General features: G+C 42.3%; 5 protein-coding genes across 15 annotated transcripts; 3 read left to right on the top strand and 2 right to left on the bottom strand.

The window, feature by feature from the left end:
- Positions 1–64904: 64904 nt before the first annotated feature.
- Positions 64905–69919, bottom strand: LOC106566924 (transmembrane protein 26). The gene is made up of 3 exons (XM_014135528.3): positions 69726–69919; positions 66289–66436; positions 64905–65840 (listed from the first exon to the last, which is right to left on the bottom strand). The coding sequence occupies exons 1-3, from the start codon at positions 69917–69919 to the stop codon at positions 64905–64907; spliced, it is 1278 nt and encodes a 425-aa protein (XP_013991003.2).
- A 1654-nt stretch (positions 69920–71573) lies between these two features.
- gabrd (gamma-aminobutyric acid type A receptor subunit delta) lies at positions 71574–94357 on the bottom strand. Of its 3 annotated transcripts, XM_014135418.3 has the most exons (9): positions 89853–90239; positions 82172–82287; positions 80601–80668; positions 79850–80070; positions 79357–79439; positions 77423–77560; positions 76783–76938; positions 75678–75889; positions 71574–75381 (listed from the first exon to the last, which is right to left on the bottom strand). In XM_014135418.3, the coding sequence occupies exons 1-9, from the start codon at positions 89918–89920 to the stop codon at positions 75055–75057; spliced, it is 1389 nt and encodes a 462-aa protein (XP_013990893.2). In that variant the 5' UTR covers positions 89921–90239; the 3' UTR covers positions 71574–75054. The 3 variants fall into 3 exon arrangements, with proteins under 3 accessions (XP_013990893.2, XP_013990895.2, XP_013990897.2); XM_014135420.3 differs by lacking the exons at positions 82172–82287; positions 89853–90239 and adding an exon at positions 94246–94357; XM_014135422.3 differs by lacking the exon at positions 82172–82287 and having other exon boundaries at positions 89853–90238.
- Positions 93855–143708, top strand: cfap74 (cilia and flagella associated protein 74). 4 transcript variants are annotated; one of them, XM_014135416.3, is made up of 39 exons: positions 93855–94008; positions 94231–94338; positions 94632–94797; positions 95135–95284; positions 96139–96237; positions 96571–96675; positions 97144–97317; positions 97917–98027; positions 98278–98380; positions 98911–99068; positions 99200–99422; positions 99709–99855; positions 100984–101148; positions 101270–101388; positions 106758–106824; positions 106921–107010; positions 107259–107456; positions 107687–107822; positions 108130–108284; positions 113521–113643; positions 115771–115892; positions 123839–123967; positions 129085–129172; positions 132820–132993; positions 133423–133556; positions 133666–133942; positions 134177–134332; positions 134678–134838; positions 135912–136046; positions 136251–136363; positions 136673–136728; positions 137677–137796; positions 137891–138046; positions 138271–138412; positions 138656–138810; positions 139945–140077; positions 141409–141539; positions 142177–142311; positions 143259–143708. In XM_014135416.3, the coding sequence occupies exons 2-39, from the start codon at positions 94236–94238 to the stop codon at positions 143379–143381; spliced, it is 5232 nt and encodes a 1743-aa protein (XP_013990891.2). In that variant the 5' UTR covers positions 93855–94008; positions 94231–94235; the 3' UTR covers positions 143382–143708. The 4 variants fall into 4 exon arrangements, with proteins under 4 accessions (XP_013990891.2, XP_013990890.2, XP_013990889.2 ...); XM_014135415.3 differs by having other exon boundaries at positions 99706–99855; positions 136254–136363; XM_014135414.3 differs by having other exon boundaries at positions 99706–99855.
- A 15749-nt stretch (positions 143709–159457) lies between these two features.
- On the top strand, positions 159458–230704 carry LOC106566880 (guanine nucleotide-binding protein G(I)/G(S)/G(T) subunit beta-1). 2 transcript variants are annotated; one of them, XM_014135411.3, is made up of 11 exons: positions 159458–159853; positions 201841–201947; positions 206205–206243; positions 206715–206821; positions 211440–211503; positions 212061–212223; positions 216232–216298; positions 216496–216697; positions 217250–217466; positions 218509–218624; positions 228810–230704. In XM_014135411.3, the coding sequence occupies exons 2-10, from the start codon at positions 201891–201893 to the stop codon at positions 218613–218615; spliced, it is 1023 nt and encodes a 340-aa protein (XP_013990886.1). In that variant the 5' UTR covers positions 159458–159853; positions 201841–201890; the 3' UTR covers positions 218616–218624; positions 228810–230704. The 2 variants fall into 2 exon arrangements, with proteins under 2 accessions (XP_013990886.1, XP_013990887.1); XM_014135412.3 differs by lacking the exon at positions 159458–159853 and adding an exon at positions 200856–200983 and having other exon boundaries at positions 228810–229158.
- A 19007-nt stretch (positions 230705–249711) lies between these two features.
- Positions 249712–287126, top strand: nadka (NAD kinase a). 5 transcript variants are annotated; one of them, XM_014135409.3, is made up of 12 exons: positions 249712–249940; positions 260838–260999; positions 267789–267872; positions 277568–277697; positions 277989–278094; positions 278655–278740; positions 278909–279011; positions 279174–279298; positions 279926–280025; positions 280536–280693; positions 283891–283973; positions 284344–287126. In XM_014135409.3, exons 2-12 carry the CDS (start codon positions 260851–260853, stop codon positions 284489–284491), a joined length of 1272 nt encoding a protein of 423 aa, XP_013990884.1. In that variant the 5' UTR covers positions 249712–249940; positions 260838–260850; the 3' UTR covers positions 284492–287126. The 5 variants fall into 5 exon arrangements, with proteins under 5 accessions (XP_013990884.1, XP_013990883.1, XP_045549096.1 ...); XM_014135408.3 differs by having other exon boundaries at positions 277986–278094; XM_045693140.2 differs by lacking the exons at positions 249712–249940; positions 260838–260999 and adding an exon at positions 262634–262802 and having other exon boundaries at positions 277986–278094.
- The last annotated feature ends 1232 nt before the right edge of the window (positions 287127–288358 follow it).

Raw genomic sequence — 288358 nt, 5'->3', positions numbered from 1 at the left:
ACAAAGGCGATGTTTCACTTTTTCTAATGTTGGGGTCACTCTAGGAAAGTCATCAAATTTCAAGTTTAAAAAGTATCATTTAGGGGGCTTTCTCTGCTGTTAAACATAGTGGCGGGTCATTTTTTACCCTTAAGACAACAGACAGCATCAGATAGATACGCTACACATACTGAGACAAAGGGGCACTGTTTCGTTTGCTCAGATGATTTCTCTGGTGAGATACATTCAGCCTCTTGGGAATTGAAGGAAACATTTGAAACACAGAGAGTCGAAAGGTTGCTGGTTCGAATCCCTGAACCAACTATGTGCCCTTGATGTGCCCTTGAGCAAGGCACTTAACCCTAATTTCTCTTGTAAGTCACTCTGGATAAGAGCATCTTCTAAATGAATAAATGCAATAATAATAATAATTAATACACACTGAAATAAGGAAGAAATCTACCTTTTTTGTATATTAGTGGTGTTAGAATTTTTTTATACAATGCGGGTGTCACGCCCTGACCTTAGAGAGACTTTTTTATTCTCTATTTTGTTAGGTCAGGGTGTGACTTGGGTGGGCATATCTATGTTTCTATTTCTTTGTTGGCCTAGTATGGTTCCCAATCAGAGGCAGCTGTGTATCGTTGTCTCTGATTGGGGATCATACTTAGGCAGCCCTTTTTCCCCACCTGTGATTGTTGGATCTTGTTTGTGTGTAGTTGCTTTCTGCACTGCATGTAGCTTTACGTTCGTTTTCGTATTTTGTTGTTTTTCCCGGTGTCATTGTTAAATAAAAGAAAATGTACGCCTACCACGCTGCACCTTGGTCTCATTCCAACAACGGACGTAACAGCGGGACATGATTGTTTGGTTGCGAGAAGTGGGACAAAGGGCAAATATGCGGGACTGTCCCGCACAATCCGGGACATGTGGTCACCCTAATGCTGCGTGACAGCTGTAATTGTGTTTCTTTATAAATGCCTCGAGGATATTAACCTCGCCTATTAATGGCTAACCTGTGCTTAGTGAGGCTAGTTTCCAAGGGTCAGTTTCATTGAATCATCTGGTAGAACCCTTCAAATTCTCTCTGTTTAATATGGAAATGTATTCAGCCCACTTCAATTATCATAAGTGTAGTCTCTGGAAATGTTTTTTGTTTTCTTCCCTTTGTCCTCAGAGGACAGTTATGTTTCTAAATAGAGCAATGAGCCGCAGTTTATTTGCATTATTAAATAATGAATTAAATAGTTCAATTAAATTGCACAAATATGCTGTTCCAAGGAAAACAATGTTACAGTGGTTTAAAAGATGATTCAATTTACAGATACTTGAAAATACTTGAATGTTGTTTCCAGAGATTCCAGAAATAGGACTTCTGGAATCACTGTCCCAATTAGTTGTCTATAACTTTTACTAAGAGAACGAAAGCTCACTTAATGATAAGTATTTTTATTATTGTGCATAGTAGTGGTTCTAGTAATCGTAGTAGAATGAGTGGCCTACTTAGCATTATAATTTCATGCCTGAAGGCTAGTCACAAAGTGCTCTTCTTCATTGTCTAGCTGTAAGAACCACAATCATTGAATTGTTAATGTTCGACCCTCTTTCTGCCATTGCACATTTACTCATTTTCTTCTCTAGATTTGATAACTATCTTCAAAAAGAAGCCACCCAAAATGAACTCTACTGTTTGGCTGCCTATCTGCAGACAGACAGCATATGGACTCAAATGTTCCTGAATATGATCACTGAACCTGCAAAGAGAATCTCTTAGACGTGTTGCTGTCTAGTCAGGAGGAAATACGAATGGGAGTAGTAGTATGTGATCCTTTTCAGGCAAATTAATGCTGCAGATTTAGGTAAGGGTGACGTAAAGGTGAAAGCCTCCCAGACGGATTGTACTTTCTGGATTTATCACAGTAATGTAAAATTATCCATCCGTTTCTCACTGCGACCATTAGGACTTAAAAAGCAATTCTGAATGTCTCAGACAAAGAGTAAAACTTTGAATGTCTTAGACAAAGACTAAAGCCATTCACCCTTGAATTTGCAGGAGTCATCCCCTTCTTCCCTTCCAGTGGCGACCCGTCATTCAGAGCAGGTGGGGCACAGCCTGTTTTGAGCCCCACCTGTTTTGAGCCCCATGTTTTGCATGTTATTTTGAAAATAATACGTGTCACATATCAGTTTCCAAACCATGTAAAAATATATAATTTTATTTATTTAACTAGGCAAGTCAGTTAAGAACAAATTCTTATTTACAATGAAGGCCTAGGAACAGTGGGTTAACTGCCTTGTTCAGGGGCAGAACGACAGATATATACCTTGTCAGCTCGGGGATTTGATCTAGCAACCTTTCAGTTACTGGCCCTGCGTTCTAACCACTAGGCTACCTGCCTCCCCATGATTAATAATCATTGAGTTAATAAGCCGCATACATAGTTGGTCTCTTTTGCTTTCTTGAGTAAGGCAGCTCCAAAGTACAGTTGTTTCAGCCTAGCTCAGTGCTGTGGTGGTGGGGCAGCCAGTGTAAAATACGGAGCGTAGGGGTTGGTAATGTTCTCCAGTTGCGCCATGATTAGGTAATGTTCTCCGCCGTGATTGGCTCAGTGTTCTGTCACTCACGGGGACACTATGTCACCACTAAATCTAAGTGTAGAGCTCAAAAATTCAAGCCCCTTGGGTGCTGCCATAGAGTTACAAGGCTCAAGGTCATTGGCCACAGATAAAATTACGTCAAATCACATTATATCTACAGAAGCTTTGATTTGGATGATCATGTCAACATCATACTTTAAAAATCTTAGCTAGCAAGCTACCAGTCATCATCATGAATCAAGTCGACAATCTACCGGCAAATGCTTTTTAGTCCTTGTCATATGGAGATAAATAATGATTAGAAATTATAGATAAAACGTTTTGGTGCTCATCGGCCATTGGTGGCTAACTGCAAGCATTGCAACGCAATCACTAGCCTGCTTTATAGTGGAGTGGGTGTGTGGTTCCAAGTCTGGGTTTATGTGTCTCTTTTCCAAGCTTTAAAGGATAAACATTCAACATTGGCCATGCTGTCAATCCAGCATGACTTCTGCTGCGCTCAAAACAACTGGAAACTCAGAACTGGGAAATCTGACTTTAGTGAGTTCAAGACAACTGGGAACTCTGAAAAAAAATGAGCTCTGACTGGGAAAATATGTTTTGAACGGTCATCCAACTTGGAATTGCAAGTCGGGGAACTCAGGCCTCTTTCTAAAGCTCCGGCCTGAAGATTACTGACATCATCCTGATTCAACCTTGTTTTTTTCCAAGTTCCCAATTGTCTTAAAAGCACCATAAATCCAGAGAATGACAGACTTTGATGACAAAGCTTGATGACAAAATTTGTCCACGAAGGACCGCCCAGCCACCTTCCTGTTCAAGTGAGCACAGCACAACAAGGTGAGTCCAAAAATGTCTTGTATGACGCTGCATAAAAGATGTAATATGCCAGGGAGATATTTTTACTGTAGCTAAGAAAGTAATACTAAGTGTATGTTGTGTAGTAAGCTGTTAGTAGCCCATGTGCCTCACCCTAATAATTTGGTCCCTTTTCCCCCTCTTAATTTTGCCTACTGTTCTGACTTGGTGGTGCACATGTAGCCTATAGCCTGTTTTAGAGAAATGTAATCATCAAATACAGTAAGACCTTTCATTGTCTGCTTATATGCCCCCTTTATTTACCCTACGGTTCTGATATTGTGTACAGGGAGAATACTGTAAGAACGGCCCATGTTCTGAATTCTGTTGCTGTACATTTCAAAAGTGCTGAACAAATTGTTATATTGACTACATCCATCCTAGCTCGCTCATTAATGTCTTAATCGAAATTAAGGATTGCATCTTATGCCATAGTTTGTACATCTCAATATTCAGTAGAAATCACATTTGTTTAAGAAAGTCAGCCATATCAGCTATGTTTTTTTTAAAGGCAGTAAATGAGGCTGAAGAACTGTTTCGCTGCCAGACAAGGCTCAGCTGATAGCCAGGTGTAGCAAGGTAAGGTGTTGGGACTGCTGTTGGGTCTCTGCTGTTGGGACAATTTATGTAGGCCCTAACAGTTTCTGGGCACCATTTGCCATTGTTATAGTGTGATTAATGTAGTGTTTAGTGTTGTGTTGTATAGTGGCTTTGCTGGTATGCATAACATTTTTTTTTAAATTGCCTCACCAAGATAGTCACCCGAGCTAGCTTACTGCCTCTATCATGGGTGGACTGGCAACACAAATCGGCCCGGGCATTTCTAACACACTGACCCATTTTTTTCCTTGAAATCCCATTATTAGCCAAATAATGGTCATTCTGCATTCTGCATTATGTGACCGACTGACTCGATTCGGTCTTATGTAGCAACATGTATAATGGTGTTTTTTACATTGGATAAAAGTAGAGACTCAGAGCTAGAAAATGGTATATCATACACTACACTGCTTTGAAAGTTGATCAGCTTGGAACCTCACTGTTGAGAAAATGGCCCTTGAATGTTTTGGTAAACCTACTTGAGAGCTCTTCTTTGTCTACACCCATTCAACATTGTTCACACACTCTTAAGCCTTTGCCCTACCCATCTTAAGGATTCACGTGAGGCCATGTACTAAACAACGAAATATTTCAAGACTAAAGGCTGGTTTATACTACGTCTATCGACAGTTATCGCAGTGGCATCATGAACACTCTATTGTCGTCCGACATCAAACTTGTCGTTGTCGTTATGAAAGAGTATAAACACAAAAACTATCAGGAGCCAAAAGTGCATAACTAGTGTATTTTAACACCAATAAACCCACCCGTTAAAAAAATGAATTTAGTATATGTCAATCTAGCAAACCAGGAAACTAAAAGCAACATTCTAAACAATGTTTTGGTTCGTTTATAGCTTGTTAGCTAGCTAGCTAATGTTAAGTTAGCTGGCCTGCCAGTTCAAATAATGACCATATCATATAGCTGACATCTTCACTTTAGCTCATTTGTCTTCATTATTAAAGGGAAATCAACTCACAAGATCATTATTCAAAAGTTAATGGCGAGCCAATTACAGAAAATAGCTTACGGTTGTGAGTATGAAAAAAATATTTTACTGGAGAATTTTAGAACTTGGACACTGACTCGGTGGCCTAACGTTACATCCTAATTTGACTTTGTTGCAAATCATGTTCTTCACATTACCGTCTCTGGTAAACACATACTATATCAAATAAAATCAATGTTTATTTATTACATGCACTGGATACAGAAGGTGTAGTGAAATGGTTACTTGCATAGTGGAGTATTTTGTTTAGTCATGTAGCTAGCTAAACAATGAACCATAATCCCAACTCATAACGTTACTACCTAGCTTACATTAGGCTATAACTAACAATGCAAATGGCTCTGAGATACGAATAATATTTCTACACAGATCATACACATAACGTTAGCTAGCGAGCCAGCCAGCTAACGTTAGCTGGCTAACAGTATGCTTTAGCTTGAAATGAAAATGACTTTCTGACAAAATTAGAACGTATAATATCTGAAAATGTGGCCAGCTAGACTATCTTACCCGTTTACATGGATGGATACTTCTCTCTCTCTGTCACGGATGCCATGACTGCCCATAGTTTGAAGATGTAATCCGGAGACAGGTGTTTCATACAACAGCCTGTTCTCTTTTCGACTCCCTCTGCATATTGGCAATCAAACACCTGAATTTTCTTCATCTCCTTAGCTATCATACTTTACAGTAATTCCACCAGGCATTCCACTGATTTCAAAACTCGGTCCTCCAGAAAGTGGAGAGCGACACTTTTGCAGTTCTACTATGTACAGTTCTACTGCAGTACTACTAAGGATTATCTACACATACTGACCAGCTCATGTTATATATTTGAGTACAAAAACTATTTAGACAGGCCCACTTCGCTAAAGATGGACCAGGCCATCAGATATTTGCTAGAACTGCCCTATGTCCATTCCGTCCTTCTCTATTGTAATTTCACATTTATTAGAAATTCTCGGGGGACATAAAACAATTATGCCTACTTCACATGTTTTTTCACAATATCAAAAAAAGTTGACATAAACCCACACCAATGGCTTTCTCATTTCCCTAGTTTCATTCTGGTTGCCAGGGAGAGACCCAAATGTAACACTGTGGAGGATTCTCATCTTCTCATTTCCTGGATTTGTTGGAACTGACAAAATCCATGGGAATAACAAAGGGATAACAGAGAAAGATAATTTACACTCAATACTTTCATGTGACCTGTATGTTTATAAATCTCTCTGGATTAGAGTTAATGTTTGTTCCAAATTTGATGTATTATACTGAACAAAAATCAAACGCAACATGCAACAATTGCGAAGAACTTACTGAGTTACAGTTCATATAAGGAAATCAGTCAATTGAAAAAAATTAGGCCCTAATCTATGGATTTCACATGACTGGGAATAAAGATATGCATCTGTTGGTCATAGATGCCTTTTAAAAAAAGGTAGGGATGTGAATCAGAGAAATGCTTACTAAAAGGGATGTAAACAAATGTGTGCACGAAATGCGAGAGAAATAAGCTTTCTGTGTGTGTGGACCATTTCTGGGGTCATTTATTTCAGCTCATGATACATGGGACCAGCACTTTACATGTTGCGTTTATATTTTTGTTCAGTGTATATAGTATGGAAATGCATTTGCAGGCTTTTTGGTGGATTTTTTCTTTAGTGGCTGTATTCTCTCTGCTGATTTGCAGAATGAATCAATACTATGTTATCATAGTTATAGCTTATTAGTGGATTTCACTGCACTCAACTGGTGTGTTCTTTGTTCCTTCTTATTAACTCCCTTCCCAAAACTCAGACCCACAGAGATCATGACTACGGGATTATTCAGTGTAGTTCATTAATTGCAACATTGCATAGAAATGTAATTTATCGAGCAACGAGATTTCAAGTTTGTTCTACACAATTCATTTCTATCTGTCCATTATGCAATGTTGCCCCCCTGAATTAGCCTCCTCAGAGAATACCTACCTAAACCAGACAGAGCACAGACAGATGCAGTTTGAATAACTAAGGAGCACTACACAATTAATGCACTGCATGTCAGTGTTTCCCAAAATGGTGGTTTGGGACCCATTGGTAGTTTGTGGACAAATTATAATAGGTGACATTTTAAGAATGGCCTATGAGCTACAAACTTCATCTTTCTCTGGGGTCAAAATGTATTCTGGAGGGATTATGCCGTGGTTTCACCATAGCTGCAAAGTAACAAGGAATCTCAGACAGCAAAGGCATGCAAGATGGCATGTTGGCTCCTAGCCTATCCAGCATCGCTTCTAATTTGCATACATTTGGGACTTTCTGCTCAAATAGTCGACAACAGTTAACTTGTTGATTATCTCTTTTTGTGTTTTCCTTTCATTGAAAGTGACTGATCTCAGGTAGTTTGATCACTAGAGGAAATGCCTGGGCCGTTAGATGGGTCATGCCCCCAAAAAGTTTGCGAACCACTACATTTCGTTACCCAATCATCCCTACCAGCCACCAGTGTAGACAGGTAGTGTCTGGGCTCCATTTGGGCTGTGCGTTCTGGGCCCTATATCCTCAGTGAGCACAGTGAGTGGGAGGGTGGGAATTAAACAAGGGAATAAATAACAGCAGTGCCAGCAGATAACAGGTTATATCTGCTTCTCACCCTCCAGCTAAAACCCAAACAGAACAGGAGTAGCTTTCCAGCATCTCTTGCGCTAAAGCCTTCCGACGAGGTGTTCTCTATCCCCTCGAGTGACTAGTGACTGATCGTGCTTTCACATGGGCTTTACATATTAATAAAGACGTTCTGAATAGGACATGGTTTTTCCATCTGAGCAGATGGATTCATCACAAGGTTTCATTCAGGGCTGCTGATTGTGTTTTTCTTCTCCTTTTTTGTTTTTCTCCCCTCCGTGAACAGCAAAGTTAGCTCCAACAGAATTACCCACTTGCATGTCTTTGGAAAAGGTTTTGAAATATTAACAGTGAGTGGTAAGGTTGGTGGAGAGATCATCTTGAGAATCATTGTCCTGTCAAGATGACATCATGACCACTAAACTGGTCTCTCTTGAAAAAGAGATTTAATCTCAATGAGAAGAACCTGCATAAATAAAGGTTGAATAAACAAATGAGTCGGCCAGGCAGGCCATGTTAGGTCTCAGTACAAGTATAAAAACGCAAATAATTAAACATTTTAGGGGGACATGGGACTGTTCTAATCTTACTGAAGTTGCACTGCTGTTATTACAAGGGATCTCTAGGAACTGCTACAGTCAATGATAAAATACCTCTATCAGCTGTTGTAGAGGAGAATAGACCGATGTGCTGTTGTAAAGGAGCATACAGGAGCCATACGTTTCTGGAGGAGACCTCTATGTGCTCTTAGAGGAAACCATTATGTTCTGAGATGGTATAGAGGAGAATGAGCTATATAATAAATGCGAACAAGCCACAATAAGTGAACAGTGGTGCTACATGAGAGTAAACTGTGATGGGGAAGGATGGCACCACCAGGGCCCATCCAGCCTCCAGTCACATGCACCACAGAGGAGGGATGGCACTCAAGAAAAAAGCAATTTATTTGTTGAACACACCCTCTGGATTATTTATGACTGTTGTTCATGGGACCCATCCGGCAGAATTTCAATATCCCCTCAGCTGCCTGCACAACTCAGGTAAATCAAAGTGACTGTTTCAGGGAATGAGGTATGTAAAACCATTAGGGCAAATTGCAGAAGCCGTTGGAGATAACATTTCTAGCCTTCTGGAGAGCAGAACTTTGAGAGTGAACGCTGTGTATCACGAGAGAGGCATAACTACTTGAAAGGGTGTTTTGTGCCATTGAGGTCGCTTGTCAAAAGAAGGCAACAGTGTGTGAAAGTGGATTCACGTACAGAATGTGAATATTTCTCTGTCAACCAAGGAGACAAATGGATGTATTTGGAATTATATGCACAGTCACATGTTCTGTACCTCAATGTGACCTTTCCTGCCTCGTAGAACCATGCGTCTCTCCTAACCCCTTTTATCAGACATGGTGATTAGATGACATTAAAGAGTGCTGCACTTAGCCTCTCATACTGCTGATGCACAATTAGTCATTGTCATTTATTTTTTTAACTCTAGTTACATTTTTCTGCTTTTAGTTGATTCTAGTTAAGGTCTTTGTTTTTGTATTTTTTTGCTGTTGATGATTTAGCCATCAAAGTAGTTATCAAATTAGTCTCTGAATGTTACAGACACGTATTTGGTAGGTACCACTGTGTATAAGAAACCCACTGGGCACAAACTGGTTGAATCTAAGATGTTTCAACGTAATTTGTCAATGTATTGTGATGTGGATTCTATGTGGATATGAAAAAAGTCATCAACTTGTTTTGCGGGTAAAATTTCTACCACAGGATTATGTCATCAGGGTAACCAAATTTCAACATAGACAAACCTTGTATAAAATATTCGGAAAAAAATATAAATGCAACATGCAACAATTTCAAAGATTTTGCTGAGTTACAGTTCATATAAGGAAATCAGTCAATTTAAATAAATAAATTAGGCCCTAATCTATCGATTTCACATGACTGGGCAGAGGCACAGCCATGGGTGGGCCTAGGAGGGCATCGGCCCACCCACTTGGGAGCCAGGCCCAGGCAATCAGAATTTTTATTTTTCCCCACAAAAGGGCTTTATTACAGACATAAATACTCCTCAGCAACCTGCCCTCCACCCTCTGACGGTCCCGCAGGTGAAGAAGCTCGATGTGGAGGTTCAGGGCTGGCGTGGTTACACGTGGTCTGCTATTGTGAGGCAGATTGGACGTACTGCCAAATTCTCTAAAACAACGTTGGAGGCAGCTTATGGTAGAGAAATTAACATACAATTATCTGGAAACAGCTCTGGTGGACAGACCTGCAGTCAGCATGCCAATTGCAGCTCCCTCAAAACTTGAGACATTTGTGGCATTGTGTTGCATGACAAAACTGCACATTTTAAAGTGGCCTTTTATTATCCCCAGCACAAGGTGCACCTGTGTAATGATCATGCTGTTTAATCAGATTTTTGCTATGCCACACCTTTCAGGTGAATGGATTATCTTGACAAAGAATAAAATGTTCAAATTTGTGCACAAAATTTGAGAGAAATATACATTTTCTGCATATGGAACATTTCTGGGATCTTTTATTTCAGCTCATGAAATATGGGACCAACACTTTGCATGTTGTGTTTATATATTTTTTTGAATTTGTAGCTTTTAAACAACATCAGATCTTCAATGTTATATCCACTATCAGAAAAAATATATATAGGCTGGGCAGCACCTCCTACTGGAGAATGGATCTACCCTTTGGTCTATCCTTTGGTTTCCCATCCAAGCCCATTTAACCAAGCCTAGCCCTGCATAGCTATGATATTTGTCACTTACAAATGTGCTATCGTGAGAATGATTGTTGAGAGAGCTCCACTTAAAAACAAAATATATTCACTGTTACTATCGAAGTCATTCCAAAGTGAAATAATAGGACTAAATCAAATCAAACTTTATTTAAAGTGCATTTGAAGTTTGATTTCATTTGATTTAATATTTTTCTTTAACTTGGATTTTTGGTTGAGATGGAAACGGGAATCCAACATATTAATTATTAATTTGTAGAAGAACTGGAATTAAAGCCAGACTAAGTCAGTGGCACAGATGGAACTATCCAAAAAGAAGATAAATCCCCTTTAAATACAATAAATAGCCTATTATCTTGTCGACAAGTTAACAAATGGTATGTTGGATTCATATCTCCAACTCAACCAGTTAAAGAATGGGATTAAGCCAGTTGCTCAGACAGAACTATCAAAGCAGTAGATACATCTACTTTAAATGTTTATATTTGGTTGCGTTCAATATTACATTTGTAATACAGTAAATAGCCTAAAGTTAACAAATGGTATGTTGGATTCATATCTCCAACTCAACCAGTTAAAGAATGGGATTAAGCCAGTTAGATACATCTACTTTAAATGTTTATATTTGGTTGCGTTCAATATTACAAACTAATGTAACATTCAACCTTAAAATTATTAACACATTAATGGTCACATTCTGAGGTGACTGTAACTATACAAGAGTACATGTTTAAGATAGCCTTCATTGGTCGTCACAAGTCTGTGGAGATCTTCACAATTGGTGTAATAATTTGTGAAAAATCTTGAACGGCAATGATCACTTGCACCATGTACTTTTAATGCAAATCAGGTCATTTGGTTCTGCGGTTAGATGAAGCACAGTGATATAAAACATTAATCTGCTGTATAAATAAACAAAACATCTGACATTGTATTCCTGTTTGAACTTTGCTGTGCTTTTAAATGGTTGAAAGCACAGTGATAGACATTTGGGTGACAACTTTACCAAAAATCATACATTGTTTTTCCATTGGAATTTGGTTGTGCTTTTAGATGGTTGAAAGCATAGTGATAACACATTGGAAATTCAACTAACTTTTGACTGTCTTTCTGAGTGGGTGAATATAGATTGTAATCTCATTGACCAATGTCTTAACCAAATATTATCCAATTATCCATGTTGAAATGATGTGGTGTGCTCAATGGAAAGGGACTCTTCTTTATGTCTGTTTTGTGAAACAGAAAAACCTTGTTTTCGTGGACCTTTCCCCTGAGAATCATGCTTGCTTTCCACAACTTTCCTCTACAGTGGCGGGAACCCAAGATGAAATAACTTGGTATTCAACAACATTGTTGGCAAAGATTTGATTATGTTGGAGGTCTTTGGCTATAGCCACAGTCCAGGCACTTGCACCGGTGCCCCCCTACAGGTGCCCTCCTTCACATGGGTAATTTTTATGTTTTTTAGTTTTGATATATAGCCTATATGTTGTTTGGTGTGCTCTCCCCCGACCATACGCTCATTTTATTTCAAAACAAGTTCAGTCTGCTTTGCTTGGTTGCCATTTACAACAATTCTCCTGTTCGGGGTCACATTTTCTCTCTCTTAATTAATTAAAACCAAAATGTGTAGCAATTGCCCTAAACAGGATTAGTAGGTCAATAAAGGAACCAGGACAATAACGTATCTTTGGTAATATTTAATATGCAGTATCCCTCATACCCTTTTTGGACCCGCTTGCTGTGACACTCAAAAACAAACCTGTTTCTCCTTCATCAAAGATTAATGCCTCTAATATCCTCGAATAGCATTTTCTTTCAACTCATTTAATTTATTTTCCATCATCTTGTGATGTGACTTTGAAGGTTAAGCTTAACAGCAATAAATAAGACACATCAAACCCTTTGCTACTCCTTTCTTTCCGGTTGGTTATTTTCCAATTGTGATCCCGTGTCGAATGAAAAAAGCTATCAGTGACACTGGTATTCGTGTCCGTAATTTCAGTGCTGTGTCCATTTTGCGTTTTCCATGGCTGCCTGTCACATCCACTTAGTGTGAGGAGAGATTGGGCACTTTTTGAGCCGGAGTGCTCTTCAGTCCGCTTGGACAAATGCACCCTGGGAATAAAAACAAAACCACAGGATTCCACTCCATGAAACACTTCCCCCTCCTCCTCCTCCTCCGCCTCCTCATCAGAGATCTGCAGATGAAGAACCAACCTATCGAACTTTAAAAACCAAATGGACCGATACAAAAGACCACGTCCCGGTATTATTGTGTTTACTCTGGGTGATAAAGGAATGCACGTCCTCATTGTTTATGTGGTTTCGCTCATGTACTGTATTGTATTGTAGTGCACTGTCCAGGGGGAAAGTAAAGGAAGCTGCTGACAGCTGATGAGAGTAGGAGAAGTAGGCTATAGACTTTTGGCCACTGAGGAGTGTTCAATCCACTCAAGCTTACACATACTATATGCTTTAACAGTAGACTTGGGATATATGCAATGGCTTGGGACTGTTTTGAATGACTGTGTATTCGCAACACAAAAACTGTATTTCAATTTGGGTTGGTGGTGAACTGCACTGTACTCAAATAGTTGGAACTTATTCATTGTGCACTTACCAGACTTGCCTTTAACATGGCTTAACTTCAAATGAATGGAAAATCACCAATGTTCGCTAACTGTATCGTGTGCAGGCAGCAAACCATCACACAGTGTACCTTTCCCGGACTGACGAAGACCTCGCAATTCCACCCACAAGTCAATTAACAAGCAGATCTGAACCATTGAAGAACTCCCACGCATCTCAGATCAGTCAACTCAGTCTAATGGATGCGTACAAATTACCCGTGATATGGGCTGAGCGAGCGGTGGGTCTGTGAGAGAGAAGCAGCGTGGCGTGTTGACAGTGAAGCCCCTGACTCGGTGTAAGTGGATGGGCCAATCCATGCTGAGCTATGGATGTCTCTCCTTCGTGCTGCAGTGTCTCCAATGGCTTAATGAGGCGTTATTTATTCAGATCAGGGTGAATGATTACCTCATCATTTCCATTCTCCTGAGCTCCCTTCCCTGCTCATCCACTCTCTCTGTACTCTGCCAAGTACATTTACCGTATGGTAATAATCAACATCTCACAGTGTGAGACCAGTTAATATTCTGGTAGAAGAAATCTGGAAAGGAATGGTAAAAGTATTAGGGCCAGGAGTTTATAAGAACAAGTCATACATGACTCTGTTCAAATCGACCGTCGTATAGTAGTCGTTGAGAGACCTGATTAAATTACTAGTATCAGTTTTCTTTATTTTCTTTCATTTCTGTATCATCTGTTCTCCTTTGGTTGGGCTGTACTACTCCCACCAGCAGATCTCCAACAACAAAAAGAACACAGCCTAGTGTCTCTCTCCCCCTCTGTGCAAAGACTAGTTGCCTAGCAATGAAGTCTGATTTTGTGGTTTGTGAGGCTTACATCCAGAACAAAAAGACAAAACCCATCAGGATTAGATGGGGATAGTGTAGCACCTAGGCACTCTCTACTCTTGGATGTGTGCATGAAGTTCCTGTATATCAGGCTATCATGGTATAGAAAATGATGACAGGAAGAGGAAAGCAAACAGTGCAGCACAGCTAATCCAGATTAATAATCCTAGGCAGAAGATGACACATCACTCTATGATCTAACTGTAAGTCATGTATTATTACTATCTTATCCAATTTGATGAAATAATGTACAAAGTTACATCCCGAACACATCACAAGGTATTATGCATTTCAGTTACATAACACTAGGCATGCATGAGAAGATCCTTCACATTATGCTTATTGAAAAGTTACCATACATGTTTTTACGTTTGAATTAAATATTGCATTGAGCACCCTAATTAGTTTTACAAATATGGACAAGTATAATTTTTTATTCGTTGGAAAAGTATATGGCACTTTAGTTCCAGGTGTGTTGTCATCTTCATCTGCTCCCTTGCTCCATTCACCTGCTCCCTTGCTCAATTCATTTTCTCCCTTGCCCATTCAACTTCTCCCTTGCTCCATCAACACAATTGTGCATGTGCTCAACCCATGTAAGAACAAATTGCCCTAAAAATGACTGCAGTGGAGAAATCGGAGGAGAAAAAAAACATTTTTATGTTACGTACCAGAAGAGAGCGTGAGAGTGGTCTCGCTCTGAGGGAAGTGTGTGCTGATGTTCTTCTGCATTTTTAATTAACTTTATCCTTACACTTCTCCCAGTAGCCAAAGCTCTTTAGCTAGAGAACACAAGGGAGAACTAAGAAAGGCTCCGCTTCACATGGCATCTCAAAAGGCTGGTGGATGACAGAGCCCATTTTAACGTGTGTGTGTGTGTGTGTGTGTGTGTGTGTGTGTGTGTGTGTGTGTGTGTGTGTGTGTGTGTGTGTGGCTTGCATGCATGTGCGCATGTGTATTTGTGTGTGTGTGAGCGAGAAAGGCTAGAGAAAACATGCATCTTCATCCAGTCTCCATCTCCAAGCACATCATCAACTCAAGGAGGGAGCTCATATCCTTTCCGCCAAAAGGCTGGGGGTGAATTGACACGCCGAGCTAGCAGCCTGGGCAAAATTGACAATGAAAGTTACTCAATTCAGATCAAAGTCAATACAGCCGTTCTCAAGCAGTCAATAGTTTCAGTGCATTAGAGGTTACATAACGGGTTGAAGAACTTGCTACCATCTCTCCTTCACTCATTCTATTGATGCTTTCTTTCTCTCTTGACCTCCCATATATGCCCTTGGTTCCTTCTCTCATTTTCTCTCATCAGAAACTCCTTGCGTTCTCCTGTTTGCTCCTCTTTTCATTGCTTCTCTCTCCCATTTGCTCAAGTTCTTCTTGTTTATCGTGCCATCAGCGGTGTCTGTCCTTCATAGTGAGGGTTCATTGAAGGTTCACCTTTTCATTCCATCCCTCATCATGATATTCTTCTCCTCTCACAGTTACCTATCATTCCCACAATGTCCTTCAGCAAAATAATCAATTGAATAGACGGAATACAGTCTAAATGAAACAACATTACAAAACAAAACCAAACAGGTATCTGCAGAATAACCACTGTAATTTGAGATAAATTGAGTATTTAAAAAAAACAGTTGACTCTTTTGTTGTATAAAGTGTTGAGAGGTAGATTTTTGGTGTAAATGTTTGAGTAGACAAAGATAGATGATCAAGACTGACAAAAGTTATGATAGATGATATCAAGATCTTCAGTTCTTATGTCTGCAAGTTCTCCTTTTAAAGTAGACCTATAGCTTTTTCAAAAACCACAAAGTCTTGAACTTTGATTAAAAACAATATTTTGAAAAGGGTACCTTATTTAAGCTTTTGACACATGTGGAGGTAATGTGTTTTAAGAAGTACACAAAGCCAGTCGTCAGCTGAGTTAATTGTATAAATTACTGTCAAGACTTTCTGATATTCACATTGTATTTTTATTTATTTAATGTATTAAAATATTAGATCCCTCTGCTAATGTGCAATTCCATGGTAACGGAATTATGCTGAATATCAGATTTGTCACTTAAAATGTATACCAAAACAAAAAAACAAGACTAATAAAAGAAACTCCACTGGAGATGTTACTAAAATATTTTTACAGGAAGAACTGTGCAGATACAATGTTTGGTACCAAACTGCATCTGCACAGTTTTCCAGTACAATTATTTATTTATTTTACTATGTAAATCATTCAAAGTAGTCATTGTGCATAGAGTTGTATGGTTTGATAAAGTTAGAAAGCAATGGTTTTTGTTTGGCATCTCAGCGTAATTCCATTATCATGGAATTGCCCACAAATACAGCAAACTTTTGATGCAGAAAAGGAAATAAATGATTTAACACTCAGAAATATTTCAAACAATCCACCAAGCAGTAATACAAATATATGAGGTCTATGTAACAGCAGTTTTGATGGGGCTGTATATAAATGTTTTATTGCAATGGACTGAAATCACTTAGGAAAATGACATCAATGTTGTAAAAATTCATGATTGCCTGAAAACCCAAGAGGAGAGAATATTTTTATAAAGTGTAGTTCTCTGAAAAACCAAAATGGCATGTTCAACTCAATACACCACGCTAAATGTGTCCCGTGTGAATTAAGTCATAATATATTTAAAGCACACCATGGTCCTCCTAGACTACTGAGGATTTCTACAGTTAGAAGCATTTCTCCCTCATCCTGTAGACTACATCCATGTTTCTTCTTGTCTATGAATAAGGCTACCAGAGCACTGAAAATGCTGGCCAGCTATAGTTTGATTTCCTTATTCCGGTATTCCTTATTCAGCATGAGAATGGAAATGTAGGATTTGTTTCAGCCAGCGAAACCATAGCCACTCAACCTATTGGTAAAGCAACATCCTATCATTTGAATTTCAGGCCAAAATAAAAAATATTTCCACAAAAACAATGATTTCCAGACAAAAATGGTTCTTCCACATTTTGGGTAAACTCAGAGGATTGATGTTCTGATTCAAAATATGACTATTCTCTACAGTGGGCTTTTAATGCTTTGCTGCAGATGCGTCAATTAAGACTACGCATGAGCGCTTCCCCATAATTGCGGGAAAATGTTTTGTCTAACGACAATATTCTAAACACCAGGAAATCTAAACTGTGTTCAGATGACTAATTAGGTAAAAAAAAAAAAAAAAAAGGAAGCCTCTCACTCATACCAGCATGTTGACAAAACAAACTTAATGAGGTTTGACTCTAGATAACCTCCAGAAAGGTTTTCTCAAAAGCGCTTTTTAACGCTCAAATAGCTTTGATGTCAATCAACAGCACAGAAAGATTACTCGATAAACACATGCCAATCCTGTTAGAAATGGACACCATTTATGCGTAACCAACCAGATAAAAAAAAAACACAGCTTCATTAGATGCCATGGCTTTGTTTTCAACTGTCCGAAAAGAAGCAGATTGATTAATGGCATTTTATTTTTCACAGCAGTGTGGTAAACACTGAAGTCTTTTTTTTCTTTATTAGCAGCCACTCTTATCCAGAGCAACTTACAGTAGTGAATGCATACATTTCATACCATGCATTTTTTTTGTATTGGCCCCCTGTGGGAATCGAACCCACAACTCTGGCATTGCACACACCATGCTGGCGTTGCAAACAGCATGCTCTACCAACTGAGCCGCAGGGAAGACTAACAGAAAGGTGAGGTCATGTGGGAAATATATAATTTACCAGACAAACTGTATTTTCTTGTCATTGTTAAGCATCTTCATTATGCTTCATTCTTTAGCTTGAGGACTCCTGTTATCTCTAGGAGTGGTAAGTATAATTTTGGTCTTCATCTGTTGTTGTCTAGTACTGTCTTTTTGCTAGTAAGGGCCATCTACTTTAAGTGCTGCCTGTTTCCCCAGGAGCCTACTTGATATGTGAACTGCTGACTGCTCATAACTTGCAGATGATTGTTGACAAAACCAGGATTAAGGGGCAGTGTAATTTGTGACTGTTGTTGTTTTGATAATCAGTGGCTGTATTGGAGGGGGAGTGGTTTCTGCTCCTCTAGGCAATCAGCAATTAGTACCAGGAGGTGTGCTGTTCAGCTCTGCAAGGTAATTGGCAATTAATATTAGTATATTTATTTGTCTTTTTTAAGGATCCCCAATATCTTGTTGGGGTCCAGCAACATTAAGGCAGTTATATACACAATGAAACATATTACATGACATTACATTTCATAACACTTTACCCAATACATTTAGTGTGTTACAGCATCCATGTGTACTTATGTATAGAGTGTGTGTCTTATCATGTGTATGTGTGTCTGTGCCTGTGTGTGTGTCTCTTCACAGACCCCGCTGTTCCATAAGGTGTATTTTTTTATCTGTTTTTGAATCTGATTCTACTGCTTGCATCATTTACCTGATGTGGAATAGAGTTCGATATAGCCATGGCTCTATGTAGTACTGTGCGGCTCCCATAGTCTGTTCTTGACTTGGGGATTGTGAAGAGCCCTTTGGTGACATGTCTTGTGGGGTATGCGTGGGTGTCCAAGCTGGGTGCGAATAGTTTAAACAGACAGCTCAGTGCATTTAGCATGTCAATACTTCGTACAAAAACAAGTAGTGATGAAGTCAATCTCTCCTCCACTTTGAGCCATGAGAGATTTACATGCATATTATTCATGTTACCTCTTCATGTACATTTAAGGGACAGTCATGCTGCCATGTTCTGAGCTAATTGTACATTTTTCAAGGTCCCTCTTTGTGGCACCTGACCACATGACTGAACAGTAGCCCAGGTGCAACAAAACTAGAGCCTGTAGGACCTGTCTTGTTGATAGTGTTGTTAAAATGGCAGAGCAGCGCTTTACTATGGACAGACTCCTCCCCATCTTAGCTACTGTTATATCAACATGTTTTGACTATGACAGTTTACAATTCAGGATTACTCCAAGCAGCTTAGTCACCTCAACTTGCTGAATTTCCACATGTATTACAAGATTTATTTGTCCCAAATCAAATGCTTTTAGTTTTTGAAATATTTAGGACTAACTTATTCCTTGCCACACATTTTGAAACTAACTGCTGCTCTTTGTTTAGTGTTGCAGTGATTTCACTCGCTGTAGTACCTGACGTGTATAGTGTTGAGACATCCGCATACATAGACACATTGGCTTTGCTCAAGGGCAGTGGCATGTCATTAGTAAAGATTGAAAAAAGTAAGGGGCCTAGACAGCTGCCCTGGGGAATTCCTGATTCTACCTGGATTATGTTGGAGATACTTCCATTAAAAAGCACCATATGTGTTCTGTTTGACGGGTAACTCTTTATCCTCAATATAGCAGGGGGTGTAAAGCCATAACACATATGTTTTTCCATCAGCAGACTATGATTGATAATGTCAAAAGTGCACTGAAGTCTAACAAAACAGCTCCCACAATCTTTTTATCATCAATTTCTCTCAGCCAATCATCGTTTTTTTGTGTAAGTGCTGTGCTTGTTGAATGTCATTCCCTATACGCGTGATGAAAGTCTGTTGTCAATTTGTTTACTGTAACATAGCATTGTATCTAAGGGTTGGTAACATGCTGATTGGTCAGCTATTTGAGCCAGTAAAGGGAGCTTTACTATTCTTCGGTAGTGGAATTAGGGCACACACCTTCTGCTAGGCTTAGATTGAAGATATGACAAATAGGAGTTGCGATACCATCCATTATCATCCTCAGTAAATGTCCATCCGAGTTGTCAGACCCTGGTGGTTTGTCATTGTTGATAGACAACAAGAATTTGTTAATTTCTTCCAAACTCACTAGACGGAATTCAAAATTATAATGCTTGTCTTTCATAATTTGATCAGATATACTTGGACATGTAGTGTCAGTATTTGTTGCTGGCATGTCATGCCTACGTTTGCTAATCTTGCCAATGAAAAAATAATTAAAGTAATTGGCAATATCAGTGGTTTTTGTGATGAATGAGCAATCTGATTCAATGAATGATGAAGCTGAGTTTGTCTTTTTGCCCAAAATTTCATTTAAGGTGCTCGAACGCTTTTTACTATCATTCTTTATGTCATTTATCTTTGTTTCATAGCATTGTTTCTTCTTCTTTTTATTCAGTTTAGCCACATCATTTCTCAATTTGCAGTATGTTTGCCAATTGGTTGTGCAGAAAGACTTACTTGCCATTCCCTTTGCCTCATCCCTCTCAACCATACAATTTTTAAATTCCTCATCAATCCATGAGGATTTAACAGTTTTTACAGAAATTTTTTTAATGGGTGTATGCTTATTAGTAACTGGAATAATCAATTTCATAAATGTGTGAAGTGCAGCGTCTGGTTGCTCCTCAATTCACACCACAGACCAACAAATATTCTTTAAATCAACAACATAGGAATCACTACAAAACTTATACATTATATTAAGCCCAGCCTTTGGAACTTTGGTTTTCCTAGATGTGGCTAATATATTGTGATCACTACATCTGATGGATTTTGATACTGCTTTAAAGCAAATTTCTGCAGCAAATGAAGCATCATTACCCATCGCTCCACAAAAGCCACGGCCCTTGCAGAGCAAGGGGAACAACTACTTCAAGGTCTCAGAGCGAGTGACGTCACCAATTGAAACGCTATTAGCGCGCACCACCAACTAGCTAGCCATTTCACATCGGTTACACTCACCCCCCTTTTGACCTCCTCCTTTTCCGCAGCAACCAGTGATCCGGGTCACGGCACTAATGTAACAGTATAGCTTCCGTCCCTCTCCTCGCACCTACCTGGGCTCGAACCAGGGACCCTCTGCACACATCAACAACTGACACCCACAAAGCATCGTTACCCATCGCTCCACAAAAGCCACGGCCCTTGCAGAGCAAGGGGAACAACTACTTCAAGGAATCAGAGCAAGTGACGTCACCGATTGAAACGCTATTAGCGCGCACCACCGCTAACTAGCTAGCCATTTCACATCGGTTACACTAGTCAATATTTAAATCACCCAGAAAATATACCTCTCTGTTGATATCACATACGTTATCTATCATTTCACACATGTTATCTAGATACTGACTGTTAGCACTTGGTGGTCTATAGCAGCTTCCCACCAGAATGGGCTTTAGGTGAGGCAGATGAACCTGTAGCCATATTACTTCAACAGTATTCTCTCTAAGCTTGAATGTGGTTCTAAATATGAATGGCAACACCTCCACCTTTGGCATTTATGTATATTCTGTAGATGTTATAACCATGTATTGCTACCACTGTATCATCAAAGGTATTATCTAAGTGAGTTTCAGAGATTGTCAGAATATGTATGTCATCTGTTACTAGCAAATTATTGATTTCATGAACCTTGTTTCTTCAGCTACATATGTTAACGTGGGCTATATTTATCACTTTTCTGGAATGCTTGATTGTTTTCATTGCTTTACTGGGAAGCCTAGCAGAAGTAGACATGCTCATCTTATTTAGGTTAGTGCAGGGTGAGCTGCATATAGTGGACTTCCTACTAGGACACACCGCCTTAGTGCTAACAGTATAACTCATTGGTACATGATTACTGCACACAATAGCTGTAGGATCAGCAGAGGCATTCAGGGAATTTAGAGGGACATAAATTAGGCTATTTACATTGTGTATTCCAACGCCCAACGCCCCTGGGATAATGTACATTTGCTGAAGCATAATGACAATTTAGCGACACAATGGTAGGGATTAACTAAGCTAGGCTTGGGTCATTGATAAGTCATTGTCTCAATGCAGCATTATAATGCTGTGAAAGGATCCAGGAACCCAAATGATTTTGGTGGATCCCATCCTCCTTATAAAACAAGCTTTGTTTCCAGAAGGTATCAAAATTGTCAATAAATGTTACACCCACAGAGCTGTAATAGTCTCGTAGCCAGTTATGTAGGGCTAAAAGTCTGCTGAAATGTTCAATGCCACGATTTAGAGAGGGCACAGGGCCAGATATTATGGGGTGTTTGTTGGTATCAAGCAGAGACCCAATCAGTTCTTTAAAATCCATCTTCAGCTGTTCTGAGCTGCCCTTCATAATGTCCTTGAATTCCACAAGAACTATGATAGACTCAATTTCCTGATGCAGGTTTAAAATGTTTAGCAGCAGCTTATTGATGTCCTGTACCCGTGCTCCTGGATAGCACACCCAAAAGTATTCGTTACATTTTAAATGCTTAGCAGGTCAGGAAAATAGTCAAATTCACGCACTTATCAACCGAACATCCCGGGTCATCCCTACTGCCTCTGATCTGACAGACTCACTAAACACACATGCTTCGTTTGTAAATTATGTCTGAATGTTGGAGTGTGCCCGTGGCTTTCCGTAAATAAAAAAAATGGTACCATCTGGTTTGCTTAATATAAGGAATTTGAAATGATTTATACTTTTACTTTTGATACTTAAGTATATTTTAAACCAAATACTTTTAGACTTTTACTGAAGTAGAAATTTACTGGGTGACTTTTACTTTAGTAATTTTCTATTAAAGTATCTTTAATACAACACCCCTCCTCGCAGCCCTTCCTCAACCCGACCACTCCCCCCACCCCCCCCAAAATGCACCAAAAAATGTAAATCAAATTAAAATGATTATTGTGAACTAACACTCCCCTTTACTAACTCTGACTTTGCTGATAGCTACTTTATTGTGGTAAAATGTATTTACTATGACTGTGATATGTGGTTGTCCCATCTAGCTATCTTAAGATGAATGCACTAACTGTAAGTCGCTCTGGAAAAGAGCGTCTGCTAAATGACAACAATGTAACTGTGAAAAATGTGCGTAATTTGTCATCTACAGTCTCAGTTGATTGAGATTGATCCGCCTGTGACACTTCTGCCAGCTGATGAAATCAAATGGGTCGGATGGTAATTGGCTGTGATCAATTGTGCACACTCAAGCACCATTTGGTAGGGACACACAGGTTGGTGTTGAATTATTTATTCTTGCGGGATCTATTTTAAAAAATGATCTTATTTTGACTTGAGTGTGTAAAATTAACAAACTTAAATCTGTACAAACTCAAATCTTCAGAATACAGCCCAAAGTGTCAGAATACAGCCCAAAGTGAAAAAGTCATTGATAGAGGTACATTTGAAAGGACAGCGAGCTACAGTATAGCTGCAGGAGGACTTTTTTATATTAACTATTCTGTGTCTATAAGTAGCCTCCAATGTTATTGTGACAACACAAAAACAAAACTGTCTAGACACCTCTGACAAATGCTAGCCCAGGGATGGGCAACTTTGATAGGGTTGGGGGCCACAAAAAAATGTAAATTAGCAAAATATTTCAGTGGCCCCCCTCTTGATTGGGGAGAGAAAAATGTGAAGTTGTACAGTTATTTTCCTGCTATTCTACACATTATGCCGTTGGGCGTAGAGAAAATGTTCTAGTTTTAAAGCAAGTTTGCTGCAATTCTACACATTCTACCATGGGGCGGAGAGAAGATTTTGTAATTTTATGACCAATTTCATGCAATTCTACACATTTTGCCATGGGGCGGAGAGCAAAATTAGCAGTTTTACAGCTAATTTCCTGCAATTCTACAAATTATTCCATAGGGTGGAGAGAAATGTTTTCAGTTTTTTATATGATATTTGAGTGAGAGTGACTAACAAAATCAGTGGGGCCCCCCCAGTCAGTAATTCAACCATTATTTTTTTTTTTTTAAATTTTAACCTTTATTTAACTAGGCAAGTCAGTTAAGAACAAATTCTTATTTACAATGACAGCCTAGGAACAGTGGGTTTACTGCCTTGTTCAGGGGCAGAACAATAGATTTTCACCTTGTCAGCTCAAGGATTCGATCTAGCAACCTTTCAGTTACTGGCCCAACGCTCTAATCACTGGCCTACCTGCCGCCCCACTACAAGTTTAGATAGCTGGCCACTAGACTTTACCTATCAAAAAAATTATATTGACGGCCTAATTGAGTGGCTGACATAAGAGAAAAACTGCTAATGCAGAACCACATTTCAAAATTGCACCTTGTGTATTATACTATTTTAACTCTCAACTGTAAGTTGAGACCCCGACTGAATTCCAAAACTAAAAATAATGTTTTTTATTGATCCATGGGCCTACAAAAGGCACGCGCTAGACCATCTAAGGAGCATGATGCAAGCATCTGTAAACTGCATCTGTCCAGCAGTATAAAGAACAGAGTCAAACAAAGTAATATAAAAGTAGCTCTAATGTACCTATATTTAATTACAGCTTTCAATTCATAGCCAATTTACTTTTTTTACAGCTGAAGTTTCTGTCTGTGAATGTGATCTAAGACTGGTTCCTAACTGACCCAAGGGTAAGCTACAATGACTTGAGAAATTGGATACTATTCCCACTTTCCAATAGCTAAAGCTGCCCCTAATACCTGTGTATTCATGTGTTAAAATACTGTAATTACAAGTACTGCATAGTAACAGTATATGTACACAACTAAACATGTTTGCGGTATGCACAATTTCAAGGATTTGCAAAGAAGCTCACATATTAGAAAACTGATTGATCAGAATTATAATATATGGCTGAGAGGGGATTAAGTCATAGTAAGTCATAGTTAAGCCTAGTGCATATAATACCGTGTCATAACTTGTTTGTGGCAAATACACTTCTCTGATAAGCCATTTTCATACTATGAATTCCCTAGTGAAGCAGAGAGAATAGATAAGATGCTGTAACAAATTACAAATGAATTTCAATAGATCAATGTCCGTACAAACAGATGATGGTAATAATGATAATCTATCATTCAAGGTCACAAAGCAGTGAAAAAAGACTAACTCAAACAAATACAGGTGTAAAGCTGACTCAAAATTTACCCTATTTATCCTTTTCAGCTGAGACAATTGTTGTTTCTGGGGCTTTACCGAGAACAAAATGAATTTAAATTTGCTCCCCAAGTTAAACACCTCCTTGTAAAATCAGTTTATATGGTTATATAAACAGTGCACTGCGAATAATAGCACAAATTGAACATGTGGAACTAAGCACTACAACACTTACATTTTGGTTTCCCAGAGAAGATGCATTTATCCAGCTGGGGAAAGCAGCCATACTTCCGTTACCTATTATGAGCCTCTGGTCAGAGAGTCTATGGCTGTGTTCAAGAGCATCAATTGTGCTCACTCACTGATTGATCTACAACTAATAACGAGTAGTTATTTACGATGCACAGCAATATACTTTGTTTGAGTTATGTATATGTTACATATACAGTAAGGACCATAATTAGTGGCACCCTTGATAAATATGAGCAGAAAATACTGTATAAAATAAAAATACAAATACTGAGCTACAGTGCATTTGGAAAGTATTCAGACCCCTTTACTTTTTCAAAATGTATTCTAAAATGGATAAAATAATGTTTTTCCTTATTTATCTACACACAACACCCCACAAATGACAAAGCGAAAACAGATTATTAGAAATACCTTATTTACATAAGTATTCAGACCCTTTGCTATGAGACTCAAAATTGAGCTCAGGTGCATCCTGTTTCCATTGATCATCCTTGAGATGTTTCTACAACTTGATTGGAGTCCACCTGTGGTAAATTCAATTGATTGGACATGATTTGGAAAGGCATACACCTGTCTATATAAGGTCCCACAGTTGACAGTGCATGTCAGAGCAAAAACCAAGGCATACTGAGGAGTGGCTTCGGTCTGGCCACTCTACCATAAAGGCCTGATTGGTGGAGTGCTGCAGAGATGGTTATCCTTCTGGAAGGTTCTCCCATCTCCTCAGAGGAACTCTAGAGCTCTCTCAGAGTGACCATCGGGTTCTTGGTCACCTCCCTGACCAAGGCCCTTCTCCCCTGATTGTTCAGTTTTGCCGGGCGGCCAGCTATAGGAAGAGTCTTAGTTGTTCCAAACTTCTTCCATTTAAAAAGTATGGATGCCACTGTGTTCCTGGGGACCTTCAATGCTGCAGACATTTTTTGGTACCCTTCCCAAGATCTGTGCCTCGACCCTTCCCAAGAGCTGTGCCTCGGAGCTCAACGGACAATTCCTTCGACTTCATGGCTTGGTTTTTGCTCTGACATGCACTGTCAACTGTATGACCTTATATAGACAGGTGTGTGACTTTCCAAATCATGTCCAATCAATTGAATTTACCACAGGTGGACTCCAAACAAGTTGTAGAAACATCTCAAGTACGATCAATGGAAACAGGATGCACCTGAGCTCAATTTCGAGTCTCATAGCAAAGGGTCTGAATACTTATGTAAATAAGGTATTTCTGTTTTTTATTTGTAAAAAAAAAAGAATAATTCTATAAACCTCTTTTCACTTTGTCATTATGGGGTATTGTGTGTAGATTGATGAGGATTTTATTTTTATTTAATCCATTTTAGAATAAGGCTGTAACGTAACAAAATGTGGAAAAGGGGAAGGGGTCTGAATACTTTCCGAATGCACTGTATATGGCTGGTGTGTGAGAGTGAGGGGTCAATAGTGACTTCAATGAACTGACAGGCTTAGCTGAGCAAAATGCTCATCGGTTTATTGACACTGGTTCTGAAGAAAAGACTGAGGAATGTATAGAGGGGTGGGGTACCTCAAGGTAAAAGTGTCTGAGTATAGTATATCGAATGGGCACACTGTAATCGGTTTTGATTAACTGAGCTGGCCAGACAATGACACAAGTGGTAGAAAAGTGACCGATACAAGCATCCCAGTTGATGAAGACATGGTCCATACTCATTATTGACGTATGCATACTACACAATGAATAGGAGGACGGGTTGTTAAACTGGGCTATTTTTCTGGATTTCTGTCAGCTGACTCCAATCTAGTAATGGCACTTGATAGGAAGTGTTAAAACTAGTGAGCTGTGCGACATCTATATGAACATGGTATAAAAGCGTCTACGAAGGAAATAATAATGATGGTTTTCAATATGCTGATGAATGAGAGTAAAATGTAAAAGAAAATGTGCCAGTTTCTCTGTTTCGTCTTAAAGGAATTGTTCGAGATTTTGGCAATAAGGCCCTTTATCTACTACTCCAAAGTCAGAGGATATTGTGGATACTATTTTTATGTCTCTGTGTCTAGTTTGAAGGAAGTTAGAGGTAGTTTCGCAAGCCAATGCTAACTAGTGTTAGCACAATGACTGCTATTAGATACCCATAGACTTCCAGTCATTGTGCTAAAAATGGTATCAAATAGTTCATCTGACTCTGGGGAAGAAGATAAAGGGCCTCATTCCCATAATCCCGAAGTATCCCTTTAAATAAGGATTTGATTTGGATCTCTTTTAGTCCCAATTTGGACTAATCTTCCAAGAGTCCTTAAACATTAAAATACAATTTATAATACAAACACATTTTCACATATAACATACTATTTCAAACATACATAATCACCCAATAAATACTCAATCTAAAAAAAAATATTGATTCTTCATCTACTATAGTCCCACAACATTTCTATGTATTATATTTAAATTGTTTTAAAATAATGTTTAAATTTATATATTGAAAGGTTTCTGGTTTGCTCAGTTAATTTATTCCATTTCTTTATTGCTCTAAATTGAAATGTTCTTGCTTCATCTTACTTTCTTGGAAGAGAAAATGACTACTGAGCAACTCATGTAATGTCTCGATAGAACATTGGACTGTTTGAGATATTATAAATATTGAGTTATCAAATTGGTTTTGCTACCGGTGATGAAACATTTATTTTTCTGTTTTGATAAGATAAGAGAAAAAACATTATGTTCAGGAAGTGAAGGAACATTATCAATTAATCAGATACAATCAAATTTCACCAAGCACATTTGCCCCTAAGAAATATTTTTGAAACAAAACTTGCATCTCCAGTCACTTTTACATCCCTACATTTCAGCAAAATGATCTTTCATTTCAAGAATAAGACGCAAAGTATTACCACTGAATCCTTACATTTCCACAGCAAATAACACCAACAGCATCCTCGCCATACACTTAATCTCATTTGTCAACTATCAATTGTATGTGGTGTGCAGGAATTTTTTAGCTTTTGCTTTACATAATTACATTATGTAGGACACAGGCAGCCAGAAGCAATTTTTCTCTCTGGAACACTTGAGAGAGTGAATGGAGCAGATCTATTTAAAGAAGTGGGTTAATGGTGAGGGGAAGAAGCTTGATTCAGATAATAAACACATTTTTTACACATTAGGATGTTGGTTATTTCGCCATGATGCCCCCAGAGTCTCTGTTTAGTAGATTGCTGGAGCATCCCTACTATGAGGCATACAGTACATCAACATAAAGGGCCTTTCCACTTCACAGAAATGTCTCAATGTAATAATATGAATGCATAGAGTATATGCGTATCTTTCTATATAATGAAAGGGTGCAGGGAAACTTCTGTTGCTTGTAGAAGTTTTTTTTGCCCATAAGGTTACAATTGTGTTTTTCCTCGGTGCTCAGTCCAATTTGTAAAATTTTTCCAGTTCTGACTCTGATCTTGGGATATCAATAACTGTTTTGCACAAAGATTCACCATCAAAGAGCTATTCTAAAGTTCGACAAAAAATGTTAAACTTCAAGCTAATTTGCCTAACCAAACCCAGCAACCATCAAAGCCATTAACACTAGTCTCAATAGTGCTGCAAGAAAGTTTGGAATATACTCATCAAAACAAACCGTACAGTCTGAAACAAAAATAAACTGTGCTGCATATTGACATTCAACCATGCTTTCTCGCTCTGGTGCAATAATATTATTTTAAATTGTCCCTGAAACCTAGATACTGCTTTTGATTGAATGCAGCCTACTTTTACACACCTCTCAAAGCACTTCCATGCAAGTATTTACTGTAGGAGCTGATTTCCATTTCTATTGGCAGATAAGAGAAAATCTCAAATAAACCAAAATGACAAGCTAACGGTTGTGCAGACTCAAGTGCTCTTTGTACCGATTTCTTAGCATGACATGAAAGTGGTTGAATACGGTTTACTTTTAACCAGTTGAGGTACTGCTGCACAGGTTAAGGCAAATTAGTATATGCTCCCAAATTATAATTGATAGATTCACTTTGAAGTACCTTGGCACAGGTATGTGGCACAAAAGAAATCCTTTGAAGACAGATTCTCCAACATTCCCCCTGTGTGAGCTTGCCAGAAATGGAAGGCAGAAAAAGGAAGGAACTGTGAGAGGTAATGATACAGTAGTTCCAAGTTTTCCAAGACGTACATGTAGATACAGGATACACATGGTATACACCTTCCAACAAAATGCTTACTTGCAGGTTCCTTCTCGACAATGCAACAACAATAAGAAATAATAAAAGATAAGAACAGGAACATAAACTAAATGGCTCAGTAGAATAGAATAAACATTTTAGCATACTGTAAGTATAATAGAGGAAGGCACAATTTATAGTCCAATATTTACTTGTGTTTTTGGTTAGGGTTTATTGAGGGGCAAGGGTTTAAATTGTGCAGTATTTAAATCAAATCAAATTGTATTGGTCACATACACATATTTAGCAGATGTTATTGAGGCTGTAGCGAAATGTTTGTGTTCCTAGCTCCAACAGTGCAGTAGTATCTAACAATTCACAACAATACACACAAATCTCAAAGTAAAATAATGGAATTAAGAAATATATAAATATTAGGACGAGCAATGTCGGAGTAGAATACATTATATACAGTCCCATAGAAAAGTATTCAGACCCCTTTACTTTTTCCACATTTTGTTAGGTTACAGCCTTATTCTAAAATTGGAAATATCATATGTACATACGTATTTACATACGTTTTCAGACCCTTTACTCAGTACTTTGCTGAAGCACCTTTGGCAGTGATTACAGCCTCGAGTCTTCTTGGGTATGACGCTACAAGCTTGGCACACCTGTATTTGGGGAGTTTTTCCCATTCTTCTCTGCAAATTCTCTCAAGCTCTGTCAGGTTGGATGCAGAGCGTTGCTGGACAGCTATTTTCAGGTCTCTTCAGAGATGTTCTATCGGGTTCAAGTCCGGGCTCTGGCTGGGCCACTCAAGGACATTCAGAGACATGTCCCGAAGCCACACCTGCATTGTCTTGGCTGTGTGCTTAGGGTCGCTGTCCTGTTGGATGGTGACCCTTCGCCCCAGTCTGAGGTCCTGAGCGCTCTGGAGCAGGTTTTCATCAAGGATCTCTCTGTACTTTGCTCCGTTCACCTTTGCCTCAATCCCGACTAGTGCCCCAGTCCCTGCCACTGAAAAACTTCCCCAGAGCATGATGCTGCCACCACCATGCTTCACTGTAGGGATGGTGCCAGGTTTCCTCCAGACGTGACGTTTGGCATTCAGGCCAAAGAGTTCCATTTTCATTTCATCAGACCAGAGAATCTTGTTTCTCATGGTCTGAGAGTCTTTAGGTGCCTTTTGGTAAACTCCAAGTGGGCTGTCATGTGCCTTTTACTGAGGAGTATCTTCAGTCCGGCCACTTTAACATAAAGGCCTGATTGGTGGAGTGCTGCAGAGATGATTGTCCTTCTGGAAGGTTCTCTCATCTCCACATATTTCACCTTTATTTAAGTTCTCATTTACAACTGCGACCTGGCCAAGATAAAGCAAAGCAGTGCGACAAAAACAACAACACAGAGTTACACATGGGATAAAGAAACGTACAGTCAATAACACAATAGAAAAAGTCTATGTACAGTGTGTGCAAATGTAGTAAGATTAGGGAGGTAAGGCAATAAATAGGCCATAGAGGCGAAATAATTGCAATTTAGCATTAACACTGGAGTGATAGATGTGCAGATGATGATGTGCAAGTAGAGATACTGGGGAGCAAAAGAGCAACAACAACAAAAAATAACAATATGGGGATGAGGAAGTTGGGTGTGCTATTTACAGATGGGCTGTGTGATCGGTAAGCTGCTCTGACAGCTGATGCTTAACGTTAGAGAGGGAGATAATAGTCTCCAGCTTCAGTGATTTTTGCAATTTGTTCCAGTCATTGGCAGCAAGGAACTGGAAGGGAAGGCGACCAAAGGAGGTGTTGGCTTTGGGGATCACCAGTGAAATATACTTGCCCGAGCGCATGCTACTGGTTGGTTTGTTGCTATGGTGACCAGTGAGCTGAGATAAGGCGGGGCTTTACCTAGCAAAGACGTATAGATGACCTGGAGCCAGTGGATTTGGTGACGAATATGTAGCGAGGGCCAGCCAACGAGAGCATACAGGTCGCAGTGGTGGGTAGTATATGGGGCTTTGGTGACAAAACGGATGGCTCCGTGATAGACTACATCCAATTTCCTGAGTAGAATGTTGGAGGCAATTTTGTAAATGACATCGCCAAAGTCAAGGATCGGAAGGATAGTCAGTTTTACGAGGGTATGTTTGGCAGCATGAGTTAAGGAGGCTTGTTGCAAAATAGGAAGCCGATTCTAGATTTAATTTTGGATTGGATATGCTTAATTTGAGTCTGGAAGGAGAGTTTACAGTCTAACCAGACACCTAGGTATTTGTAGTTGTCCACATATTCTAAGTCAGAACCGTCCAGAGTAGTGATGCTGGTCGGGTGGGCGGGTGCGGGCAGCGATCAGTTGAAGAGCAAGCATTTAATGTTACTAGCATTTAAAGCAGTTGGAAGCCACGGAAGGAGTGTTGTATGGCATTGAAGCTCGTTTGAAGGTTTGTTAACACAGTGTCCAAAGAAGGGCCAGATGTATACAGAATGGTGTTGTCTGCGTAAAGGTGGATCAGAGAATCACCAGCAGCAAGAGTGACATCATTGAAATATACAGAGAAAAGAGTCAGCCCGAGAATTGAACCCTGTGGCACCCCCATAGTGACTGCCAGAGGTCCGGACAACAGGCCCTCCGATTTGACACACTGAACTATCTGAGAAGTAGTTGGTGAACCAGCCGAGGCAGTCATTTGAGAAACCAAGGCTATTGAGTCTGCCGATTACAATGCAGTGATTGACAGAGTCGAAACCTTGGCCAGGTTGATGAAGACGGCTGCACAGTACTGTCTTTTATCGATGGCGGTTATGATATCGTTTAGGACCTTGAGCATGGCTGAGGTGCACCCATGACCAGCTCGGAAACCAGATTGCATAGTGGAGAAGGTACAGTGGGATTCAAAATGGTCGTTGATCTATTTGTTAACTTGGCTTTCGAAGATTTTAGAAAGGCAGGGCAGGATGGATATAGGTCTATAACAGTTTGGGTTTAGAGTGTCTCAACCTTTGAAGAGGGGGATGACCGTGGCAGCTTTCCAATCTTTGGGGATCTCAGATGATACGAACAAGAGGTTGAGCAGGCTAGTAATAGGTGTTGCAACAATTTCGTCTGATAATTTTAGAAAGCGAGGGTCCAGATTGTCTAGCCCAGCTGATTTGTAGGGATCCAGATTTTGCAGCTCTTTCATAACATCAGCTGTCTGGATTTGGGTGAAGAAGAAGCAGGGGGGGCTTGGGCAAGTTTCTGCGGGGGGTGCAGAGCTGTTGGCCGAGGTAGGGGTAGCCAGGTGGAAAGCATGGCCAGCTGTAGAAAAAGGCTTATTGAAATTATCTAATTAGCGCTACAGGATGCAAATTTCTGTTTGAAAAAGCTAGCCTTAGCTTTCCTAACTGACTGTGTATATTGGTTCCTGACTTCTCTGAAAAGTTGCATATCGCAGGGGCTATTCGATGCTAATGCAGTACGCCACAGGATGTTTTTGTGCTGGTCAAGGGCAGTCAAGTCTGGGGTGAACCAAGGGCTATATCTGTTCTTAGTTGAAAGGGACATGCTTATTTAAGATGGTGAGGAAAGCACTTTTAAAGAGCAACCAGGCATCCTCTACTGACGGGATGGGGTCAATATCCTTCCAGGATACCCGGGCCAGGTTGATTAGAAAGGCCTGCTCGCTGAAGTGTTTAAGGGAGCGTTTGACAGTGATGAGGGGTGGCCGTTTGACCTATGAGGGTGCCGATGGTTACGGATTTAGGGTTGTACCTAGTAGGTTCCTTGATCATTTTTGTGAGATTCAGGGCATCTAGCTTAGATTGTAGGACGACTGGGGTGTTAAGCATATCCCAGTTTAGGTCACCTAACAGTACGAGCTTTGAAGATAGATGGGGGGCAATCAATTCACATATGGTGTCCAGGGCACAGCTGGGGGCTGAGGGGGGGTCTATAACAAGCGGCAACAGTGAGAGACTTATTTCTGAAAAGGTGGATTTTTAAAAGTAGAAGCTCGAATTGTTTGGGCACAGACCTGGATAGTATGACAGAACTCTGCAGGCTATCTCTGCAGTAGATTGCAACTCCGCCCCCTTTGGCAGTTCTATCTTGTCGGAAAATGTTGTAGTTCGGGATGGAAATTTCAGAATTTTTGGTGGCCTTCCTAAGCCAGGATTCAGACATGGCTAGGACATCAGGGTTGGCGGAGTCTGCTAAAGCAGTGAATAAAACAAACTTAGGGAGGAGGCTTCTGATGTTAACATGCATGAAACCAAGGCTTTCACGGTTACAGAAGTAAACAAATGAGAGCACCTTGGAAATAGGTGTGGTGCTGGGGGCAAAAGGGCCTGGGTTAACCTCTACATCACCAGAGGAACAGAGGAGGATAAGGACAAGGGTACGGCTAAAGGCTATAAGAACTGGTCGTCTGGTGCGTTGGGAACAGAGAATAAAAGGAGCAGATTTCTGGGCGTGGTAGAATAGATTCAGGGCATAATGTACACACAAGGGTATTTTAGGATGTGAGTACAGTAGAGTAATCCTAGGCATTGCATGATGATGAGAGTGGTTGTGTCTCTGGAGACACCAGTTCAGCCAGGTGAGGTCTCCGCATGTGTGGAGGGTAGTGAAAAAAAACAATAATAACTAACCTAAACAGCAGTAGACACGGCATATTGACATTAGGGAGAGGCATGAGTAGCCGGATGATCATAGGGTCCAATGAGCCGCAATAGGTGAGTCTTGGGGCTGTTTGGTAGTTGCTACTACGCTAGGCGAGCTGGATACACGGCGACTCAGAAAGCTAACAGGCCATGGCCAGCAGATGGATCTTTGGCGACATCGCAATGGAAAAGCCTGTTGAAACCACCTCGGATGATTACGTCGACAGACCAGTCGTGATGGATCGGCGGGGCTCCGTGTCGACAATAATGAGTCCAGGCCTATTGGCAAAAGAGGTATTGTAGCCCAAGAATTAGCTGGTGGACCTCTTCGGCTAGCCAGGAGATGGACCTAGCTCGAGGCTAGCTCAAGGCTACCTGGTGCTTGCTTTGCAACAGAGACGTTAGCCAGGAGTAGCCACTCGGATTGCAGCTAGCTAGCTGCGATGATCCGATGTAAAGGTCCAGAGTTTATAGGTCGGAATCCGGAGATGTGGTAGAGAAAAAGCAGTCCGATATGCTCTGGGTTCATATCGCGCTGCGCAGACTGGCAGGTATTGACCGAGCTGAGGCTGGCTGGTTACCGAGTTAACGGTGAAGACCGCTAGCAGTGGCTGACTGACTACGAGCTAGTAGCTAGTTAGCTGGCTAGCTTCTGATGGGGGTTCCGGTTCTAAAGATCTAAAGTATAAAAATAGCAGATCTGTACTACATTGGGTGTAGTGGGTTGCAGGAGAGTATATTCAGTCCGTAGATGGAAAGTGAGATTAAAATATATACGAAATATGTATGAGGAAAGCGATTATTTACACGGGACAAGACGGGACAAGACAGAACACATGTCCGACTCCTACGCCTTCTCCCCGGACTGCTCAGTTTGACCGGGCGGACTGCTCAGTTTGGCCGGGCAGCCAGGTCTAAGAAGAGTCTTAGTGGTTCCAAACTTCTTCCAATTAAGAAGGATGGAGGCCATTGTGTTCTTGGGGATCTTCAGTGCTGCAGACAGTTTTTGGTACCCTTCCCCAGATCTGTGCCTTGACACAATCCTGTCTCGGAGCTCAACGGACAATTCCTTCAACCTCATGGCTTGGTTTTTGCTCTGACATGCACTGTCAACTGTGGGACCTTATATAGACAGGTGTGTGCCTTTCCAAATCATGTCCAATCAATTGAATTTACCACAGGTGGACTCCAATCAAGCTGTAGAAACATCTCAAGGATTCTCACCTGAGCTCAATTTCGAGTCTCATAGCAAAGGGTCTGAATACTTATGTAAATAAGGTATTTTATTTTTTTATTTTTAATACATTTGCAAAAATGTCTAAGAAACTGTTTTTGCCTTGTCATTATGAGGTATTTTGTGTAGATTGAAAAAAACAATTTAATCCATTTCAAAATAAGGCTGCAACCTAATAAAATGTGGAAAAACTCAAGGGGTCTGAATACTTTCCGATGGCACTGTACATATGAAATTAATAAAACAGTATGTAAACATTATTAAAGTGACCAGTGATTCCCATGTCTATGTACATAGGTCGGCAGCCTCTAAGGTGCAGGGTTGAGTAATCGGGTGGTAGCTGTCTAGTGACAGTGACTAAGTTCAGGGCAGGGTACTGGGTGGAGGCCAGCTAATGATGGCTATTTAACAGTCTGATGGCCTTGAGATAGAAGCTGTTTTTCAGTCTCTCGGTCCCAGCTTTGATGCACCTGTACTGACCTCGCCTTCACCGGGGTGAACAGGCTGTGGCTCAAGTGGTTGATGTCCTTGATGATATTTTTGGCCTTCCTGTGACATCGGGTGTTGTAGGTGTCCTGAAGAACAGGCAGTGTGCCCCCAGTGATGCGTTGGGCACCTTCCAGGGGGCCCTGCTGTTGTGGGCGGTGCAGTTGCCATACCAGGTGGCAATACAGCCCGATAGGATGCTCTCAATGGTGCATCTGTAAATGTTTGTTAGGGTCTTGGGGCCAAGCCAAATTTCTTCAGTCTCCTGAGGTTGAAGAGTTGCTGTTGCGCCTTCTTCACCACACTGTCTGTGTGGTTGGACCATTTCAGATTATCAGTGATATGTATGCCGAGGAACTTGAAACTTTTCATCTTCTCCACTGCAGTCTCATCGATGTGGATGGGGGCGTGCTCCCTCTGGTGTCTCCTGAAGTCCACGATCAGCTCCTTCGTTTTGTTGACGTTGAGCAATATGTATGCAGTATGCCATGCAGAAGGGTCCATCCCCTCTTAAGCCCTCAGCTGATCCTGGTTCAGCTTCCATCTGTCACTGTCAGCACTGGCCCAGGGGAATCCAATATGGACACTAACCCCAGGGACAGTCAATGCACTTTGCTCAAGCACTTTGAGTTGCATCATGGCCCCGTTTGTTGTACATTTCTGTCCACACATTTTAGTACAGTTTAGAAGTGTACATGCATATATTCATAGGGATATTTAGATGAGAATATAGTTGTATAGCAGGGCCATGATCTAATGAAATACTTGTGTTTGACTACACATGCACATATTTCCTTGTAGGAGGTGATAACTGACATAATGCTTTATCAATAACAGGATCATTTTTGCTGATCTTTTGTTTTGAACAAATAATAGTTTTTTTCTGCTCACGCCTTAGGGATAGAGGGAGAAGAGAAGATGGAAAAGGAGGGAAACATTAATACAAATGCAGAACAAACTGATAAAGCAATATCATTGGGGGTGTTTGTTTTGGCTCACTTAGATGTTCAATCAATAGTCACCACGGAAGGAAAGGAAAAAGGAGTTCATCAAGATTAACAGTAGCAGTCCAGTTAATTGAATCTGTTTTTAACAGAAGAAAATAGGAAAAACCACTGCTGAACTATCAGTAACAAGCAGCTATAGAATTGAATGTATAGAGTATAATGTAATGTGTACACAGTGCATAAGTCTTCACACAGGGAGTTTTGTCATTCATTTGATGTAAAGGCATCAAACTTCAGACACAAACATGATGTTACAGGTAATTCCATGACAAAGTGAGTGATTGGACCAAGAGTTTTGGCGGGTTTCAAGACAGCATTACGGTGCCACACAAGGTACCGTGCAGGAAACTGGGTTAGTTATGGTTGATTATACAATTTATTATTATCCCACTGGGCACAGACGTCATTTCAACGTCTTGTTTTGATTTACATTTGATTGAGTTGTCAAATAACTTTAATTCAATGTGAAATCAACAGCAAAATATTCACCATGTCATTGGATTTAGGATAAACATTGGATGAAAAGAATACAAAATTCCCTTACATTGATGACTTTTTGCAAATCCAATCTATTTTCCACGTTGATTCAACGCCATCACATGAATTGTTTTTGTGGAAATTACGTGGAAACAATGTTGATTCAGCCAGATTTTTCCAGTGGGATGTAATGCTGTGCGTTATTCATGTTACACCTTTAAAATGAAAAGGCATCCTAGACCTCTACTGTCACTGAGGAAATGGCATATAATGAAGCGATGAACACCACTTCAGAAACATCATACATTTAGAGGTGATTGCCACGTGTAGGGAAGCTTTTGAGGCCCGGTTTGGAGAGGCAGGATTTGTTGAGCGAGGAGAGACATCAATGTTTGATGAGAGATTTGTTTCCAACATGCTTTTCACATCACCTAGTTTCTTGTCGCTCCAGTGAGCTCGTCTGCTCCCTTGGTATCCGATCCACTGAAACGTGTGGAAGTCGGCCACTGGTTTTATAACCACATTCATCATTGTCCTTTCCTCCTGTCGAAGTATACTCTTCTCTGCCCACTTTTAGGAGGAGCTGGTGGTTCCTCTTGTCAATGAGTGCATTTGAGACGAGGCCACGGGCATGTCCCCATTCTATTGAATGACTTCCTTTCCTCGTCTCCTTTCCTTCATCTCCACCAATGTGAATGGAAGTGATTTGTTGTCACAATATTGTAAATCATCCTTTCCTCGATTTAAAATCCTCAAAAGATCAGTGCTAATGAAGGAAAGGGAAGTTAAGGAAGTAATCTTATATGCTGACCAGACCGGACGCGTCGCGTGTGCGAGCGTTGCAAAATAAATGTACACATACATGTTATTCAATCATTGCACCCACACTGCTCGCGCGCGTCAGCGAGCGTCTGCGTAGCCAGGTGCTAAAACAGAACTTGTGGACTTATGGACTTGTGACGCATGACGCACTGCAAGTCCTTCCTCTTCCATCTCCTCATTGGTTTTAGGAGCATATACCAACGTGGGTGATTGAAAGATGAACTTGAGGTCCACACTCCAGTCAGCTGTGGTAATATACCTAAAAGTATATTAAAGTCATATAAAGTCCAAAGAAGAAGAAGAAGCCTGATGGAAGGAGGAGGGATGACTAGAAACGAATTCGGTTTACCGTTTTATCTGTGGATTAATTGTAGGAGTAGAGGACCTTTCAGGTAAAATAACAACCCAATGTTTAGATCCCAGGACAAATTAGCTAGCAACAGCAAGCTAGCTAGCTAAATTGCCATAAATGTTCAATGCTTTTCGACCTGCGTGTCCTGATCGTGTCTGGTGTGGGGGGTGATAGTGCACGCAGACGCACGCGTGCATGCTATCTGGTCAGAATGTTAGACTACTAGGAAAAACACTCATCCTCAGGGAGTTTCCTGTAAGTCCTTACACTCTCGTGGACATCTCTTTCCTGGAACCCTTTTCCCAGAGGAGTTGTACGTTCCACAGACTCTGGAAGAGATAGCTGTGTCTCCATGCAGACAGCCCTGGAGGAGAGGGGGAGGGGGAAAGAGAGTAAAGACCAGAGTTCAATGGCAATGGCTCTGACAGGCCTGAGAGTGCAGCACACTGATAACACTTTTCTCTTCCTCTCTCTTTCTTTCTTTTTGACTCTCTCTCACTATCTCATTCTGTCTTGTTCTTTTTCCCTCTCGCTCTCTCTCTCTCTCCTTTTCTTTCTCTGTCGGAGCAGAACCAGAGACACCCCGCGTGGGACAACCCAAAGTGGATCTGTTGTCGCTCCTACAACGCAAAGAGTGAAGTGAATCCCAGAACCACGACAAGACAGCTTTTCTCTCGCAAGACACACCGAGATAGGAGACAGAGGGATGTGTCTGCTGCTGGAGCTCTGACTGCCATCGTCCTGACTGACACCTCATTTATTCTGCCTATTAAGGGGAGGTGGCTCCTGGGGAACGGGGAGCGAGAGCCGCTCTGATATGGATCCAATGTGACATGGCTGCCTCATTCCTCACTCTGCAGTGTTGTTAGAGGCTGCCAGTCCCCCAGCTTTGTGAACCGCCCAGAGATGATCTTGAAATGAAGGGGAATTAAGTCAATCAAAAGTTACCGCTGCGTTCTAGTTGGACAGAGTTCCTTATTCAAGAAATTCGCTCTGCCCTTCTTTTGTTGTGGGTGCTAAGCTCCTTTAAACTGGGTCAAATAGTGGGCTAAATTAAGCAAATTTATTGGGACGTCAAGTTTGCAAAGGCAGGGTAGTCAAAATGTTAAAACGCTTGCTATCTAGAGTGAAATGTACTTCACGGCCCAGTTTCAATTATGATAAGGCTCTGTGGCGCATTTTATCAGTCCCAGTCAGTTAGAGCCAATTATATGCATGTCCAATGACTGATTTGATACACAAAACCAACAGGTTAATATTGATGTATGATGGAATCCACCAACCCTATAGCAACAACACTTCACTAACATTTTTGCATGATTACTTTGCAAATCATTGTCTCAAGAGAATGCACTTATCACATTGTCCAATCAACCAGACCATTTAAATGCACACCTGGGAGAATCCATGCTAAGTAAAGAGAGCTTGATTTGATTTACAAAACAAAACCAATCACATCCACACCAGTCACAAACATTAATTCATATGCTGGCTAATAGTATGGAGAGAAAGTCACCCTTCAGAAGAGTGACTTTCAAAACGAGTAATAAAGAAAGAGTACAAAAAGTTCAAAACATGAATACAAACAAATACAGTACAACATGCCTGAAAAAAGAGAGGATAATGTAGTGAAATGACATGGGAGGCTTATAGTAACGTAGTTCCTTTGTGGATGAAAATGGGAAGTCTCAATATTGCCATTATATTGGAAAACTCAACCCGGATATGAAGCACACAGACTGTCTCCTACAACCAAGTAACTGTTACCAATTAGAGAGAAACTTATCACTGGGCAAAGACTGGTTGAATCATCTTTGTTTCCATGTCATTTCAACCCAAAATATTTATGTGATGAAGTAATCAACGTAAGGGCATTTAGTCTTTTTTTCACCCAACTTGACGCATACACTGCTGTAGAACTACCTGCTGTAGAGCTAAACAGCTGCTATGAAACATCCACACACACACACACACACACACACACACACACACACACACACACACACACACACACACACACACACACACACACACACACACACACACACACACACACACACACACACACACACACACACACACACACACACACACACACACACACACACACACTGGACTACACACACAGGGCAGGCTCTCTCTCTCTCGCTCTCTCGTAGGAGGGAGAAAAGGTCCGACTGCAGTCCCAATCGCTCACTCAGGGATCCCACCTTGTAGCTGATGAAATCCGGAAGTCCCCGGCGTCTACGTCCCCGAGAGGATCCGACATTACCCGAGTCCCTCAAAGAGCCTCCGGAGACTGCCGATTCACCTCTTCCCGAGCCGATGCAGCTCGGCAGGGCTAGGATGTCTAGCCGAAAACGTACGCAGGCTTGAGACCCAGAGCTGTCTGTATTACAGTATTGCCGGTCATTTTGTGTCTACCTGTCCCTTCAAGAGAGCTAGCTCAATTGTTGGAGTGAGTACACTGGTGGGTCTGAAAGCTAATTGTTCTTCTTCCTTTACTCGCCCCCCTCTCCATGCCACCAGGCTGTGGGGCGACCAGTCCAAGCCTCCAGGTACTCATCGACTCAGGGGCCGATGTGAGTCTCATGGACGTTAACCTGGCATCCGAGCTGGGCATCCCCACGCAACACCCTCCATTCCCATTGGTGTTAGAGCGCTGGACGTGCGCTCTATAGGCTGGGTCACCCACCAGACCACCCCTGTCAAACTACGAGTGTTGGGGAACCACAGTGAGACTATCCAATTCCTGCTGGTTGAGTCTCCAGCGACACAATCCCTCCATTGACTGGGCTACTGGTGCCATCGTGGGCTGGAGCCCGTCCTACCACACTCATTGCCTGAAGTCAGCTCTGCCTGCCCCGGGACATCTTCCTGGGGCTTGGAAATTGCCCTGGACCTCTCCGCCAGCTCCACAGAGTACCAGGACCTCCGGGAGGGGTTCAGTAAGGCCCGGGCCACTTCACTTCCGCAGCACCGACCGGTATCCAAGAAGGTTAAGCCTGAGGCACTGGCACGTAGCTATAGGGCTGCGGCTACACCCCCGGAAGCCGAGACCTGTCACCCCCGCTCCAAGATCATCTGCTGTTCATCCTCTGTTGCCTCATACCCTCTGTATTTTTCCTACCTTTAGTCAAAACCATGTCTGACTGCCCCTTTTCTTCTGTTTCTAGGGCCATACCTCTCCCCGTGTCATCGATGGCCAGCCAGTATACACAGTGAGACCTCCTGAGGGTTCAACCACAGGGTAGGGGTTTCCAGTATCTGGTTGACTGGGAGGGTTATGGCACAGAGGAGAGGTGCTGGGTTCCCGCTAAAGATATCTTGGACCCGGCCCTCATCGCCGACTTTCACCGTCTGCACCCCAGTCTCCCAGGTATCCGTCCAGGTGGAGTCCCTAGAGGGGGTGGGGGGTACTGTCACGCCCTGATCTGTTTCAGCTGTCCTTGTGCTTGTCTCCAACCCCCTCCAGGCGTCGCCCATCTTCCGAATTATCCCTGTGTATTTATACCTGTTTTCTCTGTCTGTTTGTTGCCAGTTCGTCTTGTTTGTTCAAGCTTACCAGCGTTTTTCCTTTCAGCTCCTATCTTTTCCCAGCCTCTCTTTCTCGTCCTTCTTGTTTTTGACCTTTGCCTGTCCTGATCCTGTACCCACCCACCTGACCTCTCTGCCTGTCCCTGAGCCTGCCTGCCATCCTGTACCTTTGCTCCACCTCAGGATTACTGTACTCTGCCTGTCTCTGACCATGAGTCTGCCTGCAGTCCTGTATCGTTGCCTTACCCTGGATTATCGACCCCTGCCTGCCTTGACCTGTCTTTGCCTGCCCGTTGTTACAATAAACATTGTTACTTTGACAGTCTGCATCTGGGTCTTACCTTGATTTCTGATAGCGCAGAATACAACAGGTGTAGATCTTACAGTAAAATGCTTACTTACAAGCCCTTAAGTTACGGCTAGACATTCCGCTAGCCGACAACATCCGGTGAAATTGCAGAGCAAAATTCAAATTAAATTATTAGAAATATTTAACTTTCATAAAATCACAAGTGCAATACACCAAAATAAAGCTTAACTTCTTGTTAATCCAGCCACCATGTCAGATTTCAAAAAGGCTTTACGGCGAAAGCAAACCATGCAATTATCTGAGGACAGCACCCCATCATACAAACACATGAAAATCATATTTCAACCAAGCAGGTGTGACACAAAAGTCAGAAATAACGATATAATTCATGCCTTACCTTTGAAGATCTTCTTCTGTTGGCACTCCAATATGTCCCAGAAAAATCACAAATGGTCCTTTTGTTCGATAAACTCCTTCTTTATATCCCCAAAAATGTAAATTTATTTGGAGCATTTGATACAGAAAAACACCGGTTCCAACTCGCCCAACATCACTACAAATTATCTAATAAGTTACTTGTAAACTTGGTCCAAACATTTCAAACAACTTTCCTAATCCAACTTTAGGTATCCTAAAACGTAAATAATCGATAAAATTTAAGACGGAATATACTGTGTTCAATAGCGGATCAAATCAAAGTGGAGCGAGTTACAGGTCGTGCGCACCAAACAAGAGTCCACTTGACTTGACACTCATACTGAATAGCCGTACTTCTTCATTTCTCAAAGGAAAACCATCAACCAATTTCTAAAGACTGTTGACATCTAGTGGAAGCCATAGGAACTGCAACCAGGTGCCTCATAAATCTAGTTTCCCATAGAAAACCAATAGAAAACACAGTGAACCCTTAGGGTTTTGCCTGCCAAATAAGACATTATTTTACAGTTTTAGAAACTTTAGAGTGTTTCCGATCCAAATCGAACAATTATATGCGTATCCTAGGTTCTGGGCCTGAGTAGCAGGCCGTTTACTTTGGGAACGCTTTTCATCCGGACGTGAAAATATTGCCCTATTGGTTTTAAGAAAATACCCCAAAAAGATAAGAGCTAAGAATAAAAAATAATTAAAGAGCAGCAGTAAATAACAATAGCGGGGCTATATACAGGGGGTACCGGTGTCGAGGTAATTGAAGTAATACGTACATGTAGTTAGAGTTATTAAAGTCACAATGCATAGATAATAACCTAGAGTAGCAGCAGGATAGAAGGGGGCAGTGCAAATAGTCTGGGTAGCCATTTGATTAGCTGTTCAGGAGTCTTATGGCTTCGGGGTAGAAGCTGTTTAGAAGCCTCTTGGACCTAGACTTGGCGCTCCGGTACTGCTGGCTGGAGTCTTCAACAATTTTTAGGGCTTTCCCCTGACACCGCCTGGTATAGAGGTCCTGGATGGCAGGAAGCTTGGCCCGTTAATGTACTGGGCCGTACGCATTACCCTCTGTAGTGCCTTGCGGTCAGAGGCCGAGCAGTTGCCATACCAGGCAGTGATGCAACCCGTCAGAATGCTCTCGATGGTGCAGCTTTAAAACCTTTTGAGGACCTGAGGACCCATGCCAAATCTTTTCAGTCTCCTGAGGGGGAATAGGTTTTGTCGTGCCCTCTTCACGACTGTCTTGGTGTGCTTGGACCATGCTAGTTTGTTGGTGTTGTGGACACCAAGGAACTTGAAGCTCTCATCCTGCTCCACTACAGCCCCGTCGATGAGAATACATGCTCAGTCCTCCTTTTCCTGTAGTCCACAATCATTTCCTTTGAGGGAGAGGTTGTTGTCATGCACCCCACGGTCAGGTCTCTGACCTCCTCCATATAGGCTGTCTCATCGTTGTTGGTGATCAGGCCTACCACTGTTGTGTCATCAGCTAACTTAATGATGGTGTTGGAGTCGTGCCTGGCCGTGCAGTCATGAGTGAACAGGGAGTACAAGAGGGGACTGAGCACGCAACCCTGAAGGTTGAGAAATTGAGGATCAGCGTGGCGGATGTATTGTTACCTACCTTTAACACCTGGGGGCGGCCCGTCAGCTAGTTCAGGATCCAGTTGCAGAGGGAGGTGTTTAGTCCCAGGGTCCTAAGCTTAGTGATGAGCTTTGAGGGCACTATGGAACACTGAGCTGTAGTCAATGAATAGCATTCTCACATAGGTGTTCCTTTTGTCCACTGTTCAAAAGTTTGGGTTCACTTAGAAATGTCCTTGTTTTTTAAAGAAAAGCTACTTTTTTTCCATTAAAATAACATCAAATTGATCAGAAATACAGTGTAGACATTGTTAATGTTGTAAATGACTATTGTAGCTAGAAACGTCAGATTTTTAATGGGCTTACAGAGGCCCATTATCAGCAACCATCACTCCTGTGTTCCAATGGCACATTGTGTTAGCTAATCCAAGTTTATCACTTTGAAATACTAATTGATCATTAGAAAACACGTCTGCAGTTATGTTAGCACAGCTGAAAACTGCTGATTAAAGAAGCAACAAAAGTGGCCTTCTTTAGACTATCTGGAGTATCTGGAGCATCAGCATTTGTGGGTTTGATTACAGGCTCAAAATGGCCAGAACGTTCTTCTAAAACTTGTCAGTCTATTCTTGTTCTAAGAAATGAAGGCTATTCCATGCGAGAAATTGCCAGGAAACTGAAGATCTTGTACAACGCTGTGTACTACTCCCTTCACAAAACAGCGCAAACTGGCTCTAACCAGAATATAAAGAGGAGTGGGAGGCCCCGGTGCACAACTGAGCAACAGGACAAGTACATTAGAGTTTCTAGTTTGAGAAACAGTCCTCAACTGGCAGCTTCATTAAATAGTACCTGCAAAACACGTCTCAACGACAACAATGAAGAGGCGACTCCGGGATGCTGGCCTTCTGTAGTTTAGCATCTGCTTCATCTGACCACTCTTTTATTGACCGAGTCACTAGTGCTTCCTCCTTTAACTTTTGCTTGTAAGGAGGAATCAGGAGGATAGAGATATGGTCAGATTTGCCAAATGGAGGGTGAGGGAGAGCCTTGTACGCGTCTCTGTGTGTGGATTAAAGGTGGTCTAGAATGTTTTTTCCTCTGGTTGCACATTTAACATGCTGATAGAAATTAGGTAAAACTGATTTAAGTTTCTCTGTATTAAAGTCCCAGGCCACTAGGAGCTCCACCTCTGGATGAATGTTTTCCTGTTTGCTTATAGGAATACAGCTCATTAAGTGCCAGCCTCGGTCTGTAGTGGTATGTAGACAGCTATGAAAAGTACAGATAAACTCTCTAGGTAGATAGTTATCATGAGATACTCAAGCAGGCAAAACCTTGAGACTTCCTTAGATATCGTGCACCAGCTATTGTTTATAAATATGCATAGGCCCCTGCCCCGTGTCTTACAAGAGGCTGCTGTTCTGTCCTGCCGATAGAGTGTATAACCCGCCAGTTGTATGTTCTTAATGTTGTCGTTCAGCCACTACTCTGTGAAATATTAGATATTACAGCTTTTAATGTCCTGTTGGTAGGATATACGTGCTTTCAGTTCGTCCCATTTATTTTCCAGTGATTGAACGTTAGCGAGCAGGATGGAAGGCAAGGGCAGATTTGCCACTTGTCCTGATCCTCACAAGGCACCCTGATCTCTTTCCGCGAAACCATTTCCTTTTCCAGCGAAGCACAGAGATCTGGGCCTGGTCGGGTGTCTGTAGTAGTATATCCCTCCCATCCGACTCATTGAAGAAGAACTCTTCGTCCAGTTTGAGGTGAGTAATCTCAGTTCTGATGTCCAGAAGCTCTTTTCGGTCATAAGAGATGGTAGCAGCAACATTATGTACAAAACAAGTTACGAACAACGCAAAAAAACAAACAAAACAGCATGGTTGGTTGAGAGCCGATAAAAAGGCAGACCTCCCCTCCGGCGCCATGTTAAAATGAACAGGGAGTTTATGGGAGTTTATCATATTTGGATTTGTTTTCTTTATGGGTCTGTGTAATCTGAGGGAAATATGTGTCTCTATGGTCATACATTTTGCAGGAGGTTAGGAAGTGCAGCTCAGTCTCCACCTCATTTTGTGGGCAGTGTACACATAGCCTGTCTTCTCTTGAAAGCCAGGTCTGCCTTCGGCGTCCTTTCTCAATAGCAAGGCTATGATTACTGAGTCTATACATAGTCAAATATTTCTTTCATTTTGGGTCAGTCACAGTGGTCAGGTATTCTGCCACTGTGTACTCTCTGTTATGAGGCCAAATAGCAATCTAGTTTTCTCAGTTTTTTTGTAAATTCTTTCCAATGTGTCAAGTAATTATCTTTTTGTTTTCTCATGATTTGTTTGGGTCTAACTGGGTTGCTGTCCTGGGGCTCTGTGGGGTCTGTTTGGGTTTGTGAACAGAGCCCCAAGGACCAGCTTGCTTAGGTGGCTCTTCTCCATGTTAATTTCTCTGTAGGTGATGTGTTTGTTATGGAAGGTTTAAGGAATCGTTTCCTTTTAGGTGGTTGTAGAATTTATCGTCTATTTTCTGGATTTTGATAATTAGCGGGTATCGGCCTAATTCTGCTCTTGGTGTTTTACGTTGTACATTGAGGATATTTTTGAATAATTCTGCATGCATAGTCTTAATTTGGTGTTTATCCCATTTAGTGAATTCTTGGTTGGTGAGCGGACCCCAGACCTCACAACCATAAAGGGCAATGGGTTCTATAACTGATTCAAGTATTTTTAGCCAGATCCTAATTGGTATGTCAAATTTTATGTTCCTTTTGATAGCATAGAAGCCCCTTCTTGCCTTGTCTCTCAGATTGTTTTCTGCTTTGTGGAAGTTACCTATAGTGCTGATGTTTTGTCCGAGGAATGTACAGTTTTTTTGTGTGCTCTAGGGCAACGGTGACTAGATGGAATTTGTATTCGTGGTCCTGGCAACTGGACCTTTTTTGGAAAACCATATTTTTTGGCTTACTGAGATTGACTGTCAGGGTCCAGGGCTGACATAATCTGTGCAGAAGATCTAGGTGCTGCTGTAGGTACTCCTTGGTTGGGGACAGAAGCGCCAGATCATCAGCATACAGTAGACATTTGACTTCAGATTCTAGTAGGGTGAGGCCGGGTGCTGCAGACTGTTCTAGTGCCCTCGCCAATTCGTTGATATATATGTTGAGGAGGGTGGGGCTTAAGCTGCATCCCTGTCTCACCCCCCGGCTCTGTGGAAAGAAATGTATATATATTGTGCCCGAGAGCACAATACAGAGCTCAGAAGTTCATCAGAATTGATGTTAAGTCAGCAAGTTCACAACTTCTCCCATACTCGTGATTCATCCCTTTACATTAGACTACAATCCGAAGTCACTCCCATATTATTTGGTAGCCTAGAGGTTAAGAGCAATGTGCCAGTAACCCACGAGCTGACTAGATGAAAAATCTGTTGATGTGCCCTAGAGCAAGGCACTTAACCCTAATTGCTCCTGTAATTCGCTCTGGATAAGAACATCTGCTACTAAAATGTAAACAATTTGTTGCGTCACAAATGGTACCCTATTCCTAATATAGTGCGCTACTTTTGACCAGAGGCATATAGGAAATAGGGTGCCATCTGGGTTGCAGCTATAGTCTCTCAGTGAAACTGCATTACCTATAGTGTGGTAAACACCTGACACCTCCACTGATGACTTTCATTGAGTGACGTTCAATTGAAGTCTTTTCCAGGCATGTTTCATCCTTTGAGCGCTGAAGCATGCTCAATTTGTCATCAAGAGGGTTAGAGAGTCCCTTTCAAGCATTGCAATGTTCCATTATGTTTTTTAGTGAAGTAGAGTTGAATGGATGCAGAACTGTAAAACAAAAATCGAAAAATTTAAAAACTGTATGTGCCGAAGCTGAATGCAAAACAGTGGCACGACATGCAGTGGCACTCGGAATGTATTCCATTGAAGTGATAAGCACAATGTGGCTTCATATAGGCAACTTCTAAATACCAATAGCCAGCAGATAAACTGTCTATAGCCTGTGAAGTGCAAACATGCTATTTGCTTTACAGGTTGGTTGGTGCCTGAGGTGCTTCTGTTTCTAAAGCTGGTTCATGCGATCAGTGATTTGAGAAGTGCTACAGTTAGGTGTGTTTTTTTACTATTTAAGAGTTAAAAAGCTTTCTGAGGGTTCATGGTTTGTGTTCAAATTACTTCCCCCTTTCATCCTCTCTGTGTAATTTCAATTTGGTGGGTTTCTTGCTCGCATGGTGCACAAACACACAATTTATGTATTTATTCACTTCCTCCACAGCTTGTTCAAAGCATTTCAAGCATCACCCTTTCTGACGAGTGAAGCTGAGGTATTTAATTATTAATTGTGGCATATCTAAAGGATATTTTTTTTATCACTTTTATGTTTCCAACCCTGCACTCTACTCAGAGTACAGCCTGAGTAAAAATAAGGGAAGTATTAGTTTATGTAGTTATATTTGAGCGATCAAATGACACCAGAGCTGTGACATCATATTTGGGCGTAATGGTTGCTGATCCGTGATCACAGAAACTCTTTCCGTAATAAAGCCGTATTAACATGGGAGAAAATCACTCTCTCGCTACCATACAAACCTCGACAGGATGAAATTTCCTAATCTGCTAAAGCTTTGATTGGTTTGTGTGTGACTTGTGTGTGATGTTTGTTTTACACAAGACCTGGCAAGCTCCGTTACTAGCCTTGTTTGAGAGATACCTTTCATTGCCAAATTAGAATATGCAAAGAAGACATAGTTCAAAACAAACAAGTTCCAGTGATCAAGTCATGGCAGTCATGTTCTAGTCTAGTTCACCCAGGTAACACAGAATGTTGTAATAACGTTCCTCACATGTTATTCTTTGGTCATTTGACATGATAACTTTCCCAGAATGTTCTGGGAACCAACATTTGTTAGCTGGGCAGTGTTTTTCCATTCTGGTTCTGGAGAGCCAAAAGGTACTAACACACCTACAGTCAGGTCCATAATTATTGGCACCCTTGATAAAGAGCAAAAAAGACTGTATAAAATAAATAATACAAATGCTGATCTATATTACATTTACATTTACGTAATTTAGGAGACGCTCTTATCCAGAGCGACTTACAAATCGGTGCATTCACCTTATGATATCCAGTGGAACAACCACTTTACAATAGTACATCTATATCTTTTTTTGGGGGGGGGGGGGGGGGGATGGGGGGGTTAGAAGGATTACGTTATCCTATCCCAGGTATTCCTTAAAGAGGTGGGGTTTCAGGTGTCTCCGGAAGGTGGTGATTGACTCCGCTGTCCTGGCGTTGTGAGCTTGTTCCACCATTGGGGTGCCAGAGCAGCGAACAGTTTTGACTGTTTTGTATGCTCAAAAGATTTTGGAAATTATATTAATTTATACTAATACAATTGCTCAGAGAGAGAGATTTTGTTTAACAAGTAATACAAAAATTTGAAAAAAGATTACAGTATTGTCACCCCTGCACCCTCCCATTGCAAGAATAATGACACTGAGCCTGTTTCTAAATTGTTTTATGAGATTGGAGAACACGTTGGAGACCATTCCTCTGTACAGAATGTTTCCAGATCATTGATATCCTTTGTCTGCTCTTATGGACTGCCCTCTTCAAGTTAAACCATGTTTAAAATGGGGTTCAAGCCCCCGACTGATTTTGTGGTCAATTTACAATTTACAATTTCTTTGTGGATTTTGATGAGTGCTTGAGGATAATGTCTTGTTGGAAGATCCACTTGCAGCCAAGTGTCAGCCCCCTGGCAGAGACAACCAGGTTTTTGGCTTAAATGTCCTGGTACTTTGGTAAAGTTTGTGATGCCATTGACCTTAACAATCGCCAAAGGACCAGTGGAAGCAAAATAGCCCCATAACATCAAAGATGCACCACCATATTCTACCATAGATGTGAGGTACTTTTCTGCATATGCTTCCGTTTTTCGACGCAAAACTGGTGTGTGTGGCCAAAGAGCTCTATTTTTATGTCATCTGACCATAGCACCGCCTGGAGTTTGATAAATGGCATTGGCATTTGGATTGGAAGCGGTGCTATATGTACTGTAAACATTTATGTACACCCCCCTCATAACATTTACTCAAAAATCATTTTTACCACCATCAATAACAATAACTATAGCAAACCTGTGTTTATAAACGTGGATATCGACTTTACCACTTCAGCATGGTTTTGTAGCACAGTCAATGCCACACAGGTCTAATTGGCCAGAAGGTTGAGGGTTCGCCGATCACCACTGACGAGCTCACTCTCCCTGCCTGTCTCATTACACCACTATCAGAGCCGGCTGGAGACAATGATCAGATAGGGGGAAATCAGATTTTCAACATTTTGATGCTATATTTATAATTGTATAAAATATGTGCAACAGATTTTCCACCAACACAATTCTGTGCCAATGCACAACACACAACCAATAAGCAATGCATAACTGCATACCGAATACTGACTTTGAGCACTTATCATCATGGTTTGCATTTTCAACACCACGATCAAGTGAACTATGACAATCGCGAAAAACCTTTTATTTTTTATTTTATTTTTTACTTCAGCTTTTAGTAAATACTTTATTACCATTTTTTTCTTAAAACTACATTGTTGGTTAAGGGCTTGTAAGTAACCATTTCACTGTAAGGTCTACACTTGTTGTTTTCGGCGCATGTGACAAATACAATTCGATTTGATTTGATTATGATTTGGTTTGACAATCTCCGAATATCATTAAACTTTTGGCCATTGTGCCACTTCTTTCAATTTATTTTGTGTGACAGACTGAATTCAAAATGGTTTAAATAGATGTTTTTCTTCACCCATCTACATAGATTACCCTATAAAGACAAAGTGAAACATGTTTTTAGAATTCTTTGCAAATGTATTGAAAATTAAATACAGAAATATCTCATTTATAAAAGTATTCATACCCCTGAGTTAATACTTTGTAGAAGCACCTTTGGCAGAAATTACAGCTGTGAGTCTTTCTGAGTAAATCTCTAAGAGCTTTCCACACTTGTATTTTGCAACATTTGCCCATTATTCTTTTCAAGAATTCTTCAAGCTCTGTCAAATTGGTTGTTGATCATTGCTAGACAACCATTTTCAGGTCTTGCCATAGATCTTCACGTAGATTTAAGTCAAATCTGTAACTCGGCCACTCAGGAACATTCACTGTCTTCTTGGTAAGCAAATACAATGTAGATTTGTCCTTGAGTTTTAGGTTATTGTCCTACTGAAAGGTAAATTAATCTCCCAGTGTCTGTTGGAAAGCAGACTGAACAAGGTTTTCCTCTAGGATTTTGCCTGTGCTTAGCGCCATTCTGTTTCTTTGTGATCCTGAAAATGATTACAAGCATACCCATAACATGATGCAGCCGCCACTATGCTTGAAAATATGGAGAGTGGTACTCAGTAATGTGTTCTATTGGATTTGCCTCAAACTTAACACTTTGTATTCAGGACAAAAGGTGAATTGCTTTGCCACATTTTTTAAAGTATTATTTAGTGCCTTGTTGCATAAAGGGATGTTTATTTTGGAATATTTGTATTCTGTACAGGCTTCCTTCTTTTCACTCTGTCAATTAGCTTAGTATTGTGTAGTAACTACAATATTGTTGATCCACCCTCAGTTTTCTCCAATCACAGCCATTAAACTTTGTAACCATTTTAAAGTCACCATTGGCCTCATGGTAAAATCCATGAGCGGTTTTCTTCTTCTACGGCAACTGAGTTAGGAATGACACCTGTATCTTTGTAGTGACTGGGTGTATTGATACACCATCCAAAATGTAATTAATAACTTCACCATGCTCAAAGGGATATTCAATTATTTTTACCCATCTATCAATAGCTACCCTTCTTTGGTCTTTGTGGTTGAATCTGTGTTTGAAATTCACTGCTCGACTGAGGGACCTTATAGATCATTTTACGTGTGGGGTACAGAGATGAGGTCATTCAAAAATCGTGTTAAACACTATTATTGCACACAGAGAGAGTCCATTAAACTTATTATGGGACTTGTTAAGCAAATTTTTACTCCTGAACTTATTTAGCCTTGTCATAACAACGGGGTTGAATACTTATTGACTCAAAAAATGTCAGCTTTTAATTTTTAATCGATTTGTTGAACGAGAACACAATTCCACTTAAAAAATATGGGGTAGGCCATTGAACTTTTTTTAATCAATTTTAAATTCACGCTGTAAAACAACAAAATGTGGAAAAGGTCAAGGGGTGTGAATACTTTCTGTAGGATAATTTTATTGTCCCTAAACAAAATCAATAGGGGAGCTTTTTGAGCTGCATGTCTTCAGTGTCCTTTCATGCCTTGGTAACCAAACAAACAGACTTGCTAGTTTAGCTAACCAAACCATGAGTCTTAGCTTGCTATTATGAAAATGTAATTCAACAATGCCCATAATGTTTTGAAAAGCACCTCAAACATAGAACATGTAAGAATGAACTAAAGCCGATGAATTCTAGCTTGCTGATATACTGTGCATTATAGGGAAATAATGCACACTCTAGAATGCCCTTCAATCCAATCAGAAATGAGTATTCAACAATGCCATTGTATAAGAGGTAATACAGTGAATCAGAGTGTTAGTGCTACAAGGGTTGAATAACACTGGTTTATCTTGACTTATTAAGTCAGTGCATGCTCTGGTCTAGTCTGTGGGTACGATAGTAAATGCCATGGACAACTGAATCATTGAATTAGCAATTATTACTGTACATTTTATGTTAATGAGGTTTAATTACTATATAACCATTATCACTAAATGATGAGAATCCTTATTAGTGAAACATGAATATGTTAGATGTCGTTACTCCTTTTGTTAGCCATAGTGAACCCATTGTTATGTATACAATATAATTAATGTATTTATTAATGTATTCTTAAGCCTGTCTATAGCCAATGCTCAGTGACTGCATAAAGGAGTATTACATATTTCATAACAAATGTCTGGATTTTGACCCATGTTATTCATCTTAATAACGTTGATAATCCTTTGGGCCCACGCATGTAGAACACACAACCGCTATGACTCAGCCTTGGGCACGTGTACACAGGGAGGTGTCAGCGGTGCCCTAGAGTGCCGCCAACCCAATTTATTTTTCTATTAAAAAGCTGTGCTTTCTACCTCTTATTTCACAATTATAAGACAATTAATTCTAAGTTATATTTTTCACAAATAAATATGCATATTGATTTAAATGACCATTCAACAACAAGGAAGCACAGGGCACAATTCAGGTGGTTAGGGCAAAAGTCCCAAAGTGGGCACAAGACAAGGTCTCACGAGAACTACCGTTAAAGCAGAAAACGTCATAGGTTCATCGCAAGTGATTGAGCTTTATACTGTATTTGTTTTGCATGTTAAAATTGTAAAATGGTTGGGGGTGGAAATTTGACCTTCCCAGTTCCAATCTCAATGTCTATGTACGGCCCTGCACTGGGTGAAGTTGCCACTAGACACTGATTTTGGGTCAGTTTTGTATTTTCCCCACTAATGGTTAAGGTTAGGATTAGAGGAGGGGAAGCTGATCCTAGATCTGTACCTTCGGGAAACTTCACCCCGGAACCCTCACAAATCAAATGTATTTATATAGCCCTTCGTACATCAGCTGATATCTCAAAGTGCTGTACAGTCCTCTCTTGTTCTCTTCAACATAATTTTCCTTGCCGAGGTAGGTAACCAGCATGCTGGAGGACAAGCTGACATCCTCAATCGACCACCAATAAAATGTAGCTAATTATCCTGCCAACTCGAGTGGATGATGCTGCAGTAAAAGTATGCCAGCAGGCAGAAGTTCTCAAGTTCATTTGAAGTTTGCCATCATTCTCTCCTCTCCTTCCTGGAGATGGAATGTTTAGCTATAGGGTTTCCAACTGATTATTATGCACACGGTTGCATGTTTGCCCCTTCATGATTCTTTGAGACGAGAGAGGAAATCTCAGCAAGTGATGTTTTAGCACCTGTTTTGTTTGAGGGAGTATGTGTGTGTGTGTGTGCGCGTGCTCGTGTGCCTGCGTGTGTGCATGTGTGTGCGTGCGAATCTCCGTCTGTCTCTGTCTGTCTGTGGTTGTTCATGTGAAGAAAAAGCCCTTGGTTTGAGAGATAGAGGGCTGATTTCATTTTCCCATGCACGCTGGCTTGCAGTTGTCTCTTTTCTCCTCACTCTCTCTATCTATCTAGGGCAGCCCATGGTTTAACGAACAGCGATCAGCTGGCAGTCCCATCCTCCCATGTGCCCACACAATCTTGTTAAAGCATGCAGCTAATCTGTGGAGGAAATGGACTCTTCTCAGGCAAGCAGGTCTTTCATCATGCCATTGTCTGCCTCGATCACGCTCCCTCTCATACAAATACATATAGGTGCATAAGAAGAATCCAGTTAGACTTAAAGAAGTTCATCGCACATTAGCTTGTCACCTGATTCTTTTGACAGTCTAGAGAGTGGGTTGACATATTGGCCAATCTGTATCTGACATTTAAGTGAGAGCTGCATTTGAGCAGAGCTGACTTCTCTGTACGTTTTGTTCTTTATTTGTACAGGCATATCTTAATTTGATCATCCAGTTGTTGCAGGAATTTTCCTGCACAGCAAGAAATGCAACCTTGTAGTGTATTCAAGGTTTAAAAAGGCATCTTAAGTTTGTAATTTACACTTAAAAATGTCAGACTTGATTTGCCCTAATGAAAAATGTATCAACCCCTATAAAAAATGTCAGTTATAATCCATCATAGATATTCACATTTCCTGTTGCTGCAGGATTATTTTCCTGCTGTGTGAAATTGGCTCAAATTAAGATACAGTAACTATATCTCTCAAGTGAAAATTTGTCCTCCATGGATAATTGAAACCAATGTGACATAAAGTAGAAACACAGAGAATTACAGCTCTCTAACTGTTCCTCTAGAGGCGATCTGGTTTCCACTCCATCTCTCCCTCTCTCCCTCCCTCCCACTGGGCACACCACATCATTTCAATGTGGATAATTGGGTTGATCAAGCGTTGATCAATGAGATTACAACCTATATTTACCCACTCAAAAAGACAGCCAAAAGTTAGTTGAATTTCCAATGTGTTATCACTATTCTTTCAACCATCTAAAAGCATAAGCAAATTCTAATAGAACACAATGTCAGAAATGTTGTCAGATATTTTTTTATCACTGTGCTTCATCTAATAGCAGAACCAAATGACCTGGATGGAAGTTGAGAATACATTAAAAGTGCAAGGTGCAAATGAGCAATGCCGTTCTAAATTCTGCACAGATTATTAGAGCAATTGTGAAGATCTCCACAGACCTGCGATGACCTATGTATGCTATCTTGAACATGCACGCTTTTTATGATTACATAAGAAGAAATGTATAGTTTCAGTAACCTCAAAATGTGGCCATGGATGTGTTACTAATTTTAAGGTTGAATGTTGCATTAGTTAACTTTAGGCTATTTACTGTGAATTAATATTGAATTGTGTTTGGTTGACAACGCATCCAAATATCAACATTTGAATGAGCTTTATCTTCTACTTGGATAGTTCCACTGACTTACTCTGGCTTTAATTCCATTTTGTCTACAAATGAATAATTCATATGTTGGATTCACGTCTCCATCTCAACCAAAAATCTAAGTTAAATAGATCATAAAATAAAACTTGCAATGCACCTGAAATATAGTTTGATTTGATTTAGTCTTATTCTTTAACATAGATTTTTGGTTGAGGTGAAGACGTGAATCCTAGATATCAATTATTAATTTGTTGTAAAGCATCTGTGTGCAGCTAGTGAGATGAGTCAGGCGCAGGACAGCAGATAAGAGTAAAGAAAGCAATTTTACTCAAAATATATCACAATACACGTCGTAAATACAGGGCCACACAATACGGACATAAACAATTACTCACAAACAAACATGGGGGAACAGAGGGTTAAATAATGAACAAGTAATTGGGGGATTGAAACCAGGTGTGTAAGACAAAGACAAAACAAATGAAAAATTAAAAGTGGATCGGCGATGGCTAGAAGGCCGGTGACGTCGACCGCTGAATGCCGCCCGAACAAGGAGAGGAGCCGACTTCGGCGGAAGTCGTGACATTTCTAGACAAACTGGAATTGTGTTCGGTTGCGTTGACTACCAAACACAATTCAATATTAATAAATATTGTTACATTTGAAATCAACCAGAGCTTAAACCCCTTGGCCTATTGTATTGTCTAGTTTTAGTTGAATTCTGGGTTATATTGAAACAATATACAGTGAGGGGGAAAAAAGTATTTGATCCCCTACTGATTTTGTACGTTTGACCACTGACAAAGAAATGATCAGTCTATAATATTAATGGTAGGTTTATTTGAACAGTGAGAGACAGAATAACAACAAAAAAATCCAGAAAAACGCATGTCAAAAATGTTATAAAATTATTTGCATTTTAATGAGGGAAATAAGTATTTGACCCCTCTGCAAAACATGACTTAGTACTTGGTGGCAAAACCCTTGTTGGCAATCACAGAGGTCAGACATTTCTTGTAGTTGGCCACCAGGTTTGCACACATCTCAGGAGGGATTTTGTCCCACTCTTCTTTGCAGATCTTCCCCAAGTCATTAAGGTTTCGAGGCTGACGTTTGGCAACTCGAACCTTCAGCTCCCTCCACAGATTTTCTATGGGATTAAGGTCTGGAGACTGGCTAGGCCACTCCAGGACCTTAATGTGCTTCTTCTTGAGCCACTCCTTTGTTGCCTTGGCCGTGTGTTTTGGGTCATTGTCATGCTGGAATATACATCCACGACCCATTTTCAATGCCCTGGCTGAGGGAAGGAGGTTCTCACCCAAGATTTGACGGTACATGGCCACGTCCATCGTCCCTTTGATGCGGTGAAGTTGTCCTGTCCCCTTAGCAGAAAAACACCCCCAAAGCATAATGTTTCCACCTCCATGTTTGACGTTGGCGATGGTTTCTGGGGGTCATAGGCAGCGTTCCTCCTCCTCCAAAAACGGCGAGTTGAGTTGACTATGGTCCCAGCTGCCTTGAGATCATTGATAAGATCCTCCCGTGTAGTTCTGGGCTGATTCCTCACCGTTCTCATGATCATTGCAATTCCACGAGGTGAGATCTTGCATGGAGCCCCAGGCCAAGGGAGATTGACAGTTCTTTTGTGTTTCTTCCATTTGCAAATAATCACACCAACTGTTGTCACCTTCTCACCAAGCTGCTTGGCGATGGTCTTGTAGCCTATTCCAGCCTTGTGTAGGTCTACAATCTTGTCCCTGACATCCTTGGAGAGCTCTTTGGTCTTGGCCATGGTGGAGAGTTTGGAATCTGATTGAGTGATTGATTGCTTCTGTGGACAGGTGTCTTTTATGCAGGTAACAAGCTGAGATTAGGAGCACTCCCTTTAAGAGTGTGCTCCTAATCTTAGCTCGTTACCTGTATAAAAGACACCTGGGAGCCAGAAATCATTCTGATTGAGAGGGGGTCAAATACTTATTTCCCTCATTAAAATGCAAATCAATTTATATCATTTTTGACATGCGTTTTTCTGATTTTTTGTTGTTGTTATTCTGTCTCTCACTGTTCAAATAAACCTACCATTAAAATTATAGACTGATAATTTCTTTGTCAGTTGGCAAACGTACAAAATCAGCAGGGGATCAAATACTTTTTTCCCTTACTGTAGCTCTTGATGACTTTGCAAATGCTATATAGGCCTAAATAAAGTAGCATCATTGATGATATATGAGAGGTAAAGTATGGTCATATTTAATTTGCTCTGTTAAACCTAACCTTTGGAATGCCTTCAATAGGTACAGTGAATGTATTTCATTTTTAAGTGGAGATCTCTCAACAATCATTCTCACGATAGCACGTTGCTAATAGTCAGTGACAAATATCATAGCTAAGCAGCGCTGGGGTTGGTTAATACCCTGGATGTGTGACCAAAGGGCAGCTGTAGATAGATCAATTCTCCAGTAGGAGTAGCTGCCTAGCGTTGGGCCAGTAACAAAGAAGTCTCTGGTTTGAATACCTGAGCCCCAAAAAATCTGTCGGTGTGCCCTTGGGCAAGGCACTTAACCTCAATTTGGTCCATGGGTGCTGTACTGCTATGTCTGGCCCTGTTAAACAACACATTTCACTGCACCTATCTGGTGAATGTGGCCATCTCTCGGTCTCTCTCTCCTTACCCCTCTCACTGTCTGCCTCTCTCTCTATCTTTTTATCTTTCCACCGATTCAGGCAGCTTACTGGAACCAAAACACTGTCTTCTAGTGCAGGCAGAGGCTGTCGCTCTCCTCAGCTGTACTTGACGGCCAACAGACACAGAGGGCTGTAATAGGAGTGAATTTAACTCAAATCCCTTGTCTAGAACACCTGCTGCTCGTCTCCTGCCACTGTTTTACAGCACTTTAAGATTTAAACATGAGAAAGGGCTTTAAGGGGCTACATATATTTGGTCACCAATTTAAACCGTGTCAGTATAAGCAACCTGACCACATTTAACAGACATAGGCTTTGGAAAGTATTAAATTAAGATTTTTTTGTCACTGGCCTACACACACTACCCAATAGCGTCAAATTAATAGAAAATGAAAAGCTGAAATGTCTTGAGTCAATCAGTATTCAACCCCTTTGTTATGGCATGCCTAAAGTGAAAACATGTTTTTAGAAATGTTTGTAAATATATTGAAAATTAAATACAGAAATATTTTGCTGCACAGATATTTTCAGGTCTCTCCAGAGATGTTCGAAAAGGTTCAAGTCCGGGCTCTGGCTGGGCCAGTCAAGGACATTCAGAGACTTTCCTCCACACGTGAAGCTTGGCATTTAGGCCAAAGAGTCTTTGCTGTGTGCTTAGCGTCGTTGTCCTATTGGATGGTGAACCTTCACCCCAGTCTGAGGTCCTGAGAACTCTGGAGCAGGTTTTCATCAAGGATCTGTACTTTGCTCTGTTCATCTTTCCCTCAATCCTAACTAGTCTCCCAGTCCCTGCTGCTGAAAAACATCCCCACAGCATGATGCTGCCACCACCCTGCTTCACCGTAGGGATGGTGCCAGGTTTCCTCCAGACGTGACGCTTGGCATTCTGGCCAAATAGTTCAATCTTGGTTTCATCAGACCAGATAATCTTGTTTCTCATGGTCTGAGAGTCTTTAGGTGCCTTTTGGCAAACTCCAACTGGGCTGACCTGTGCCTTTATTGAGGAGTGGCTTCCGCCTGGGCGCACTACCATAAAGGTCTGATTGGTGGAGGGCTGCAGAGATGGTTGTCCTTCTGGAAGGTTCTCCCATCTCCACAGAGGAACTCTAGAGCTCTGTCAGAGTGACCATCGGATTCTTGGTCACCTCCCTGTCCAAGGCCCTTCTCCCTGATTGCTCAGGTTGGCCAGGGGGGCAGCTCTAAGAAGAGTCTTGGTGGTTCCAAACTTCTTCCATTTAAGAATGAAGGAGGCCACTGTGTTCTTGGGGAACTTCAATACTGCAGACATTTTTTGATACCCTTCCCCAGATCTGTGCCTCGACACAATCCTGTCTCAGAGCTCTACGGACAATTCCTTTGACCTCATGGCTTGGTTTTTGCTCTGACATGCACTGTCAACTGTGGGACCTTATCTGGACAGGTGTGTGCCTTTCCAAATCATGTCCAATCAATTGAATTTACCACAGGTGGATTCCAATCAAGTTGTAGAAACATCTCAAGGATGATCAATGGAAACAGGATGCACCTGAGCTTAATTTCGAGTCACATAGCAAAGGGTCTGAATACTTATGTAAATAAGGTATATCTGTTTTTTATTTGCAAAAATGTCTAAAAACCTGTTTTCGCTTTGTAGAATAAGGCTGTAACGTAACAAAATGTGGAAAAAGTCAAGGGGTCTGAATACTTTCGGAAGGCACTGTACATTGACTTCAATACAATACAATATCACCCCTTCCATAAACTTACACAGTAGTTATGACAACTTCCGGAGGACGTCCTCCAACCTATCAGAGCTCTTGCAGCATGATCTGACTTGTTGTCCACCCAATCAAAGGATCAGAAAATTAATCTAGTACTGAAAGCATAAGCTACAGCTAGCTAGATACTGCAATTCATAAAATGTGGTGAGTAGTTCACTCAAAGAGAGAGAAAGACAATAGTTGAACAGTTTTGAACAAATTCATTTCTTCCTAAATGAAGGACAAGCAAGAGAGATTGAGAGTCATTTTTTCACTTTCAGTTTCACTTACTTAGCTAGCAAATGCAGCTAGCTAGTTTAGCCTACTCAAACACCCTGCTAAAACAGAGGGAGGCTATGTTAGCTAGCTGGCTATGACTATCCAACATAACACTGGAACTCTTCCAAGTCAAGGTAAGCTTTTGGTTTTACAAATGTATTGCCACCAGGGGCCGCCAGTGTTAGTGCTAAACTGCTTACTGACTGTACACTGTAACGTTACTGCATGATTGTAGCGGGTTTACTAATGCATACGCGTTAGTTCTATTAGTTATGTTGACTATGGAGTTACTTTATCTAATATAGTAACAACGATATTGGCTGTGTGTAGCACACACATGATATGGTTTGGCTTGGAAAGTTTGTTTTGCCTGTTCACATACAGCTGATGTGTTGTGCATTGAAGTCCACAAGCAAATGGAAAAGGTGAGAGGAGGAGAGCGCATTGATGCGAGAAGGAATACAACGTGGCTGCTATGAAAGTGAACTGTGTTTATGCGTGATCATTGGTGTATTCATTCCGTCAATTCTGTTGAAAAACGTTTCTTAAACAGAAGCAAATGGAACGAAACGGGGATAAACATACCTGAATTTGTCCCATAGAAACTCTCCTTTACAACTGGTGGATTAATGAATACACCCTAGATCAGCTAGATGCAGGCAAGAGTGTGCAAGGCAGTATTGAATGTGTCACTGTCTGTACATGTGTCACTATCTGTCACCTCAAAATTTCCCTCTCCACCTGGGTGCACCTACGTTGTAACTCACTGGTTGGGAGCCTCATGGGGGGGGGGCATGTAGTAGCCTAAACCTATCGCTGTTACAGTGAACTGTGTAAATGGAAAATGAATGACAGTCATCCAATATGCTGTAATAGAAATAAGGCCATGCTCATTAAAACATAAACGTCCTCCCTCATCTTAAATGGCACTGACCGCCACTGCTATGGTGTTCTGCTACTATACGTCCTCCAATTCATATGATATTGTACGACTGCTATTCCATTTGTAACGTAACATAACATATTATACTAAACGGAGGGAAAGAAATGTACATCCTAAATTGTACAAATTGCCCTGAGGCTAGGTTGATAAGGAGTTAGATTTGGTGTCAATGTAAAGGCTTGGTTCTCATAGAATGAGAAAGACATTTAGGAGTTTCAAGGATTGCCATACAAGTTGTTTTACATCGTTTTTGCTGGGTTTCATTTTGTTTCCTTTTATGAGAACGATTCATCATTCCTTGAGAGCAGAGAGACCGTTGACAGTTGAGACTGTGTGAATTGAGCCCAGCAGAGCGAAGTGGGCTGCCGCCTGCAAGATCCTCACCCAAGCCCCAGGAATAGCGACATCCCAAATATTTTGTTGTTTTCCTTTGAGTACTGTTGTTGGATTATTTCAGTCTATGTACACAGCAGTTCAGCATTTAGCTATGTACGTGTAAATCAAAATAATTATTATAATAATATCACTTTCACGAGTTCGGCATCGGAGATGGCAACTGGCCTCCCGGCAGGGTGAGCCCCCAGTTGTGAACTGTGGTTGTGCTGAGCCTGCTGGCAGGGCCAACCCCCGGCCGTCAATGGCTTAGCACAAACTTGCAGTACGGCCTGTTAAGCACATTTTGTTTGTGCATGCCGCCACCTACTGCGCGGTAGTGTGTCGTCAATCACGTTACATTTATGATACCAAAAAAAATCTAATAATAATCATTTAAAAAAACTTCCAACTAACCCTACACATTAAAAACCCACTACTCCATTCCACTACTTTGACCCTCTGCTCCTGTACCATGCCAACGACCTATTAGGACGGGACACCACCACTCAACACGCCCTGTAACTCTTCTGATGTCAAAACTCATATACCCAAATACTTCTCTGCAGCTGCCACCACAACATCTATTTTATGTGATTACGTTCCATTTCTGCAGTAAAGTTGATAACTATTGCTAAGTATGAATGCTAAGAATCAAACCTTGCTGAAGGATATATATCACTCGTTGGCCAATCACTCTGCTGGTTCAGATCTACTATTCACAGGGATCCTCTCCAGATCACTCACCTTTGACACATCCTCCTCTACTTTCTTCACTGCCTCAGCATACTGTACAACACCCTCTGCAGTACCCTGACTCTGGCCACCTCAACCTGTCTTCAGAGCAACATGGGCACCACTACAGTTAACACATCATTTTATCTACCGAAACTACACAATCCTCTGTCCCATGCCCTCCTGCACACTTCCCACATCTTGGCATCTCCCTCCTACACACTGCTGCAACATGTCCATAAACGTTGCACCTGAAACAGCACAGTGGATTCGGTACAAAAACTCGAACAGGATAACTGATATATCCTACCATGATTTTGTCGGGTAAAAACTCAAAAGGACTGAAAGTGACTCCTCTGTTTCACCTCACTCACCACTGGGCCTGCGTCGAACCAAACAGCGGGCGTCTCAAACACTAGGAATTTTCAACTTCAAGTGCTCCACCTCCACACTTAACGCTTCCCCAGAAATTACTCCTTTCAATCGTGCCCTATTCCTAAGAGCAAAGCAAGAAACAGATCTTGACCCAAGTTGCATGACACGGAGCGCCTGCTCCCTCTGGGCACAAGAAACACAAACAAATATCACAAGTCCACTAAAGGTTACTTTCACTGATTCAACAGCACCCAACTGCTATCTCACCCACCCTGAAACCACAAATGGATTCACCAAAAGGAAAGGATCCACTTTCCCCAAAAATGTCACTCCTACTGGACCAGCCTCTTCTTTATCATGTCCATCGATGTCAGGCTCGGGCTCCGAAGTCTTCACCACACCTTCCACCTCACTTAACTTGCCCCCGTTCAATTCCATTTCACCTCCAGAACTCGGTCTGGTGCACGGCTCACTCTGTTTGCACTTGACATCAATCTTCTTTGACACTATCTCCATTTTTTTTGCCATCTTCCTCAAATTCAACTCCACCCTCTGGTTTCCTCATTCTCTTCAACCTCTTCTTACACTTCCATTCCTCCTCAGAAATCCACATTTCTGTGTACCTGTCCCAATATTCCTCTTCTTGTTGTCCACCATCTTCCTTCCTCTTTCCTATCCCAACGCTGTACAAAGGAGTGAAGATGGATGCCGTTTAAATACTATGAGGGTGATTGATTGAGCAAGGGTATTCAGGTGAGTGAGGAAGGTTTGTGGCTAATGAAGATTGGATGCGGGTGAGCAGATTGGCATGGTCACGGCTCTATGTCCATATGGAGTTCCTTGCTAATAAGTCACATTCCAAGATGGGTGTCTGGGACCATATATAGAGTTCCTGCTCTAAGGCTGCATTCCAATACAGAAGACAGTGCCCATATATGGAAGTTCATGCTGTGGATTAAATGTGTCCTCTGAAACTTAAAGCTCTCTTCCTGAAACTGTGTTATAAACTACACATATCCGCAGATGAATCCAAAAGCTGTAACGTCTGACAATGGCCCCAAGTTGATCCTACTGTAAAAGTAACAATATAATATGCACATCACCAAATCCAATATATCAGAGGGGGGGGTCAAGCAAACTATTAACGGCATTAGCATTTGAATTGCTTAATGACACGGTCCAATCTCATCATAAGATCTGTGGAAGGGAGAGCATGTCAAATAATGGAAATGGTCAAGTACAAACCGTATACCACCACTGTGAATATTGTTAATGTTGTGAATCGTGTTGCTTTGAAGGGAACGTTGTGCTTGGAATGCTCTGTCTCGTTGGTATGTATCTTTTAATTTGATAAACAGCTGAGTTGTGGTTTGTTTGACTTGGTAACACTGCCATCACATGGTAGAAAATGAAAGGACAACCAACCAAGAGCTTTTTTTTATGTATTTCTCAATACAGAAAGCTTAAAAGCATTTTCTGAAACAATGTCGATTTTAAAAACAGACACAGATCTCTCAAATCATTACCATCACCACAATCATCATCATCATCATCATTATGATCCAAACCAAAAGTTGACACTAAGCTATGTCTCAATGTATAATGTTACAAAATGATAACATTTCCAAATAAGACATACAAAATCAGATGTTTCCTAAGAATACATAAAAATAAAACATTGCTACTGACTGATCTGGTGTTAGCTAAGTAATGCACGTTACTTTAGGGGTTCCCAAACTCGGTCCTGGGGTCCCCCTGGGTGCACATTTTATTTTCTGCCCTAACACTACACAGCTGATTCAAATAATCAACTCATAATCAAGCTTTGATTATTTGAATCAGCTGTGTAGTGCTAGGGCAGAAAACAAAATGTGCACCCAGCGGGGACCCCAGGACCGAGTTTGAGAAACCCTGCATTAGTTAGTTACCTATAATACACATAGCATTTTGTACTATATAAAGACAGTCACAGAGAGATTCACAGATGTGACTGGGTTGTAGTCATCTTGGTGGACTGATGTTGTATGTCATGTGATAGTGTTCATAGAAAGTACATCTCTCTCCCGCTCTTATCATAGATTTATCATGGGAATTACATAATATATATGATAACATTTTCAGGGACTCCACTTGCTCAGTGGTCTACTACCCTACTCCTTGGCCTCCAGAGACCAGAGTCTCTTCATGATACACTTTTTAACTGGAGGTTATAGAGTTGGCAGGCTCTTGGTGTGTGAAGGAGATTCTGCCTAAGGGTCGAGTCATGCATCATGGCATCATAGGCTCTACACCTGGCAACCCCTCTGATCTGATTCTTTGTCTCTCCCCCTCCACCTCCACCTCTGTCTGGCAGCTCTGTTCTCCACTTTCCTTTCCTCCCTCCTCCTCATCCTCCTCCCCTTCCCCGCTACCCTCCCGCTTCCCCTCTTCCTCTTCCTCCCCCTCCCTCTCCCCATCCCCCTCCACCACCTCCCCCCCCTCCTCTGTCTGGCAGTTCTGTTCTCCACTCTCCTGTCCTCTTCCCTCCCCCTCCACCTCCTCCTCCTGGGCTCGTTGGCACCAGGGCATTGCACACCTCTCCAGCCCCCCTAGGCAGCCCTCACCCTGCTGCTCACACTGCACCACAAAGATCCTGTAGAACTCCAGCAAGACGACAAGGATGTTCTTACAGGTGAAGAAGATCATTAGCTGGTTCAGAACGTTCTCCCGGATCATGAGGTAGAGGCGGTAGATGAGGAACGGCCCGTCCTGGAGCCCCACAGTCAACAGCAGACTCCACACTTCACTGGAGCAGCACGGTGTATAGCAGGAGGGGGGAGCTCCAGGCAGTCCCTCCACTACAGCCACGCTTCCCTCCTGAGAGAGGCCTCGCTGGGGGCAGCCGGGCTGGGACAAACAGGGCTGGAGATGGGCCTTGGGGGGGCTGGTCTGGGTCAGAACCAAGGGGAACTGCATGAGGGCCCAGGAAAAGAGGGCAAGGCCCATAATGATGACGGCCCGGTTGGTCTTGACCTCGGGCTCCTTGAAGGTGTCAAAGATGTCCAGGATGTCAGCGCCCAGGCCCACGTAGACCATGAGGAGCTGGGAGAGCTGGTCGCGGGACATGTCTCCTTTGGGCATAAGCCAGCGGCCCAGCACCAGTACGATGAGCATGGTCTGCTCCAGCCCTGCCGCCCAGTTCTCTGGGTCCAGCTGCAAGATGTCCTGCGTCAGTCAACACAACACACAATGAAATGAGATGATACTTTATTGTCTTCTAAGAAAGTTACTATGTATCTTAAAAAATGCTCCTTAACCAGAAGATAAAATGTACACATTAGAGCCTTGAAGAGGGAATTTATCCTGACTCAATTGTCATTATCTTGGTCTCCAAGATTCAAATCAATTCCGTCCCCAAACTTCAAAAGTAGCCATGAGGCAAAAAATTCCACAAAAAAATCCCATAAGAAAGAAATAGCCCCAAAATCACCCATCACAGAAATATCTGAGAGTATCTTCAAGTGAGTCTAATCCGGACTTCATCTCAATCAATGTGTCAATTACATTTCCCTCGTCCTCCCTTATAATGTATTATTCCCTAGAGATTCACATCTTATCTGTGATCAGGTATCAGTTAATTGTTGCTGGGGGGGGGTTGTAGTGTGATACCTACCGCTGAGATGGGGATGTGAGCCAGCAGCTCTTCTAGCTCGGGGCCAGAGGAGATGTTGACAGGGAGCTTGTACTGCAGCAGGCTAAGCTCCAGGAACCAAATGGAGGGGATGACGGTACTGAGGTAGAGGAAAACCATGGGGGAGAACCTAAAAGCAAAGCGACGAGGAGGGAAGGGGGAAGCTATTTTTAGCAACACACACACACATTTTTTTGGCCAGTCAGTATAAGAAGTAAGCCTTACAGAAGTGTCCCATTTCAGACGGCCAATTATTCTCATCATGTATGCAAATCCCACTTGACAGTGCAAAGCCTTCTCCACGAGGAAAGAACTTCAAAGTGAGAGGGAGAGAGGGGCCTGGAGTAAGTTTCCGTCTCAGCATGCCCCTCCGCACATGGAGGAAATATGAAGGCTGGCTTCTGCAGCATCATTAGGATCGATGGAGGAATCATTCCCCTGTTGCGTTAGAATCGGCAATGACATAATTTCCTGTCATCCCTTTGAAGGGTGTGGAACAGAGGTCATCTAGTGTTTATGTTCATTCAGTTCAGGGCCCTGAGCCATGCAGGCCATGCAGGAGACGATGGTTAGAAAAGGAGTAAGAGTCGCATAAATAGACTGGCTTTTCATGGAAAATGACAGTTAATCCAGCAAACGAGATAGTCAGAGTGTTGTTGAAGGACATATCATATTTTTAGGGAGATATACTGTAAACATAGAGATGGAGAGCTATACATAGAGAGAGAGAGAGAGAGAGAGAGAGAGAGAGAGAGAGAGAGAGAGAGAGAGAGAGAGAGAGAGAGAGAGAGAGATTTTGGATGCATACAATAAGTGGCTCACTATAACTGCCGCTCACCACCTCGTAAAAGAGTTCCACCAGTACAGTGGTGAGGTCAATATCCCTATAGAAAAAGGTTTATGTGGAGACAACTACAACCCTTCAATCCCAATTCCACCCCTGTAAAAAAACAACAGGCAGAGCTGTGTAGACTGTGAAGACAGCCAGGCCAACGGGGTTATTTGCTAATGTCTTTCTTTCTAACATTTCCATTTATCGCAACATGAACAGGAGAGGAATTTTTTTCCTTGCATGAAATTAATGAGTTCATTTGTGTGGTTAATCATTATTACAATTGCTGTGTAACCCTGGGGCTGTTTGATTGTTTTTCATTAGGTTTTCCACTTGGGCTACGCCACCCGAGACAGGAATAGATAATAAAGATTGTGCAAAAATGGAGGTGCCACTGTAAATCTTACATTGTGTATTGTGTGAGCACTGTGAAAATTGTACATTTAAGTAGACGCTCTCATCCAGAGCGACTTACAGTAGTGAATGCATACATTTTACACACATTTTTTTTTCTTTCTCTGTACTGGAATCGAACCCACAACCCTGGCGTTGCAAACACCATGCTCTACCGACTGAGCCACACGATGGAGAATAGATTGTGAGGAGGACACTTTATCGAGGTCATGCACTATAATGGAGCAGAGGGCTTCTAAATGAGTTGAGAATGTGAGTGTGTATATGAATTGGAAGTAAGTGTAGTATGAGTGGCTGATGTTAGAGGGACAAGTTACTGCCTTGTGGCTGTATACAGTGAGGGAAAAAAGTATTTGATCCCCTGCTGATTTTGTACATTTGCCCACTGACAAAGAAATGATCAGTCTATAATTTTAATGGTAGGTTTATTTGAACAGTGAGAGACAGAATAATCACAAAAAAAATCCAGAAAAACGCATGTCAAAAATGTTATAAATTGATTTGCATTTTAATGAGGGAAATAAGTATTTGACCCCTTCTCAATCAGAAAGATTTCTGGCTCCCAGGTGTCTTTTATACAGGTAATGAGCTGAGATTACGAGCACACTCTTAAAGGGAGTGCTCCTTATCTCAGTTTGTTACCTGTATAAAAGACACCTGTCCACAGAAGCAATCAATCACTCAATCAGATTCCAAACTCTCCACCATGGCCAACACCAAAAAGCTCTCCAAGGATGTCAGGGACAAGATTGTAGACCTACACAAGGCTGGAATGGGCTACAAGACCATCGCCAAGCAGCTTGGTAAGAAGGTGACAACAGTTGGTGTCGATTATTCGCAAATGGAAGAAACACAAAATAACTGTCAATATCGCTTGGCCTGGGGCTCCATGCAAGATCTCACCTCGTGGAGTTGCAATGATCATGAGAACGGTGAGGAATCAGCCCAGAACTACACGGGAGGATCTTACCAATGATCTCAAGGCAGCTGGGACCATAGTCACCAAGAAAACAATTGGTAACACACTACGCCGTGAAGGACTGAAATCCTGCAGCGACCGCAAGGACCCCAGCTCAAGAAAGCACATATACATGCCCGTCTGAAGTTTGCCAATGAACATCTGAATGATTCAGAGGACAACTGGGTGAAAGTGTTGTGGTCAGATGAGACCAAAATGGAGCTCTTTGGCATCAACTCAACTCGCCGTGTTTGGAGGAGGAGGAATGCTGCCTATGATCCCAAGAAAACCATCCCCAACGTCAAACATGGAGGTGGAAACATTATGCTTTGGGGGTGTTTTTCTGCTAAGGGGACAGGACAACTTCACCGCATCAAAGGGACGATGGACGGGGCCATGTACCATCAAATCTTGGGTGAGAACCTCCTTCCCTCAGCCAGGGCATTGAAAATGGGTCGTGGATGGGTATTCCAGCATGACAATGACCCAAAACACATGGCCAAGGCAACAAAGGAGTGGCTCAAGAAGAAGCACATTAAGGTCCTGGAGTGGCCTAGCCAGTCTCCAGACCTTAATCCCACAGAAAATCTGTGGAGGGAGCTGAAGGTTCGAGTTGCCAAACGTCAGCCTCAAAACTTTAATGACTTGGAGAAGATCTGCAAAGAGGAGTGGGACAAAATCCCTCCTGAGATGTGTGCAAACCTGGTGGCCAACTACAAGAAACGTCTGACCTCTGTGATTGCTAAGAAGGGTTTTGCCACCAAGTACTAAGTCATGTTTTGCAGAGGGGTAAAATACTTATTTCCCTCATTAAAATGCAAATCATTTTATAACATTTTTGACATGCGTTTTTCTGGATTTTTTGGTTGTTATTCTGTCTCTCACTGTTCAAATAAACCTACCATTAAAATTATAGACTGATCATTTCTTTGTCAGTGGGCAAATGTACAAAATCAGCAGGGGATCAAATACTTTTTTCCCCCACTGTACAGGGCAAAAGGAGGAAGCACTGGCATATTCATATGTGTTCATTCTTACAACATAACATTGCTACCAGAACCAGTTTGAATAATACTTTTCTTTGCCAACAGGTATAATACATTTTAATGCAGTCATAAGACTTAATTGTGTATGATAGCTAATGATTATCATTATTAGCTTTGTGTCATTGCTGTAGAAGGCACTGTAAGGCTATAGATGTTATATAGACGTTACCATTTCCACTCGGCATTGCGGGTACACTTGATGGTGACTGCCATCTCCACCACCAGCAGAGCCACGCCCATCAGCAGCAGCCAATAGAGGGGCTCCCCTTTGACGGCGACCACACGCCACACGGTCACCACCCCGTGCACAGCAAACAGGAAACGGCTCAGCAGAGCCAGCAGGAAGTTGATGATGCGACACATCCTGTCTGAGAGAGGAGTCCCACAAGCCCCAGTTGAGGAGGATAAAGTGTCCGTTAAGACACTGACCTAAGGTCAGTTTGGCCCTAATGGTTAAGTTTAGGATCAAATGAGGTGTCCGGTCCCAGATCTGCTTCAGTCAACTCCTTAGATTATCATTGTCATGTCATACATGAATAGTCAGAGGAGTTGGCTAAAACACAAACAGATGGAGCCAGACAATGAAGGAGGTAAGCTCATCCTAGAGCTGTTCTATCTGGAACCTCACCAGTGCTCTACTACAGTATGTGTGGTATCACCCAGGAGTGTCAGTGGCAGATATGATAAAAAATATTTTTACTAACACATTTTTGCCACGAACTGAGTCTACTGAGTCACTTTGCTAAAAGCCTCTTATATTTGAGTCATCATCGCACTTTAACCAAATAAAAGTCTAAATTCTGAAAATTTGAACACTTAGGCTCGGACTGACTCTTGATGAACTAGGTTACCATACCATACTGTATGGCTAATAGCTTTATCAACCCATACATTCAGTATTAGCCCATCTGTGACCAAACCAAACAGTTGAATTGGCATTAGACAATGAGTAGCCTCCATAGCTGATCTAGGTCAGCCAGATACTAGTCTGTAGGATGAAACAAGCCATCACTGATTAAGAACTGTGCGAGGAGCCAAAGTGTGACTTTGAGAGTGATTAGTGAGTGTGTATTACAAAACTGTCAACTGATGTCTGCCAGTCAACTTCAAAGAACTGTATGGAGACATTTAAAAAAAATCATGTTTTAAGGTGAATCATTTTATATTGGATCCTTTAGGATCATCTGCTGTGTGATCATGATGACTAGGAGTGGTCCCTGGCCAATGCACTGTCCATGTTTGTCACATCTACTGTTGGTTACAATTTCAGCTGGTTAAAACCTCTTAAGCTGACAGTCCCCGAAATCGGCACTAGAATTACTTAAAAAATATATGTATATGTTTACATAACTTATTTTATTGACATCCCACCATTTTATAAGTCAGAAGACAGCCATTCAGACCTTCCTAGGACCATGTCAACATCCTCTGTCAAATAAACATGTATTTGCCTCTCTCTTGGTGGCCGGCTGCATCATTTCATCCATTTATATCACTTCACAGCAACTTTATGTCAAAGGCGCGGTCCTTAGAAAAACATTTATCCAGCTCGACTGCTTCATGGCACAGACATGCCAAAACAATCGCTGAATTTGTCTCAAGCAGGCGGATCTAAATATATAACTTTCATAGCTCTACGATAAAGAAATGTGATCTACACACTTCCTTAAACATAAAAGAAGTAAAGTAATTTTGTGTATAAGTCAAACATTTGTTTTATGTCAGAGGAAGACACATTACATATGCTAAGAACTACAAAATCAAGCCCTTTACATAGTCCTTCTCCCCTTGTCTATAGGAGAGACACACACTGTTTAAATGGCCCAAATGTTGATTTAGACATTCACAAATTAGTTTGACTATCACTAATGTCATGATATGTTTGGTAGAGTAATAAAGAAGGTGAAATACTTGGGGTAGATGTTCCTAAAACAGATTATAACTATATATGGACATAGTGTATTATAAAGCATGAAAAGGCTTATTCATTCATAAAAACATTTTTATCATACCATCATATTTGTATATGTTTTATTATACTTTTACTGTGTACTAGATCATATGGGTTGACAAGTGTTTTTTTTCCTCAGACATAAATAAACAATTCCAGGTGATAGCCAAAGGTCAAAGCTTTCTAAGGGGGGAGGGAACACTACTACATTAATAAAATATTGTCCTCTTGCTAGATTGATGAGTAAAGTCATTGCGAAACAGTGCAAACGGCTGTTAGCTCAACTGGTTAAATCAAATTGAGAATGTCAGTTTCGTCACTGAATATCAATGCAAGTCAATTAGAAATATGTAATTATATATGTGAGTTGCATCTTTTGAGTACTAAAGCAACTATAATACTTAGAATACTTAAATAACTAACTAACTAAACTATAAGTAGCTAACTAACTAAACTTCTAACTTTTGTACAAAAAGTACAAAATTATTATTGTGATGATCAAAATGTGTTGTCAGTCTAATTTCTTCATACAATATACATGTATACACTATATGGTCATACTTACAGAGTGAAAAGTCCAGATGAAATTAAATCTTTCTTGAGAGTGGTTTAAATGTAGCTCCAATATTTCTTCATGTTTGAGAGGCTTTTGTTTTTGTGAGTAGATACACCCCTGTAATGTGCAGTCCCTCACTTCTATATGATATGGCTAAGTAGTGCCACTGTGTCTGCTTTTTAAACACCTCCCACCCTAAAGACACACACCACCGCCACCCCTGGCTCCCAACACAGACCATGTCTGACAGAGGTGGCCCCACTGGATGAGTAGGCACAGAAGATAAGAGATCACTAAATCTCTGGGTAACATTTGACTTCAAAGCGGCATTCATAACATCTTTAAGGCATTCTTAACATCTTTATAAAACCAGTCACAGCACCTTCATGAGTGTTGCAGTATCATTCATAACACATTCATCCAACATTATTAGACATTTCATCTCTCTTGATATCTCAATTTGGCAGAATGCCACTGGGTAAACAGCTCTTGGAATTGTCTTATGGAATAACTTTTCATTGACAACATCTGGGAGAAGGTGGATCTGCAGTTCACCATGAGTTCTGGCCTGGAGCACCAATCGTAAATATTATGTAAGGCCTACAGTGTGTGTGTGTGTGTGTGTGTGTGTGTGTGTGTGTGTGTGTGTGTGTGTGTGGGGGGGGGGCCGCTAGGTGGCATTGTTAGTGAAGGGCAGCAGATAACACTTCCCATCTCTGCGCCGACATCTTCATTGCCATCCTTCATGATGTCATCTCTCTGAGCCCAGAACAAAGTTATCTATCCTGGAGGAGACAGCCTGCCATGGGCACCCAGCCCTGCCCTTTCCCACCCAGGGGTGGCCCCTGGTCGGTTCAGCACTGCTGGGCCTGATAACAGCCTTACTCATGCCCCCCAGCCAGCCTCCACACAGAGAAAACGTGGACCAACAACAGACTCCCAAGATATCAGAGCCTGGTTCGTCTCTAGGTTTCTTCCTAGGCTCCTGCCTTTCTAGGGAGTTTTTCCTAGCCACCGTGCTTCTACATCGGCATTGCTTGTGGTTTAGGTTTATAGGCTGGGTTTGTGTATAAGCACTTTATGACATCTGCTGATGTAAAAAGGGCTTTATAAATAAATGTAATTTGATTTGATCAATAAGGGAATATAGCTAGGAGGTTACAATAGTTTGTATGGTACTTCCTAACCATACAGACAACAACCAGTAGAAGTACTAGTAAGCAGTAATAACAGGTAATAAGCAGTAATAACCGTACTGCAAATAAACCACTATCTTATTCCTGGTTAGAGATGCAACTTAGTATTTACTTCATCATGCATGTACATCATGCACACCTGATTCTGCAATGACTTCTAGGGGACCACAGTGTTCATTATTTTATAAGCAGTATGTTATACCCCCATGAGGTTCCAGTTCTACTATTACATACACAAAGGGACATGCTGCATGAGATCATCTGAATTATAAATACTGCACATATTTCAAAGTGCATAATCTGGATATTGGATTAAATTATTCACCATGCCTCAAATTAGTCTATTCCTCAAACTTGAGTTGATTTCAGAAAGGGGGATCACTGAATATGAAATGTATTGTAGCTAAAAAAAAAAGATGTGGAAGCTTCTTGATGCTCTTAGTGTATCCATAACGCCTGCAATGAGGCTAAACATTTGGATTTTCGAGGAAAAGGCAGATATTCTAGAGACAATCATGTGAAACAATTGTTCCAAAACTTTAAGCCGAGGCATTAAAACTCCAAAGTGAACATTTCCAGTGTGGAGATACACAGGTAGTGGAGGAAGTCCTTTAATAATAATTATCAGGAAACAGGAAGACCTGGCAGGAGGAGATAAGATGCTCTGCAGCCCAAATCAAACTGGAGTGGAAAAACGGGTGGAGGAATTATAGAAGGAGAAAAAAGAGGAGTGGGGGAAGGTGGTGGGATGGTGGAGGGGAGGAGGGGCGGTGGGATGGTGGAGGGGAGGAGGAAGTATGGTGGGATGGTGGAGGGGAGGAGGGGCAGTGGGATGGTGGAGGGGAGGAGGAAGTATGGTGGGATGGTGGAGGGGAGGAGGGGCAGTGGGATGGTGGAGGGGAGGTGGGATGGTGGAGGGGAGGTGGGATGGTGGAGGGGAGGAGGGGCAGAGGGATGGTGGAGGGGAGGTGGGATGGTGGAGGGGAGGTGGGATGGTGGAGGGGAGGAGGGGCAGAAGGATGGTGGAGGGGAGGTGGGATGGTGGAGGGGAGGTGGGATGGTGGAGGGGAGGAGGGGCAGAAGGATGGTGGAGGGGAGGTGGGATGGTGGAGGAGAGGAGGGGCGGTGGAGGGGAGGAGGGGCGGTGGGGAGAATAAGCCCTGCAGCAAAATAGACTACACCTCATCTTATCATCATGAAGTTTGGACAGTTTCTTGTTTTCAACAGTTAGTCCATCACATGAGATGTGTTTGTGAGTTAAGCGAACAGCAATTGTTGTGCACATTAGTTTTCAGCAATGATACATTAGTGTGCTGTGTATGTTGCTGGTGTGAGCAGAGTTCATACATGTACAGTAAAAGGACATAGCTGAACGTCAGTCCATTGCTATGGCTTAGTGGGCAGCAATCAGTATCTAAGGGGACTGCAGCAGTAGAGTTTGGGTGGCTAGTGGAGGTTTTTGGAGATAAAAGTCAGCAGCTGGGCTATCATACAGTGAGCCTCACTGAGGATAAGACATCGACTACCCCTCAAGGCTCCATTGTACATAACTTGTACTTCAGAACCTGATCCATATACCTGATCTGATTTTGTTTGTCCATCTACTGTACTTTATCTGCTATTTAACAGGTCCTTACTTCACCATATTATACATAAATCCAGTTCTTCTTAAGGAAGCCTTGTTTACATCGGTGCCCCTATATAAGTCCCAGAATTCAAAGCGGCATGATTTTCCTCTATGTACAGTACTCCCGTCCTTGGTGGTGCCAGCCTGTCCATCCTTAGTCCTCCCAACTCACATGGTGTACGCCACCCAGTAGATCACATTGACGATGGCGAAGGTGGCGGGGAACACGGCCCTGGCGTAGACATCTATGGTGTCAGCTTGGAGGGGCTTGCAAGCGCAACAGCACTTGGAACAACAACTACAGCACTTCTTATCCTCTTCTCTCTCCTCTGACGCTGTGGTCCCCCGCCCCCTCCTAGGCTCCACGTCCTCCTCCTCTGCGGTCTCGGCGCCGGAGCGCTGCGGACGGCGACTGGACACCATCAGGCCCTGGTTCATTCCAGCCACGGACAGGGAGAAGAGCACCATGGCCTGTTTCCCATTCTTTACGACTGACTGGAGAAGCAGAGAGAGAGATATGTCAATAGAGAAAGGCTACAACAGTCAATTCCTTTGTGAAGTATCTTTACCTCACACCAAAGGAACCCAAAGGAAATTCTGCATGTTCAAAATGCAAGTGCTTGTAGGTTCCTACTCACATTGTTTGCACCTATTGTGTCAACCCAATATCCCTTGAACACTATGTGAACATTGAATGAATGTTGTGGTATAAATGGGTCAAATGAGGAATGGGCCTACCACTAAACCTTGGGGAAAACCACAGTTGGGCAAGTGTTGTCCTCCCTTCTTACCTCGGAGCTCATCTTGTTGGCCTTGCTCTTAGCCTTCTCTTTGAGCCTGTAGTCGGCGTTGTAGTGAGCGAAGGCATACTCGATGAGCGCGGCGAACACAAACACGTAGCAGATCCAGAAGTAGACATCCAGCGCTTTGATGGCCGAGGCTCGAGGGAGAGATGAGCGGGCACTCACCATCAGAGTCGTCATGGTGAGCACAGTGGTGATCCCTTTACCAAAATATATATGGAAATTACATATTTGTTTTGAATAGAAAAGAGGAAGGTCCACACTCAATCGTTGATGTGAAATAAAGTTAAATAAAAAAGTGAAAGTGAAATAAATTAAAAGTGAATGTGAAACAAATGCCATCTTGTTTAAAGCAGCAATCAGCAGTAGAAATAATAATCGTAATCCCCTCCCAATTTCAGTAAAAAGCTGAGGGACAGGCCTGGAAAAATGACATAGACAGAGCTATGGATGCAAGGACTGACCATCTATGATATCAAAAGTATAGTTTTAACCATGTTTTGAGGCCATATAGTGTTTGTTTACATTTACATTGTTCACAAACATTGGCGTAAAACAAACTTTTTATTTTGGGTTCTGATGGGGTACGACAGTTGAACTAAGCTCATGAGGCATTTATAAGTTATATTATTCAATTGGTACATATTATTAATTTATAAGTCCAAAAGCTGATGTAGCAACTGCTGATTGCACCTTCAAGATGGAAAACATTTTCTTCCTCTATTTTATATTTATTAAGGATCGTTTTTGGTTTACACAACACAAACAACCTAAGATAAGAATCTACAACTTGAACTGTGATGAGGATTTCACCTTTTTCATTAGTCAATTATAATTTGTCATCATGCATATCACATAACTATGAATATACTTCTCAATGATAATGCACTTTATTTTCTTCAAATTCTAGGTCAACATACAAGTAGACACATTCAGTTCACTTTGAATTCTTGCTGTCTCATTGAATCTGTGTTTTCCCTGTCATTTCTCTACTAACATACCCACAGCAAGCTAATAGCCACATTCCAGGTCGACTAGATTGCAGACTACGCCCCCAATATCACTAACAGAATACTCTTAACATGATACTAACCCAAGGATACCCGAGCCGGGACTGCTGTTTGGCTGATCCAGAAGGACACCCAGGACATGGCGACCAATAGGATGGAGGGCATGTAAGACTGGATGATGTAGACACCTCGGTTACGTCTCAGCTGGAAGCGAAGGCTGAGCCGCGGGAAACGTCCGGCTTGGAGTGAAAAAGTAGACCAGCATTAGCTTTTCAATCAGTCAATCAATCAAAATGATTTATAAAGCCCTTTTTATATTAACAATTGTCACAAAGTCCTACAGTAGCCCGACCAAGACCCCAAAGAGCAAATTACAAGGAAAATGTCCCAAGAAGGAATACATCTTTAGAGGAACCCGACTCAGAGTAGGGGGCACATCCTCTCTGAATAACATAAGCCATTCTGTCTGTGCATAGAACATACCCACAGAGGTGTCTGCGTTCAAAACAGATTATTTAAAAAGTCCTAGGGTCTCTCTTACACAAGAGGCATGGTAAGACAATGTTCAAAAGCATGAATCAAAACAGAGAGTTGTGTACAGTGAAAGAGGCATATTTGATGTGCTCTGTATAGAAATGAAGAGAAATTTCACGGACATCCCACTGGCTGTTAAGTACAGTAACCATGGTGATAGCGAAACGAGGACAAGTGGGGGAAGCTCACCGGATTTGAAGTTCATCGTCTCCGTGACAAATTTGTAGTCGATGATGGTGAACTGGGAGAGCTCCAGTTTGTCCAGTCCGTGGATGTGTATCTGACTCTCAGACCAGTGGTACACAATGTCCTCTGAGGAGTAGCCATCTGGAACAGTCAAACAAACAAGCAGTCAACAAACAAGCAGTCAACAAACAAGCAGTCAACAAACAAGCAGTCAACCAATATTCGTCCCAACAACAATGGAGCATCATTGGAATATTAAATGTATGTGTAAGGCATTGACCCTAGCCTTGCTTCTGGTACTCGTGGTACACAATTTCCCTTTATATTATGGCCTACATGCAGCTCTACAGACACTGGGAGTAGTCTAAAGTGTTTTCCTGTCCTCTTCTGTATTCTCAGTAGAGCAGGCAGGTTGATCCCTTAGGTTTAATAAGAGACTGTTTCAGGTGTGGGATTTATCTGTCCAATCAATGACATGAATTGATCAATGAACTACTGTACCAGGAAGAAAATAAAACCACCTTTACTTCGAATTGGGAAATCAATAGTCATGCTGTGTAAAGCAGGGGAACTCATTTTGACCCGGGGGCCGCAATCGTCCTTCTGGAGGGCCGTACTGAAAATGGGTTATATTTCCTCGGCGTCAAACAAAAGTCCTCTATCCATTGTTTTGGGAATTTACAATGCTCCCTGGCTGTCTAGCTTTATTTTGGTGATTATTAGCGAGCTGGACAGTCAAGAAACTGTATGAATGTAGGCCATTATCATATCTACACTGTTTCGATTTGAGTCTCCCACCCCCCGCCCAAAATAAAACAATTTTAACAAAAAATTCTAAAAAAGGGAAAAACTCCAACCACCCACGGCCTGGATTAGACCCCCTCGCGGGATGATTTGTATGATTGACACCCCTGCTGTAGACTATTGAGAGCCATCCATTAACCTTTTCACTTGTGAGTTCCAAATATCTCTAAAGGTCGCCCCAGCCTGAGTTTTTTTATGCGTGTGATGTCAGAATGCACTCACAGGACAGTTAACCCACGCTGCACTCAAACCAAGGCATGCTGCCTGCTAATTATCTATAGGCTATGTTTCAACTTGTTTTATTTCCTAACAACTTTTAAGACAACAGGGAACTTGTAAAAATACGAGGCCAAATCATGACGTCATCCCTGTTTAGCTTTCGCGCTACGGTTAGGCTAGGCAGTAGGCTTGTATTTGGGGTGATAACATTTTATTTGCTTTGTGATCTGTCAAAAACAGTAAACAACTTGTCAAATCATGTGCTGCGGTTATTGTATACACTGTAACAAGTACATCAAATATTTGTAATATGCTTAAAAGTGGCCAAAATAAGTTCATATTTTTCAGGCAATGGGCTCAGCCATCTTTGACTTTGTTTATTTGCGTTCTATAGTGAATGGCATTCTAGGATTAGGGAGTTAACATAAACAAACATGGCTGCCATCATAAAGAATTTAGCTGCTGTTAGCTTAGCTGACACGCATCTCTTTTCTAAACAATATCACATTTATCCCTTGTGCTCACCAGAGATGTGGTACATTGTAAACAAGTCTGGCTGTTATGGAATGAGTTTAGCGATGGATGTGTTCCGTGTGATGTTTGGATGAGGAAGTTTGCATTTATCTTTTACAGGAGGAATAAAGTTGTGTAGACCTTTATTTCCAATCAGTACAACACATTGTTTAGATGCTTTTCAGACAACAATGCTGTTTAGACGCATTTGTTGCATCATACGTTCTGATGCTACTGTTCCAATCACATATTTGCAATGGTACGCTGCAGGGACCACTCAACAATGATCACAAATATGTGATCGTAATGTCAATTAAGAGTGGTAGGGAACATGACAGACTACCGGTATTGAGATCATATAAATAGATACAAGTCTATATAAGTAATATAAGTCAACCCACAGCTTTCTAGGTCCAGCATACACTCCTGCTCATCCATGGGGTATTTGGTCAGGTCCATGTCACACGCCACAGTCGAGGTGATCCTGAGAGGAGAACAAGTAATTTAGTAAACACCCACTTCAACCACAATAGTAACTTGACCCGTAACGGTAGGCCCTAGTCATTCTCAGCTTTGCAGCGCCATCCGGCGCTACGTGGGCATCTCCCCGGGCGGCGGCCCCCGGGGATCGCCCCCCCTGGCGGCACCCTGCCACCCTGAGCCGGGGGCGTCTCCACGACTTCACGGCGCCACCGGCCACGGCAATCAATCGTTAAAGGGCCTCTCCAGCCCACACCATTTTCTTCTCTCCCTCCTCCCATCTCTCCTACCCCTTTCATCCTTCTCCTCCTTCTTCCCTACTCGATCTATGCTCCTACTCCTCACACATTATCTCCACCTCTCTCCTCCCCATTCCCCTCATTCCTCTCCCCTCCCCACTCTCCCCCTCCTCACCGGCTGCTGTAAAGGATGACCCCATCAGGCTGCAGGCGAATCAGCTTGTTCTCCACGGTGACGTCATGGAACCAGGCGGACTTGGCGTTGACAATGAAGGTGTCGGGCAGCCAGAGTTTATCCACGAAGCGGCTATCCAGCCCCAGGGTCTTGTTGGTGTGGTTGTAGGACAGGCGGTCGTCCCGCCAGCTCTGACGCAGGAAAATGGTCATGGTGTACTCCTGCCAAGCAGTCACACACGGTAACAACAAGAGCAGGCATACACATACGCGCAGACACATGCACACACAGACAGACAGACACACAGGCACATACACACACAGGGACAAAGCTGAGCCAAGGGCATTGCCAACTCTGGTACGAGACTGAGTGGTGGATCACATTGAGACTTAGGGCAGTACTGTAGCTAGGAGAATAGGAGATGGATAAAGGGCCAGTTTCAATACTTTTCAAATGTCTCCTTTAATACTTTCCCTAGGGTAATCACTGATCTGAACAGTATTAGTTAAGAGAAATAAAGGTTACAAGACTATTGCTTTTCACCAATCCAACCTGGTTGAATCTGTTGAATACCTCAAGGGAGGAAGGAAGGATACCTTTCATAAGATGCATGCTCTGACTGAATCCCTATTGGCTGATGTGGATGACACATAAGTGGTAGTTTCACATTTAGTTTTACTGCAACAGTACAGTAGCAGTGAAATATGGCAACCATTTTGTATAAAGGCCTGCAGGTGAATTTATACATTACCATGTTGGCTTCAGAGATGTGGTCAATACTGGCTACTTCAATAGCCATGGCAACATTCACGGGTGGGCCTGTGGAAAAAGAAGTGAGAAAAGAAAACAATCGCTCGCTCGCTCGCTCCCTCCCTCCCTCCCTCCCTCCCTCCCTCCCTCCCTCCCTCCCTCCCTCCTTCCCAAAGACACCCCTAGATAAGGATCAATGGCCACCCCACTTAACATTTCTCTACTGGAAGTGACATAGCACTATGTACATTCATAAACATGACATTGGGGGTCTCATGGGCTTCTGCAGTGGTGTTGTATTTAGAAGCGCATACATAGCTAGCATTCTTTTGTAGTTTGCTCGATGATAAGCATGATTTGTGCTGCTGATAATGTGGACACTTGGAGGAAATCTAAAGGGAGGGAGATCAGGATCACCGAAGCAGAACTGAAAGGCTATTTATTCCAAACATTAAGGAATCATACATTACCATTCTCCACCATTCAGCACTTATCCCGTAACCATTTATGTCAAATTGTATTCTATAGCCATTATCCTACCCGCCATAGAGATAGCAGTCATCAGCATTGACAAGTGGGAGGACAGTCAAAGTCAATGAAACTCATTTTGGAGGATTTTAAAACTAATTGCAATCCATAATCCCTTAGCCTGTCACTAAAACCTAGCTCATTTTGACTAGTGACCCTTTCGGAGAGGCTCAGTGTTACACTTCTTTGTTTAGATTCTAGACACATATCAAAGCACCACTTTCCTTCTAATTTGAAATGGTGAAGGGATGTGAATTGAATAGACAGAGTAAGACCACACCAACTGATGTGCATGATTCTTCAATGGCCTTAGATAGCCCATCAGTAGGGCTTCATGGTAGCTGTCTTAGCACTTAAATAATATATGAGGGAGATGTTATCTTGTCTTATTTATGAGAGGAAGTAAGGCGGGAGTGGGACTATTGATCATTGTTGAGCATAATGTTGAGCTATAGGTGTGTAAAGTGTTGGCTGTAGTAGCCTTGTTGCTGGTTCACAAGGCCTGACATTGTGGTGGTGGTGGTGGTGGTGGTTCTTATATCGACAATGCTTTTTCACCTCTGCTTAGCTGAGTTAAGCTGTGAGGTTGAGAAATCTAATGCTGTGGACATTGGATGTTTCACATTTGGCAGGCATTCTTAGCAAATGCAATCTCCAGCAATGCTCCTTTCTTTTCTTTCGCAACACTACGCACGTCTTCCATTTCCAAAGCATCATTTAAATAATCCCTTCTGCAAACTAATTCCAATGCTTAATTGCTTTTGTTTGTAATCTTTTGCGTCACGTTCAAACACAAATGCTTTTAATAGATTCAAACCTCTTATTTACATAGGGGTAAATATTTATTTCAAATAGGATCTAAAAATGACAAAATGGGGGCAGGGGAATTTAATATGATGAATTTGAGAGGAGTCAAAATCATTTGAGAGTGATTTTCAAAATGCTTAGGTCCTATATACCTGGTTCTTACTATGCTAAGAATGACTGTAAATGTGAGGGGGTGAAATGCAATCCAATGCCACGAGCAGTAGATCTCATACTCACCTCCTATCCCAGGGCGAAAATTTCGCGCATAGCCCTTCATTAACTCATCCAGATTAGGCAACCAGGAAATTTGTATGTCTGAACCTATATAGTCCCCAATGTCACTCAGCATGGCCCTATAGGGAACAAACACAGCACACTTGAGCACTCTGCGTCCTCAGCACTAGAGAAGCCCTGAAGGAAGAAAGCTAGAGAGGCAAAGACAGTATTAGCATTTTCATGTTGAACATAGATTTGCGATCAAGATCGGTGGGCATGCAATTATCCTTGGAGGATATGAAAGAGAAGAGCAAACTTATTACAATAATACATTATTACAAAGTGCCTATTATCCATTAGGGATTTTGGAATAATGGACAAAGCTATCTCACTTGAGAGCTTCATATTCCACACATTTCTGGGCTAAGTTGCAGTTCATAAACCCTTGACTTGTGTTCTCAGCTTCAAGACACATACTCATGAAGCGTCTCAGAGTAGTAGTGCAGATCTAGGATCATTCCCTATCTATGTAATCTTGTCTGGTCTATGAAATATTATTAATTGTAATATAAAATGCTAAACTGATAATAGATCAGCACTCCTGACCCCAATCTTATATGTGCTGCTTCTGACTGGACACAGTGCACACAGAAATGGACCACCAGAAGGCAGTGTTAGCTACTATGAGGGCTCACTCTGTGGACTCTTGGATGAGACAAAGGGCCAAATGTCTTACTCTGACTCTGATCTAACTTACTATGTGTTGTATTTAGTGATGTAAAATGTTCAAAACGCTGCCGATAGAAATTCCTTATTCTACCTGACATAGTGAGTTCTAAATGCATGTCTAGTTGAATAAAGTTTAGTAACATTGCACCCTCCTGAACAGACCACTGGTTTCAAAAGAGACAAGAGAGAGTATTGTAAGAGGACAGACAGCACTCAGGACATGCAGAGGTGCTTCCCCGAACAACATTCAAACGAATAAAGCCCTTTTGACATGTTACTTTGTTCATAGTCATTGCATAGTAGCTAAAACATACTCCTAAAATTTACCAGCCATTTTTTTATTTTGTCTTTTAAAACCATGGAATGTTTTTTTGTGCTTGTATTTTGGGGTTTTAATCACGTCCTATGACATAAATAGATGAAAACATTGACTGAATTAATACATCAAATGAACCGTCTCCATGTGATCGACAGCTGTAGTCTATCACTAGCCTAATTAGCGGCTTCTATATTCAGAGGTAGCTGTTGGGTGGTTCCATATGATTTCAATCCATTTCTGACAGCACCCCTTTTGATTTGAACAAAACCTTCCATACATATTTGCCAATGATGGAAGTGGTCAGAAAGTAACTTTTTGGACCTGAATGCCAAAACATTCAGATAGAGGTGCTCAAAGTTCACCAATTTTGCATATTTTTTTAGCAAATTCTTTTGTGCAATTTTTCACAAATGCTGTAGCTATTTTACATCATCTGAGGTGTTTGTGTTGTGCCCGTCATCGGTTGTGACACAGTTGAGACACAGCATACTCTTGAATAATTTACATTAAAGCTTAAAAAATGACATACCGTAAATTCCGGACTATAAGCCGCAACTTTTTTCCCAGGCTTTGAACATCACGGCTTAAACAATGACGCGGCTAATATATGGATTTTTCCCGCTTTCAATTTTTTTTTCTCCAAAAAAACACATTCTGTGACGTGCTCAGTTTTTTGCCGGCATGAAGCTTTCATTAGACCAATGAAATTGCCGAACAGGGTAAGGTGAAACAACTTTTTTGTTTACTGTTTAGATTAAATCGAGCGCTCTCAAACTTCCCATCATTCTGATTACGGTAGTCATTTTGTCACCCTCATCATGGCAAAGACACGGAGAAATGCATATGATGCAGCTTTCAAGTTGAAGGCGATTGATCTGGCTGTTGGAAAGGGAAATAGAGCTGCTGCACGGGAGCTTGGTCTTAATGAGTCGATGATAAGACGTTGGAAACAGCAGAGTGAGGAATTGACTCAGTGCAAAAAGACAACTAAAGCTTACTGCTAACTTTTTATTTTGTGTTACAAGCCGTGTTTCGTTAAAGCCTATTTATTTTTGTTACAAGCCGTGTTTTGTTAAAGCCTGTGTAAAGTTAATTTGTTTCAATGTACCGGTAGGCACCTGCGGCTTATAGACATGTGCGGCTTATTTATGTTCAAAATAATAGTTTTTTTAAAGTTCAGTGGGTGCGGCTTATATTCAGGTGCGCTTAATAGTCCGGAAATTACGGTAATTCTTTGACAACCCTGTTTGTAAGCTTTCACATTATATCAAACTCAACCGTTGATCATTTTCAGTGATGAACACATGGATGTCTCATGGTAGAGTGGGGGACGCAAAATGGGTCAACTCTGAGCACTTCTATCTCCGGAATGTTTTGGCATTCAGGTCCAAAAATGCACATTCTGACCACTTCTACCGTGGGCAAACATGTATGGAAGGTTTCGTTCAAATCAAAAAGGGTTGCAGTTAGAAAGTGATTGAAATCATATCTTCAGAAACTCACAATGTGCTGAACCTGTGAGGTCAAATAGAAATGTGACTGTGCAGAACATATGCCACCTAAACAAAATCCAAAGAGTTTAACAAAGTTTGTTACAATACTCTGGATTTTGGTTTTGTTGGTCCTGTAAAGATATAGGCAAATGAGCAAAAATAAAAACAGGCTGACTAAGTTCCAATATCCACAGTAGCATACCACTTATTTAGAGTGCATGCCCAATACATTTCTTCATTCTTACTGGTATGCTATAGATATTGGAATATCCCATAGGTGCCTCCATTTGTGGCCTTCCTCTTCGACAACTAGGTGTTCTAACTTAATAACCTAACTGACAAAGTGATGGGACCTGTTTAAAGCGGTAGTGTCTTGGCTAATGGCTACATACTGACTTGCTCTTGTAGGTCTACCTATAGTAACTCCAGTGCAGTGTATAGCACCACACCACAGGCTACACATTATGCCCTCAGCAAAGGAAATGTGATGTCATGAAATGCTAATGGGACTGAGCATTTGATTAGTCTCGAGGGGGTTTCTGTAAACGTGTGAGGCCCGCACTCTCACCCCTCCACTCTCTGTTCAAACAGTTCAAAGTCAATTTCCCGTCGATGTTGTTCCTCTGTCTTTAATTTCAGTTCATTAGCAGGATCTCCCGAGGCCCTGCTTCGCTAACCATCTGTTTACCAGCTATAACAAACTGGGTATGTCCGAAATGGCAGCCTATTCCCTATAATATAGTGCACCACTTTTTGACATTGTTAGTGCACAATAAAGTGAATAGGGTGCCATTTCAGATACAGCCACTGAGAGCTAAACACAAAAGAAGCAGACTTTCTTGCCTCGGATAGAAATATAAAAGCCTTGTAATGTAGCCCCAGCAGTAACAAGCTTAATTTGCTTCATACATTGACATCAATTTGTACCTGAGAACAGAGAGAGAGAATCGCACTAGTCATCCTTGCATTTTTTGTTTATGTTGTAAATCCTGAATGTTGACAGCACGTAAAGCTGGCTAATTGAATCTGCAGCCTTTTTAAATGCCAATCAGTAGAGAAACTGTACAGACATCAAATGGTGGCATTGCATAGATATGGCACATTCAAGCTCTGTCATTTCCAACCTTGATTAGCCAAATTAATTCTATAGCTTCTCTAAGCTTAAAGCTCTCTCTACACACTGTGGCCTTTCCACCACAAACCCAATGTAGTGTAACTGTGCTTTGTTCCACTGCTGATCCTGCAGCCATTTGGCTAGAGCATATCTGGACCCCTCAGCGATAGCATCTGCCTGATTTGCACATATGGAGCATCCATTAAGGACATCTAACCTATGGGGCCACCATGTCTTCCAGTAGGGCATAAGAGACTGCCAAGACAAGGCAAAAGGTCACTAACTATGCCACTGCTACCCCAGTAAGCCAACAAGAATGAATTCATTCTCACATTTGAATATTTGTGATGTTTTTCTTTGAACTGCTTTCAACTTTGCATTTCTGGACTACTTCCTGTAGTACTGCAACAACCACCCGTTTTCCTTTAAATGCAGATATTTAATAATGGGGCAGCAGGTAGTCTAGTGGTTAGAGCGTTGGGCCAGTAGCTGAAAGGTTGCTTGATTGAATCCCCGAGCTGACAAGGTAAAAATCTGTCGTTCTGCCCCTGAACAAGGCAGTTAACCCACTGTTCCTAGGCCATCATTGTAAATAATAATTTGTTCTTAACTGACTTGCCTAGTTAAATAAAAGGTTAAATAAAATACAAAAATAAAATAAAAGGCCTAACTTTGTCACGCTCTGACCTGAGAGATCCGTTTTTCTCTGTTTGGTTAGGTCAGGGTGTGATGTGGGGTGGGCATTCTATGCTATCTATTTCTTTGTTTTGGCCGAGTATGGTTTCCAATCAGAGGCAGCTGTCTATCATTGTCTCTGATTGGGAATCATACTTTGGCAGCCTTTTTCCCACCTGTGTTTGTGGGTAGTTGTTTTCTGTTTTGTATTCGTTACCTGACAGAACTGTTGGCTTTTCGTTTTGTTATTTTTGTTTGAGTGTTTTGATAATAAAGATCATGAACACGTACCACGCTGCGCTTTGGTCCACTCCTTCTGACGAAGCCCGTTACAGAACTACCAACCAAAAACGGACCAAGCAGCATGGGCAGGAGAGGTGGACATGGGAGGACATACTGGACGGAAAGGGATCCTGGACATGGGAGGAGATCCAGGCCGGATGGGATCGCCTCCCATGGGAACAGGTGGAAGCAGCGAGAGAGGAACAGCGACGAGACCGGGAGTCACGGCAACGACACTGGTGGCCAGATGCGCTGCGCCGGCGCACTTCTCCCTGGCTGCCGGCTAACTCTCGCCTGGCAACGCTGCAGAGACCTTATTGACCGCACCGGACTGTGCACGCGTATGGGCGACACAGTGCGTATCTCCGCATAACAAGGTGCTTGCTTGATCCGTCGCTCCCCATAATAAGCGCGGGGAGTTGGCTCAGGTCTCCATCCTGACTCTGCCCAACTCCCTGTGTGCCCCCGTGTGCCCTCCCCAAAAAACATTTTTGGGGGATGCCTCTCGGCCTCATCTAGCTCCCTTAGTTTCCTCTCCCAGAAACGTCGTTCTGCCTCCCACGTCCATCCTTCTCTTCGGTGCTCCAATCCCCGCTGCTTGGTCCTTGTTTGGTGCTCCAATCCCCACTGCTTGGTCCTTGTTTGGTGGGTGGTTCTGTCATGGGTATTGTAAGGATTGGACCAAAACGCAGCGGGTAAAGTGCTCATATTTTTTTCTTTATGAAAGAAAACACTTAAACAAAATAAACTGACGACGAAAACAGTCCAGTAAGGTGCACAGACTATACTGGAAACAACCACCCACAAAACACAAGAGAAAACAAACCCAACTAAATATGGCCTCCAATTAGAGACAACGACAACCAGCTGCCTCTAATTGGAGGTCATTGCCAAAAACCCAACATAAAAATAGATAACATAAAACATACACTGAAACACACAAAACACACACCCCCTGCCACGCCCTGACCAAACTACAATAACAAATAACCCCTTTTACTGGTCAGGACGTGACATATAACATTTCTTTGTTTTGGCCGAGTATGGTTTCCAATCAGAGGCAGCTGTCTATCGTTGTCTCTGATTGGGAATCATACTTAGGCAGCCTTTTTCCCACCTATGTTTGTGGGTAGTTGTTTTCTGTTTTGTATTCGTTACCTGATGGAACTGTTGGCATTTCGTTTTGTTATTTTTGTTTGAGTGTTTTGATAATAAAGATCATGAACACGTACCACGCTGCGCTTTGGTCCACTCCTTCCGACGAAGCCCGTTACAAACTTTTTTACTAGGCCTAGGCCTTGTGAGTAAAATAAACTGCACTACAGGACACACTATTTGAAAAATTAATCCTAAATGTTAAATATTTTAAAATGACAAAAATGTGACAAATGTGAGATCACATTGCAGTGAAAACTGTCTGCCATTTAAACATTTGCCCTCAATAGGCTGTGTTTACATAGGTAGCCTATTCCAATCTTTTTCCTCTAATTGGTCTTTAGACAATAATTGGGCAAAAGATCAGAATTGAGCTGCCTGTGTAAATGCAGCCTTACATTGAAGAGGATTTATCCAGAAGAGGGGTAACTTCTAAGGATTATCACAACCAAGGGTATGGTGCATGTCACCTGAATCCATTTAAGGACCGCTGTGACTGACACCAAAGGTAGCGAAATATTTTGCCAGACCCGATTATGGCTTTAACTTATTTCTTTTTTTAAACACATCGTCAAGTAGCAATGTAGAAGAAAATGTTTTGAATTTTGTTTCTAAAAGGTTTGGAAATGAGAGATGAGGCACTGTCAGACTGCTACTCCAAAACACTCACAAATGAAAATGTGGGGGATCGTATAGTGGCAAAAGAAATGCTAATGCATCAAGTTCACGAAGCGGTGATAATATATCTTCAAATTGACAATTTGACACACATGTGAGAAAAACCTGCCAAAGATCACATTCTAATAACAATTACACCCTCTGCTGGTATGTGTTGTCAGGAGTGGCAGGACGTTACCAGGATTCACAACCTTGTACAACCTTCTGAACTGGGACAGTTTGCAACACTTGTGTAACTAAACATACCTCAACAGTTTACAGTTTAGAGACTGTTGCAATGACACAACCAGGATGGATGTGTGTCACTCTGATGTCAAGAGGCAACTGGCAAAAATGGATGGATACGGACTATTACAATAACCTTGTGGAGGTAGTAATCGCATAGTATTTGCATTGTCACTGCATAGTTATTATGGGGTAGACTGTTTTTTGTAAGTACAAGAGTGTATATAGAAATTGTTCCTCATTCCACTTGCGTTATAACAAAGACCACTCAATTTCATTACAATGCTATGAAAAATCTATTATAAAATGACTATGTAACAACATGCTGTTATTATAATCATCCCATTACTATTAACTCATTTTAAGTTATGGTGTGACATTGTACACAAATATGTCACACATGATAGAATGTAACATTATTTACCACATCCACTTTCGATTGCCTCCATCTCGTTATCTTTACTATGAACGTATGATCAGCATGTGTCTATGTTGATGATGGGCCCCACAGCACTTAAGCTGTAACTAACTGTTCAAAGGCTACATACAGTACGTGGGCATTGAGTAGGCTATTCCTCTGCTATTGCAGAGAAGTCATCAGGTTTTAGAATTAATTTGTAATCAGCTCATTTTACGCAAATTGGACAAATCAAAAAAAGGTAGGTTAGGAATTAGTTTCCATCAAAACATTATCTAGGCTACATCAGAAGCATATGTTATAGTCTCAATGTGCTTATTGTGTTGTAAATAGAATTCAAAATCTGAAAACACTCGCAGAAATTGACTAAAAGCTTTGAGACTCATCTAAACGGTCAGTAGTCTATATGTTAGGATAAATCAGAACATAGCAACAGCTGACATACAAAATAAGAGCAAAGTAGGCTATTATTTAATCCCCCAAAAATCCCTAATTTAATAATATAGGCTATTCCAAAATAACAAAATTCTATTAAATCCTTAGTGAAGCTTCTGGGAAGGTCTCCTCCGTAACCCTAGCCAAAAGAGCCGTAGCCTGTAATAGGGTCATCTTACCTGGTGAAAATGTTGTCCCTGATATTCAGGAGGGCAAGGCTCGCCAACATGAAAGTTATCATGTCCATTTCAACAACTGGCCAAAGTTTCCCACAACAAGAAACGATCAAATAACCGAAGGGGATCACACAAACTGTGTTCCTACGGTCCCATAATGTGGAGGAAGATCATGATTAAGTAAACTGTTGTGATGACTCATGATCTGCTCACACACGCGCGCCTCGCCTTGTCCCTGTCCCAGCCCAGCGTACAGAACGCACGGAGTCAACTCTTTGCTCAGACGACAACAGCAGCCTAGTTTACTAGAGCGCACTCCTGCACTCCCCTTTCGCAGCACTGGCTCGAGAGAGAGGACCACACTAATCTGTCTCTCACTGCGTTGCCTGCTCGCTGAGCAACGTCAGATTAAATCGTCCACGCATGAAAACGCGTCTCCATTGTAAACTCGAGGCAAGAAAAAATACAACAGATAATTATATAATCGCTTTTATAAAAACTTTCAGTATTATTGTCATCTGCACAAGCCTATTCGTTTTGTTCAATCAAAACTAACAATAGATTCATTAATATTACGCATCCAACAATAGTCACGTTTATGATATGTAAATAATCTATTTTTTTTAATTTTACCCCTATTTTGGCCTAGAAAATTACCCTTCAGAAATCTGTTTTTATTATGTGGTAAGAACCAGGTATAACTACAAGTTCACTCCAATCTATTCAAAATAGACCTTTATGATGTAGGCTAAAACATTTGTATGTAGTAGGTAATTTATGGAGTAAATAAACAATTACATTTTCAGTTATCAAATTTCACCCATTTTGTGATGAAAGTATTTTCATAACAATGCACCTGCCCTGGTTTCATTTGCTCCACCCAAGGGAAGGAGGAAGTGATTCAGAAATAAAAACACTGTTTGCTTCCCTGAAGATTTTCAACATGGATTGTTGCAACACTTAATATTAAGCTATAGGCCTACATACAGTATGCTACACAATACAGTAGATTGGATGGGGCTCTCTCCTCTCCTGGTGGCACTAATCCACTCTTGTAAGGGGCGGTTATCGGCTTTGCCCCTCTAAGGTCACATGCCTTGCCTTTTCCCTCATGTGTCAGCTAATCTGCTTCTTTTGTGCCTTTGTGCATAGTGACATAGATTAGGATCAAAATCAGGAGTTATTGCATTTTAGAAATTGTTTGTATGCCTATACGGACTAAAAATGGCTTTCTGCATAGGCTACCAAATTTACATAAACCCCAAGATGTTATCTTTCTTTTTCTTCCAGCTTGCACTTCAAACCCTGAACAAAAATTCTGCTGAGCTGGTGTTGATTTTTATCAGTCCAGAAGAAGTACATGTAAGATGTTCATTATAATCTTTCAACAGTAACATAAATTCTTCAGTGAGTGAACATTTACATCAGAATTTAAGGGCTCAGCCTCCCTTTTTGTTTTTGTCACGGTCCTATGACACAGAAGGCAATCTTTTAACTAACACGTTTAGTCAGTTAAACTTAGATAATCAATGCATTTCAAAACAAAATGGGCGAAGAGTCTCACACCAATGACTCACAGTCCATTAAACCTAAAGATGAAATTCAAATAATGATCTTGCATAAGCGGCTCAGAGCTGCCCAAATAAGTCATGATTGAGGTGGATTGTATGTAGGTCAAAATGATATAAGTTGATTTTATGACTCAGGCTATACTTTCCCTCAAGTTAACTCTTAACTGCGGGGGTGTAGTACATTTTTGTAGGCAGGCATTTGGATGTCAATGTCAAGACACCCATGAAATTGTTGACAATACACTCACATAATATGCTCATAAGCATCCTAGCTAATATACATGTATGTTCGCCTACTTATTTTAATACAAGTCCCAAGTACAGCCTACTTGAATTATGCAGTTGTATTATTACAATGGAAACATAAACAGCATATGTTTCAATAACATGAATTTCATGATTCATTTTTTTTAACAAAGATACACAGAGAAAATTCGAAATCCTAGTAATGCACCTCTCCGTAGAGGGGAGGTAACTTGGAATTAGGATATTCATTCAAAGGTAGACTCGCCATATGACGTAGATGCAGAAAATAAACAGCATAGTGGCTTAATTTCCACAGCTACTAAGATCATTGAAGTGCGAGGCTCAACTTCTCTGCTGTTTTGGTACTCTGGCTACCATGCTGTGAACAGTGTGAAGCAAACCCATGCACATGCGTAGATACTGTGTGTGACTGTGTGAGAGCGAAGTCTTGCATGTTGCTTATCTCAATATCTGCGGTGCTGCTCGTTGCAAAGTCATTTAGCTGAGTCTACCTTTAAAGGGTACAGTAGCAAATTGAATAAATATTGTTCAATATTATCAATACTAACTTTGTAAAATATTGTAATATATTGTGTATATTTATACCCCAGACCATTGGTTTCCAAATAAACTTTACTATTCTGCCTTTTTTACCATAAATAATTGCTGTTCCAATTAAGCCCAGTATGCTCCTATTAAGCCCAATTTGCATTGAAACACATGGGGATTGTTTGTTGATATCCATAATATTCAATAGATCTGAGCATACATGTTTTTCTTTCTTCAGATTTAAGTTGATTAAAATACTCAAAAGCTACAGCTATGCATATTATGCATCTGTCCATGGTGCCTTTACCAAGATTAAAAACAATTAGGAACAATTAAAAGCCTTTGTACTCTCTCCAAGACTTTTGGAGTGGACAGGTAGTCATTGATGCAAAGAGAGGAGAATAAGATCAGGGTTGAAGGAATAAAAGACCCACAAGTATTAAACAAATAAGGGACAAGAAGATGACTATTGGACAATTCTCGTACAGTTAGGGCCGGGCAATTGTCATAATGTTGTGCCGCATTCATCCAGGTGTTTCTATTTTTTTTCACCACATGTACCTTTGTAATACAGTAGAGAGGGAGATTTGAAACAGTCCTCAGACAGGCTTTAGGAAGACACGTTTAACTAATTAACAAGAATAGGAGTACAGCAAATGTGAACCAGCTTTCAGATAATTAATTAAAAGTTGTTTATGTATGGCATCTTATCCACCAAAGGCTGATCCGGGTGCAGGTTTGTGTTCTAACCAAGCAGTAACACATCTGCTTCAACTAATCAAGTCTTGATTGAAGTTTATTGTTAGTTGATTAGTTGAATCAGGTGTGTACTGGTTGGCAAGAACAAAAGCCTGGGCCCAAATTGATCTCTGTGGATACGATTAGACACCCCCTTTTATGAATGCTACTTACATGATGAATAGTAATGATACATTTACTTTGAATAACTTTAGGGGAGATTATTATAATTTAAGTTTACATAAGAAATGTCAGATTGTAAGTTTTTACATATGGAAATGAATTAAAGTTGATTATTTAAGAGGTGGGCTTATTTGGAACACCCATGGGCTTAAAGGGAACATTTGGTACCCATTAAGCCCAGTCCAGACTTTTCACATATTTTATCAAATATTTTTATCTCACATAAAAAAATGGTGCAAGTTAAGTCATACAACTTCACATGAGATATCAATCTTTAATTTTATCTCCACTTATGAAAATTAGGGCTGTATATGTTGGAAATATCTAAACTTAGATTGGTCGGCTTAATAGGTACACTTACCCAACTTTGTATTCTTCATTTACTCAAGTGTTTCCTTTATTTTGGCAGTTATCTGTATTTATAACTAATGGATCTGCTGATTTACAGAAAAATGCCATTGTTTAATGTCTCAGAAGCCTTTCTTCTGGTTGTCTCTGTCACTCACCCACTGATCTACTGTAGTGTTGCTCTCCCACTCTCCTGAAGGAAGATGAGGGGAGAAGAGAAGAGGGAGAGAGAGAGAATACCAGATAGAGGATGTGGGCAGTCTAACACACTAGCTACTGTACCTTTCCTCTGATGAAAGCAAATTCATATTGCATCATATGCGCCTGAAAAAAGGAAAGTGGGGAGAAGAACCCACACACACATCTCACGTTAAAGCTTCCGCCCCTCTCTGGTGTCCATGGAAACACTAACACACATGGTTTAGCAGCTGGCTTCAGTGGCTTGACGTTTCAAACAAGAGAAGACAGTAGCTAGCCTGCAAGTTACACATTTAGCGACTTCGAAGTTGCAGAAAGACCTCCAGGTACACAGTAAATCAAGATAAGATAACATTTTAAAGTAGTCACATGCACACTACTTGTTCAACTCAGGTTAGCTCGCTAGCTAGCAAGTTAGTTTGTACAATGCTAGCTAGCGGGGTTGGCTGTTGTAAACGCCCGAGTCTATCTATCTGAACATGTTTCATAGGTCTGTGAGCTCTTTGTCATTTCAAGTTATTTCTGTTGACCAATGTTGTTCAATTTAGGTCTTATGGACGTACCTGCCAGGGATAGTCCTTCAGAGGAAGTCTCCATCTCATCTTTTCATTCTGAATATCCTCCAGTCAACACTCGGAAAGATGAGGAAACAGGAGGTAGCTAACTCTAGGTCTAACATTTGTTTTGGAGGCGAAAGAAACGCACACCTGATAGGCGAGTTGCTGGCTAGCGGAGTAGAACACTTAAATTAAAGGAGAGCCGCACACTCTAGGAGCTCAGATGCAATACTTGAATAACCTAATATCCAACGTTTCGACAGACAAGCTGTCTTCATCAGTGTCTAACATTTGTTCTGTATGCGTCTTGTAGGGCCTTAGTCACAAATAAATGCAAACATATGGTAGCCTAGCTAGTTAGCCATTATAAAGTTGTATTCCCACAAATTCAGATGAAGGCACAAGAGAGGACACCTTCAGAGAGGACACCTTCAGAGAGGACACCTTCAGAGAGGACACCTTCAGAGAGGACACCTTCAGAGAGGACACCTTCAGAGAGGACCCAGCACAACCAACGGATGTAACAGAGTTGTGTTTAGAGTTAGATGCTACTAACTGGTGGGTGTCTGCTGCTTTGAGGACAGATGATAATTGAAAAATCTGTTTTAATTTGGCTGTAAATATACAACATAATTCCGCTTTATTATACAACATACCAATTTTGGCTTTTGGCTTATAATTAACTTTTTACTTATAATAATATTTTGTCTAGAATTATCTAACCTCATTCCAAGACTATTGCGCAAGTGCCTGGGAATGAGATGAAGGATTATCAAGTAATTATTTGACATGAATAGTAGTGTGTTTTATATTGTTAGATTACTACATGTTATTAATAATGATCAATTCTTGACCATTCACCAAACCTTAGTCAATGTCTCTTTAATCTGCAAAGTGAGGATAATGATGACGACCTTGGGGAGGATGGCGGACATAGCGGAAAGAAGAGTTATGCTGAGACAGCACGGATGTTCAAGCTGAGAAGAAACCTGGACCAGCTGGACTGCTTCCACCGACAGAAGGAGCACAACGTGCTGAAAGCCAGGTCTGTTTGCATCCAAAATACTTTTGTAGTGCACTATAAAGGAAATAGAGTTTAATTTGGGACGTGGCCTGTGTTTGGCAAGGATCAGACCTTTGTATGCCACCTTAACACAAATCTAAGATTTGTTCTGCCCAAAGACATTCCAATGCCCCCTTTTTAGTCCTGCCCTAAACCAAGGGACCGTTTCTGTAATTCAGTGATTTGACAATTAAAAGAAAAATAATTTCAGCCGAAGAGGAAGCATTTCTGATAAATGTGTCCACATTTGTTGTTGTTTTGTGTTACAGAAAACCATTAAGCACCCAATGAGCTGCGATGCAGACCTTTAGCACAAACATAAATGGTGGTCATTCGCTGCTGACACAAAACACCACACTGCAGTAGATTGTGTGGGGCAATCTTTTTTTGTGGCCAGGGCCATATTGGAATAGCTGCATATAAACACTTCTAAGCTCTTGGCTTTTAGCCAATATACAAATGGCCTGAAGCAAAATGATCCATCATTATTTGCTTCAGCTCTTTAGCCCAGTCACAGATTGTTATGTTGCACTTCATTAGATTGCAAAGAGAACATTGGGCCATTCAAAGCTGTTGGGTGCGTTAAAATCTCACAGCTGTCCCTGCTTCAGCACACCTTCATTACTTCTTTGTCAGCACAACAAATATCACCTTTCTTTATGGAACCACCTTCAGTCACATAATGGCCATGAATTCATTTTTACATCCACATCCAACATATTACCTTGCTAACAGTCTCTGAATGTTCTTGTGACTGTCATAATGAGAGCTTTTCACATTGTAGTTTGTTGTTGTAGATTTAGTGCAGTGTTTTGCCTTTACTTCTTGGTTTCCAGAGAGGAGCTCAAAGTTTGCCGTCTGCATATTTCTGAGCTGGAGAGGCAGAGAGCTCGAGTGGAGGAGGAGATAGAGCAACAGAAAGAGGACGACAACAGGTAGGCACAAACAAAGCAAACCCAGATATAGCCAGGTCAGGGGGCATATGTACTGTATCAAGTGACTAAGAGTAGGAGTGATGATCTAGGATCAGATCCCCCCCTGTCCATGTAATCTTATTAATTGTGATCTAAAAGGCAAAACTGGTCCTAAGCCAGCACTTCTACTCTGAGACGCTTGATATTTATGGCCCCAGGTGATGACCTCTTTATCCCCATGTTAATGGGATTGTTTTTGATTTGATCAAAACAATTAGATGATACTGATTTTCTTTTATACAACACTTAGGTAAGAAATGCAATGTCTCTTAGCACCCATTTGTTTTCATGCAGTGTGGCCGTGTTTCGCCTCCGAGCCCAGCACAAGCGCCTGTGTCAGGATTTACAGCGAGAGGAGGAGCTGGAGTCACACGTGGCCACCACTCTGAGGGAACATGAGTGAGTCTGCACTACTGCAGCAGCATTGTTTAGGCCCCATTACAAGGCTTCAAAGTGACTGCCAAGTTTATCTATCTTAAAGAGATATTCACCCTTTGAGTGCTATTCCAGTTGGGCAAATAGCTACAATACTTCTGCTACTTGCAATTATAATTCTTTCTTTAAACATCCAAGATGCTTTTTCAAGAGCAATTTGATTCAAACGCCACAAGCTCCCATTAGAACAAACCATTTTCCTTGCAGACTTGAGTTCGTCGGTTCCCAGCTAAAATTTCATAGTGCTGCACATTGACTACTAGCTTTAGCACCGCTCTCATCCTTGACCTTCCCTGCCCCCCCGCTTTCTCGCTCTCCGCTCTCCTCTCCCTCCCTCCCCATTACCCCTTTCTCTCCTTTCTCCCCTCCTCTCCCTCCCCACTCCCCCTTTCTCTTTCTCCCTCCATCCAACCACTCCCCCTTTCTCTGCAGACTGGAAATGTGTCAGGTGGAGGTGGAAATGGGTCGTTTTTCCCTCCTCCGTGTGGAGGTGCAGGAGGAGGAGCAGGCCTACCAGGCGCTGCAGGCCCAGAGAGGGGAGGCCAGGCTGCAGAAGGAATACACCTCCACCCAGAGCCTGCAGCTCCGGACACAGTGCCTCAAAGCGTAAAGCAGCTCACTCCTTTTGATTTGTTAGTTTTTTTGTGAGCAACATAACTTTATTGCACACAAACTAGACAATACTACTGTCACATACAAAGTAATCTCGACACCCAGAAACTTTGTACACACAGGTACAAACACACACATACAAACACACATAACATACACACTATACACACACGTACACCTGGATTGTGTGTTGTACTAGAGTAGTGGCCAGAGGGCACACAGTTAATGTATGTTGAAATATGTTATCAAATGTATTTATTGCATACATTTTTTTATTATAATATATATCTCTGCCTTCATTTTTGATGGACCCCAGTAAGAGTAGCTGCTAATGGAGATCCATAATAAATACCAATACAAGATATCACGTTTACATTTTAATCGTTATGTCTGTCATGAAAGACTACATACAGAGTGCCATACATGGTAGTTATAACATTTTCCATAACATTGTCATGACCCAGGTTAATCTGACTGTATAGACATACAAAAAAATGCTACACAGTAGCCTAGTCTAATGTTACTGAGATAATTGATTTGTCATTAGTAAAGATTCCTTCCGTTTGAACGTGATGTTGTTTGTCTGTTAACAGGAGGCAGGCGGCCACACAGAAGGAAGAGGAGACTCACTGTCAGAGGACCACAGAGCTGGCCCAGGCTAGCCGCCAGAAAGCAGCGCTGTATCTAAAAGAGACTATCAACAGGTAACCGCTGTGTTCAACCTATTAACAGGTAACCGTTGTGTTCAACCTATCAACAGGTAACCGTTGTGTTCAACCTATCAACAGGTAACACATATAAAATGAGCATATAGAATGTATTGAACTTAGCTATGAACTCGTGAGAGAGTTGATAACCAGATATCCCGTAGCAGTTTATAATTAACATCATATCAAATTAATGTATGCACCCTCCTTCACTCTTGAGTGATCGCTACGTCCCTTTTGTGTCCAGGATGCATCGGGAAGAGGCAGAGAACGAGCAGCAGAGTCGAAGGCTGAGGCAGAAAAGGATGCAGGCAGTCCTGTCATTGAAGGCCAACATTGCAGCCACCAAAGTAAGCAGTGGACATTTTTTTGAGGGTGAACATGAAATGCCACGACCCAAGGCTATTGTTTAAGCATTGAGTAGAGTTAAGATAAGAGCGCTGGTCCTCAGCTCCTAGCTTGTGTTTCTGAGGGTCCAGCATAATGGAAAATAGCAATGGGCATCGTCACATTGTCATGAACACAAGGTGACACAATTACTTCTGCCTTCCAATGGAGGGATTTAGACCTCTTGGAGTTCCTCAATGGAGTTCTGATTTAGACCTCTTTGTACGATTTAGTAGTTTAATCACCTTGACCAATTGCTACTGTATTAGTGGAGTGAACACAGTGTGATGGAATCCCTCATTGCACGATTTAATTTCTAATTGATTACTACAATCATTGCATCATTGTGTTCAAATCACACAGTATATTCCCTGCTTAAAGAAGCGTCAGTATTATTCTTACTGAAAGCCTAGTTTCTGTTTTGTCTTCAGGGACGAAGGGGAAGTGTCATCCCTCCTTGACCTTGTTCACTCTACATTTGTGTTGTTTCCAGGAGAGCCTGCGAGCCCAACAGACGAGGGCCAGAGCCCAGGCTCGGAGACAAGAGGAGGAGGAGAGACAGCTGAGAGAGTCCCTACAGACACAGGATATCAACAGCACCAAGTACATCTACCAACAGAAAAAGCTCCAGGAATTCCACCGAAAGAAAGAGTGTGTTCTTCTGATCAATCTACTTCTCTCTCCCACTCAATGAGTGGGTGTTTTCTTCTCACAATAACGCGCCAAGGAGAAATATGATCCTATTTTGCTCACAATGGCTTGTTGTTGTGGTCGTTTTTCAGAGAATTTCAGGAGAAGCAGAAATCCAAACGGGTGGAAATTGTCTCCAAGTTACTGCTGGAAGAGGAGTTGTTAGAGAGACGTAAGAGGCACCATGCTCTGCTGTTCCCTCCCACCCAAGTCAGCCTTGTGGAGAGGTTGGCAGGGCAGGAGAGATCTCCAGAGAAGCTCCTTCAGAGCCTTGATCCACAGCCGGCAGAAACAAAGGAAGAGAAAAGAAAACGAGTGAGTGGAAATATCACAGACGAAAATGAAGAATTCAGACTGCTGAAACGAGTCTAATAAAACAAATTGGTACACATGACATGAAAACTCCATAAATAGTTGGCTATTTTTCACAGCAGTTAGAGGGTACCTAATACCCTCTCGTCATGTGTGTATGCGTGTATGTATGTATATATGTATGTGGGCAGAGTGTTGCACATCTCACTCTGAAGGCACGTTGTGACAGCTTGATGTGTCTGTTTTCGACCATGAGCATCCACACATCCCCTCACGTCCTTCCCAGCAGAACACAGTGTTTAGTGACAGCAGCTCTTCATCAGAGCTGTCTGACCAGGAGGAGAGCAGGGACCTGGAGGAGGACCAGGGCCTCACTGACAGCCTGGCGCAGCCTGAGTTCACTGGCCTCTGGGACCAGACACGTCAAGTTCACCAGGTACCATTTTAATGACACACATCATCATCAACTCACAAATACAATCATATTGAGATTAGACATGATGCTCAACTCTATTTCCTTTTTGTGTTCCATCTCAAAATAAATGTATATCCATAAGTATAGTAAACATAAGTAATTTGTTCTATAGTGTAATCAATCAAGCCTTATAGGCTTGTGGTAAATCTGAAAACACAATTGACCATTGAGAACTATGAAATAGTAAGTGAGAAATAAATGTTAAACTCGGACTGGTACCACTAGGTCATATTGTATAGAACAGGAGAAAGGATAGCTTTAGAACTGCTCTACTACTCCCCAGCCAGCAGCAGTGGGTTGCCTCTACTGCCTCTCTCCCACTCTTGAGATCCATGGCGACAGACATCACTTTTCATTTGCTGGTGCCTTGGAAGCCTCCAACGGAACATGACAGTCATTCAGGCCAGATAGTCCTGTGTGCGAGAAGTCATGCGGAAAGGTTTTTACTTTTCACATGCACTTCTGCAAATGATGTCCTCATAACATCACGACACATGAGGATTGGGTTGGGAGCTGAGTTGTAATGAGAAAAGGACCATAGGCCAAAATTACTCAGCTCCTTAACTCTTGAGGGTGAGACTGAAATCACTGCAATTTTCCTAAATGCATATCACATTAGCGCTCTCCCTCAAAGGCTGATGTCTTGTTTATGTCTGGATGCATCCTTGCCTGCCTTGATTAACTGAGCAGGACATGAATGGCCTGTCTATGAGAATTCAGAATGGTCTACACTGGTAGACATTAACTACAGGCCAGTCTCTACAGTACGCTACATATTATGCAACTACTGTGTACAATCATACACTATTAATGTTTTGTTTGTAGAGTTTATCTTCTGTAGTGTACTTGTGAATTTAGTGCTGCTGCCTCTAAATAATTGTTAACATATTGTTTATTTCATTTGTTCCATGGCATGGTGTTGGTTGCATTGGCCATGCCCTCTTGTGCCAATATGGCTTTGAAAGAAACATAAGCCAAAATGTTATATCTGTTTGTCTAAAATTCAAGCTGTAGTATTTCAATATATAGATATTTTTCAACTTTGAAATATGACCTGAATTGGTGTTCATTTCCCCCCTGATTTTCCAGAGCACTCCAAATAAAGATGCTAAATCATTACAGTCGCGAGCAGAGAGACAGGATATGTCTTTGCTGCCGGTGGGGAAACCTCCAGTGGCTGGTAAAAGAGTTATACAGGGGAAGGAATTTAAAGGCTCACTTTTCATCAGTAAGCCAGAAATCATCTTCTTCAAGGTACATTGTTCTGCATTGTGTAACTATTTATTGTATTGCAGAACATGCAGTTATTTCATACTGTGCAGTCATTTCAGACAAAATGACAAACGGTATTTCACAAATCCAAATACTGTTGCAGGATTTTGATGTGGGACAGACGTACAAGAAGAAGGTCATCCTGACTAATGTCAGCTACACAACCAATTATTGCAAGTTACTTGGTGTCACCATGGAACTGATGGATTTCATTTCTATAAGGTGAGCGTTATAGCCTAAGTTCCATGGTAGGTTGAATTGGAACAGAAGTGGAAAACAACTGTCTTGCTAAGCGATCAAAACCTGTTACTCATTTCTCGTAGGCTCAGAAAAACAGGGAATAGTTCATGTATGGGTCTAGGGTCAAATTGTTTTACAATCCTTCAAATGGTCAAATTAACAATTTAAGGTCGGGTAATCTGATCCTAGATGTTTGGTTGGGTCCGCACAACTTCTCCCTCGAGCATCCACCCCCTCGCAAAGCCTACACACTAGCTCAGTCTTGGTAATGTGTTTCTCTGTCCCGAGCCTCCCACCCACAAACAAAGGAGGATGAGTGTTACACATAGGTCCCACACCACTCACTCTATCCCTTTCCAGAGAGATAGTGAGATAACTCTGACTTTATGCAGTTATGTGGGCCTCTGCTCTTTCTGCCTGCGTGAGTGAACTAAGTCCTCGTCCTCCCAGGCTGCTGCTTGCTCACAGAGCCCAGTCAGAGTGTCTCGTGGTTGGGTTGGTTGGAGCCTTGGCAGGGCCTGTCTGCACACATCGACTCCACAACACAGACACACACACTCTACTTCTCAGTGAGCTGTTCAGCTCAGCTCACCCATTACTCTGGGGTGCCAGTGCCACAGCCTATCATCCACCAGTACTGTGACCCAGAGGAGGAGGAGGATCCTTCATTGGGTCTATAGTACGCTGTAGTATCACTTTTGAAAAGGTAGATTTGAATGCCTTAATGGAATGTTGTTTTAAATCCCCGAAAAATCTGTACCCAATAGATTTTCTGGTGAAAATGGGGATGGATTGCTATAATGTACTATAATGCAAGTAATATGGTTGTTGTGATTGAAAAAAATAAATTGGGGACTGTTATATAATCTGTAATGTGGATTTTAGTATTTTGTTTTGGAGGATTATTCTTTTAAAATGTTATTTAAAAGGCCTTAAATGACCACTATGTTCAGGGCTTAAGTATCTGAAATCAACATTTGCTCAGCGGTAGACAAACGTTAACCAAGAACATGCTCTGATTTTTACACGCCGCCCGTCCATCGTTCTTTCGACGCCCCCTGAAATTCTAAAAATGGCTCCCCATCTCTCTTCCCCCCCAGCGTAGCTGTGTGTGCGCCAGGGCTGATTCTCTCTGCCATGTCTGAGCCTTACTGCTGGGACTCTGCTAGGTGGACTGCCCAGGCTCTGCCAAACGTTACTAAGGCGTTATACACATTAAAATGCAGCACTTTTACAGCTTAAACATTTTTTTAATAAACAATTTGGCTTACTTACATCCTTCAGTGCTTTTAATGCTACTGCCTAAGACTGAGCCAGAGCCTGAGATCGTTCCAAAATGGACACCTGACTTGTCGTATGGCTCCTCTCTTCTGGTTAATGTGACAGGACTCATGTTTTGGCACAGCACCATATGTAGCCATCAGGCATGTTTGGGTGTTAGCACTAGGTAGTTCATCAACATTGTTAATTGATTTGTTATGGGATCAGTGTCACCCAGGAGGGTTTGATAATGTATATGCCAGGCAGTCATACTGCACCTATTGGCTCCTGCCAGATATTTTTAGTCTAACTGTAAATATGGCCTGATTTACTGTACTGTTCACCACACGTCTTCAGCATGCTCTCACTCAACACTCAATCCCTAGTGAACTGTTCTCTTTTTTCTTTGAAAACGTTTATTTTGAACCTAGAAAGACTGCCTCCCTCGATTTTTCCTTGAGTGGATGGTCGGGGGAGGAACATAGTTATAAATAATTTGTACACTGCAAATTGACCGCAGTAATCCCGAACAGATATAGTATTTGACAGAAAATTGAATCATTTCAAACCTTGATTACATTGGGATACGATCACATATGCCTCTCTATTTACAGGTGGGAATACTTGGGAACAGATTTCCTAAATTATCACTTTGCGCTGATTTCCTAGTGATTTTACAGTCTTTTATGTCCAACATCAACAACAACAAAAAATTTATATCCCCCAAAATAAATCACTCCCGGCCAAATTTGGCCCGCAGGCCTCCTATTGGGGAACCCTGGTATAGGTAGATACAGTAGATAGTATATACTTTGTTAAAGTGTGACTCCTCTTATTGAGACAACAGATGTTGGTTGTGTTCTGTGATCCTGCCTGTGAGCGTGCCTATTTTGGCCGCTTTCATTCATTTCCAGGGCACAGAAGGCTACTGTCGACTGTCTTTGACTTTCAGTAGTTCCAATATGATCATGTAAGTATGTAAATAAAGGCATAGTATATATATATATATATATATATATATATATATATATATATATATATATATATATATATATATATACATATATACACACACACACACACACACACACACACACACACACACACATGCCCAAAATCTGAAGAAAAAAACAATATATATATATAATTTTGAGTTGATTTCCTGGTGATGTTAGTCTTTTATGTCCAACAACAACATAAATAATAATAATAATACAAATATATTTCTCAGAAAACTTGGGCGGCCAAATAAAATCCCCAGAGGGGCACCTATCATTAAGCCATAATCACACAATAGTTTGATACTGATTCTCAGCTTGTGCTCTACAGTCTTCTTTACTGTTGTGCTTATGGTTGTTTTTTCCAACTCATTGTTTATCTATTGAATTTTGAGAAATTCTCCTGCGGCCTTTTCGCTCCACCGTATCGATTGGGTAGCCTTTTATATCTTTTGGAGGCTGGAACATTTGGAGTGCTCCAGGGCAATCGCTTGGCTCTGTCTGGCATGTGTCAACAGATACACATGTTGCAATTGAATATTTGGGATACTGGCTTTTGCCTCGAGATCATTTTTTAAAACGTGGTCATCAGTATGCGCTAGTAGGATATACAATATCAGACATATGTGATGTTTCCTAATTGATTAGGAATTTCTGAATACGGTTTCTTACATCAGTAGCTTTAAGAATTGAATGCTAACCTTTGCTCCTGTTATGTTGTGCCGATCATATATCTGAATAACAGCTTAATGTCAACTTTTGACCCCCCCTGTTTTCAATTATATTCCTTTTCTTTTCCCTGCAGACACAACATCCTTTAGTATTGAAATAGTTCTGGATGCTTTTTTTGTAGAATGTTGCTGTTATATTCATTTTGAACTTGTCTTACTTGTTTGCTTTTTACACAGAACTTAGCACGTGAAACTTAGCACGTGGAACTTAGCACGTGGAACTTAGCACGTGGAACTTAGCACGTGGAACTTAGCACGTGGAACTTAGCAATTAGTTCACGCACACACACACACACACACACACACACACACACACACACACACACACACACACACACACACACACACACACACACACACACGTTTCCATTTCAATCTGCCTCAAATGCATCCATAACGTTTAACATGATCTGGCCAAATCTTCACAACCGTTGTGTAAATGGATCTGCAATATAATTCCACTGAGTATGGAGAATATCATGCTGTGTTGTCTCAATGGCTTTGAAATGTCTGTCTGCAGTATGAATGGCTGGTGCAGATCATAAAATGTTTTCATGTAAACTGCTCTTTTACAGTGCATTCGGAAAGTATTCAGACCCCTTGACTTTTTCCACATTTTGTTACATTTCAGCCTTATTCTAAAATTCATTAAATAGTTTTTTTCCCTCATCAGTTTACAAGGCCTTATTTAAAAGATAGTGAATACAGGTTTTTAGAAATGTTAACAAATTTATTACAAATAAAAAAACTATTGTATTGATGTATTGAAGTATTGAGACCCTTTGCTATGAGACTCAAAATTGACATCAGGTGCATCCTGTTTCCATTGATCGTCCTTAAGATATTTCTACAACTTGATTGGTAAATTAAATTGATTGGACATGATTTGGAAAGGCACACATCTGTCTATACAAGGTCCCACAGTTGACAGTGCATGTCAGGGCAAAAACCAAGCCATGAGGTCGAAGGAATTGTCCGTAGAGCTCCGAGACAGGATTGTGTCGAGGCACAGATTTTTATTTAACCTTTATTTAACTAGGCAAGTCAATAAAGAACAAATTGTTATTTACAATGACGGCCTAGGAGCAGTGGGTTAACTGCCTTGTTCAGGGGCTGAACGACAGATTTTTACCTTGTCAGCTCGGGGATTCGATCTAGCAACCTTTCGGTTACTGGCCCAACGCTTTAACCACTGGTCTACCTGCCACCCTTCTGGGGAAGGGTACCAAAAAATGTCTGCAGCATTGAAGGTCCCCATGAACACCGTGGTCTCCATCATTCTTAAATGGAAGAAGTTTGGAACCACCAAGACTCTTCCTAGAGCTGGCCGCCCAGCCAAACTGAGCAATCGTGGGAGAAGGGGAGGTGACCATGAACCCAATGGTCACTCTGACAGAGCTCCAAAGTTACTCCGTGGAGATGGGAGAACCTTCCAGAAGGACGACCATCTCGCCACACTCCACCAAACAGGCTTTTATGGTGGAGTGGCCAGACGGAAGCCATTTACTCAGTAAAAGGCACATGAAAGCCCGCTTGGAGTTTACCAAAAGGCACCTAAAAGACTCTCAGACCATGAAAAACAAGATTCTCTGGTCTGATGAAACCAAGATTGAACTATTTGGAGGAAATCTGGCACCATCCCTACGGTGAAGCATGGTAGTGGCAGCATCATGCTGTGGGGATGTTTTTCAGCGGCAGGGACTGGGAGACTAGTCAGGATCGAGGGAAAGATTAACAGAGCAAAGTACAGAGAGATCCTTGATGAAAACCTGCTCCAGAGTTCTCAGGACCTCAGACTGGGGTGAAGGTTCACCTTCCAACAGGACAACGACCCTAAGCACACAGCAAAGACAACGCAGGAGTGGCTTCGGGACAAGTCTCTGAATGTCCTTGAGATGCCCAGCCAGAACCCGGACTTGAACCTGATCAAACATATCTGGAGAGACCTGAAAATAGCTGTGCAGTGACATTCCCCATCCAACCTGACATAGTTCGAAAGGATCTGCAGAGAAGAATGGGAGAAACTCCCCCAAATACATGTGTGCCAAGCTTGTAGCGTCATACCCAAGAAAACTTGAGGCTGTAATCACTGCCAAAGGTGCTTCAACAAAGTACTTAGTAAAAGGTCTGAATACTTATGTAAACGTGATGTTTCACTGTCTAAAACCTGTTTTTGATTTGTCATTATGGGGTATTATGTGTAGATTGATGAGGGGAAAAAACAATATAATCAATTTTAGAATAAGGCTGTAACGAAACAATGTGGAAAAAGCCAAGGGGTCTGAATACTTTCCGAATGCACTGTATATCCCACTGTGTGTGAGATGCATTCGTTTGAATTGGGTTGAATCTTCTGTTTCAGCTTTGAGCCTCCTGGTCCAATATCAGCTGGGATGGCCTGTGACATGCAGGTCATTTTTCAACCAATGGTGAGTCAGTCAGACAAACAGACAGACAAGCATACCCATCTGTCTCCAAGAGTTATTTACCCCCCTAACATATTATCACCAATGATGTCCTTCTAGATGAATAAGGATTTGAAGGGAGAGGTCCAGTTTGTGTCAGCAGCTGGCCCCTTCTCTGTGCCCATCAGATGTACCATTAAGAAATGTGATGTGAGTACTAAGAAGGACCTCGTCTGAAGAGTGCCCATTTATCTTGGTATCCTACTACCTGCTGCCATCGGCATATTTCCTGAAATGGCTGCACACGGCCCTCAATTCTTCTATTCCTTATGTATAGTATTGCATTTACAATGTTGTGATATTCATCTCTATAAATGTACCCTCTCAAATACTGTGTACCTCATCCATGTCCTTTCTTAGTACTTATGCACCTTTTCATTGTGTCTCATGACTCCTAGCCGTCTGTGGACATCGACCTCATTGTCTTTGGTACCCACGTGGTGGGCCAGACCATTTCCCGGGCTATCACCCTGACCAACAGGGGGGCCCTGGGGACATGCTTCACCCTGGTGTCCTCCCCCTGCCCTAGCCTAGCGCAGTCCCAGCTCCAAGCCCAGGCTCATGCCTTGTCTGAGACCTCCTCCGCCAGCACCGAGGTGAGAACCTGACCCTTGATCCCAGTCACATGCATGTCCCTGTGTCATATCAGGTTTATAGAAACATTACAGTAATATATACTTTTTTACCATGAGCAATTGATTCCTATGTCCGGCTGTCTTGTTAGCGGCGTGCACTGTAATTTGAATATATCCAATAGACACTGCTCTGGCCAGTGCTGGACAGTGGTATAGGGGTTTTGTAAGTGTGTGTGTGTGTGTGTGTGTAGCTTTCACAGGAAAGGAGCACTTCAATAGCAGCAGCCTCTGACAGCCAGGAGAGCCCTGCATCACGGGACTCAGGAGAACTCAAATCAGAGAGGAAGAGTCAGGAACCCTTGCTAGTCTCAGACTCCAAACAGTCAGGTAAATGAAGCACACATGTCTCTGATGTGTAAAAATGAAATAGTTAAACTCTCTACTCAGCATGTTTTTTTAAACCTGATTAATAGATGCTTTGATAATTATATCAAAGCTCATGTTATCAGTCGTCAGTAAAGTTTGTCAGATCAGTGATCACCTCCGGGAAAGGAGGAAGGAAAGTTTCCCTTGCAAATATTGGAGAGTGGGTGTGTGTGGATGCATGCTTGTATGTACGTGTCCTTGTGTGTGTGTGTGTGTGTGTGTGTGTGTGTGTGTGTGTGTGTGTGTGTGTGTGTGTGTGTGGTATTAGGGGCCCAGACACCTGCTGTGTCAGAGACCCTGGGGGGTGTGGAGGCTGCCTCAGGAAGACGCAGCCTGGCCTCAGAGCAGCAGGAGGGAGGCCCGGCCCTCAAGACCAGCACGGAAGAGCCCTCAGACAGCAGCAGTGACATCACCATCGGAGAGGTACAGCACCTTTGAGTAACTGCTATAGTGTTGCTATATCAACACTGGAAAATAATTACTACGGTACAACATCAGTTCTTTGTAGAAGAGACTGGAATGTTGAATGAAGAACAAAAGTTTAGTCCAATTTTTAGTCCATACATTTGAAGTCGGAAGTTTACATACACTTAGGTTGGAGTCATTAAAACTCGTTTTTCAGCCATTCAGTTTACAGTTTACATAACTAAGTTGACTGTGCCTATAAACAGCTTGGAAAATTCCAGAAAATGATGTCATGGCTTTAAAAGCTTCTGATAGGCTAATTTACATAATTTGAGTCAATTGGAGGTGTACCTGTGGATGTATTTCAAGGCCTACCTTCAAACTTAGTGCATCTTTGCTTGACATCATGGGAAAGTCTAAATAAATCAGCCAAGACCTCAGAAAAATAATTGTAGACCTCCACAAGTCTGGTTCATTTTTGGGAGCAATTTCCAAATGCCTGAAGGTCCCACGTTCATCTGTACAAACAATAGTACGCAAGTATAAACACCATGGGACCACGCAGCTGTCATACCGCTCAGGAAGGAGACGTGTTCTGTCTCCTAGAGATGAACGTACTTTGGTGTGAATAGTGCAAATCAATCCCAGAACAACAACAAAGGACCTTGTGAAGATACTGGAGGAAACGGGTACAAAAGTATCTATATCCACAGTAAAACGAGTCCTATATCGACATAACCTGAAAGGCCGCTCAGCAAGGAAGCTGCTCTGACAGCTGGTGCTTAAAGCTAGTGAAGGAGATAAGTGTTTCCAGTTTCAGAGATTTTTGTAGTTCGTCCCAGTCATTGGCAGCAGAGAACTGGAAGGAGAGGCGGCCGAAGGAGGAATTGGCTTTGGGGGTGACCAGAGATATACCTGCTGGAGCGCGTGCTACAGGTGGGTGCTGCTATGGTGACCAGCGAGCTGAGATAAGGGGGGACTTTACCTAGCAGGGTCTTGTAGATGACCTGGAGCTAGTGGGTTTGGCGACGAATATGAAGCGAGGGCCAGCCAACGAGAGCGTACAGGTCGCAGTGGTGGGTAGTATATGGGGCTTTGGTGACAAAACGGATGGCACTGTGATAGACTGCATCCAATTTATTGAGTAGGGTATTGGAGGCTATTTTGTAAATGACATCGCCGAAGTCGAGGATCGGTAGGATGGTCAGTTTTACAAGGGTATGTTTGGCAGCATGAGTGAAGGATGCTTTGTTGCGAAATAGGAAGCCAATTCTAGATTTAACTTTGGATTGGAGATATTTGATGTGAGTCTGGAAGGAGAGTTTACAGTCTAACCAGACACCTAGGTATTTGTAGTTGTCCACATATTCTAAGTCAGAACCGTCCAGAGTAGTGATGCTGGACGGGCGGGCAGGTGCAGGCAGCGATCGGTTGAAGAGCATGCATTTCATTTTACTTGTATTTAAGAGCAGTTGGAGGCCACGGAAGGAGAGTTGTATGGCATTGAAGCTCGTCGGGAGGGTTGTTAACACAGTGTCCAAAGAAGGGCCAGAAGTATACAGAATGGTGTCGTCTGCGTAGAGCTGGATCAGAGACTCACCAGCAGCAAGAGCGACATCATTGATGTATACAGAGAAAAGAGTCGGCCCAAGAATTGAACCCTGTGGCACCTCCATAGACTGCCAGAGGTCCGGACAACAGGCCCTCCGATTTGACACACTGAACTCTATCAGAGAAGTAGTTGGTGAACCAGGCGAGGCAATCATTTGAGAAACCAAGGCTATTGAGTCTGCCGATGAGGATGTGGGGATTGACAGAGTCGAAAGCCTTGACCAGGTCAATGAATACGGCTGCACAGTATTGTTTCTTATCGATGGCGGTTAAAATATCGTTTAGGACCTTGAGTGTGGCTGAGGTGCACCCATGACCAGCTCTGAAACCAGATTGCAAAGCGGAGAAGGTGCGGTGGGATTCGAAATGGTCGGTAATCTGTTTGTTGCTTTGGCTTTCGAAGACCTTAGAAAGGCAGGGTAGGATAGATATAGGTCTGTAGCAGTTTGGGTCAAGAGTGCCCCCCCCCCCCCCCCCCTTTGAAGAGGGGGATGACCGCAGCTGCTTTCCAATCTTTGGGAATCTCAGACGACACGAAAGAGAGGTTGAACAGGCTAGTAATAGGGGTTGCAACAATTTCGGCAGATCATTTTGAAAGAAAGGGTCCAGATTGTCTAGCCCGGCTGATTTGTAGGGGTCCAGATTTTGCAGCTCTTTCAGAACATCAACTGACTGGATTTGGGAGAATGAGAAATGGGGAAGGCTTGGGCGAGTTGCTGTGGGGGGGTGCAGTGCTGTTGAATGGGGTAGGGGTAGCCAGGTGGAAAGCATGGCCAGCCGTAGAAAAATGCTTATTGAAATTCTAAATTATAGTGGATTTATCAGTGGTGACAGAGTTTCCTATCCTCAGTGCAGTGGGCAGCTGGGAGGAGGTGCTCTTATTCTCCATGGACTTTACAGTGTCCCAGAACTTTTTTGAGTTTGTGTTGCAAGAAGCAAATTTCTGCTTTAAAAAGCTAGCCTTGGCTTTTCTAACTGCCTGTGTATATCGGTTTCTAACTTCCCTGAAAAGTTGCATATCACGGGGGCTGTTCAATGCTAATGCAGAACGCCACAGGATGTTTTTGTGTTGGTTAAGGGCAGTCAGGTCTGGAGAGAACCAAGGGCTATATCTGTTCCTGGTTCAAAATTTCTTGAATGGGGCATGCTTATTTAAGATGGTGAGGAAGGCATTTAAAAAAATAACCAGGCATCCTCTACTGATGGGACGAGGTCAATTTCCTTCCAGAATACCCGGGCCAGGTCGATTAGAAAGGCCTGCTCGCTGAAGTGTTTCAGGGAGCGTTTGACAGTGATGAGTGGAGGTTGTTTGACCGCTGACCCATTACAGATGCAGGCAATGAGGCAGTGATCGCTGAGATCTTGGTTGAAAACAGCAGAGGTGTATTTAGAGGGCAAGTTGGTTAGGATGATATCTATGAGGGTGCCCGTGTTTACGGCTTTGGGGTGGTACCTGGTAGGTTCATTGATAATTTGTGTGAGATTGAGGGCATCAAGCTTAGATTGTAGGATGGCTGGGGTGTTAAGCATGTCCCAGTTTAGGTCACCTAGCAGCACGAGCTCTGAAGATAGATGGGGGGCAATCAGTTCACATATGGTGTCCAGAGCACAGCTGGGGGCAGAGGGTGGTCTATAGCAGGCGGCAACGGTGAGAGACTTGTTTTTAGAGAGGTGGATTTTTAAAAGTAGAAGTTCAAATTGTTTGGGTACAGACCTGGATAGTAGGACAGAACTCTGCAGGCTATCTCTGCATTAGATTGCAACACCGCCCCCTTTGGCCGTTCTATCTTGTCTGAAAATGTCATAGTTAGGGATGGAGATTTCAGAGTTTTTGGTGGTCTTCCTAAGCCAGGATTCAGACACGGCTAGGACATCCGGGTTGGCAGAGTGTGCTAAAGCAGTGAATAAAACAAACTTAGGGAGGAGGCTTCTAATGTTAACATGCATGAAACCAAGGCTATTACGGTTACAGAAGTCATCAAAAGAGAGCGCCTGGGGAATAGGAGTGGAGCTAGGCACTGCAGGGCCTGGATTCACCTCTACATTGCCAGAGGAACAGAGGGGGAGTAGGATAAGGGTATGACTAAAAGCTATGACGTCCGGAACAGAGAGTAAAAGGAGCAGGTTTCTGGGTGTGATAAAATAGCTTCAAGCTATAATGTACAGACAAAGGTATGGTAGGATGAGAATACAGTGGAGGTAAACCTAGGCATTGAGTGATGATGAGAGAGATATTGTCTCTAGAAACATCATTGAAACCAGGTGATGTCATCGCATGTGTGGGTGGTGGAACTGAAAGGTTGTATAAGGTATAATGAGCATGGCTAGAGGCTCTACAGTGAAATAAGCCAATAAACACTAACCAGAACAGCAATGGACAAGGCATATTGACATTAAGGAGAGGCATGCTTAGCCGAGTGATCATAAGGGTCCAGTGAGTAGTGAGGTTGGTTGGGGTCACGGCGATTCAGACAGCTAGCCAGGCCATGGGTAGCAAGTTGGCAGAAGATGGACTGTTTTTAGCCACCTCGTGCGTTTCCATCGGTAGATTAGTGGGGTTCCGTGTGGTAGAGGGGACCAATCCAATTGGCAAAATAGTTATAGTGGCCCAAGAAAATTGTCCAATAGACCTATTCAGATAGCAGCCGATAAGACAGCTAACAATTAGCGGGCCGCAGATGGGCGTTCAGGTTACGGCGCGACGGAGGGGCCAGTTGGATAACTCCCTCGGGCAGATAATGTCGGTAGTCCAGTCGTGAAGGCCCGGTGAGGCTCCGCATCGGCAGTAAAACGGGTCCGGATAGGTGATTGTAGCCCAGGAGTGGCTGATGCAACTCTTCAGCTGGCTAGCTCCGGAATAATTGATGTTTGCTCCGGGACCGACGTTAGCCAATAGACACTCGGATATCAGCTAGCTAGCTGCAAGATCCAGGTGTAAATGTCCAGAGCTTGTGGTAGAAATCCAGGGATATGGAGAGAAAATAGGTCCGGTATGCTCTGGTCTGAGTCGCGTTGTACAAAACTGGCGATAGCTTTTCAAGCTAAAAGATAGCTGATGACCGCCAACAGTGGTTAGCTGAATACTAATGTTAGCCAGTGAACTGGCTAACTTCTGGCTAGCTTCTGTTGTGGATTTCAGATTTGAGGTGAATAATACTTTAAAAAAAAAAAAATGGTAAGGCCCGTTGCAGGAGAGTGTTTTGAAGTTGAGTTTTTAGAAGAAAAAATATGCGAAGAAAAGATGTAAATATATACACATGGGACACGACAAGACGAGGACAAAGGACGTCTGACTGCTATGCCGTCTTGGATGACACCCAGCATTGACTAAAGTTAAAGTTTAAATATGACTTTGAAGTTTCACATCTGTATGACTATCATGAGATGTAGGGTACTATATTAAAACCAGCCCTAAAAAGATTTCACCTGGAGTGTATTCACTAGGAACCAAATAGAAGCAAATGGGCCAAAATGGGGAGGGACCTACCTGAATTTGTCCAATATGAAACTAGTTTTCATTGCAAAATGTTTTCCGTTGCAGAATGTTTTGCTACGCTGTGCACTAATGAATACCCCTGATCCTGCACTTGATGATGTGACTGTTGTTGTGACATGTTCCCTCAAGACTTCCTCCCATGCCTAGGTCAGAGAGGGGGAGGTGGGCCCGTTTGAAAGTGTCAAGTTGGAGATCGTATTCACACCCACCGTACCAGGGGAGGCTAAGTTGGACTTCCACATCAAGTTCTCCGACCCAACCTGTGAACCAGTAAGATTTTCCTCATGATGTCATCATCATTACCTGAGTGAACTAAAACTACAGCAAAAGTCTATTCAGCCGAAGCTAATAGCCAAGCGTTAACTTATGTATGACAAAAACAGCTTTCCTCTCATGAGAATGTGTGATAGGAGTGATGTAGTCAATAAAATTATATTTACAATATACTATATAATTAAGCAATAAGGCCCGAGAGGGTGTGGTATATGGCCAATATACCACGGCTAAGGACTGTTCTTGTGCGCAACGCGGAGTGCTAGGACACAGCCCTTAGGCGTGGTACAGTGGGGGAAAAAAGTATTTGATCCCCTGCTGATTTTGTACGTTTGCCCACTTACAAAGAACTGATCAGTCCATAATTTTAATAGTAGGTTTATTTGAACAGTGAGAGACAGAATAACAACAACAAAATCCAGAAAAACACATGTCAAAAATGTTATAAAATGATTTGTATTTTAATGAGGGAAATAAGTATTTGACCCCTCTGCAAAACATGACTTAGTGCTTGGTGGCAAAACCCTTGTTGGCAATCAGAGGTCAGACATTTCTTGTAGTTGGCCACCAGGTTTGCACACATCTCAGGAGGGATTTTGTCCCACTCCTCTTTGCAGATCTTCTCCAAGTCATTAAGGTTTCGAGGCTGACGTTTGGCAACTCGAACCTTCAGCTCCCTCCACAGATTTTCTATGGGATTAAGGTCTGGAGACTGGCTAGGCCACTCCAGGACCTTAATGTGCTTCTTCTTGAGCCACTCCTTTGTTGCCTTGGCCGTGTGTTTTGGGTCATTGTCATGCTGGAATACCCATCCACGACCCATTTTCAATGCCCTGGCTGAGGGAAGGAGGTTCTCACCCAAGATTTGACGGTACATGGCCCCGTCCCTTTGATGCAGTGAAGTTGTCCTGTCCCCTTAGCAGAAAAACACCCCCAAAGCATAATGTTTCCACCTCCATGTTTGACGGCGGAGATGGTGTTCTTGGGGTCATAGGCAGCATTCCTCCTCCTCCAAACACGGCGAGTTGAGTTGATGTCAAATAGCTCCATTTTGGTCTCATCTGACCACAACACTTTCACCAGTTGTCCTCTGAGTCATTCAGATGTTCATTGGCAAACTTCAGACAGGCATGTATATGTATTCTTGAGCAGGGGGACCTTGCGGGCGCTGCAGGATTTCAGTCCTTCACGGCGTAGTGTGTTACCAATTGTTTTCTTGGTGACTATGGTCCCAGCTTCCTTGAGATCATTGACAAGATCCTCCCGTGTAGTTCTGGGCTGATTCCTCACCGTTCTCATGATCATTGCAACTCCACGAGGTAAGATCTTGCATGGAGCCCCAGGCCGAGGGATATTGACAGTTCTTTTGTGTTTCTTCCATTTGCGAATAATCGCACCAACTGTTGTCACCTTCTCACCAAGCATCTTGGCAATGGTCTTGTAGCCCATTCCAGCCTTGTGTAGGTCTACAATCTTGTCCCTGACATCCTTGGAGAGCTCTTTGGTCTTGGCCATGGTGGAGAGTTTGGAATCTGATTGATTGATTGCTTCTTGTGGACAGGTGTCTTTTTTACAGGTAACAAACTGCGGTTAGGAGCACTCCCTTTAATTAAGAGTGTGCTCCTAATCTCAGCTCGTTACCTGTATAAAAGACACCTGGGAGCCAGAAATCTTTCTGATTGAGAGGGGGTCAAATACTTATTTCCCTCATTAAAATGCAAATCAATTTATAACATTTCTGACATGCGTTTTTCTGGATATTTTTGCTGTTATTCTGTCTCTCACTGTTCAAATAAACCTACCATTAAAATTATAGACTGATCCTTTCTTTGTCAGTGGGCAAACGTACAAAATCAGCAGGGGATCACCAACCCCTGAGGTGCCTTATTGCTATTTTAATCTGGAAGCCAACGTAATTAAAGCTGTAAAAATATAAGTTTTGTCATACCCATGGTATATGGTCTGATATATCACGACTTTCAGCCAATCACCATTCAGGGCTCGAACCACCCAGTTTATAATAATATATAATGTGTGAAGGCTAATGAGATGAATGTCCTTCTGGCTTATCCCGGAAACATCCAGGCACTAGTTTTGATTTACGGGTGCCTTGTCTATTCACAGATATCCATTGGGGTCCGAGGGATGGCTGTGTGCGTGCCCGTGTGGGTGGCCCAGCCAAGCATTGTCCTGAAGATCTGCATGTTCGATCGCCTCTATCAAGACAATATCGTGGTCCAAAGCAGGCGAGTCCGTCAATTGAGTTGAGAAGGTCATTAATTTACATTATGTACAGTAGACCTTGGCCTGGGTCGGAGTCTGATCTAGTGGACGTGCTGCCAACTGGGTTACAAATCCCACCTCTGCCCTTCCTCTCTGTCTCCCTCCATACCTGTATCCCCCTCTAGAAGACAACACATTCTTAAAAAACGAATGCAGTGTAATAGCACTTTTCTTGCTGTTTATACTTGACACATTTATATAACTTGTTTCTAGCTGCTGTTGCACATTCTGAGTGCTAGTCTAACACCGTCCCATTCAGCATGTGCTAAATTCTGTTTTTACAGAAAAACTGCTCACGAAAATCCCTTGCAATCACATGGACAGCTTACTCAAGCTTTTCTGAGATATAACTCAGCAAATGGGGACAATTTAGAATATACAGTTCATAATATTTAATAACGTGACCAAAAGCAGGGAAATGTATTAGGCTTCACTTACACCCACCTAACCCTGGGACTACTGTATCGGATGGGGTCCAAGGACCCCGGATAAGGTGCCATTTAAGATCTCAATCCCCTCTTTAGGTGGAATTGAGCAATAGCAAATCCTTTTTGATTATGAATGTTATACATTATGCCGAGGAGTTAAGAAAGCACTGCAGGACATAACGTTTATAAGGCATGTCTCTCCACACGTACGTCTTTGTGTCACACGTCACAGTGCGAGGAGGGATTTGTGGCAGCTGCCATCTGGAAGCTGGAGCGCACAAATGCATGTTACAATGACCGCAACAGTGACGCCGAGAACGCCAGCTTTTTAAACCCCCCCCCAAAAGTCCCCAAAAATAGACACCAACTAGCATCATACAATATGTTACGTTTGCTCTTTTACCAATGGTATAAAATAATATACTCTGGTGTACATAGAACTGCTTTATAGTTATGGTTGTGTAAAGCAGTTGACATATTTTGGGGGAACAGCGAGAGCAACACCAACCAGCATCACACAAAATGTCAACTTGGCTTTTGAGTCAATGATTTATCCACTTTTAGCATATTTCAGGTGACTGCAAGTTTCATCGCAAACACCAAATCAAATCGAAGCCATACATTTAAACCCATTTCCACTGACACCTGCTGGGGAGTCAAAGAAGATGACAAAGCAGACGACAATCTGCTTTTCCTAAAACCACCTCCTGCCCTCTTTCTTCCCTCACTTATTTATAACAATACCTCCTGTACGCACAACCATCCTCCTCTCACCCCGAGGAATGAGGCTGAGTTGATTAATGTATTTTGTTTCTGACGCAGCTCCTCTTCCTACAGAAACAATAGTTGTTCTCTCCATCGCCTCGCTTTTGAATGAAAGATTCCTAAAAATAGAGCATAAAGGAATGAGTGCCTAGGCATTTCTCCAGTGGCCCTCTCCTGAGTTGGTTAATTTAGGGTTTATCTTTTGATGTTGCCAGGAGAGGGGAGACATCACTGTAGTGCTGGTAGTGGTGGGGTAATTACTCAGACTCCCTGTGAGGTGTTGAGTATCCCATCAGGCCTTGGGCCACGTGGGTTTTCACCAAGTGTGCCATCTGGACGTGCAGGGGATGGAAAGTGGCACTGCTACAGTATAGCCATGGGCACCTTGACTAGTGACGTATGTTAGTAGAGGCCTTAGCCTTAACAAGTCATGAATGTTAAGAATTATTATTGTTATGGGCTAGCCTTGTCCCAGGCTATATGTTTGGCATGACAAGGAGTGGCATAATGGCACAAACAGACTGATACCCAGTCTATCCATGAGCAACTCTAGCACTAAACCACAGTTTCTAAACCCAGAGGCGCAACATCGCAAGACTTCCAGGAACACTTGCGAAACAGACCAAGCAGACCAGGCTGCGGTTTGGGGTTTGAGAAGTCAATGAAAATGTCTTCCTTAGTTGTTAATTTGATCAAAATCTAAAGGCACGACATAGATTCGAGCCAATGTCTTAAGTAGTTGAAAATGCAATTACTCAAACCTCGTGAAAGTGACAAACTGAGATGTTTTCATTTTTGTCAAAAACTACTTTATATCAAAGGAGCGGTTTAATTTGATGGCCTGCACATGCACAATTCGGCGCGAGACGACATTTAGATCAATAACTTGTTCTGTGAATGTGCTTAGCTAGCCAACGCCTACAGGTGTGATCAGAGATTCCTATTGGAGAAGCAGTTTTAGCCCATCTTCTAACTGTACTGTCTTTGACTAAACCTTCCCCACTCATGGGCACTAGCATGCAATTGGTGTGAGCGCGCTAGTCAATCAGCTTTACCTAAACCAGATGACAGTGTAAGGAAGTCCATCAGCTCCACAGCTATAAGCCTCCTGGATATATGGGGCTTAGGACTTTAACTAGTATAACTGAAAGCATTAAACCTCCACCAGCCATGGGCCTTATCACTAAACCCTATCTGGTCGAGCGTATTAGAATCTAATACCCGTGTAATACCCTTTTGATAATCATTAGATCACGCTCTTATCCAGTCATGAACGATGGGTGTCAGTTCAAAACCATAACCGGTGGAAAGCATTGGCACTGCAGGAGAACATATAATCATGACGTATGACTCATAGAATGAACGTTAGAGAGCTACAATGTTAGTTCTATGGAGAGTCTTTCGTCATGATTAGAGAACATACAGTAAGTAACCAGTGATCTTTTTACCCAGAGTCATAGTCCTGAACAAAAATATAAATGCAACATGTAAAGTGTTGCTCCCATGTTTCATGAGCTGAAATGAAATATCCCAGAATTCTTCCATACGCACAAAAGCATATTTCTCTCAAATTGTGTGCTCAAATTTGTTTACATCCCTGTTAGTGAAAATGTTTCCTTTTGCCAGGATAATCCATCCACCTGACAGGTGTGGCATATCAAGAAGTTGATTAAACAGCATGATCATTACACAGGTGCACCTTGTGCTAGGGACTATAAAAGGCCACTCTAAAATGTGCAGTTTTGGGACATCTGTGGCATTGTGTGACACGTTTTGAGGGAGCTTGCAATTGGCATGCAGGAATGTTCACCAGAACTGTTGCCAGAGAATTGAATGTTCATTTCTATAACATAAGCCGCCTTCAACATTGTTTTAGAGAATTTGGCAGTACGTCCAACTGGCCTCACACGTGTATGCATGCCAGCCCAGGACCTCCACATCTGGCTTCTTAACCTGCAGGATCATCTTAAGACCAGCCACCCAGACAACTAATGAAGTTGAGGAAAATTTCTGTCTGTAATAAAGCCCTTTTGTGGCCTGGCTCCCCAGTGGGTGCCCTCCCAGACCCACACATGGCTGCACCCCTGCCCAGTCATGTGAAATACATAGATTAGGGCCTAATTTATGTATTTCAATTGACTGATTTCCTTATACGAACTGTAACGCAGTTAAATCATTGAAGTTGTTGCATGTGCGTTTATATTTTTGTTCAGTATACAGTGCATTCGGAAAGTATTCAGACCCCTTCACTTTTTTCACATTTTCTTACGTTACAGCCTTATTCTAAAAGAGATATAGTTTTTTTCCCCTCATCAATCTACACATAATACCCCATAATGACAAATCAAAAACAGGTTTTTAGACAGTGAAAAATCACATTTACTTAAGTATTCAGACCCTTTACTCAGTACTTTGTTGAAGCACCTTTGGCAACGATTACAACCTCGAGTCTTCTTGGATATGAAACTACGAGCTTGGCACACCTGAATTTGGGGAGCTTCTCCCATTCTTCGCTGAAGATCCTCTTAAGCTCTGTCAGGTTGGATGGTGAGGGTCACTGCACAGCTATTTTCAGGTCTCTTTAGAGATGTTTGATCGGGTTCAAGTCCGGGCTCTTGCTGGGCACTCAAGGATATTCAGAGACTTGTGCCAAAGCCACTCCTGCGAGGTCCTGAGTGCTCTGGAGCAGGTTTCCATCAAGATCTCTCTGTACTTTGCTCCGTTCATCTTTCCCTCGATCCTGACTAGTCTCCCAGTCCCTGTCACTGAAAAACATCCCCACAGCATGATGCTGCCACCACCATGCTTCACCGTAGGGATGATATTGGCCAGGTGATGAGCGATGCCTGGTTTCCTCCAGATGTGACGTTTGGCTTCCAGAGAATCTTGTTTCTCATGGTCTGAGAGTCCTTTAGGTGCCTTTTGGAAAACTCCAAGCGGGCTGTCATGCGCTTTTTACTGAGGAGTGGCTTCCATCTGGCCATTCCACCATAAAGGCCTGATTGGTGGAGTGCTGCAGAGATGGTTGTCCTTCTGGAAGGTTCTCCCATCTCCACAGAGGAACTCTAGAGCTCTGTCAGAGTGACCATTGGGTTCTTGGTCACCTCCCTGACCAAGGCCCTTCTCCCTCGATTGCTTAGTTTGTCTGGGCGGCCAGCTCTAGTCAGTGTCTTGGTGGTTCCAAACTTCTTCCATTTAAGAATGATGGAGGCCACTGTGTTCTTGGGGACCTTCAATACTGCAGAAATTCTTTGGTACCCTTCCCCAGATCTGTGCCTCGACACAATCCTGTCTCGGAGCTCCACGGACAATTTCTTCGACTTCATGGCTTTGTTTTTGCTGTGACTGTCAACTGTGGGATCTTATATAAACAGATGTGTGCCTTTTCAAATCATGTCCAATCAATTGAATTTATCACAGGTGGACTCCAATGAAGTTGTAGAAACATCTCAAGGATGGTCAATGGAAACAGGATGCACCAGCGCTCAATTTTGAGTCTCATAGCAAAGGGTCTGAATACTTACGTTTTTTTTGCCAAATTTGCCAAAAAATCTAAAAACCTGTTTTCGCTTTGTCATTATGGGGTATTGTGTGTCGATTGATGAGGAAAACAATTAATTTAATAAATAATAATAAACAAAATGTGGAAAAAGTGAAGGGGTCTGAACACTTTCCGGATGCACTGTACATGCAGTGCCTTCAGAAAGTATTTATTCCACATGTTGTTGTGTTAGAGCCTGAATTCAATATATATTTTTTTCTCACCCATCTACACACAATAGCCCATAATGACAAAGTGATTTTAGAAATTGTTGCAAATGTATTGCAACAATTTCAGAAATATCTCATTTACATAAGTACTCACACCCCTGAGTCAATACTTTGTAGAAACACCTTTGACAGTGATTACAGCTGTGATTCTTTCTGGGTAAGTCTCTAAGAACTTTGCATACCTGGATTGTACAATATTTGAACATTATTCTTTTTTAATTTTTCAAGCTCTGTCAAGTCGGTTGTTGATCATTGCTAGACAGCCATTTAAGTCTTGCCATAGATTTTCAAGCCGATTTCAGTCAAAACTGTAACTAGGCCACTCAGGAACATTCAGTGTCGTGTTGTTAAGCAACTCCAGTGTATATTTGGCCTTGTGTTTTAGGTTATTGTCCTGCTGTAAAGTGAATTTGTCTCCCAGTGTTTGTTGGAAAGCAGACTGAACCAGGTTTTCCTTTAGGATTTTTCCTCTGCTTAGCTCTATTCTGTTTATTTTTATCCAAAAAAAAACTCCTTAGTCCATGCCGATGACAAGCATACCCATAACATGATGCAGCCACCACCATGCTTCAAATATTAGAGTGGTACTCAGTTATGTGTTGTTTTGGATTTACCCCAAACATAACACTTTGTATTCAGGACATCTTTGCCAAATTTCTTTGCAGTTTTACTTGAATGCCTTTTTGCAAACAGGATGCATGTTTTGGAATATTTTTATTCTGTACAGGCTTCCTTCTTTTCACTCTGTCATTTAGGTTAGTATTGTAGATTAACTCCAATGTTGTTTGATCCATCCTCAGTTTTCTCCTATCACAGCCATTAAACTCTGTAACTGTTTTAAAGTCACCATTGGCCTCATGGTGAAATCCATGAGCGGTTTCCTTCCTCTCCAGCAACTGAGTTAGGAATGACACCTCTATCTTTGTAGTGACTGGATGTATTAATACACCACCCAAAGTGTAATTAATAACTTAACCATGCACAAGGGCATATTCAATGTCTGCTTTTTTTGTTCCACCAATAGGTGCCCTTCTTTGCAAGGCATTGGAAAACCTCCCTGGTCTTTGTGGTTAAATCTGTGTTTGAAATTCACTGCTCGACTGAGGGAGCTTACAGATTGATAATTGTATGTGTGGGGTACAGTTAAATCATGTTAAACACTATTATTGCACACAGAGTGAGTCCATGCAATTTATTATGTGACTTGTTAAGCACATGTATACTCCTGAACTTATTTAGGCATGCCATAAAGGGGTTGAATACTTATTGACTCAAGACTTTTTTGATTTTGAATTAATTTGTAAAACAATTCAAAAAACATAATTCCACTTTAACATTATGGGGTATTGTATGTAGGCCACTGAACAAAACATCTAAATGTAATACATTTTAAATTCAGGCTGTAACACAACAAAATGCGGAAAAAGTAAAGGGGTGTGAATACTTTCTGTAGGATCATTTTATTGTCCCTAAACAAAATCAATAGGGGAGCTTTTTGAGCTGCGTGTCTTCACTGTTCTTTCATGCACAATGACACACATGGCTTCTCTGCTGCCTATCAGCTAATCCTCTATCTTGTGGATTTATATTGAACATTTGTGTAAATTTGAAATATTTGTGTTGGTAAGAAAATAACACGTGGAAAAAGTCAAGGGATGTGAATACTTTCTGAAGGCGCTGTTGAGATCTCTTCATATGTCTCTGCTTTTACCTGCAAAATGAGGAGTTCACTAGACTGCTCTATCCAATTAATATCCAACAAATGGCCTTAATTGATTATATGTCTCTGAATTCCTGGGGCAGCAGTTTAAAAAGGTTGTCGTTTTGCTCAGGTAAAGACGGCCACTCCTGAATGTCCTTGCCTCCGGGAGAAGAGCCATCTGTTTGACCCCCTATTCAAAGTAGATCACTTCATTTAGGCATCGGAAAAAGGAATGAACGCACCCATTCGGCACCTCTATCGAATCAATTTCTTTGGGGGTTCAACACTTCCACCATTCAGTGGTCTCACTTCTGTATACTGGACGTGATGGAAAAAACTGACTGCACAGCGCTTCCACCGAGCGTGAGTCATTGAGTGTAGCTGTTGAGAGGGGAGCTCGTGTTGAGAGGGGAGCTCGTGGTGTGTGTGTGTGTGTGTGTGTGTGGGTCTGAATACTTGTGTAAATAAGGTATCTGTTTTTTATATTTGCTAACATGCCTAAAAACCTGTTTTAGCTTTGTCATTATGGGGTATTGTGTGTAGATTGAGGAAATTGTTTTATTTAATCCATTTTAGAATAAGGCTGTAATGTAACAAAATGTGGAAAAAGTCAAGGGATCTGAATACTCTCCGAATGCACTGTATATACCTATAGACAACAATACATATGGAGGAACTTGGTGGAGTTTAGTGTGTGTGTGTGTGTGTGTGTGTGTGTGTGTGTCGTTGGCCGTGCGTGGAGAATTCCCTGGGTAGTGATCCATTTATATCACCACAGCTACAGAGGGAGGCTTCTCACCACCGACACAACCATCTGTTGGATGCCCCTGAAATTGGGTCACCTAAATTATCGGCTGGGAGACGAGGACATGAGTACATTGCAGCAGTACCTACCAGACCATTTGTGTTCATGTCCCTCACACACTCACGATCCCCTCTCCGACTTCCTCGTCAAATATCTACATTGTAACAAGGGGACATCCTGGGAGTCTGTTGTGTAAAGTACACTCACCTTTAAAATTTGCTTCGTGAGGGTCCTCTTAATTTAGTATCGACGCATGTAAAATGTATGCAACAAATCACAAACTGATGGATGCCGTCTTGCGCAGTAGCTTGGTGAAACCTGTTGTGTCATAGACATAACACCGCCCTAACTTACTAAATAGGCTCTCCTTTGAGTTAGCAGCCCTAACTAACTAGTACAGGGCCTAACCAAACAGCGCTGTTGTCTGTTGTATTGCAGAGCGAGCACAGCTCTTCAGCTGACATTCAAGGTGTGTCCGGAGCTGAGGAACCACATGGAGATCCTGCCTAAGACCGGCTACATCCAGGCCAGGTCCAGCTTCAACGCTAAGCTTAAGTTCCTGCCCAGGTAACCACACAGATACTAACACCAGAGTCATATTCATTAGTACACACAGTAGCAAAATCTAGCAAAATGCTTTGCAACGAAAAACAGAAACAAGCATTTCTTACTGGACAATTTCAGGTCGTCCCTCCCTGTTTGTCTGTTTTCTTCTGTTTGGTGCCTAGGTAATACAATGATAATGGATTTAGATCATGGGTAATTGATTGTCATACACCATGCTGAAAGTGTTATACATATATAAAATCTTCCCATACAGTATGTTCAGAATGCTTTACTCTAAATTCATGGTGTGAATATTTCAGACCAGATTCAATTTAACCTGCCTTATCTTTGTTTTACTGCCCGTTCATCTCTTATTCTGAAACTGGAGGCAGTTTACCTGGTCATTTTAAGTGGTGGACCGGTTTCTTTAAGTAATGGAATTGAACTTCAGTTTAATGGAAACACTAATGACAAAAAAATCTTGCTACTGCCAGCAGTTACAATTATGAAACATGTCCTCCATCATCTTCACCAATTAAACAGCGCACTGCGAAGTGCAAATTGCTCCCAACACAGAAATGGAGTGCCGTGAAGGCTTCTGGTAATGTTTTTTAATGACTTTGAAGGACATGGTAATTTCTGGAAGGATGGGTGGGCTATTTTTAAGATGGTGAGGCTGAGTTGAGCTGCAGTTTGAGCACCAGGGGAACAGGGAAGACGATCTTCAGATGAGAGGAGTAGAGAACGCTGCGGAGATGGGGCGAGAGTTCCCTCTCACGCCTACCTTGTTTTTTTGGCATATTCATAGCTAAGAAGATTTTAGGTCTACTGATGGCAGTGGAAGATGAGGGAGGTTTTACATGACAAAAGTTAATGGCATATCGGATGGCTCGACTCCGGAGGGCTGGAGGGGAAGTGGGAAATGACAATAATCTGCCTTAGTGAATCAGAGAGAGGTTTAAAACCAGGATTAAGGGGAGAGAGCATTACTGCTGCCATGCTGTGGCGGGAGGCATGCCCCTCCTCTCCTTCTGTCTCTCAACATCTCTCTCTTATCACTCACTCTCCCCCCTATTTTCTCTGTTTCTCTCTCTCTCACTTTCTCTCTCTCTCTGTCCTTATCCCTCCATCCACCCATCCAGCAGTAGAAGACCTGCTTGCGTATCCAGTACAGTGCTTAGTTACATAACGGTCTGGGCCGACGCACAAAGCCCCATTCTGAGGTCTCTTGGAGAACACTGTAATCCTTAACATGCTCTAAGCTGCTAAAGAGAGCCTCAGCAGACAGGAAGTCCAGCCGGATACAAAAAGTTTGGAAAATATCACATGATCTCTGGTGTTAACAAAAACATACCTTCTGTCAAGCACATACACTAGCTAGGCTGTCACGACTAGCACAGCAACGGTCTGCAACTGGTGGGTGGGGGTTGTATGATGCATCAGCTCCAATTTTGATTCGCGGTAGTATTTCTAGATTCTATGTGTCTGTGTGTGTGTGTTTCTTTTGTTTTAAGCCGTTCGTGACTATGCGACATCTAAACTGGCAGCTCTGGTACTGCTAGATCCATGGCAGTAAGTTCCGTGTGAGAAGATTCCGTAGGTTAACCTCACCACACACAAAGGCAGGAAGGCAGGCAGGGCTGTTTCATCTTACTGCTAGCTAGATAAGTCATTTGTTATATATTCTTCAGACGGCCGTTTATTTCTGCCTCTTCTCCAATAGATTCTGACTGTGAGTGTAAATGTAGTGTACACTCCTGAACCACAGATGGATCACCCTCAGGCTACAGAGGGTTCGGAATCCTCCACAGTCCTAGAACTTTCTCTTTCTCGCTTTCTGTCTGTCTCGTTCTCTCTCTATTTCTTTGTCTCTCTCTCTATCATCTCTCTTTGTCTTTACAGTACATATCCAGGCCATAATATACATAGCAGTAGATAATCTCTTATAGCAGTTCATTGTGGGGATAAATAGCCATTTTTTTTTATAGTATTAGGGCAGATATTGATTACTTCATCCAGTTTTTTATATACTCAATATAATACGATCGGTTTTGCCTTTTAGCTAGATAATGAATATTATCATATTAACAGGGGGGACCTGATCCTAGATCAGCACAACTACTGTGAGGAGCTTTGTGAATACGGGCCATGGTCAGCGGACTTGATTGAACAGGGACCTGTTCTGGATCATAAATGGTTTAGGTGTAATCTGTGGGATATGTTGCCCAGCTCTTCCGGTCAACTAGTCAGCTCAGGCTGGTAAAAGGGAGATTACTCTTGATTTACCCAGATTGACTCAGATTACAATTAACAGAGCTGCTGCCTTCACCAAGCAGTGTGTCATTTACTGGTCTACATCACTAACGCACATAAATGTTACTGTACGTGAGTTACAGGGAAGGAAAAATATATATTTTCAATCATATTTTTTTGGGGGGGGGTGTGAGTTGTCAAGGGTGTTTTTCCTCCTTTTCCCAAATGTGATGATGAGAAATTCCCTAATCTTCTTTAATCAGTTTTGTAATCCTTGTTCATAATCACTGTTTTAATGTGAAAGTGAAAGCCAAGCAGGAGCCCATATAGAATAGGGATATATTTTTTAAAACATACTCTGCTGCCTTTTCTCACATAGCCTAAAGTTTAAACCACTGAATAGCACGAACGTTGTCCCAAAGTTAGACAATATTCCGCTGACAGAGACTGATGGATCTCTGACTCCCTCTCTCTCGCTCACACTCTCACTCTCTGTCAGTCTGCTGAGCCTTCCACTGTCAGGATTATAGGTGGTCCACAGATTATTGCGTTTTAGACTTTCCAAGTTTTAAGCAGTGACACAAAATGACTCCAACAGGATCTTTCTGCCACTTGTGTTGTGACTCAGGCAGATGCCGATGAAATGTTTGCTGAAATGCCACCTTGATCTTTGACTGCTTATGTGAGGATAATATAATGAATGTCATTGCTTTATACACAAGCATTGCTTTCTAAGCACCACAGGTACAACTATTCAGTTTAGATCTACAGGTAACTGCCAAAATAAAGGAAACACTTGAGTAAATGAGGGATACAAAGTATATTGAAAGCAGGTGCTTCCACACAGATGTGGTTCCTTAGTTAATTAAGCAATTAACATCCCATCATGCTTAGGGTCATGTATAAAAATCCCAGTTGCCCATTATTTTGGCTACTATGGCTAGAAGAAGAGATCAGTGACTTTGAAAGAGGGGTCTCAAAGGAGTATATGGGTTTTAAGGGTGTGTGTGTGTGTGTGTGTGTGTGTGTGTGTGTGTGTGTGTGTGTGTGTGTGTGTGTGTGTGTGTGTGCACCAGATCTCAACCCAATTGAACACTTATGGGAGATTCTGGAGTGGCGCCTGAGACAGCGTTTTCCACCACCATCAACAAAACACCAAATGATGGAATGTTTTGTGGAAGAATGGTGTCACATCCCTCCGAGTTCCAGACACTTGTAGAATTTATGCCGAGGTGCATTGAAGCTGTCCTGGTGGCTCGCGGTGGCCCAACGCGCTATTAAGACACTTTATGTTGGTGTTTCCTTTATTTTAGAAGTTACCTTTAAGTTCTCTTATAATTCATTACCTTGTTGAAGACTGTACATGTGCATAGTGTTATTTGGGTAAGATTTGGAGGAGAGAAATAGTGGATAAACTGGTTGCCGAGTGCAGCATGAGGTAAAATTGCGGGATGCCAAACACTTGAAAACCTCATCCAACCGCACATTTCCCCTCAGCAGCATATGGGTCTGGCGACATCCCGCCAGGCTTTTTCACTCTACCCTGCCAAGCTAGTTCAAGAGTGACTCTCCAGCAGAGATTCTATTAGCAAAGAACACAAGGGCTTCCTAACAACTCCCAATAATAATTCCCCCTTCTGTTATTGTGGGATTGAGATACAATTGAGACATGTTTGCTTTTCTGTTTTGTTGTAAATGTCATACAGTACAGATGAAGGATCTTAATTTGATCGCCCTTTTGTTGCAGGAAATGTCTTGCACAGCAGGAAATGCAAAGGTGTAGTGTATTCAAGGTTTAAAAAGTCTTCTAAAGTTTGTAATTTCCACTTTAAAATGTCAGACTTGATTTCCCCTAACAAAAAATGTGTTTTAACCCCTAAGAAAGTGTACATTAATTAGAATTCACATTTCCTGTTGCTGCAGGATTATTTTCCTGCTGTGAGAAACTGGTAAATTTAAGATACAACATCTGTACATCCGAGCTGGTTGAAATACAACACTGATTTGCTGTAAGATCGTAATTATGAAACACGCCGTTTCCCTAGGCTCTGACAGATTTGTTGGAAGCATTGGGCGTCACTTCCAGAGCTTTGTATTCATTTGGAAAACCTCTGACATCTGGAAATCCCTCTTAAATTGCTTTAAACCCTCTGACACTGGCAGCATTAGCTCTCATGCCTTCATAGAGCCAGCATTACCAAACAGGGAGGGAGAGAGAGAGAGAGGAGTCAGGAGTGGGCTGCGTTTGTGCTGCTCACTGTGGATACACTGTGGATTGGCATCTGACTGTTGTTTTCATGCTAATCAAGTATTGGCTGCGTAGTAGTAGAGAGATGGCAGTTCTCACAAGAGCAGCTCTCCACCTAGGGTATTGATTGAGCTAGTGCTTTACATAAGCTCTGTGTATGACTGCAAGCCCTCTTTGATGTGTACTTATGCCCAACATCACCATGGCTACAGCCCACAGTAGTGTGGAGGCGTGCTCTCTTGCCTTCCCTGGTGGTTCTACAGATCTAAACAGGGGATAGTCGTGTTGGTTTACAGTGAAACGCTGAAGGTTTTCCTCCATGGGCTCTCTCTATCCCTCGCACTGAGCATTTTCCCAGTTGTTGAGGGCTGGGACATATTTGCTGATGTAATGTTTCAAGGTAAACTCTGAAATTTGACATACACGGTGGGGCGACTTACAGAAGTCAACAACAAAATTCTAATCTAACAAGACTGCTAGCATTGGCTCTTCCCAATAGTGGCAGCCTTGACAGATTGTGGTTGTTCATGAGCAGGAAGTTGCCGCGCTGTGCATGATGGTGTCATATTGCTGAGTTAATGTACAGTATAATGATTTCCTGTATTCGTATACCCACTACCCTGTTCTTCCTCCCTAGACGTTCCTTGTTCGAGGATGCAAAGACGTTTTTTGACAGCGAAACAGGAGTGCTGGAAGTCCCCTTGACAGTGCAAGTGGCTGATCAGGTTTGTTGCACTGTTAAGCTCTAAACTTACAGGCAAGAATTCAATTGTGTTATTTCAAAGTGCACAAAAAGTAAACAATCTGTATCAGTCAACTACCACTGATACTATCAGTTGAGAATGTCCACAAAAGGGACACAGCCAGGGATGCAGAAGGAAGCAATTTGGGAGATGAGTTTTCCTCAAATACTGCACAAACAGCCTTCGAGAGATACAATTGTGGAAAATGTCTATGCGATGATTGAATTCTGGACGCAGTCTACAGTATGAAGTATCATACAATACAACAGCCCCTCTCAATCCACACGGAAGCGTTGAGTACTTATTCATAAGTAGCAAACCTTCTGCAGGTCCCCATGAAGGGCAGAAGCACTGAAGGTTGTAAATTAACCCATTTTAATAGTAGCAAGCTAAAATTATCCACCACCCCAAGGCCTGCACTGTTCCATGAGTGCTAATGAGCCAAGCATAAAGGTTATTCCACGTTGTTTTACTGGAAAGGTCTCCATAATATCATTTGGATTATTTGTTTTTCGTGTGGTTTCCACTCTATTTGAGCTCTTTTAAATAGATTCAAAAGATTCTCACAGAATGATATTATTTCTATTCAGCTTTCAGTTGTGAAACGGTTACATTCAGGGTGTTTGGCACGTAAACTGCTGATCAGATAATACAACTGGAAAGGGATTATCTTCCATTTTCAGGCACTGATTCGTGATGCTCCAAGGATTATTCTGGATATCCCACCACCTATTGATTTATGTCAAAAGTTTTATCAATGTATAGTTATCCAAGTTAAGTATTAAGTAAGTACATCAGGGATTGTTAAATTCATTTTGACATGCACACACACACACACACACACACACACACACACACACAACAGCAGGGGTAACAGCACACTCAAATCCAACACACAAAACAGGCTCCGACCCAACACTCGTGCCGCATTTGTGCTGTGTTACCCAGTCAAATCCCCCAAACTGGCCAGCAGTCACACTCCTTCAGCCAAATCATCACCTTACCCACCCTGCCCCACCCCATGCCCCTTCGCCCACCTCCTAAACCCACACCCTTATACTGGGGAGGAGCGTAGAGGATTTGGAGGCAGTAGGTTTTCATGGAGCCAAAAGCAGGCCAGCAGGATGTTCCTGCAGAGACCCAAAGCTGTGCCCCCGGCCTTGAACCCTTAACCCTGGCTCCCCTCCAGGCCTCCCTCTCTGGCCACCAGGCCCTCTCTGGCCGGTGCTGAAAGCGTGAACGGGTAAACAAGGTAAGCTGCCGCACCCAGATACGGCTGAGGAGGACATTAATACATAGGTAGGAACGCTGCTCTCAGGACATCAAATTGTATTTGTCACATGCGCCGAATACAACAGGTGTAGACCTTACAGTGAAATGCTTATTTACAAGCCCTTAACCAACAATGCAGTTTTAAGAAAAATACGTGTTAAGTAAAAAAAAATAGATAAGTAAAAAAATAACAAATAATTAAAGAGCAGCAGTAAAATAACAGTAGCGAGGCTACATACCTGTACAGAGTCAATGTGTGGTGGCACCGGTTAGTCGAGGTAATTGAGATAACATGTACATGTAGGTAGAGTTAAAGTGATTATGCATAGATAATAAACAGAGAGTAGCAGCAGTGTAAAAGGGGTGGGGGGACGACGATAATGAAAATAGTCTGAGTAACCATTTGATAAGCTATTCAGGAGTCTTATGGCTTGGGAGTAGAAGCTGTTAAGTAGCCTTTTGGACCTAGACTTGGCGTTCCGGTACCGCTTGCCGTGCGGTAGCAGAGAGAACAGTCTATGACTAGGGTGGCTAGAGTCTGACCATTTTTAGGGCCTTCCTCTGACACCGCCTGGTATAGAGGTCCTGGTTGGCAGGAAGCTTGGCCCCAGTGATGTACTGGGCCGTACGCACTACCTTTGTAGTGCCTTGCGGTCGGAGGCCGACCAGTTTCCATACCAGGCGGTGATGCAACCAGTCAGGATGCTCTCGATGGTGCAGCTGTAGAACTTTTTGAGGATCTGAGGACCCATGCCAAATATTTTCAGTCTCCTGAGGGGGAGGAATAGACTTTGTTGTGCCCTCTTCACGACTGTCTTGGTGTGTTTGGACCATGATAGTTTGTTGGTGATGTGGACACCAAGAAACTTGAAGCTCTCAACCTGCTCCACTACAGCCCCATCGACAAGAATGGGGGCATGCTCGGTCCTCCTTTTCCTGTAGTCCACACACATCTCCTTTGTCTTGACAACAGATTGTTCCACCTGGGTCAAAAATGTATTTTCTTTCATTCTATTACTTTAGGTGCACTTGATTTAGCTTTCCCCGTGGGCTTTGCGGGCAGGGTTTTCACTTTTCGGACTATTTAGTTGTTTTAATTGTGCCAGGCGAGCTAAATCAAGTGCACCTATTGGGATTGAAACATATACAGTACTAGTCAAAAGTTTGGACACCAACTCATTCCTGTGTTTTTCTTTATTTTTACTATTTTCTACATTGTAGAGTAATAAATCACTGACATTGTCACCAGCAAAGCACCACCTCTTCCATGCTTCACGGTGGGAACCACACATGCAGAGATCATCCATTCACCTACTCTGCTTTTCACAAAGACACGGTGGTTGGAACCAAAAATCTCAAATTTGGACTCATCAGACCAAAGGACAGATTTCCTCCGGTCTAATGTCCATTGCTCGTGTTTCTTTTCATTGGTGTCCTTTAGTAGTGGTCTCTTTGAAGACATTTTACCATAAGGGCCTGATTCACGCAGTCTCCTCTGAACAGTTGATGTTGAGATGTGTCTGTTGAACTCTGAAGCATTTATTTGGGCTGTAATTTCTGCGGCTGGTAACTCTTATGAACTTATTCTCTGCAGCAGAGGTAACTCTGGGTCTTCCTTTCCTGTGACGGTCCTCATGAGAACCAGTTTCATCATAGCGCTTGATGGTTTTTCGCAACTGCACTTGAAGAAACTTTCAAAGTTCTTGAACTTTTCCGGATTGACTGACCTTCATGTCTTAAAGTAATGATGGGCTGTTGTTTCTCTTTGCTTATTTGAACTGTTCTTGCCATAATATGGACTTCGTCTTTTACCAAATAGGGCTATCTTCTGTATACCATCCCTACCTTGTCACAACACAACTGATTGGCTCAAACGCATTAAGAAGGAAAGACATTCCACAAATGAACTTAACAAGGCACACCTGTTATTTAAAATGCATTCCAGGTGACTACCTCATGAAGCTGGTTGAGAGAATGCCAAAAGTGTGCAAAGGGTGGCTACTTTCAATCATCTAAAATATATTTATTTGTTTAACACCTTTTTGGTTACTACATGATTCCATACGTGTTATTTTATCGTTTTGATGTCGTCACTATTATTCTGCAATGTAGAAAAACCCTTTTGACTGGTGTTGTACATATATACACCCATATAATTATATTTATAGGTCCCATGACTGCTTAAATGAATAAGCATCATAAAGAACCTCTAGATAGAAGTTGAAGTTCCAAATGTGAGTTATGCAGAGTTTTTGCGTACATCAAGAGTTGTTTTGCAAATAAAAGACATTGACCGCATTGGATATTACAAAACAGAACAGAAATAAGGCAGAAATACTCTTTCACTGGGCTTTCAGGTCCGGCCTGTTCCCTTCACGGTCCATGCCGTCATCACCTCCTCTGACCTGTGCTTTGACCGGACAGAGGTGGACTTTGGCCACTGCTCCATCTACGAATCAGTGAAGACCAGCGTGCGCCTCACAAACCTAACCCTCCTGCCCCAGGACTTTGGCTTTCTGAGCATACCTCAGGTATGGCCTCCATCTGCCTGATGGACTGCATCCCTATGGACTGACCTTTGACCTAATTTCCTGCTGTTTGCATCTCTATAGTCCACAATTCCACCTTGGCTAAATAAAATCATCATAAAACATCAGTAATAAACACTTCTGTTTATTAATTTGGACTCTACTGGTTTTGCTCTGATATGCCAATTTGGCCTATGCTATACTCTCCAGCAGGAGATATCTGACAATTGAATTAGAATTCATTATATTTCTATGTATTTGACTCTGTGTCTGGCGTTATATCTGTGGCTTTAGACCTTTATGATCTCACCTAAACCTGTCCTGAATAGCTAATCCGGCCCTATGGAGATGTTCTGCTTTCAGTCAGTCAGGACTAAGGACAAAACCGTGTTTGGATGGCCTGAGCACTGAGCAGTGTTTTTCTCCTCCTAGTTTGTGGAGGTCCAGCCCAACGACGGCTTCGGCACTCTCCTCCCATTGGAAACCTTGGAGGTGGATTTGATCTTTAGCGCCAAGAAGGCAGGAGAGTACAGCTTTCAGCTCAACTGCAAATCCGGAATTAACAGGTATCAAGGTTTTGTTCCTTCCTACACCTTGTCCTGTCACAAAATAGAGCGCTATCAAGTATATTTCACTGCATTACTTTTATTGTGTTTTCCCCAATGATTGCTATAGAGACTTCCCCTTGTCATGTCGTGCAGTCGGGGTGCACCCTCCGCTAGAGCTGTCTCACTCTCTGGTCCAGTTCGGAGCCACAGCGGTCGGTGACTGTTCCACAGCCGTGCTGCATGTGGTCAATGCACACACCAGCCTCAACGAGTTCACACACCCCGTGCCCCGCATTGGCCGGGACCCTGTTGCCCCGGTGGGCCCCCGGCTGTTCGCCTTCACTCCCCCCGAAAACTCAGAGATTAGCCTCACCCCCAGGACAGGCCGGGTCTTACCTGGACAGGTACTCTACCAACAAGCAGTGTGCTTCCACTTTACTTGAACACTTTGTGATGAGGCCTAGCATATTATGTAGTTTCTCTATTCTATTCCATTCCAGTGTATACTCTGTTCTGATGACTGCATTGTTTATTTATGTTACCTTTTATTTAACCATTGAAAACACGTTTTCTTTTGCAATAACAACCTGACTGGTCACGTCATTAAGTCATTGACTGGTTCTTTACTGTGTTCCCAGAGGTGCCTGGTGCAGGTGACATTCAGGCCCAGGCTGTGTGACCAGGCCATAAGGGAAGAGACGGTGCGGCTGCTGTGTCGCTCCGAGGAGCTGTGCCTCCACGAGCTGGACAGGGTTACCAAGGCCGAGGGGAAGGGAGGGGAGGAGGAGGGGCCGGTAAGCTTCAGTCCCTGGAGTCACTCCATCCTCCTAATAAAAGTTGAATGAGTCTGCATTGTCAGTATTGTATGCTTAGCACAAAGACTGGAAGTCATTTCGCTAACGTTAGATAGCAACTTCCTTAAAACTGCACGCAAAGACATAAAAATGGTGTCCACGAGTTAATCTGACCCTGGGGAAGTAGGTAAAAGGCCTCATTACCAAAAAATCCCAAACTATCCTTTTAATGTTGTCTTGCTGCCATACAATGTGTTTGACTTTGACCCTGTGTGTGTGTTCGTATGTGCACGCGCATGTGTGCACATTATTGTTCCTGTGTACTGTATGTGTGTGCTGACTCAGTGTAAAAGGGAGGCCCCTACGGCCCCCCAGAAAGGCAAGAAGCCGCCCCCCGCCCGGCTCCAGGCGAAGCAGACCCTGAAGGAGAAGATCAGCAAAGTGTCCATCAGCCCCAAAACAGACAGCCCCTTCAGAGCCCCCAACCCAGCCGACATACAGTCAGGGTACGGCTCATCTACACCACCACAACTATCACTTAGATACCGTGCATACATACATTTTTATACCATGGCATCATTGTTGAATACTTTTTTCTGATTGGCTTGAAGGACATTCTAGAGCGTACATTATTATTTTCCATAGAACGCATAGCGCCTCGTTGATTATCCCTTACATATTTCAGTGACAAATCAAAAATGTACCGTAAATGTTTACTTAATTCTGAGGTAAACTGCCTCCTAAAAGCTTTATGTTAAAACGTAAGTAACTTAGGCAGAGGTTAATTGCAAGCAACACACTACTGACATCATTACATTTAACCATCTGCTTCACACCTTGCACTGTGTTTAGTGCGTTTACTTTTTAGCGTTTAGTGAGTAATGCATTTTGTCTTCTCTATGAAATAATGACTGTTAAAGGCATTGGGCGGAATCCTAAGCTACGCACATTCGAAGACAACTTATTTTTGCACAAATTATGCATTTATGTCAATGGGATTTGTCAGGAAATATGTAATCAAGATATGTTTATTTTTGTATTATTTTATTTTTTAACCCCCCTTTTTCTCCCCAGTTTTTGTGGTATCCAATTGGTAGTTAGTCTTGTGTCATCGCTGCAACTCCTGTACGGACTCGGGAGTGGCGAAGGTCGAGAGCCGTGCATCCTCCGAAACACAACCCAACCAAGCCGCACTGCTTCTTGACACAATGCCCACTTAACCCGGAAGCCAGCCGCACCAATGTGTTGGAGGAAACACCGTACACCTGGCGACCGTGTCAGCGTGCACTGCGCCCGGCCCGCGACAGGGGTCACTAGTGCGCGATGGGACAAGGACATCCCTGTCGGTCAAACCTTCCCCTAACCCGGACAACGCTGGGCCAATTGTGCACCGCCCCATGGCTCTCCCGGTCGTGGCCGGCTGTGACAGAGCCTGGACTCGAACCCAGAATCTCTAGTGGCACAGCTAGCACTGCGATGCAGTGCCTTAGACCACTGCGCCACTCGGGAGGCAATCAAGATATGTTTAGGTTTAGGATTGGGTCAATAGTTAGTGATGTTTGTGTTGTTTGGTTCGCAGATCAGAGGAGTACGCTGCAGGCAGGGCCTCCCTCCTGCACGCCTTCCCTGAGCACTACAGTCGATACGTCATCCCTTGCTTCGTGTCCGACGGAGATCCACCCCAGAGTGACCCCCAGGCCCAGCCATCCTGCAGGTAGTATACTAAACACATTACAACTCCCATGTAGATCCTATTTACAATACCAACCTTATATTAATTTGTATGTGCCCCCCATTATCATTTACGTTAATCAATTACACACATTCATTTAGTTGGGATAATGTGGAGAGAACAGGTTGAAGTGTTTCTCCCACTGCCTCTGTTGTTGTAACGCTGACGAGCTGTCCTCTGTCCCAGCAGCCCCCTCAACACGCTGTACCTGGAGCTGCATTGCCCAGCCGTTAGGCCCCCCCTGGTGGTCGCGTCCAGTAACGGCCAGACCACCATCAACTACCACCAGGTGGCTGTGGGTCAGTCCATTCAAATGTATTCTTCTGACCAGAGCTGCAATCAAATACTATTTGAAATCTTTTGAATACTTTGAGTGTTTGCTTAAGTTTGCATGGAGTGCCAAATGGACAGAGTTTGTGGTTTTGGGACAATTTCATTGGTTCATTAATATTTTGATTTCAATCAAGGACAGATAAAGTATTTTAAATTATTTCAAATAGTATTTGAACCCAGGTCTGATTCTGACATTGGAAGTTTTTTCCCTATTTTCCCTTGCCTGTGAATATATTGCTACTTGTGTCAATTCTGTGTTTCTTTTGTTCACTTAGGACAGAAAGTGGTCAAAAAGCTCACTGTTCAGAATATTTCTCAGGAAGCCTTGGAGGTATCCTTTTCTTGGTCACAACATGCACAAACGACCTAGATCGCCAGAGTGTGATGATCTGTGGTTATGTGAGAAAAGTCAGTGGGGTTTATTCATGAATCTTTACCTCTGCAGAATTTCTACCACCTGTTTTTCTAAGACAAAAAACTCCATGGTGCTCAGAATGAAAAACTATTTCAGTTGTAATAACATGTTGACATTCTGAGTATGATGCATGCATCAATCCACTTGATTCATTATTTAATTGGTTTTCAACAATAAAGTGGTTGATTTAAATTTTTAAAAAAGCTGTTATGAATAAGCCTCAGGCTTTCTCTATGTGCTGGTTGAAAGGTACTGATGTAGCCTATATTTAAAAAAATATAACATCGCATGGCCCATTTGTGTCATTGATACACACATTGTATATAGCTAGTATTGTATGATATAGCTTTAAGGCTAATCTGGACACATCAGACCTAGAAACCAGAGGTTATTCAGTGAGGTGAAACGGATAAAAAGGTTATGAATAGAACTGACATGATTCCAAGTTCTACATGCTGACAATCATATCTGCTCCACATATCAACTGGTTGAAAACTAGCATAATTGCACGTTTGATTGTCTTCTAACTTTGCAAGACAATTGAGTGACTTGAACATTTACATTTTATTAATTTAGCTGATGCTCTTATCCAGCGTGATTTACAGTTAGTGCATTCATCTTAAGGTAGCTACGACAACCACATATGACAGTCATAGTAAGTCAAACTATTACTTTTTTTAAATTGGCTTTGGGGATGATGCAAAAAAATCTGTTTTACACTTGATCTGAGAAAACACTTGCAGAACAGTGGACCCACACAAGCGTATCTGTACACAATACATTTCACCCTCCTGAACAGGTCCCTTTGAAGGTAGGATTGAAATATTGCTGTTGCCTGACTACTCTTCCTTAACCCTTGCCAAGCTGAGGTCCTCAGTGTTGGACCTGAGTGGTCCGTTCTCCCTCCTAAATGCTCTGAGACGGCTGGGTCCTGGAGCCACACACACATTGTTACTGGCCTTCACACCTGCACAGGGAAAAAGGGTGGGTCAATCACACTTAATGTGAAAAGGGGTGGGTCAATCACACACACATGTTGCCGTCTTCCCTATAGCTGATGCTGTGGCTCCTTTCACAGTACCGTGAGACTGTGGAGATCCACAGCCCAAACATGACCCTGGAGATCATGCTGTGCGGGGTGGGAGTGGATCCCCTTCTCACCTCCTCCCACCAGGGTGGCCTCATGGACTTTGGCTACATGTTGGAGAAGGAGAGAGCCTCCCAGGTCTTTAAGGTCAGTTAGCCAGCATCAACTAGTATCTTGTACAGGGGGTGTACTTCTAGATCAAGCTGCCTCAAGCTACAGAAACAGGAGAGAGCATCTTGTCCTATGGGTCATTCTGGTTCAGACTAAGCTTACTATGTGTACTTCTACAGCAGCAGGCTACTTAGCCTGTACTGCACTCGATACCATGTCAATGAAGTTGTGATATTTAAAGCTGTGTCCTCTGTCTTCAGCTGCAGAACATGTCATCTCTGGCGGTGCGCTTCTCTGTGCTGCTGCACAGCCTGACGCTGGGGTGTAAAGCCCAGAGTGGAGCAGACTCTTTCCCTGCCCTCCTCAGCCCAGGCCCAGAGGAACAGACACACCCCACTGTGGGTAAGACCAGTTCATCCCACCTAGGTCCACATCTCTCACTCAGAACTAAGGGCTAATGCCATGAGCTGTTGCATTCTCTGTAGTTAGTGTTAGCTACCATTTGTTGGATTAAAAAAAAAATTGAGCGTTTTCTGATGCAGCATTATATTAAATCGAATTATGTTAAATTATTTCTGATGCTAACATTGTTGTTAAATGAATTAATAATCTGGGTTTCTTTCTCTCCCACCTCCCCGTGGCCAGGGACCCAGAACTACAGTGGTCAGAGTGTGTTTAATGTGACGCCCATAGAGGGCACCATCGCCCCAGGAAAGAGCCAGGACATCACCGTGACCTTCCTGCCAGACCACGAGAGCCTCCACTACTCGGACATACTGAAGGTGGAGCTCATGAACAAGGTACCACAGAATCATCCAACTCTCATGACATAGTGGCTGCATCTGAAATGGCACCCTTCTGCCTCTATATTCCATACATAGTGCTACTACAAAAGTAGTGCACTATAGCTAATGCACATGATTCTCTACTTAACGCAGTCTCTACTCTACTCGTTCGACTGCCCAGACAACTGGCTACTCTGGCAAATTTAATTGATGAATAAATGGTACTCCTTTAAATGAAACAAAACACACCACCTAATTTCTTATAAGATTTTAGGATGATTGTGCAAATGGTCACATTTTTCTCTCCTGTTGCAAAAACTCAACGCGCACCACTAGGCAAAATATGTGCTTTGAATGAAACAAAACAAAGGTATGCTACAGTTTGTTAACACCATATGTTCTAAAATGAAATTCACTGTACATAATTCAAAACAACAATGTAGTCTACTTCGAAACAACACTTTACAACTCAAGAAGATCTAAATGCATATTCTCATTAAACTGATTGAGATCAAATGGTTGTTATGCAGATGCTGCATGGACGTTTCACCGGTAAAACTTGAATAATTCACGATTGACAGTGAGAAATGTGAAGGGAGGGTGACCACAAAAATGTGTGCATAAAGTAGAGGTAAAGAAACGCATGCGTGATTCGGAACTTCAGTTCTGGGGAAGAGGCTTCCAGGGGGGCGGGATGGAGTAGTTACTTTCGGATCCACAGCCTCTGCCTATTTTTTTATGTTTAGTTAGCGGTGTTCAAATGAAACACCACCACCACCCAGTGGCAGTCCTAAGTCAGTGTGAATGTGAGAGTGAGGCCTAAAAAAGAAATCAAACTTTACTAAGCCATTCATCACACACACGTGAAAACACACACACACACACGTACACACACAGCTGAATATAGAGCAATGTATGAACCAGTTTCCTGATAAAAGCTGTTATATTAGGTTGGCACTGAGTGGGAAGTTGAGTGGGAAGGTGTCTATTGCAGGAGTTCAGTGGAGCTCTAGATAGATTTACTGACGCAGGATGTTTCCGATTTTAATCACTATCTCGGACTGTAAAGATAAACTGACCACTATTATGTCACTGGATTGTATGTAGAGGGCATAAGCTGCTCTAACACCCTGCCGCTCCTTCCCTTAGAGCACAGTGTGTGTCATGGTGCTGAAGGGTGCAGCTCGCTCTCACATCATGTACCTGTGTGGAGGAGACCCGCTGGCAGTGCCCACTGATGCCGTTCACCCTCTGCCAGCCTCTGGGGACTCTGAGCACAAAGGTATCCCTCTCTCGCGCTTTCTCTCTCGCACTCTCTCTCTTTCTCCATCAGTCACCAGCTTCATTAATAAGTGCGTCAATGACGTCGTCCTCACAGTGACCGTATGGACATACCCCAACCAGAAGCCATGGATTACAAGCAACATCCGCACTGAGCTAAAGGCTAGAGCTGCAGCTTTCAAGGAGCGGGACAATAATCCAGACGCATATAAGGAATCCTACTATGCCCTCCGACGAGCCATCAAAAAGGCAAAGCGTCAATACAGGACTAAGATCGAATCCTACTATGCCGGCTCTGGCGCTCGATGGATGTGGCAGGGCTTGCAAACTATCACAGATTACAAAGAGAAACCCAGCCACGAGCTGCCCAGCGATGCAAGCCTACTAGACGAGCTAAATGCCTTCTATGCTTGCTTCTAGGCAAGCAACACTAAACCATGCATGAGAACACCAGCTGTTCCGGACTACTGTGTGATCCCGCTCTCCGTAACCAATGTGAGTAAGACCAGACGGAATACAAGGACACATACTTGGTGCATGCGCTGACCAGCTGGCCAGTGTTGTCACTGACATTTTCAACCTATCCCTGACCTGGTCTGTAACACCAACTTGTTTCAAGCAGACCACTATAGTCCCCGTGCCCAAGGACACCAAGGTAACCTGCCTAAATGACTATCTCCCCGTAGCACTCACATCAATAGCCATGAAATGCTACCACACGGTCTTGAACGAACAGGACCCTGAACATCTTCTACCCCCAAGCCATAAGACTGCTAAACAAGACTAATAAATAGTTAATCAAATGGCTACCCAGACTACCTGCATTGACCCTTTTTTGCACTAACTCTCTTGCACTGACTCTATGCACACATAATGGACTCTACCCACACACTCAGACTACATATGCCCACGCACACATATGCACACACACACACACACACACACACACACACACACACACACACACTCCCCCCCCCCCCCCCGCTACCTGTCTATTATCTATCCTGTTGCCCAGTCACTTTACCCCTAAGTACATGTACATATTACCTCAATTACCTCAAGTACCTCATACCCCTGCAGATCGACTCGGTATTGGTACTCCTTGTATATAGCCATATTATTTTTACATGTTATTGTTATTTGTTATTCACTGGTATTTATTCCTTGTGTCACTAATCTTTAACTCTGCATTGTTGGAAAGGAACCTGTAAGTAAGCATTTCACTGTTAGTCTACAGTCTGTTGTTTACGACGCATGTGACAAATACAAATGTATTCAATTTTTGATTTGGGACTGTAAGCCTGTTTTGCTTGTTCTCTTCTCCTTGTGTAGTAGACTGTGAGGAGCCCCCTCTCCCTGTGCTGCTCACCCTTAGAGGGGTCTACAGAGAGGGGGCCATGAGCCCAGCGGTCAGAGAGCTGGAGGTGGGCTGCATCTGCTCCACACAGCCTATGGCCAAGAAGGTAGGCTAATACTTATACTATTGTTGTTGATTACAATTAAAAAACAAGGGGTTAGACTTCTTCTGGAGACTATTGGTTACAACATCCAATCTTTAAATAAAGTAAACACGCACATGACCACGACCAGGGTCACTGCTAGCTCACTGGTTGCAGCAGCCTTACAAACAGGTTGAAAGAACGTCATTACAAACAGGTACAAATGTGGTTGAAATAATGTCATCACAAGCAGGTTGGAATCTTGTTGAAATTACATCATTACAAAACAGGTTGACATCTGGTTGAAATAACATCATTAAAACAGCTTGAAAGCTAGTTGAAATAACATCATTAGGATGAGTTCAGATTCCTTTGGAGATCCTAACATTGGCTGCGGTGTACCACTCCCCCTTATTCACTCTCTCTCATGGATTCAAAAGCAGTGGATTAGTGTAAGCATGGGCAAGGGAGTTAGTTTCCACCATATTTCTGACAAAGATCCCATGCTGTTTATTCCATGAGATGGAGTGAGCAACTGCACACTTAGGGGAGAAGAGTAGACAATCGGACCGCATGACCACAACACATGACTTCCCCTCCCTCTCCTCCTGTGTTGACCTTACCTATGTTGTGAACTTTGCCCTCTCCTGTCCATGTGCAGAACGTGGAGTTCAGCTGGGAGGGCCTTCAGGCGCTGCAACAGAGGGGCTTCAGCGTGGAGCCGACCAGGGGCACGGTGGACGCTGGCCACAGACGCACCATCACTGTGATCTGGACTCCTCCTTGTGGCCTTAAGGTGCGACTGCCGTCTAAAAGCCTCAATGTGAATGCACCGTACACATGGGGTTGGGCTTTGGGGTCAATTTAGTTCAATTCATCTATTGAAAATAATCTCATGAGGAAAACGTGGCTGAAAGTTTTTCAGTTCATGAATTGAATTGCCATTCACTTCTCCTGAATGGACAGATCTAGAATGGTATGTAACCATACCATGACCTGTACTTTAAGACCGTGTTTCTCAAGGTGGCCACATTTTTGTTCTAGCCCAGCAGCAATACCACACCAGATTCAATTTATGAACTAATCACCAAGCCCTTGATTAGTTGAATCAGGTGTGTTAGCTCTGGGTTGTAACAAAAATGTGCACACTCTAGTGGTCCCCATAGAAACACTGCTCTGTTGTGCACTATGGTGTAACGTTCGCCACCCATTCAGATAAATTATCAATCAGGGTAGTTACAACCCAAGCTAATTATTAGAATCAGGTGTGCTAGGTTAGGGTTGGAGTGAAAACATGCAGTAGAGTAGCTCTCCACATCCAGGGTGGAGAGCCCTGTACTAGACACAGCAAGCTGTCAAGGTATTTGTCCCAGGTGGTTCCACGTGGAGGGAAAACTGTATAATATAGTTTTAGTTATTTCACTCCCTTAGATCTGCATAGGATGGTAGTTTTTGTTTTGACATACTTCAGTTACCAAAGAAAATGTGCAAATCAAGTTAAGTCATAATTGCATACAAAAAGAGTCCATATGTATTTCAAAGTCTCAGTGTGAAGAGAACGTACAAACTACACTTCCTGTTCCTTCATGTGGCTTTCTACATTACTAAATGTATATTTGCCTCTTATTGTATTTGCACATGTACTGTATATCCTCCACTGATTGTTGATTTAAATCTGATTGTGTGTGTCGGTGTGTGCGTGCATGCGTGCATGCGTGTGTGTGTCTGTATGTGTGATTTTAGCCGAATGAGGTGGTGCAGGTGTGTGCGCCCCTCACCCTGAGAGGAGACGAGACAGAGGTATACAGTGTCACCCTGCTGGCCTTGGCATCCAGAGCTAGTCAAGACCCTTCACACACACACTAACCAATATGCAAACATATAGAACACTTCACACACTAACCAATATCCAAAGAACACTTCAGATGGGACTGGAGGAAGACAAACTTAACTCATTGTTATATGTTTAAATATTGTTTAAATACTTTAGTGTAATATGAGCGTGGACAAAATGTCCCTTTGTTGTCATGGTACTTATTGGAAATAATATTCAATGTTTTAAAGCATAATTTTTAAGGCACTTTGTGGACAAGTTAGATGAATATGGGTTATTTTATAAGCAAGAAAATTGTGGAAAAAATATTAAACATTGACAACAATGTATTTCAATAAAGACCTATGGGCATAATCACATAGTCAGCCTTTTATCATTATTGGGGCTGTCAAACTCAAATTAGACTATAGCCCCTGTTCTAGGCTGGTTTCACCACCAGGGGGCAGAATACAACAATTTACTGAGATACAGTGCATGTACTTGCTACCTACAGTATGTGTTAGTGTATAGCAACAGTACATAGAGCATTCGATTTTGAAAATGTATGCAGTAAGCTACAGTTGAAGTCGGAAGTTTACATACACTTAGTTTGGAGTCATTAAAACGTATTTTTCAACCACTCCACAATTTTTTTGATAACAAACTATAGTTTTGGCAAGTCAGTTAGGACATCTACTTTGTGCATGACACAAGTAATTTTTCCAACAATTGTTTACAGACAGATTATTTCACTTATAATTCACTGTATCACAATTCCAGTGGGTCAGAAGTTTACATACACTAAGTTGACTATCTTTAAACAGCTTGGAAAATTCCAGAAAATGATGTCATGGCTTTAGAAGCTTCTGATAGGTTGGCATCATTGGAGGTGTACCTGTGGATGTATTTCAAGGCCTACCTTCAAACTCAGTGCCTCTTTGCTTGACATCATGGGAAAATCAAAAGAAATCAGCCAAGACCTCAGTCTGGTTCATCCTTGGGAGTAATTTCCAAATGCCTGAAGGTACCATGTTCATCTGTACAAACAATAGTTCGCAAGTATAAACACCATGGGACCACGCAGTCGTCAGGAAGGAGACGCGTTCTGTCTCCTAGAGATGAACGTACTTTGGTGCGAAAAAGTCCAAATCAATCCCAGAACAACAGCAAAGGACCTTGTGAAGATGCTGGAGGAAACCGGTACAAAAGTATCTATATCCACAGTAAAACGAGTCCTATATCGACATAACCTGAAAGGCCGCTCAGCAAGGAAGAAGCTGCTGCTCCAAAACCGCCATAAAAAAGCCAGACTACGGTTTGCAACTACACATGGTGATAAACATTTTTGGAGAAATGTCCTCAGGTCTGATGAAACAAAAATAGAACTGTTTGGCCATAATGACCATTGTTATGTTTGGAGGAAAAAGGGGGAGGCTTGCAAGCCGAAGAACATCATCCCAACCTTGAAGCACGGGGGTGGCAGCATCATGTTGTGGGGGTGCTTTGCTGCAGGAGGGACTGGTGCACTTCACAAAATAGATGGCATCATGAGGTAGGAAAATTATGTGGATATATTGAAGCAACATCTCAAGACATCAGTCAGGAAGTTAAAGCTTGGTCGCAAATGGGTCTTCCAAATGAACAATGACCCTAAGCATACTTCCAAAGTTGTGGCAAAATGGCTTAAGGATAACAAAGTCAAGGTATTGGAGTGGCTATCACAAAGCCCTGACCTCAATCCCAGAGAAAATTGTGGGCAGAACTGAAGCAAAGAGGCCTACAAACCTGACTCAGTTACACCAGCTCTGTCAGGAGGAATGGGCCAAAATTCACCCAACTTATTGTGGGAAGCTTGTGGAAGGCTACCCAAAACGTTAAACAATTTAAAGGCAATGCTACCAAACACTAATTGAGTGTATGTGAACTTCTGACCCACTGGGAATGTGATGAAAGAAATAAAAGCTGAAATAAATCACTCTATTATTCTAACATTTCACATTCTTAAAATAAAGTGGTGATCCTAACTGACCTAAGAAAGGGAATTTTTACTAGGATTAAATGTCAGGAATTGTGAAAATCTGAGTTTAAATGTATTTGGCTAAGGTGTATGTAAACTTCCGACTTCAACTGTAGGTGTCAAAAAGTGCATGGGGTATAACTTATTTGTAGAATAAGTCCAGACCACTGCAAGTTCACATCCCTCCCTGCCTGTCACATACTGTAGTGTTGTCAATGTATGCCTACTCTCTGATCAGTTCCATCACTGTTGCAAGATCCAGTATATATACTCAATTAGAATAGTGTATACACTGAGTATACCAAACATTAGGAACACCTTCTTAATATTGAGTTGAACCCCCTTTTGCCCTCAGAACAGCCTCAATTGGTCAGGGCATGAACTATACAAGGTGTCGAAAGCATTCCACAGGGATGCTGGCCCATATTGACTCCAATGCTTCCCACAGTTGTCAAGTTGGCTGGATGTCCTTCGGGTGGTGGACCATTCTTGATACACACGGGAAACTGTTGAGTGTAAAAAACCCAGCAGTGTTGCGCCTGGCACCTACTACCATACCCCATTCAAAGGCACTTCAATATTTTGTCTTGTCCATTCACCCTCTGAATGGCACACACACAATCCATGTCTCAAGGCTTAAAAATCCTTCTTTAACCTGTCTCCTCCCCTTCACCTACACAGATTTAAGTGGATTTAACAAGTGACATCAATAAGGGATCATAGCTTTCACCTGGTCACTCTCATGGAAAGAGCAACTGTTCCTAATGTTTTGTATACTCAGTGTATCTCTGATAATAATTCCATGTCAATTGTAATATAAGAATTAAAAAATGTGCTAAGATACTTATAACAAGTCTTTGACAACGTAATGAGCAGGATATATTCCTATTCATGAATTCACAATTGAACATGCATTTCTGTCGTTACATCCTGGACTGCGCAGCTACAAAACAAGGAGAATGAGAACGAGGTGCTCAGTTTAAACGTGGTGAAGCTCTTTATATGAACAGCAGATGCTATGGATGGGCCAATAGGAACCATCCGTTCAGAGAGATGCATGTGGTAAGCATTTATCAGAGATTGAAGCAGATTACACTAGATCAGATTAGTTCATCCCAACCTGGCTATAAAAAGCAAGGTCATTATGAGCTTAGTTTAATGTAATGTCACCCATTTTATTAAATGTATGAGATCATATTTGTGTTGCCATTTTGCCTTTTTCTAATCTGATTTGTTGTCTGATCTCCACTAATACCATATGATACTGCTACTATTTGTTTTCTCTGGTCCGTGGAGTTGTGAGAGTTCGTGTATTTGTGTGGTGGTGGTTTGTTGGTGTGGACATGTTGAATTATTCTTGTGGGGAACAGAAGTCCCCACAAGAATAGTAAACAAACCAACTAGGGACATTTTGTTAGTCCCGACAAGGTCAAATGCTATTTCTAGGGGGTTTAGGTTAGAATTATGTTAAGGGTTAGGAGCTAGGGTTAGGTTTTTTGGTTAAGAGTACGAGTTAGGGAAAATAAGATTTTGAATGGGACTGAATTGTATGTCCCCACAAGGTTAGCTGTGCAAGACTGTGTGTGAGAGAGAGAGATGAAATTGGCATCCATTTTTCTGAAATGTGCTGATTAAAGAAGCAATAAAACTGTCCTTCTTTAGACTAGTTGAGTATCTGGAGCATCAGCATTTGTGGGTTCAATTACAGGCTCAAAAGGGCAAGAAACAAAGAACTTTCTTCTGAAACTCGTCAGTCTATTCTTGTTCTGAGAATTGAAGGCTATTCCATCCTCAACTGGCAGCTTCATTAAATAGTACCCACAAAACACCAGTCTCAACGTCAACAGTGAAGAGGCGACTCCTGGATGCTGGCCTTCTAGGCAGAGTTCCTCTGTCCAGTGTCTGTTATTTTGCCCATCTTAATCTTTTCTTTTTATTGGCCTGAGATATGGCTTTTTCTTTGCAACTCTGCCTAGAAGGACAGCATCCTGGAGTCGCCTCTTCACTGTTGATGTTGAGACTGGTGTTTTGCGGGTACTATTTAATGAAGCTCCCAGTTGAGGACTTGAAAGGCATCTGTTTCTCAAACTAGGCACTCTAATGTACTTGTCCTCTTGCTCAGTTGTGCACCGGGGCCTCCCACTCCTCTTTCTTTTTTGGTTAGAGCCAGTTTGCACGGTTCTGTGAAGGGAGTAGTACACAGCGTTGTATGAGCTCTTCAGTTTCTTGGCAATTTCTCACATGGAATATCCTTAATTTCTCAGAACAAGAATAGATTGACGTTTCAGAATAAAGTTGTTTCTGGCCATTTTGAGCCTGTAATCGAACCCACAAATGCTGATGCTCCAGATACTCAACTAGTCTGAAGGCCAGTTTTATTGCTTCTTTAATTAGCATAACAGTTTTCAGCTGTGCTAGCATAATTGCAAAAGGGTTTTCTAATGATCAATTAGCCTTTTAAAATGATAAACTTGGATTAGCTAACACAACGTACCATTGGAACACAGGAGTGATAGTTGCTGATAATGGGCCTCTGTACGCCTATGTAGATATTCCATTAAAAATCTGCCGTTTCCAGCTTCAATAGTCTTTTACAACATTAACAATGTCTACACTGTATTTCTGATCAATTTGACATTATTTTAATGGACAACATTTTTAGGTTTTCTTTCAAAAACAAGAACATTTCTAAGTGACCCTAAACTTTTGAACGGTAGTGTACATTGAAGATGTGAAGGTCCAGGATACCAAGACTGCCAATGAATAGAAACAGTTACTGTCTTGCACCACTGGGTGGAAACAATTCCCAAGTGCAGAGTCCACTAACATTTTACAGTAGGCCTATTATAAACATGACACAGTTGGGATTAGTGACTTAATGAAGGGAATTTCTAAACTGACGCTTCTGGTTGTAAAAGGTCTGTTTGCAGCTAAAAAAAAAGATATCTGCATGATATTACGTTCTTGTGATTAGAAAACAATATTTGTTTCATTTTCTATAAACATCTTTCCTAAACAATGGATAGATAGTACACTGGGGCTTTCTCTTACAGCCTATTGTCTGACTTGCACCTGTCTTTAACAATCTTGGAAAAGGTTCCCTGGGGCACATGGCATTAGCTTCACAACACATGAATGCAGACATAGTGTATCCAAGACAACTAAATCTCACCAGCGCTCAGGTCTAGCTGAAATGGGGCTGGGCTGTGCAGATGGGTCCCTATGAAACCAGCCACCAACTTAACTCAGAGGTGTTGGCTTTATAGATAGCAGTCTCTACACCAGGGTTAGGCAACCCTGATCCTGGAGTGCCACAGGCACTTCATGTTTTTGATTTAACCGACCTGGAAGACCAGGTGTGTAAAATTTTGGCAATCACTGAACTGATCAATTAGCTCAGTTGGTCGGGTGTGGTGTGGTGGGTGACTAGTTGGAACAAAATCCTGCAGTACAGGACTTCAGGAACAGGGTTGCCTACCTCTGCTCTACACACACTCCACAAGGTGTATTTGTTTACAGGAATATCCATTCAAATGTCTGCAATACATACACATGCGCACACACACAGATTTTTGTAAATCCAAAGATTGACTAATACAATAATATGTGTATATCATAGAGGCATTATTGTTGCCGATCTATCATTGCAAAATGCACATATTGTAGTTTTCCAAGCATGAGGAATGCAGCTCATTGAGTGATATTTTGTATCATGACCAAAAGTTAATAGTTTTGCAGATGTTAAAGCACAGGGCTCTCCAACCCTGTTCCTAGAGAGCTATCCTCCTGTAGGTTTTCACTCCAACCCCCAGTTGTAACTAACCTGGTTCAGCTTATCAACCAACTAATTACTAGTATCAGGTGTGCTAGATTAGGGTTGGAGTGAAAACCTACAGGAAGATAGCTCTCCAGGAACAGGGTTGGAGAGCCTTGTTAAGCACTTTTTTGCACCCAACTTATGTTACTTGTTCCTAACAATGCAGTATAATGTCAAACCAGTACCCCCCAAAAAATGACAAATGATCAACAACAAATGTCGGAACAAATCCAATTAACAACCCAAATAGCACTGTAACAGTAACCCAAATGCAATCTACACGTATATACACCAGATGAATTTACACAAGATATACTAAAAATGATATGTACAGCAGTATATTACAGTGAGCTATGTCAAAAATCCAATATAAATACACAGTACAAAACCCCATGGCAAAATGGATAGAATTGCAGGACAGTTGCTTGCGGACTAGAGTCCGGAATATAAATATACAGTACCAGTCAAAAGTTTGGATGCCTACTCATTCCAGGCTTTTTCTTTATTTTTACAATTTTTTACATTGTAGAATAATAGTGAAGACATCAAAACTATGAAATGACATATATGGAATCATGTAGTAACCAAAGAAGTGTTAAACAAATCAAAATATATTTATATTTGAGATTCTTCAATGTAGCCACCCTTTGCCTTGATGACAGCTTTGCACACTTTTGGCATTCTCTCAACCAGCTTCATGAGGTAGTCACCTGGAATGCATTTTAATTAACAGGAATGCCTTGTTAAAAGTTCATTTGTGGAATTTCTTTTCTTAATTTTTTTGAGCCAATCAGTTGTGTTGTGACAAGGAAGGGGTGGTATACAGAAGATAGCCCTATTTGGTAAAAGACCAAGTCCATATTATGGCAAGACCTCAAATAAGCACAGAGAAACGACAGTCCATCATTACTTTAAGACATGAAGGTCAGACATACGGAACATTTAAAGAACTTTGAAAGTTTCTACAAGTGCAGTTGCAAAAACCATCAAGCACTATAATGAAACTGGCTCTCATGAGGACCGCCACAGGAAAGGAAGACCCAGAGTTACTTCTGCTGCAGAGGATAAGTTCATTAGAGTTAACTGCACCTCAGATTGCAGCCCAAATAAATGCTTCACAGAGTTCAAGTAACAGACACATCTCAACATCAACTGTTCAGAGGAGACTGCATGAATCAGGCCTTCATGGTTGAATTGCTGCAAAGAAACCACTACTAAAGGACACCAATAAGAAGAAGACACTTGCCTGGGCCAAGAAACATGAACAATGGACATTAGACCGGCGGAAATCTGTTTTTTGGTCTGATTGAGTCCAAATTTGAGATTTTTGGTTCCAACTGCCGTGTCTTTGTGAGACGCAGAGTATGTGAAAGGATGATCTCCACATGTGCGGTTCCCACCGTGAAGCATGGAGGAGGATGTGTGATGGTGCTTTGCTGGTTACACTGTCTGGGATTTATTTAAAATTCAAGGCACACTTAACCGCATGGCTACCACAGCATTCTGCAGCAATATGCCATCCCATCTGATTTTCACTTAGTGGGACTATCATTTGTTTTTCAACAGGACAATCCCCCAAAACACACCTCCAGGCTGTGTAAGGGCTACTTGACCAAGAAGGAGAGTGGTGGAGTGCTGCATCAGATAACCTGGCTTCCAAAATCACCCGACCTCAACCCAATTGAGATGGTTTGGGATGAGTTTGACAGCAGAGTGAAGGAAAAGCAGCCAAAAGGTGCTCAGCATATGTGGGAACTCCTTCAAGACTGTTGGAAAAGCATTCTTCATGAAGCTGGTTGAGAGAATGCCAAGAGTGTGCAAATCTGTCATCAAGGCAAAGAAAGGGTGGCTACTTTGAAGAATCTCAAATATAAAATATATTGTGATTTGTTTAACACTTTTTTTTGGTTACTACATGATTCCATATGTGTTATTTCATAGTTTTGATGTCTCACTATTATTCTACAATGTAGAAAATAGTACAAATGAAGAAAAACCCTGAGTAGGTGTGTCCAACCTTTTTGACTAGTACTGTATTTATGAATGGTGTGTATAGACAGTATGGGCAGTATGTGAATAGAAAAGGTGTGTATAGCAGTAGTTGTATAGGATAAGCCATGACTAGAATACAGTATATACATATAAAGTGGGTAAAACAGTATGTAAACATTATAAAAGTGACCCTTGTTCAATGGCTCTATGTACATATGGCAGCAGACTCTAAGGTGCAGGGTAGAGTATCGAATGGTGGACGGCTATTGACAGTGTCTGAACTTTAGGGCAAGGTACTGGGCGGATTCCGGCTAGTCGTGACTGTTTAACAGTCTGATGGCTTGTAGATAGAAGATGTTATTCAGTCTCACAGTCCCAGCTTTGATGCACCTGTACTGTCTCTACCTTGTAGATGGTAGTGGGGTGAACAGGCCGTGGATCCGGGGGCCAAGCCGAATTTCAGCCTCCTGAGGTTGAAGAGGCGCTGTTGTGCCTTCTTCACCACGCTGTCAGTGCAATGGGACCATTTCAGGTCCTCCTCAGTGATGTACACCCTGACGAACTTGAATCTTTTGACAGCTCTCCACTGCATCCCTGTCAATGTGGATGGGGGCGTGCTCTCTCTGCTGTCTCCTATAGGCCATGATCAGCTCCTTAGTTTTGTTGACGTTGAGGGAGAGGTTATTTTCCTGGCATCACTCCGCCAGGGCCCTCACCTCCTCCCTGTAGGCTGTCTCGTCGTTGTTGGGAATCAGGCCTACCACTGTTGTCGTCAGCAAACTTGATGATTGAGTTGGAGACGTGTGTGGCCACGTAGTCATGGGTGAACAGGGAGTACAGTAGGAGACTGAGCACGCACCCCTGTGGGCCCCCTGTGTTGAGGATCAGCGTGGCGGAGATGTTGTTGCCTACCTTCATCACTTGGGGTCAGCCTGTCAGGAAGTCTAGGACCCAGTTGTATAGGGAGGGATTCAGACACAGGGCCCTGAGCTTAGTGATGAGTTTGGAGGGCACTGGTGTTAAAGGCTGAGCTGTAGTCGATGAACAGCATTCTTACATAGGTATTTCTCGTCTCCAGGTGGGATAGGGCAGTGTGCAATGCAATGGCGATTGCGTCGTCTGTGGATCTTTTGGGGCGGTATGCAAATTGTAGTGGATCTAGGGTGTTGGGTCAGGTGGAGGTGATATGATCCTTAACTAGCCTCTCAAAGCGCTTCATGATGACAGAAGAGCATGCTACGGGTTGATAGTCATTTAGTTCAGTTATCTTTGCTTTCATGGGTACAGGAACAATTGTGGACATTTTGAAGCAAGTGGGGACAATAGACTGATTGAGAGATTGAATATGTCCGTAAATACCACTAGTGGCCCCTGTGATAGTAGATAGGTCAGTGTGCAGGTGTCATTGTGCTATTTTGTGTTTTTTCTTTTCTTCATATCACCAAAAAGAGGTTCTGAACATCAGAACAACAGCTGATGTGCGAAGTTTCAAGGCTCTGCTCGCCTGTGTTAGAATACCTCATGATAAGCTGTAGACCATATTATTTACCAAGAGAGTTTTCATCTATATTTTTCGAAGCTGTCTATTTACCACGACAAAACGATGCTGGCACTAAGACCACACTCAAAAAGCTGTATAGGGCCAGAAGCAAACAAGAAATTATTCACCCAGATTCGGCACTCCTAGTGGGGGTGATTTTAATGCAGCAGAACTGAAATCCGTTTTACCTCATTTCTACCAGTAGGTCACCTATGCAACTAGGAAAAAAACCTCTAGAGGCGATGGATTACAGGCAACATCCGCACTGAGCTAAAGGCTAGAGCTGCCACTTTCAAGGAGCAGGAAACTAATCCGGACGCTTATAAGAAATCCCGCTATGCCCTCCGACGAACCATCAAACAGGCAAAGCATCAATACAGGACTAAGATCGAATCCTACTACACCGGCTCTGACCTTTGTCGGATGTGGCAGGGCTTACAAACTATCCCGGATTAGAACCAGAAACCCAGCCACAAGCTACCCAGTGACCCAAGCCTACCAGATGAGGTAAATACCTTCTATTCTCTCTTTGAGGCTTGCAAAACAGAACCATGCATGAGATTACTAGCTGTTCTGGACAGCTGTATAATCACGCTCTCCATAGCCGATGTGAGTAAGATCTTTAAACAGGTTAACATTCAGACGGATTACTCGGATGCAGACTCAGAGCATGCGCTGAACAGCTGGAAAGTGTCTTCACTGACATTTTCAATCTCTCCCTGACCCAGTCTGTAATACCTACATGTTTCAAGCAGACCACAATAGTCCCTGTGCCAAAGAACACCAATGTAACCTGTCTAAATGACTATCCCCGTAGCACTCACATCTGTATCAAAGAAATGCTTTGAAAGAACGGTCATGGCTCACATCAACACCATCATCCCAGACACCCTGGACCCTCTCCAATTCTCATACCGCCCCAACAGATCCACAAATTATGCAACCACACTGCCCCAACTGGACATAAGGAACACCTACATGAGAATGCTGTTCATTGACTATAGTTCAACACCATAGTGCCCTCCAAGCTCATCATTAAGCTAAGGACCCTGGGACTGAACACCTCCCTCTGCAACTGGATCCTGGACTTCCTGACGGGGAGCCCCCAGCTGGTGAGGGTAGGCAAGATCTTGACATCTGCCACGCTGACCCTCAGCAAGGGGGCCCTTCAGGGGTGTGTGCTTAGTCCCCTCCTGTATTCCCTGTTCACCCACGACTGTGTGGCTGCGCATGACTCCAACACCTTCATTAAGTTTGCAGAAGACAAGAAGGGGGTAGGCCTGATCACTGATGAAGATGAGACAGCCTATAGGGAGGAGATCAGAGACCTGTCAGTGTGGTGCCAGGACAACAAACTCTCCCTCAACATCAGCAAGATAAAGGAGTTGATCGTGGACTAAAGAAAACGGAGGGTCGAGCAGGCCCCCATTCACATCGACAGGGCTGTAGTGGAGCGGGTCGAGAGCTTCCTCGGTGTCCACATCACTAAGGACCTATCATGGTCCAAACACACTAATACAGTCGTGAAGAGGGCATGACAATGCCTCTTCCCCTCAGGAGGCTGAAAAGATGTAGCATTGGCCCTCAGATCCTCAAAAGGTTCTACAGCTGCACCATTGAGAAGATCTTGATTGGCTGCATCACTGCTTGGTGTGGCAACTGCTTGGCATCCGACCGTAAGGCACTACAGAGGGTAGTGTGTACGGCCCATTACATCACTGGGGCCGAGCTCCCTGCCATCCATGACCTCTATATTAGGCGCTGTCAGAGGAAGGCCCTAAAAATTGCCAAATATTCCAGCCACCCAAGTCATAGACTGTTCTCTCTGCTATTGCACGGCAAGAGGTACCGGAGCGCCAAGTCTAGGACCAAAAGGCTACTGAACAGCTTCTACCCCCGAGCCGTAAGACTGCTGAACAGTTAATCAAATAGCTGCCCTGACTATTTGCATTGACCCCGCTATTTATTCATTTTTTACTGACTCTCTTGCACCGGCTCAATGCACACTCACTGGGCTCTACTCACACATACTTACACTGACACACATACACACATGCATATTGACGTCACACATTCACACACAGACACGCTTTCACACTCTTCACATACACTGTTGTTACTCTGTATATGTTACTCTGTATATTATCTATCCTGATTGCCTATTCATTACCCCTACGTACATGTACATATTACCTCAATTTCCTCAACTACCTTGTACCCCTGCACATTGACTCAGTACCGGTACTCCTTGTATATTGTATATTCTCGTTATTTTGTGTTACTATTTCCTTTTTTTATTTTGAGCAAATGTATATTACTTTTTAGCTCTGAATTGTTGGGAAAGGGCTCATAAGTAAGCATTTCACGGAAAAGTCTACACCTGTTTTATTTGCCGCATGTGACAAATAACATTTGATTTGACCTGGTAGAAGGTCTGTGCTTGACAATGTAACACACACACACACACACACACACACACACACACACACAATCCTCACCTGTAACAGGACTCTAAAGAATTCTGATGCATGGGTAGGATGACATTTTAAATTCTCAGAACAGAGTTAGTATAGCTGTACATGATTATAATTGCTCTGTCTCGGGCTACTAGCAAACATTGTTTTATTTTATTTACTAGAATGAAGCATTTGCAAATGAAATTCTCCTGTCTGCAATGCATAGCAGACATACCCCAGAGATCAGGTAGGGTAGTAGACAATGCCTGGTTATACAGAATTATTGTTGATCTTAATGAACTTGAGCTCCTGGAGAGGGATTTGTTGATGCTCCTGTCCCCGCCGGGGGGTCACACTGTGGGAGGGCAGAGGCTCTCTCTCTTTCTCCCCTGGGTAATGGACGAGGGGATATTGTGTTCCAGGTCTCTAAGTAACGTCTTAACCCACTGAGCATCAGCCCTTCCTCTGAGCGCTATCACACACACAAGCTGCTGCCTGCTGGTGATAATGAGTAGATGGATATTTTCCCCTACAGACAGAGCTGGGATAGCTAGGTCCCCTGACAATTTTTGTTTTCACTGGTACTTCTGTTTTCTCGATTAAAGTTGACAAGGTAAATTTAGAGGACTTTTGTGTGTTTATCATGAACCGTGAACATATGAATTTGCCTACGTCATGATGACCAACACCTGTAGAGCTACTTTGGATAACAAATGTGGAGGTGGTGAGCCTCCACTAATCTAGACCATATCAAATAACAGCTGTCCGACCCAACACAAATCAAATGTTATTTGTCACATGCGCCAAGTGTAGACTCTACCGTGAAATGCTAACTTACGAGCCCTTTCCCAACAATGTAGAGTTAAAAAGTAAGGAAATAGTAACACAATAAAATAACAATAATGAGGCTATATACAATTAGTACAGAGTCAATGTGCAGGGGTACGAGGTAATACAATGAGCTCCAAAAGTATTGAGACAATGACAAATGTTTTGTTGTTTTGGCTCCAGCACTTTGGGTGATACAATGACTATGTGGTTAAAGTGCAGACTGTCAGCTTTAATTTTAGGGTATTTCCATCGATATCGGGTGAACTGTTAAGAAATTACAGCACTTTAGGTACATAGTCTCGCAATTTTAAGGGACCAAAAGTATTGGGACAAATTCGCTTACAGTGCATTTGGATGGTATTCAGCCCCCTGACTTTTTCCACATTTTGTTACGTTACAGCCTTATTCTGAAAGTGAAAACAATGTTTTAATCCATCTACAAATAATGACAAAGCAAATTTTTTGCAAATTTATATTTTTTAACTGAAATATCACATTTTACATAAGTATTCAGACCCTTTACTCAGTACTTTGTTGAAGAACCTTTGGCAGCGATTACAGCCTTGAGTATTATTGGGTATGACGCTACAAGCTTGGCACACCTGTATCTGCGGAGTGTCTCCCATTCTTCTCTGCAGATCCTCTCAAGCTCTGTCAGGTTGAATGGGGAGTGTCGCTAGACAGCTATTTTCAGGTCTCTCCAGAGATGTTCGATTGGGTTCATGTCCGGACTCTGGCTGGGCCACTCAAGGACATTCAGAAACTTGTCCCGAAGCCATTCCTGCATTGTCTTGGCTGTGTGCTTAGGGTCGGTGTCCTGTTGGAAGGTGAACCTTCACCCCAGTCTGAGGTCCTGAGAGCTCTGTAGCAGGTTTTCATCAAGGATCTCTCTGTACTTTGCTCTGTTCATCCTTCCCTCGATTCTGACTAGTCTCCCAGTCCCTGCTGCGGAGAAACATCCCACAGCATGATGCTGCCACCACCATGCTTCACCGTAGGGATGGTGCCAGGTTTCCTCCAGATTTGACGCTTGGCATTCAGGCCAAAGACTTCAATCTTGGTTTCATCAGACCAGAGAATCTTGTTTCTCATGGTCTGAGACTCCTATAGGTGCCTTTTGGCAAACTCCAAGCGGGCTGTCATGTGCCTTTCACTGAGGAGTGGATTCTGTCTGGCCACTCTACCATAAAGGCATGATTGGTGTAGTTCTGCAGAGATGGTTGTCCTTCTGGAAGGTTCTCAATCTCGACAGAGGAGCTCTGTCAGATTGACCATAGGGTTCTTGGTCACCTCCCTGACCAAGGCCCTTCTCCCCCGATTGCTACGTTTGGGCAGGCGGACAGCTCTAGGCAGAGTCTTGGTGGTTCCAAACTTCTTCCTTTTAAGAATGATGGAGGCCACTGTGTTCTTGGGGACCTTCAATGCTGCAGAAATGTTTTGGTACCCTTCCCATGATCTGTGCCTCAACACAATCCTGTCTCGGAGCTCTACGGACAATTCCTTCGACCTCATGGCTTGGTTTTTGCTCTGACATGCACTGTCAACTGTGGGACCTTCTATAGACGGGTGTGTGCCTTTCCAAATCATGTCCAATCAATTGAATTTACCACAGGGGGACTCCAATCAAGTTGTAGAAACATCTCAAGGATAACAGGATGCACCTGAGCTTAATTTTGAGTCTCATAGCAAAAGGTCTGAATACTTATGAAAGTAAGGTATCCCTTTTTTATTTTTCTAAATTTGCAAAAATGTCTAAACCTGTTTTCGCTTTGTTATTATGGGGTATTGTGTGTAGATTGAGGATTTTTTTGGTGATTTAAAAATTTTTGTGATGCATTTGCTGTTTGTTTTGGTTGTGTTTCAGATTATTTTGTGTCCACTAGAAATGAATGGTAAATAATGTATTGTGTCATTTTGGAGTCACTTTTATTGTAAATAAGAATGTTTCTAAACACTTCTACATTAATTTGAAAGCTACTCTATTTATGCTTCTAACTTTCTCATTCAATGTGGCGGTGTTGAAAGCTGCGCTGTAGTCAATGAACAACATTCTCACGTAGGTGTTCCTTTTGTCCAGGCGGGAAATTGCAGTGTGAAAGAGATTGCGTCATCTGTGAATCTGTTGGGGCATTATGCGAATTGGAGTGGGTCTGGGATGATGGTGTTGATGTGAGCCATGACCAGCCTTTCCAAGCATTTCATGGCTACAGATGTGAGTGCTATGGGGCAATAGTCATTTAGACAGGTTACCTTGGCATTCTTGGGAACAGGGACTATGGTGGTCTTCCTGAAACATGTAGGTATTACAGACTGGGTCAGGAAGAGAGTGAAAATATCAGTGAAGAAGACTTGCTCGCTGGTCAGCGCATGCTCGGATTACGCGTCCTGATAAGCCGTCTGACCCTGCGGCCTTGTGAATGTTAACCTGTTTAAAGGTCATACTAACATCGGCTACAGAGAGCGAGATCACACAGTCATCCGAAACAGCTGGTGCTCTCGTGCATGGTTCAGTGTTGCTTGCATCGAAGCAAGCATAGAAGGTATTTAGCTTGTCTGGTAGGCTTACATCACTGGACAGCTCACAGCTGGGTTTCCTTTGTAATCCATGATAGTTTGCAAAACGTGCCTCAGCAGACAAGCACCAGAGCTGGTGCAGTAGGATTCGATCTTGGTCCTGTATTGACCCTCTGCCTGTTTGAAGGTTCGTCGGGCGGCGTAGCAGGATTTCTTATAAGTGTCTGGATTAGTGTCCCGCTCGTTGAAAGCGTCAGCTCAGTGCGGATGTTGCCTGTAATCCATGGGATATAAATGTATGGTCACTGTGGGGATGATGTTGTCGATGCACTTGGTAATGAAGCTGGTGACTGATGTGGTAAATTCCTCAATGCCATCAGATGAATCCCGGAACATATTCCAGTCTGTGCTAGCGAAACAGTCCTGTATCTTAGCATCCGCTTCATCAGACCACTTCCGTATTGAGCTTGTCACTGGTACTTCCTGTTTTAGTTTTTGCGGGTAAACAGGAATCAAGATAGAGTTATGGTCAGATTTGCCAAATGGAGAGCTCTGTATGCACAACTATATAGCTGAAATCAGAATACTAGAACATTTAGAATGCCACCAAATCATGAAAACACAATTTGTTGTCCAGACTGCCTAACCAGCCAGAGCCTTTATTGACTACTTCCCTAAATTGCCCAGCTGTACGGTGTTACTTTAAACTAGAGTAGACTGGTGGTTGTCTAGTAGTAGCCTATCTTGTTTGTTTGTTTTATCACAAAAATCCTATAAGGTTCATGAATGGAATTTCAAGGGAGTACAAACTAAAATGTGAAAATACAATATTTCGAAGCGGGATAGTTTTCTAGTATTAAGCTACATTAATTTTGTATCAAATCCACCAAATGATCAGATTTTTGAATCGACGACGACCCTTTGTCGTGCGCTATGACGTAGCCGTAACGTGGGGTTTCCCAGAGCTGAGAGCAGGGTTACCGCGCCCATCTCTGCTGTTTGATGGCCGGGGGAAGCGTTTGAGATACTGGTGGTGTGAAGAGAGAACAGGGGAACGACGGTGGGAAAGACAAGAAGGATAGTTAGAAGATTGGAACGAGACTGTTGTGACTCACAAGAGCACTCCTAGACTCTCAAACGCAGTGTTTTTCCACAAAGCGTTGGTTCAGTAGGGTGAACATTTCCTCAGCTCTGTGCCGGTGTGTCTCCTCTTGGCGGATCGAAACCTCTGTTCGGGGAGTGCCACTCCTCGATAGCTTGCTAGATCTAGTCTGTGTGCTAGCTAGGTGGAGAGGAGTAGATCTTCGCTGTTTCCAGTCAATGCGATATAAACAACGGATACCCTCGACTGAAAACGGGTAAGTAAGTTATGAATTGGAACGCATTAATGGCAACTTATTTTTCTAAAGACATAGCTAACTTCTGTAGCTAACATTGTCTGAGGTGACTAGCTAGGAAGCTAGGCGGAAGGGGTTAAATTGGGTTGAGTGACTCGCTGGTTGAAGCTAACGGGGTGTGGGTGGGTAGGTAGGTAGTTGGTAATGCACAATACACACTTTAAATTATTCGATGTTGTACTTATTTGAGTTGTGGTTGTAGGTAGTCACAATATAACTAACTTTATGCAAAGTTTTTGTTATATGGTGTGGCTTAGTTATTTGCCATGGCTTAGGTTTTGCAATACCATTGAGTGGGCTAGCTAGCTGGCAGCTAAATGTAAGCCTCAAAGCTAGTGGAACTTAGCTTCTTTCGTAAGCTCACTAGCTAAAGCTAGTTAACAAAACTGTCAACGTCTGAATTTGAGTTGCACTGTTTGTCACGCATCTAACAAAATGGCAAACGTAGCTAGTTAACTAATATGGTGTGTGTGGATTCAGTCTAATTGGATTTTGTAAATCAAGATGAATGTGTTCGAAGTTGGCTGACATTCCTAGATAACGAGCAAGCTAGGTAGTTAGCAAATTAGCTATATCAACCATCTTAAATACTAATTTAGTTAAGTTATACCAAATGTCATAGATGGTGATGCATAACGTTTTAATGCATCTGACATTGTACCAAGGATTAAGTGGGCATATAATGCATAGAGGATTTGTGCTTTATAATACAACTGTAGCAAGTAATGTTAGGTGGTAATAGACAAAAAATGGCTACTTCAACATCACTGGAGCCGAGAGCTAGCTAGTTAGCTATCAGTGCACCCCCACACACACTTTTTCGTAGTCCATAACACAGAGGGAGACGGTATAGAAAGCCATACTACTGCCTACGTTTGCAATTAGCAAGAAGCTTGACATGTTTCCGATTGGGCGTGTGAGCCTGCCAACAGTAGCCAACCAAGTGGGAGCTAGCTGCTGTTAATGTTAGGCTGGACATATTCGAAACCTATCGCCTAGTTTTCTAGCTATCTGTTTACGTTGTCATTTGCTGAACAGCCATTATATCAGCCAGCCACCAAATTATCTTGCTTTACAGTTAGCTATCATATCTGGCGTGACAACTATGGTGGCACTAGATTATGGCCTTAATACACACCTAAAATCAGCAACAATCTTGTCTATTAATGTATGAAGAGCTAGCTATTGCATAAATCCGCCACCTAACGTTATTGCTAACTAGTAAGCTTAAGGCAGCATATGATTGGCCTTAATTTGAGCCTCTGAATGTAATGATACACAGAGGAAGTAAATTAACGTTAATTGGATTTCTACAATCTGTTCAACCTGGCCATAGGTTTTACTGTACAAGTGGTTACACCTAATAGCCATGCCGCTCCAGTGTGAATGGTCTTTCATGGAGTAGACTAGAGGAAATGGGTAACGAGGAAGCAGCTAATCCTGTTAGTTTCTAGAACTGAAAAGAAAGTGTAGGGAGGGGATTTTTGTATGTCAACATTACAAGCGGCAAACATTCTAAACGGGGCTTTTAGTTATATCGAACCATAAATTGTCATAATGTTGAGAACGAGTAACAACAATGTTGCCATTATCGATCGCTGGTTGAAAGAACTCGCAGATTTGTTAAATTGAGACAATATAGGACGCCAGCAGGTTCGATTTTCCAATATAGTTATTTGATGTTCCATAATATCTTTGTCACGTTAAACATTTTCCGTTTTTCAAAAGGGCTATTTGTAATTGCTGGTTCACAAAGATGAATTAATCTTGCTAGTTCGCTTCCCTCCTTGAATGAATGGGTTCCTGTATTCAGGGCCCAAGCAGCTGCAACGTACAAGATGGCGTTCAAAGCCCTTTTCCACACCGCTTTATTTTCTTCAGCCCAGCTTCGGCTGGATTCAGGGGTACCATAATATATATCGATAATTGTAGTTAATAAACATACTTGTTAGTAAATATACTAGTTTCTGAATCATGTATAAATGATACAAATTATATAAAAGTGAAAACGGTATTTTTCTAGTGTGGGATGTGGGACAACATTTAGGTGGAAGGGTGTAGTACATCTCGAATATTAGCCAGTGAGCAGCTAAATTCAGGAATCTACAAATATGTTATTTTGCTTGGTACACAAAAGCACTCGCACTTTAGCTGTTTATTTATTTCAAGGTTGAACATAATTTTTTTTCATTAGTATTATTCCAATACAAATGTACGTTTCATTTTGATGTACAGTATTAAGGTAGTACAAGTATATGGCAGCTTATATTTAAGTGTATCAAGGTAACAATTTAAGATATAAAGATTTAATATATTTTTGTACTGATCAGTGAACTTGTAGTTCAGGAACCTTATTTTATCTTGTATTTGATTTTTAAAATATTATCCAAATGGAACCATAATACTTGTGGTTTCTGTGTACTTTAAATGTCAGTGTACTGGGGCTGGTCCTTTACCATTGTCACATTTTGATTAAAGGCTACCCTACATCATGTATTTTTTTTACTTAAAGAACTTAATGTGACTTGGAGCAAAACCTGTAGAGTTGGCACTTGCCGTGGATGAAAAGGGCGTTGTAAGGATTTGTGTACACTGATTGTAAAATATCCTATTACTTTCAATAGAGCGATTGGCCCAATTGCCCACTCCATAACTAACCCTTTTTTTAGCAGTCAGGAGTGCCTGTCTCTCAAAGTTGTAGGATATTATTTGCTGAACGTAGATGCGTTTTTCATTTGTTTTGATGCACTTGAACATACATTTGTGAATCCTCCCCACATGTCTACACCTCTACACAGTACTGGCCATCCAGCACATTGAAGAATGTATTCACTTTTATGGCTGTGCCAGGAGATTAAGTGATTTAACTGTAGTCCTGGAATAGTCGTCACCTAATTTCTCAGTCTTACTCACAGGAATCTGAGCTCCACTGTGGTTTCTCTCATCATGCAAGTGTGATTGAGTCTAATCAGTGACTACAGTATTCAGGCCTGCAGGCTCTCATCTCATAGCTCTCATCCCATTGCTTGCTTACAGGTCAGAACACCACACAACACACCGGCAGTAGAACATGAGAAGATGCTTTGCACACATCTACACACTACTGCCCCCTATTCAGTGTCAGTCTCAAGTAAGCTGTTGCCAAAAATACTTTCACTCATGTCAATGTGCACATTTCATTTTGACTGCGACCCCACTGTAACCTTATATGATCCGCTGCCTCGTGTTGACATCTGGCAGGAACTGGGCCACTCTGTAACACATGACATCTCACAATGTCCAAGAGGGTGAACAGGGAGTATGTCTATACATATAGTGCCATACATGGAGACTTCAGTCAGTGTCTCTCAGACTAGCGGAGTTGACACTTCAGATGACTGTCATACTCACTAACATTCGCCTTGACAGTCAGGTTCCAGAAGCAAAATCAGAATGTGTCTGAGTGGCATTTGGCCCCCTGGCCTAACTTGTGCAACTGAGAGATGACACTAGGATGAGCATCACTATCAGGGGATGAGCTGAATTATCTGTCCTTTGTGAAGCAGGAGGGATATTTTGTTTTGTTTTATACAGATTTTCATCCCACTGGATTTCTGTGAGCGCATAGTATGAATGGGATTAAAATCCGAGATTTTGGATTTCAGCTTTTAGGATTATGGGGCTTGGTCAGTGATAGTGCTGATTTTCCTCTTTTCCTATGATCCTGCTTTTAGCCATATGGAATTTCTTACTATTACAATAACATGCCTGCCCTGTTATGACTGGGGCTGCCACGGCCAGACTAGATGGGATCATCTGTCAATTGTTGGTTTTTTACTTACCTACACCCTTCATTTGACCATACAGTTGTTGATTTAGGATAACTGCTTCGCATAGCTATATTGTGAGTTGTCATAGCATTTGTGTTCTTTGTGTTTTATAACAATGATGACACTCATCAAATTAAAATATAAACATACAAATCTTGGTATGATTTGTTTACATTAAAGGTAGGCTCGGCGATATGACGAACTTTATATGCCGAAAGTAAACAGCATAGTGGGTCAATTTCTGCAACAGCTAAGAGCATTGAAGCGCAAGGCTCAACTTCTCCACTGTTTTGGTCCCGTGGCCGCCACGCTGTAACAGCGTGAAGCGAACCCGTGCACATGCGCAGATACTGTGTGTGACTTTGAGAGTGAAGTCTCATCTCGCTCGTCTCAATATCTGCGGTGCTGCTCATGGCAATGTTATTTAGCTGAGTCGACCTTTAAGAATATGTTCTTACTGGGGCAATATTTAAGGATCCAGTGCAGTACCTTTTTTCTTCCTGTGTTTTAGATATATTTCCACACTGAGGTTGGAAAAATTCTGTGAATTTTTGAAAATGATAATGCCCTTTTAGTGTAAACTGTTTGAAAAGACATCTTTCAATTTCTGCATGTTGCAGTAGGATGGAGTTTTAGCCTGCCTGGTGACATCACCAGGCGGTAAATTAGTTAATAGACCAATAAGAAAGTTCCAAACCCCTCTGTCAATAACAGCCAGTTTTCCGTTTTCCCCAGACCGCCCCCACACTGTCCTAGCAAAAATCTTGCTTGAGAAATGTATCTTTGCTAAGAAGCTATTTTTGTTTGTTTTTCACAATTTTAATTGAAACAATCACATTCAAGTACTTAATTGTTACCCAGAAATGATTTTATATTAAGATAAAAAAAATGACTCCATTGGACCTTTAACTTAGCAGCCCAGTACTTGGGGTTGAGAAACTCCAACAGACATCAACATCCCTCGGTAGGCGGAACACCGCTCATGAGCAGAGGTTTCCTGTCAAACTAGACTATTCTCTCCTGCTGTGTCTTTCTGTCTTCTATGTTCCTCACTCCATCATTTTAGCACAGTCAGACAAGATCACCCAGGACAGGCAGCAGCTGTTTGACTGCTAATATTGGGCTCACTTACTTCAGCGGCCAAACAGCCAGAACCATGTAATTCCAATAGATTTCCCAGACAAATCCTTTTCCTTGCTTGTGGCCTTACCCCCTCCTCAACCCCACCTGCAGTGCAGGTTGACGGCCCGTCTTTACTTTAGGGTTCAAAGGTGAGCTGCCTGTCCTGTTTGACCAAATCTGATCCATTTCCACCGGTGCTAGTGATTCTGAGATTCTATGCAGTTGAATATCTCAAGTACCACCCACTCTTTTGCACTCACTCCCTAAATCCATCTCCTCCCTCCATTCCCCAAAGGGTCACAACACGGCCAACCTAACGTAGCAGGCGTAAAATAAACTAACTCCGCTCGGTCGTTTTTCTTTCTGTTCCTGACTAGAGGGGAAAAAACTGTCGGGAGGTTTTCTTCACTCTTCAACCAAGCTCTTGCTCTCTCCTCTTTTCTTTCTCTCTCCTGCCTCTCCTCTCTGCTGTATGACAAGGCCAGTTCTGTGGGGTGTGCCCAGAGAGAAGTACTCCCTGGTTATTCTGGGCAACCCAGGTGTCTTGTTGTTACAACTGATTTATGGAATGTCCAGTGACTGAAAACTGATGTAGATTGACTAGTGTGACTACTACCATGTGTTATATAATGTTAGCTGTCAGCTACATAATCTGCATTTCTGTCCTATGTTTTGCCTGAGGACAAACATGTCCTTTGTCTATGTTTTCTCTTCTATTTGTATTGCTAGTGCTCCCAATGTGTGTGATAACCCTTAGTAAATCCAAGCCACATAGTTTCGGTTAGCCGTACACCAGTAGAACTGTTGTGGTAACTGTTCCGCTCACAAGCTTGTTTGGTTGAAGGTCCACGCTGTATGGCCCCGGCTTATCAGGGATGACTGCATGGCTGAGGGCCACTATGTTTTGAATAGTCAAAGTGAGTGGCGACAGGACTGTTAGTGACCCCTCTACTCCTATGTCGTTGGTCGTTCCACTGCTATGGAGTCCTGTCAACCTGAAAGAGCACTTTGCATGGGGAACCTCAGAGCTCTGCTTCTTTGAATAAATGCCCCTTGCTTTCTATTTACATTCCGCCCCATAGATTTGACTGCCGGGGGGAAATGTCACCAAACCAGAATTCTGAGCCTCTGACAGGAAGGCAGGCAGGGAGTGAGTTTTTATATGACAAAGAGACACAGTAAGTCACTGGAATAAAAAGGACTGGCTGGCTGTCATGTGACTCTTCACACATACTCTTGTTCCTCTCTTTTTGGAATCGGGGAGAGAGCGGGAGGAGGGGTAAATGTATTCATGCAATCAAAGGAGTGTATTTTTATTTTTAAACAGTCATGCTTTTGGCTTTGGGCAAGCTTGACCTGTTTATTTTTTGTTTTTTCTGATATGGAAAAGCAAGTTGGGCAAATGTCACAAGCACAAACTATACCTTTTTGTTTATGTATGTTTGGATGTAAAAAGTGGTTGAGCTGTTGTTTTTTTTGTCTTTATCAGACCGGTCTTGCTGTTACCATGAGCTTTGACTGTTTTCCCCTAATCCTCTCTTAATGACTGCCTTCACGCCGTGGCATTTGGAGTATGTCTGCCAGCACGGGCGCTATCCTGTGGAACCTGTTTGACTCCAGCCTCATGCTCAGGGACGATGCTGCAAGGTGGGGGGAGGGCCGGGAGGCCAAGGATGGGCCTGCCAGGCTGCAGAGGTGAGGGGTGCCTGAGAATTTAGGTGCTAGAGGGCAGGTGAAGGGTTACGTACACTCCCAACAGCTCCATTTCTCGTAAAGGAAAGGTTCACTTATTTTGTATGTTTTTCTTTGCTTCTCTGAGCGTTGTTATATTATTTCCCAGGGTTATTTAATGTTTTCTTGTGTATTTTAACTATTTGCTGTTCAAGCAGGCAGAAATGCAACCGGTATGAAACTCGTCATACTGTATGTTCACTGTATATACAAAAGTATGTGGACACCCCTTCAAATAGTGGGTTAGGCTATTTCAGCCACACCCGTTGCTGACAGGTGTAGAAAATCGAGCACACCGCCATCTCCATAGACAAACATTGTCAGTAGAATGGCCTTTACTGAAGAGCTCAGTGACTTTCAACGTGGCATCGTCATAGGATTCCACCTTTCCAACAAGTATGTTTGTCAAATTTCTGCGCTGCCCCAGTCAACTGTAAATGCTTTTATTGTGAAGTGGAAATGTCTAGGAGCAACAACGGCTCAGCCGCGAAGTGGTAGGCCACACAAGCTCACAGAACGGGGCCACCGAGTGCTGAAGTGCGGTGCGCGTAAAAATTGCCTGTCCTCGGTTGCAACACTCACTACCGAGTTCCAAACTGCCTCTGGAAGCAACGTCAGCACAAGCACTATTTGTCGGGGGCTAAATGAAATGGGTTTCCATGGCCGAGCAGCCGCACACAAGCCTAAGATCACCATGCGCAATGCCAAACGTCAGCTGGAGTGGTGTAAAGCCCGCTGCCATTGGACTCTGGAGCTTTACCATCTGGGTTTGACGGATGCCAGGAGAACGCTGCCTGCTCCAATGCATAGTGCCAACTGTAAAGTTAGGTGGAGGAGGAGTAATGGTCTGGGGCTGTTTTCTCGTGGTTCGGGCTAGGCCCCTTAGTTCCAGTGAAGGGAATTCTTAACCCTACAGCATACAATGACGTTCTAGACAATTCTGTGCTTCCAACTTTGTGGCAACAGTTTGGGGAAGGCCCTTTCCTGTTTCAGCATGACAATGTCACTGTGCACAAACCGAGGTCCATACACAAATGGTTTGTTGAGATCGGTGTGGAAGAACTTGACTGGCCTGCACAGAGCCCTGACCTCAACCCAATCGAACACCTTTGGGATGAATTGGAACGCTGACTGCGAGCCAGGCCCAATCGCTCATCAGTGCTCAACCTCACTAATGCTCTTGTGGCTGAATGGAGTGGAAAGGCTTCCCAGAGGAGTGGAGGCTGTTGTAGCAGCAAAGGGGGGACCAACTCCATATTAATGCCCATGATTTTAGAATAAGATGTTTGACGTGCAGGTGTCCACATACTTTTGGTCATGTAGTGTATACAGTGGCTTGCGAAAGTGTTCATCCCCCTTGGCATTTTTCCTATTTTGTTGCCTTACAACCAGGAATTAAAATATTTTTTGGGTGGGGTTTGTGTCATTTGATTTACACAACATGTCTACCACTGAAGATGCAAAATATTTTTTCTTTTGAAACAAGAAAAACAGAACTTGAGCGTGCATAACTATTCACCCCCCCAAAATCAATACTTTGTAGAGACACCTTTTGCAGCAATTACAGCTGCAAGTCTCTTGGGGTATGTCTATCAGCTTTGCACATCTAGCCACTGGGATTTTTGCCCATTCTTCAAGGCAAAACTGCTCCAGCTCCAAGTTGGATGGGTTCCGCTGATGTACAGCAATCTTTAAGTCATACCACAGATTCTCAATTGGATTGTGGCCTAAGCCATTCCAAACACTTAAATGCTTCCCCTTAAACCACCCGAATGTTGCTTTAGCAGTATGCTTAGGGTTGTTGTCCTGCTAGGTGAGCTGTCCCAGTCAAATCTCTGGAAGACTGTAACAGGTTTCCCTCAAGAATTTCCCTGTATTTAGCACCATCCATCATTCCTTAAATTCTGACCAGTTTCCCAGTCCCTGCCGATGGAGAAAAACATCCCCACAGCATGATGCTGCCACCACCATGCTTCACTATGGGGATTGTGTTCTCGGGGTGATGAGAGGTGTTGGGTTTGCGCCAGACCTGGCATTTTCCTCGATGGCCAAAAAGCTCAATGTTAGTCTCATCTGACCAGAGTACCTTCTTCCATATGTTTGGAGTCTCCCACATGCCTTTTGGTGAACTCCAAACATGTTTGCTTATTTTTTTTCATTAAGCAATGGTTATTTTCTGTCCACTCTTCCGTAAGCCCAGCTCTGTGGAGTGTACGGCTTAAAGTGGTCCTATGGACAGATACTCCAATATCCGCTGTAGAGCTTTGCAGCTCCTTCAGGGTTGTCTTTGGTCTCTTTGTTGCCTCTCTGATTAATGCAGTCCTTGCCTGGTCCGTGAGTTTTGGTGGGCGGCCCTCTCTTGGCAGGTTTGTTGTGGTGAAATATTCTTTCTATTTTTAAAAATAATGGATTTAATTGGTGCTCCGTGGGATATTCAAAGATTCAGGTATTTTTTTATAACCCAACCCTTATCTGTACTTCACAACTTTGTCCCTGACCTGTTTGGAGAGCTCCTTGGTCTTCAAGGTGCTGCTTGCTTGGTGGGGCCCCTTGCTTAGTGGTGTTGCAGACTCTGGGGCCTTTCAGAACAGATATATATATATATATACTGAGATCATGTGACACTTAGACTGAACACAGGTGGACTTTATTTAATTATGTGACTTCTGAAGGTAATTGGTTGCACCAGATCTTATTTAGGGGCTTCATAGCAAAGGGGTTGAATACATATGCACGCACCACTTTTCCGTTTTGTTTATTTTTTATTTATGTTTTGAAACAAGTATTTATGTTTTGAAACAAGTAATTTTTCACTTCACCAATTTGGACTATTATCTGAATAAAAATCAATTTAAATTACAGATTGTAATAAAACAAAATAGGAAAAACGGCAATGGGGATGAATACTTTTGCAAGGCACTGTATCTGCATGCTTGAATGGCAATAGCACAACTACCATTTCCACCTGCCCCAGCCTCCCTTCCTAGAAACTTGTGGCATCATGGTATGTTTCACAAATCAATCAATTAAACTGTACTGCCACTCCCATCAATGTGGTGTCTATCTTCAGGCGTTCTCCACAGAAAGCAGAGGTTTGCATTGATAACTAAAAACATAATTGTATACCATTGCTTTTATGCATTTAGGCAATTTCAAAAGCCATTAGTATTTTTAGGTCTAATGGAAATAATGCCAACCTTCTAGTTAACTGACTGAGGATGGACAGTTTTTCTATGCATGTGCATCATATAACAAACGTGTGCTTAAATATACAGTATGTGTGCTGTCATATGTTGGACCGCCTAATGCTTTAATTGAATTGCACCAGTGCGTTATCTTCCCCAGATCTGTTCTGAAGTCAGCCCCACGGTTCGACAGCAGAGGATGCTTGTTTATCAAAGCCACATTTCTAACTGTAGTGGGGGTCGTCGACCCAGTTGTCAGGGAATTTGCAAGAGCATGAGTTGCCGTACAGGTGTAGCTGCTGAGGTGGAAATGCTTTTGTGTAGACTATGGAGTCCTGATGCTACTGTTCCCTGTGAGTGGGACCTTTTATGATGGCCAACCCATCCCCTCCTCTCTCAATCAGCCCTGAGGTCCTGACTTACTGACTTCAATGGGACTCATGTCACTTTATTATTATTATTATATGTTGAATGGATACTTGTGCTGGGCCCTTGTGTCAACGTGTACACAAGTAAAAGTATTGTGTGACCATCTTTAATGTTCTCAATTGTACCGAGACTCTCAGTCAATTAATTATTAAGTGAATGAGTAAAGTTATATTTGGGGCAAACGGTCACAAATCTGATTTACCATTAGTGAGTCTACCAGCATTGGTAGAAGTGCTGATACTGTAGTCTAGGCCTGCTATATATTGCAGAGGCAGGCAGCAAGACTGATTAACAATAATACACTACAACTCTGAATATATAGATTTATACAAGCAACTCCCAAAAAAGAGGAACCCTGTCCCATAAATGTATACATTTAGATACAGCAATATTATTTTGGACGCTATATCGATATTGAGTCAAAGTATTGGTTAAAAAAAATAACTAAATAAATACTACCAGTCACAAGTTTGGACACACCTACTCATTTAAGGGTTTTTTCTTTATTTTTACTATTTTATACATTGTAGAATAATAGTTTGTCTTCACTATGAAATAACACATATGGAATCATGTAGTAACCAAAAAAGTGTATTTTATATTTGACATTCTTCAAAGTAGCAACCCTTTGCCTTGATGACAGCTTTGCACTCTCTTGGCATTCTCTCAACAAGCTTCATGAGGTAGTCACCTGGAATGCATATCAATTAACAGGTGTGCCTTGTTAAATGAATTTGTGGAATTTCTTTCCATGTTAATGCATTTGAGCCAATCAGTTGTTGTGACAACGTAGGATTGGTATACAGAAGATGGCCGTATTTGGTAAAAGACCAAGTCCATATTATGGCAAGAACAGCTCAGACACATCTCAACATTAACTGTTCAGAGGAGACTGTGTGAATCAGGCCTTCGTGGTTGAATTGCTGCAAAGGAACCACTACTAAAGGACACCAATAAGAATATAGTTGCTTGGGCCAAGAAACATGAGCAATGGACATTAGACCGGTGGAAATCTGTCCTTTGGTCTGATGCAGAGTAGGTGAACGGATGATCTCCGCATGTGTGGTTCCCACCAGAAGGCATTGAGGAGGTGGTGTGGGGTGCTTTGCTGTTGCCGATTTATTTAGAATTCAAGGCACACTTAACCAGCATGGATACCACAGCATTCTGCAGCGATGCTCCATCCCATCTGGGTTGCGCTTAGTGGAACTATAATTTGTTTTTCAACAGGACAATGACCCAAAACACACCTCCAGGCCGTGTAAGGGCTATTTGACCAAGAAAGAGAGTGATGAAGTGCTGCATCCGATGACCTGGCCTCCACAATCAACCGACCTCAACCCAATTGACATGGTTTGGGATGATTTAGACCGCAGAGTGAAGGAAAAGCAAGTGCTCAGCATGTGTGAGAACTCCTTCAATACTGTTGGAAAAGCATTCCTTATGAAGCTGGTTGAGAGAATATCAAGAGTGTGCAAAGCTGTCAAGGCAAAGGGTGTCTACTTTGAATAATCTAAAATATTAAACATATTTTGATTTAACACTTTTGGTTACTACATGATTCCATATGTGTTATTTCATAGCTTTAATGTCTTCAGTATTCTACAATGTCGACAATAGGTACGTTTTTTTTTAGGGGATTTTTACAGCTAACTAGCTACTAGGATGCACCGATATGACATTTTTGGCGGATACCAATATCAAATATTGTCCTTGCCAAAAAAACAGATTACGATATTTAACATTTTAGCTGCCTTTTAAGCATTCTAGTACAGTTAAATAGTTCACACACACGGACGCAGCGGTCGAAGGCACTGCATCTCAGTGCAGGACGCATCACTACAGTCCCTGGTTGGAATCCAGGCTGTATCACATCTGGCCGTGATTGGAAGTCCCATAGGGCAGCGAATAATTGGCCCAGCGTTGTCCGGGGTAGGCCGTCATTGTAAATAAGAATTTCTTAACTGATTTGCCTGTTAAATAAAGGTTACATACCACACCGACCAAAAAGTTATTCGTTGGCATTTAAGTATGTCCCCATTACCAGTAAAACATAATCAAAATGTTTCTTTCACTTTCTTGTTTCGTTGTTCATTTGTTCAGTCTTTTCATTCTTAACCAGGATTTCATCGTACATGTCAAGCAGTGAAGTTTCAGCTCTGTCTGTTCGTGGTCTCGCTTCCTCAGTGCGCACTCACTGTCCATTTCAGTCTTGTCCAGCTGTATATGTAACATTTCACGTAAACCTTGTTTCTTGTCTGCATCAAAGTAGCTGTCCTTGTACCGAGCATGATGGCGACACAGTAAAGAGGCTCAGAGAGAATGCCACCCACTCGCTTGTTCACAACCTCGAGTACTTTTGTACGTTTTAACCCCATGGTTTGTGTCTGCAGTTTTGTTGAGCAGACGTTTCAATGCCATGACAGAGGGTTTCACAGACGTAGTTGATCAGCTTATTTCTCGAGTCAGTTGTTGGCGCTAGGAGTATGTTAATGTTTCAAACATGTTTTCAAATGCCATTGAAATGGCAGCAGTGGTATGAGAACCAGCACATTCTTGAGCATGCAATACGGCTTTCCCCAGTATGAAATCATCGTCGGCCCACTGTGCTGTCAGACTCAGCATGCTCATGGGGCTGACGTCGCTGGTCCAAATGTCAGTCGTGAAGCTAATAGCATAGCAAGTAGCTCATGGATGTGTTTCAACAATACTGTGTACCTCCAGTAGGGCAACATCTGAAAAATAGCGCCTACTTGGTAGTGCTTATACCGGTGCTCGACCAGTCGGCGACAGCCAACATCCACGACAGAGAACGGTTGATTGTCAAGGGCAATGAATTCCATTATCTTGGCGTTGCGTTGTCTCGCTGAAATTGTCTTTAAAATGACTGCTCGACTTCAACTTATTTAGTGGTTGGAAGTGTGCGCTTAGTATTTTTCTGCTTTTGTTCTGTGTAGCGCTGTATTTTTCGTGGCGTTATTACGTCATCTACCTACGTTATATAGGTATGCACGTCAGCGTTGACATCGGTTTTGCACATCGGCGTTAAACTATGGGCCGATTTTGGCATATTTAGCTAATATTGTCAGATTTCGATATGCTCAACGATATATCGTGCATCCCTACTAGCTACGTCACATGCTAATATTTTCTTTGGTATTAGTGTGTAGCTACATTTGCTTGCTAGCCAGCCTGTAGAGAGAGAGCATTGAGGATTTTGTAGTCCACCTGAGTTAACAGATTTCCACAACGATGTTGCTACCAACCTTATTATAATGCCAAAATGAAACATTTGTTCACAAAAAATATAGTTTTCTGTTATTTAACAATGTAAATTACAGGAATAGGTGGATTTTTCCTTTAACGTAGGTGGCTGACGGCTATGGCTGAGGGTCTCTGCTGCTGTCTTTTTTCACCATGCAATCATCCAGGATGGTTCTTCAAGTTATTGAATAAATGTGTTGTCGCCACAACTCTGAGGCACTTTTAACAAACCACTTGCATTTGGTTGACATTGTTGTGATGTTGCTGAAATACTGCCATACCACCGAAGATGTACCCTTCGGCACCAAATCGAAATTCTTGTTAGCACTTGCAGAATTCATTTTTCTGACACTGAAGCCCTTAATCTCGCCAGCATTTAACTGCAAGTTCTAAGCGGGGACGATTGCGATTGGCCAGTATGCCATGCAGAGAGTGAGAGCCCGCTTGTGATTGGTCAGCATCCTCTGTGCATTCATAGCGCGAATGAATGGCGTCCAGAGCATCTCATTGGAGGAGCTACTGTAGACTCGTTTTTGTTGTTAGAGAAAGAAAATCGCAGCCTCTTGCGATTACATGTCAATATCGCAATATAGATCTGAATTCGATAAATCATGCAGCCCTCTACCACCCCACTAGTTATCATTACTCATTGTGTATTTGTTCCTTGTTGTTTTTCTATTTCTCTTTCTCTGCATTGTTGGGAAGGGCCCGTAAGCATTTCACTGTTAGTCTACACCTGTTTACAAAGCATGTGACCAATAACATTTTGATTTGACTACTGCTATCAGATTGGGGGGAGGGGCAATGTAGGCTGTTTTTTTGTCCACCCACTTTGGTTCTGAAATCATTACCCACTAATTAACTTGTCGTTTTTGCAGATTATGTGTTTGAGCTAGTAATGTATCAATATTTATCGTTTACAAATGTGCTATGACATAGCCAATTAATATATAGCTGTGCAAGATCAGGAACAGGCTACCTCGCGTTGGCCAGTCCTGAAGATGGGCGCAGTTTGACTGCTACTGATATTCCCTGGGTTTGTTTGGCATGCTGAATGACTTGAAGATCAGTGACTGTCAGCAATTACGTGCATAGTTCGACGCTGGAGGAGAGGATGCATCAGTTGTCACAAGGTATTTTCAGGAAGGTAGAAAAAGTAATATGAGCAAAAACAATTGTGAATCGGCTCTTCGTAACGTTTGAATGGATTTCTCTGACTGATTTATACTACATTTGGATCGGTTTGGGGTCTTCGGACCGACGCAATCGTATCTTAAACATTTGATTTGTGGACCGGTGAATCCTTATATCCCTAGTTGGCGCTAGTCAGCTGTACCTGTGCAAAAACACCAGTGTTTTTCATCCTATAGCTTGTTCTCAGTCTTTGTAATTAGTGACCCAAGATGCTTTTAGCACTTATTTCCATGACTGATCAAAACCCATTTTCTCATGTTCTCTCGTCTCTCTGCAGCAGACATATAGTGAGCAATATGTTTGGAACATCAAATGGTAAAAAATCGAAATACATATAGAATCGTGAGAATTGCAATACATATCCTATTGACACCTAAGTATCGTGATATCATATCGAGAGGTTCCTGATCAAAAATTGTCATGTTATGTATTCTAGCCCCAGGATTTTGGTTTTAAGTCTGCCTTGCTCTAGTTTCGATGGGGGGGATAGGATAGTGGCTACTCATTTCAGTATAGTGATTCTTTCCTATAGAATTTGGAGTTCACCCCTTCCTCTGACATGTTGTAGCCAATTGGTCTCTTCCCAGTCCAGTCCCACAGCTCAAAATGGTGAATGGGTTGTCTCACATGTAAGCATGCTAATGACTATATGTAGTTTAGGTTCAGGCTGTAGTGCGTGTGTGCTGTATTCCGAGTGAGTGTCAGCAACAATCATGCATGTCAGTTTCATTTTCCTTTGCAAAGAAAGAAGAAATGTAGCCTCTATAGCCTACCCATAATTTTTTACCAACAATGAGTGATTTAATATTAGCTTAAATTATGACTATCCAATAATCACATTCGGAATAGTAGGCCATCTTACATAAGTCTGCAAATGTGAGGATGCATGGAAAATTTGCTTCCCAAACTTGAAACCCACACGTCGCCTATGTTATAATAAATACCCACATTAACTTTTCCTCAGCCAACAAGACAAGTAATGCAGAGCTAAATCACTAGCCTGTCAATCTACTATCCCACATAGTAGAAAAGTTGACCTATTCTATTGGTCAGCTTGTCGTTCTGTGCGAGAAATAGCCTATTCCAAACAGACTGTTGGACAGTTGTGGGACGATCAATCCCAAATTCATACAACCAGTAGGCCAAGGCTAAAGCAATGAGGCTCATGCAATAGATTAGAACGTTTAGCATAAAATGTTGATAACCTATTATTTCTTCACATTATATGCGCACAAGGCAGTAGGCTACGCCCAATTGTTCATCCATAATGCAATTAGCGGGAAAACATCCTTAAGCGGTTTCATGTGACCAATTTTTTTTTTTATCGGCTACACATTTTTCAATTGATTATATGACTAAGTGCCTTTACCCGGTAGCAATGAAAGAAAGTTGATTTGAAAACCAATAGAACATGAGAGAGAGAGAGAGAGGCTACTGGTTTCAGTTGCATATGGAAGTCTTCATAAAATAATTTCCTGCACGTTTGGTTGGATTTTGGCTAGGCTACTTAGAATGAAGGTAGCCCGAGACATGCCTCATATGTAGTAGAAAAATCAAGTTTCAAACAATTAAGTAAACTCAGCAAAAATAAGCGTCCCTTTTTCAGGACCCTGTCTTTGAAAGATAATTTGTGAAAATCCAAATAACTTAACATATCTTCATTGTAAAGGGTTTAAACTGTTTCCCATGCTTGTTCAATGAACCATAAACAATTAATGAACATGCACCTGTGGAATGGTCATTAAGACACTAACAGCTTACAGACGGTAGGCAATTAAGGTCACAGTTATGAAAACTTAGGACACTAAAGAGGGCTTTCTACTGACTCTGGAAAAACACCAAAAGAAAGATGCCCAGGGTCCCTGCTCATCTGCGTGAACATGCTGCAAGGAGGCATGGGGACTGCAGATGAGGCCAGGGCAATAAATTGCAATGTCCGTACGGTGAGATGCCTAAGACAGCGCTACAGGGAGACAGGACGGACAGCTGATCATCTTTGCAGTGGCAGACCACGTGTAACACCTGCACAGGATCGGTACATCCGAACATCACACCTGCGGGACAGGTACAGGATGGCAACAACAACTGCCCGAGTTACACCAGGAACGCACACTAGTGCTCATCAGCACACATCAGTGCTCAGACTGTCCGCAATAGGCTGAGAGAGGCTGGACTGAGGGCTTGTAGGCCTGTTGTAAGGCAGGTCCTCACCAGACATCGCCGACAACAACACACAAACCCACCGTCGCTGGACCAGACAGGACTGGCAAAAAGGGCTCTTCACTGACGTGTCACAGCATCATCGGACTGCGCTTGTCATCGCAGGCAATCTCAACGCTGTGTATTACAGGGAAGACGACATCCTCCCTCATGTGGCACCCTTCCTGCAGGCTCATCCTGACATGACCCTCCAGCATGACAATGCCACCAGCCATACTGCTCGTTCTGTTTGTGATTTCCTGCAAGACAGGAATGTCAGGGTTCTGCCATGGCCAGCGAAGAGCCCGGATCTCAATCCCATTAAGCACGTCTGGGACCTGTTGGATCGGAGGGTGAGGGCTAGGGCAATTCCCCCCAGAAATGTCCGGGAACTTGCAGGTGCCTTGGTGGAAGAGTGGGGTAACATCTCACAGCAAGAACTGGCAAATCTGGTCCAGTCCATGAGGAGATGCACTGCAGTACTTAATGCAGCTGGTGGCCACACCAGATATTTACTGACTTTTGATTTTGACCCCCCCCCCCCCATTTCTGTTAATCACGTCTGTGGAAGTTGTTCAGTTTGTCTCGGTTGTTGAATCTTATGTTCATACAAATATTTACACGTTAAGTTTGCTGAAAATAAACGCAGTTGACAGTGAGAGGACGTTTCTTTTTTTGCTGAGTTTATAACAGAGAACAGGGACCGATCATCTTGCACAAGCCAGCCATGGTAAAACACTGGAGTTTTGCTTTCAGACCGGTCAGATAGTAGTCTAGTCACCTGTGAGACTCTTTGGAGGATGCGCTGTCGCCACTTCCGCTGGATGTTTCAACAAGGAGAGCCAAGTGCACCCTTTGAGAGGAAACGCCTGTTTTAGAAACTCAACACCGCACTTCCTGGGGTAGAGGCAGTGTGCTGACATGCAACGAATCAGTGGCTGAAGCACTGACATGTAGAAGCATTGACTATCTGGCTGTGGAACACCTTGGAAGGAATATCCGTCCACTTCTCTCGCTTTAAAGGAGCAAATCTGTTCATGAGGTAAATAGTGCCCAGGGAATAGTGTATGCATGGCTAAATCAGGAGGAGAAGAAAGCTCACTAAACTTCCAACCGGTCAAAACCATTCGAACTTTGAGATGGAGGTGAAATCCAAAGTTGTGCTATACACTGAGTGTACAGAACATTACATGAGACTGACCAAATGAATGCTATGATCCCTTTGTCACTTGTTAGTCAGTGTAGATGAAAAGGAGGAGATGGGTTAAAGAAGGATTTTTAAGCCTTGAGACATGGATTGTGTATGAGCAAGACAAATTAGGTGCCATTGAACAGGGTATGGTAGTACAGTGTAGAGGTTGACCCCCCCCCCCCCATGCCGATACCAAATAAGCTGCTACCGATTATTCGGCCGAATGAATTTAATTTATTTTTTTACTTATATTTTTACTTGTAATACTGAATGAACACTTATTTTAACTTAATATAATACATTAATACAATCAATTTAGCCTCAAATAAATAATGAAACATGTTCAATTTGGTTTAAATAATGCAAAAACAAAGTGTTGGAGAAGAAAGTAAAAGTGCAGTATGTGCCATGTAAAAAAGCTAATGTTTAAGTTCCTTGCTCAGAACATGAGAACATATGAAAGCTGGTGGTTCCTTTTAACATGAGTCTTCAATATTCCCAGGTAAGATGTTTTAGGTTGTAGTTATTATAGGACTATTTCTCTCTATACGATTTGTATTTCATATACCTTTGACTATTGGATGTTCTTATAGGCACTTTAGTATTGCCAGTGTAGCAATATAGCTTCCGTCCCTCTCCTCGCTCCTACCTGGGCTCGAACCAGGAACACAGCGACAACAGCCACCCTCGAAGCAGCGTTACCCATGTAGAGGAAGGGAAAAAACTACTCCAAGTCTCAGAGCGAGTGACGTTTGAAACGCTATTAGCGCGCACCCGGCCATTTCATATCGGTTACACCAGCCTAATCTTGGGAGTTGACAGGCTTGAAGTCATAAACAGCGCAATGCATTGCGAAGGGCTGCTGGCAAAACGCACGAAAGTGCTATTTTGAATGAATGCTTACGAGCCTGCTGGTGCCTACCATCGCTCAGTCAAACTGCTCTATCAAATCATAGACTTAATTATAACACACAAACACGAGCATTAGGTCATTAATATGGTTGAATCTGGAAACTACTAACGAAACGTTATTCCTGTTACATTGCACAACCTTCAGTGTTATGTCATAATTACGTAAAATTCTGGCAAATTAGTTCGCAACGAGCCAGGCAGCCCAAACTGTTGCATATACCCTGACTGCGTGCAATGAACGCAAAATGACACAATTTCACCTGGTTAATATTGCCTGCTAACCTGGATTTTTTTTTTAGCTAAATATGCCGGTTTAAAAATGTATACTTCTGTGTTGATTTTAAGAAAGGCGTTGATGTTTATGGTTAGGTACAGTCGTGCAACGATTGTGCTTTTTTTTGCAAATGCGCTTTTGTTAAATCATCCCCGTTTCGCAAAGTCGGCTGTCTTTGTTAGGAAGAAATAGTCTTCACGGTTCGCAACGAGCCAGGCGGCCCAAACTGCTGCATATACCCTGATTCTGTTGCAAGAGAAGTGACACATTTTCCCTAGTTAATATTGCCTGCTAACATGAATTTCTTTTAACTAAATATGCAGGTTTAAAAATATATACTTGTGTATTGATTTTAAGAAAGGCATTGATGTTTATGGTTGGAGCAACGTGTACCTAAGCGATTATATGCAACGCAGGACAGGCTAGATAAACTAGTGATTATGATTGATTGCTTTTTATAACATAAGTTTAATGCTAGCTAGCAACTTACCGTAACTTCTTACTGCATTCGCGTAACCTCGTGGAGTGCAATGTAAAGCAGGTGGTTAGAGCGTTGGACTAGTTAACCGTAAGGTTGCAAGATTGAATCCCTGAGCTGACAAGGTAAAAATCTGTCGTTCTGCCCCTGAACAAGGCAGTTAACCCACCGTTCCTAGGCCGTCATTGAAAATAAGAATGTGTTTAACTGACTTGCCTAGTTAAATAAAGGTCTTAAAAAAAGAATAAAAAAAAAATAATAATAATAATCGGCCAAATCGTCATCCAAAAATACAGATTTCTGATTGTTATGAAAACGTGAACTCGGCTTTAATTAATCGGCCATTCCGATTAATCGGTCGACCTCTAGTACAGTGCCTTGCAAAAGTATTCATCCCTGTTGGTGTTTTCCTTTTTTGTTGCCTTACAACCTGTAATTTAAATTTATTTTTATTTGGATTTCATGTAATGGACATGCACAAAATGGTCCAAATCAGCTAAAAAAAAAAAAACATCTACAATATAAAGGTTGCTATGAAGCCCCTAAATAAGATCTGGTGCAACCAATTACCTTCAGAAGTCACATAATTAGTTAGATTCCACACAGGTGGACTTTAAGTGTCACATGATCTGTGTGTGTGTGTGTGTGTGTGTGTGTGTGTGTGTGTGTGTGTGTGTGTGTGTGTGTGTGTGTGTGTGTGTGTATAAATATATACAGTCGTAGCCAAAAGTTTTGAATGACACACACATTAATATCCCCAGTTTGCTGGTTCAGGGTCTATAGATATTTTTGTCAGATGTTACTATGGAATACTGAAGTATAATTACAAGCATTTCATAAGTGTCAAAGGCTTTTATTGACAGTTACATGAAGTTGATGTAGAGTCAATATTTGCAGTGTTGACCCTTCTTTTTCAAGACCTCTGCAATCCGCCCTGGCATGCTGTCAATTAACTTCTGGGCCACATCCTGACTGATGGCAGCCCATTCTTGCATATTCAATGCTTGGAGTTTGTCAGAATTTGTGGGTTTTTGTTTGGCTACTCGCCTCTTGAGGATTCACCACAAGTTCTCAATGGGATTAAGGTCTGGAGTTTCCTGGCCATGGACCCAAAATATCAATGTTTTGTTCGCCAAGCCACTTAGTTATCACTTTTGCCTTATGGCAAGGTGCTCCATCATGCTGGAAAAGGCATTGTTCGTCACCAAACTGTTCATGGATGATTGGGAGAAGTTTCTCTCGGAGGATGTGTTGCTGTCATTCTTTATTCATGGCTGTGTTCTTAGGCAAAATTGTGAGTGAGTCCACTCCCTTGGCTGAGAAGCAACCCCACACATGAATGGTCTCAGGTTGCTTTACTGTTGGCATGACACAGGACTGATGGTAGCGCTCACCTTGTCTTCTCCGGACAAGCTTTTTTTTCCGGATGCCCCAAACAATCGGAAAGGGGATTCTCTCCAAACAGGCCAGGGACAAAGTTGTGAAGTACAGATAAGGGTTGGGTTATACTTTTTTTAATCAGAATCTTTGAACATCCCACGGAGCACCATTTAAATCCATTATTTTAACAAATTTGGCACCACAACAAACCTGCCAAGAGAGGGCCACCCACCAAAACTCACAGATCAGGCAAGGAGGGCATTAATCAGAGAGGCAACAAAGAGACCAAAGATAATCCTGAAGAAGCTTCAAAGCTCCACAGCGGAGATTGGAGTATCTGTCCATAGAACCACTTTAAGCTGTACACTCCACAGAGCTGGGCTTTACAGAAGAGTGGCCCGAAAAAAAGCCATTGCTTAAATAAAAAAAAATAAGCAAACACATTTGGTGTTTGCCAAAAGGCATGTGGGAGACTCCAAGCATATGGAAGAAGGTACTCTGGTCAGATGAGACTAACATTGAGCTTTTTGGCCATCGAGGAAAATGACATGTCTGGCGCAAACCCAACACCTCTCATCACCCCGAGAACACCATCAACAAGGTGAAGAATGGTGGTGGCAGCATCATGCTGTGGGTATGTTTTTCATTTGCAGGAACTGGGAAACTGGTCAGAATTTAAGGAATGATGGATGGTGCTAAATACAGGGAAATTCTTGAGGGAAACCAGTTTGTCTTCCAGAGATTTGACTGGGACGGAGGTTCACCTTCTAGCAGGACAATGACCCGAAGCATACTGCTAAAGCAACACTTGGGTGCTTTAAGGGGAAACATTTAAATGTTTGGAATGGCCCAGGCCACAATCCAATTGAGAATCTGTGGTATGACTTAAAGATTGCTGTACACCAGCGGAACCCATCCAACTTGGAGCTGGAGCAGTTTTGCCTTGAAGAATGGGCAATAATCCCGGTGGCTAGATGTGCCAAGCTTATAGAGACATACCTCAAGACTTGCAACTGTAATTACTGCAAAAGGTGGCTCTACAAAGTATTGACTTTGGGGGGGTGAATAGTTATGCACACTCAAGTTCAGTTTTTTAGTCTTATTTCTTGTTTCACAATGAAACATATTTTGCATCTTCAAAGTGGTTGGCATGTTGTGTAAATTAAATGATACAAACCCCCAAACATCTGTTTAATTCCAGGTTGTAAGGCAACAAAATAGGAAAAATTCTAAGGGGGTGAATACCTTCGCAGGCCCCTGTAGTTGCCAGGCGCACAGGTTTGTTTCAAGAACTGCAACGCTGCTGGGTTTTTCACGCTCAACCATTTCCCGTCTGTATCAAGAATGGTCCACCACCCAAAGGACATCCAGCCAACTTGACAGAACTGTAGGAGTCAACATTTGCCAGCATCCCTGTGGAACGCTTTTGACATTTTGTAGAGTCCATGCCCGATGAATTGAGGCTGTTCTGAGGGCATAAGGGGGTGCAAATCAATATTAGGAAGTAGGTGTGTCAACGTTTAAACGAAGTTGTGATCCTTAACATTCAGAAAATCCCTAACCACATTTTTTTTCTCGCCACTTAATTAAAATCCCAATTCAGTTATCACAAAACATATTTTCTGTGTTATAGCCGATAGGCTGTAAAGGCTTGGGGAAGATGTGTAGTTCAAATAAAACCAGAAAGTAAGAGGCAAACTTTAGGTTACTTGGTGAATTTGCAAGACTTGGCAAGATGCAGATTACCAAAACATATGAGCACGCTTCTGCCCCTCTCTCCCGAACGCTAGCCTGCCTGCTCTGTCTCTTTGTTAATGATAAGTGTGTGTTTGGTCTGTTGCGTCTAGAATATCCTATCTATTCATGACACTGTCTTGCGAGCACGGGGTAGCCTACTCTTTGTTTTTGCCTCATGAAATGATTACAGTAGGCTTCAGGTAGCCTCTATCGATTACGCTTTTCAGACATAATGTAATGTGGCCCCTTGAAACTAAAGTCTAGTTCTGGTTGCCTAGTAATATCAATCCAATGATCTCGAGCTTCTGCGCGCAGACCATTCTCTCCTAAAAAAATACTTTAAAGTTTATTATACTGTGACATTCCAGACAATTAATAGAAATAAAACAGTACCATTCAAATGTAAAACAGTACCATTCAAATATATATATACCACAACACGTCAATCGCAACTTTTGTTGACAGGGGAAAAATACAGAACATTTTACGCCTGAGCAGAATTCTGTCAAATGGTAAAAACCTGATGTTGCACTTTGTTTAATTGTCTGAAATGTTATGTATTGTCGCTGTTGTCATGTTACTGTACCTGCGTTGTATGTCAAAGGATTCTGGTACACTACCGTCTGGCCATGGAGTGCCACAGAGATGGTTGTCCTTCTGGAAGGTTCTCCCATCTGAGTGACCATCAGGTTCTTGGTCAACCTCCCTGACCAAGGCCCTTCTCCTCAGATTGCTCAGTTTGGCCAGGCGGCCAGTTCTAGTAAGAGTCTTGGTGGTTCCAAACTTCTTCCTTTTAAGAATGATGGAGGCCACTGTGTTCTTGGGCACCTTCAATGCTGCAGAATTGTTTTGGTACCCTTTCCCAGTTGAACCTCTATGGACGTTTTGGCTGGGTTTTTGCTCTGACATGCACTGTCAACTGTTGGACCTGATAGACAAGTGTCCCTTTCCAAATCATGTCCAATCAATTGAATTTACCACAGGTGGACTCCAATCAAGTTGTAGAAACATCTCAATGGAAACAGGATACATCTGAGCTCAATTTTGAGTCTCATAGCAAATGGTCTGAATACTTACGTAAATAAGGTATTTTCTTTTATTTGTAATACATTTGCAAACATTTCTAAAAACCTGTTTTCACTTTATGATTATGGGGAATTGTGTGTAGATTGAGGAAATTACAAATGTAATCCATTTTAGAATAAGGCTGTAATGTAACAAAATGTGAAGGGGTCTGAATTATTTCCGAATGCACTGTATAGCTGGCAAACAGTAGTGAATTTATTTCAAACAAGTGTAACTTGATTAGCTCACATAAAAACGATTTGGGATCGGTGTCCCTTCCACGGGACGGTTGAGCACGCGTAGGCTAATGCGATTAGCATGAGGTAGTAAGTAACAAGAATTTCCCAGGACATAGACATCTGATATTGGCAGAAAGCTTAAACTCTTGTTAATCGAACTGCACTGTCCAATTTTCAGTAGCGATTACAGTGAAATAATACCATGCTATTGTTTGAGGAGAGTGCACAATTTTGAACATGAAAAGTTAAGAATAAATTCTTACCTACAATGATGGCCTACCAAAAGGCAAGAGGCCTCCTGCAGGGATAGTGACCGGGATGAAAAATAAATAAAAATGTAGGACAAAATACACGTCACGATGAGAGACAACACTACATAAAGAGAGACCGAACACTACAACATAGCATGGCAGCAATACATGACAACATGGCAGCAGCACAATATGGTACAAACATTTTTGGGCACAGACAACAGCACAAAGGGCAAGAAGGTAGACAATACATCATGCAAAGCAGCCACAACTGTCAGTAAGAGTGTCCATGATTGAGTTTGAATGAAGAGATTGAGAGAGAACTGTCCAGTTTGAGTGTTTGTTGCAGCTCGTTACAGTTGCTAGCTGCAGCGAACTGAAAAGACGAGCGACCCAGGGATGTGTGTGTTTGAGGACCTTTAACCTCTCTGGGGTATGTGGAATAGCAGAGCGCCAAATTCAAAACAACAAATCTCATAAATCAAATTTCTCACACATACAAGTATTATACACCATTTTAAAGCTTTACTTCTTTTGCCTTCTTTAATCCAGCCACAGTGTCTGATTTCAAAAAGGCTTTACGCCGAAAGCAAACCATATGATTGTTAGGTCAGCGCCTACACACAAAAAAAACACAGCCATTTTCCAGCCAAAGAGAGGAGTCACAAAAAGCAGAAATAGAGATGAAAATTAATCACTAACCTTTGATCTTCATCAGATGACACTCATATGACTTCATGTTACACAATACATGTATGTTTTGTTCGATAAAGTTCATATTTATATCCCAAAATCTCAGTTTACATTGGCGCGTTATGTTCAGTAATCTTTTGCCTCCAAAACAACCGGTGATTTTGCAGAGAGCCACATCAATTTACAGAAATACTCATCATAAATGTTGATGAAAATACAGTTGTTATACATGGAACTTTAGATAAACTTCTCCTTAATGCAACCGCTGTGTCAGATTTCAAAAAAGCTTTACCGAAAAAGCAATAATCTGAGTACGGCGCTCAGACACAAAAACATGCCATACATTATATCCGCCATGTTGGAGTCAACAATAGTCAGAAATAGCATTATAAATATTCACTTACCTTTGATCTTCATCAGAATGCACTCCCAGGAATCCCAGTTCAACAATAAATGTTTGTTTTGTTGGATAAAGTCCATCCTTTATGTCCAAATACTTACTTTTTGTTTGCGCCTTCAGTTCACAAATCCAAATTCACGACGCGGAGGTCAGACAAACTCCAAAAATCCCATTAAAGTTCGTAGAAACATGTCAAACGATGTATAGAATCAATCTTTAGGATGTTTTTTATCGTAAATCTGCAATAAAGTTTCAACTGGAGAAATCCTTTGTCTTCAGAAATGCAATGGAACTGAGCTACCTCTCATGTGAGCGCGCATGGCTGAGCCTCATGCCCTGCTGGCAGTGTTCTGTCTCCAGGAGCTCTTATTCATCCTCACTTCACAGTAGAAGCCTCAAACAAGGCTCTAGAGGAAGCCTTAGGAAGTGCAAAATGACCCCATAGACACTGTAGTTTGGATAGGCAATCACTTGAAAAACTACAAACCACTTCCTGTTTGGATTTTTTCTCAGGTTTTTGCCTGCCATATGAGTTCTGTTATACTCAGACATCATTCAAACAGTTTTAGAAACTTCAGTGTTTTCTATCCAAATCTACTAGTAATATGCATATCTTAGTTTCTGGGAGTGAGTAGCAGGCAGTTTACTCTGGGCACGTCAGTCATCCAAGCTACTCAATACTGCCACCATCCATAAGAAGTTAACAGAATGTGACTGGAAGAATGGGTGTTGTATGTGGAGGATGGGGGCTGCAGTAGATATCTCAGATGGGGGGAGTGGGGCCTAAGAGGGTTTTATAAATAAGCATCAACGAGTGCATCTTGCTACAGGTATACAGAGATGATCAGTTTACAGAGGAGTATAGAGGGCAGTGATGTGTCCTATAAGGAGCATTGGTGGCAAATCTGATGGCCGAATTGTAAAGAACATCAAGCCGCTCGAGAGCACCCTTACCTGCCGATCTATAAATTACGTCTCCGTAATCTAGCATGGGTAGGATGGTCATCTGAATCAGTGTTAGTTTGGCAGCTGGGGTGAAAGAGGAGCGACTACGACAGAGGAAACCAAGTCTAGATTTAACTTCAGCCTGCAGCTGAATATGTGCTGAGAGAAGGACAGTGTACCGTCTAACCATACTCCCAAGTACTTGTATGAGGTGACCACCTCAAGCGCTAAACACTCATAGGTAGTAATCACACCTGTGGGGAGAATGGCATTCTTCTTACCAACCACATGCCCTTGGTTTTGGAGGTGTTGAGAACAAGGTTAAGGGTAGAGAAAGCTTTGTTGTAGAGCGTTTATCACAAATTCAGAGAAGGGGCCAGCTGAGTATAAGACTATCTGCATATAAATGGATGAGAGAGTGTCCTACTGCCTGAGCTATGTTGTTGATGTAAATTGAGAAGAACGTGGGGCCTAGGATCGAGCATTGGGGGTACACTCTTGGTGACAGGCAGTGGCTGAGACGGCAGATATTCTGACATTATACGCTGCATTTTTTGAGAGATAGTTAGCAAACCAGGCCAAAGACCCCTCGGACACCAATACTCCTTAGCCGGCCCACGAGAATGGAATGGTCTACCGTATCAAAAACTTTGGCCAAGTCAATAAAAATAGCAGCAAAACATTGCTTAGAATCAAGGGCAATGGTGACATCATTGAGGTCCTTTAAGGTTGCAGTGACACATCCATAACCTGAGCGGAAACCAGATTGCATACCAGAGCGAATACTATAGACATCAAGAAAGCCAGTCAGTTGATTATTGATACGTTTTTCCAACACTTTTGATACAGGCAAAATAGAAATAGGATCAGCTTGATCTCCCCCTTTAAATAAAGGACGAATCGTGGTTGCCTTCCAAGCAATGGGAACCTCCCCAGGGAGAAGAGACAGGCTTGGCAATGATAGGGGCAGCAACCTTAAAGAAGAAAGGGTCTAAACTCATCTGACTCAGATGTTTTTTTGGGGGGGTCAAGTTTAAGCAGCTTCTTTAGCACCTCGGACTCAGTGACCGCTTGCAGGGAGGAACTTTGTAGTGGGGCAGGGTAAAAAGAGGGAGGAGCATTTGGGGCCTGTCGCGTTAGAAGGGGTGGGAGATAAGGAAATGTTGGACAGGTTAGGAGGCATGGAAGAGTCAAATAGGAATCCTGACTTAAACTCTTACATCTAGACTTTCCGCTAGCGGAACACCTGCTCCAATATCCAATGATAGGCGTGGCGCGAATTACAAATTCCTCAAAAATACAAAAACTTCAATTTTTCAAACATATGACTATTTCACAGCATTTTAAAGATAAGACTCTCCTTTATCTAACCACACTGTCCGATTTCAAAAAGGCTTTACAACGAAAGCAAAACATTAGATTATGTCAGCAGAGTACCAAGCCAGAAATAATCAGACACCCATTTTTCAAGCTAGCATATAATGTCACAAAAACCCAGAAAACGGCTAAATGCAGCACTAACCTTTGATCTTCATCAGATGACAACCCTAGGACATTGTTATACAATACATGCATGTTTTGTTCAATCAAGTTCATATTTATATAAAAAAACAGCTTTTTACATTAGCATGTGACGTTCAGAACTAGCATACCCCCCGCAAACTTCCGGCAAATTCACTAAGAATTCACTAAATTACTCACGATAAACGTTCACAAAAAGCATAACAATTATTTTAAGAATTATAGATACAGAACTCCTCTATGCACTCGATATGTCCGATTTTAAAATAGCTTTTTGGTGAAAGCACATTTTGCAATATTCTAAGTACATAGCCCAGCCATCACGGGCTAGCTATTTAGACACCCGGCAAGTTTAGCCTTCACCAAAATCAGATTTACTATTATAAAAGTTTGATTACCTTTTGTTGTCTTCGTCAGAATGCACTCCCAGGACTGCTACTTCAATAACAAATGTTGGTTTGGTCCAAAATAATCCATCGTTATATCCGAATAGCGGCGTTTTGTTCGCGCGTCCCAGACACTATCCGAAATGGTAAAGAAGTGTCGCGCGCATGGCGCAATTCGTGACAATAAAATTCTAAATATTCCATTACCGTACTTCGAAGCATGTCAACCGCTGTTTAAAATCTATTTTTATGCCATTTTTCTCGTAAAAAAGCGATAATATTCCGACCGGGAATCTCCTTTTAGCTAAACAGAGGAAAGTAAACAAAGCTTTCGGTCGACGCGGGCACGAGCCTGAGTCTCACAGTACTGTAACCAGCCACTACCCAAACGCGCTACTTTTTTTCAGCCAGAGCCTGCAAAGCCACGATTCAGCTTTTTACCGCCTTCTGAGACTCTATGGCAGCCGTAGGAAGTGTCACGGGACAGCTAAGATCCTCACTCTTCAATAAACAGAGACAAGAAGAACGACACCTTGTCAGACAGGCCACTTCCTGCCTGAAACCTTGTCAGGTTTTTGCCTGCCAAATGAGTTCTGTTATACTCACAGACACCATTCAAACAGTTTTAGAAACTTTAGGGTGTTTTCTATCCATATGTAATAAGTATATGCATATTCTAGTTACTGGGTAGGAGTGGTAACCAGATTAAATCGGGTACGTTTTTTATCCAGCCGTGAAAATACTGCCCCCTAGCCATAACAGGTTAATGAAGTGGTGATTTAAAAACCACAGCCATGTTCTTATGAGTAACAACCACATCCACATCAACATTAAGGGACATGGGCAGCTGTGAGCAGGGTTTGTTCTCCATGTCTTTAACTGTTTTCTAGAACATCTGGGGTTAGACCCACAGAGGGAGAACTGCTCCTTAAAGTAACTAACTTTGGCCTTCCGGATAGCCGGGGTGCACTAATTTCTCATTTGCTTGAACTAGAGGCAGTCAGTCTGAGTGTGTGTGCCGAGCACTTCGCCAAATGCAACCCTTGAGCTGGAGTAACTCTGCAAGATCACGGTCGAACCAGGGGCTAAACCTGTTTTTAATTATCATTTTCTTTGAGGCCGTGTTGGTTAACAATATGACTGAAAATATAAAAAAAGAAGGTCCAAGTGTCTTCAACAGAGGGGATCAAGCTGATTCTTTACCAATTTACAGAGGCCAGGTCATGAAGGCTTGCTCATTAAAGTTTTTTAGCAAGCGTCTGACAAATCAGTACAGGTCGTTTCACTGAGCAGCCATTACGAACACAGGCTGTAAAACAGTGATCACTAAGGTCATTACAGAAAACACCAGACAGACCTTCCAGAATTATTTGTGAGGATAACATCGAGGAGTTAGCCTTTTCTAGGTGTTTGGAGTCGAACCTTGTGGGATTGGTAATAATCTGAGAAATATTTAGGGAATCCCATTGCTTTAGGACTTGGTCAGGTGGTTTAAGCATGTCCAAGTTTGTCACCTAGTAGGACGAATTCAGACTTACTGTAAGGGACCAGGAGAGCGCTTAGGTAGGGTACAGGCCGGTGGTGATGGAGGATGGTAACACCCAGCAACAGTCAACAAAGAGCTGTTTGAAAGTTTAATGCTTAAAACAAGCAAATCAAATTGTTTAGGGACAGACTTGGTGGAGACAACTAAGCACTGAAGGAGATCCTTGGTAAAGATTGCCACTCCCCCACCTTTGGAAGATCTGTCTTGCCGAAAAAGGTTATAACCAGAAAGGTTAACATCAGTATTCAAAACACTCTTTCTTAACCACGTCTCAGTAATGACCAACACATCTGGATTGGAGCTGTGAACCCACACTTTCAATTGATCCATTTGGGTAATAAGCTTCTAGTGTTAACATGCAGAAAACCCAGGCTTTTATGAGAGCAAATATCAGAGCACAAATCAGAATTGGGGCTAGCAACAGTAGATGGGCCAGGGTGTACATGCACATTTCCAAATATCATCAAACGTAATATAATCAATGCACGGCATAGGACAGGGAGAGCTCTGCAGTGTTGATTTGACATTTGAATGTGCGTTAGATGGCAGCAAGATCATATAGAGCAATTTCATCAGGTAACATGAATACAAAGCCGGTGAAAGGTGGTTAGATAGGGAGGCAATAGTCAGAGTCCCGAGTGTGGGAACAGTCTGTCCATCCCACGGTTGGGTAAACATCTACTGGGTGAAATGATGGACCCAATCTGCTTTATTACCGAGTGCACAAATTGACTGCAGGTATTTATTTAAAAAGTACTAATATTCAAAGCCCAAAAGATTTCACTTACCAGAATGCTAACAAATTGCTAACTTGTACTAAGGAATCATCAGAATGCGGATGAAATGCTAATGAGCGCATTGCGAACATTTTGTACAGTTTCTGACTTAAACTATACAAGTAACTCAAATTCTACTCAGTTTGCTGCAGGCACAAATTAATATTAGCCAGCAAAGCTCTTGATCCAGGAGGTGACCCTCTGTTGTTACCAAGCAAATGCTTGATTTTGGTAGAAGCTAACCACTTAGCTAGATAGCTAACTAGCTACTTATTTAGCGAACCAAACTGCAGAGCATTTAGCACATTTTAGACAGTGAACTTAATAGTTATAAGATAACTAGCTGGCAAACATTTAGTTGTGAATTCCATACTTTAATTAGATAACCTGGCACATGCTGCTCGACAGTGGGTGACTCACACAGCTCTGGTCTCTCGTGGTTGTGTGCTTGTAAACAAACACAGCGTGACTGGGGACAACCGTAAGCTTCATATTGTGACTGGTGAAATGAAGAACACAATGTTCTTTTATCTCCTAATGTTTTGCACAGGTATTTACTTCAAGTATCTACAAATATTCAAATGTATTAGACTTCAAATAAATGGGTTCAACGGTATTGAAAAACCATCCTGTGGCTTTATCCATATACCCCGGTATACCGCCAAAGCCTAAAAAACACAGCTAGCCAAACACAACAGTCTATTGCTAGGCGCACAATTTAAAGGGCAACTACCCCCTCCAAATTATTATTTATTTATTCTCTGACCTTAAGTGGTCTCCTGATGTAGTTTAAGTATTGTTGTGGGCTTAGAATATCATGTTTTTGTAGGGTTTCTATTAAAGTAAAGTGTGTGTGTGTGTGTGTGTCCCCTCTAAACAATTCATATATGAAATTGTAAAGTTAAAATGTAAATATTATTTGTGTATGGAGGGTGGTGCCTGGCGGTATACTGTAATGTATGATATACCGGTATTGATACAAGGACCGGTTTTTACTTTACCTTCTATAACAGTATTTGAATGTTTGGTTTGTTAAATGTGATACGCCATGTGTAACATCCATTTTTATAGTTCACTACTTGAGTCATCTCTCTCTCTCTTGTGCCTCTTTCCACACAGACCTAGCCCTGCCCCCTGTAACTCAATGAGAGCATTTGTGATTCTTCTACCACGACACACTTGCGTTCAGTCTGCATGGACAATGCAGCATATGCAACAATGTTAATGACAACAAATGCTGCTTTCACTTTACTTCTTAATATAAATCCACTTGCATTCTAATATTACGCTATTAGTTTGTCTTTTCTTAGCAAGTTGGACCTAAATCTTGTTAGCTGCTAATGCTAATCACTAGTTAGTCAGAGCAAACGTAATTAGCTGTACAGCCTGATAATACCAGTGATGATGGAGACCTAAATCAGCATGTTTGTGCAACAGTATCTTCTAAATCAAATAGGAATACGGGAAGCATGACTGTTAGCTACATGAAGTAGCTAAGAGAACATTCAATTTAGCTAAAGATTATAGTCCCCTAGGAAACACTTATCCACACTTGGGTTCCTACCCAGTTACAATAACATTTTCATTAGTGATCATGTCAAACAACACTTTTCAAAGTGTCCGCAATTATATTCCAATGATAGAATCATGGAAACAATGATTATTCTAATTCTAACAGTTCACCTGAGGGTTTTGCTCTTAACTTTTGGTTAAAAATAAGGCCTAGATTCTTTTCCCATATCGTGCAAACGTAAGTGGCAGTGTGGAAATTATCTCAAATGATTGCAGAAATTTATGAAAATGCGTGACAAGTATTTTTGGTTTAATTGAACAGTATAAAACAGTCAAAGACCCATTGAAATCACTTAGAATTTGTGTTGCCACCCTAGGGTCACGCACTACTCAAAAAACACATTTTGGAACTTTTGTATTTCAAAACATAAAATACCATCATACTGTCAAATTTAAAAAGTTACAAAATTTAAAAAATAAAAATATGTAAGAAATGCTGTGATGGTCGATTCGCCCAGCTCCGTTATAGCCTAAAGGCTATTTGCTCAGCCCACAAATTTAAAGAACACTCATCCGCTTTCCCTGGCCAATATTCTTTTCATTCGTATGCCACTGCCAATTTTACTTGAATGTTAAGCCCTGCAAGGGCATGCTCGTTTAAAAGATGGCTAATCATTATTAGCCTGGTTCTGTATGGAATGCAAGTACATTATGGGACACGGGTCAAGTCATTATCGCCGGGCAGAAGCGAAAAATTGGTGCGACCAAATCATGTGCTGGTGCCATCAACTGAAAATGTTTGTGCCACCAGTGGATTAACTTAGTCTACAGCCTTGCATGGTCCATTATTATTATTATTATTATTATTATTATTATTTATTTTCTTACTAAAAAAATAAAAAAATAAACTATTTAACCAGGTAGGCTAGTTGAGAACAAGTTCTCATTTACAACTGCGACCTGTCCAATATGAAGCAAAGCAATGCGAGACAAACAACAGAGTTACACATGGAATAAACAAACATAGTCAATAACACAATAGAAAAAGTCTATATACAGTGTGTGTAAATGAGGTAAGATTAGGGCGGTAAGGCAATAAATAGGCCATAGTGGCGAAATAATTACAATTTAGTAATTAAACACTGGAGTGATAGATGTGCAGAAGATGAATGTGCAAGTAGATATACTGGGGTGCAAAAATAAATAAATAACAGTATGGGGATGAGGTAGGGCTATGTACAGGTGCAGTGATCTCTGAGCTGCTCTGACAGCTGATGCTTAAAGTTAGTGAGGGAGATATGAGTCTCCAGCTTCTGTTTTTTATTTTTTTTGCAATTTGTCCCAGTCATTGGCAGCAGAGAACTGGAAGGAAAGGCGGCCAAAGGGGGAATTGGCTTTGGGGGTGACCAGTGAAATATACCTGCTGGAGTGCGTGCTATGGTGACCAGTGAGCTGAGATAAGGCGGGGCTTTACCTAGCAAAGACTTATAGATGACCTGGAGCCAGTGGGTTTGGCGACGAATATGAAGCGAGGGCCAGCCAACGAGAGCATACAGGTCGCATTGGTGGGTAGTATATGGGGCTTTGGTGACAAAACAGTAGGCACTGTGATAGACTGCATCCAATTTACTGAGTAGAGTGTTGGAGGCTATTTTGTAAATGACAAAGCCGAAGTCAAGGTTCTGTAGGATGGTCAGTTTTACGAGGGTATGTTTGGCAGCATGAGTGAAGGAAGCTTTGATGCGAAGTAGGAAGCCGATTCTAGATTTAATTTTGGATTGTAGATGCTTAATGTGAGTCTGGAAGGAGAGTTTACAGTCTAGCCAGACACCTATGTATTTGTAGTTGTCCACGTATTTTAAGTCAGAACCGTCCAGAGTAGTGATGCTGGGCGGGCGGGTGCGGGCAGCAATCAGTTGAAGAGCATGCATTTAGTTTTACAAGCATTTAAGAGCAGTTGGAGGCCATGGAAGGAGAGTTCTATGGCATTGAAGCTCATTTGGAGGTTAGTTAACAGTGTCGAAAGAAGGGCCAGAAGTATACAGAATGGTGTCGTCTGCGTAGAGGAGAATCACCAGCAGCAAGAGCGACATCATTGATGTATACAGAGAAAAGAGTAGGCCAGAGAATTGAACCCTGTGGCACCCCCAGAGACTGCCAGAGGTGTGGACAACAGGCCCTCTGATTTGGCACACTGAACTCGATCTGAGAAGTAGTTGGTGAACTAGGCAAGGCAGTCATTTGAGAAACCAAGGCTGTTGAGTCTGCAAATAAGACTGTGGTGATTGACAAAGTCGAAAGCCTTGGCCAGGTCGATGAATACAGCTGCACAGTATCGTCTCTTATCGATGGCGGTTATGATATCGTTTAGGACCTTGAGCATGGCTGAGGTGCACCCATGACAGCTCTGGAACCAGATTGCGGAAACGGAGAAGGTACATTAAAATATATAAATAATTTCAGACTTTTACCAACATGTTATTGGGCTTTTTTCCAGAGGTGGAAATTGTTTGGTGTCAGCATTTCATTTTTTTGTAGAATGTCCTTTTAAGTCACCATACCTGAGCTTCTCAGTCCTTCTACATAAAAATTATCCTGGGGAGGACCCTGAACCCCCTAAGCAAGGGGACTGGAATTGGTCAAACTAAGTTTAATACAAAATTATCATCTTTCCCTAAAAGCATGATGGTCATGACCTCCTTACATGAAAGGGGAGGTTACTCTGGATTTGGGGGCTCCCGAGTGGCACAGCAGTCGTAAGGCTCTGCATCTCAGTGTTAGAGGTGTCACTACTGACACCCTGGTTTGAATCCAGGCTGTATCACAACCGGATGTGGTTGGGAGTCCCATAGGGCAGCGCACCATTGGCCCAGCGTCGTCCGGGTTTGGCAGGTGTAGGTCGTCATTGTAAATAAGAATATGTTCTTAACTGACTTGCCTAGTTAAATAAAAAAGGTTAACGTGTTGATTATAGTTACCTTTTTACGCAGTTCATTTTTTCAACTTACATTTTTTTCGCCCAAGTGTCTGTGCTTCCGCACCCTTTTGAGCGCAACACCGGGCACTCTCTGTGGTCTCACCAGCTGTAGAGCAGTCTGTCTCCATCCACTATGCGCACAGTTATGAGCAACTTTGAAGGGAAACTTATAGAAAGTTCAAACCCAAACACTTTCTCATGCTTTTCTTTAGGTAACAGTAATACAATTTGCACAGAAGTAGCTAGCCGGGTATGCTAATGTTGGCTAGCTAACCAAACAAGAATGTTTAGAGTGCCATGGCTGAATGTCTAGATTCAGCAAACATTTCCTACAATGATTTTAACCAGAACAGAACCAATTCTAGTTTGTTGAAAAACATGGATAAGAAGTAGCGTAGGCTATATCTAATAGTTGTAGCTATGATATTTTATATCAGACCTAGCTAATTTTATTTTCTTAGAATACAGTTTTTGTTCCCTGACAATAAAAATGAACTACAACCAATGTATAGTATTTTTTATGAAAATGCAATTAATGGTAATTAATTAGAGAACCATGCGATTAACTCAACAAGGGAAAATATTTTTGGACAGCCATGTCTTGACTTGATCCATACAAGGTGGGCGCAAAGCTTTCAAACCCTGAAATTGAAATTCACTGAAATGATCAACAGCCCATAGAAACCATTGGCTATGTCCGAGTAACTTTTTTATGAGCACTTGGTTGACTCACTGTTTATAGTCTGTTATAAATGATGTATGCTAAGATGAACTTTGGAGTCAATGACCGCAAGGCAAACGGAGTTATGTCATGGTTGGTTTTGGGTTAAGTGAATGGACACAGTGTGTGGCTCGTGTGTGTAGTAGCACCGATCTCTTAGGCTGCTAACTTAAGAGGCTCCCAGCAGCAGCAAGGTGACTGGGTGTGTGCGTCTGCTCCACCAGGCTCTTAATGCCTTGAAGGTTACCACACCCTGTTCCCCTTCACCAAGGGGTTAATTAGCAGCTCTCCTCCCAATCGTCCTCTGCTTGTTCACTCTCATTAGGTTAATCTGTCTCTGTCCTTCACCTCCCTTCCCTGTATCTTCCTGTGCACTAGAACATCTCCTTGCCTACCCGCCCAGCCTGCCTCAGTCCTCTACCTCATGCCATGGGGAGGAGCTTCCCTTGTCTTCCCTCCCCTCTGCGGTTTACACCACAATAACCCACCAACCTCCCACGTCAATCCACGTTGAGTCGTGTCTACTTGTTTTTACATTTACGTTATTTTAGCAGACACTCTTATCCAGAGCGACTTACAAGGGCATTTAGGTTTAAGTGCCTTGCTCAAGGGCACATCGGCCGATTTTCTTCACCTCATCCGCTCGGGATTCGAACCTGCGGCCTTTTGGTTACTGGCCCAACAATACCAGCCACCTGTTCATGTGTACGGGTTCTGATTCATTAGTTGTCTTTTTCCATTTACAATAAATCAGGTCTGTTTTAATGGTATTGTTAATATGAATAATGTTAACATACAGTGCCTTGCGAAAGTATTCGGCCCCCTTGAACTTTTCGACCTTTTGCCACATTTCAGGCTTCAAACATAAAGATATAAAACTGTAATTTTTTGTGAAGAATCAACAACAAGTGGGACAGAATCATGAAGTGGAACGAAATTTATTGGATATTTCAAACTTTTTTAACAAATAAAAAACTGAAAAATTGGCCAGCCCCCTTAAGTTAATACTTTGTAGCGCCACCTTTTGCTGCGATTACAGCTGTAAGTCGCTTGGGGTATGTCTCTATCAGTTTTGCACATCGAGAGACTGAAATTTTTGCCCATTCCTCCTTGCAAAACAGCTCGAGCTCAGTGAGGTTGGATGGAGAGCGTTTGTGAACAGCAGTTTTCAGTTCTTTCCACAGATTCTCGATTGGATTCAGGTCTGGACTTTGACTTGGCCATTCTAACACCTGGATATGTTTATTTGTGAACCATTCCATTGTAGATTTTGCTTTATGTTTTGGATCATTGTCTTGTTGGAAGACAAATCTCCGTCCCAGTCTCAGGTCTTTTGCAGGTTTTCTTCCAGAATGGTCCTGTATTTGGCTCCATCCATCTTCCCATCAATTTTAACCATCTTCCCTGCCCCTGCTGAAGAAAAGCAGGCCCAAACTATGATGCTGCCACCACCATGTTTGACAGTGGGGATGGTGTCTTCAGGGTGATGAGCTGTGTTGCTTTTACGCCAAACATAACGTTTTGCATTGTTGCCAAAAAGTTCGATTTTGGTTTCATCTGACCAGAGCACCTTCTTCCACATGTTTGGTGTGTCTCCCAGGTGGCTAGTGGCAAACTTTAAACGACACTTTTTATGGATATCTTTAAGAAATGGCTTTCTTCTTGCCACTCTTCCATAAAGGCCAGATTTGTGCAGTATACGACTGATTGTTGTCCTATGGACAGAGTCTCCCACCTCAGCTGTAGATCTCTGCAGTTCATCCAGAGTGATCATGGGCCTCTTGGCTGCATCTCTGATCAGTCTTCTCCTTGTATGAGCTGAAAGTTTAGAGGGATGGCCGGGTCTTCGTAGATTTGCAGTGGTCTGATACTCTTTCCATTTCAATATTATCGCTTGCACAGTGCTCCTTGGGATGTTTAAAGCGTGGGAAATCTTTTTGTATCCAAATCCGGCTTTAAACTTCTCCACAACAGTATCTTGGACCTGCCTGGTGTGTTCCTTGTTCTTCATGATGTTCTCTGCACTTTAAACGGACCTCTGAGACTATCACAGAGCAGGTGCATTTATACGGAGACTTGATTACACACAGGTGGATTCTATTTATCATCATTAGTCATTTAGGTCAACATTGGATCATTCAGAGATCCTCACTGAACTTCTGGAGAGAGTTTGCTGCACTGAAAGTAAAGGGGCTGAATAATTTTGCACAGCCAATTTTTCAGTTTTTTATTTGTTAAAGTTTGAAATATCCAATAAATTTCGTTCCACTTCATAATTGTGTCCCACTTGTTGTTGATTCTTCACAAAAAATTACAGTTTTATATCTTTGTTTGAAGCCTGAAATGTGGCAAAAGGTCAAAAAGTTCAAGGGGGCCGAATACTTTCGCAAGGCACTGTACATATCGGGGGTAGGAGGAATTGGGTTCTGAAAGAAGCAATTAATTTGACTGCTTTGTCTCTGAGACAATAATGTGATTGAAAAGGAGGCCTAATGTCTGTTATTCACTTTTACTCATCAAATCTATAGCTGTTATACTATGGGAAGTAATCAATTGCTACTAGATGCTTTTGAAAATGAAGGCATTCCTCAACGGTTTAAGGTTTTTAGGCTTCCCTATGTCAAATGGCCGTACAGTGTGAAGTCAAGGCTTGATACAGAACTAAATGTTTTGCTTTATAGGAAGAAATGCCTTTAAAGCTCTGGTGCAGAGTCTAATTTCACTTCCCTCTCCCCTTGTCACTGCGTGTGCTTGAGATGATGGAACCGATAGGACTGGCTGGAAAATGTGAAGTCTGCTTCCCTCGTCCTCCACCTCTAAAAATAGCCGGCTAAGAGTGAAGGCAGCAGTGTAGAGACACACTATCAGTGGGGCTGCCAGATGTTTCAACACACTCCCACCACCGGAACAGAAAAATCCCCTCCTGAATTAGGCGTGGGCGATATACTGGGGTATTTTGAAATACCTACGTTGTTTTTCAATACCAAAAATAATAATGTATTATTTTGGGGTTGGGGCACCCCTGCCTCGCTCGGGTTGCGTTATGTCCTGTGCTTACTGCTTATAACTAACTATAAGTTAAGTATAACTATAAGACATTTAAGATGTCAAATCTAGCTCAGGGCTCCAGCTATGCATTTGGTTTGCTAGCTAAGTGGATAAGTTTCTTGGTTACAGCAATCCCCTTCTGGATCAAGATCCCTGTTGCCTTAATTGTTTTGTGCGCCAAAATGTTTTGGGGGTAATACTGTATACCCCAGTATGGTATAGAAGCGTTATTACTGTATGAAAATCTGGATACCGCCCAACCCTATTCTTAATCAGACTTCTGCCACCATCATAGAGCTCCCCCACATCACCAAGGTATACTCCCCCAGCTGCCCCCCCCCCTCTCCCCCCCCCCCCCCCAATTCCACTTCTGCCAACATTTATAGAGGCTCACACATTTCTGCCACCATGGTTGGGTTAATTGCCGTCAGTTTGACCAATTTTGCTGGTATTTATTCCATCTCAATTTGAATATTAACGCCCATTTGTTTGCATTTAATGGACTATTGTAAGAGGATTTACAAACGTATTTTGTCCACCAGTATCCAATATGGTCCAGTTAATACAGCCTAGACATCCCTAAGCCTATTCAAGGCATCCTGTAGTTTAGAATACTCACAGTAGGCCTTTCTACTCACTTCCACTTTTTCTTGTAAGTGTATTTAGTTAAAATAGCGACAGGTTTTTATGTAGAGTTTGGAGGTCCATGTCTGTATAGCTTTGGTTCTGTGAAAAGGCCACACGCATGTCCTGCTAACTGGCTCTGACACCAAGGCTCTCGTCAGGGAAAAGACAAGCAGAATTAGAGATATTACCATGACACATTTTTATCAACAAGATTAGGGGGCTAAGTCGCATTGCTTAGAATCAGACATAGTTAGCCCCACGGGCCAATCAGGTGGCAGGTAGCTGATGAGATGTGTCAGGTGTTTGAAGGAAAAGGTCTTGTCATTCAGAAGGTCTCCAAGCTCTTAGGACCCACAACCTGTATAGAAAAGACAGAGCGGAAGGGAGGTAAGGAAAATCCAGACAGGATGGTAAATGTTTTGTACAACTGTGATAGTCTACATCAGCCATACTCAATAGGCAGACCGCAGTCCAGATCCGGACCTAGAATTGGGTCAATGCAGCCCCCCCCCCCCCCCCCCCCCCTAAAAGGGTTGGTGTTGCTTGGGTCGCATGGTGGGAGTTTGTTACAACACCGATGAATTAAAATATCTATCCGGACCTTTACCACCTAGGACGTTTGTGACCGGACCTTCTCAAATAGAATTTGAGTACCCCTGGTCTACATACAATTCAGAAATGTGGATATTAGTAGGCCAAGTGTTTCTTTAACTGTGAGTTGTTAATGACAAAGGTGGATGTAATGGTTGGCACAAAAGTTTAAAGAAATGCTCTACTTTATATCTATTACCTACGTACATTGAAGATTGTCAGCAATTTCCTCCATTGGCTGAATTCATTTACCCATATCGTAATCAATCCTATGACTCGTAAAGCCGGAAGCCTGTTAATGTACGAACACAGACCACAATTTGTCTTGTAAAAATCAATGGCAACTGGTTGATATTGACAATGGGCTGTTTATTTTTCTGAATCGTTTGGTAGAAATGTAAGATGAGCATTGTTGCATAGTGCTCGTGGTAGCATTAGTGCTTAGCAGTCTCCATCAGCCAATAATGATCTTGAACCCAGACAGTCAATATGCAGAACTTTCAACTTGTAGCATTTATCACTACACTAAGTAGCCTATATGTTTGTTTTTGTATTTCCTGTTCTTTCTCCAGAGAATGTGTCAGGGATAAGCCCGTTGACCAAAGGATTGGGGTCAGCGGGATAGCCACTGCTTTTAGGATCATCAGCAGGTTTTGTCTTAACCGGATTTGGCTGGAGGAGCTGAATCAACTGTGTCCCAGGATTACAGGGATGACATTGGAAGGAAAGTTCTGAGCCCACTGACCAGGGCCAGAGCATCTGAGAGCTGCACTAGTGCCTACCCTTCTCACCTGAGCACCTCTGGGCTAGAACTAACTCACAGAACCTACTCGGCTCCTCTCGTTTCACGCTCCAGCACTCTCTCCGTTCGGCAAGCCAAAGGAGGGGTATGTTCTCAAGGGTTTCGCAGACTGAATGGATTTCCGCCAATGGATTTTAATTTAGCCTCAGTTGTCCAGGAATGGCTACCGGCCGCCAAGTGCCAGATGTTTGCCTCGGGTTGGCCAGTGTATAGAGAGGGCGAGAGATTTTGCATAATAAAAAAAAATACGTGATCTTTAGCACAAACTAGCTGCAGAATCCTGTTGCTAGGTAACCGTTTCAGGCTGGCAAGGACACATCTTGGGTTCTCTAGAAAGGGTTGGGATTCTGTGATTCACAGTGAGTTTGTGTGTGCCTTACGGATCTTTCAGAGGGATGTTGTGATTCTGAGCAGCAATATGCTTTGCTGTGTATTTTACTGAAGCTAGTGTATGCTGAGTCCAAATGGTGAACAATTTCTTCTCAGCAGTTATTTTCTTAGATGTTACATGAACACTGTTTCAGTTTCTCCTATCTTTCACAGCACTAAGGTATTAGCTTGAACATCTAAAGGCTACCATTTAGAAATAGCAGCTTACCATAGCATGGTCTCTGGAACATTCAACCCTAGTTGCCCTGAGCTTGTCCTTGCTGTTTCAGGAATTGCGTCTCAAGCATATTGAGCCTGTCTCAGGGATTTAGACCATCACTTTGAGCTGATGGCCTTGTTAGGGCCCCTGTAACAGCTGTTTATTGAGCTGCCTGTGTGTACCAGACCTGGGTTCATAGAGCAAGAGTTTGCCTGGAATTGGACTGGGTTTGTACTTTTTAGGACTTTATCAAATACAGTTTGAACCCTGGTCTGGTGAGTACCGCTAATTGCTAATAGGAGAAACGGTGTGTGACCAAGGTGTTGAGCTTGTCCCTCTTTCTTGCCCCTCAGATCAGCAGGAGTCCCGGCGGCGGAGCGAGGCACCCCATTAGCAGAGGAAAATGAGCGAACTGGACCAGCTACGCCAGGAGGCCGAGCAGCTCAAGAACCAGATCAGAGTATGTCCTCCACAATCGTCCTCTCCCTGCTTTCTTCTCATAAATGCATTGGGGAATGTCTGTGCATTGATTTTACATGGCACCACTAGAGGGAACTACAATTCACACAGCTGTACCGAAAGTCTAACAAAAACATTGTTCTCAGTTGAACATTACGATTAAAATTGTAGCACTTTAAAATGCTTCGAACTTCAAACTATAACGTACTCCTGCACCTATTTTAGTCACAGCCAATTCTCTCTCAACTCGCTAGCTGCTGTGAAATCTCTCTACAAGATAGTAGCAAGCTGGATAGGAAAAGTGAGAACAGTTTAATTTGTGATAAGTTGTCAGTTTTGATTAGGGCTGGGAATTATATATATATATATTGCGACTCTTACGATTTTATATGTATTGCGATTCAGTACTGTGGTTTTATTGTGGTTCCATGGTCCAATCATATTGCTCACTATGTCTGCTGCAAAGGGGCAAGAGAGCCTTGAGGAAATACGCCTGATCATTCATGGAAAATAAAAGTGCTGTAAACAAATTGGCTTCCTATTTAAAATGAAGGTGTTGAACAACCTATGAAGGAAGAAGTCTGGAGTTTTGGTGCAGGAACAGTCAAACTCGCATCGTTTTCATAGTGTATCCTAATTCAGCCGAATGAACATAAAGTTACACTCACAGGGCCTAGTGCCCCACCTTCCTTGCTTTTCTCATGCGATTGGCCCCACCTTCCATACTGAGTGATGACAGCACTATGCATGTTTGATTAAAGAATAAGGAATTAGAATACTCATTTAGTTAGAGCTGTGTTAGAGCTGTGTTTGAGGCTGTAGTATGTTTGGCTTAGCTCTTACCTCCCTGCCTTTTTCCTTATCCCACTATGATTCAAGGATACAACAATGCAAACACAGATTCAGTGTGTGTGTGTATAGCTAGATTTGGGTAGTGTGCTGTGGGTAGATTTAACAGTGAGTTTGTCGAACAAGTTGGAGGAATGTAAAGTATGTTAGTGAGATTTATGTAAATGTTTGAGTGTGGTCTGTTCAAGTGTTGCATGTTTGTATCCTTGAGGTGCTGTTCTGTTTTGTGTGTCTCATGAATCATGTAATAGCTTGAAATATGTAGTCTTTAGCTGGCTAGTGTGTCCAAAACATGAACACCTGCTCTTTCCATGACAGAATGACCAGGTGGAAGCTATGATCCCTTATTGATGTCACTTGTTAAACTCACTTCAGTCAGTGTAGATGAAGTGGAGGAGACTGGTTAAAGAAGGATTTTTAAGCCTGGATACAATTGATACATGGATTGTGTATGTGTGCCATTGAGGGGGAATGGGCATGACAAAAGATTGAAGTGCCTTTGAACGGGGTATGGTAGTACAGTAGGAGCCAGGCACACCGGTTTGTGTCGAGAACTGCAACGCTGCTGGGTTTTGCACTCTCAGCAATTTCTTGTGTGTATCAAGAAGGACAACTCTGGAGTCAACATGGGCCAGCATCCCTGTGGAACGAACGCTTTTGACACCTTGTATAGTCCGTACCCTGACAAATTGTCCTTGTATAGTCCGTACCCTGACAAATTGTCCTTGTATAGTCCGTACCCTGACAAATTGTCCTTGTATAGTCCGTACCCTGACAAATTGTCCTTGTATAGTCCGTACCCTGACAAATTGTCCTTGTATAGTCCGTACCCTGACAAATTGTCCTTGTATAGTCCGTACCCTGACAAATTGTCCTTGTATAGTCCGTACCCTGACAAATTGAGGCTGTTCGGAGGGCAGAAGGGGGGAGGGGTGCATGCAAATCAATATTAGGAAGGTGATCTTAATGTTTTGTAGAATGTGTATAGCTTGATTTTTTTTTTTTTGTGTGTGTCAGTGTGCTACTGCAATGATTAAAACAGTTTGTCTATATAGGTTTAGCGTGCTGAGTTTGTCATATGGGTTGAGCAACTAGCACATCCATTGGCACAATAATCTGACCGTTCACATTTATCTTGACTTGAAAGGAAATGGTTTAGGGAACAGACAAGATTTATGATTGATAAGGGTATATTAAATGGGTACTGGGATCAGTCAAAACTGAGCCTAAATAGGTGGAGTTAGAGGTACAATATACAGACCCCTTGACCTTGTTCCACTTTTTTTTTAGATTACAGCCTTATTCTAAAATTGATTCAATTGTTTTTTTCCCCTCATCAATCTACACACAATACCCCATAATGACAAGCAAAAACAGGTTTTTACTAATTTGTGCAAATTTATATTAAAAACTTCACATTTACATCAGTTTTCAGACCCTTTACTCAGTACTTTGTTGAAGTACCTTTGGCAGCGATTACACCATCGAGTCTTCTTTGGTATGATGCTACAAGCTTGGCACACATGTATTTGGGGAGTTTCTCCCATTCTTCTCTGCAGATCCTCTCAAGCTCTGTCAGGTTGAATGGGGAACGTCCCCACAGCATGATGCTGCCACCACCATGCTTCACCGTAGGGATGGTGCCAGGTTTCTTCGACCTAATGGTTTGGGTTTTGCTCTGACATGCACTGTCAGCTGTGGGACCTTCTATAGACAGGTGTGTGCCTTTCCAAATCATGTCCCATCAATTGAATTTACCACTGGTGTACTTCCAAGTTGTAGAAACATCTCAAGGATGATCAATGGGAAACAGGATGCACCTGAGTTCAATTTCAAGTCTCATAGCAAAGGGTCTGAATAGTTAGGTAAATAGTTTGTTTTTAAATAAAAATCTAATCCTGTTTCGCTCTGTTATTATGGGGTACCGTGTAGATTACTGAAAGAAAAGAAAAAAATAATCCATGTAAGAATAAGGATGTAACCTAACAAAATGTGGGAAAAGTCAAGGGGTCTGAATACTTCCCGAAGACACTGTATATTCAAAAGTATGTGGACATACCCGTTGCTGACAGGTGTGTAAATTTGAACACACAGCCATGCAACCTCCGTAGACTAACATTGGAAGTAGAATGGTCTTACTGAAGAGCTCAGTGACTTTCAACGCGGTACCGAAAGGGTTCCACCTTTCCAACAAGTCGGTTCGTCAAATGTCTGCCCTGCTAGAGCTTCCCCGGGCAACTGTAAGTGCTGTTATTGTGAAGTGAAACTCTCAAGGAGCAACAACTGCTCAGCCGAAATGATAGGCCACACAAGCTCACGGAACGGGACCGTTGAGTGCTGAAGCACGTAGCGCATAAAACATCTTCCCTCGGTTGCAACACTCACTACAGAGTTCCAAACTGCCTCTGGAAGCAACGTCAGCACAATAACTTTCAGGCGTTTCATGAAATTAGTTTTCATGGCTGAGCAGCCGCACACCATCCTAAGATCACCATGCGCAATGCCAAGCGTCGGCTGAAGTGGTGTAAAGCTCGCCGCCATTGGACTCTGGAGCAGGAGAAACACGTTTTCTGCCATGATGAATCACACTTCACCATCTGGCAGTCCAACGGACAAATCAGGGTTTGGCAACTGCCAGGAGAACGCTACCTGCCCGACTGCATAGTGCCAACTGTAAAGTTTGGTGGAGGAGGAATAATAGTTTGGGGCTGTTTTTCATGGTTTGGGCTAGGCCCCTTAGTTTCAGTGAACGGAAAGCTTAACACTATAGCATAAAATGACATTCTAGATGATTCTGTGCTTCCAACTATGTGGCAACAGTTTAGGGAAGGCCCTTTCCTGTTTCAGCATGACATTGCCCCCGTGCACCAAGCGAGGTGCATACAGAAATGGTTTGTCGATCAGTGTGAAGAACCTGACTGGCCTGCACAGAGCCCTGACTTCAACCCCATCAAACAACTTTGGGGTGATATTAGAACGCCCACTGCGAGCCAGGCTTAATCGCTCGACCTCACTAATGCTCTTGTGGCTGAATGGAAGCTAGTCCTCGCAGCAATGTTCCAACATCTAGTGGAAAGCCTTCCCAGAAGAGTGCAGAATGTTATTGTGTCAAAGGGGGGACCAACTCCATATTAATGCCAATGATTTTGGATTGAGATATTCATCAAGCAGGTGGCCACATACTTTTGGTCGTGTAGTGTTAGTAAGTGGTAGTGTTTATCCGGTCAGTGGGAATGGTAATTGTCTCCGTGATCGCTGAAATTATTGGCTCACCGCTTCGATTAATTTAGGTGGATTTCTTTGAGATATTGTTACGTTATCAAAAGCGTTTATGTGGGATAGAATTGACTTTTTATTTTCTTTCTTTGAAAATGAAATGGAACTTTTTTTATTTTTCTTTTACCTCCAGGATGCCAGGAAAGCGTGTGCGGATGCTACCCTGTCTCAGGTAAGACCCCTTTCCGCCTTCACCACTGTTGAAACACACACAGATCCCTTATAGTGCAGTTGAGACACGGGGATGGGAGGGATGTTGAACCACTGAAGTCGACCTCATTAAAAAGGATACAGGTGACGGGTCATGTTAAACGTGTTGTCAAAGCTGAGTAATGGTTAAATTGCGATAGGCGATATGCACTGGGGTTCAATGAGTCCACAGCTCAAAGGCTGAGCATAACTAGCAGGAGAGATGGCTCACTAGAATAGAGCCTGCTCTCGCTAGGCTCTATGTGTCATCTAGCCAACCAATCCTGGAAGCAGCAGCACCCACTCTATACTTCTGTAAATGCAACATCATGGGAGCTGGTAAGGAAAGGTATTGGTTTCACAGTAGAGAACCTAGTAAAGGGCATCCTCATTTCCCATGGAGATACACAGCCTATTGTGTCATGGTCATTGATCGTTTTCCCCTTCCCTTCAGATCACAGCAAACATCGACCCAATTGGCCGAATTCAGATGCGCACTAGACGGACACTGAGGGGGCATCTGGCAAAAATCTATGCCATGCACTGGGGCACTGACTCGAGGTAATCTTATTTAGCCACTTTCTGTCATTATTTAATCTCCCTCCCCCCCAAAAAATCCAGGAAGTGACCATAAAAGTTGTTCTCTGTATAAATTGTCTTGTGTAGTTTTCCTGTATAAAATTATTCCAAGATGGCTACCCCCCCAAAAGAAATTCTGTAATGGTGTGTGTTTGTGCAAAATAGTTAACTTACACGGGTTTTTGTGTGTGAATATGGTCACAGGAGTGTTTTTGTGTGCGCTTCTATGTTTGTGTCGCATGTGTACTGTGTTTGTGCCGGTATCATTGTGTGTGTGTGTGTGTGTGTGTGTGTGTGTGTGTGTGTGTGTGTGTGTGTGTGTGTGTGTGTGTGTGTGTGTGTGTGTGTGTGTGTGTGTGTGTGTGTGTGTGTGTGTGTGTGTGTGTAAGGGGTGGTATATGCGGGTAGGGAAAACATTCAAAATGGAGTCGTCCTTTGTTTGTGGTGTTGCTGGCTGCTCTTCCCTGAGTGCCAGTCAGTGCTGGTGATTCCCGTGTTCCTGAGCATAGGGGGGCATCCTAGGAGCCCCCAGCCCAGTCCTGCAGCTTTCACCTCACCTCAGTAACCAGCCAACTAATTACAATACCGCAGGTGTGCCGCTTCGCGCCACAGAGATGCCACACCCCACACACACCAAACTGCTTTGTTGCTCCGATTCCTTTTTATCGCCCCACCCTAATTAAAAGAATAGACCATTCTTAACTGGTGAGCTCACAATGACGCAACAGAAAAATTATTAAAAGAATTAGTCCCCATCAGTCACCCCTCCATTTTATGTTAACATGTATTATGGCTGTGACTGTCATGTAATTTTGGATGATGGTAATTCACCGTAATAAGTTAGAATAGCAAAAAATAAATGTACGCACATTTTTTCCTCCGCTCCTGACTGCATGTGCTGCCATAGAGAAATAATGAATAGAACGGGAATCCTCATTCAAGTCAATGATGGCATAATGGATGGACTGGCGGTCATTGCAAGTGTCCCCATAGGAGAAAAGCAGGAAGTAAAATATGTGCTGTGATTTGTTCATTCAACTGACATTGCAACAACAACAAAAAATATCCATTGCATGATCCACATCATTGAAATTAACATTCTACATTACCATGAAAAGTATTGCATCACAATACCAGGCAGCCATTGCGTGTGTACCCATGAGTTTACCAGTGAAATTTCCAGGGTTAGAGGTACCCTGACCGTTCTATTCATTCTCGTTCTGTGTGCTGCTGCTGCATTGTCGGGGACATCGCCCAGGCAACAGAGTAACAAAGAAAAGTTTCACGTTGTTTAAGAGTCCGTTATGGCAGAAACGGACTCAACCTCACAAATGCCCAGTTGGCTGTTTGTTACACACACACACACACACACACACACACCCCCCCCCCCCCTTATATATTTTTTTACAGTTCACTTTATTTTCAGAGCGGTTTTCATCCATGACCGTCAGTTACACGGTTATACGGTAATTGTGCCAGCCCTAATGTTTGTCTTTGCTTTGGTGGGTTAAATAATCGAATTAGTCTACCTGTAGCGAAGTGCAGCTGTCCAAAGAGAAGGCATAATGAAAAGAAGTATTGACCCGGAGTCGGGTGCTATTTCTGCACAGTGTTCCTCCCACTGCTATTTATAGCCCCGTGCCCTGTGGCTCTCATTTAATTGACTCAGTTTATAAAGGGGGGAGTTCCAACTCACGTTATGCGTGCGTAAATGGAACCTAATTCCCTTTTTATGCATTTTTCTCTCATTGCGTATTCTGACCTTGAACTTATGCATGAGAATAGTATGCTATTCACCTGCTATTCATTTGGGGTGGAGGTGTGTCTACAGATGCACCGTAATCTGACCTTGACTTAATGCCCTAATAATTCTACCACCTTTACGCGTGAGAACCATGAATAAGGTCACGCGAACCTGTGGTTCCAAGTTTAAAGCGCATCAACTTAATTTTTTTCTGATAATCTCCATGCACTGTAATTTATAAATTGATAAGAGCTAGCTTAGTATTCTGTTAGAACGGAATTGTAAATACACACAGCAATTATTTTAGATTTTACCTTATGATCCCTATAGATGAATGTGAAATCAGTCATATGGAATCAAACTGAAAATCATAACATGGTCATGTAGGCCTATGGGGAGCCACCGTCAGTAATACCCACATGCATTTATAACTGTCACTTTAGTGTTCGTTTCCTTCAATTTATAGTCTTTACCTTTCCTCTGTGATGTCCGTGTAGTTGTTCCTGAGGGTCGCTAACAATAGTGGATCATATTAGGCAGGGCATAACCTTTTTGTTTTGATGCACTTTCCCGTTTGTGGCAGGTAGTTTTAAAAATCTACCAGCCACTCAATGTTTTTTCCAGCCAAAATATTTTCCCCCCTCTAAAATTACACCAACAAAACACAGAAAAAACTGATGAGCAAGCTTTATAATGTTTCTAAAACAAATGTATTACTAGTAAGAAGTCATGTGTAACTTTCAAAATACAGAAATCGTACAGGGATGATTTCAAAATGCATCATACGGGGATGATTTCTGTATTTTGAAAGTTACATATAGTATCTTTAAACTTGAGTGCTGACAAGCAAAACATTTGGGACTATGTCAACAATGGACTTATGAAACAAATACCAAAATATAGTTTTTGGGTGGAGTTTTCCTTTAAGATAAATGTACTGAAAACTCTATTCAATGCAAACTCCAAGAGAAAATCTGTTGGCCAGCAAGTGGGAGGGTTTTCAGAGTTTTAATTACATTTATTCAGCACGCACAAGGGAACCATGCCTGTAAAACCTGTTACACACCTACATAAGGTAAGTCTGAATACGAACTACTGAGAAGTGCGTAGCAAAGGCGTACATTTCCTAAGTCTGAATTGTGCCCAATGTGTTTGTCAGAGTGGGAGTGCTGATCTAGGATCAAGTCAACATGTCTGTTATTGTTTTCATTGTACGTTTCATTGGTCTGAAAAGGCCAAACTGATCCTAAGTCAGCACTCCTACTCTGAGAGGGTTTATGAATATGAGCCCAGGACTCCTTCAGGTTTACACCACAGATTTATGAACCATAGACTTAGTGAAGAGGAACGCCTTCAAAAGATGGCGTCCCAGTCTCTAGCCCAACCCCCTCAATGATGACCCTCAATGAGAGTCTGTCAATCGCCAAACCATCTCAGCCACATTTCCAGTTACTTCCTACCAGGATTATCTTGGACAGCGTGAGTTTTAACTGCTGCCTTTTCAGGTTGTGCAACGCAGCAGACAATATTTAGTATTTGTCAAACGCCGTCAACAAGGTACATCTCTGATTCTATCTGGTTGTTTTTCATTCACAACAAGGCCTCAACAGTCACTTGGAATGCCTCCATCTGCGTCGAGGTTCGGTAGCCTAATGGAAAAGCAGAAGTAATCCAAATGCCAATGTGTAATAAGTAAATGCAAGTGAACGGAGCGGCGCTAAGCTAGCAGAAGAGAGCTAGTTAATGTATTCCACTCCTGCTTTATTGCAGGCATGTTTAAAAAGTTTGGTAATGCGCCGCAATCTCCGTTAAACATTTTACTCACTCTGGAGAAACAGAGTGGACACTGACACACACAACTTGGTTCAAAGTCAACATTCCACCAAGTGTCTTTTTCACAACCCTCCCAAAAGCAAAAAATAAATCAACACGAGCCCGGTTTCATTATTTAAGACATTAACATAATTTTTCCCCCCAAACGTGCTACTTTGACACTCCAGTTCAAGCAATCAACAGTTTAGTGTGCAAGAGTTGTAAGGCAAGTGTACCTGAGGCTCACGAAGGCTGTGTTGTCGCTGTTACATAAGGTGTAAGAGGGATTTCTCTGAGGCAAACACCGAAGTGTTTCATCAGCCTCCACTAACAGCACATGATTTCAAACCACATAGACAGGAAGTGTATGCCTCTAATTACTGCCAGAGCTAAAGCTAGCAGCTTTCTCTTGTTTAACCCTCTTGCATTTTGACACCCACCACATCCATAATATAGGGCGTTAATACATTTATACACTGTATAACTTCCATTAAATGCAGTCTCTCAAATAGCCGCCTGTCCCTTTTTTTAACAGCCAGGCAACATCCCAGATTTCAGCAAATAAGTGCCGGGTCAAAATGAATTGTTTACAAAGTTGCCATGTCCTATTATGATAGGGATGATGGGGATGTTTTAGAGTACAGTGGTGGGTGTGTTTAGTATGTGTTAACGTGTGTGTGCATTAGCATGTCTGTGTTAGCATGTGTTTATTAGACTGTGCGTCTCAGGTAGATAGGATTTGCATAAGCTGAGCAGGTCCAGAGGGATCCAGTGTGCCCCAACCTCTGTGCATCGGATGCTGGCTTCTGTGGCGACTCTGTTTTGATTCGGCCAGATGGCAGCAAGATGCTCCCCGGCCATAAAAGCACCTGGAAACCACCACCGCCCCGAAAATGCAACACATGGTTCCACCCTATGTTCATAGGGGGAACCAGTCGTGTGTGTGTGTGTGTGTGTGTGTGTGTGTGTGTGTGTGTGTGTGTGTGTGTGTCTTAAGGTTTCGTTTATCACTGGTTTAATCGTTGCTCTCCTTTTGCCCCATAGGCTTTTAGTCAGTGCCTCCCAGGATGGTAAACTCATTATTTGGGATAGCTACACCACAAACAAGGTAAGGCTGGCCTGGCCACATCTTGAAGAATCAAAAAGAAGCTTTCACATTTGAGTGCATTTTCTTTTAGCCTAAAGACAAAAAAAAAATTGAAATTTTCCACCATTTTGTTTTATGACTGTGACATAGGATATCCAGTATATGTGACATGCGCTATATATACAAAAGTATGTGGACACTCCTTCAAATTAGTGGATTTGGCTATTTCATCAAACAACTTTGGGGTGAATTAGAACGCCCACTGCGTGCCAGGCCTAATCTCTCAACGTCAGTGCCTGACCTCACTATTGCTCTTGGGGCTGAATGGAAGCAAGTCCTCGCAGCAATGTTCCAACATCTAGTGGAAAGCCTTCACAGAAGAGTGGAGGCTGTTATAGCAGCTCCATATTAATGCAATCATTTTGATGTTCGAGCAGGTGACCACATACTTCGGGCCATGTAGTGTATGATATAAGCTTGGCTACCTAGTAAATGTGGTCCATGCGGGAATCAATCAGACCCGGAGCCATGCTCCCTCTCTAACTCTCTGCCTCCCTCGCCCGCCTGGTCTCCCTCAGGTCCACGCCATCCCGCTGCGCTCCTCCTGGGTGATGACGTGCGCTTACGCTCCCTCTGGGAACTACGTGGCCTGTGGAGGCCTGGACAACATCTGCTCCATCTACAACCTCAAGACCCGCGAGGGCAACGTGCGTGTCAGCCGTGAGCTGGCCGGACACACAGGTACGATAGTCACCCCTAGTGGCCACAAGGCTACCACTGTGTGTGTGTGTGTGAGTGTGAGTGAGTGAGTGCGAGTGTGAGTGAGTGTGTGGGGGGGGGGGGGATATATATATGCATGATATGGATATATATATGCATGTATACAAAGCCTTCAGAAAGTATTCATACACCTTGATTTATTCCACATTGTTGATACAGCCTATATTCAAAATGGTTAAAATATATATATTTTTTTACTTCACCCATCTACACGCAATACCCCATAATGACAAAGTGAAAACATATTTTTACAGAAATGTTCTGCTAATGTATTGAAAATTAAATAAAGACATTTAATTTACATAAGTATTCACACTTTGTAGAAGTACCTTTTTGCAGCGTTTACAGCTGTGAGTCTTTCTGGGTGAGTCTTTGCCATTTCCACACCTGGATTGTGCAGCATTTGCCCATTATTCTTTTCGTAATTCTCCAAGATCTGTCAAATTGGTTGTTCATCATCGCTAGACAAGCATTTTCAAGTCTTGCCGTAGATTTAAGTCAAAATTGTAATCGGACACTCAGGAACATTCACTGTCTCCTTAGGAAGCAACTGCAAGGCCTTGGGTTTTAGATTATTGTCCTGCTGAATGGTTAGTTACTTTCCCGGTGTCTTGTGGAATGCAGACTGAACTAGGTTTTCTTCTAGGATTTTGCCTGTGCTTAGCTCCATTCGGTTTATTTTTTATCCCTAAAAAAATAACCCAGTCCTTAACAATTACAAGCATACCCAAAACATGATGCAGCCGCCACCACTATACTTGAAAATATGGAGAGCGGTACTCAGTAATGTGTTGTATTGGATTTGCCCCAAACATAACACTTTTGTATTCAGGACAAAAATATAATAGCATTTTTTAAATTATTTTTTTTCACCCCTTTTTCTCCCCCATTTTGTGATATCCAATTGGTAGTTAGTCTTGTCCCATCGCTGCAACTTCCTTACGGACTCAGGAGAGGCGAAGGTCGAGAGCTGTGCGTCGTCCGAAACACAGCCAAGCCGCACTGCTTCTTGACACAATACCGCTTATGCCAGAAGCCAGGCACACCAATGTGTCGGAGGAAACACTGTACACCCAGCGACTGTCAGCGTTCATTGCGCCCGGCCTGCCACAGGAGTCGCTAGTGACAAGAACAATGGGACAAGAACATCCCTGCCGGCCAAACACTCGCCTGAACCGGACGACGCTGGGCTAATTGTGCGCCGCCCCATGGGTCTCCCGGTCGTGGCCGGCTGTGACAGAGCCTGGACTCGAACTAGGATCTCGAGTGTCACAGCTAGCATTGCAATGCAGTGCCTTGGACCACTGCGCCACTCGGGAGGCCTAAAAAGTTCATTGCTTCGCCACATTTTTTGCAGTATTACTTTACTGCCTTATTTTCACTGTCAATTAGGTTATGACTGTGGAGTAACTGCAATGTTGTTGATCCATCCTCAGTTTTTTTTCTTTTCCCAGCCATTATACTCTGTTTTAAAGTCACTATTGGCCTCTTGTTGAAATCCCAGAGCCGTGTTCATCCTCTCTGGCTGCTGAGTTAGGAAGTACGCCTGTATTTTTGTGGTGACTGGGTATATTGATACACCATGCTCAAAGGGAAATTCAATGTCTGCTTTAAAAAAGAATATATATATATATATATATATATATATTTTTTTTTAAAGCAGACATTGAATTTCCCTTTGAGCACAGAGATGAGGTAGTCATTAAAAAATCATGTTAAACACTTACTGCACACAAAGTGAGTCCATGCAACTTATGTGACTTGTTAAACACATTTTTACTCCTGAACTTAGTGCATTTGGAAAGTATTCAGACCCCTTTTCCAAATTTGGTTGTTACAGCGTTATTCTAAAATGGATAAAATAGTTTTTTCCCCTTATCAATCTACACACAATACACCATAATGATATTTTTGATATTTAGACATTTTTATAAAAAAAAATCTAACTGATAACATATTTGCATTGGTATTCAGACCCTTTGCCAAAAGTGCTTTAACAAAGTACTGAGTAGTGATTTTCAACCTTGCGTTCTCTTGGGTGTGATGCTACGAATTTGGCACACCTGTATTTGGGGAGTTTCTCCCATTCTTCTCTCCAGATCCTCTCAAGCTCTGTTAGGTTGGATGGGGATAATCACTGCACAGCTATTTTTAGGTCTCTCCAGAGATGTTCGATCAAGTTCAAGTCCGGGTTCTGGCTGGGCCATTCAAGGACATTCAGAGACATGTCCCTAAGCCACTCTTGCCTTGTCTTGGCTGGTTGCTTAGGGTTGTTGTCCTGTTGGAAGGTGAACCGTCGCCCCAGTCTGATGTCCTGAGCGCTCTGGAGCAGGTTTTCATCAAGGATCTCTGTACTTTGCTACGTTAAGCGATCCCTCGATCCTGACTAGTCTCCCAGTCCCTGCCACTGAAAAACATCCCCACAGCATGATGCTGCCACCACCATGCTTCACAGTAGGGATTGTGCCAGATTTCCTCTAATGTGACGCTTTGCGTTCAGGCCAAAGGGTTCAAGCTTGGTTTCATCAGACCAGAGAATCTTATTTCTCATGGTCTGAGAGTATTTAAGTGTGTTTTGGCAAACTCCAAGTGTGCTGTCGTGCATTTTTACTGAGGAATGGCTTCCGTCTTGCCACTCTACCATAAAGGCCTGATTGGTGAAGTTCTGCAGAGATGGTTGTCCTTATAGAAGGTTCTCCAATCTCCTGAGAGGAGCTCTGTCAGAGTGACCATCGGGTCCTTGGTCCCCTCCGTGACCAATGCCCTTCTCCCCCGATTGTTCAGTTTTGCCGGGCGGCCAGCTCAAGGAAGAGTCTTGGTGGTTCCAAACTTCTTCCATTTAAGAATGATGGATTCCACTGTTTTCTTGGACCTTAAATACTGCAGACATTTTTTGATACCTTTCCTCAGATCTGTGCCTCGACACAATCCTGTCTCGGAGCTCTACAGACAATTCCTTCGACCTCATTGCTTGGTTTTTGCTCTGACATGCACTGTCAACTGTGGGACCTGAAATGGACGGGTGTGTGCCTTTCCAAATCATGTCCAATCAATTGAATTTACCACAGGTGGACTCCACGTTGTTTAAACATCTCAAGGTTGATCAATGAAAACAGGATGTACCTGAGCTCAATTTTGAGTCTCATAGCAAAAGGGTCTGAATACTTATGTAAACAAGGTATTTGTTTTTTTTCTTAACCCGTTTTTGCTTTGTCATTATCGGGTGTTGTGTGTTGATCATGAAAAACATTTATTTAATCCATTTTAGAATAAGGCTGTAAAGTAACAAAATGTGGAAAAGGCGAAGGGGTCTGAATATTTTCCGAATGCACTGTATTTAGGCTTGCTGAGAAAGGGGTTGAATACTTATTGACTCAAAACATTTCAGCGTTTTCATTTTTAATTGATTTCCACCGACATTATGGGGTAGGCCAGGGACAAAAAATATCTAAATATAATCCATTTTAAATTCAGGCTGTAACAACACAATGTGGTAAAAGTCGAGGGGTGTGAGTATTTTCTAAAGGCACTGTACATGCAAACACACACAGTTAGCTCACCCGTGACACAGGATAGACCATGGTTAACAACCAGTTTACATGACCGGTATTGTTTATGCACAAGATTTTTTTTAAATTAACCAGTACCTTGGAAGTATTGAATTCTTTCATTTCCACTGTTATTTCAGTCTCACAACATGACAGGACCCATGTCTGTCAGCTCACTGTGAAAAGGCATGTTTGTGTTATTGAGTGGGTTCTGTTGTACTTGCACACATTAATTTCCTATACAGTCTTCATTTGTATTGTACCCTTTCGGTGGTAAGGCCTATAATGTACATACCGGGTCAAGGCCTTTAATCTAGTTAAATGTAGTTCCTCCTTGTATCTTTAGACCATTTCCCCTGTGTGTTGTGACTGCTTCTCAGTGCTGACTGTCTGACTGACTTAATTCTGCTGTGACCTCCAGGTTACTTGTCCTGCTGTCGCTTCGTGGATGACAGCCAGATCGTCACCAGCTCTGGAGATACCACATGGTGAGTGGGGGAACTGTGCCTGCCTGCCTCCCCCTTCCCATGTTCACTGAGTGGATATGCCAGCTCTAAACTGTTTAAAATTGAGGTTAAACGCAATGGCGAGAATCTGAATGCATCCCAAGAGTATGACAGAAAACAGTCACTCCAATTTCCTCAAACGTTTTTTTTTCTTCGCCCTGCCTCTCTCCTTCCCCCAGTGCTCTCTGGGACATTGAGACGGGCCAGCAGACGACCACGTTCGCCGGCCACACCGGCGATGTCATGAGCCTGTCGCTTGCACCCGACACGAGGCTGTTTGTGTCCGGGGCGTGCGACGCCTCCGCCAAGCTCTGGGACGTCAGAGAAGGAATGTGCCGACAGACCTTCACCGGGCACGAGTCGGACATTAATGCCATTTGCGTAAGCCAATCACACGATCCGACCACCGGTCAACCTGTGTAGCTACACTTCCACTCAACCTGTGTAGCTACACTTCCACTCAACCTGTGTAGCTACACTTCCACTCAAAACGGAGCCGCACACTCTAACCTGTGGCGTCAGTATCTTTAGTCACTAGCTTTTCGGCAGAAGGCTTACCACGCCAGCGGTTTTCTTTTGCATTCAGACATACAGAGACTTCAATACGGACATTGTATATACACTAGCATGCTTAAGGGTGGTTTTTGTGATGCGTGAATGTGGACATGCCACATCCGTATCTGTTGTCCCTTGTGTATTTAGTATGCATGGTCACTTGGTCAATACCAAGCGCTTTACATTATGAAAGGGTGAACTCACTATCAATGTAGAGCACCCACCTTGATAATGCCATGGCAACCATTATGCACTAGCGCATTACACACTGACACACACACACCGCACGTAGAGTGATGAGGAAGGTATTATCAGACAAACCTCACACCATCTCCCCCTCTCTTTCTCTCCCAATCCCCTCTTTCCTGTCCCTCCCAGTTCTTCCCCAATGGTAACGCCTTTGCCACAGGCTCAGACGACGCCACCTGCAGGCTTTTTGACCTGCGCGCAGACCAGGAGCTGATGGTCTACTCCCATGACAACATCATCTGTGGCATCACCTCAGTGGCGTTCTCCAAGAGCGGCCGCCTGCTGCTCGCCGGCTACGACGACTTCAACTGCAACGTGTGGGATAGCCTCAAGGCCGACCGTGCAGGTGAACAGCGGGCGGGTGTGAGGGGTTTAACGCACAGTACTCCCAAACCTTAAACACCCCCCCCCCCCCCCCCCCCCCCTAACCATTAACTCACCCTAAATCTATGGGCCACCTCATCATACTTTGAGGCGACCATGATGACGACAGTCGGGGGTACAGTGGAGGAGCAGTGGTCAAGCTAGGTTCTGGATGTTATTGCGACAGTTGTACACCTATATTTGATGTCATCAGCCAAAATGCTGTAGGCCTGTGGAGCCAGGGCTTGTGGAAGGGGGTGGGGATGTTGAAATGGACTAGATGTGGTTCTACGGTAGTAGTGATGTGAGGAGTCCCCAAGGGACATTGATTTAGAGTGCCTAGTGGTCTCTGTGGTACAGAAATGACTGGGGTTCAGTAAGTATCAGATGACAGCAGGGTTAATTTAGTTGAGCACATCGGTGGTACCGTCTGCAGCCACGCAATGGGTCAGTTTTGTAGCCAGGCTAGTTCCTCAAGCACAGCAGGGGTACTTCAGACATGCAGCATTACTAGACAGAAGATATAAAGCAGATTGAACAGGAGGATTCCCAATTATCCACCCTTTTCCAGAATTGAGCACTTAGACTTCCTGTTGTTGGTTCAAAAGCATAGGACTGATGTAAGCATTGGCTAGAGGGAGTTTTCACTGTTAAATCCATGACAGCGATTGTACAAGTGAAGGCTAGTTTGTACAGCAGCAGGGTTTGTGGATGAAGCCCCTGCTGTTTAGCCTGCTCCAGCAGTTGATCTGCTCCCACAGAGGCATGAATTGTTCAGTTCTATTGATTACATATGTGGTCTGGATAAGAGATGGGATGGGTCTGACACACACACACTTGTACTAGCAACATTTCCTAGTAACTGCATTTTCCAATATACAACAGAATAGAACTAGTACACAGCCAGGTCTTTAATGGAATCATTTATTAAGGGTCAAACTGAGTGACTAGAGAGTGGCGTTGGCTAAGCGTGTTGTGATATATCATGGTCTGACTTCTAACCGCTGACCCTGCTCTTTTTCTAGGTGTCCTGGCTGGACATGACAACCGTGTCAGCTGCTTGGGTGTGACTGACGACGGCATGGCCGTGTCAACAGGGTCCTGGGACAGCTTCCTCAAGATCTGGAACTAGAGTCTGAAGGTAACTGCACAGCGCAGCCGCCCTTCCACCACAAGTGTGCCCGACATGCCATGGCACTCTATAAGAAATGTCGCCGATTTGCTCCACATTTATTTATTGACGCTTAAAGGGATACTTAGGTATTTTTTCGTATATAGAGTGTATGTGGACACCCCTTCAAATGAGTGGAATCGGCTCTTTCAGCCACACCCATTGCTGACAGGTGTATAAAATCAAGCACACAGCCATGCAATCTCCATATACAAACATTGGCAGTAGAATGGCCTTACTGAAGAGCTCAGTGACTTTCAATGTGGCACCTTTGTAGGATGCCACCTTTCCATCAAGTCAGCATGTCAAGTTTCTGCCCTGCTAGAGCTTCCCTGGTCAACTGTAGGTGCTGTTATTGTGAAGTGGAAATGACTAGGAGAAACAAGGGCTCAGCCGCGAAGTGGTAGGCCACACAAGGTCACAGAACGTCTGTCCTCCGTTGCAACACTCACTACCGAGTTCCAAATTGCCTCTGGAAGCAACGTCAGCACTGTAACTGTTTGTCGGGAGCTTCATGAAATGGGTTTCCATGGCCAAGCAGCTGCACACAAGCCTAAGATCACCATGCGCAATGCCAAGCGTCGGCTGGAGTGGTGTAAAGCTCGCCGCATTGGACTCTGGAGAAGTGAAATCTCGTTCCCTGGGGTGAATAATCACGCGTCACCATCTGGCAGGCCAACGGACTGCATAGTGCCAACTATAAAGTTTGGTGGGGGAGGAATAATGGTCTGGGGCTGTTTTTTTATGGGCCCTTTAGTTCCAGTGACGAGAAATCAACACTACAGCATACAATGACATTCTAGACAATTCTGTGCTTCCAACTTTGTGGCAAGGCCCTTTCCTGTTTCAGCATGACAATGCCCCCGTGCACAAAGCGAGGTCCATACAGAAATGGTTTGTCAAGATCGGTGTGGAAGAACTTGACTGGCCTGCGCAGAGCCCTGACCTCAACTCCATCGAACACCTTTGGGATGAATTGGAACGCCGACTGCGAGCTAGGCCTAATCGTCCAACATCAGTGCCCGACCTCACCAATGCTCTTGTGGCTGAATAGAAGAAAGTCCCCGCAGTAATGTTGCAACATCTGGTGGAAACACTTCCCAGAAGAGTGGAGGCTGTTATAGCATCAAAGGGGGGACCGACTCCTTGAGCAGGTGTCCACATACATTTGGTCATGTAGTGTATGTCTCGGTGTTCAGTATGAATGAAGTTAGCGGTAGTTTCGCTAGCCAATGCTAACTAGCGTTAGCTCAATGACTGGAAGTTAATGGGTATATGCTAGCAGATATCCATAGACTTCCAGTCTGCGCTAACGTTAGTTAGCAATTGAGCTGGTGCTAGTTAGCAACTTCCTTCAAACTGCATGCAAAGACAACTGTATCCACAAGTTCATCTGACTCAGGTGAAGTAAATAAAGGGCTTCATTGCCAAGTATCCCTTCAAATGTAATATGTGTATATTACTGTGGTTCTACTCTGCATATAATTTTTAATCTGGAGGGGGACTTTAACTTAAGTGCATATAAACAATATGATTTACAGTAACATAGACACCGTAAAGTAAGACATGAATGCATGGTTGAATAGGAATGTATTTGTACTTGCTCTATGTCCTGGGTGACATTTGTTTTTCCTGATTGTTTCATTATGCCCTATAGTTCCTCTAAATGCCATCTAGTTCCTGTACAGCTATGTCAGTAACCAGAATGAGATAATTACTCCGCTGAATACTATGCAGATACGCTATATGAAACTATAATTATACTGAATGGAAACTGGACAAGTAGCCTGTGGTTTCAAATGAGTTACTGTGTATTCACATGTAACACCAACAAGTAAAGATGCCATGTAGTTGCACTTCATAAAGTGGGAATGCAGTTTGCGAATGCAGTCTCAGTTGATGAATGAAATGGGTTTCTCATGAGGGAACCATGTACCAGTTTAACTTGGATGAAGATAGCTGAGGAACGGTCAGCTCTGTTTCTTATATCGAGGCGGAGTTGAGTTTTGATAACTGGTCGTGGGATTTGCTAGCAACATCAGTCGATTCTTGTAAAAATTTAAATTCTATAACCGCTTACTGTGTGCCTATGTTTGTCCTGTACAACTGTGGTCCTTCATACTTTTAATAAAAGCTTTTAGTGAGTGTGTGTGTGTGTGTGTGTGTGGTGTGTGTGTGTGTGTGTGTGTGTGTGTGTACTTGTGTTTATATTTATTTATTTTTGTAAAAAAAGTCATTAACTTTTAACTAGGCAAGTCAGTTAAGAAATTCTTATTTGCAATGGTGGACGAAGCTGTGCCAATCACGTCCGGTTGTGATACAGCCTGGAATCGAACCAGGGTCTGTAGTGACGCCTCTAGCACTGATATGCAGTGCCTTTGACCGCTGCGCCACTCGGGAGCCCAATACATCCACCAACTTCTTCCTCATTTGGGTTGCTTGTACTACGTATGCTGAGATTCAATTGGCTCCGTGACATTCGGGATCCTTGGGACGTCCCAACTCCATTGAATTTAAAATGGTTAGGGTGTAGGGACTAGAGGTCTACCAATTATGATTTTTCAATGCCGATACCGATTATTGGAGGACCAAAAAAAAGCCAATACCCATTCATCGGAAGATTTATTTATTTATTATATATATATTTTTGTAATAACAATTACAGCGATACTGAATGAACAATGAACACTTATTTTAACTTAATATAATACATAAATAAAATCAATTTAGTCTCAAATAAATAATAAAACATGTTCAATTTGGTTTAAATAATGCAAAAACAGTGTTGGAGAAGAAAGTAGAAGTGCAATATGTGCCATGTAAAAAAGCTAACGTTTAAGTTCCTTGCTCAGAACAGAACATATGAAAGCTGGTGGTTCCTTTTAACGAGTCTTCAACATTCCCAGTTAAGAAGTTTTAGGTTGTAGTTATTATAGGAATTATAGGACTATTTCTCTCTACCATTTATTTCATTTACCTTTTGACTATTGGATGTTCTTATAGGCACTTTAGTATTGCCAGCCTAATCTCGGGAGTTGATAGGCTTGAAGTCCTAAACGGCACTGTGCTTCAAGCATTGCAAAGAGCTGCTGGCAAACGCAGGAAAGTGCTGTTTGAATGAATGCTTACGAGCCTGCTGCTGCCTACCACCGCTCAGACTGCTATATCAAATCATATACTTAATTATAATATAATAAACACACAGAAATACGAGCCTTTGGTTAGTAATATGGTCAAATCAGGAAACTATCATTTCGTTAGCAAATCGTTTATTCTTTCAGTGAAATACGGAACCATTCTTTGTTTTATCGAACGGGTGGCAACCCTAAGTCTAAATATTGTTGTTACATTGCACAACCTTCAATGTTATGTCATAATTATGTAAAATTCTGACAAATTAATTACGTTCTTTACACAGTTCGCAACTAGACAGGCGGCCCAAACTGCTGCATATACCCTGACTCTGCTTACACAGAACGCAGGAGAAGTGACACAATTTCCGTAGTTAATATTGGCTGCAAGGAGCCATGGTAAGTTGCTAGCTAGCATTAAACTTATCTTATAAAAAAAAATATATATATATCAATCTTCACATAATCACTAGTTAACTACACATGGTTGATGATATTACTAGGTTAACTAGCTTGTTTTGCGTTGCATATAATCATTGTGGTGCCTGTTAATTTATCATTGAATCACAGCCTACTTCAACTTCGCCAAACGGGTGGTGATTTAACAAAAGCGCATTCGCGGAATAAGCACAATCGTTGCACAAATGTACCTAACCATGCCATCAATGCCTTTCTTAAAATCAATAGTCAAGTATATTTTTTTTAAACCTGCATATGTAGTTAAAAGAAATTCATGTTAGCAGGCACAAGGTCCTTTTGATGCTGCACTCGCTTAACAGGTGGTCAGCCTGCCACGCAATCTCCTCGTGGATTGCAACGTAATCGTCCATAATCGGCGTCTAAAAAGGCTGATTACCGATTGTTATGAACTTGAAATCGGCCCTAATTAATTGGCCATGCTGGTTTAATCGGTCGACCTCTAGTAGGGACGTCCCAAGGACCCCAGATAGAACGGACCGATTAAGTCGGCACATGCACATTCCCCCTGAGATGAGCAACACAAATGAGGAAAAAGTCGGTTGTATTCAATAAAAGTTTTTATTAAAAGTATAGATTTCAGCACCCAAACACAGAAACAGCAATTGTACCGGACAAACATAGGTACAGTGCTTTCAGAAAGTATTCATACCCCTTGACTTATTCCAAATTTTGTTTCAATCTGAATTCAAATTGGATAGATTTGTCTTTTACCCATATACAAATCAAATACAAATCAAATGTATTTATAAAGCCCTTCTTACATAAGCTGATGTCACAAAGTGCTGTAAAGAAACCCAGCCTAAAACGCCAAACAGCAAGCAATGCAGGTGTAGAAGCATATTGGCTAGGAAAAACTCCCCAGAACCTAAAGAGGAACCAGGCTATGAGGGGTGGCCAGTCCTCTTCTGGCTGTGCCGGTTGGAGATAACAGAAAATGGCCAAGATGTTCATTGATGACCAGCAGGGTCAAATAATAATCACAGTGGTTGTCGAGGGTGCAACAGGTCAGCACCTCAGGAGTAGATGTCAGTTGGCTTTTCATCGCCGATCATTCAGAGTATCTCTACCGCTCCTGCTGTCTCTAGAGAGTTGAAAACAGCAGATCTGGGACAGGTAGTACGTCCGGTGAACAGGTCAGGGTTCCATAGCCGCAGGCAAAACAGTTGAAACTGGAGCAGCAGCATGGCCAGGTGGACTGGGGACAGCAAGGAGTCATCAGGCCAGGTAGTCCTGAGGCATGGTCCTAGGGCTCAGGTCCCCTGAGAGAGCGAGAGAGAGCATACTTAAATTCACACAGGACACCGGATAAGACAGGAGAAATACTCCAGATATAAGACTGACCCTAGCCCCCCGACCCATAAACTACTGCAGCATAAATACTGGTGGCTGAGACAGGAGGGGTCAGGAGACACTGTGTGACGATACCCCCGGACAGGGCCAAACAGGCAGGATATAACCCCACCCACTTTTCCAAAGCACAGCCCCCACACCACTAGAGGGATCACTTCAACCACCAACTTACCATCCTGAGACAAGGCCGAGTATAGCCCACAAAGATCTCCGCCACGGCACAACCCAAATGGGGGCGCCAACCCGGACAGGAAGATCATGTCAGTGACTCAACCCACTGAAGTGACGCACCCCTATTAGGGACGGCATGGAAGAGTACCAGTAAGCCAGTGACTCAGCCCCTGTAATAGGGTTAGAGGCAGAGAATCCCAGTGGAGAGAGGGGAACCAGCCAGGCAGAGACGGCAAGGGCGGTTCATTGCTCCAGTGCCTTTCCGTTCACCTTCACACTCCTGGGTCAGACTACACTCAATCATAAGACCTACTGAAGAGATGAGTCGTCAATGAAGACTTAAAGGTTGAGACCGAGTCTGCGTCTCTCACACTGGTAGGCAGACCATTCCATAAAAATGGAGCTCAATAGGAGAAAGCCCTGCCTCCAGCTGTTTGCTTTGAAATTCTAGGGATAGTAAGGAGGCCTGCGTCTTGTGACTGTAGCGTACATTGCAGTAGTCTAACCTGGAAGTGACAAGCATGGATACATTTTTCTGCATCATTTTTGGACAAAGTTTCTGATTATCTGCAATGTTACGTTGATGGAAAAAAGCTGTCCTTGAAACAGTCTTGATATGTTTGTCAAAAGAGAGATCAGGGTCCAGAGTAACGTCGAGGCCCTTCATATTTTTTTTTTGAGACAACTGTACACCCATCAAGATTAATTGTCAGATTCAACAGAAGATCTCTTTGTTTCTTGAGACCTAGAACAAGCATCTCTGTTTTGTCCGAGTTTAAAAGTAGAACATTTGCAGCCATCCACTTCCTTATGTCTGAAACACAGGCTTCCAGGGAGGGCGATTTTGGGGCTTCACCATGTTTCATCGAAATGTACAGCTGTGTCATCCGCATAGCAGTGAAAGTTAACATTGTGTTTCCGAATGACATCACCAAGAGGTACAATATATAGTGAAAACAGTAGTGGTCCTAAAACGGAACCTTGAGGAACACCAAAATGTACAGTTGATTTGTCAGAGGACAAACCATCCACAGAGACAAACTGATATCTTTCCGACAGATAAGATCTAAATCAGGCCAGAACTTGTACGTGTAGACCAATTTGGGTTTCCAATCTCTCCAAAAGAATGTGGTGATCGATGGTATCAAAAGCAGCACTAAGGTCTAGGAGCATGGGGACAGATGCAGAGCCTCGGTCTGACGCCACATAAAGATCATACACACAATACCCCATAATAACAAAGTGAAAACCATGTTTTTAGAAATGTTTGCTAATATATTGAAAATGAAATACAGAAACATCTCATTTACATAAGCGTTCAATACTTTGTAAAAGCACCTTTGGTGGCGATTACAGCTTTTAGTTTTCTTGGGTATGTCTGCATCAGCTTTGCACATCTGGACGTGGGGATTTTCTCCCATTCTTCCTTGCAGATTTGATCAAACTCTTAAGTTAGATGGGGAGCGGCGGTGAACAGTCTTCAATGGGATTCAAGTCAAGGACTTTCACATTTTTGTTCTGAAGCCATTCCCGCGTTGCTTTGGCTGTATGCTTGTCCTGTTGGAATGTAAGTCTTTGCCCCAGTCTAAGGTCTGTTGCATTCTGAAGCAGGTTCTCATCAAGGATTTGCCTGTATTTGTATCCATTCATTGTTCTCTCAGTTCTTACCAGTCTCCCAGTCCCTGCTGCTGAAAAGCATCCCCATGGCATGATGCTGCCACCATGCAGTAGGGATGGTGTTAGACGGGTGATGCACTGTGCCATTTTTCTTTCTAGACATAGCTCTTTGCACATAGGCCAAATAGTTAATTTGTCTCATCAGCCCACAGCATATTTTGCCTTATGCTCTGAGTCTTTGACAGCACGCCTGGAGTTTACAAAAAGGCCTGTGATGTGCCTTTTTCTCCTGTGTGGCTTCCTTCTGGCCGCTCTCCCATAAAGCCCAGATTGGTGAGGTGCTGTTCAGACTGTTGTCCTTCTGGCGGGTTCTCCCATCTCAGCCAAGGAACTCTGTAGTTCTATCAGAGTGGTCATTGGGTTCTTGGCTACATCCCTAACGAAAGTCCTTCTTGCCCGGTTGCTCAGTTTGGTCGGATGGCCAGCTGTAGCCAGAGTCTGGGTAGTTCCATATTTTTTCGACTAGGCCTCAAAAAATTTGCAAAAAAAGGCATTGTTTCTTATGCTGGTCATCATTCACAAGTGATAATATATATTTTTTGCAAGTGATATGCTAATATTGTCACCCATCAGACAATTGTTTTATTTATTCTCTTTACGTATACTAAATAATGTGTGAAATTTGATTTAGAATGGACCATTACCATGCACCTGTATCAAAACAGGGACAGAGGGTCACAATACATGTCATCTATGCTTTTAAATAGCAAATGGACGCTTTTCCCGTAGTTTATTTTCATGCCACCCAGGTAGGCTATACCCCTGTAAATATAAGCAATGTGCTTAATTAAAAAAAAAAAAAAAAGATCAGAAAGCTGATCCCCCTGTTTTTAGTAGAGGCCATCACTCTGTTTTCTTGTGCAATTGCATAGCCTATTGAAATGTTGCACAACATGAGCTCATGGGCTCTCATGAAGTGTTTGATTAAATTTCCAAATACTTTTGCATTGATGTGAGTGATAATGGATTGCTGACTACCAGGCAGTTCGCTAGTTTGGTAGGCTACTAATGACCATGAGCAACATCAGAGCTTGGAGAAGCCTAATTACTGTGACTGCCTTCATGACTCCTGACCGCCGGTGTGGCAGTAATACGGTCACCGCAGCAGCCCAAGCCCCAGGTGGACTCCAAGTTGTAGCGATATCTCAAGGATGATCAAAGGAACTTGGATGCACCTTTGCTCAATTTGGAGTGTCATAGCAAAGGGGTGTGAATACTTATATAAATTTGATTTCTTTATTACATTTTTAATACATTTGCTGAAATATCTAAACACATTTTCGCTGTCATAAGCTATTGTGTGTTGATGGGTGGGAGGAAAAAAATCGATATCCATTTTGAATTTAGGTTGTATACTTTCTGAAGGCACTGTGTTTCCAGATTTGACATTTTTACAAGAATCGACTGATGGTGACTCAATGTTATTGCTAGCAAATCCCACAACTGGTTCTCAAAACTCAACTCCGCCTCAATATAAGAAACAGAGTTGATCGTTCCTCAGCTAGGATATAGATTGATCTCATCACCCTTGCCAAATGTATTTCAGAGTGGAGTGTATATATTTAGTAGCACTGGATATTTTGTTCTCTACAGTCGTGTGCCAAAAGTGACATAAATATTAATTTCCACAAAGTTTCCTGGTTCAGTGTCTTTAGATATTTTTGTTAGATTTTACTATGGAATACTGAAGTATAATTACAAGCATTTCATAAGTGTCAAAGGCTTTTATTGACAATTACATGAAGTTGATACAGAGAGTCAATATTTGCAGTGTTGACCCTTCTTTTTCAAGACCTCTGCAATCCGCCCTGGCATGCTGTCAATTAACTTCCGGGCCACATCCTGACTGATGGCAGCCCATTCTTGCATAATCAATGCTTGGAGTTTGTCAGAATTTGTGGGGTTTTTGTTTGTCCACCCACCTCTTGAGGCTTGATCACAAGTTCTCAATGGGATTAAGGTCTGGAGTTTCCTGGCCATGGACCCAAAATATCAATGTTTTGTTCGCCAAGCCACTTAGTTATCACTTTTGCCTTATGGCAAGGTGCTCCATCATGCTGGAAAAGGCATTGTTCGTCACCAAACTGTTCCTGGATGGTTGGGAGAAGTTTCTCTCGGAAGATGTGTTGGTACCATTCTTTATTCATGGCTGTGTTCTTAGGCAAAATTGTGAGTGAGCCCACTCCCTTGGCTGAGAAGCAACCCCACACATGAATGGTCTCAGGATGCTTTACTGTTGGCATGACACAGGACTTATGGTAGTGCTCTCCTTGTCTTCTCCGGACAAGCTTTTTTCCGGATGCCCCAAACAATCGGAAAGGGATTCATCAGAGAAAATGACTTTGCCCCAGTCCTCAGCAGTCCAATCCCTGTACCTTTTGCAGAATATCAGTATGTCCCTGGTCTTTTTCCTGGAGAGAAGTGGCGTTTTTGCTGCCCTTCTTGACACCAGGCCATCCTCCAAAAGTCTTTGCCTCACTGTGCGTGCAGATGCACTCACACCCGCCTGCTGCCATTCCTGAGCAAGCTCTGTACTGGTGGGGCCCCGATCCCACAGCTGAATCAACTTTAGGAGACTGTCCTGGCACTTGCTGGACTTTCTTGGGAGCCCTGAAGCCTTCACAACAATTGAATCGCTGTCCTTGAAGTTCTTGATGATCCAATAAATGGTTGATTTAGGTGCAATCTTACTGGCAGCAATATCCTTGCCTGTGAAGCCCTTTTTGCGCAAAGCAATGATGACGGCACGTGTTTCCTTGCAGGTAACCATGGTTGAGAGGAACAACAATGATTCCAAGCACCACCCTCCTTTTGAAGCTTCCAGTCTGTTATTCGAACTCAATCAGCTTGACAGAGTGATCTCCAGCCTTGTCCTTGTCAACACTCACACCTGTGTTAACGAGAGAATCACTGACATGATGTCAGCTGGTCCTTTTGTGGCAGGGCTGAAATGCAGTGGAAATGTTTTTTGGGGATTCGGTGCATTTGCATGGCGAAGAGGGACTTTGCAATTCATTGCAATTAATCTGATCACTCTTCATAACATTCTGGAGTATATGCAAATTGCCATCATACAAACTGAGGCAGCAGACTTTGTGAAAATGTATATTTCTGTCATTCTCAAAACATTTGGCCACGACTGTAGTTGGAATGTGTCTGCTGCATTCTGGGGGTGAACATGGGAGATTGGCCAACAATGAATTGTAGCTCTTGACATTGACAACTAAGTTTTGTTTGGAAAATTAAGAGGTAAATTTTCTACAATGACTCTGCATTTTTAGGAGGTACTTTTGTTGCAAATGACTCATGCAAATTATTTGTTTTTTTGTGTCCCGCCTTTTTTCAGATGGCATCCGGACTCCGAAGTTGAGTGGAAGACTATTCCAAAATGTTCAATTTTATTGCATATCCAATCTTCTCAACCATGAAACTGACTCCAATCCCCCAAAAAACTACCAATGGCAAAAATTCTCTCCTCATTTAAAAGAAGAGCACAATTGTTTATTACTCAGCTAAAAATGAGGAATTTCAGTGGGATGGAATGGGGGAGAGAATTGTGCATTCCTCCTGGGACCATTTTCTGATATTGTGTCATAAGAAAATACATTCACCCCCATGCAAATGTGTAATCCATCTTCAATACACAGGTTTGAGTGAAGGTAATCTACACAACGGTGATTAAACTCTTGATAGCTTTTTGGTCATGTTTATTTTTCTTTTTTCCCCCTTTATTTTTGGTTCAGGGAACTAGATCAGTGACCTGTTGGTAAAATGAGGATTGAAAGCTTTGTTTTATCAGTCTTCATATAGTTTAGAGTCAAGTTTTGTAGGTTGGAAATAAAAATGACAAATTATCGTCATTTTAATCCAGCTTTAAAAAAGGCAAGAGAATTGAGCTTCAGCAGGGAGTCGAGTCCATGAGCCACCAACAGGAGGATCTGGCCATTCTGTATATTTAGTCCCAAGATACTTCACTCTCTGTTTATTTTTTTCTGTTTAGTCACAAATCTTTGTTTGCACAAAATTAAACTTTGCATGTATAGAATAATGTTTCAAGAAAAGTTAACTAACCAAGCATATTCTGTTTATGATAATGAATGCTCATTTTCAAAATGAAAACAAAACATTTTAACCATTCTCTTCACCTTTTGTTGGGCGACAATGTAGAATAATTAAATGAAGATTAACCCATTGGTTCACTTTCTTCGTTTTATTTCTGTTTTGTTTCCCTTTTGATGACCGTGGTTGCGACCGGAGAAGTGATTTTGTTGGGTTGGGAGGCCTCTACTTATTACCCCGGTTTCATTCCGGAGTTTCTGTTTCAACAGAGGTGCCCATTCCGTGCTTGGAAATGCAGTTACTACTCTGTGAATGACATGTTGTATAAATCAATGTTTGAAAATAATGATAATGAAGCTTTTTAAGTTAAAAATAAATAAAAAAAAATATTTTGGCTGTCTGCCATGGGTGGGTTAACTTAGAATCGCATGCTGTAGAATTGCTTAAAAAGAGGTGCATATAGAACTAAGTCCTTTTGATGTTTTTCTTCAAGAAAATAACCTGTTAAATATATCATTACAATGGTATTTATCTTGTTTTTGGCTACTCTGTGCATACATAATTCAATTAAAATGTCAATCCTATGCACTTGAGAGAAGCAAACAGCATAACAAACGGTTACCTGTTATTACAATATCCATTCTTGGGAAGGATTCCTTGATAAAAGTAATGTAAACATTTAAAACATATGCACACACAAACACAAATGGAACAAATACATTTTCATTCCTTCTGTAGCAAACAAATTCCAGTGACAAAATAAACATTTTGTAACAAACAGGTTTTTTTCTGTCCTTTAATAATAAAAAAGAAAAAACTTGCAGCATTTGAATGACAGCATTTTCTGTTCCCCTCCTTGTAAACAGACACTTTCTTTAGCAGTAGTGGCATTTTTTTTCTCCATTCTGTTTTTTCTCTGCGAAATTCTGTACAAAAATGTGCTGTATTTGTGCGTTAGGCCTGGAGTTGGCAACAAAGAAAATCAATACAGAAATATTAAATAAAATTCCTTTTCCTTTTCTCGCCATGAAATAACTGTAGATCTCTGCACCCCGCTGTTCCCTTCTCAACTTTTGTATTTAAATTTAAAGTCAGTCAGTGTACAACCGAAAGCTGGATGCAAGATAGAAACTATTAAAATGTACTGTTATTTAAGATGAAATAAAAAGCAGTTTGAGATGATCTGTTGTGTTCTGAGTTTAATTCCTCAAATGTGTGATTATGCAAGTAAAAATGTTATCCCAACTCAGGAGATGCGCATTTCACATATTAGAACATGGCAACTGAGTTCGGAAGGGCGCCTCTATCTTTGTTGTGGCTGGCTGCATTGATACACCATCCAAAGTGTAATTCAAAACTATTCCATGCTCAAAGGTAAATTCAATGTCAACTTTTGTTTACCCATCTACCAATATAGGTGCCCTTTGTGAACCATGGAAAGCCTCTAGTCTTTGTGGTTAAATCTGTGCTTGAAATTCACTGCTCGACCGTGTGGGGTATAGTGATGAGGTAGCCATTTCAAAATTGTTAAACACTTATTGCACACAGTGAGTCCATGCAATTTGTGACTTTAAGCATATTTTTATTCATAACTTACTTAGGTTTGCCATAACAAAAGCGTTGAATATTAATATTCATTTTTTATTATGTTTTTAGAAATGCCTATAAATTAACGCCACTGACATTGGATATTGTGTGTAGATCAGTGACACAATTGCAAATTAATCCATTTTAAATTCCGACTGTAACAAAACAACGTAGAAAAAGTCAAGGGGTGTGAATACTGTCTGAAGTCACTATGTGGTAGGGATTAACCAATGATGTGTATATAAATCCTGATTTGCTGATGCTATGTATGGGCTACTGAGATGCTTTGGCACTCCCCAGAAGAAGCAGTCCTTCATGTAGATGCGTTAGCTGACAATGTCATGAAAACAAAGTGTACGTTTGTTGTAATTCTGGATGGCCAGATAACCCACATGGCAGTTTCTTGTCATTGTTTCTATCTTAAGTGGCTCATTTCATCTTGTTCATGATACCATGCTGTGTTTTGAGGTGTTTTTACTGATTTCATGTCAATATGGCTAAAATTCATTAGCTAGCTAACCAACAACTGTGTCAATGTATTTGAGAGAAAAGTGTTATATGCCTACCCTGTCTGTTTTGCCCCATAGTTGCGCATGCATCTGTTTTGTTGCTAAACAACCAACCCCTCTATTCATGTATGTGGTAAGGATTAACCAATGTATATAAACCCTGGATTGCTGATCTTATGTATTGGCCAATGAAACGCTTTAAAGCCACTAGTCGGCCATTTTGGCACTCCGCCAAAAAAGCAGTCCTCATCTTTATGGTGCGTTGGCTTCAAAACAGTGCCCCCTGTCAGTCTAGTCAGTGTATATACAAATTATGACAGTGCTGCAGTATGAGTCGTAATACTTATAAAACCTAGCGGTCAAACGGAAATGTTCCAATTGTTTTTCAACCATTTCCCATAGGGGATTTGAAAAACTCTTAAAATAAGGGCTGTGTTTCATGTAGACTTACCCTGGTGTGATGTTTTGATAACCATGTAAATTTCTCTAGGACAAGGTGAGTTTTATCAGTATATTCACCTGTATTTACCTCCCAAAAATGAAATGCTAAATTCCTGCTAATTTGGCTATCATAAAGAACTACAAATTCCATGATGATCTGGACAAGCGTGCCAAATCAAGGCAAAGTTAAGAATCTCTGGATGAACTATCTGTTAGCTAAATGTAGTATTGAATAAATTAGCAACATTTCTTTTTGAGTAGACAATTCTGTCTTGTGCACTTTTTAAATTGACACAATACATGTTAGCAAAGGCGTCAGCTAGAGATGACGGAGGGATTTTGTACTTTTGCATGATGTCTACTTTGATGCTAATTAGCATTTTCCAGTCAGAGTACATTAAATATATATATAATTTTTATTTAACCTTTAACAAGGCAAATTTACTAAAAAGAGGAGAATATATTGATAAAAATCATGTCCGAGAGAGATTTACATGGAAATCAAAACGTCACGCCAGGGTAAGCCTACACGTAACCACCCTGATTTAAAGTTTTTCAAAAATCCCATATGGGGACAAACGATTTAAACCATATTCCTGTTTGACCGCTAGAGTAGTTGAGGACTTGGTGGACTGTATATTCTTTAGGGTTAGGTTTTAATTGGCACTATGTGTTCTCTCCCAGGTGCTTGTAAGAGCACAGATGACAGACCGGTAGGATTCCAGTTGAGGTGGTTTAATGATGTTGATTCACATAGAGCAGCACAGTGTATGGCTTGACAATTGTGTTAACCAAGGGGATGTGTGGTTTTGAAAAGGGGGAAATTAAATACAATAGTAAATGGCAGGTATAGGCTTAATACAAACTCAAATTACATAACCTATTGTAGCCATATTATTTATAGCTTATCTGCTGCACAGGGCAATACAACCCTACAACATGGCTGTGACTTCACGAATGATCAGAGGAGTGCAACCACAGCACTACTGCGCAGTACCATCATCCTCACACAACTGCATGAACTTGAATGTATAATGCATCCACAAGGCTCATTGCTAAAAAAAAAAAAAAAAAACACCCACATAATCTATACAGTATACATCCATATAACCACAGGGAATATTAGACTGGACACTGAAATGCTAAACGTCTGAAAAGAGTTGACAGAAACAACAGGGTTAGCAAGCTTAGTTGCTAGCTCATGGTAAAAACGCTAATTAGCCTAAGAAGGAAGTGCATTCACAACACATGAATTGTAAGAACTATGACCTCACATTTCTGAAGGATGCATACCGGCCTTGGCTAAAACAAAGAATGCTAACTAATGGTAATCACAGGAGAGATGGCTGGATCTTATCATGGCTTCTGTACTTTCTCTACTTACTTCCTTTTTCTCAGTTAGAGATTGCCCAGCATGCTCTGCTCCACATCACCAGTGGGCGGAGCTACAGCTCTCCTATGATTAACTAATATTTACTCTGAATAGTCTTTCATACTGTCGCCCCCAAATTGCAACGTCAATTTGCTCCTGAGAAAGGCTAACGGCTTTTGAGAGGGGTTACTGCAGGCGTACTGTCATCGTCTTCTCTGTCCGGGAGAGCTGGGAGGACTACCAATGGGACAACAGGACGGGTGTATGTTCTGTCCTTGATCTTGACCTCGGCAGACTTCACATGACCATCAGCTCTTGGGTGAACTTTAATGATACGTCCGATAGGCCAGAGGGCTCTCAGAAGCTGGGGGTCCAACAACATAACCACCACATCCCTTTTGAGTTCGTCAGGGATGGCATGCCACTTCTGTCGGGCTTGCAGGCTCAGTAGTTAGTGCCTGATGTAGCTGGCCCAGAAGTGATCCATCAGTATCTGGCAGTGTCTCCATTGATGTCTGCTGAGGAGCTCAGTCTCCGGGTACACCACTTGTGGCAGGGATTCGTCTGGCTGCCCCATCAACAGGAGGTTAGGGGTCACAGGTTCCAGGTCTGCGATACTGCAGTGCACGTAGCCCAAGGGCTTCGAATTCAGGACACCCTTCACTTCAATGAGGACAGTTCTGAGCACTTCTTCGGTCACTGACTAGGCACCCACTGTAGTTATGAGGGCAGTGGTAACGGAGCCAATCTCTCTCTCTCCAAAACTCCTCCGAAGTGCAAACTGCAGGGGACTTAAAGCGAAAGGCAATCTTCTGTTTTGCAAGCTGCTCTTGCAGGTTAGGAGACAAATCAGCGAAGGCCTCACGCAGCTCCTTCTCTCCTCCCTGGAAGTTCATTCCCTGGTCAGAGAACAGCTCAGGTGGCGTCCCCCGGTGGGCGATGAATCTTCTAAGGGCCATCAAAAAGGAGTCAGCATCGATGTTGGTCATGAAGTCCAAGTATACAGTCGTGGCCAAAAGTTTTGAGAATTACATAAATATTAATTTCCACAACTATTGCTGCTTCAGTGTCTTTAGATATTTTTGTCAGATGTTACTATGGAATACTGAAGTATAGTTACAAGCATTTCATAAGTGTCAAAGGATTTTATTGACAATTACATGAAGTTGATGCAAAGAGTCAATATTTGCAGTGTTGACCCTTCTTTTTCAAGACCTCTGCAATCCACCCTGGCATGCTGTCAATTAACTTCTGGGTCACATCCTGACTGATGGCAGCCCATTCTTGCATATTCAATGCTTGGAGTTTGTCAGAATTTGTGGGTTTTTGTTTGTCCACCCGCCTCTTGAGGATTGACCACAAGTTCTCAATGGGATTAAGGTCTGGGGAGTTTCCTGGCCATGGACCCAAAATATCGATGTTTTGTTCCCCGAGCCACTTAGTTATCACTTTTCCCTTATGGCAAGGTGCTCCATCATGCTGGAAAAGGCATTGTTCGTCACCAAACTGTTCCTGAATGGTTGGGAGAAGTTTATCTCGGAAGATGTGTTGGTACCATTCTTTATTCATGGCTGTGTTCTTAGGCAAAATTGTGAGTGAGCCCACTCCCTTGGCTGAGAAGCAACCCCACACATGAATGGTCTCAGAATGCTTTACTGTTGGCATGACACAGGACTTATGGTAGCGCTCACCTTGTCTTCTCCGGACAAGCTTTTTTCCAGATGCCCCAAACAATCAGAAAGGGATTCATCAGAGAAATTACTTTACCCCAGTCCTCAGCAGTCCAATCCCTGTACCTTTTGCAGAATATCAGTCTTTCCCTGGTGTTTTTCCTGGAGAGAAGTGGCTTCTTTGCTGCCTTTCTTGACACCAGGCCATCCTCCAAAAGTCTTTGCCTCACGTGCGTGCAGATGCACTCACACCTGCCTGCTGCCATTCCTGAGCAAGCTCTGTACTGGGGGTGCCCCGATCCCGCAGCTAAATCAACTTTAGGAGACGGTGCTGGCACTTGCTGGACTTTCTTGGGCGCCCTGAAGCCTTCTTCACAACAATTGAACCGCTCTCCTTGAAGTTCTTGATGATCCAATAAATGGTTGATTTAGGTGCAATCTTACTGGCAGCAATATCCTTGCCTGTGAAGCCCTTTTTGTGCAAAGCAATGTTGGCACGTGTTTCCTTGCAGGTAACCATGGTTGACAGAGGAACAACAATGATTCCAAGCACCACCCTCCTTTTGAAACTTCCAGTCTGTTATTCGAACTCAATCAGCATGACAGAGTGATCTCCAGCCTTGTCCTCGTCAACTCACACCTGTGTTAACGAGAGAATCACTGACATGATGTCAGCTGGTCCTTTTGTGGCAGGGCTGAAATGCAGTGGAAATGTTTTTGGGGGATTCAGTTCATTTGCATGGCGAAGAGGGACTTTGCAATTAATTGCAATTCATCTGATCACTCTTAATAACATTCTGGAGCACATTGCCATCATACAAACTGAGGCAGCAGACTTTGTGAAAATTAATATTTGTGTCATTCTCAAAACTTTTGGCCACGACTGTACACCCTTCATGGTGAGACACTTGAAGATTATCCCCCATCTCTTCTCGACGCGCCATGTGGTGTACTGGCTCACATCTGGGTCTTGGGGACCAGCAACTGCAGTGACACGGCAGAAGGTGGGCTTCTGGGAGCAGACGTGTTCTCTTCACAATGAACGTTTGGTTTAGCTGGCCACTCGTCTGGACTTTGAATGAGAAACGGTGGTCCTTGGCTCCATCTGTTGGACTCCGCAAGGTCTTTCAGAGTCTTGCCTCTTGTGATGTCATCAGCGGGATTCCTCGCCAAATCCACATAGCACCATGCACGGAGGTCTATAAGTTCTTGAATCTCGGCCACCCGGGTGCCTACAAAAACTTTAAAGCTTCAGGATTTCCTCTGCAGCCACATCAGAAATGTTGTGGAATATGTCCACAGCGTGGTCTGGTCTATCTTCAAGGTAAGCTCTTTCTGTCGCAGCTTGGCAAGCTGGGCTCCAGTGACGGCTGCACAGAGCTCCAGTCTTGGCATGGAATGTAGTCGCTAAGGAGAAACTCTGGATCTGGCCATCAGGAATGACAGGTAGGTCTTGTTGTGACTATCTTCTGTCCTCAGGTATGCGACAGACCCGTAGGCCTTCTCTAATGCGTCACAGAACACATGGACCTCTCTGGTGACACTCGACTGGTAGACATCTGCAGGTACGTAGCACCTAGGCAGGGTGATGCGTGGCAGGATCTGTAGCTCTCCTTCCCAATTGTTCCAAGCCTGGAGAAGATATTGAATAAGAAGAGGGTCATCCCAGTCCCAATGTTTATGCCAGAGGTGCTGGACCAACACTTTGGCTCAGGTGGTGTACACCCGGAGAACCCAACCTCACTGGTTCGATGGGGATGATCAAATGAGGATGATCTGCACCAATGAGGACTAGAGTCATGGCTTTGATGAACAACTGTAGGGGGAGACCAACCAAGTGCTTGTACCTCTTCTGAAGTTTGGTTACTGGATAGGAATGGTCTGCTAGTCCAAGGCGGGTTGCGGTGAAAGCCCTTTGATTTGGAAACTGGTCTTGGATTGCGAGGCAGGAGTTACCACAGAGGGTATGGATGTCCAGGCGAATGGTTCTGAGGGCTAGTTATTCTGTGTTCCCCTGTAACCCAAGCTTCTGTGCAACATCTGGAAGGAGCATGGTATGCTCGGACCCGTCGTCCAGAATAGCGATCACCTTCAGTAGGATGTGATTACAATCAGCTGGTCTGTCCAAGTAGAGCACCTCTGTGACTGTGCTTACCAGGCAGCTCTCCTCTTTTGGTGCCTCTTTGGGGGTTCTGGCAGTGACCTTGTGAAGGACTTGTAGATGTGTTTCCTTGCAGAGACCGCAGGACTTGTTGTGGGTGCACTAGGACGCCTGATGGCCCCTTCCACAGTGCCAGCACTTCTTGTTGGTCTTGATCATCCACTCTGTTACTTGCTCCTTGGTGAGCGTCTGGATGGCTGAGCACTGGTTGAGATAGTGCTCAGGGTTGTTGCAATAAGGACAGTATATTTCTTCTTGCAGCCAAACTATTGAAAGCTGAGGCAGCGGATCCACTCTCCGGGTTCTCTTTAGTTCCGTGAAGAATGGATGTTGCACGTTTCGCCCTTCTGACTTCTGCCCAAGTCTGTCCTTATGCACTTTTCTTGATGACTGGCCATCATATTCTTGACACCAGGACATACTGTAACCACTCTGAGACCTCAAGTAAGGTGTATGTAGTACCTGGCTGATGAAACATGTGACAGCGGAAGTCTGACCTCATCTCGGATGGTAGCTTGCTGAGTAGGCATGCCACATGAGACTCACACATCAGCTCGATGTCGCCATCTGGACCCAGTGTCCGGAGCATGCCCACTGAGGATTAGACCTGTAGTTCAAACTTCTCAAAGGCAGCTGTATCTCCAAGGCGTACATCGGGAGAGTCCATGACACTGGCTATCTTCTTCAGAGTGACATGGTGTGGCTGTCCAAACTTCTCGTTCAGGACTGCCATGGTGTCTGAGTAAGGCATGGGGGAGTTGAGATATGAATCTACCACTAGGCAGGCTTCTTCTAGCTTTAGGTGATCCACTAGGATCTGATACGTGAAGAGCTTGTTCCCGTCAGCTGGCAGGATCTGACTTGGGTCTCGGCAGTTGAAGTTAGAGTTGGTTGGCCTTGGCCCTCTGTAGGTCTGCACTGCTGCTGCGGCAGTGGAGCCTCTAGAGGGCTGCGGATGGGGTTGAGGTTATGGCCCAGGTATCCATGGAACTTGACCTGTTCAGTGACCTGGTGGGTGCTCTGGTTGCATTTGGCTGGCATCTCTTCATGGCTCATAGGCTGCTGCTTGAGGGAGAGCCCTTGGAGGAAAAGACTGCTGGGTCACTGCACCGACGTAACGCTGTGAGGGTGCAGCACTGGCCTGGTGAGGAGGTTGATTATAGTCCACATCAGGGTGGTAGCTTGACTCTCTGGGACACGGTAAAGGTGTAGCCGTTCTTGGAGGGTGGCCTGGAGTCTTGACTACTGATGCTGGTCTGCTCTGCTTAGCAGCAGCGGAAGTAGCCTGATCCCTCATGACTTTGAGCTCACTCATCATCTTATTCCCTCGTCTACCAGCAAGCTCCTCGCGCAGTGGCAAGGGCCGAACCTAATCGGGAGGAAGATGGGCCCGGTGACCTACGAGGTGCTGCACCCGGACAAGGGTAAGGAGAAGCAAACCTACCATGTAAACCTCCTCAAGGCCTGGGAGGAGAGAGAAGAACTGTCCAAGGGGATGTCCCTCCTGGTCCACAGAGTAGAAGAAGAGGACTTGTCGGATGGGGTCCCAGAGGCATGGAAGGGACGAGTAGAGGTCATACACTTTAAAGCAAGATGAGCTGAAGCAGCTGTTTGGCAAGTATCCGGCCCTCTTCAGTTAGAGGCCAAGAAGAACAAAGGTCATGGAACACGTCATCCGTTTGAAGCCTGACCAGAACCCTGTGCGCCAGCATCCTTACCCTGTGCCTGAGAGGCTGGTGGTAGCCCTCAAGGAAGAGGTCCACACCATGATAGAAATGGATGTTGTCGAGCCATCGTCAAGTGAATGGAGCAGCCACATTGTCAGTGTCCCAAAGAAGGATGGCTTTTTGCGCGTCTGCGTGGACTTCTGTAAGGGGAATGCCATCTCCCAGTTTGATGCCTACCCCATGCCCCACATTGACAACTTACTGGAGAGAATAGGTAGAGCTCATTACATCACCACATTTGGATCTCTGCAAAGGGTACTGGCAGGTGCCCCTGGACGAACACTGCCTTCTGGATGCCGATGGGCCTGTTCCAGTTTAAAGTTATGCCGTTTGACTTTCCAGAGGCTGATGGACAAGGTCCTCCAGGACTGTGACGATTGCTGTGCTGGCCACTTGGACAACGTGGTGATCTACAGCCATTCCTGGGAGGAGCACATACAGCATCTTAGCATAGTCCTGGGGAAGATCCATGATGCGGGCCTCACGCTTAACCTCCTGAATGTCAGTGGGCAAACCAGGTATTTGAAAATCAAGGAGGAGTGCCTGGCTATAAAGTGGGCACTAGATAGCCTCCGGTACTACCTTCTTGGGATAGAATTTGACCTGCACACGGACCACAGAGCCCTGACCTGGATCCAGACCATGAAGGACCGGAATTCTCGCGTGACCAGGTGGTATCTAGAGCTCTGACCCTTCTGGTTCTGTGTACATCACAAGAGAGGAAAATAAAATGTCAAGGTGGACTATTTCTCCCTGCTCCCGAACTTGGTCGCTTCGGGAGTGGAGGAAGGTAATGTGACGGAGAAGTCCGTCACTGGCCCCGAGCAGCATTTGGTAAGCTAACACACCCACACACACTCATCTCCCCGTCCTTGCTCCGTTTTCAGCTACCTTAGCAATGTGGGTCGACACACAAGTTAACTTAGAGATCTTAATTCATACATTACACACATTATTTTTACCTCCCTTCAGTAACAGTTTGGAATAGTGTAAGGAATACGCAGACGAGCTTTCATTTTTAATTTAAGTGCCGTTTATTGTACTTACCAATGTTATGGATGAGCGAGCTGTTTGTTTGTATCTGATCCTCTGTCTTTGTAGCTTCCGGGTATGCTGAAATAAGGACTTGAACTATCGGCAATCGGGCTTGGTTTGTAGTGCCTGTCCCGAATGCCATTCATGTGAATGGGCGTATTGGAAGACTCCATGTCAGTAGTGATGGGATTCTGTAAATGTGTTATTGTGCTATATTGTATTATGATAAACCGATTGCAATGGGTCAATGAAGATAATTCATGATATGTTTAGCTGAGTGGAAAATCTAGGCTTTGGAATCACGTGGTCGATGCATTATACACTCAAGTTCATGCAGTTGTGTGAGGATGATGGTGCTGCTCAGTAGTGCTGTGTAGTTGCACTCTTGATCATTCATTAGTGAAGTCACAGCCATGTTGTTAGGTTGTATTGCCATGTGCAGCAGAACCTATTGTAGCCATATTATTTATAGCTTATTTATCTACAAGATTACGAGGTAGGCTATGTGAGCCATAGATGGCACTCTTCACCACACCATAGCACAGCATGGTATGATGTACAGTATTACTAAGACATCAAAACTATGAAATAACACATATGGAATCATCTAGTAACCAAAAATGTGTTAAACAAATCAAAATATATTTTAGATTCTTCAAAGTACTCACCATTCGCCTTAATGACAGCTTTGCACACTCTTTGCATTCTCTCAACCAGCTTCACCTGGAATGCTTTTTCCAACACTCTTGAAGAGTTCCCACATATGCTGAGCACTTGTTGGCTGCTTTTCCTTCACTCTGCGGTCCAACTCATCCCAAACCATCTCAATTGGGTTGAGGTCACGTGATTGTGGAGGCCATGTAATCTGATGTAGCACTCCATCACTTTCCTTCTTTGTCAAATAGCCCTTACACAGCCTACAGGTGTGTTGGGTCATTGTCCTATTGAAACACAAATTCTACTCTCACTAAGCGCAAAACAGATGGGATGGTGTATCGCTGCAGAATGCTGTGGTAGCCATGCTAGTTAAGTGTTTCTTGAATTCTAAATAAATCACTGACAATGTCACCAGCAAAGCACCATCACACCACCACCTCCGTGCTTCACAGTGGGAACCACACATGTGGAGATCATCCGTTCACTTACTCTGCGTCTCACAAAGACACAGGGGTTGGAAACAAAAATCTCAAATTTGTACACATCAGACCAAAGGACAGATTTCCACTGGTCTAATGTCCGCTGCTCATGTTTCTTGGCCCAAGCAAGTTTCTTCTTATTGGTGTCCTTTAGTAGTGGCTTCTTTGCAGCCATTCAACCATGAAGGCCTGATTCACGCAGTCCCCTCTGAACAGTTGATGTTGATGTTTCTGTTACTTGAACTCTGAAGCATTTATTTGGACTGCAATTTCTGAGGCTCGTAACTCTAATGAACGTATTCTCTGCAGCAGAGGTAACTCTGGGTCTTCCTTTTCTGTGGCGGTCCTCATGAGAGCCAGTTTCATTATAATGCTTGATGGTTTTTGCGACTGCACTTGAAGAAACTTTCAAAGTTCTTGAAATGTTCCGTATGACTGACCTTCATGTCTTACAGTAATGATGGACTGTCGTTTCTCTGCTTATTTGAGCTGTTCTTGCCATAATATGGACTTGGTCTTTTGCCAAATAGGGCTATCTTCTGTATACCACCCCTACCTTGTCACAACACAACCGACTGGCTCAAACGCATTAAGAAGGAAAGAAATTCCCCAAATTAACTTTTAACAAGGCACCTGTTAATTGAAATGCATTCCAGGTGATTAGCTCATGAAGCTGGTTGAGAGAATGCCAAGAGTGTGCAAAGCTGTCATCAAGGCAAAGGGTGGCTACTTTGAAAAATCTAAAATATATTTTGATTTGTTTAACACTTGTTTGTTTACTACATGATTCCATATGTGTTATTTCATAGTTTTGATGTCTTCACTATTATTCTACAATGTAGAAAATAGTAAAATAAAGAAATCCCTTCAATGAGGAGGTGTGTTCAATCTTTCGAGTGATACTGTGTATAGATAATCGTTTTTTTTATTTTTTATATACAGATGGTTCAAAGGATCCATGCAGTGGTAAGGTGGGGGCAGGGAAGTATATACACAAACAAAAAGGTGTAATGGGTTCAGACTCAAAATGTCACATAAAGCTTGCTTCATTATTTGATGTTAAAGATCATGTTAAATATTGGACCCGCTATATAGACGATTGCTTTATGATCTGGACGGGTTCCTAAATTAAATGAATTTCTTAATTACATTAACTCTAGAGTACAATCCATTTCCTTAACTATGGAAAATAAACATACATTTCTTAGATTTGTTACAAAGAAGGGACAATATCTAAGTTCTAGAGTTTACAGAAAACCTACAGATAAAAATACTATATTGACAGCTGATAGTTATCACCCTCTCCCCTAAAAATAGGTTTACTAGTAAACCAACTTCATAGACTGCGTCGCATCTGTGACACAGAGGAAGAATATGTTCCGGAACTCCAATTTGAGCAGCAGCAGATGAAAAATGAGCTCCTACAAATATTGAAATTTACATGGTTTTTAGAGTGAAGTACATCGGAAAAAAGCAAAAGAAAACTGCAAGACTGAATAGGAGAAAAAACAAGCAACAAACAAAGAAGATAGGCTTTTGAAAAATAACTATTTTTCATAAAATTGTAGTTATCTTAGCTAGCTGAATTGTTTACCAGTTGCTAAGCAGTTGCTAGGGACTCTTTTGGAAGAAGCTAGCTAGCTAACGAAGAACAACAAAGAATATCTAGTTAACAGAAGAAAAGAAAGAGAAAATCAGGACAGAAGAAAAAGGATATCAAAGTGAAACAGTTCTCTAAAGACACAAGAGACAATAATACAAGAAACAACACTTCTGTAGCTTGTCAACTATGTGTCTGTCTATCCCTGTTCTCTCCCCTCTGCACAGGCCATACAAACGCTTCACACCGCGTGGCCGCTGCCACTCTAACCTGGTGGTCCCAGCGCGCACGACCCACGTGGAGTTCCAGGTCTCCGGCAGCCTCTGGAACTGCCGGTCTGCAGCCAACAAGGCTGAGTTCATCTCAGCCTATGCTACCCTCCAGTCCCTAGACTTCCTGGCGCTGACGGAAACATGGATTACCACAGATAACACTGCTACTCCTACTGCTCTCTCTTCATCTGCCCACGTGTTCTCGCATACCCCTAGAGCATCGAGCCAGCGGGGTGGTGGCACTGGAATCCTCATCTCTCCCAAGTGGACATTCTCTCTTTCTCCCCTGACCCATCTGTCTATCTCCTCATTTGAATTCCATGCTGTCACAGTTACCAGCCCTTTCAAGCTTAACATCCTTATCATTTATCGCCCTCCAGGTTCCCTTGGAGAGTTCATCAATGAGCTTGACGCCTTGATAAGTTCCTTTCCTGAGGATGGCTCACCTCTCACAGTTCTGGGTGACTTTAACCTCCCCCACGTCTACCTTTGACTCATTCCTCTCTGCCTCCTTCTTTCCACTCCTCTCCTCTTTTGACCTCACCCTCTCACCTTCCCCCCCTACTCACAAGGCAGGCAATACCCTTGACCTCATCTTTACTAGATGCTGTTCTTCCACTAATCTCATTGCAACTCCCCTCCTCTCATCCAACACTTCTCACTCTGCCCCTACTCGGATGGTATTGCGCCGTCCCAACCTTCGCTCTCTCTCTCCCGCTACTCTCTCCTCTTCCATCCTATCATCTCTTCCCTCTGCTCAAACCTTCTCCAATCTATCTCCTGATTCTGCCTCCTCAACCCTCCTCCCTTTCTGCATCCTTTGATTTTCTCTGTCCCCTATCCTCCAGGCCGGCTCGGTCCTCCCCTCCTGCTCCGTGGCTCGACGACTCACTACGAGCTCACAGAACAGGGCTCCGGGCAGCCGAGCGGAAATGGAGGAAAACTTGCCTCCCTGCGGACCTGGCATCCTTTCACTCCCTCCTCTCTACATTCTCCTCTTCTGTCTCTGCTGCTAAAGCCACTTTCTACCACTCCAAATTCCAAGCATCTGCCTCTAATCCTAGGAAGCTCTTTGCTACCTTCTCCTCCCTCCTGAATCTTCCTCCACCTCCCCCCCCCCCCCTCCCTCTCTGCGGATGACTTCGTCAACCATTTTGAAAAGAAGGTTGACGATATCCGATCCTCGTTTGCTAAGTCAAACGACACCGCTGGTCCTGCTCACACTGCCCTACCCTGTGCTTTGACCTCTTTCTCCCCTCTCTCTCCAGAGGAAATCTCGCGTCTTGTGACGGCCGGCCACCCAACAACCTGCCCACTTGACCCTATCCCCTCCTCTCTTCTCCAGACCATTTCCGGAGACCTTCTACCTCACCTCGCTCATCAACTCATCCTTGACCGCTGGCTACGTCCCTTCCGTCTTCAAGAGAGCGAGAGTTGCACCCCTTCTGAAAAAACTCTTGAACGTGCCGTCCTTGGCCAGCTCTCCTGCTATCGCTCTCAGAATGACCTTCTTGATCCTAATCAGTCAGGTTTCAAGACTGGGCATTCAACTGAGACTGCTCTTCTCTGTGTCACGGAGGCTCTCCGCACTGCTAAAGCTAACTCTCTCTCCTCTGCTCTCATCCTTCTAGACCTATCTGCTGCCTTTGATACTGTGAACCATCAGATCCTCCTCTCCACCCTCTCCGAGTTGGGCATCTCCGGCGCGGCCCGCGCTTGGATTGCGTCCTACCTGACAGGTCGCTCCTACCATGTGGCGTGGCGAGAATCTGTCTCCGCACCATGCGCTCTCACCACTGGTGTCCCCCAGGGCTCTGTTCTAGGCCCTCTCCTATTCTCGCTATACACCAAGTCACTTGGCTCTGTCATATCCTCACATGGTCTCTCCTATCATTGCTATGCAGACGACAGACAATTCATCTTCTCCTTTCCCCCTTCTGATAACCAGGCAGCGAATCGCATCTCTGCATGTCTGTCAGACATATCAGTGTGGATGACGGATCACCAGCTCAAGCTGAACCTCGGCAAGACGGAGCTGCTCTTCCTCCCGGGGAAGGACTGCCCGTTCCATGATCTCGCCATCACGGTTGACAACTCCCTTGTGTCCTCCTCCCAGAGTGCTAAGAACCTTGGCGTGATCCTGGACAACACCCTGTCGTTCTCCACTAACATCAAGGCGGTGACCCGATCCTGTAGGTTCATGCTCTACGACATTCGTAGAGTACGACCCTGCCTCACACAGGAAGCGGCGCAGGTCCTAATCCAGGCACTTGTCATCTCCCGTCTAGATTACTGCAACTCGCCGTTGGCTGGGCTCTCCCTGCCTGTGCCATTAAACCCCTACAACTCATCCAGAACGCCGCAGCCCGTCTGGTGTTCAACCTTCCCAAGTTCTCTCACGTCACCCCGCTCCTCCGCTCTCTCCACTGGCTTCCAGTTGAAGCTCGCATCCGCTACAAGACCATGGTGATTGCCTACGGAGCTGTGAAGGGAACGGCACCTCCATACCTTCAGGCTCTGATCAGGCCCTACACCCAAACAAGGGCACTGCGTTCATCCACCTCTGGCCTGCTGGCCCCCCTACCTCTGAGGAAGCACAGTTCCCGCTCAGCCCAGTCAAAACTGTTCGCTGCTCTGGCACCCCAATGGTGGAACAAGCTCCCTCACGACGCCAGGACAGCGGAGTCAATCACCACCTTCCGGAGACACCTGAAACCCCACCTCTTTAAGGAATACCTAGGATAGGATAAAGTAATCCTTCTACCCCCCCCCCCCCCTTAAAAGATTTAGAAGCACTATTGTAAAGTGGTTGTTCCACTGGATATCATAAGGTGAATGCACCAATTTGTAAGTCGCTCTGGATAAGAGCGTCTGCTAAATGACTTAAATGTAATGTAATATGATAGACAATCAAATTCTCTCCTTGAGCGTTTTGGCTTGAGAAGATACTCGATACCTGACTTGATAAAGCTCAAAAACAACTTAAGTTTGAACAGTTACTTAATAAATCCCAACAAAAACATACACTTTTTTCTATAAACTGTATACTTACTTTCAATGATCGCCATCATGGCATTGTCTATTATCAATAAACATTGGCACATATCATCAGACTCCTCTTTAAATTCTGCCTTCCAGAATCCACCTTTACTCACCTATAAAGTATCAAGAAATCTATCAAATATATTGGTTAAATCCGATGTGGTCAGAGAGAGAAAAGAGGCATTCAGAAAAGGATGCTTCCCCTGTAGATCTTGTATCTCTTGTAGCACCATAAGGAAATGTTCTAACTTGGTATGCACTCAAGACTTCTAGGACCTATGAGATAAAGTAATGTGTAAATTGCAATACGAAATTAGTTATTTATATGTTAGTGTTCTTGTTATAAGATTTATATTGGAAAAACATCCCGTGCCTTGGTGCTCGCTCCCATACCCTATAATGATTTATTTCTTTGTTACTAATTTGTCTACAGGTAGACCAGAAAAGCCACATCCCTGATTGGCAGATGAGTGGCAACAGGGATTAAAAGCACCTGCTGCTCATCTGTTCTCTACAAATGCTGTTTTGAATTAAAATCAAATTGTACCTACACTGAAGAAGGCTGTAAAGTCGAAACGTCTGTGTATGCTATCCCCAATGCAGTGAAAATAATTAAGAACACTGAATAATGAAGTAAGCTTTGTGACATATTTTTGAGTGCGAACCCAGTACGCCTTTTTGTTTGTCTGAATTTGCAGGTTTTACGTACCAGCCAAGGTTCTTGGAGAGCGCGATGGTTCTCTTTTGATTAGGCAGGGGTGTATATCCCAGATTTCAATGTTAGATTATATGTCAGTGTATGCGGCTGAGTTGATGGCCATGACTATAGGTCTGAGATGGGTGGAGGAGGTGAAACCACTCAGTGGTGATCTTCTCTGATTCGGCTGCAGTGTTGAGTAGTGTGAAGACGGGCAGGTCGGATAGGGGAGACTTGTTTGTGGAGATGATGGTGTTGTTAATGGGATTGGAGAGGATGGTAGTGGTGGGAAGTTTTTGCTGGGTTCCCGCCCATATGGGTGTGGAGGTAAAGGAGAAGGCCCATGTGGTGGCTAAGAGTGCTGTGAGGAGAGAGAGGGTAGATATTCAGGTCCCGCTGGGCCGCATGGAAGTCAAGTCCTTGATCTAAGCAGAAGCGCTCGATCTTTGACAAACGGACTGGGACGTTAGTTGTAAGGGGAGGCAATTTTATCAGGTGCACAGGTCAGTAAAGGAAGAGATAAGGAGTATGCGATGTAGGAGAGAGGAAGTTGTGTGGAGTAGACTATGGGTTTGGCACACAGGTTTGAATGGCACATTGTGAATGATAAGGAGACATGAAACATGTCTGTGTGATGAGTGTTTGGTGGAGGAAACAGTGGAGTATGTGTTGATATTTTGTGAACTGTATGATGTAGAAAGGGTTATAGAGGGTGGTGTAGTGGGGGGATGGAAGTGGTGTCTTAGGCTCTTTCACTTAGAGGAACAGGACTAAAGATTATTTAACGTTGGTAGGCCGTGACTGGCCTCACACTCCAGTACAGTAGGTGGCGGTGTATGCACCTTAAAAGTTGGATGCGATCCGCCAATCCAATCCCAAAGAAGAAGAACCACTACCAGTAGATGGCGATAGGATTGTTGTTAATGACAGGGTAGTTTTCGTCACAGGCTGGGAGAACAGACAGCTGTTGTAAAGATGGCGTTGGAGAGGTTGCACAGGGAGAAATGTTTGGAGAACGGGAGTGATTGGAGAAGGTGGCGGAAAGGGAAATAAGGAAGAAAGTGGAGCATATTATGAGTAAACATGGCGTGTGGGATTACACAGGCCTTCTGAAAGATCTGGTGAAGGAGAAGATGATGGACAAGGAAAAAAGGAGGACAGTGGAAATGGTTATGAGGGAATTTGGAATGAGGGATTTCACAGAACTCTTGGAAGAACTTGAGGAAATTGAGTGACGAGAGTGAGGATGAATTAGATGTGGTGGCAGATGCAGTGATGACTGAGAAGAAGTTGAGTGTAGAGGGAAGCAATATGGCGAGGAAGGTTGGTGTCAAGGTGCAAAAAGAGGGATACATGTTCCAGTAGCTCAGCTATGGAACCTGACAAGAGTGTGGATGAAGTTCCTGCAGTGAGGACCGCTGAGTTCGGGCCTCGGTCCGAGGATGTAAAGGATGATTCTGGCCCCGTGGGAGTAAGATTTGTGGAGAGAATGGACCCTTGCATTTTGGTTGATCCATAAGTGGTGGTAGGTTGGGTGGAGAAGAGGTTGGAGAATGTTGAGTTGGTGAGAGTAACTAGGAGTGGACTAGTGATGATTTATTGTGTTTTTTCAGTCCAGAGGGAGCGATTTTGGACAATAAATGTGACTTGCTTTGCTCTCCAGAGCAGGGCACCATTGAAAGGAGTGATAACTGGGGTGGCATTAAATGTTAAGGAAGATCAGTTGAAAGTGAAGATTTCCGGTGTCTGTGACGCTCGCCGTTTGATCCGGTGGAGAGTGTGGGTAAACGGAGAAGACGTTGTCTGTCCTGTTGAGTTTTGATGTAAGGTCTTAACAGCAGGTAGCCTAGTGGTTCTCGAGCATTGGGCCAGTAACCGAAAGGTTGCTAGATCGAATCCCCGAGCTGACAAGGTAAAAATCTGTCGTTCTGCCCCTGAACAAGGCAGTTAACCCACCGTTCCTAGGCCGTCATTGTAAATAAGAATTTGTTCTTAACTGACTTGCCTAGTTAAATAAAGCTTTAAAAAAATGTAAATGTTTTACCTTATCTGGAAAATGTAAGTTATCCCGTGAGAGCGTTTGTTCCTAAAATACTTTGGTGTTTTAGGTGTCAGGTTTATGGGCATGTTGCAGCACTATGAAGGAGGGAGAATCCTTGATGTGAGAAGTGTGCAGGAGGGCATGAAACAAAGAAATGTGTAGTGTCGGTGGAGAAAGTTGTGGGGGTGCCCATGGGTCTTGAGATGGGAGGTGTCCGGTGAGAGAAAGGCAGGTTGAGGTTGCTAGGGTCAGAGTAGTACAGAAAGTGTTGTAGAGTTATGGGAAGAATATGTGCTTCAGTAAGGTAGGTTTATTGGCATTCATAGCTATGGTTGCAATTGCATTGCAGAAGTGGATCAAAAGTCACAGAAAATAGAGGTTGTGGGGCCGTGGCAGAGAAATGCTTGGGATTGCGAGGTTTTACTTCAGAACAGTTGCAGGGGGTGTTGAGTGGTCTGGAGTAGGATTAGATGGATTAGATGGGGTAAATAGTGGAATGAGGTGTTTTTGTATTTTGTTTTTAGAGAGGGCTAATAGTTGGCAGGGTAACTTTTCCTTTTCCCCAATTGTATAGTACCGTATCACAAATAATTTAATATAGGAAGTTCCCTGTGGCTCAGTTGGTAGAGCATGGTGTTTGCAACGCCAGCATGGTGTGTGCAACGCCAGGGTTGTGGGTTTGATTCCCACAGGGGGCCAGTACAAAAAAAAAAATGCATGAAATGAAATGTATGCATTCACTACTGTAAGTCGCTCTGGATAAGAGCGTCTGCTAAATGACTAAAATGTAAAATGTAGGAAGGCCGTGAATGGCCTCACACTCCAGAACAGTAGGTGGCGGTGTATGCAACTTAAATTTGATGCGATCAGCCAACACTATCCCGAAGAAGAAGTCACAGGCCGCTGCAGGGATACAGCTGGATACTATTGAACGTCAGACAGTTTTCTACCAGGAAGCCGAAGATCGTATAAGTGAAGAAGAGGCAGTTCGAGGGAACAGTAATGGAGAAGCTTTGATCCAACGTTTCCCACGCCACTTCGACACGAAGTGATTTTCATAGCAGGTTAAGAGAGCATTTTCGGCCCCAATTCTTCGTGGCATATCATAACGGCGTGTTACCTCAAACGGTGAGCTACCTTGAAGGCGTTGATGTAAAGTAGCTAGCTAGGCTAGTTTGCTTGATAGTCATCAGACACGCTAGCTAGCGCTTAAAAGTTAGCTTGGACAGCTAGTCCGGCTTTCTCCGTTGAAGCTGGTTAGTTAGCTACATTTTTAGCCTGACAGATATGCTATCAGATAGCTCACTAGATAGTTAGCCTGAACTAGTTAGGTAGCATGCTTAACTAGTTAGCATGCATAGCTAGCTAGGTACATGTTGTGTTGCTGTTAATTGAACTAACGTTTAGGTAAATACAGTAGGTTGTAAACCGACGCCGAAAAGTGGTTGCTCGATCTACGTCGAGGAAGGAGAGTATTGTTTAGTAATCGACAATGAAATAAGCTTATGGTTACTGTTGAATTTGTTGGCACCTTAAATTCTTGAACATTTTCTCAGAAAAAGTAACAAGTTCCAACTCTGTCTGCTCAGGCAAAAACGTGTAAACTTGGAACCAATCAGTACTCCCATACGTACCTCTCATGATGAAGGCAACCAATGGCCTGCTTCTACCTAGCTAAAATGGAAATACAGCCTCACATGAAATAGTGATCCGTATGTCAGCCGTCTGTGTGTTAAGTCAGAGGGACTAACTAACTTTAGCTCCCAAAGACCGAAGGAAGTAAGATAAATATTATTTTGAGTGCACTTGAAATATGCAGCATGCTATACGAATGGTCTTGATGTGCCTGCTTCCGAAGCTAGTGTTTCATGAGCTATTTCTCAGTGAATTCAATTTTGAATCATGTTTTGGCATAATTGTTTAATTTCAAGTAACTAGTTGCAGGCTCAAATCAAATGTATTTGTCACATACACATGGTTAGCAGATGTTAATGCGAGTGTAACGAAATGCTTGTGCTTCTAGTTTCGACCATGCAGTAATATCTAACAAGTAATCTAACCTAACAATTCCACAACAACTACCTTATACACACAAGTGTAAAGGAATGAATACGAATATGTACATAAAAATATATGAATGAGTGATAGCCGACCGGCATAGGCAAGATGGTATAGAGTACAGTATATACATATGAGATGAGTAATGAAGGGTATGTAAACATTATATAAAGTGGCATTGTTTAAAGTGGCTAGTGATACATTTAATTACATCAAGATGGCAAGATGCAGTAGATGGTATAGCGTACTGTATATGCATATGAGGTGAGTAATGTAGGGTATGTAAACATTATTTAAAGTGGCTAGTGATAAGTTGATGAATTTTTCCATTATTAAAGTGGCTAGAGTTGAGTCAGTATGTTGGCAGCAGCCACTCAATGTTATTGATGGCTGTTTAACAGTCTGATGGCCTTGAGATAGAAGCTGTTTTTCAGTCTCTCGGTCCCCGCTTTGATGCACCTGTACTGACCTCGCCTTCTGGATGATAGCGGGGTGAACAGGCAGTGGCTCGGGTGGTTGTTGTCCTTGATGATCTTTTTGGCCTTCCTGTGACATCGGGTGGCGTAGGTGTCCTGGAGGGCAGGTAGTTTGCACCCGGTGATGCGTTGTGCAGATCTCACTACCCTCTGGAGAGCCTTCCGGTTATGGGCGGAGCAGCTGCCGTACCAGGCAGTGATACAGCCCGACAGGATGCTCTCGATTGTGCATCTGTAAAAGTTTGTGAATGTGTTTGGTGACAAGACGAAATTCTTCAGACTCCTGAGGTTGAAAGCATTCATTCAAACAGCACTCTCGTGAGTTTTGCCAGCAGCTCTTCGCAATGCTTGCTGTTTATGACTTCAAGCCTGTCAACTCCCAAGATTAGGCTGGTGTAACCGATATGAAATGGCTAGCTAGTTAGCGGGTGCACGCTAAGAGCGTTTCAAACGTCACTCGCTCTGAGACTTGGAGTAGTTTCTCTTGCTCTACATGGGTAACGCTGCTTCGAGGGTGGCTGTTGTCGATGTGTTCCTGGTTTGAGCCCAGGTAGGAGCGAGGAGAGGGACGGAAGCTATACTGTTACACTGGCAATACTAAAGTGCCTATAAGAACATCCAATAGTCAAAGGTATATGAAATACAAATCGTATAGAGAGAAATAGTCCTATAACTACAACCTAAAACTTCTTACTTGGGAATATTGAAGACATGTTAAGAGGAATCACCAGCTTTCATATGTTCTCATGTTCTGAGCAAGGAACTTAAACGTTAACTTTTTTACATGGCACATATTGCACTTTTACTTTCTTCTCCAACACTTTGTTTTTGCATTACCAAATTGAACATTTTTCATTATTTATTTGAGGCTAAATTGATTTTATTGATGTATTATATTAAGTTAAAATTAGTGTTCATTCAGTATTGTTGTAATTGTCATTATCATAAATAAATACAAATCGGCCGATTAATCGGTATCAGCTTTTTTTTTGGGCCCCCCAATAATCGGTACCGGCGTTGAAAAATCATAATCGGTCGACTTCTAATTGAATATGTCCGTAAACACACCAGCCAGCTGGTCTGCGCATGCTCTGAGGACGCGGCCCGGGATGCCGTCTGGACCTGCAGCCTTGCGAGGGTTAACATGTTTAAATGTTTTACTCACGTTGGCTACAGTGAAGGAGAGCCCGCAGGTTTTGGTAGCGGGCCGTGTCAGTGGCACTGTATTGTCCTCAAAGCGAGCAAAGAATTTGTTTAGTCTGTCTGGGAGCAAGGCATCTTGGTCCGTGACGGGGCTGGTTTTTCTTTTGTAGTCCGTGATTGACTGTAGACCCTGCCACATACGTCTCGTGTCTGAGCCGTTAAACATTCAATCATATAATTTTCATATAAATCCAAACAAAATAATGTAGATAGAAAGATGGCATGTATGCTAGAATGGAGGTTTAAAAACGACAGCTGCATATGTATATTAGCCAATACATATGGCATAACATAAGCGTACCTTGCAATGCGAACTTTTCTAAAAACAGTTGTACAATGCACTCTGCAATTAAATGACAAGAGTTTGATTTCTAAACCAGATACTTTCTCAAATAGAAACTGCCCAATACTAGGGCTGGGAATTGCCAGGTACCTCACCATATAAACTCAGCAAAAAAAGAACTGTCCTCTCACTGTCAACTGCGTGTATTTTCAGCAAACCTAACATGTCTAAATATTTGTATGAACATGAATCAACAACTGAGACATAAACTGAACAAGTTCCACAGACATGTGACTAACAGAAATGGAATAATGTGTCCCTGAACAAAGGGGGGGGGGGGGTCAAAATCAAAAGTAAGTCAGAATCTGGTGTGGCCACCAGCTGCATTAAGTACTGCAGTGCATCTCCTCCTCATGGACTGCACCAGATTTGCCAGTTCTTGCTGTGAGATGTTACTCCACTCTTCCACCAAGGCAACTGCAAGTTCCCAGACATTACTGGGGGAAACGGCCCTAGCCCTCACCCTCCGATCGAACAGGTCCCAGAGGTGCTCAATGGGATTGAGATCTGGGCTTCTCGCTGGCCATGGCAGAACACTGATATTCCTGTCTTGCAGGAAATCACGCACAGAACGAACAGTATGGCTGGTGGTATTGTCATGCTGGAGGGTCATGTCAGGATGAGCCTGCAGGAAGGGTACCACATGAGGGACCCTGTAACGCACAGCGTTGAGATTGCCTGCAATGACAACAAGCTCAGTCTGATTATGCTGTGACACACCGCTCCAGACCATGACGTACCCTCCACTTCCAAATCGATCCCGCTCCAGAGTACAGGCCTCTGTGTAATGCGCATTCCTTCAACGATAAACGCATTCCTCACCCCTGGTGAGACAAAACCGTGACTCGTCAGTGAAGAGCACTTTTTGCCAGTCCTGTCTGGTCCAGCGACGGTGGGTTTGTGCCCATAGGCGACGTTGTTGCCGGTGATGTCTGAGGACCTGCCTTATAGCAGGCCTACAAGCCCTCAGTCCAGCCTCTCTCAGCTTATTGCGGATAGTCTGAGCACTGATGGAGGGATTGTGCGTTCCTGGTGTAACTCGCGCAGTTGTTGTTGCCATCCTGTACCTGTCCCGCAGGTGTGATATTTGGATGTACCGATCCTGTGCAGGTGTTGTTACACGTGGTCTGCCACTGCGAGGACGACCAGCTGTCCATCCTGTCTCCCGTAGCGCTGTCTTAGGCGTCTCACAGTACGGATATTGCAATTTATTGCCCTGGCCACATCTGCGGTCCTCATGCCTCCATGCAGGATGCCTAAGGCACGTTCACGCAGATGAGCAGGGGCCCGATGAGAAAGGCCTCTTTAGTGTCCTAAGTTTTCATAACTGTGACCTTAATTGCCTACCGTCTGTAAGCTGTTAGTGTCTTAACGACTGTTCCACAGGTGCTTGTTCATTAATTGTTTATGGTTCATTGACCAAGCATGGGAAACAGTATTTAAACCCTTTACAATGAAGATCTGTGAAGTTAATTCGTAAAAAATCCAAATATCTTTGAAAGACAGGGTCCTGAAAAAGATGGGTTTATTATCAAGATACTTAGTTGAAGTCGGAAGTTTACATACACCTTAGCCAAATACATGTAACCTCTCTAGGGGGTGTGGGACGATAGCGTCCCACCTGGCCAACATCCAGTGAAATTGCAGAGCGCCAAATTCAAAAACAGAAATACTCGTTATAAAAATTCATAAAACATACAAGTGTTATACATCGGTTTAAAGATTAACTTCTTGTTAATCCAACCACGGTGTCAGATTTCAAAAAGGCTTTACGGGGAAGCATACCATGCGATTATCTGAGAACAGCACCCAGCAGACAAATCATTAAAAACAGTTACCAGCCAAGTAGAGAATTTACACAAGTCAGAAATGGCAATAAAATGAATCACTTACCTTTGATCTTCATATGGTTGCACTCACAAGACTCCCATTTACTCAAATGTTCGTTTTGTTCGATAAAGTCCCTCTTTATATCCAAAATCTCAGTTTTGTTCGCGTTTTGTCCAGTAATCCACAGGCTCAAAGGCAGTGACAAAAGGCAGACGAAAAATCCGAAAAGTATCAGTAAAGTTCGTAGAAACATGTCAAACGATGTTTATAATCAATCCTCAGGTTGTTTTTAGTCATAATAATCAATATTTCAACCGGACAAAAGCTTCTTCAATATAAAATGAAAACAAGAAATGCGTGCTCTCGGTTGCGCACATGAAAAACCTCGGACACAGTGTCCACTCATTCAGTGGTCTTACACCCTCATTTTTCAGAATACAAGCCTGAAACAATTTCTAAAGACTGTTGACATCTAGTGGAAGCCATAGGAAGTGCAATTTGAGTCCTAAGTCGATGTAATCTGTATAGGCAGCCAATGGAAAACTACAAACATAAAAAAAAATCCCACTTCCTGGATGGATTTTTCTCAGGTTTTCGCCTGCCATATCTGTTATGTTATACTCACAGATATTATTTTAACAGTTCTGGAAACTTTAATGTTTTCTATCCAAATCTACCAATTATATTCATATCCTAGCTTCTGGGCCTGAGTAACAGGCAGTTTACTTTGGGCACGCTTTTCATCCAGAGGTGAAAAATAGTGCCCCTACCCTAGTGAGGTTAAACTCAGTTTTTCACAATTCCTGACATTTAATCCTAGTAAAAATTCCCTGTCTTAGTTCAGTTAGGATTACCACTTTATTTTAAGAATGTGAAATGTCAGAATAAAAGTAGAGTGATTTATTTCAGCTTTTATTTCTTTCCTCACTTTCCCAGTGGGTCAGAAGTTTACATACACTCAATTAGTATTTAGTAGCATTGCCTTTACATTGTTTAACTTGGGTCAAACATTTTGGGTAGCCTTCCACAAGCTTCCCACAATAAGTTAGGTGAATTTTGGCCCATTTCTCCTGACAGAGCTTGTGTAACTGAGTCAGGTTTGAAGGCCTGCTTGCTAGCACACGCTTGTTCAGTTCTGCCCACAAATTTTCTGTAGGATGAGGTCAGAGCTTTGTGATGGCCACTCCAATACCTTGACTTTGTTGTCCTTAAGCCTTTTGCCACAACTTTGGAAGTGTGCTTGGGCCATTGTCCATTTGGAAGACCCATTTGCGACCAAGCTTTAACTTCCTGACTGATGTCTTGAGATGTTGCTTCAATATATCCACATAATTTTCCCATGTCATGATGCCATCTATTTTGTGAAGTGCACCAGTCCCTCCTGCAGCAAATCACCCCCACAACATGATGCTGCCACCCCGTGTTTCACGGTTGGGATGGTGCTCTTCGGCTTGCAAGCCTCACCATTTTTCCTCTAAACATAACAATGATCATTATGGCCAAACAGTTCTATTTTTTTTTCGTCAGACCAGAGAACATTTCTCCAGAAGTACGATCTTTGTCCCCATGTGCAGCTGCAAACCGTAGTCTGTATTTTTTATGGCGGTTTTGGAGCAGTGGCTTCTTCCTTGCTGAGTGGCCTTTCAGGTTGTCGATATAGGACTCGTTTTACTGTGGATATAGATACTTTTGTACCTGTTTCCTCCAGCATCTTCACAAGGTCCTTTGCTGTTGTTCTGGGATTGATTTGCACTTTTCGCACCAGGAGACAGAACACGTCTTGTTCCTGAGCGGTATGACGGCTGCGTGGTCCCATGGTGTTTATACTTGCGTACTATTGTTTGTACAGATGAACGTGGTACCTTCAGGCGTTTGGAAATTGCTCCCAAGGATGAACCAGACTTGTAGAGGTCTACAATTCTTTTTCTGACATCTTGGCTCATTTCTTTAGATTTTCCTATGATGTCAAGCAAAGAGGCACTGAGTTTGAAGGTAGGCCTTGAAATACATCCACAGGAACACCTCCAATTGACTCAAATTATGTCAATTAGCCTATCAGAAGCTTCTAAAGCCATGACATCACTTTCTGGAGTTTTCCAAACTGTTTAAAGGCTCAGTCAATTTAGTGTATGAACTAATGACCCACTGGAATTGTGAAATAATCTGTCTGTAAACAATTGTTGGGAAAATTACGTGTCATGCACAAAGCAGATGTCCTAACCGACTTGCCAAAACTATTGTTTGTTAGCAAGAAATTTGTGGAGTGGTTGAAAAACGAGTTTTAATGACTCCAACCTAAGTGTATGTAAACTTCCGACTTCAACTGTAGGTCCCGATACAATATGTATTGCGATTCTATATGTATTGTAATTGATACTGTGATTTTGTGATTTGATGTTCCAAACATATTTCTCACCATATGTCTGCTGCAGAGAGACTAGAGCCATGAGAAAATGAGTTTTGATCAGTCATGGAAAATGTGTCTTGAAAAGAAATGGTTTCCCTATTTAAAAAGATGGATAACAAGCTATGTAGGAAAAATAAGGGTTTTGATGCAGGATACAGCCAACTAGCGCAAAAATAATTTACGTACTGTTGAGATTAGTGTTTTTTGAGGTCGGTTCTAATAAAAAATAATCACTTTTTTTAGACATGAAATGCATTGTTGGTTTAACGCTATAACACAAAATACAACATTAACAGTCCCATGGTGGTAGTGACAGCCAATTTATGCACATTACTTATTAACCATTTTTTTATTCACATTACTTTAATAAAATCTTTCAGTTGTGTATATTACATTTGTTTTATTTGATGACTATTTCATTCCAAGTCATCTCTATAGAGTTTCTGTCTGACAAAATCACTATTTTGTAATTCTCCAAAGTAAATAAGGCATACTTTCATGGCTGCTGAATACCAACTATCAATCACTTACATGTAATTTCTGCTAGTGATAATTTGCGACGCAACAGCTGTTCTCTGTATCCCCTCACAGTTGTGCATTCTTCTCTCTTTTTCGTAGCAGTTGTAAAAGAAACACAGACCAGACGCGCAATGCATTATAGTCAATTACCACATTTTATGCGCTATGTAGAATATTGGCCTGTTGAAAACTACAACGCCCTACTACATCGCACTGTTCAGGCTGGATCTGATTTATCTCCAGAGAAACTGTGCTGTCTGCACATTGAACTCGTAGAAAAACCTGAACAAAACGGAATTCAAATAACTGAACTGTCAATTTATTATATATATTTTTTTACTAATCACCAAAACTTAGATTAGTGCTGAGCGATTAACCAATCATAAAAAATGATATCCCGATATGCAACATATTTTTATCACTGCCCAATACCATAGTTGGCATGCATTGGAATATAAGGTATGGAGAATGATAAAGACCTTATAGGATTATAGAAAAAGCAGTTGGGAAATTAATGTTTCTTTTGGTTTTAGATTAACTTTCATTATGCGGCGCACAATTAACCAAGCGTCGTCCGGGTTAGGTCAGGGTTTGGCCGGACTTAACCCAGCGTCGTCCGGGTTAGGTCAGGGTTTGGCCGGCCGAGATGTCCTATCGCGCTCTAGCTACTCCTGTGGTGGGCCTGGCGCATGCACGCTGACACGATCGTCAGTTGTACGGCCTTTCTTCCGACACATTGGTGTGGCTGGATTCCGGGTTCGGCGAGCAGTGTGTCAAGAAGCAGTGAGGCTTGGCAGGGTCGTGTGGCTCTCCGTACAGGAGTTACAGCGACAGGACAAGAATTTGGATATTGGGGAGAAAATTGGGTAAAAAGTAAGAAGAAAAAAAACACTTTCATACTCATCTTCTAAGAGTTGATGGTGCCAATCCAATCATTGTTCTGCTAAATATGACTGAGCTTGAGACATGTTTTTCATAATGTACGTTTTATGCATATACATTCGAACAAAGAACACAATCACAAATAGTGTTTCACCATTTATTGAATATGTAGACCAAAAGCAAAGGTGTCTCAGGCAGCATTTGAAATATCTAAATATACCAATCAATGTATATCAAGTGCAGTGGAGGGCACAATCTTAGTGTTGCAGTCCAGAAATGAGATCATTACCATTTGTCAAAAGCCTGGGTCTCTGATGGAGGCTGTAGAACTGTCATCAACGAGTGCTTCAGTATTTCCCCCTTCTCTCTAGGAGAATTTGTGTGCCCAGGCACCATAGGCATATCGAAATGATCCCACCCTGGTCACCGATGTAGAGAGGGACAAGTGCCTTAGCAGAATGCAATCTAAAGCTTGTGTGGTCCAAAGATGACAACTCTACCATCTATGGCAAAAGCCTGGAGGGACAATATAATTCTCACCACTGCATGTAACAATAGTAGAATCTGTTTGTCACTTGTCAGACTGATTCTACATTGAATTTGAGATGCTCATAAACAAGCTTGTGTATCTGCAGTTGGTGGTGTTCAACTTTAAAATGCACTATACTGTGAAAGACAACAGGAAAATACATGTGGTCCCAATGTCTAAATAGGGAGGGCAGAGCTTGTTCAAACTGCAGTAGGATAGTTCTCCTCACAGGTGAATGAATCAGCCCATGCTTGGTGAATAGCACTTGGTTGATCTCTGGGAGCAGGACACAGGAGAGCTGGATAGATCATGTGAGACAAGAATAATTCAAATAAATCACCACAGCAAAGGAATGTAGTTCGTGATCTAGAAAATGTACATCCTGGCAGTCTGAGGCAGGGTGCTCTGCAATCATCCTCCAACTATTGACTGGGATAATGTGGCATATCTTGTCATTATGAATTTAATTAGTGGGTCCTGCCTTGACGACTGTATTAGCTTTACAATACTTGTCCTATAGATTTTTGTAATCTTAAATTATTACTTGGAATAAACTGACAGCTAAAATGCTCCTTGTCCCGGAATGACATGCTAGCTAGTGATAAAGCTATCTTCTCCTGCTAGCTAGCAATAGATCTACTTGTTGTAATTAGCTAGCAAGATAGTAAAGTAGCTAAGGTTGTTTAGAGTCATTTTACAGCTTGCATTGATGGTATAATGATTCTGTAACTACAACTAAATAAAATACTTTACCTGATAGAGCAGTTTGTCGAACGGAGATCTCTCGAGCAGTCACCAACTGTCTACTGCCTTTGGTATGGATCATGTCATTGGCAGACGTGATTAGCAACAATAGTACCATGGATAGTACACGTGTTGTGATTGGTTTACAGTGTAGTACTCGGCAGTGTTTGCCTGTCCAGCTAGCAAACATAAAATGTAGGTATTTAGGAAAAATTTGGAAGAATTGACATTGCCAACCAACAGAAATGTGTTAAGAAGAAATAAATACACACTTGTGTAAAAACCAGCTCCTCCATTGACAGTGATCAATCATCTCAAAAACGAAAGCGGGGTTTAATAACCTTGCCGTAGAGATGCACTAGTACTAGCCAAGTTACTTGTCATACCAGCAGTGGTTAGACTATTTTGGAAAAGCGAGCTAGCTAACTTAGCTGTAACAGATAGCTAGCAAGGTAGCTATATCTCGCTATTAGTACTGCAGTAGCTAGCTAGCAAGTAAACAATGTGTTGACTGGATTGCGATCATACTTCACTTTATATGTAACTAGCTAGCTATCTAGCTAACGTAATGCTGAAAGAATGATCAACGCAATATGATAGGTAGCTAGTAATACTTCATGGGTAATGTAATCTGCACAGTCGGTGTTTCTATGCAATTTCTTGAGCCTCCATACATACAGATACAAGGTCTTTTCAAAGTTTGTCATATACCACTGACTAGCTTGATACTTTGTATGCTAAATGTTGCACATACATGCTATAACGTTACCAAAAAGACAAAATGCTTAAGTTTATCTTGCATGAGTACTAGGTACACTGACCTTGCGTTCTAAGCTAGCCGCTGTATCATTTGGCGTTTGTCAACAGTAGCCCAAAGCTGAAGCTTATAGACTCATATCATATAAGGTTCAACTCTGGGCTATGTGAACAGTAAAAGAGACACACTTTTGAAGGCAACCGGTTACCCTGCCTTGTTGACTGTGTAGACCTGACGCCTCCATTTCTGTCCCCTCTTGGCCTGTGTTTCCTATCAGACTGTGAGCTGAGATGGAAACTGGAGAGCAGGTTGGAGTGGAGGCTGTCCCCTACTGCTGTTCTGACTTCGATGGTGGGGAGACCCCTGCCCGTGGCCTGGCCATCCGCACCAGAAAGACCCGCAGCCTGAGCACCTCATCTGCCACTGCTTGCGACTACAGGTACCGTATTATCACGTTTTCACTTCACCGTGTAGAATACTAAAATAAACGATGAAACAATCAAATTTAAAGTCACTCTTGGTTTTCTCAATACCCTATTTTTTGGTTATTCACTTTGACTTTTTCATTTTCAATGTGTATGCGCAAATTGTATATGCACACTTCTGGGAGTGCAAGGTTTCTCCCCAAAGAATGTAACTGTAGCACTGCGCCACCCTGTGGATTGGCTGCACCACTATGTATATATATATATATATATAAAAACGCAACATGTAAATTGTTGGTCCCGTGTTTAATGGGATAATATTAATGACCCCAGAAGTGTTCCATACGCACAAAGCTTATTTCTCTCCAATTTTGTGCACATTTGTTTACATCCCTGTTAGTGGCAATGTTTCCTTTGCCAAGGTAATCATCCACCTGACAGGTGTGGCATGTGAATAAGCTGATTAAACAGCATGATCATTACCCAGGTGCAGCTTGTGTTGGGGACAATAAAAGGCCACTCTAAAATGTGCAGTTACGTCACACAACACGGTGCCACAGATATCTCAAGTTGAGGGAGCGTGTAATTGGCATTCTGACAGCAGGAATGTCCACCAGAGCTGTTGCCAGAGAATGTTACTTTCTCTACCATAAGCTGCCTCCTCGCTGTTTTAAAGAATTTGACAGTACGTCCAACCGGCCTCACAACCGCAGACCACACCACCCCAGGACCTCCACATCCGGCTGCTTCACCTGCGGGATCGTCTGAGACCAGCTGCTCGGACAGCTGATGAAACTGAGGAGTGTTTCTGTCTGTTGTCAAGCCCTTTTGTGGGGGAAAACTCATTCGGATTGGCTGGGCCTGGCTCCCCAGTGGGTGGGCCTATGCTCACCCATGCCTGCACTGCTGCCTAGTCATGTGAAATCCATAGATTAGGGCCTAATGAATTTTAAATTGAATGATTTCCTTATATAAACTGTAACTCAGTGAAATTGTTGCGTTTTATATTTTTGTTTTGTGCACAAGTTTTTGTATTGTTCATTTTAGGCCAGGCACCACATCCCAATAGGGTAAAAACAATTGCTCTAGTATGGACAAAATAGCAGATACAGGCAGTTACAAACTTTTAGCCCCCCCTGTGCCGTTCTCAGCAGCACCACTACCTTGTTTGAGAATCCTGCATGCTACAACCATGACTGAACATCTGGTGTTGGCAAAAGGTTACTGTGTGTTAGTGTTTTAGCGACTGAGAATGAGGCATCTGTCGTATGGTAGTGAGTATGACAGTTGAATCAACATAAGAGATTTCCTGGTGAGCAATACTTTTCAGATAACACACAGACCCATAATTGCCACTTTCACACTTAATTTATTCCGTCTTGGTAGGCCTAAATGTGCTAGCCTCTCCTTTGCAGTGTGGTTTGAGGTTGACAGAGTCCATATACGCAACCCATTACGACATGTCCGTGGTTTGAAATTGCACCATCTCAAATGTGAAATACTGTACAGTCCCTCAGACAACCAGAGCAGAGGGTTCCAGGAAACGACACATCAAGTGTGCTTCCCCACGGTGGATGATGCAAAGAGTGGAGGGAGTGTGTGTGATGGCAACTACCAGCTGAGCCCTCCGTGAATTATCATTGTCTTAAGCCTCACACACACACAGTGTGTTTGTCTGCAGCCTGTAGTGTAGTAACAGATGGCAAACTTTTAGAACCAGACAGCTAATAGGATTTGCTAACCTGAGTCACGTGACCTGACTGACCAGACGGCCTTCTGAGAGGGGAGGGTCCTCTTATCCAGCGCCATCAGAGCAGGTGAACTCTTAGCCCAATTGGAAATGGCCTTTCACCCCTAATACAATCTAAGTTCTAAAACAAGTACTGGTATTTTAATGAATTTTAGAAAATATGAGTTCAGGATTTTTCCACTGCTGCACTCGAGGCTGGCTGGTCTATCTGTATTTGAGAACTTAGATAAAAGGTCACTGTGTGTGAAACTGAATGTTTCTTTGGTTGCAGCCTAATTTATTATGTTCCTATTTCATTATTTGCTGTTGCATTATTTCCAAAGCTGAGGTTGGACATTAAAGTTTTAATCAGTGTTTGAGATAAATAGTATTTCTCAATTGGTATAGCTTAGAAATTTCAGATGGGTGATGAGGGTGTTGCATAATATCAAATTTAATTTGACTTCCTTCCTAAATAATGTGTATTACCAGCCCTAGAAATTAATCCTACCTGTATCTGAAGACATGTTAATAGCTTCCAACATCTCCTGAAAATTGCCCCCCCCCCCCTTAACAACACAAAATGTAAGTAGAATTGTCAAAATATAATACTTAGAGCGGCAATTATTTTGCAACCTCTCATGGTAAATCAAAGGGTATGAAAGGGTATCCTGAGGCGTCTCGGCACATTTACACTACCGTTCAAAAGTTAACACCTACTCATTCAAGAGTTTTTCTTTACCATTTTCTACATTGCAGAATAATAGTGAGGATATCAAAACTATGAAGTAACACACGGAGTCATGTAGTAACCAAAAAGTGTTCAACAAATTAATATATTTGAGGTTCTTCAAATAGCCACACTTTATCTAAATGACAGCTTTGCTCACTCTTGGCATTTTCTCAACCAGCTTCATGAGGTAGTCACCTGGAATGCATTTCAATTGACAGGTGTGCCTTGCTAATTTAATTTGTGGAATGCCTTAATGCGTTTGATCCAGTCAGTTGTGTTGTGACAAGGTAAGGGGGGGTATACAGGGAGAGCCCTATTTGGCAAAAGACCAAGTCCATATTATGGCAAGAACAGTTCAAATAAGCAAAGAGAAACGACAGTCCATCATTACTTTAAGACATGAAGGTGAGTCAATACGGAACATTTCAAGAACTTTGACATTTTCTTCAAGTGCTGTCGCAAAAACCATGAAGCACTATGGTGAAACTGGATCTCATGAGGACCGCCATAGGAAAGGAAGACCCAGAGTTAACTCTGCTGCAGAGGATGTTAGTTACCAACCTCAGAAATTGCAGCCCAAATAAATGCTTCAGAGTTCAAGTAACGGACACATCTCAACATCAACTGTTCAGAGGAGACTGCATGAATCAGGCCTTCATGGTCGAATTGTTGCAAAGAAACCACTACTAAAGGACGCTGAAAAGACTTGCTTTGGCCGAGAAACACGAGCAATGGACATTAGACCGGAGGAAATTTTTCAAAATTTGAGATTTTTGGTTTCAACCGCCATGTCTTTGTGAGACGCGAGAGGTGTGTGTGTGTGTGTGTCTGAACGGGTGATCTCCTCATGTGTATTTCCCACCGTAAAGCATGGAGGAGGTGTTATGGTGTGGGGGTGCTTTGCTGGTGACACTGATTTATCTGTGATTTATTTAGAATTCAAGGCACACACAACCAGCATGGCTACCGCAGCATTCTGCAGCGATACGCCATCCCGTCTGGTTTGCACTTAATAGGACTATCATTTATTTTCAACAGGACAATGACCCAACACACCTCCAGGCTGTGTAAGGGCTATTTGACCAAGAAGGAGAGTGATGGAGTGCTGCATCAGATGACCTGGCCTCCACAATCACCAAACCTCAACCCAATTGAGATGGTTTGGGATGAGTTGGACCACAGAGTGAAGGAAAAGCAGCCAAGAAGTGCTCAGCATATGTGGGAACTCCTTCAAGAATTTAAATATAAAAGCTTCACTTATTCAAAAGTTTTACTTGAACCCTAAATGGTTCTCAAGTAGATTACTAAGAAAAGCTCATCCGTTGTTTAAAAATGCCCTTTTTGCCTTTGTACAGATTGCCATGTCTCATTTTCGATTAATTGAAAATTATATACTTTGAAAAAAGTCTCTTTTTCAAACAAGCTTTGCAGACCTGGCTACAATTTAAATTTCATCCCCCTGAAAAGATAGAAGAAATAAACTCAGCAAAAAAAGAAACGTCCCTTTATCAGGACCCTGTCTTTCAAAGATAATTCGTAAAAATCCAAATAACTTCACAGATCTTCATTGTAAAGGGTTTGAACACTGTTTCCCATGCTTGTTCAATGAACCATAAACAATTAATGAACATGCACCTGTGGAACGGTCGTTAAGACACTAACAGCTTACAGACGGTAGGCAATTAAGGTCACAGTTATGAAAACTTAGGACACTAAAGAGGCCTTTCTACGGACTCTGAAAAACACCAAAAGAAAGATGCCCAGGGCCCCTGCTCATCTGCGTGAACGTGCCTTAGGCATGCTGCAAGGAGGCATGAGGACTGCAGATGTGGCCACGGCAATAAATTGCAATGTCCATACTGTGATACGCCTAAGCCTGCGCTACAGGATGGACAGCTGATCGTCCTCGCAGTGGCAGACCACGTATAACAACACCTGTACAGGATCGGTACATCCGAACATCACACCTGCGGTACAGGTACAGGATGGCAACATCTGCCCGAGTTACACCAGGAATGCACAATCCCTCCATCATTGCTCAGACTGTCCGCAATAGGCTGAGAGAGGCTGGACTGAGGGCTTGTTCTAAGGCAGGTCCTCACCAGACATCACCGGCAACAACGTTCTCTATGGGCACAAACCCACCATTTCTGGACCCGACAGGACTTGCCATTACAGGCAATCTCAACGCTGTGCGTTACAGGGAAGACATCCTCCTCCCTCATGTGGTACCCTTCCTGTAGGCTCATCCTGACATGACCCTCCAGCATGACAATGCCACCAGCCATACTGCTCGTTCTGTGTGTGATTTCCTGCAAGACAGGAATATCAGTGTTCTGCCATGGCCAGCGAGGAGCCCGGATCTCAATCCCATTGAGCACCTCTGGGACCTGTTCGATCGGAGGGTGAGGGCTAGGGCCGTTCCCCCCAGAAATGTCCGGGAACTTGCAGGTGCCTTGGTGGAAGAGTGGGGTAACGTCTCACAGCAAGAACTGGCAAATCTGGTGCAGTCCATGAGGAGGAGATGCGCTGCAGTACTTAATGCAGCTGGTGGCCACACCACATTCTGACTTACTTTTGATTTTGATCCCCCCCTCCCCTTTGTTCCGGGACACATTATTCCATTTCTGTTAGTCACATGTCTGCGGAACTTGTTCAGTTTATGTCTCAGTTGTTGACTCTTGTTATATTCATACAAATATTTACACATGTTCATTTTGCTGAAAATAAACGCAGTTGACAGTGAGAGGACGTTTCTTTTTTTGGTCAGTTTGTTATGGCTGAACTCAAATGTGCTGTTTGATAAAATACCTGTTATGGGAAAGATGTTTGAAAAGGGTATTTTGTTCTTAAATTATATTGTAAATTGTAATGGTAGAGTTATGTCCTTCATGGAGTTATCAGAATTGTACAGGAAGGTCTGCTCATTCCAAGAGTACAACCAATTGATTACAGCGTTACCCCAAAAATGGAGGATGCAGGTGGCAGTGGGAGGAGGTAGGGAACTGGTCTGTCTGCCCAATATAAAGGATCAAAACTGGCGGAGGATACTTCCCTAGCATAAATAGGGAAGTATACCAGTTTCATTTGAGGACCAGGATGTTGACAACTGTGCCACAGATTGCAAAATAGTTGGGAAGAGATTTTTTATGTACCTATTCCATGATACAAGGTGTATGAGTTGATATATAAAACCACGCCAGATTCAAGACTTTGTGCTTTTCAGCTAAAATTATTAAATAGAATTCTTGCCACCAGCAAAATGTGGAATATTTGGGGCATAAAATCATCGAAGCTTTGCAGATTTTGTTGTGAGGATACAGAATCAATAGACCGTTTATTTTGGTATTGGTCTCAGGTTCAGGAATGGCTGAAAATGCATGGCATTGATCTAAAATTGACCCTAGAAATCGTACTGTTAGGAGATCTGGAGAGATCGGGTCAGTCAATTACTAAATACTCTTAATAAAAGTATTTATCTTCAACTCGCAATCTATGGTTTCAATTAGATAGAATGGAATTGTACGTTAAACATCACAGCACAGTTGAAAGGTATGTGTTGCGTATAAATCCGAAGAAGGTGGCCAGCAGAGATAGGTGGGATGGGCTGAGGGTTGGGATGTGGAATTGGAGACAAGTGGGAGTGGAGTTGCAGTGCGGGAGATGGAATAATGGTCAAAGATAAAAGTAAAAAAAATTATGTTTGAATGACATTGGGGGGCAGTGTTTTTACAGCTAATGCCGGTTTGCCTGAGGCTGATGCTGTGCAGGTGTTTATACACATGCAAATACATACTCTCTCATTCAAATAAATGCTTGAATGGTTAGTCTGTTGGATGACTGGTATAGTGTAGTTGTTGAGCGGCTTCACTGCAAGTATATTGTATGTTTCGGATAATGATTATATAAAAAAAAAAAAAATTGAAGTCTGTTGGAAAAGCATTCCAGGTGAAGCTGCTTTAGAGAATGCCAAGAGTGTGCAAAGCTCTCAAGGAAAGGGTGGCTACTTTGAAGAATCTCTTTTTGTTTAGCACTTTTTTGGGTACTACATGATTCCATATGTGCTATTTCATAGTTTTGATGTCTTCACTATTCTACAATGTAAAAAATAAAGAAACCCTTGAATGAGTAGGTGTTCAATACATTTTTGATTGGTAGTGTATAGTTATTACTTTCTGATTTATTTTTTTTATTTTTTTAAGTAGCTATTTTCACCTAAACACAGGGAAGGAACAAGAAGGGTTTGATTTGAGGAAGAAGTCTGGAATTATTTTCATTTTGGTTGTTATCAGTATAAAAATAATCACTTGCCTTTTTCTCTTTGTCATTCAAATGTTTCAGGAGAAATCAATCTCTACATGGACCAAGTCCTGTGACCACTTTTGGACCGAAAGCATGTATGCTGCAGAATCCACACGCAGTCATGTAAGTCCCTAACAACTGAAGTTTTTAAATTACACATGGTGCTTGTGATTCTTACCAACTGTGGGGAGGGAAGAGTCACTTATTTTCCACACAGTTAATTAGCATGTATTGAGTAATTGTTTAGTGCATGCTTTTTCGAGCAGTAGTTCAATCAATTATTAGTCAAAAAATCTAAAATTGACTTCACTCCACCCTGACTTGATATTTCATTAAGAATATTTTATATATTCTGGATAAAATCTCTTCCTGCTAAATGGTTATTGAAAAAAAAAAAAACTAATTTTGTTAACATCGCCTTAGAAGGAAGTCAGAACCATGCCACGCTTTTGTCTGCTGCTATTGATTGGCGCAATTTCCTGTGCTTAAGATTTATGTGTATCATAACATATTTGAATCCAACCCATAACTCAATATAAATTGCCTAAGGTAAGAAACTTGGATCACTTTCATTGAGGGCCAAAATAGTTTGAATGACTCCTAAATGGTATGTGGACTCAAGTGGAAACTTTTTTCATTTGTAATTACACTGAACCAGTCAGACAACATGGACTGTTAAGCTGCACCCAATAAGTAAATTCTTCTCCATTCCATTGGGGTCAAGCTAGGCTTTGTTTGTCAACCGACATAACATGGTTAAGGTTATACTCTGCAGCTTTCCCATGCTGAAGATGGATCTATGACAGAACAGAGAGCCGGTGAAGTGATCAGCACGCTTCTGTATACATCTGGCCCTTCTTTTGACACTGTTAACAAACCTCCAAACGAGCTTTAATGCCATACAACACTCCTTCCGTGGCCTCCAACTGCTCTTAAATGCTAGTAAAACGAAATGCATGCTCTTCAGCCGATCGCTCCGCCCGCCTGCCTGACTAGCGTCACTACTCTGGACGGTTCTGACTTAGAATATGTGGACAACTATAAGTACCTGGGTGTCTGGCTAGACTGTAAACTCTCCTTCCAGACTCACATTAAGCATCTCCAATCCAAAATTAAATCTAGAATCGGCTTCCTATTTCGCAAAAAAGCCTCCTTCACTCATGCTGCCAAATATACCCTTGTAAAACAAGACACGTTCATCTGTACAAACAATAGTACGCAAGTATAAACACCATGGGACCATGCAACCGTCATACCGCTCAGGAAGGAGACGCATTCCGTCTCCTGGTGCGAAAAGTGCAAATCAATCCCAGAACAACTGTAAAGGACCTTGTGAAGATGCTGGAGGAAACGGGTACAGAGGTATCTATATCCACAGCAAAACAAGTCCTATATTGACATAACCTGAATGTCCGCTCAGCAAGGAAGAAGCCACTGCTCAAAAACTGCCATAAAAAAGCCAGACTACGGTTTGAAACTGCACATGGGGACAAAGATCGTACTTTTTGGACAAATGTCCTCTGGTCTGATGAAACAAAAACAGAACTGTTTGGCCATAATGACCGTCGTTCTGTTTGTAGGAAATAAGGGGAAGTTTAAAGCTTGGTCGCAAATGGGTCTTCCAAAAGGACAATGACCCCAAGCATACTTTCAAAGTTGTAGAAAAATGGCTTAAGGACAACAAATTCAAGGTATTGGAGTGGCCATCACAAAGCCCTGACCTCAATCCTATAGAAAATGTGTGGGCAGAACTGAAAAAGCGTGTTTGAGCAAGGAGGCCTTCAAAACCTCACTCAGTTACACCAGCTCTGTCAGGAGGAATGGGCCAAAATTCACCCAACTTATTGTGGGAAGCTTGTGGAAGGCTACCTGAAATGTTTGACCCAAGTTAAACAATTTAAAGGCATTGCTACCAAATACTAATTGAGTGTATGTAAACTTCTGACCCACTGGGAATGTGATGAAATAAATAAATAAAAGCTGAAATAAATCGTTCTCTCTATTATTCTGACATTCCACATTCTTAAAATAAAGTGGTGATCCTAACTGACCTAAAACAGGACATTTCTACTAGGATTAAATGTCAGGAATTGTGAAACTGAGTTTAAATGTATTTGGCTAAGGTGTATGTAAAATTCTGACTTCAACTATACAGTGAGGGGGGAAAAGTATTTAATCCCCTGCTGATTTTGTACGTTTTCCCACTGACAAAGAAAGGATCAGTCTATAATTTTAATGGTAGGTTTATTTGAACAGTGAGAGACAAAATAACAAAAAAATACAGAAAAATAAACCTACCATTACCATTTCTTTGTCAGTGGGAAAACGTACAAAATCAGCAGGGGATCAAATACCTTTTTCCCTCATTGTGTGTATACATACATACATACATACATACATACATTTTTGCTATTTTATACAAAATAGAAAACTGAAATTACATTTACATAAGTATTCAGACCCCTTACTCGTACTTTGTTGAAGCACCTTTGACAGTGATTACACCCTCCAGTCTTCTTGGGTATGACACTACAAGCTTGGCACACCTGTATTTGGGGAGTTTCTCCCGTTCTTCACTGCAGATCCTCTCAAGCTCTCAGGTTGGATAGGGAGTGTCGCTATTCAGCTATTTTCAGGTCTCAGATGTTTGATTGGGTTCAAATCCATCCCCTGGCTGGGTCACTCAAGGATATTCAGAGACTTGTCCAGAAGCCACTCCTGCGTTGTCTTGGCTGTGTGCTTAGGGTTGTTGTCTTGTTGGAAGGTGAACCTTCGCCCCAGTCTGAGGTCCTGAGAGCTCTGTAGCAGGTTTTCAACAAGGATCTCTCTGTACTTTGTTCCGTTCATCTTTCCCTCGATCCTGACTAGTCTCCCAGTCCCTGCCACTGAAAAACATCCCCACAGCATGATTCTGCCACCACCATGCTTCACCGTAGGGATGGTGCCAGGTTCCCTCCAGATGTGACGCTTGGCATTTAGGTCAGAGTTCAATCTTGGTTTCATCAGACCAGAGAATCTCTTGTTTCTCATGGTCAGTCTTTAGGTGCCTTTTGGCAAACTCTAAGTGGGCCTTTTACTGAGGAGTGGCTTCCGTCTAGCCACTACCATAAAGGCCTGATTGGTGGAGTGCTGTAGAGATGGTTGTCATTCTGGAAGGTTCTCCCATCTCCACTGAAGAGCTCTGCCGGTGTGACCATCGGGTTCTTTGTCACCTCCCTGACCAAGGACTTTCTCCCCCTATTGCTCAGTTTGGCCGGGCGGCCAGCTCTGGGAAGAGTCTTGGTGATTCCAAACTTCTTCCATTTAAGAATGATGGAGGTCACTGTGTTCTTGGGGACCTTCAATGCTGCAGACATTTTTTGGTACCCTTCCCCAGATCTATGCCTCGACACAATCCTGTTTCGGTGCTCTACGGACAATTCCTTCGACCTCATGGCTTGGTTTTTGCTCTGACATGCACTGTCAACTGATCTTATATAGACAGGTGTGTGTGCCTTTCCAAATCATGTTCAATCAGTTGAATTTACCACAAGTGGACTCCTATCAAGTTGTAATAACATCTCAATGATGATCAATGGAATCAGGATGCACCTGAGCTTAATTTAGTCTCATAGCAAAGGGTCAGAATTTCTTTTTTACGTTTGCAAAAATTTCTAAACCTGTTTTTGCTTTGTCATTATTGGGTATTGTGTGTAGATTGCTGAGGATTTAAACATTTTTTTAATTGATTTTAGAATAAGGCTGTAACGTAGCAATGTGGAAAAAGTCAAGGGGTTGGAATACTTTCCGACGGCACTGTATACCGAAGTATGTGGACAACCCTTCAAATTAGTGGATTCGGCTATTTCAGCCATACCCGTTACTGACAGGTGTCTAAAATCGAGCACACAGCCATACAATCTCCATAGACAAACATTGGCAGTAGAATAGCCTTACTGAAGAGCTCAGTGACTTTCAACGTGGCATCCTATACCTTTCCAACAAGTCAGTTCGTCAAATTTCTGCCCTGTTAGAGCTTCCCCGTTCAACTGTAAGTGCTGTTATTGTGAATTGGAAATGTTGTTGCACCTAGACATCTCGGCTGCAAAGTGGTAGGCCACACAGGCTCGAAGAATGGAACCACAGTGCTGAAGCAGTGCTAAAAATCGTCTGTCCTCGGTTGCAACACTCACTACCAAGTTCCATGCAAGGTTCATACAGAAATGTTTTGTCAAGATCGGTGTAGAAGATCTTGACTGGCCTGCACAGAGCCCTGACCTCAACTCCATCGAACAGCTTTGGGATGAACTGGAACGCCGACTGCAAGCCAGGCCGAATCGCCTCCAACATCAGTGCCCGACCTCACTAATGCTCTTGTGGCTGCTGTGGGGACTTGCCTCCATTCAGTGTTCCAACATCTAGTGGGAAAGCCTTATCAGAGGAGTGGAGGCTGTTATAGCAGCAAAGGGGGGACCAACTCCATATTAATGCCTGTGATTTTGGAATGAGATGTTCGACGAGAAAGTGTCCACTTACTTTTGGTCATGTAGTGTAAAACACAGGACAATTACTTTTTTTAGACTACACTGGGCCTTTAAGACACTGGTCAGACACTCTGAGCCAGGAGTAAAAATCTATTCATCAAAGTTTCTCAGCTGGTGAACAAGACAATTTGAGATTGTGGAAAATGTGATTATGCTCTATGACATTGTTGCAAATTATGGGGAATAACCAATCTCGAGGAGGCATCGCCGGCTGTAGATTTGTTTTGTGATTTTGCGTTCCAAAGGGACAACTTGAAATAGTGATACATGGTGTAGTTTAATTAAATTGAAACGAAAGTGTGATGTGACGGTATATCATGTGAAATAGGCCTTCAAATCATTGTCAAAACTGCAGGATATTATGTTGCATGTACATTACTGTTAAAAAGTTTGGGGTCACTTAGAAATTTTCTTTATGGGTTGATCATTCAGAAATATACAAATATTATTCCAAATCAATTGTTGGTATTGCACGGGAAACGCTCACTTATTGCCTTATCGATAATCAAGACTTCTGCTTGTTACTCTTCATGGACAGCTCATGAGGTCTCCTCAATATCTGCCGAATAGGCTTCAGGTTTAGTTTTTATTTTTACCCATAAGAGTATAAGTAAAATATCTCTATTCTCAGCACTTACGACTGGTTTTCTACTCTGAGGCGCTTTGTGGATACAGGCTGAGATCACACATTGTGGGATAGTCTGCGTACAGCACATGAAAGACTCTTACCAAAGCAGTTTGGCTGCCCCTTAGAGATTGGCCAGAGCCTCACTTGGCCCTTGACTCGGGCCATCATGTAACTTGGTTATTATACTGTCTGCTTTAAGCAGCAATAATAGATGGATTGTGACTACATACGTTCACACACACACATGCATATTAACTCCACACACTTACATAAATACACTTTCACACTCTTTACATGCCATGCTGCTACTCTATCTATCCTGATTGCGTAGTCACTTTTACCCCTACCTACATCTACATATTACCTCAACTACCTCGTACCACTTCACTTCGTCTCATTATTGTTATTTTATACTATTTACTTATTTTGTAGCAAATTTGTCTAAATGCTCTTAACTCTGCATTGTTGGGAGAAGGCTCGTAAGTAAGCGTTTCAAGATAGTCTACATCTGTCGTATTCGTCGCATGTGACAAATAGAATTAGATTGGATCAGCATCTTCAGGTGCAAAGCCTGTGGGCTGGCTATAAGTAGCAGAGAGAGCCTATAAAACCGATACAGCCTGCCTATCAGCAGTGTTGGAGAAAGAACTCAATTTCTTGCGTAAAAGTATAGATACTTTTACTTGAGTAACGTTCTATTAAAAAGCTGAGTCACCCAATAAAATACTACTTGAGTAAAAGTCTAAAAGGATTTGTTTTTAAATTTACTTAAGTATCAAAAGTATACATTTCAAATTCCTTATCAAGCGAACAACACGTGATCATCATTTTCTAATTTTTACTTATAGCCAGGGGCACACTCCAACACTATTTACAAAAGATGCATTTGTGTTTAGTGTGTCCGCCAGACCAGAGGCAGTAGGGATGACCACGTGTTCTCTTGATAAGTGCATCAATTTCAGTTTTCCTGACCTGCTAAGCATTCAAGATGTAACTAGTACTTTGAGTTGTCATGGAAAATGTTTGGAGTAAAAAGTACAATATTTTATTTAGTAATGTAGTCAAGTAAAAAAAAGAATATAAATGAAGTACAGATACTTAAGTACTTTACACCACTGCCTACCAGTACTCCTTGATAAATACATAACTGAGTAGCAGTGTAGGTTGATGGTGTGCTTTAGAGGGAAGACAAACATGAGCGGGTGGTCATCCTTTCCTCTTACCACAGAACATCAGACTGCATTTTCTATTCATTTCCCGGCTTTTCTACATGTTGATGAAACTCAAAATATGCTATTCTGTTCTTTTGAAATATATTTTTATTAGCATAATAATGTCTTACTTTATGATGGTGTAGGCTTATATTTAAATTGAATCATAAGATGCTCTAAGGGTGTGGCTATTGAACTCGTTTAGGCCTGGCTATTCTAGTGTTTAATTGGTTCTTTAGCCATGACTGGGAATGAAGGAGGAATTTCTCTTGCAGAGGTGAACGTGTGTGTGTGTGGTCTCTTCATTCACTATTTGACAATTGATTATATTGTCACCCCTCAGACTATTATAAAGGTAATCTTGTCTTTAGATAACATCTGTTATTAAATGTGTGAAATTTGTTTAGGTTTAGTTTCGATGGGCCATTATCAGCTGGACAGGCAACTGACGTCCTCCTAAAAATGCTTAACACATTCTGTTTATCTCAATTCTTACAATGTCAGTGTGTTAAATAGACTTATTTAGGAAAAGTCAAGGACTGGGGGAGATATGACTTAGAAAATGGCAGAGATATTACATTTTCAAAATGGAATGAAGTTCAGAAGATGTTGGTGGGTGTAGGGTGAATTAGTCTGTTCATGACTCAATGCTATAAGCAATAAGACCTTTAACTTTTTCCTGGTAAGCCATTTCCTTGTCTGGGTGGGTGTGTCCATTTTAAACTATGTAAGAGAGATCGACATAGTGACACTGGGGACTGTGTAGTGATGGACTATAGAGAGAATCCACGCCCAGAGAGATCCACACCCTTAATATATCTGGTATGACAAAGAGCAGTCTTTGACAGGCACTTGTTTTGGGATGGCCCTTTTATGTAACAAAATATTTGTTTACAATTTAACTCTTCTAAAATGTGTATTTGAATACAATGCTTAAATTTAGTTTTTTTTCTTCAACATAGCAGTATGTGGTAGTTGAAAGTATTTTGTTCTTACTGTATATGCCCTAGGAAACCTTTTTAGGTTGGCCTACCTGGGGAAAATCCACTTGACAATTGGCTAGCTGTGTTATGATATAGAACAATGAGAGGGTAGTCTTCCCTTAAAGGGGCAGGTCTGTAGTGGTTGTGGGCGTTACTTGTGATGTCATCTTTCAGGTCTGTCTTAAGATGAGTGAGCGGTTTGGGTCACTGGCAGAATAGAGATTTAGCTTTAAGACGTTGTTGTGTGGACAAATATAGACACAGCAATTCAAGAAGAATTAGTGACTAGTGTGGCTTTCCTGGTGTTTTGATGAGGGGGAGCGATTGAAGACAGCTCATGGGAAGACTGTACAGAGCAGAATGAATTGTTTTGCTTTAGATAGTGGAATCGGTAGACTGAAGAGCAGGTAGCAAGGCAAAACCTGGCAGTTATTGCCCTCCCCTCATCACATGCAGACAGACATGAAATTCAACCAGTGTGTGCAACAGCAAGCTCTGGAGAACAGCAACAACAAAGTGTGGAAATGGTAAGAATATTCTCGTTCCTCTCTCGGTCTGCTGACAGCGTTTCTCAACAGGAACATGGTGGTGCCAGTAATGTTTGACTGAATTTTTAACCTGCATTGTCTTCTATTGTTAGCAGTAAGTTTTGTTTTAACGCATTTTCTATGTGAAACATCTATCTCAAAAGAACACTTTGATCTCACACAAGGTCTACAGACCACCTAACCACAGAACAATGAGACAGATATTTCACTGGCTGTGTAAATGTGAAGCATCCGCTTGGCGTTTCTACTCACTACCAAATATGGTAGTGAGAGGAAGCCCAGTGGCCGGCAGTGGTGGAAGGAGATGGATTTTGGCCGACATTCTGCGCATTTTCTCATCGACTTAAACATTTTATCTTAATACAGTTTTCTGTTCCCAAAGCTAGAATCCGTTATGAGCAGAGTGGATTAAGTTTTGTAGACTTTACCCTTTGCCAAATTTAAAAATAATTGTTTAGGAGTGCAAAGGTGAATTGAGTCGTATCACACGTGTACATCAGAGTAGTCATTCCCTAACAGAAATATGCAGTTGCATGCTAGAACGGGCCAATAGGATTTCGCTTGCTCGTCCACTTCCTTGTTAGTTCTGCACACTGACTAATTTGTTCCCATTGGAAACGACAGGCTGTGGTCTATCTTGGCTTAGTTATAAAAACATCTTTGGTCTAACTATGGTTTTCCCTAAATTAGGCTACTTTGTAGATTAGTTTGGGTTTTTGTTTGAATCGGCCATTTGAGTTTTCAGTTAAGGTAATGTCTAATCAGCTCACAAAGTCTACAATGACTGATAAAGCCAATCACAGGCAAGTGAAATGATAAATTACAAGTGCAAGTTCTACCGCTTACCAATTGATAAAGTATTTGAGTGTATCTGTAAACCTTCAAAAATGTACATGACATTGGAAATGTGAAACAAATACAACAGTGGAAATTGACAAGAAAAATACTTCCTTATTATGTAGTGATGGGGGAATCATTTTTGACTATGTATCGTTTTGACTATCGCAATATTATTTTTTAGCTTGTTGGCTGTACCTGCACCAAAACAGTATTTTTCCTTCATAGCTTGTTCTCCATTTTATTTTTAAATAGGGAGCCAATACGTTTTCAGCACTTATTTCCATGACTGATCAAAATCGTTCTCATGGCTCTCTCTTGTCCCTCTGCAGCAGACATATGGTGAGCAATATGTTTGGACCATCGTATAGCAATACATATTGTATCAGCACCTTAGTACCGTGATAATATTGTATCGTGAGGGCCCTGGCAATTCCCAGCCCTAGTATTATGACACCAAAGCATTTAAAATCTGAAACCCTTAATCAGGGTGTTACTCCTGCACCTTGGTTGGAACGCAAGGTCCCTGTGATGAGTGTAAATGTACTGGTCCCTGTCTTGACCCTTTTGAACTCTGATGTTGCTAGACTAAGCCCTGGCCAATAATAGTATAGGTGTTAAGCAGCCCTGCCTCTTATCCAACTGGGCAAACACAAACCGTATGAAGTAACACTGAGCCAACAAGAGCTCGAAACATAGCTATTGAGAGCTCACCGTGCCCAAACCAGAAATGTTCCACAGCCGCAAAGCTTACAGGTTACAGTAGTGTGCAACCATGATATAATTACAAATGTGCTAACTATTTATTTATTTACATACTGTACCTCAAGATGTCAAGGTGAACAATGACTTGATAAACTATTGCTCTTAGCTGTATGTTTACAAATGGTGCTCCACCAAAATTGTATAATTTTGGAAAGCCCGATTGGGTCAATGAGTCATGCATGTCTCTCTATTAAGGAACAACATTTCAATGTTGCTCTTTATTGCTGCAATCTTTTTGATCAAATGATGAGTGATCAAATTGTCCAGTCAATTATTACCATTTGAAAAGATATTGATTAAATGTGGTCGTTCTCGCCATGTAGGCACATTCAGGACCCAGCCAGTCAGAGGCTGACGTGGAACAAGCCTCCCAAAAGTGTCCTTGTCATCAAGAAGATCCAGGATGCTAGTCTACTGCAGCCTTTCAAAGAGCTCTGTGTGTTCCTCACAGAGGTAGGACATCTGCACCTTTTTCTTTTGCTGAGTCCATCTAGTCTCATGTTATAGCTTCCTGCACCTTAGCGGCCTGTGTGGTATATTACTTCCGTTTCATGAGAAAGTCTGCAATGAAGTCCCTGAAAACAGAAGTATTAGTGACTGAGAATTTGTATACTTTTTTTACCCCACTAGAAAGGAAAGCTGCTTGTAAACTGTAGTCGGAATATCCTTTCAACCGATTCTTCTTCTAAAGGGTGATTGCGTGTTGCTAATGCATGTGTTTATACTTGTGCGTTGTTCTAGCAGAAAAACATGATTGTTTATGTGGAGAGCAAGGTTCTGGCGGACACAGCCATTGCGGGCGATGAGAGCTTTGGGGCCGTCATCCAGAAGTTCTGTACCTTCAGAGAAGGTGAGGAGACCACTAGCCATCAGAGGACTGGGTTGTATTGATTAGTGCACACCGTAGCACTTTTATTTACATCAGAAAACGAGTAGGCATTATCTTATGGGAGAGGTTTAGGGGCGGCAAGTAGCCTAGCGGTTAAGAGCATTGGGACAGTAACCAAAAGGTCGTTGGTTCGAATCCATGAGCTGGCAAGGTGGAAAAATATGCAAGACTGTTAACCCCCAACAACAACTGTTCCCTGGGTGCCGAAGACGTGGATGTCGATTTAAGGCAGCCCCCTGCACCTCTGGTTCAGAGGGGTTGGGTTAAATGTTGAAGACACATTTCAGTTGAATGCATTCAGTTGTGCAACTGACTAGGTATCCCCTTTCCCTAGTTCCTTCCTATTTTAGTCAGTTTTCTTCCATTTGGTGCCTAGTGAATACGATCCTGATTGATGATAGATTGATCTGTGTGACTCTCTAGCTAGTGATGTAGTCAGGATTGTCTATGGAGCTCTAACTTTAAGTAGAATAGCTTTCTCTTACGGACATGATCCTAATGTGTTTGTATGCACTGTTCAGATCTTGATGACATTTCCAATCGAGTGGATTTCATCATCTGTCTTGGTGGAGATGGGACCTTACTTTACGCATCGTCACTCTTCCAGGTATACATTTACAATATTAACATCTTGTGGTATAGTAAACACATTCATTTATACATTTTTGAGTGTACTCTGTGTGAATTGTACTAGAATAATTCAGCAACTTGGTTGTGTATTGATTTGTATCAATTTAGCTTATTCCATAGCGTGTGTATGCTCCTGTGTTTTCAGGAGAGCGTTCCACCTGTTATGGCCTTTCACCTGGGTTCTCTGGGCTTCCTCACACCTTTCAAATTTGACACCTACCAGTCTCAGGTCACCCAAATCATTGAGGGTACGTTGAGTGTTTTTTTTCCCTTCTTTAGCCTCTGCCTTATCTAATTTCAATAACAGGAGCCATGCTCTCATCATTTCTAGCAGGTAGGTTAACCTCTTTGTGCTACTCTTGGTTTAACGTGTGTGTGTCTCTTTCGGTGTGTGTGTTTCTGCTGAGCAGGTAACACCGCCATCATCCTGCGCAGTCGCCTGCGGGTGAGAGTGGTGAAGGAGAGCCGAGAGAAGAAGAGCATCATCATGACGAACGGTGACAGTGAGGGCAGCCGCAAATCCATGCAGTACCAGGTGAGGTCTGCACCATACACCTGGCTGGTTATGAAATCCTAGTTTTATGGTTCGTACCACAATAGGTTCCTAGCGTCATGATGACTTGGCACATCTCATGCTTATTGTCTTTACTGTGTGGTCACTGGGTGTTCACCTATTGTTGCGGCGTGTTGAACAAACATGCAGTCATCGGGTGCATGTAGCAGACATGAGGCGTTTCCTCTGGTAATGTTCCCACTGCCACAGGCCTGGCCACAGATCCCAGTGGGATGATAAAACACCAGGAAGGTTCAAATGTACCACCTTTTCTGGGGTGTGTAGGGTGGCAGCAGTCAGGTCTTGTTTCACTTCCTCCTTATTTGTTTGATGTAATCCGTCACAGGGATTTGTTTTTCTGAAGGTTCTAACAATCCACGCTTTTTGCTTCCATTTTGGCCTATGGTGCTATCACATCATGGGGTTGATGTACGTGAGCTACGTGGGATGTTTGAGTTGTCATCGTACACACAGTCCCTACTTCCAACTAAGTGGACTTTGACAAGTCATAACATATGGCTGTGTTGAAAAAGGGTTCCCAAAGTGACTAACAACTTGGCTAGTGCAGTATCTCTGGTTAACATGGCTCTGGGTGTCTTGGTCCAACAGGTGCTAAATGAGGTGGTGGTGGACAGAGGCCCGTCGTCCTACCTTTCCAACGTGGACCTCTTCCTAGACGGACACCTCATCACCACGGTACAGGGAGACGGTGAGTAGTAAATTCCTCAACCTGCTGCTACTGGGTTAAAGGATTACACCCCATCCGTTTTGGCTGCTTCACTTTTATTTCCCTCTTAGATGTTTCACTAATATAAATACACTTTTATTGTTAATGCATCTCTGACTTTAAGTTGTACTTGAGTTTAGATGATGTAACTGGTCGCCATACTATTGTTTGTGCTACTGCTTACTGCCTGTGTTCAAGCCCAGAGTGCAAACAAGCACCAGTGGTACTGATGGTCTATTAGTGCTGCAGACTGTTGGACTGCAGCTTGCCTTGTTAGTAGAGCATAGACTTAACTCTACCATCTGTCCTTGACTACTGCCTAGTAACTCCCTCTCTGGAAGCCTCAGGGTCTGATGTCAGAAGTATTTCCCTTGTCTTCGGGAACGGTTTACTGAGTTTTGGAACTGCTTTCAGCTCCTTGGTGTTTTTAGGCGTGTGTCACTTGAGTGTTTTAGGGGGTGTGCTCAAAGAAGTGTCTGTGTGTTGTCTCAGGTGTGATAGTGTCCACTCCCACGGGCAGCACGGCATACGCGGTGGCGGCTGGAGCCTCCATGATCCACCCCAACGTGCCGGCCATCATGATCACCCCCATCTGCCCCCACTCATTGTCCTTCAGACCCATCGTAGTGCCTGCTGGGGTGGAACTCAAGGTAAACACACACGCATACAGAACCAGTCAAAAGTTTATTTTTACTGTTTTCTTTATTGTAAAATAATAGGGAAGACATCAACTATTAAATAACACTTATGAAATCATGTAGTGACCAAAAGTGTTAAACAAATCAAAATATATTTGAGTTTCTTCAAAGTAGCCACCCTTTGCCTTGATGACAGCTTTGCACTCTCTCAACCAGCTTCACCTGGAATGCTTTTCCAACAATCTTGAAGGAGTTCCCACGTATGCTGAGCACTTGTTGGCTGCCTTTCCTTCACTCTGTGGTCCAACTCATCCCAAGCCATCTCAATTGGGTTGAGGTCTGGTGATTGTGGAGGCCAGGTCATCTGATGCAGCACCCCATCACTCTCCTTCTGGGTCAAATAGCCCTTACACAGCCTGGAGGTGTGTTTGGTCATTGTCCTGTTGAAAATAGATGATAGTCCGGATGGCGTATCGCTACAGAATGCTGTGGTAGCCGTGCTGGTTAAGTGTGCCTTGAATTTTAAATAAATCACTGACAATGTCACCAGCAAAGCACCATCACACCTCCTCCTCTATGCTTCACAGTGGTAATCACACATGCAGAGATCATCCGTTCACCTACTCTGCGTCTCACAAAGACACCATGTTTAGAACCAAAAATCAAAAATTTGTACTCATCAGACCAAAGGACAGTTTTCCCCCAGTCTAATGTCTGTTGCTCGTGCTTGGGCCAAGAAACAAGTCTCCTTCTTATTGGTGTCATTTAGTAGTGGTTTCTTTACAGCAGTTCGACCATGAGGGCCTGATTCACGCAGTCTCTTCTGAGCAGTTGATGTTGAGATGTCTGTTACTTGAACTCTGGGAAGCATTTATTTGGCCTGCAATTTCTGAGGCTGGTAACTCCAATGAACTTATCCTCTGCAGAGGTAACTCTGGGACTTCCTTTCCTGTGGAGGTCCTCATGAGAGCCATTTTCATCATTGCGCTTGATGGTTTTTGCGACTGCACTTGAATAAACGTTCAAAGTTCTTGAAATGTTCCGTATGACTGACCTTCATGTCTTAACCTCTCTGGGCGTCCCACCCTAGTCAACAGCCAGTGGAATGCCGTGGCGCGATATTCAAATACCTTAGAAATGCTATTACTTCAATTTCTCAAACATATGACTATTTTACACCATTTGAAAGATAAGACTCTCCTTTATATAACCACACTGTCCGATTTCAAAAAGGCTTTACAACGAAAGCAAAACATTAGATTATGTCAGCAGAGTACCCAGCCAGAAATAATCAGACACCCATTTTTCAAGCTAGCATATAATGTCACAAAAACCCAAACCATAGCTAAATGCAGCACTAACCTTTGATGATCTTCATCAGATGACACTCCTAGGACATTGTTATACAATACATGCATGTTTTGTTCAATCAAGTTAATATTTATATCAAAAACCAGCTTTTTACATTAGCATGTGACTAGCATGTGACTAGCATTCCCACCGAACACTTCCGGTGAATTTACTAAATTACTCACGATAAACGTTCACAAAAAACATAACAATTATTTAAAAAATTATAGATACAGAACTCCTTTATGCAATCGCAGTGTCCGATTTTAAAATAGCTTTTCGGTGAAAGCACATTTTGCAATATTCTGAGTAGATAGCCCGGCCATCACAGGCTAGCTATTTTGACAGCCACCAAGTTTGGCACTCACCAAACTCAGATTTACTATAAGAAAAATTGGATTACCTTTGCTGTTCTTCGTCAGAATGCACTCCCAGGACTTCTAATTCAACAACAAATGTTAGTTTGGTTCCAAATAATCCATAGTTATATCCAAATAGCAGCGTTTTGTTTGTGCGTTCAAGACACTATCCGAAGGGTGACGCGCCCGGCGCGTATCGTGACAAAAAATGTCAAAATATTCCATTACCGTACTTCGAAGCATGTCAAACGCTGTTTAAAATCAATTTTTATGCGATTTTTCTCGTAAAATAGCGATAATATTCCGACCGGGAGTCGTTGTTTTCGTTCAAAGACTGAGAAAGTAAAATGGACTCTTCACGTGCATGCGTGCGCCCGTCTCATTGTTCTCAGATCGACCACTTACCAAATGTTTTTGGTAAGTGGTCTACTGTTTTTCAGCCATGGACTGCAAAGTCATCATTCAACGTTCTGGCGCCTTCTGAGAGCCTATGGGAGCCTTAGAAAATGTCACGTTACAGCAGAGATCCTCTGTTTTGGAAAGAGATGACAAAGAAGGCCAAGAAATGGTCAGAGAGGGCGCTTCCTGTTTAGAATCTTCTCAGGTTTTGGCCTGCCATATGACTTCTGTTATACTCACAGACACCATTCAAACAGTTTTAGAAACTTTAGGGTGTTTTCTATCCAAATCAAAAAATTATATGCATATTCTAGTTACTGGGCAGGAGTAGTAACCAGATTAAATCGGGTATGTTTTTTATCCGGCCGTGCAAATACTGCCCCCTATCCCCAACAGGTTAAAGTAATGGACTGTCGTTTCTCTGCTTATTTGAGCTGTTCTTGCCATGATATGGACTTGGTCTTTTACAAAATAGGGCTATCTTCTGTATACAACCCCTACCTTGTCACAACACAACTGATTGGCTCAAACGCATTAAGAAGGAAAGAAATTCCACATTAACTTTTAACAAGCCACGCCTGTTAATTGAAATGAATTCCAGGTGACTAGCTCATGAAGCTGGTTGAGAGAATGCCAAGTGTGCGACGCTGTCATCAAGGCAAAGGGTGGCTACTTTGAAGAATCTCAAATATAACATTTTCATTTGTTTAACACTTTTTTGGTTACTACATGATTCCATATGTTATTTAATAGTTTTGATGTCTTCACTATTATTCTACAATGTCGAAAATGGTAAAAAATAATAACACACACACATTCAACGTAGATATTATCTATTTACCGCTCCTCTCCACAAGCCATTAGCATTTACTGCTCCTCTCCAGAACACATTTGCGTAAGACAACACAGGCAATAACCGGTAAGAAATGACCAGTCTGACACACAGCTAGCACAATGCGTACCCTTCAGTTGTCACAGGTGATGGGAATTTGGAATGAGGGAATTGCTTGTAATACACACACACTTTAACAGAGCATTTTCTGCTGAAGACTTTTTGTTGTCTTTGACTGGTTGTTTTTCTGCTCCGTCTGTCACGCTCAGATCATGCTGTCACGTGACGCCAGAAATACGGCCTGGGTGTCGTTTGACGGGAGGAAGAGACAAGAGATCTGCCATGGAGACAGGTGGGCAACCTTTTGACCCCTCAATCACTGCAATCACCACCGAACATCAAACAAATGCTGATGAACATAGCCTGACACACTTCCGCAAGTCGCCTGAATACACACACTTATGTAATTATATTGACCCGTTTCATGGACTCAAGCCAAGAAGGTCATGTCACACGATGTTCAGTACAGGTTTTCCTTTATTTAGGCAGAGAGAATTATTCCTTGTTGCTGAAATGCTCGCAGCCCATGTCATTGATTTACCTGTAACAGCGTCAGTCTGTCATTTTCAAGTAATTCTTTGGGTGATTGTGAATACCTGGCATGCCTCCCACTCAATACTTGACTGCCTTTGCTCTTTATCTCCCTATTGTCTCATCTCCAGCATTACCATCACTACTTCCTGCTTCCCTGTTCCCTCCATCTGTTTCCGGGACCCCGTGAACGACTGGTTTGAGAGCCTGAGCCAATGTTTACACTGGAATGTGAGGAAGAAGCAGAACTACCTCAGCTCAGAGGAGGAAGAGTTCTGAGGCCAACAAACTCGCCTCCCGGTGACGCTATGTTGACCTTTTGGGTGCGTTCCAGATATACAGATTCTGCACAGTTCTTCACGGATGAAATCCGATCTTTATAATACCTGGACAAGTGTTTTAACATACTAGGATACGACGTCAACATGATATTTTGATATCCTATATCTGGAATGCACCCATTTACTTCAGTTGGATTCCATCAGGTAAATTTGCAACTAATATCCTCCGGAGATGATTTGCATTATTTTGTTTTGGTTCTAGAATGAATCATACCTTACTGTTAAGAATTTCACGCCCTTTGAAAAAGATTGTCGAAATTGCCTTTTTATGCCAACAACCAGATAGTCTCACGGGTTAACTTAAACCTGGATTGTTTTCAGTCAGACATGCGACACAGTAATACTGAGCTAGGGATCAAAACCATGATATCAAACCTCCTGATAATGATTGTTAAACTTGGCCGATGAGATATAATGTGGTCTGTTTTATCACTTTGTCTATTGTTTCGTGGCGTCTACAAGCTATCGGGGACAAACCTCGGCCCTCTTAAACCATGGACGTTGTTTTGTTTAGCTTGAGCGACGTGAATGCTAAGGGGCTCCCAAGCTCCTCAACATATAAAACAGATATCGTGACTATTGTCAGTGGGGTTGTTCGTCAAGAACCAATGTTCTTGGAGATGATGGGGATAAGGAATTAAATGTATGTATTTTTTTTATACAATCCCTAACAAAATTAGGTATTATTATTATTATTATTATTATTATTATTATTATTATTATTATTATTATTATTACTACTACTACTTCAGGAATAGCAGAATAATTGCATCTACTCTGCAATAATGAACTAAATGTGTAGATTGTGCCTTCAACTCGTAACTATTACATAGATAATTGCTTATTAAGGTTTACATAACTTTAATTTTCTTAATGGTATTTACAGCTTAGTGCAAGTGTAGCATAACTATATCTTCAGTATTCCTCTCTCTGCAGTTTGTCTGCAGTGCAAGCCATTTCAGAAGCTTCAGTACATGTTCATCTTACGTTAACTACTTTGTCTACAGCAACGTTGTAGTTTCTGACCATTTTAAATGCCAGAACATTATGGAACAAACATTAAGAACTAAAGTCCATTCCAGGTGAGATGAGACCACAACTTGATTGTATTCATAGCCTCACTGTAAAGCCATAGATCTACTATGTCGTTCATTTCAAGGTAATTCCGTTGTTCACAATGAAGGCAATTGTGATTCTACAGGGTTTTACCACCCAAGGCAGGGGTAGGGCAACCCTGGTCCCGGAGTGCCGTGGATACCTCAGGTTTTTTAGTTTACGTATTTATTTTTGCTTTAGACTTGGGAGGACAGGTAGATGGAATTTAGCCCATCAATGATACTGAATAATTAGCTCAGTTGGCGAGGTGATGAGTCTGGTGTGGTGCCTGGATGGACCTAAACCCTGCTGTGCCTGTGGCACTCCAGGACCAGGGTTGTCCGCCCCTGACCTATGGTGTCAGACTTATTGCAGTATGATGAGAGATTGAAGGCATTCATATACCAGTAGTAGGTGTTGGCCTACCTTACCAAATGAGACTAATTCTCACCCCCTCTGACTGCCCAGCTCAGAAATACCGACTTGATAATATAATAAAATATGTTATGATGGTTTGAGGGTTTTTCTTCTATCCTAATTGGCTTTTCGGGGGGTGGTAAAAGATACGATGTGATAAAATGGACATGTTTTTCATATAACATTTTCTCAAGGAGTTATAATCTTGAACTATCAGATGCTCATTTTAGAGACAACCAATTATAGTTTATATGAATTTAATACCTTGTGAATTTGCGTGCTAAATGTACTTGTTCGATGAGCAAGTGACATTTCCCCCAATGGAAAAAGTGGTTTAAGCTCTGGATACCAGCGCACCACACTCTGCAAGAGGACCAGCTCATTCTAACTAGTCAATCAATCATTCCTTTATTTTCTCATTTATGATGCTTCAATAAGATGTTTTTTTTATATAACCTATATGTTTATTAACCAGTTTGCACTGTATCATTGCTGAAATATAAATCTCTTTGGTACTTTTTCTATATTGATATTATTGATTGTCTTAAGGCTTCAGTGCAGGTTAGTTTCACAATCTATTCTCTTAAAGTAGAAAAATATGAATTTCCTCTAACAATTGAATTTGGAGTGGAGTCTGTTCATCAAGATTGAATGACAGTCCCTTCAGTTGTTAGGGGATATCGTTTTATAAGAGCAAACATTTGAAAGAAATGTGTTTTTCTTTATTTGCTACTATACTTTGTTTTTCAGTGAGTACAGTATCCTCTACTGAAGTAATGGCAGTCGTGGACTTTGCCTTACAAACCAGCCGATAGATAACGAAAGAACCAAGATTTTTACACTGAAATCATTTAAGCTTCCCCAATGTGTGATACCTTTATGGTTCCTTTTGATGCTTTCTATGTCAAGTCTAATCTTCAAGTGCTTCTCACTGTGTTTTGTAGACTTCTACATCTCTGTGGTCCTATAACTCTTTTGTAATGGTACGTTTTGTAAATATTGTTTCTGAAATGAATTCTGCTATTTTTCCAGAGCACTTTAATAAACCGAGAGCCAATGAATTGTCGGGAAAGTGTGAATTTATTTGTTTGGTATTATTGGTGTGCCTTGTTGAGACATTAATTTGCTGCATATTGGTTTCATCTGATGAATTTTAACCCTTTTGTAGGTGTCCAGGAACAAGGAAATAGACAACACAACCTACGATTTATTACCCATTGAATATTTGAGGAAGTAATCTCTTTCCCAACAGTGCACTCCTCTTCCTGTATTTCTTTTTTTTTTTTTATTAAGCAATAAAGGAGTTTACTGCAACGATTTTGTTTTGTAATTTTGAGAACCTGTAGTTTACAAAAACACAATGGGTGGTCAACCAAATGTATTATAGTGCAGCAAAAAACCTAAATAGATGATCATGTCAACTGGCTATCAACAATGTGAGCAACTTTTAATTGATATAAGGATTAATCAACTTCAGTCAATATATTTCCTTTTAAGAGCATAGAAAATTGAAATGTCAAATAGTTAATACATTAACGTATATAAAAGAATAGATCTTATCCACAAACGGATACATCTCAAATGCTAATAAAAAGTTGGCCGTATAAAACTTAGCAATCAATTACATAGATGGGGCTGTATTACAATACCACTCTGAATAATTTTTTGATTTATATTACTACAAGCACGCTAAGGTAAGTGATCATTTGCTAAAAGGATTATGGTAAAAGCAGCAGACCCTAAAAATAAAATAATTGTGCTGAATAACTGCACTGATTTAGTATTTCTGTAATTCTTTCAGTGATCAGAAGTTGGATTGTGCATGCTGTGGCCGAGCATCTCACTGTATGTGTTGTAGGCACACTGAAGGGTAAGCGTCAGCCACAATCCTCCAGAAGTAGGTAAAATGTGATGAAAAAGTGACCGTGTGTAGTACACTAGACTCGCATAATAAATTATAACCAGTGGTGATGCTCATCAGCTTTTATAAAATAATCAGTTTACAATATTTTGCATGACAGATTCTTGTCTGTCACAGGCAGTGGAATCATCCAGTAAAAACAGACCAGTCAGATGGCCATTTGAGTGCATTTCTCTCCAGTTCCTAACTTCAAACATTGGTTAGAACCAGAGTTGTTACAAAATGATTGAGAAATTTACAAACAGCTAATCCGTCCTGTGTAACCGTAGCCATTTCCTTCTCACAAAGGCAATTTACACTTGTCCGTTAACACTGGAGAGAGAGAGAAACATAAGTACCCTGATTAGTTAGTCACACAAACCATGTTTCAAT

This window comes from Salmo salar, chromosome 13 (genome assembly GCF_965601325.2).
Source record: "Salmo salar chromosome 13, fSalSal1, whole genome shotgun sequence".
Lineage (NCBI taxonomy): Eukaryota > Metazoa > Chordata > Actinopteri > Salmoniformes > Salmonidae > Salmo > Salmo salar.
The sequence above is the reverse complement of the archived record's forward strand: the minus strand, read 5'-3'. Positions and strand labels throughout refer to the sequence as shown.

Coding starts and splice junctions, on each gene's coding strand:
- gabrd (XM_014135418.3), bottom strand. CDS start 89,920: ATGGACATGATAACTTTCATGTTGGCGAGCCTTGCCCTCCTGAATATC. Junction 79,440..79,849: donor GTCATCCTTTACAGCAGCCG/GTGAGGAGGGGG, acceptor TTCTCCTCTCAG/GATCACCTCGACTGTGGCGT. Junction 75,890..76,782: donor CCCGGCTCGGGTATCCTTGG/GTTAGTATCATG, acceptor ATTTTGGTAAAG/GGATCACCACTGTGCTCACC.
- nadka (XM_014135408.3), top strand. CDS start 260,851: ATGGAAACTGGAGAGCAGGTTGGAGTGGAGGCTGTCCCCTACTGCTGT. Junction 261,000..267,788: donor GCCACTGCTTGCGACTACAG/GTACCGTATTAT, acceptor CAAATGTTTCAG/GAGAAATCAATCTCTACATG. Junction 279,299..279,925: donor GCAAATCCATGCAGTACCAG/GTGAGGTCTGCA, acceptor TTGGTCCAACAG/GTGCTAAATGAGGTGGTGGT.
- cfap74 (XM_014135414.3), top strand. CDS start 94,236: ATGGACGTACCTGCCAGGGATAGTCCTTCAGAGGAAGTCTCCATCTCA. Junction 136,729..137,676: donor TTTCTCAGGAAGCCTTGGAG/GTATCCTTTTCT, acceptor ACCCTTGCCAAG/CTGAGGTCCTCAGTGTTGGA. Junction 138,047..138,270: donor GAGCCTCCCAGGTCTTTAAG/GTCAGTTAGCCA, acceptor CTCTGTCTTCAG/CTGCAGAACATGTCATCTCT.
- LOC106566880 (XM_014135411.3), top strand. CDS start 201,891: ATGAGCGAACTGGACCAGCTACGCCAGGAGGCCGAGCAGCTCAAGAAC. Junction 206,822..211,439: donor CACTGGGGCACTGACTCGAG/GTAATCTTATTT, acceptor TTTGCCCCATAG/GCTTTTAGTCAGTGCCTCCC. Junction 217,467..218,508: donor CCTCAAGGCCGACCGTGCAG/GTGAACAGCGGG, acceptor CTCTTTTTCTAG/GTGTCCTGGCTGGACATGAC.
- LOC106566924 (XM_014135528.3), bottom strand. CDS start 69,919: ATGTGTCGCATCATCAACTTCCTGCTGGCTCTGCTGAGCCGTTTCCTG. Junction 66,437..69,725: donor CGCAATGCCGAGTGGAAATG/GTAACGTCTATA, acceptor CTTTGCTTTTAG/GTTCTCCCCCATGGTTTTCC. Junction 65,841..66,288: donor CTCACATCCCCATCTCAGCG/GTAGGTATCACA, acceptor TGACTGACGCAG/GACATCTTGCAGCTGGACCC.